At 43.3% G+C, this 288,358-nt stretch overlaps 18 protein-coding genes, 1 long non-coding RNA gene and 2 pseudogenes across 34 annotated transcripts; 5 read left to right on the top strand and 16 right to left on the bottom strand.

Annotated features, from left to right (window-relative positions):
* The first annotated feature begins 30,031 nt into the window (after positions 1-30,031).
* On the top strand, positions 30,032-31,676 carry LOC112219561. The gene is made up of 3 exons (XR_002948766.2): positions 30,032-30,226; positions 30,783-30,968; positions 31,486-31,676. It is a non-coding gene; the product is annotated as an uncharacterized LOC112219561 (long non-coding RNA).
* A 10,631-nt stretch (positions 31,677-42,307) lies between these two features.
* LOC112219560 (dual specificity protein phosphatase 4) lies at positions 42,308-48,887 on the top strand. Its single transcript, XM_024380905.2, has 4 exons — positions 42,308-42,815; positions 43,653-43,786; positions 44,400-44,619; positions 46,505-48,887. The coding sequence occupies exons 1-4, from the start codon at positions 42,428-42,430 to the stop codon at positions 46,885-46,887; spliced, it is 1,125 nt and encodes a 374-aa protein (XP_024236673.1). The 5' UTR covers positions 42,308-42,427; the 3' UTR covers positions 46,888-48,887.
* A 6,388-nt stretch (positions 48,888-55,275) lies between these two features.
* LOC112219563 (poly [ADP-ribose] polymerase tankyrase-1) lies at positions 55,276-173,378 on the bottom strand. Its single transcript, XM_042302182.1, has 27 exons — positions 172,905-173,378; positions 170,648-170,872; positions 156,867-156,962; positions 108,548-108,584; positions 102,974-103,049; positions 76,931-77,025; positions 76,645-76,711; positions 75,987-76,173; positions 75,698-75,819; positions 75,531-75,622; positions 75,338-75,416; positions 71,424-71,595; positions 71,257-71,336; positions 70,627-70,772; positions 70,121-70,286; positions 68,397-68,616; positions 64,932-65,041; positions 63,555-63,743; positions 62,952-63,294; positions 62,636-62,715; positions 60,582-60,702; positions 59,078-59,175; positions 58,749-58,823; positions 58,491-58,596; positions 58,147-58,333; positions 57,721-57,877; positions 55,276-57,573 (listed from the first exon to the last, which is right to left on the bottom strand). The coding sequence occupies exons 1-27, from the start codon at positions 173,329-173,331 to the stop codon at positions 57,487-57,489; spliced, it is 3,840 nt and encodes a 1,279-aa protein (XP_042158116.1). The 5' UTR covers positions 173,332-173,378; the 3' UTR covers positions 55,276-57,486.
* Positions 173,379-180,869: 7,491 nt separating this feature from the next.
* Positions 180,870-181,796, top strand: LOC112219565 (heat shock protein beta-11). The gene has a single exon (XM_024380910.2). The coding sequence runs from the start codon at positions 180,961-180,963 to the stop codon at positions 181,588-181,590; it is 630 nt and encodes a 209-aa protein (XP_024236678.2). The 5' UTR covers positions 180,870-180,960; the 3' UTR covers positions 181,591-181,796.
* A 2,301-nt stretch (positions 181,797-184,097) lies between these two features.
* On the bottom strand, positions 184,098-184,946 carry LOC121840187 (annotated as a pseudogene).
* Positions 184,947-185,886: 940 nt separating this feature from the next.
* On the bottom strand, positions 185,887-186,748 carry LOC121840182 (heat shock protein 30). The gene has a single exon (XM_042302174.1). The coding sequence runs from the start codon at positions 186,667-186,669 to the stop codon at positions 186,025-186,027; it is 645 nt and encodes a 214-aa protein (XP_042158108.1). The 5' UTR covers positions 186,670-186,748; the 3' UTR covers positions 185,887-186,024.
* A 931-nt stretch (positions 186,749-187,679) lies between these two features.
* LOC121840188 (heat shock protein 30-like) lies at positions 187,680-188,526 on the bottom strand. Its single transcript, XM_042302180.1, has one exon. It carries the CDS (start codon positions 188,457-188,459, stop codon positions 187,818-187,820), a length of 642 nt encoding a protein of 213 aa, XP_042158114.1. The 5' UTR covers positions 188,460-188,526; the 3' UTR covers positions 187,680-187,817.
* Positions 188,527-189,466: 940 nt separating this feature from the next.
* Positions 189,467-190,313, bottom strand: LOC121840189 (heat shock protein 30-like). Its single transcript, XM_042302181.1, has one exon. It carries the CDS (start codon positions 190,244-190,246, stop codon positions 189,605-189,607), a length of 642 nt encoding a protein of 213 aa, XP_042158115.1. The 5' UTR covers positions 190,247-190,313; the 3' UTR covers positions 189,467-189,604.
* A 940-nt stretch (positions 190,314-191,253) lies between these two features.
* LOC121840181 (heat shock protein 30) lies at positions 191,254-192,115 on the bottom strand. Its single transcript, XM_042302173.1, has one exon. It carries the CDS (start codon positions 192,034-192,036, stop codon positions 191,392-191,394), a length of 645 nt encoding a protein of 214 aa, XP_042158107.1. The 5' UTR covers positions 192,037-192,115; the 3' UTR covers positions 191,254-191,391.
* Positions 192,116-193,043: 928 nt separating this feature from the next.
* On the bottom strand, positions 193,044-193,905 carry LOC121840186 (annotated as a pseudogene).
* Positions 193,906-194,696: 791 nt separating this feature from the next.
* Positions 194,697-195,680, bottom strand: LOC121840180 (heat shock protein 30-like). Its single transcript, XM_042302172.1, has one exon. The coding sequence runs from the start codon at positions 195,611-195,613 to the stop codon at positions 194,951-194,953; it is 663 nt and encodes a 220-aa protein (XP_042158106.1). The 5' UTR covers positions 195,614-195,680; the 3' UTR covers positions 194,697-194,950.
* Positions 195,681-196,620: 940 nt separating this feature from the next.
* LOC121840183 (heat shock protein 30) lies at positions 196,621-197,469 on the bottom strand. The gene has a single exon (XM_042302176.1). It carries the CDS (start codon positions 197,400-197,402, stop codon positions 196,758-196,760), a length of 645 nt encoding a protein of 214 aa, XP_042158110.1. The 5' UTR covers positions 197,403-197,469; the 3' UTR covers positions 196,621-196,757.
* Positions 197,470-198,408: 939 nt separating this feature from the next.
* Positions 198,409-199,255, bottom strand: LOC121840185 (heat shock protein 30). The gene has a single exon (XM_042302179.1). It carries the CDS (start codon positions 199,189-199,191, stop codon positions 198,547-198,549), a length of 645 nt encoding a protein of 214 aa, XP_042158113.1. The 5' UTR covers positions 199,192-199,255; the 3' UTR covers positions 198,409-198,546.
* A 944-nt stretch (positions 199,256-200,199) lies between these two features.
* LOC112219749 (heat shock protein 30) lies at positions 200,200-201,048 on the bottom strand. The gene has a single exon (XM_042302175.1). The coding sequence runs from the start codon at positions 200,979-200,981 to the stop codon at positions 200,337-200,339; it is 645 nt and encodes a 214-aa protein (XP_042158109.1). The 5' UTR covers positions 200,982-201,048; the 3' UTR covers positions 200,200-200,336.
* A 939-nt stretch (positions 201,049-201,987) lies between these two features.
* Positions 201,988-202,836, bottom strand: LOC121840184 (heat shock protein 30). The gene has a single exon (XM_042302177.1). The coding sequence runs from the start codon at positions 202,767-202,769 to the stop codon at positions 202,125-202,127; it is 645 nt and encodes a 214-aa protein (XP_042158111.1). The 5' UTR covers positions 202,770-202,836; the 3' UTR covers positions 201,988-202,124.
* A 940-nt stretch (positions 202,837-203,776) lies between these two features.
* On the bottom strand, positions 203,777-204,622 carry LOC112219566 (heat shock protein 30). The gene has a single exon (XM_042302178.1). It carries the CDS (start codon positions 204,557-204,559, stop codon positions 203,915-203,917), a length of 645 nt encoding a protein of 214 aa, XP_042158112.1. The 5' UTR covers positions 204,560-204,622; the 3' UTR covers positions 203,777-203,914.
* Positions 204,623-206,930: 2,308 nt separating this feature from the next.
* carm1l (coactivator-associated arginine methyltransferase 1, like) lies at positions 206,931-216,383 on the top strand. 3 transcript variants are annotated; one of them, XR_006079446.1, is made up of 14 exons: positions 206,931-207,149; positions 208,268-208,393; positions 208,497-208,606; positions 208,700-208,804; positions 208,916-209,026; positions 211,726-211,903; positions 212,009-212,099; positions 214,669-214,750; positions 214,857-214,942; positions 215,094-215,183; positions 215,309-215,446; positions 215,554-215,643; positions 215,885-215,995; positions 216,128-216,383. XR_006079446.1 is itself a non-coding variant. In XM_042302170.1 (13 exons), the coding sequence occupies exons 1-13, from the start codon at positions 206,978-206,980 to the stop codon at positions 216,135-216,137; spliced, it is 1,389 nt and encodes a 462-aa protein (XP_042158104.1). In that variant the 5' UTR covers positions 206,931-206,977; the 3' UTR covers positions 216,138-216,383. The 3 variants fall into 3 exon arrangements, 2 of the variants coding, with proteins under 2 accessions (XP_042158104.1, XP_042158105.1); XM_042302170.1 differs by lacking the exon at positions 215,885-215,995; XM_042302171.1 differs by lacking the exons at positions 215,885-215,995; positions 216,128-216,383 and having other exon boundaries at positions 215,554-215,647.
* Positions 216,384-217,140: 757 nt separating this feature from the next.
* Positions 217,141-228,681, top strand: pum3 (pumilio RNA-binding family member 3). Of its 2 annotated transcripts, none has more exons than XM_024380911.2 (17): positions 217,141-217,254; positions 217,606-217,682; positions 217,807-218,028; positions 218,209-218,347; positions 219,608-219,683; positions 219,960-220,053; positions 220,160-220,226; positions 220,959-221,133; positions 221,316-221,419; positions 221,527-221,605; positions 221,691-221,789; positions 221,890-221,943; positions 222,049-222,272; positions 223,158-223,380; positions 223,635-223,722; positions 225,798-225,888; positions 228,181-228,681. In XM_024380911.2, the coding sequence occupies exons 1-17, from the start codon at positions 217,247-217,249 to the stop codon at positions 228,305-228,307; spliced, it is 1,947 nt and encodes a 648-aa protein (XP_024236679.1). In that variant the 5' UTR covers positions 217,141-217,246; the 3' UTR covers positions 228,308-228,681. The 2 variants fall into 2 exon arrangements, with proteins under 2 accessions (XP_024236679.1, XP_024236680.1); XM_024380912.2 differs by lacking the exon at positions 217,141-217,254 and adding an exon at positions 217,288-217,470.
* Positions 228,682-228,707: 26 nt separating this feature from the next.
* LOC112219569 (potassium voltage-gated channel subfamily V member 2-like) lies at positions 228,708-233,556 on the bottom strand. Its single transcript, XM_024380913.2, has 2 exons — positions 232,123-233,556; positions 228,708-231,141 (listed from the first exon to the last, which is right to left on the bottom strand). The coding sequence occupies exons 1-2, from the start codon at positions 233,428-233,430 to the stop codon at positions 230,833-230,835; spliced, it is 1,617 nt and encodes a 538-aa protein (XP_024236681.1). The 5' UTR covers positions 233,431-233,556; the 3' UTR covers positions 228,708-230,832.
* A 4,300-nt stretch (positions 233,557-237,856) lies between these two features.
* LOC112219570 (very low-density lipoprotein receptor) lies at positions 237,857-252,911 on the bottom strand. Of its 2 annotated transcripts, XM_024380914.2 has the most exons (20): positions 252,605-252,911; positions 249,462-249,581; positions 248,303-248,425; positions 246,652-246,774; positions 246,106-246,477; positions 245,661-245,783; positions 245,180-245,302; positions 244,651-244,770; positions 244,330-244,455; positions 243,762-243,933; positions 243,253-243,477; positions 243,022-243,140; positions 242,754-242,893; positions 242,220-242,361; positions 241,674-241,823; positions 240,489-240,551; positions 239,931-239,972; positions 239,372-239,452; positions 238,934-239,103; positions 237,857-238,691 (listed from the first exon to the last, which is right to left on the bottom strand). In XM_024380914.2, the coding sequence occupies exons 1-20, from the start codon at positions 252,669-252,671 to the stop codon at positions 238,656-238,658; spliced, it is 2,637 nt and encodes an 878-aa protein (XP_024236682.1). In that variant the 5' UTR covers positions 252,672-252,911; the 3' UTR covers positions 237,857-238,655. The 2 variants fall into 2 exon arrangements, with proteins under 2 accessions (XP_024236682.1, XP_024236683.1); XM_024380915.2 differs by lacking the exons at positions 239,931-239,972; positions 240,489-240,551 and having other exon boundaries at positions 252,605-252,910.
* Positions 252,912-256,071: 3,160 nt separating this feature from the next.
* LOC112219571 (SH3 domain-binding protein 2) lies at positions 256,072-286,282 on the bottom strand. 12 transcript variants are annotated; one of them, XM_042302164.1, is made up of 13 exons: positions 286,027-286,282; positions 272,193-272,332; positions 271,073-271,175; positions 267,673-267,790; positions 267,509-267,578; positions 267,190-267,275; positions 267,036-267,110; positions 259,251-259,893; positions 259,004-259,124; positions 258,695-258,750; positions 258,418-258,493; positions 258,241-258,300; positions 256,072-256,899 (listed from the first exon to the last, which is right to left on the bottom strand). In XM_042302164.1, exons 5-13 carry the CDS (start codon positions 267,574-267,576, stop codon positions 256,762-256,764), a joined length of 1,323 nt encoding a protein of 440 aa, XP_042158098.1. In that variant the 5' UTR covers positions 267,577-267,578; positions 267,673-267,790; positions 271,073-271,175; positions 272,193-272,332; positions 286,027-286,282; the 3' UTR covers positions 256,072-256,761. The 12 variants fall into 12 exon arrangements, with proteins under 12 accessions (XP_042158098.1, XP_024236692.2, XP_024236688.2 ...); XM_024380924.2 differs by lacking the exon at positions 286,027-286,282 and adding an exon at positions 280,266-280,370; XM_024380920.2 differs by lacking the exon at positions 286,027-286,282 and adding an exon at positions 280,177-280,328.
* Between the last annotated feature and the right edge of the window lie 2,076 nt (positions 286,283-288,358).

Raw genomic sequence — 288,358 nt, 5'->3', positions numbered from 1 at the left:
ATGGATGTATTGCTCATTTTAAGGTGAATGTTACATTAGTTTGTAAGATAGCCTTAACTTTAGGCTATTTAATGTATTACAAAAGTACTATTGAATTGTGTTTGTGTCAGGCATATGTGTATAGGTGGCAGGGAAGTCAGGCGCAGGAGAGTCAAACGGAGTGTAAAATGGAGTCTTTTAATAATGACATAGTAACATGCTCCATAACACTAAACAGGAAAAAGAACATAAACAAATATGGGTACGAAGACCCGTCGCGCACTTATACAACAAAAACACTACGCTGACAAATAAACAATCTCTGACAAAGACATGAGGGGAAACAGAGGGTTAAATACACAACAGGTAATGAATGGGATTGAAAACAGGTGTGTGGGAAGACAAGACAAAACCAATGGAAAATGAAAAATGGATCAATGATGGCTAGAAGACCGGTGACGTCGAACGCCGAGCACCGCCCGAACAAGGAGAGGCAACGACTTCGGCAGAAGTCGTGACAGTTTGGTTGACAACGCAACCAAATATCAACATTTAATGGAGATGTATCTTCTGCTTGGATAGTTCCATCAGACTTAGTCTGGCTTTAATTCCAGTTTGTCTACAAATTAATAATTGATGATATCAACCAAAAATCTAAGTTAAAAGAATAGGACAAAATCAAATCAAACTTTAAATGCACTTGAATTTAGTCCTAATCCTTTAACTTAGATTTTTGGTTGAGCTGGAGACCTTTTGGTTGAGATGTGAATCCAGCATATCAATTATTAATTTGTAAACAAACTAGAATTAAAGCCAGACTAAGTCAGTGGCACAGATGGAACTATCCAAGAAGAAGATACATCTCCTTCAAATGTTGATATTTAGTTGTGTTGACGACCAAACACAATTCAATATCACTAAATATCATTCCCTTTGAAATCAACCAAGCTTGAAACCCTAGGCCTCTGTATTGCCTACGATTAGTTGAATCCTGGGTTGAACTGAAACTATAGCTGTTGATGACTTTGCATATGATATATAGTCATAGTCATTGGTATAGTCATTGATGATACATGAGTGATAAGTTCACATTTCATTTGCTCTGTTAAACCTACCCTTTGGAATGACTTCGATAGCAACAGTGAATCTATTTCGTTTTTAAGTGGTGATTGCACAACAGTCATTCTCCCCATAGCACATTGGTAATAGTCAGTGACAAATGTCATAGCTGGGCTGGGATTGGTTAAAACCTTGGTCGGGAGACTGAAGGGTAGCTGTAAATAGTTCCCTTGTCCAGTAGGAAGTGCTGTCTAGCCTACTGTTTATTTTTTCTGATAATGGATATAATGTTGAAGATTTGATGTTCAAAGGTAAAAATTCAAGGTTTGTCTATGTTGAAATTTGGTTACCATGATGACATAATCCTGTGGTTGAAATGTCACCCTCAAGAGAACACTTGAGAGTAAATTACATTGATAACCTTATTCAAATCCAATGTATTTTCCACGTAAATTCCACATCACAATACGTTGACAAACTATGTTGAAACAACATTGATTCAACCAGTTTGTGCCCAGTGGGACATTACTCTCCTATGTTGACTTGACTGCAATTCTCCCCTGTTGTGTACAGACACGCAGTAACAGGTTTTGATGGTATATATAGGTTCCGAAGTGTCCACTGCGGTACTTGAGACAAGATTCACAAGTCTTAAGTTTAGATCCTAGGTGTTGGTGCATTGTAAATAAGTATATCTTACAGTATTTCGTCATGCCGGGGCTGCTAGCTAGCTGCAGCGGGCAGTGACGAGAACATTGAACCCAGACATATCCATTCTGAGGAGCTGGGGCGGGCTCAGTCATGGGACAGATGATGTTGGCTTAGTGAAATCTAGCGTGGCCAGCCCCCCAAACCTAGGTCACCCCTGAGGGGACAGTCCATTTGTCATCTTCCTTTACACATGGCAGCCTCCACACCCACACACACATCAGCAGGGCCAAGAACACTACTAATGTAGTGCTGAGCATTTAACCGACATTTGGTTAGTTGTTTAAAAACGGAAAAATAATTGATGATAGTCGGTTCAATTATTTGAATTCCATTTCATTAAGTTTTTATCTGTGATCTCAATGCACAGTTTCTACAGAGATAAATCAGATCAAGCCCAAAACTGTGTGATGAAGTAGGGAGTTGTAGTTTCCAACAGGCCAATATTCTACATAGTTTAGCACAGAAAAGGTAGTAATTAACTAGAATTACCCTAATCCATTGCTCACCTACTAGTCCTGTCTGTGTGCGGCAGACACGGAGAGGGAGAGAAGAGACAGAAGACGCACGATCGAGAGGGATAGAGAGCAGTTGCTTCGTGAGGTATCTCTACCTGAAAATACATGAGCTAAGTGATTGATAATTGGTATTCAGCAGTCATAAAAGTATACCTCGTTTACTACTAAAAATATAGTAGTAATATAGTAGAACTACTCAAATATAGATTTTGTCAGACAGTATAGGCAGCAGCTCTATAGAGATGAGATGATGAATTGGAATGAAATAATAAAGTCATTAAATTAAACAAATGTAATATACACAACTGAAATATTTTATAAAGTAAAAAATAATGTGATTTTTTTTATGGTTAATGATAAGCAGTAATGAACATTCACTACCATCATGGGACTTATTAATTGTTTTAATCTGTGTTGTTAAAGTATTCAACCCACATAATGCATGGTGCATTTAATGTTGAAAAAAATATCCGTAATCGGAAACCGTGATTATTTTTCTTTATAATCGAACAGAAACCGAACCGACCTCTAAAAAGCACTAATTGCTCAACACCATTCTATAGGACCATGAGTTGTATGAGAGGTGACAAGATGTGTGTTTCAGAGTCATGGATCTACTCTAAGTGTTGATTTATATCTACGTATACAAAATCATATACTTCCCTTTAAGCCTAAAGGCATATATTAAGAGAAGAGAAATGGGGTGTCTTTCAAAAACAGTCAATTAGTGTATTGCATGGAACCCTTCTTTAGCTTTTTAAATCAAATGCATTGGAATAGCCTCTTGGAATCCATTCGAAACATGCTCTCTGTATTCTTGTGATTTATTACCTGGCCCATCCCAACTGCAGCAGTGTTCTCAGTGGTCATTACTGAGGCACCATCACAAGAGGGTTAGCTGGCAGTTTCTGCCTTGGCCAGGCTAGTGATTGGGATTTGTGTGACCAGAGAGGAGACTCTGGAGAGCAGTAGGATGTAGGTCGGAAGCTATGAGTCATCTTCCCCCTTCCCTCTCCCTTACCCTCTCCCCTTACCGCCCCTGGCAACGGCACTCACTCAGAAGGAAAGAGAGGAGGGGCAAGGACGACCTGTCATTCATGTACTGTTAGCATCAAACTGGTCACTTCAGAGATCCTGCAGTTGACAAACAGGACACTACGTCACCATATGTTACCCACCGGTCTTACGTAGCAAAATATTTTTATTTTTTATTTTTACATTGGATAAAAGTAGAAACTCAGAGCTAGAAAAATAGTGTATTGTATACTGCTGTTGAGGAACAATGTGAAAGTGATTCTGCTTTGAAAGTTGATAAACTTTTGAGAAAATGGCCCCTTGAATGTTTTGGAGAGCTCTTCTTTGTCTACACCCATTCAGCATCGTTCACACCCTCTTAAGCCTTACACGGAACCCAAACTGGCTGCGCGAGTGCGCCATTGTGCGCCATTGTGCATAAATGTATTTTGTCCCCCCACACCAAACGTGATCACGACACGCAGGTTAAAATATCAAAATAAACTCTGAACCAATTATATTAATTTGGGGACAGGTCGAAAAGCACGCGACGCGAGCTGTGTGGTCAGCCTGTTAGCCCCATCTATCTCTTTAAGGAATCACATGTGAGGCCATGTGCTAAACATAGTGAGCTAAACAATTAACCATAATCCAAACCCATATTACTAGAAATACAAACTGATTGTCATAGCTAGCCACCATGCATGAATTTGCAGCTAGCTAAAGCTAACTAACTAGGTTTAATGTTAGCTAGCTAGCTATAACTAACAATGCAAATGGATTTCTGAGATATAAATAATATTACTACACAGAACATACACGCATAATGTTAGCTCGCAAGCCAGTCAGCTAACAGTACACTTTAACTTGCAATGAAAACAACTTTCTGACGAAATTAGAAACATATAATATCTGAAAATGTAGCTAGTTTCTTAACCGTTTACATGAATGAATGCTTCTCCCTCTCTGTCATTGATGCCATGGTTGCCCTTAGTTTGAAGATGTAATCCAGAGACAGGTGTTTTATACAACAGCTTTCTGTGTTCTCTTTTCAACTCCCTCCACATTCACAAACATACACTGCTTCAACCGGGCATTCCACTGATTTCAATGCTCGGTCAACTTCTTCCGTGACAACAACACTGTTGATCGCCATTTCTTCCCCATCACTATAATCAGATGACTCTACAATGTATGATTCAATGAAAATGTTTTTACCTAAATCAGGGTTTTCCTCATCGTCTGATTCGTTTTCAGAGTCAGAGAATGTCAGCATGGCACGATCTTTCTCCAGAAAGTAGTCCCTCACAACTTTTTCCCACTGATCTTTGTCGATAGAGCCTGTTAAATTCAGGGCAGCAATATTATGAGTGGTAGCAACACTTTTACAGTTCTCTTTCCAAAAAGAGGCCGTAGCAAGGATTATCTACACATGCTGAGCAGCTCATGTGAAGTAGTGACGTGCAACATACGTAGCTTCTTGAAACGGGTCACATATTTGGACCTCAGTAGCCAGATTGGCAAGAGTGATAGTTTATGTACCCTAATGTGTTTTGCTTAAAATAACATCTCTATTGAAGAGGGACATCTGTGCCTGTATTTCTGTTTCAGGCAGCGTGTGGGTACCTGCTCCAGTACTATGACTGGGACCTGAGCCGCTCCTCACAGGCCCTCCAGTATAAATGGCTCCCTGTGTCCTGCCTCACTGTCCCCCTCACTGTGCTTCACGGTGCGGGAGCTGGAGAGCAGTGATTCAGACCTTCCTAATGGTACACCCCTAACGACCAGAGCATGGACACTGAGAGGCAGGCAGATTAGATCAGGAGAGGCCTCTCTATGGCAGTGGTCCCTGGTCCCCAGTATGTACGGGCCTTAGTCAGTACCAGTTACTCGATCTTCAGGTACTGACCTTTAAAGACGATTTCGATGTTGATATGGTTCACTGTTCACATGTTGATACTGTATATTGTCCAGAACAGGACTGACAACAGAGGTGTCATATCTCTGTTGTTGATGTAAACTGCTGCTTTTTGATTGTCACATGGCTTTCAATGACTGGAACACAGGTACAGTATGTACTGCAGCCTACATTAGATCATGTTGTCCTATTTTAACATTGTTGTTGTTATTCTTGTTTATACGTGTGTTTATTGAGGATTCTTTAGGGCTGTCTCTAACACTGCGGCATTAGCCTGTCATATGAGTGGAGTTTGGGTTTGAAACAGTTTTGCAGCAGCACTAGCTGTCAAGGAATGCCCTTAGATTTCAGCATTGCACCAAGGGCTCCCCAAATGTTCTCACTCTCACTTAGCAACCAGAAGTGCTTAGCAACGGTTCGCCCCAGCGACTCAGAGCTACCCAGCCGATGTTAGTGTCTGGCTGCTAGTTATCATGCAGCTCTCATCCTCACACAGACAGACATCTTCACATTAAATATTTTGTTTATTATAGCAGAGGGGACGAAAATAACGTATGAATGGCAATGAAGTGCAAGCTGTTTTGGGTGAATTTGAATATGTCAATGGATATCTTGTTTCAATATTTACTCAAAAATTATGGCAATGCTAGAGCACTTTTAAAGGTTAATTCTAAGTTCTGTGTAATATATTTGAATCCTTATTTATTTAAGACTACGATAGACTGAAAAGATGATGCTGTATCTGAACATTAGGATAGTTATTTGTGCCCTTTTTTATTAGCCTGATTGTGATGATATAAATCATTACTAATTTCTCCAGATCATGCAATGTACTCTGTATTACCTCGAAACACAATTCCATCAGAGGTCATATGTCCTTGTGTTTTAAATGTGGTGTTATAAGTACAGTTTGAAAGTTATGTCAAATATTTATTATGCATTTACCATGTACAGATTTCTTTCTACCATGTAACAATGGTTCCACTCTGTTTTTCTGTCAATCACAAGTAGAGAATCCCTGATGAAGCTATTTGAATGTAGAAACACTCACTGCCTAATGATGAGCATTTGCAGAACAGTAACTCAGTTCTAGTTAGTGAAAACAAATCAATGAAATGTAAGCTATGCTGCCTATCCTGGATAATGTTCCTATAGATTCTACAGGACACTATTGTCCAGCACTGCTACACTGCACAAACCTCGTCAGCACACAGGAACGCACTTCAGACATCCTGCTTGTTCTCACAGACAGAGCACAGAAGGTTCTGGTAAGTAATGGCTTGTTTGTGAAAATGTAAGTAATGCAGGAGTCACTTCATTTTCTTTTCTTTTTTCATGTGGAATAGTATGGACATTCCAAACTACTGGCCTATGTGTGATTTGTATTCCTCCCTGTTTTGTGCAGAATAATTAAACCCATTCCATCTACGTTCTCACACACTGCTGTATTCATTCTGTTGCATTAATGTTGCATTTTGCGCACATAGTTCTGTCTGTAGGCTCCTACCTCCTACTCTGCCTCCTACACGCAGGAAGCACAGTAGCAGGCAGTATGCCTCCAGTAAGGGTACATAGCTCTATACATTCTGTCTGCAGAGGCCAAGGCCCATGTAATGAACTAGTGCTCAACACTGTCAACGGAAAGAAAGAACACATGTATGAGAATTCTTAGATGACTTTGAATGTGTACATAATATCACTCAGGCTACAAATACATGCGTGAAGTCCAGCTGAAACGGAAAACATACAGAGGCCCCCTACAAGATCAGTTTACCGCTCCTCGTGCTTCATATTTTCAGACTTCCTGTACACTGGAGAGAAACACACACACCCACACATACATTTTAGCACCTCGAGATCCGGTGGTAGCTCTTCCTGTCCCTGACCTATCACCCCATGCCCTGTCATGGTGTTGAGGCAGTTATAGACCACTTCCTGGTTTTGTTTGGTCTGTTTCTCCACCCCTGATACAGGAGGTAAACGGGGAACCAGATGTCACTACAAAGGCACAGGGCCTCTTTTAATTACCATGCCTAATTAGAACATGGCGGCTACAAGGAGCCCTGTGCCATTCAGCCTCACAGGACTGCCTTTCACATTGTAATCAGAGGAGGAAGAGGCCACAGGATACACCCCTGCATGGTCTGGAACTGGATACTATATGGACGGACACTGTAATTGATCTGCTTTGTCGTTATTTGACTTTAGCATGTTGAGCGTTTCCTGTCTTACATAGTGCTCCTTATATGGAGCTGTTTGATGAAGATATAGGTCACTAAGACGGTTCAATAAACATTAGGACACAGCAACTGCGGTCAATGTAAATGAAGTAACATCCCAGTGCTGGGAGAAGACAACCATCCCTCCCTCCATCCTTCCGTCCATCGCTCCCTCCATCTCTTCCTTGGCCCAGCAGGAACCATGTCCAGGCACAGCCACCAGGGTCAGGTCAACTCCATTAGGACAGATTGAATTGGCTTCCTGTGCAGCTCTGGGACCGTAATAACCATCGTACCCAGCTTCCTGTGAGGCTAAGGGACCGTAATAGCAGTCACACACACAAACAGCTCCATGCTGGACCACAACCTTGAGTAAGGGAATAGAATGGCAGGAGGGTGGGGGGAGGCTGTCTGAGACAAGGATTGCTCTTCAGACTGTGAGAGCAGCATAATCAACAGGGCCATTGTGATCATTTAAGTGTGCATGCTTAGGCGTTATTAATGCGTGCTCCTATCTTATAGTCATGTGACCAGCCAACAAGCAGTACAGTTCTTCCTCTGGCTGAACATACGATAAATGGCTACAATAACTTAAGAAATTTAATTTTAAAGTGCTGGTCCTGTCTGTGTGCATTTGCTGAATTATTGGGAAGGGGACACATGCATTCTCTCCTCATAGCTGGGACAATCTCTACCCTTCCATAGAACTATTCATGCTAACTGTAATGAATACTGCAAATACTGCAAACTGAATTGGTCCATCCTCACAGACAGCATCGTGAAGAAGGCGCAGCAGCGCCTCTTCAACCTCAGGAGGCTGAAGAAATTCGGCTTGTCACCAAAAGCACTCACAAACTTCTACAGATGCACAATCGAGAGCATCCTGTCGGGCTGTATCACCGCCTGGTACGGCAACTGCTCCGCCCACAACCGTAAGGCTCTCCAGAGGGTAGTGAGGTCTGCACAACGCATCACCGGGGGCAAACTACCTGCCCTCCAGGACACCTACACCACCCGATGTCACAGGAAGGCCATAAAGATCATCAAGGACAACAACCACCCGAGCCACTGCCTGTTCACCCCGCTATCATCCAGAAGGCGAGGTCAGTACAGGTGCATCAAAGCTGGGACCGAGAGACTGAAAAACAGCTTCTATCTCAAGGCCATCAGACTGTTAAACAGCCACCACTAACATTGAGTGGCTGCTGCCAACACACTGACTCAACTCCAGCCACTTTAATAATGGGAATTGATGGGAATTTATGTAAAATATATCACTAGCCACTTTAAACAATGCTACTTAATATAATGTTTACATACCCTACATTATTTATCTCATATGTATACGTATATACTGTACTCTATATCATCTACTGCATCTTTATGTAATACATGTATCACTAGCCACTTTAAACTATGCCACTTTGTTTACATACTCATCTCATATGTATATACTGTACTCGATACCATCTACTGCATCTTGCCTATGCCGCTCTGTACCATCACTCATTCATATATTTTTATGTACATATTCTTTATCCCTTCACACTTGTGTGAATAAGGTAGTAGTTTTGGAATTGTTAGCTAGATTACTCATTGGTTATTACTGCATCGTCGGAACTAGAAGCACAAGCATTTCTCTACACTCGCATTAACATCTGCTAACCATGTGTATGTGACAAATAAAATTTGATTTGATTTGAAGCCCATTCACCACCACAGCTGAGTCATACACTCTATTTGCAGCCACTTGGAGGCTCATTCCATGAATTGTTTTGTGCGCTACATGCCTACTAATGTTATGGCATAATCTGCAATAAATCAATTACCGTCCTGAAACCACACATTTTTCACTGTCATTTCGGCAAGCGCAGAAGATCATTTGTTTAGATTTTTCTGGCTTTATTGTCATATTCCATTAGGCAGGAAGTTAGAAGGTGATAAAGTAGACCATTAGGTTTCACAGAGACTCAGGGCCAAGTGTGACACCCACAGAGCCCAAGTACCAATAATCTATTCAATCTTTCAAGCAAACATGAACTGTGTTATATTACAGAGGCAAGTAAGAAGGAGAAGGATAGATACTCTGTAGTGGATATCTTACTACTTCCATACCCAGCACCTCTCTTCTTTAGTGTCTTCCTATGCCATGTAAACTCAAGCCCAGTATACACACCCACCTATACATACGTACCTGCTCTCCATGCTCCTTCCACTGATTGCTACTCACTGACACTCAGCACTGACATCCTCTGTCTCACTCTGCACCTGCACGCTCAGCTCAAGTACACATGCACGCACACATGCATGGACACACGCAACACACACACACAGACACAAGCACACACACACACTTCCTCTCTCTCTGATGTGTGAGTGTTTGCCTGCCTGGCTGGCTGGACCTCCAGAGCTGGCAAGAAGAGGGGCCATTACTCACTGGGGTGCCATGAACGTCTCTTTAATTGTGTCATTTTTCATCCCAAGAGCCACAGCTCTCTCTTGTCTCCTCAATCAACACTAGTCATTAATTGCAACACTACGGAACAGCACTTGAGCTATTTTTACACCAGAATCACCATGGCACTGTGGAAAGGGGAAGAGAAGTAGGTTAGAGACAAGACAAGGTGAACCAAGGTGAAAAACATTTCCTGAAGAGACAAAAAATGGATTGCATTTCATACTCAATCTACAATACCTGACAATATTTGAGAAAAAAAACATGGCCAATATAGCTATTACTAAATATGACATCTAAAATCCTGGAAAACTTTTCAGTCTCTTGGTATAGAGTAAGGAGCAGTACATCATCAGTAAAAGTCAAACGTTTGGACACACCTACTCATTCAAGTGTTTATCTTTATTTTTATTATTTTCTACATTGTAGAATAATAGTGAAGACATCAACACTATGAAATAACACATATGGATTCATGTAATAACCAAAAAGTGTTAGACAAATGAAAATAGATTTTAGATTTTAGATTCTTCAAAGTAGCCACCATTTGCCTTGATGACAGCTTTGCACACTCTTGGCATTCTCTCAACCAGCTTCACCTGGAATGATTTTCCAACAGTCTTGAAGGAGTTCCCACATACTGAATGCTGAGCACTTGTTGGGTTCTTTTCCTTCACTCTGCGATCCAACTCATCCCAAACCATCTCAATTGGGTTGAGGTAAGGTGATTGTGGAGGCCTGGTCATCTGATGCAGCACTCCATCACTCTCCTTCTTGGTCAAATAGCCCTTACATAGCCTGGAGGTATGTTGGGTCATTGTCCTGTTGAAAAACAGATGATAGCCCCACTAAGCGCAAACCACCCCTTTAAAAAAACAGATGGGATGGCGTATCGCGGCAGAATGCTGTGGTAGCCATGCTGGTTAAGTGTCCCTTGAATTCTAAATAAATCACTGAAAGTGTCACCAGCAATGCCCCCCCACACCATCACACCTCCTCCTCCTGCTTCATGGTGGGAACCACACATGCAGAGATAATCCATTCACCTAGCTAAGGCTACAACTGGGGAGTTTAGAGAGTATTTAGGATATTGTTATCCACTTCGGCACCAACGATGTTAGAATGAAACAGTTAGAGGTCACCATGCGCAACAGAGCTTCAGTGTGTAAATCAGCTAGAAAGATGTGTCGGGTTTGAGTAATTGTCTCTGGCCTCCTCCCAGTTAGGGGGAGTGATTAGCTCTACAGCAATCAATGGGTGAAAACTGTTTTCTGGCCCTCCTAGAAGATAGAATTTGTAGATAATTGGCCCTCTTTCTGGGACTCACCCACAAACAGGACCAAGCCTGGCCTGCTGAGGAGTGACAGACTCCATCCTAGCTGGAGGGGTGCTCTCATCTTATCTACAGTGCCCTGCAAGAGTATTCAATCCCTTTGACGTTTTTACTATTTTGTTGCATTAAAACCTGTAATTTAAATGGATCTTTCTTTGGAATTCATGTAATGGACAAACACAAAATAGTCCAAATTGGTGAAGTGAAATTTAAAAAAATACTTTCAATTAAAAAAAAAAAGTATTACAGAAAGTGATGTGTGCATATGTATTCACCCCCTTTGCTATGAAGCCCCTAAATAAGATCTGGTGAAACCAATTACCTTCAGAAGTCACATAATTAGTTAAATAAAGTCCACCTGTATGCAATCTAAGTGTCACATGATCTGTCACATGATCTCAGTATATATAACCTGTTCTGAAAGGCCCCAGAGTGTCTGCAACACCACTAAGAAAGGGGCACCACTAAGCAAGCGGCACGATGAAGACCAAGGAGCTCTCCAAACAGGTCAGGGACAAAGTTGTGGAGAAGTACAGATCAGGGTTGGGCTATTAAAACAAATATCAGAAACGTTGAACATCCCACAGAGCACAATTAAATCCATTATTAAAAAATGGAAAGAATATGGCACCACAACAAACCTGCCAAGAGAGGGCCGCCCACCAAAACCCACAGACCAGGCAAGGAGGGCATTAATCAGAAAGGCAACAAAGAGACCAAAGATAACCCTGAAGGAGCTGCAAAGCTCCACAGTGGAGATTGGAGTATCTGTCCATAGGACCACTTTAAGCCATACACTCCACAGAGCTGGGCTTTATGGAAGAGGGGCCAGAAAAAAATAAGCCAACATGTTTGGTGTTCACCAAAAGGCATGTGGGAAACTCCCCAAACATATTGAAGAAGGTACTCTGGTTAGATCAGACTAAAATGTTGCTTTTTGGCCATCAAGGAAAATGCTATGTCTGGCACAAACCTAACACCTCTCATCACCCCGAGAACACAATCCCCACAGTGAAGTATGGTGGTGGCAGCATCAGGTACTGGGAAACTGGTCAGAATTGAAGGAATGATGGATGGTGCTAAATACAGGGAAATTCATGAGGGAAACCTGTTTCGGTCTTCTGGAGATTTGAGACTGGGACAGAGGTTCACCTTCCAGCCGGACAATGAACCCAAGCATACTGCTAAAGCAACACTCGAGTGGTTTAAGGGGAAACATTTAAATGTCTTGGAATGGCCTAGTCAAAGCCCAGACTTCAATCCAATTGAGAATCTGTGGTATGACTTAAAGATTGCTGTACACCAGTGGAACCCATCCAACTTGAAGGAGCTGGAGCAGTTTTGCCTTGAAGAATGGGCAAAACTCCCAGTGGCTAGATGTGCCAAACTTATAGAGACATACCCCCAAGAGACTTGCAGCTGTAATTGCTGCAAAAGGTGGCTCTACAAAGTATTGCCTTTGGGGGTGGGAGAATAGTTATGCACGCTCAAGTTATTTGTTATATGTTTGTTTCACAATAAAAAATATTTTGCATCTTCAAAATGTTGTGTAAATCAAATGATACAAACCCCCCAAAACTCCATGTTCATTCCAGGTTGTAAGGCAACAAAATAGGAAACATACCAAGGGGGGTGAATACTTTTGCAAGCCACTGTATGAACATAGACAGGGCTCTAGCTCCACAATGAGATAGGGTGCAGACCAGGCAGCAGGCTGTTAGCCAGCCTACCAGCTTAGTGGAGTCTGCCACTAGCACAGTCAGTGGAGTCACCTCAGCTAATGGAGGAGGTCTTTATTCCAGTGAGATTGCCCAAAGCGAACACCCCCATGTTTAGTTTTGCCCAACCATTGAGACCGTGTCTGTGCCTCGACCTAGGTTGGGCAAAACTAAACATGGGGGTGTTCGCTTTGGGCAATCTCACTGGAATAAAGACCTCCTCCATTCCTGTCATTATTGAAAGAGATTGTGATATCTCACATCTGAAAATATGTCTACTTAATGTTAGATCCCTCACTTCCAAGGCGGTTATAGTCAATGAACTAATCACTGATCATAATCTTGATGTGATTGGCCTGACTGAAACATGGTGTAAGCCTGATGAAAATTACTGTGTTAAATGAGGCCTCCTGGTTTCACTAGCGACCATATCCCCCGTGCATCCTGCAACGGCGGAGGTGTTGCTAACATTTACGATAGGAAATGTCAATTTACAACAAAAAATATATATTTTTGGTCTTTTGAGCTTCTAGTCATGAAATCTATGCGGCCTACTCACTTTTTATAGCTACTGTTTGCAGGCCTCCTGGGCCATATACAGCGTTCCTCACTGAGTTCCCTGAATTCCTATCAGAACTTGTAGTCATGGCAGATAATATTACATTTTTGTTGACTTTAATTTTCACATGGAAAAGTCCACAGACCCACTCCAAAAGGCTTTCGGAGCCATCATCGACTCAGTGGGTTTTGTCCAACATGTCTCCGGACCTACTCACTGCCACAGTCATACTCTGGACATAGTTTTGTCCTGTGGAATAAATATTGTGGCTATTAATGTTTTTCCTCATAACAATGGACTATCGGACCAACATTTTATTACGTTTGCAATCGCAACAAATAATCTGCTTAGACCCCAACCAAGGATCATCAAAAGCCATTCTATAAATTCTCAGACAACCCAAAGATTCCTAGATGCCCTTCCAGACTCCCTCCATCCACCTAAGGACGTCAGAGTACAAAAATCAGTTAACCACCTAACTGAGGAACTAAATTTAACCTTGCGTAATACCCTAGATGCAGTCGCACCCCTGAAAACAAAAACTATGTCTAATAAGAAACTAGCTCCCTGGTATACAGAGTATACCCGAGCCCTGACGCAAGCTTCCAGAAAATTGGAATGGAAATGGCGCTACACCAAACTGGAAGTCTTCCGATTAGCTTGGAAAGACAGTACCGAGCAGTATCGAAGGGCCCTAACTGCTGCTCGATCATCCTATTTTTCCAACTTAATTGAGGAGAATAAGAACAATCCAAAATGTATTTTTGATATTGTCATAAAGCTAACTAAAAAGCAGCATTCCCCAAGAGAGGATGGCTTTCACGTCAGCAGTGATAAATTCATGAACTTCTCTGACGAAAAGATCATGATCATTAGAAAGCAAATTACGGACTCCTCTTTAAATTTGCGTATTGCTCCAAAGCTCAGTTGTCCTGAGTCTGCACAACACTGCCAGGACATAGGATCAAGAGAGACACTCAAGTTTTTTAATGCTATATCTCTTGACACATTGATGAAAATAGTCATGGCCTCTAAACCTTCAAGCTGCATACTGGACCCTATTCCAACTAAACTACTAAAAGAGCTGCTTCCTGTGCTTGCCCCTCCTATGTTGAACATAATAAACGCCTCCCTATCCACCCGATGTGTACCAAACTCACTAAAAGTAGCAGTAATAAAGCCTCTCTTGAAAAAGCCAAACCTTGACCCAGAAAATATAGAAAATATAAAAAACTATCGGCCTATAATCTCCCATTCCTCTAAAACTTTGTCGAAAACTCTGTTGCGTGGCAACTCACCGCCTTCCTGAAGACAAACCATGTATACAAAACGCTTCAGTCTGGTTTTAGACCCCATCATAGCACTGAGACTGCACTTGTGAAGCTGGTAAATGACCTTTTAATGGCGTCAGACCGCGGCTCTGCATCTGTCCTCGTGCTCCTAGACTTTAGTGTCGCTTTTGATACCATTGATCACCATGTTCTTTTGGAGAGATTGGAAACCGGACAAGGTCTGGCCTGGTTTAGATCTTATCTGTCAGAATGATATCAGTTCATCTCTGTGGATGGTTTGTCCTTTGTCCTCTGCTTCCGTTTTAGGACCAGTATTGTTTTCACAATATGTTTTACCTCTTGGCGATGTCATTCGGAAGCATAATGTTAACTTTCACAGCTATGCGGATGATACACAGCTGTACATTTCAATGAAACATGGTGAAGTTGCAAAATTGCCCTCCATGGAAGCCTGTGTTTCAGACATAAGGAAGTGGATGGCGGCAAATGTTTTACTTTTAAACTCAGACAAAACAGAGATGCTAGTTCTAGGTCCCAAGACAATTAATCTTGATGGTTGTACAGTTGTCTCAAATAAAACTGTGAAGGTCCTCGGTGTTACTCTGAACGCTGATCTCTCTTTTGACGAACATATCAAGACTTTTTCAAGGACAGCTTTTTTCCCATCTACGTAACATTGCAGAAATCAGAAACTTTCCGTCCAAAAATGATGCAGAATGTATCCATGCTTTTGTCACTTCTAAGTTAGACTACTGTAATGCTCTACTTTCTGGCTACCCGGATAAAGCACTAAATAAACTTCAGTTAGTGCTAAACACGGCTGCTAGAATCTTGACTAGAACCCAAATATTTGACCATATTACTCCAGTGCTAGCAAGGCCTGATTTCAAGGTTTTACCGCTAACCTACAAAGCATTACATGGGCTTGCTCCTACCTATTTTTCCGATTTGGTCCTGCCGCACATACCTACACTTACGCTACGGTAACAAGACGCAGGCCTCCTAATTGTCCCTAGAATTTCTAAGCAAACAGCTGGAGGCACAGCTTTCTCCTGTAGAGCTCATATTTTATGGAATGGTCTGCCTATCCATGTGAGAGACAGACTCAGTCTCAACCTTTAAGTATTTTTTGAAGACTCATCTCTTCAGTAGGTCCTATGATTGAGTGTAGTTTGGCCCGGGGGTGTGAAGGTGAATGGAACTGCACTGGAGCGACGAACCGCCATTGCTTTCTCTGCCTGGCCGGTTCCCCTCTCTCCACTGGGATTCTCTGCCTCTAACCCTGTTACCGGGGCTGATTCACTGACTTACTGGTGCTCTTCCATGCCGTCCCTAGGAGGGGTGCATCACTTGAAGGGTTGAGTCACTGACGTGATCTTCCTGTCCGGGTTGGCGCCCCCCTCGGGTTTGTGCCGTAGGGGAGATCTTTGTGGGCTATGCTCGTCCTTGTCTCTGGGTAGTAAGTTGGTGGTTTGAAGATATCCCTCAGGTGGTGTGGGGGCTGTGCATTGGCAAAGTGGGTGGGGTTATATCCTGCCTGGTTGGCCCTGTCCGGGGGTATCATCGGACAGGGCCACAGTGTCACCCCGACCCCTCCTGTCTCAGCCTCCAGTATTTATGCTGCAATAGTTTATGTGTCCGGGGGCTAGGATCAGTCTGTTATATCTGGAGTATTTCTCTTGTCTTATCCGGTGTCCTGTGTGAATTTTAGTATGCTCCCTCTAACCCTCTTACTCTCTTTCTCTCTTTTCTCTCTTCTCTTGCAGGACCTGAGCCGTAGGACAATGCCTCAGGACTACCTGGCCTGATGACTCCTTGCTGTCCCCAGTCCACCTGGTCGTGCTGCTGCTCCAGTTTCAACTGTGGCTATGCCTGCGGCTATGGAACCCTGACCTGTTCACCGGACATACTATCTTGTCCCGGACCAGCTGTTTTCGACTCTCTCTCTCTTCCCCAACTGCAGTCTCTAACTCTGAATGATCCAAATGAAAAGCCAACTGACATTTACTCCTGAGGTGCTGACCTGTTGCACCCTCTACAACCACTGTTATTATTATTACTTGACCCTGTTGGTCATATATGAACGTTTGAACATCTTAGCCATGTACTGTCATAATCTCCACCCGACACAGCCAGAAGAGGACTGGCCACACCTCAGAGCCGGGTTCCTCTCTAGGTTTCTAGAGAGGTTTTTCCTAGCCATGGTGATTCTACATCTGCATTGCTTGCTGTTTGGGGTTTTAGGCTGGGTTTCTGTATAGCACTTTGTGACATTGGCTGATGTAAAAAGGGCTTTATAAATAAATTTGATTGATTGATTGATTGATTGATTGATTGATTGACCTATTCTGTGACTCACAAAGACACAGCGGATGGAACAAAAATCTCAAATTTGGACTCATCAGACCAAAGGACAGATTTCCACCGGTCTAATGCCCATTGCTCATGTTTCTTGGCTCAAGCAAGTCTCTTCTTATTATTGTTGTCCTTTAGTACTGGTTCTCCTCTGAACAGTTGATGCTGAGATGTGTCTGTTACTTGAACTCTGTGAAGTATTTATTTGGGCTGCAATTTCTGAGTCTGGTAACTCTAATGAACTTATCCTGTGCAGCAGAGCTAACTCTGGGTCTTCCTTTCCTGTAGTGGTCCTCATGAGAGACAGTTTCATCATATCGTTTGATGGTTTTCGCGACTGCACTTGAAGAAACTTTCAAAGTTCTTGAAATGTTCCGTATTGACTGACCTTCATGTTTTGAAGTAATGATGGACTGTCGTTTCTCTTTGCTTATTTGAGCTGTTCTTGCCATAATATGGACTTGGTCTTTTACCAAATAGGTCTATCTTCTGTATACCACCCCTACCTTGTCACAACACAACTGATTGGCTCAAACACATTAAGAAGGAAAGAAATTCCACAAATAAACTTTTAACAAGGCACACCTGATAATTGAAATGGATTCCAGGTGACTACCTCATGATGCTTGTTGAGAGAATGCCAAGTGTGTGCAAAGCTGAGTAGGTGTGTCCAACTTTTGACTGGTACAGTACATCTACATGACACAGGCCTCTCCAGTGGGGATTTGATCAGCTCTACAGATGTAGGATCTTAATTTGATCTATATTGTCATAGCTAAAACAATCCTGCAGCAACAGGATTTAAACGTTTAGTCATTCATGTTACTTCATCGGTGGTTAGGCTATTAGCTGCCAAAAGTAGGCTACATGAAAAGTGCAATGCTGTTAATATAACCGTGTGTTAATGTGGGCTTTCAGTGAATTTCTGGAAATCACAAAGCTCCTTTGCATTTCCTGCGGTGCAGGAAAATTCTCAGCAACGAAAGATTGATCCAATGAAGATCCTACATCTGTATCTCCAGTGGCAGGCAGCCGGCTGGGCGATCAGGATGGGCTATGTCTCTGGTGACTCACTACAAGGGAAGCTGACAGGCCACAGCCCAGCAGCATATCAAACAGAATGATTCATCCCTGTTCTATTCTTCCCTATAGACAAGACACACCTGGATGACTGACCTCTGACTATGTGATGTTACCAAAGCGATTCATCTCCTTCGTCCTATGATGAATGCAGTTTGAATTGGTTCTATCTAACAAGGACAAAATGTCCTTTGTTTCACTATTTGGAAAAGCAGCATCAGGATGTTATTACTACTCAGTTACAATGGTATTACTGTAGTCCATTATGTTCACTAATAGCTTTAGTTTCAGCAATAACTTTCTTATCCATTAACTTCTTTGAAGGGTATGAATACTTGCTTCAGTTGGTTTCAGTCAATATTAGACATTTAAATAACCAACTGTAGTCGGATTCTGTCTGGTTCTGCGGGAAACATTTGTTTTCTCAGAATCAGCAGGCATTCCATACATAGAGGAGTTGTGTGACAAACATACACATCAGACTCTCCAGCCTCTCAAGTTTGTAGACGACACAACAGTAGTGGGCTTTATTACCAACAACGACGAGACAGCCCACAGGGACGAGGTGAGGGCACTCGGAGTGTGGTGTCAGGAAAACAACCTCTCACTTAACGTCAACAAAACAAAGGAGATGATCGTGGACTTCAGGAAACAGCAGCGGGAGCAGCCCCCTATCCACATTGACGGAACAGTAGTGGAGAAGGTGGAAAGTTTTAAGTTCCTTGGCCTACACATCAATGACAAACTGAAATGGTCCACCCACACAGAGTGTGGTGAAGAAGGTGCAACAGGAGACACCTAAACTTTTACAGATGCACAATTGAGAGCATCCTGTCGGACTGTATCACCGCCTGGTACGGCAACTGCACCGCCCTCAAATGCAAGGCTCTCCAGAGGGTGGTGCGGTCTGCACAACGCATCACCGGGGGCAAACTACCTGGCCTCCAGGACACCTACAGCACCCGATATCACAGGAAGGCCAAAAAGATCATCAAGGATAACAACCACCCAAGCCACTGCCGCTATCATCCAGAAGGTGAGGTCAGTAGAGGTGCATTAAAGCTGGGACCGAGAGACTGAAATAAAGCTTCAATCTCAAGGCCATCAGACTGTTAAAGAGCCATCACTAACTCAGAGAGGCTGCTGCTATATACAGACACAAATCATTGGCCACTTTAATAAATGGATAACTAGTCACTTTAAATAATGCCATTTTAACAATGTTTACATATCTTACATTACTCATCTCATATGTATATACTGTATCTTATACCATCTATTGCATCTTGCCTATGCCGCTCGGCCATCACTCATCAATATATTTATATGTACATACTCTTATTCCATCCCTTTTGATTTGTGTGTATTAGGTAGTTGTTGAGGAATTGTTAGATTACTTGTTAGATATTGCTGCACTGTCAGAACTAGAAGCACAAGCATTTCACTACATCTGCTAAGCACGTGTATTTGACCAATACAATTTGATTTGAGTTGATTTGGGGGAGAAAAGCCTAGTAGTACTTCAAATCTTCATCTGAATTGGAGCGGACTATACGGTCGTCAGCCTTATCCAATCATGAGTAGAGATGGCTGGCCTCACATGGTTGGCGTCATTCATATCATCAGAGTAAAGACTACTGTGTGTTCTACTGCTTCATTCAGACCAGAGCTTCATTCTGACCTTTGCACTGGGTCAGAGGGCCCAGGAAATAAGCATATTTATCCTGGTTGGGAAACAGGGTTTTACAAACACTCACTGATACATACCCAAACAAAAGGCCACTTGTTTCGGCGTTCTTGCTTTTATCGTTGCAGCAGACCAGACCAGGGCAGAGTTAAAAAGGGTAGGACATGTTTCTGATGTTTGTTTCACATCGAGGAGGTCAGCTGCCAAGCTAGTATTTGTCCTTATAAACCTTGATTTGTGATAAGGTTAGATGAACAACCAAAACTACTTTAGACTCTTTTAAATAGACAATGTTATTAGTTGCCTTGTTGCAAACACGACTACACCAATCACACTGTGTGGTACGAAGTCAAATTGTTCCTTAGATATCCCCATGGTTCCTTGGAACCACATGGTGTGGTACGACATTCACATTTTCCTTGGAAAGTACAGAGGGTGGTTCTTTGCAATATAATGTTTATTGCAGTATCATCCGCTGTGCTACCTGAGTAGAAGACATATTGGGGTCGTTGTTAGGCAAGTTCCTCTTCCTCCTTCCTCAACAGTATAAATAGGCAGCAGATTACCTAGACAACTGTGAGTAGCTGTCATTAAGGCCTAGATTCACGCAGAGATAGTCATACGGCCATGAACAGCCCACTCAAACAACGTCACGATTCCTTACTTGAAATTATCGCAGCCCTTGTTCTGCATATTTTCTACCAGATTACTCATTCCAACCAGATTTGTTTAAGAACATTATACTGCAAACTATTATAATCCTTCAGACAAGCTGGACAGGAATAGATTATGAAAATGAAAGGGTTGAATTACAGTGATTCTGTGCAGAGGTCCTCATTACTCCAGCGGAAGTTTCTCCCTGTATTGTGAGAGGTATACATAAGTAAGTCATTAAGTCATAGAAGCAATTATACGGTCAATAATGAACGGAACCTCTCTTCTGAAGGCAATGTTTTACCCTGAATGCATTGTCTTCACTTGTCCTTTTCGGATTCGTTTTTTTGTCTATCCTACAAGCATATTACCAGGGCATTCACATTCCCACTGAGGCGTTTCCACGGCAACTCATCTTCCTATCAGGAACCGACGTCCTTGATACCTCACCTCTCTTGCCTCCCTAAAATCACTCCAACCCACACCCCTGTCCTATGGGCCTACTTCTTTTGTAAAGATTTCACTTTCAATCATTCTAACTGTCTCTCGATTCAGCCACGGGCGTACAGCCTAAAGGATGTGAGTAAGAGGAGAGGGCAGTGACTGGCACTGACTAATTAGGGCTTGAACAGGAACCTTGGCACCACCACCAAGGTTTGGTTACTGTTACTTTGGTTTTCATTTAGTTTCATTTCCCAATACACATTTCCCAATCAGTAGAGGAGGTGCCTATCTTATCACCTTGCCCCCGTGTGAGTTATGCATCGCATCTTCACTACCTCATTATATACTGTCAGTAGCCCGCCCTCCCGCCCCACTCCAACAACTCACAGGTTCTCAGATGGTTGTCAGATAGTTGTCAGGTTTTTACAGCGGGTTCAGCCCACTGTGGCAGTTTGACCAACAGAGTCTAACAACTTTTGCTTATTATCTATTTCACTTGCTTTGGCAATGTAAACATCTGTTTCCCATGCCAATGAAGCCGTTTGAATGTAATTTAATTGAGTGCCATTCAGAGTGCCATTCAAGGTTACAGCTAGTCCCACACTGGCTTTGTGTCGAATGTTGATTAATTCCCTTGGAATCCATTACAACATATGTTGATGTCTGTCGGCTGACTGCACAAGGATAATTTTGTAAATGGCCAATAGTACACACACAGATGCTTGATTATCCATTCTAAACCCTTTAGCTGTCTTGATCTGTAAGAGAAGGAACCACACATGAATTAAAAGTCAGGGAAGGAAATTCAATCACTTGGAAGTACCACTGTCACATTAGTGAGAGGACTTTGCTTCCTCCCTCTCTGTCATCTCTCCTGTCTGTTTCGTCGCTATCACCCCTCCTGTCCCCTCTCTCACCCCTGGCCTGCTGGGGAGGGGACCAGGTGCCAGAAGTCTACACGTTGAAGTCTGCCTCCTCCCTTCTAACTTTCACTGACATGAGAGGGAGGCTTCCTGTGTCTGGCCTTTGTCATTTTTTTGTCTAGTTAAGCATAAAAGAGAGGACAGCTTAGTGCATATCTTACTGAGCATAATCTGTCTTTTAACATAATTCAAAAAGATGAAGGCTGTAGTGCTTTAAAATGCCAAGATCTTGAGCACTTGAGTTTTCCCATTAGAACACAGGCAATTAGCATTACATAACACACACTGGCTTGGTGGATGTGTGTGCCATTTAACGTGTCAGTATTCATTTGGTTAAAGAAGGTTAATTTAGTTCAAAGTAAATTACATTTCACCAAAAAAAGTATATTGATTCAAATGTCTATTCAAAGCTTTATTATGTTCTCATGATCTGAGTGTTGAAGAAATGTATCCCAGCACTGAAAGAAAATGTCAGCATGGCAAACACTATCATATCTGGCAGTTGTTTACAAACATATTCAAAGAAAACCGGTGAAAAAACGAGGCCCATATTTTCAGTAGGAGTAGATGTGTCATCATCAGACAAGCTGCGTTGCCTTGGTTACTGTGTTCCCAGCTATTTTTTAGTTTGTCTCGAACTCAAAGAGTAAGAACTTGACAGGTGATGTGACGTCGTGACCCCTCCCAGAAGCAGTATAGCAGCCTGTCCATGGCCACAGTGAAGGCAAGGACGTTAATGTTAGTAAACAGCTGGACAGTACAGTGTATATGATTCATGACACATCTCTGGATGCTGGTTCTGTGAATGCGCAGGACACGTCCAAGCCAGAGCATCAAAGGGTGCATATTTAATTTCTATCTCAAGTCATCATATTATAATGCCACCTATAACCTCATAAGTTTACAAGGCTTTTGGTCCTAAGCTCACACATATTGCTATATTTGGAAGGGCATCTTTTGACACATACAAAGATTGTATTGTAGCAGAATCAGTATTCATCAGTGAATATGATTCATTGTTGATGAAGAGATGCTGAAGCTATTTTGCAACTTCGACACTCCCCACTCACCACTCTCTTCTTTCTGAAGAGACTTCCCTTAAGAGATAGGTGAGTCTGGTGCATAGATATCCAGTTGCTTAGCAACAAATCAAACTTCATAATATCCAATATCCTGCTTATTATGGAGAAAATGGTTGTAGTGTGGCTGAAAAGGGTGCTGTAACCTTATCCAGGGAGAGAGAGAGAGAGAGAGAGAGAGAGAGAGAGAAGAGAGAGAGAGAGAGAGAGAGAGAGAGAGAGAGAGAGAGAGAGAGTGGAGAGGGAGAGAGAGAGAGAAAGAGGGGTAACAAGGTCAAAGTACTGATCCACTTCCTGCTGATGTCATTTGCGATTAATGTCAGTTTTCTGCTTTCCTGTTAGTCAAGATACCTTGGCCATGAAAATAAATATCGGTATGAATAAAATATTGTTGTTAAGCACCCTTTGAGAGCTTTGAGGAAATGCAATATTACATGTACTTTTCTTCCAGGAGTAAGTAGGAAGGTTCGAAAATACTCTTGTACTTACTGTGTGTATACTTGTGAGAAGTGTCCAATCTCTCACAGTATAAAGATCAACCCACAAGTCTTTCTCATCAAAACAAATCTACATAAATTACTGCTGGGTGACGTAAAATAGCTTACACGAGTATGAAAATATAAAGAGAGAAACACATGCACACATACACATGCAGTACTCACACACTCACATTATCCCTGCTTCAAAGGACATCTGCATCCTTTTGTAAAATTGAATATCAAAGAGGTATCTTAAAATCTGCAATACATCAGTAGCCTACGCATGTAAACGCAATTGCAGGGTAACCATGACATTTTTGTTGTTGTTGTCGAGAGAGCCATAATACAAAACCTGTACACTGACGACTTTTTGCAAATTCAACCAACCGGGCATGTTGTTGCAACATGATTATAGTCATAACAAGTTGAAATGACCATTCTTTTTGACCAGGGGGTGGGGTATAAGATAAGAGTGAAGAGAGAGACAGACACAATGCCTTCAGAAAGTGTTCATACCCCTTGACTTTTCCCACATTTAGTTGTGTTACAGCCTGAATTTAAAATGGATTACAATGAGATTTTGGTCATTGATCTACACACAACAATGTCAAAGTGGAATTATGTTTTTAATAAAAAATCAAAAGCTGAAATGTCTTGAGTCAATAAGTACTCAACCCTTTTGTTATGGCAAGCCTAAATAAGTTCAGGAGTAAAAATGTGCTTAACAAGTCACATAATAAGTTGCATGGACTCACTCTGTGTGCAATAATAGTGTTTAAAATGTTTTTTTAAATGACTACCCCATCGCTGTATCCCACACATACAATTATCTGTAAGCTCCCTTAGTCAATTTGAATTTCAAGCACAGATTCAACCACAAAGACCAGGTAGGTTTTCCAATGGTTCGCAAAATTGGGTAAAAAAAAAAAAAGCAGACATTGAATATCCCTTTGAGCATGGTGCAATTATTAATTATGCTTTGGATGGTGTGTCAATTCACCCAGTGACAGCAAAGATACAGGTGCCCTTCCTAACTCAGGGATTTCACCATGAGGTCAATGGTGATTTTTAAAACAGTTACAGAGTTTAATGGCTGTCAAATGAGATAACTGAAGATGGTTACTCCACAATACTAACATCAATGAGTAAAAAGAAGGATGTCTGTACAGAATACAAGTATTCAAAAACATGCATCCTGTATACAATAAGGCACTGAAGTAATTCTGCAAAAAAAACGCCGAACGCCGCTCGAACAAAGGAGAGGGACTTCGGTGGAAGTCGTGACAGTACCCCCCTCCCCTTGATGCGCAGCTCCAGCAGCACGCTGACACCAACCTCGGGGATGACACCGAGGAGGAGGCGCAGTACCTGTACCCCTCCCACTCCACGAGGTACTGAAGGCCCCTCACCCGATGCCTCGAGTCCAGGATGGCTCGAACAGCATACGCCGGGGCCCCCTCGATGTCTAGAGGAGGTGGAGGAACCTTCCGCACCTCAGACTCCTGGAGTGGACCAGCCACCACCGGCCTGAGAAGAGACACATGGAACGAGGGATTAATACGGTAATCTGGGGGAAGCTGTAACCTGTAGCATACCTCGTTCAGTCTCCTCAGGACTTTAAATGGCCCCACAAACCGCGGGCCTAGCTTCTGGCAGGGCAGGCAGAGGGGCAGGTTTCGGGTCGAGAGCCAGAACCGGTCCGCCGGTGCAAACACCGGGGCCTCACTGTGGTTGCGGTCGGCGCTCGCCTTCTGCCGCCTCACGGCCCGTTGCAAGTGCACATGGGCGGCGTCCCAGGTCTCCTCCGAGCACTTAAACCATTCGTCCACCGCAGGAGCCTCGATCTGGCTCTGATGCCAAGGTGCCAGAACCGGCTGATACCCCAGTACGCACTGGAAGGGGAAGAGGTTAGTAGATGAGTGGAGGAGTGAGTTTTGGGCCATCTCTGCCCTGTGGATGAATGCCGCCCACTCCCCCGGCTGGTCCTGGCAATATGACTGCAGAAACCTACCCACATCCTGGTTTACTCTCTCCACCTGCCCGTTACTCTCGGGGTGAAAACCTGAGGTGAGGCTAACCGAGACCCCCAAAGGTTCCATGAATGCCCTCCAGACCTCCATGTCCTCAGGCACCCCGTAGTGCAGGAATACGTGAGTGAACAGGGCCTCCGCAGTCTGTAGGGCCGCAGGGAGACCGGGCAAAGGGAGGAGACGGCAGGACTTAGAAAATTGATGTGGTGCTGCTCTGTGATGGAGGAAGATCCGTCAGGAAGTCCACCGACAGGTGCGACCACGGCCGTTGTGGAACGGGTAGGGGTTGTAACTTCCCCCTGGGCAGGTGCCTGGGAGCCTTGCACTGGGCGCACACAGAGCAGGAGGAAACATAAACCCTTGTCCTTGGCCAAGGTGGACCACCAGTACTTCCCACTAAGGCAACACACCGTCCGACCGATACCAGGATGACCAGTGGAGGGTGACGTGTGGGCCCAATAGATCAAACGGTCGCGGACAGCTGACGGAACTTACAGACGCCCAGCTGGACACTGGGGCGGAGTGGGCTCTGTGCGTAACGCCCGCTCGATGTCCGTGTCCAGCTCACACACCAGCGGTGCCACCAGGCAAGAGGCCAGAAGTATGGGAGTGTGATCCATGGACCGCTCCTCTGTGTCATACATCCAGGAAAGTGCGTCTGCCTTAGCGTTCTGGGAACCTGGTCTGTAGGACAGAGTGAAAACAAAACAGGTAAATAACATGGCCCACCGGATGTACTCCAGATTGCGGTGGTCAATCCAGATGAGAAAAGGATGTTTAGCCCCCTCAAGCCAATGTCTCCACGCCTTCAGAGCCTTGACAACAGCCAACAGCTCCCAGTCCCCCACATCAAAGTTTCCTCCGCCGGGCTGAGCCTCTTCGAAAAGAAAGCACGGGGCGGAGCTTTGGTGGCGTGCCCGAGCGCTGAGAGAGCACAGCTCCTATCCCAGCCACGGATGCGTCCACCTCCACTATGAACGCCAAAGAGGGATCAGGATGATCCAGCACGGGAGCCGAGGTAAACAGAGCCTTCAGTTGACCAAAAGCCCTGTCCGCCTCAGCCGACCACTGCAGTCGCACCGGTCCCCCATTCAGCAGTGAGGTAATGGGAGCCGCTACCTGACCTAAACCCCGGATAAACCTCCAGTAGTAATTGGAAAACCCTAGAAACCACTGCACTTCCTTTACCGTGGTGGGAGTCGGCCAATTACGCACGGCTGAAATGCGGTCACTCACCATCTCCACCCCTGAAGTGGAAATGCGGTACCCTAGGAAGGAGACGGACTGTTGGAAGAACAGACATTTCTCATCCTTCTCAACAGTCTACCGAGCACCCTGCACACCAGGGACACATGCTCGGCGCGTGTAGCGGAGTATATCAGAATGTCATGGATATACACCACCACACCCTGCCCGTGCAGGTCCCGGAAAATCTGGTCAACAAAGGCCTGGAAGACTGATGGAGCATTCATCAACCCGTACGGAATGGCGAGGTACTCCTAGTGCCCTGAGGTGGTACCAAATGCCGTCTTCCACTCGTCCCCCTCCTGGATACGCACCAGGTTGTAAGCGCTCCTGAGATCCAATTTTGTGAAGAATTGACTCGATCGCACTGGCGATGAGAGGCAGAGGGTAGCTGTACCTCTCAGTGATCTGATTGATCCCCGATAGTCAATACATGGGCGCAGACCTCCATCCTTCTTCTTGACAAAAAAGTAACTTGAGAAGACAGGTGAAGTGGAGGGCCGAAAGTATCCCTGCCCCAGAGATTCAGAGACATATGTTTCCATAGCCACCGTCTCCTCCTGTGACAGAAGATACATGTGACTCCTGGGAAGTGCTGCGTCTACCAGGAGATTTATCACACAATCCCCCCGTTGATGGGGTGATCATTGAGTGTCCTTCTCCTTACAGAAGGCGAGAGCCAAATCGGCATATTCTGAGGGGATGCGGCACGGTGGAGACCTGGTCTGGACTTTCCACCGTAGTCGCACCGATGGAAACCCCTACACACCTCCCTGAGCACTTTTGTGACCACCCCTTGAGAGCACTCTGTTGCCACAAAATAGTGGGGTTATGACAGGCCAACCAGGGTAGGCCCAACACCACGGGAAACGCAGGAGAATCAATAAGGAAGAGACTGATTATCTCCTTGTGACCCTCCTGCGTAACCATACCTAGTGGAGCGGTGGCCTCCCTAATCAGCCCTGAACCTAATGGTCGACTATCTAGGGCGTGCACAGGGAAGGGCAGATCCACAGGAACAAGGGGATCCCTAAACTATGGGCAAATGAACAGTCAATAAAATTCCCAGCTGTGCCTGAATCTATGAGCGCCTTGTGCTGGGAATGTGGGGAAAACTCATTAAATGTAATAAACACATACATGTGAGCAACAGGTGGCTCTGGGTGAGCCTGGTGCCAACTCACCTGGGGTGACACGATAGTGCCCTGCCTGCTGCCTCAACTCTCTGAGGAACCCCCCCAGCACCGACCAGCAGTGCGCCCTCTGCGGCCACAGATGGTGCAGAGAATGGCCCCTCCTCCGATCGCCCTAAGCGCAGCACCTCCCTGCTCCATGGGCGTCGGAGCGGAGGTGCTGGGGGATGGAACTGACAGGCCCCAATCTGGACGTCCGTGGGTAGCCAGTAGGTTGTCCAGCCGGATGGACAGTTCCACCAGCTGGTCCTACGTGAGGGTGGTGTCTCGGCAGGCCAACTCCCGATGGACGTCCTCGCGCAGACTGCACCGGTAGTGATCGATCAGGGCCCTGTCGTTCCATCCTGCACTGGCGGCCAGATCCGGAAGTCCAAAGCGAAATCCTGTGCGCTCCTCATCCCCTGCCTCAGGTTGAACAGATGTTCACCCGAGGGTGAACTCTGCATAATGGTCCAACGCTGCGTCTCCTTCACTCCATACGGCCCACTCCAGGGCTTTGCCTGAGAGGCAGGAGATGAGGGTGGACACGCTCTCACGTCCCGAAGGAGCCGGGTAGACAGTCGCCAGGTAGGGTTCCAGCTGGAGTAGGAACCCCTGGCATCCGGCAGCCGTCCCATCATACTCCTTCTGGAACGAGAGCCGAATCCCGCTGGGACCGGATGAAGGAGGGGTGGACAGTGGGGCCTGCTGTAGTGGGGCTGGTGGAGGCGTTGGAAGACCTCCTCCTCTCTCCCAACGATCCATCGTCTGCAGCACGCGATCCATGGCGGTGCCCAGACGTTGCAACATGGTCGCGTGCTGCTGGACACGCTCCTCTACCGCCACAGGGAGGGCATCTGCTCCTGCTGACTCCATTAGTCGGTGAGTGAAATTAACTTTTTGTCCTGAATACAAAGCGTTATGTTTGGGACAAATCCAACACAACACTGAGTACCACTCTTCATATTTTCAAGCATGGTGGTGGCTGCATCTAGTTGTGGGTATGCTTGTCATTGTCTGTAATATTGCCTGTGTGTAGCTGGTGTAGAGAAGTCAGGCGCAGGACAGCAGATATGAGTAATAAACGTATTTACTCAAGATTCCGCAAATACAACACAAATAATCGAGCCCACAATAACGGACCGTATTACAAAACAAACAAACAATCACTCACAAACAAACATGGGGGAACAGAGGGTTAAATAACGAACAAGTAATTGGGGAATTGAAACCAGGTGTGTAAGACAAAGACAAAACCAATAGAAAATGAAAAGTGGATCGGCGATGGCTAGAAGGCCGGTGACGTCAACTGCCAAACGCTGCTCGAACAAGGAGAGGGACCGACTTCTGGGAGCCATTGGGAGACATATTCACCGTTCAGCAGGACAATAACCTAAAACACAAGGCCAAATATACACTGGAGTTGAATATTCTTGAGTGGCCTACTTACAGTTTTGACTTAAATCGGCTTAAAAATCTTTTGCAAGACTTGAAAATGTCAATCTAGCAATGATCAACAACCAACTTGACAGAGCTTGAGGAATCTTTTAAGAATAATGGGCAAATATTGTACAATCCAGGTGTGCAAAACTCTTAGAGACCTGTCCAGAAAGACTCACAGTTGCAATTGCTGCCAAAGGTGATTCTAATATGTATTGACTCAGGGGGTTGAATACTTATCTAATCAAGATATAAAATGTGGAAAAAAATCAAAGGGTATAAATACCTTCTGAAGGCACTGTATAGCCAAGCCCTACTCTATTTAGGAGTGAGTCAAGAGGCATATAAAGAAACATTAGCAGAAGCAGCAGCAGCAGTGTGGTGCAGAGGAGTGTGTGCTGGGCCTCTCCACAGCTCCCTGGATCCAGGGGGTTTATCTCTCACATGTTGTTTAAACCTCTTAAATGTAAAGTCCCCATATTTGGGGACCCTATTCGATTTAAAAAATAATAATAATTCAGTCTGGTATGAGAACGGTAGCCCCTATCTGCAAAAGCAAGGGGTCTGCGGATAGCTGAGTATCTTGGCTATTGATCGGTGCATTCAAATCTTTGGTATGATTTGCTACCATATATGGGCATACAAATGTATACGGGCAGGCCGAGCCGATGACCTCATTTCAAGATGGCTGCTACCTACATAACGAAATAAACACTGAATACGTTGATACACACCGAAAACTGTGACTCCACAGATCATGTGGATATCTTATTTGTCAGCCTGTGACCTACCGTTATTGATCACCAGCCCCGACAGTCAAAATGTTTTTACAAAACGTTTACATCAAACAGCAAACATCTTACAAGGTAAGCTTCGATTTGGTCTGGGTTTGAGCTATAGCTACATGGGAGGTATCAAATTAATCCTTGGTTGGTAGAAACAAATCTAGCCTATCGCCAATGTTATCTGATGATGTATGACTTAATGGCAACATCGAATGTCCACCAAGTGATTATATCTTTGCACATCAAAACAATTATGTTGTCTGCTTATCCATATCCCCTGTATGTCCCCAGACACCAGCACAATGTTTGAGAGAGGTTGGTGTTGTAGAAATGTTGTTTTTATAGTGAACAATAACTTTTAGGCACATCCAGTGTGCAAAAACACTTTGGAGAGGTTGAAAGGACACTTGAATGTACCCTGGAAACCCCCAGAACCTCATACTTTAACAAACAAACTGTTACAGGGGATATTTAATGATACAATATAATGTATGTACTGTGTGAATGCCCATTGGTTGACTACAATCCCCTAACATTAACAGTGCTGTATAGTTCAGTCTTAAGTGGATTCCAAGCATCTTTTCAAGACAGTCAAAGCCCGTGTCCAACTTGTGTCTTTCTGGCTTTTTCCACACAGCCAAAGCTCCTGTCTAGGCTGAGGCTCTCTACCCTCCATCCCTCCATCCCCAGCAAGTCCAGATTCAGGCGGTCTGCTCTGCTGTGCTATTGAGGGGATGAACATGGATTATCCCTGGCCCGGCCAGCCCATCAGGCCAGCCAAAGTGGGAGGCATGGGGAGAAGCAGTGCTAAAGAGTGTCTATGGTAAGTGGCAAGCGAGCAGTGTGGACACTCAGGGATAAGGGAGCAGAAAAACACTCATATTAAAACCTCTTAAATGTAATGGAAAATGTAAATTTCCACCTAAATAGACATACCCAAAAGTAACTGCTATTCCTGTGTAATTACATGATTCTGACATGCAAAAATTGGTATATCTGGAAAGAAGACATCTGGGAGATTATTAGGAAATGAACAGAAGATGGATAGGAGTCACAGTTCAGAATACACAAGATCAAGCACACACAAAATAACATTTTCTTTATTTTCTGTTTATTTTGAAAGTCATCTTTCATTGACAAGCTAAAAGTGAATTATTGATGACTTTGCAATCCCTAAATGCTCTTTGTTCAGTATAAAAACACAATTTCTACCATATCAACCTCACTCAAACATTGTGGTGGTGTTATGGGGTATGAGGTTCTGCAATCTACTCTGTGAACATTTCAATTTCCCATGGTGTCAGATCACTGAAGAATGAATAGGTTTGTGTTTTTTCCAGGAACTTCATCCAGCAATATCATCGAGTAACATCTTGTCAGTGGCCTGACCTGAACCCATCTGCTCCCATCTGCTTGACAAATTTGACTATACAAAATAGGGAGTTTGAATGAGGATACAGCAGTTTCCGGAAGTGTGTGGGTGGAATTTGTGTCTGAGCTCACTCACACACACACACACACACACACACACCTAAACACAGGGGGGGAGAGCGAGGAGGCTGTGGTACGTTGTGCACCAATTTTGAATTTTAAAAACCTGTTATGTTCAATAAAGTGTCCTTTTAATATAGACCACATGGATAATTCAATAAATCGGATTTCTTTTTTATGAATAAAGACTTGCTAAATAGCCAAAATGCGGTATTATGACATCTTTGCACTCCCTGTGACTACCAGGAAGATTTTAACCCACTTAACCCTATCAGTTTTCACCATCATTGCAAAACGCTAGTTATTTTGTTGCTTTGACAGTCATTTCTGAAAATTATTATTTAATGTGATTAATGATTGATTTTAAGCTAAAAAAAAAACAATAACCTGTACCTCATTTTAAGGTCAAACCTGTTACATGAACTGAACTCTCATTTTAATATGGTGAGACAAATTTAGATTTTTTTATTATTTAAAATGAATATTGGACATCTAATAGTCAAGTCATGCAAAACAGGGTTTCCCAAACTTCTTTGGCCCATGACCCCATTTTGATATCTGAAAATTCCCACCAACCCAACCATGTGAAAAAATGTATGTAATCAACAGCCAAAGTTAACATTTTGTTATTTGGGACTATGGCAGTCAATTGAAAAACATTCTAGCAGTATTTCTGATGGTCTTCTCAACTCACCATCACATACTTTTAATAATGTCAAATGAGTCTGACATAATGTCTCTTATCTCACCGCCACTAATGAGGTGGGTGTGCTTGATGCATGTCGAGTCAGAGCTTCTCAAAGTCAGGGGGGCGTGGTCGATAATGCGCACCTCCTCTCTGCTCACATCCAACCTGGATCGATATTAGGTTTTAATGCAGACGAGAGCACTGAATCCAGATTCACACAGATATGAGCTGGCTAAGGGTAGCCTACCATGAGTTTTATGGTGCTTTCAAGACAACTGGGAACTCTGAAAAATATTAGGTCAAATCATGATGTCAGTGATCTTTAGGTCAGAAAATCGGATCTCTAGAAAGAGGCCTGAGTTCCCAAGTTGGAATTTCGAGTTGGATGACCGTTGAAAATTATTTTTTCCAGTCGGGGCTCATTTCTTTCTGAGTTCCCACTTGTCTTGAACTCAATGGTGCAGCTGTAGAACATTTTGAGGATCTGAAGGGCCCATGCCTAATCTTTTCAGCCTCCTGAGGGGGAAGAGGTGGTGTCATGCCGTATTCATGACTGTGTTGGTGTGTCTGGACCATGATAATTCCTTTGTGATATGGTCACCAAGAAACTTGAAGCTCTCGACCCGCTCCACTACAGCACCATCAATCTGGATGGGGGCGTGCTTGTCCCTTAGTCCACGATCCGCTCCTTTTTGTTGCTGAAGTTGAGGGAGAGGTTGTTGTCTTGGCACCACACTGCCAGGTCTCTGAATTCCACCCTATAGGCTGTCTCATTGTCGTCGGTGATCAGGCCTACCACTGTTGTCGTCAGCAAACATAATTATGGTGTTGGAGACGTGCACGGCCACACAGTCGTGGGTGTGCAGAGAGTACAGGAGCGGACTAAGCACGCACCCCTGAGGGGCCCCAGTGTTGAGGGTCAGCATGAGGGATGTGCAGTTCCCTAGCCTCACCACCTGGGGGCAGCCTGTCAGCAAGTCCAGGATCCAGTTGCAGAAAAAGGTGTTCAGACCCAGGGTCCTGATCTTAGTGATGAGCTTGGAGGGCACAATGGTGTTGAACGCTGAGCTATAGTCAATGAACCGCATTCTCACATAGGTGTTCCTTTTGTCCAGGTGTGGGGTGCAGTGTGGGGTGCAATAGAGATTGCGTCATCTGTAGATCTGTTGGGGTAATATGCGAATTGGAGTGGGTCCAGGGTTTCTGGGATGATGGTGTTGATGTAAGACATGACCAGTCTTTCAAAACATTTTGGCTACAGATGTGAGTGCAATGGGGCGTTATTGGGCACAGGGACTATGGTGGTCTGCTGGAAACATGTAAATATTACAAACTGGGTCAGGGAGAGGTTGAAAATGTCAGTGAAGACACTTGCCAGCTGGTCAGCGCATGCTCTGAGTATGCCCCTGGGGCCTTGTGAATGATAACCTGTTTAAAGGTCTTACTCACATTGGTTACGGAGAGCGAGATCACAGTCATCTGGAACATCTGGTGCTCTGATGCATGGTTCAGTGTTGCTTGCCTCGAAGCGAGCATAGAAAACATTTAGCTTGTCTGGTAGGCTTGTGGCACTGGGCAGCTCGCGACTGGGCTTTATTTTGTAATCTGTGATAGTTTGCAAGCCATGCAACAACTGACAAGAGTCTGATCTTAGTCCTGTATTGACGTTTTGACTGATGGTTTGATGGCTAGTCGGAGGTTGTACAGGGATTTCTCATAAGCATCTGCCGCTCCTAGAAAGCGACAGCTCTAGCTTTTAGCTCAGTGCGGATGTTGCCTGTAATCCATGGCTTCTGGTTGGGATATGTACATACGGTCACTGTGGGGACGACGTTGTCGATACACTTATTAATGAAGCCGGTGACTGATGTGGTAAACTCCTCAATGTTATCAGATGAATCCCGGAACATGTTCCAGTCTGTTCTAGCGAAACAGTCCTGTAGCTTAAGCATCCGCTTCATCTGACCACTTCTGTATTGAGCAAGTCACTGGTACTTCCTGTTTTAAGTTTTTGCTTGTAAGCAGGAATCAGAAGGATAGAGTTATGGTCAGATTTGCCAAATTAGAGGCGGGGGAGAGTTTTGTATGTGTTTCTATGTGTGGAGTAAAAATGAGGTCAAACGGATTTCAGTTTCCCTGCATTAAAATCACTGGCCACAAGGAGCGCCACCTCTGTATGTGCATTTTCTTGGTTGCTTATGCCCCTATGCAGCTCATTGCGTGCGGTCTTAATGCCAGCCTTGGTTTGTGGCGGTAAATAGACAGCTACGTAAAAATATAGTTTAAAAAACCCTCTTGGTAAATAGTATGGTCTCCAGCTTATCATGAGGTATTGTAACACAGGTGAGGAGAACCTTGAGACTTCCTTAACATTAGAGATCATGCACCAGCTGTTGTTAAGAGACACACACCTCCCCCTTAACCTTACCAGAAGCTGCTGTTCGGTCTTGCTGATGCACAGAAAAAACAGCTAGATGTACAGTATATTATCCTTGTACTTGTTCAGCCACGACTCCGAGAAACATAGGACATTGCTGTTCTTCAAGTCCCGTTGATAGAACAGTCTCGAATGGAGTTTCTTGTTTGTTCTGTAGTGATTGTATGTTCGCCAAAAGAACAGAGTGTAGAGGAGGTTAATTTACGTGCTGACACAGTCTCGTCAGCGTGCCCGCTTGTCGGCCTTTCTTGCGCGGTCTCTTCCTCCTTCGAGTCCCAGGGATTAGGGCCTGGTCTGGTGCGCTGCCGACTCGTTGAAGTAGAAATCTTCATCCAAATCAAGGTTAGTGATTGCTGTTCTGATGTCCAGAACCTCATTTCGGTAATATGAAATGATGGAGGAAATATTATGTACAAAAAAAGTTGCACATCTCAAAAGGCACCGAGTTGGTGGAATGACCCAGTAGCAATAGTGACTACCCATTAGCCATCAGCTTCCCTGTGATCTGAGACCTATTTAGATAGATGCTGTCCACCACTCCTAAATATCAAACAATTATTTTATTAAGCAATGGAAATGTAACGTAAGGTTTTATTGATTGAGAGACTGTAGCTTGCTTTTGTGGTCTGTCATAGATGTAAATATTAACGTTGTGAAAACGTTTATATTTTCTATTTCTGGACATGATCAATTAACTCAGCCACTTACATTGGCAATTATTACAGGATGAATTTCTCATAACGGTCATTATATGTTAGGAAACCCTCACTTTGAATAAATAGCCTGAGCACAATTGATCTGTTTATTTATTTAACCAGGTAAGTTGACTGAGAACACGTTCTCATTTACAGCAACGACCTGGGGAATAGTTACAGGGGAGAGGAGGGGGATGAATGAGCCAATTATAAGCTGGGGATGATTAGGTGACCGTGATGGCATGAGCGACAGCTTGGGAATTTAGCCAGGACACCGGAGTTAACACCCCTACTCTCACGATAAGTGCCATGGGATCTTTAATGACCTCAGAGAGTCAGGACACCCGTTTAACATCCCATCCAAAAGACAGCACCTTACATAGGGAAATGTCCCCAATCACTGCCCTTGGGATCATTTTTAGACCTGACAAAAGAGTGCCTTCTATCAGCGCTCCAACACCACTTCCAGCAGCATCTGGTCTCCCATCCAGGGACTGACCAGGACCAACCCTGCTTAGCTTCAGAAGCAAGCCAGCAATGGGATGCAGGGTGGTATGCTGCTGGCTATCTGTGGTGCCTGTAACTGTTGTAACAGCAAGCAAAAACATGCAGGCCAATGGGTATAACTGGAGAGAATAGAAGGGAACAAGAGAGACTGCTCCTCAGGACTAACTGACTAATTAGGAAAAGATTACTCAGCCCAACTGAGCCTGCGGTTTTCTTATTCTGTCTGCACTGCCTGGCATCTGTGTGCAGAACCCAACTGGCATGTCTCAGGCTGAGCATTATGGCTATAGGGGAAAAGCTATACAAGACTATAGTCCCTAGACAAAATAACTCATTATTCAAAGAGTTTAGTTAAAAAACACAATGTCCACCAATTTGTATTTTTTCCATCAGAAATTATTGCTTATGGGTACTTTCATGTGTGTGTGTTATTGCTCTCAGATTTTTCATTCATAGATTTTAGATATGTATTAAAAATGGGTTTCGTTGCAAACCGCTATATATCCATTGTTCAGCTGGAATGGAAAGTTCATGTCCTGTATATTTGACTGTGATAGGTGGTTGTCTCACCTAGCGATCTTAAGATAAATGTTCTAACTAACTGTAAGTCGCTCTGGATAAGACCATCTGCTAAATGGCAAAAATGGCAAATGTAAATATTTTACATACAGATCTCGTATTACTATATTGATAATTTTAAAAAATGTAGTTATTTGTCACATTTGACTGTGTAAAACCTAGTAGTACTACTTATTTATCTGAGAGTGAGGCGGACATAGCTATTTGCTAAAATATGATTATTTGTCTGTCATTGAACAACCCCATGCCAAGATAACATGCTGACCAGACACGTTGTGTGCGCGAGCATCGCAAAATAAATGTAGAAATCCATGTTATTTAATTATTGCACCCACACTGCTCGCGCGCGCCAACGAGCGTCTGCGTGGCCAAGCGCTAAAATAGAACTCCTTTCTATTTCCGACGCAGATCGCGCTGAAAGTCCTGCCTCTCCCATCTCCTCATTGGTTTATAGAAGCAGGTACCCATGTATCATCTCCTCATTGGTTATACCCACGTGGGTGATTGAAAGACAAACTGTTTTGCCAGTAGTCGTGGTAATATTATGAAAGTTTAGATGCCTATCACCATATAAGTTCAAAGATGAAAAAGCCTGGAAGGAGGAGAGATGACTAGAAATGATTCGGTTTACCATTTTATGTGTGGATTAATTGTCGGAGTAGATGACCTTATGCATTTCAGGTAAAATAACAACTCAATGTTTATATCCCAGGACAAATTAGCTAGCAACAGCAAGCTAGCTAAAATGGACAAATTAGCTAGCAAGTGCAAGCTAACTAGCTAAATTGCCATTCATGTTAAATACTTTTCGACCTGTCCACAAATTAATGTATTTGGTTTAGAGTTTGTTTTGATATTGTAACCTGCGTGTCGTGATCCCGTTTGGTGTAGGGGGGGACAAAATAAATGTATGCACGAAGGCGCACGCACGCAGCCGGTTTGGGTTCCGTGTAGGTGATGAAAAAACACACCAATCTCTTTGATAAGTTCTTTACACAATAAAAGGTAATTTACCAACATTTCTAAAATGAATATATAGCATTTTGGAATGAAACTGTTAATTTATTCTGTATTGAGCAGAGTAGTGAACTCATGACCTCTTCAATTGTTGCGATTCGATCCACCTTCGTACACCAAATGAAATGGACCCTGCTCTGAGTCTGAGCTGGTTCCATCCAGAGTGAAAGATCTCTGGCTTGCCTTTACGGGGTGTAGAAGCACAATGTTTGCCTTCCTATCCTGCTCTTACACTAATCTCATGGTCCCAGCCCCATAAAAGATGTCCTTTTAAACCAGCGAGTTGCAGATTCCATTTCCGCTCGTTACTGTGCATTGCACGTACCTCAACAACTCAAAGCCTGTATGACTGCACGGTACATAAAGAGAAGGAAATTGTCAAGTCACATAACATCCACAATGGAGTTGGAGCTGCAGATTCCAAAGTCCCAACCTCAATAAGCTAACAAGCACTGAGGTTAGGGTGAACTTTCCATACCTGGACTGAAGTCTGCTGCCCAACCAATATACTATTTTACAGATCTAGCACCAGAAAACAGGTGAGAAGTCCACAGACGGGTTGAGGTTATTGACACAGTAACTAGGTCATTGATTAACTCACAGATGTTCCAAAAACACCACTGTCGTTTAACGTCATACTCTACACATGTCATATGAACTTTTTCTTCACTTAGAAATGGAAAAAGCAGCTGGCACGTACACTGTAACTGTCTACATTACATTCACGTGGTTGGGTATCTTTCAAATCTACTTCCTCATGTATCTCATAGCCCGACGTCGTGAATGATTTTATCCAAAGCCCTGCTACATGTTTTGCCATGATGAGAGGGGCAGAGGGTCTATGATCCAAACAAAACTCAGAGGGATTTCCACAGGAGCAAATTGAATGGATCTTCTGGCCTTTTTTAAATGGTTCTTGGTCTACCCCCCCACCCCCCTGCTCCCTCAGCCCAGTCCAGTAATCCCAGGAGAAATCAAGCTGTCTGGAGTTACAATCGAATCTAAAAGCCTGGGACAAATGACACACTGTGTGACAAAAACATACATAACACATATGCAACCTGTCCACATGATGCACACATGCAACCTGCCCACCCATCTCTATGTCTGCCCCATATAAACATATAGAAACACACACTTATACCAAAACACCACAAACATTCATAAAAACACACCACTTTCAGTTGATGCTTAAATACGGGATTAAAATGGTTTATGGAGAAAAGGTTTAGAGTGCAGGGTACAGAGAGATTTGTGAGTGGTTTCCATGAACCTGAGAAAGGGAGGTGGGAGAAAGAGAGAGGTACAGAAGGAGAAAGTGTGGATGAACTGAGGCAGATGAACATACTGGTGTAGTCAGGGAGGGACACACAGCTGCCCTGAGAGGAGAAAGCAGAGAGAGGAGAGCGAGGGAGTGGGATGTAATTCCCATGGCTTCAACGGGTGACTCATACCCTGCACAGCATGCAAAGTGATGGATGTTTATCATTCCAATGAGGGAGGGAGGGGGCAAGGAGTGTGTGAGAGAGGAGGAAAATTAAGCTTCACTTGGGAGTAGTCTGTGTTTGGGAGGATGTGGAGGGAGGGAACCCAGCCTGTGTTGTGTGCCTGCCTAGGCGTCCTCTCCTGGGGTGTGATGTGATGGGGACCGGCGGATGGAGGGTGGTGGAGTATAATGACGTCAAACAGAACAGAGGAGGGCCACACACACACACTAACACACACATCCAATGACAGCCACATCCAGCGCTCTCTGCACCCACTTAATATACCTTTCCCTTGTTGCTATGACGGCTGAGATTCATTGCAGCTCCCTCGCTGCATGCATACGTGGCACTGGGAGCCATGGCGATAGCAGGACAAATTCCATTCTGACACTTCTGACCACTGTGCACATGTTGTCACACTCGCCTGGGTGTTATGTCAGTGAATATCCTCCTTCTGCGCACACACACACACACACATACACACACACACACACACACACACACACACATCTATGCCACCTCTTTCTCTCGTCCTCTCTGCTTTGAAACATTCAAGGCCTTCTATTCATTATTCAGCTGGTACCGCAATGCAACACTGCCAGTACGCCTCACACCTCAGGATGCTCACAGGATATTCTTATTTACTATTTGTCCTGTTATGCTGTCTTATTGTAACCCAGCCACTACTACGATGTCTGTACCTATCTAGCCTTGTTGTATAGTAGCAGAGTGCAGTCGGTCTGTCCATCTCCTATGTGCCCTGCAGCCCAGGATGTTGTGTTAATTTTTACATTAACACGTCCGCCCTGTGTCACCTCATCTCCACCCTCCACCTTACCAAAGCCATTCAGACAAAATCGACATGCAAATACCTGAGCGCTCTGAAAGGTTTTGTGTTAAACTATGCAAATTATACACTTTTACCTCAGAGAGAGAGAGAGAGAGAACAAAGATTCTACAGTAGGCTATGACGCTATATACAGGTAACTGCCAAAATAATGGAAACAATTGAGTAAATGAGGGATGCAAAGTGTATTGAAAGCAGGTGCTTCCACACAGATGTGGCTCCTGAGTTAATTAGCATGCTACCATGCTTAGGGTTATGTATAAAGACCCAATTGATTCTGGAGCGGCACCTGAGACAGCGTTTTTCACCACCATCAATGAAACACCAAATGATTGAATTTATTGTGAAAGAATGGTGTTTGCATCCCTCCAGTAGAGTTCCAGACACGTGTAGAATATACCAAGGCGCATTGGAGCTGTTATGGCTCATGGTGGCCTAACGCCCTATTAAAACAATTTATGTTGGTGTTCCCTTTATTTTGTAAGTTACATGTATGTAGGGAACCACTAACCTCTGTAAGATGAATGACAACGACATGTTCTCTGAATTGAAAGTGTTATTGTGGCCTTTGACAGATTTGAAGACTGATTAATGATGACACTTGAGTGAGAATGGGGCATTTGGAACTGGAACTCTCCAGAGACATTGAACCTTAATCAGACTATAGTGACAATGACACCAGAACAAAGATTCAGGAAATCACTTTGTGGACACTCAATGTGGTGCCTTCATCTATTCCTTCAGATCTGTCTGAGGAATTCAATTATGCTTCCTTCTTTTAAAGCCGTGACTTCCTCCGTGAATGTCTTGGTTACTAATGCTTGATCAAAACCACTCAGAGAGAGACAAAGTAGAGTGGACATGGAGGATAGATCTCCAGTAGATATCGGACAGAAATAGAACATAGAGAGTGAGAGAAGAAAGAAAAGAGTGATTTTCCAGCATGACAATAAATTGAAACAGTTCATTATTAATGATGTCGGTGAAAAAAGAATTTGGGGCTGATTATAATGGGATTTTTTCTGATAGGGAGAGCAACCATGCTGCAATTATAGGAGAAGGAACCAAAAACAATTTGAAACACTCAATAGGGTTTCTGGCACAACACTCCATTACTGAGGCTCATCAGCCAGGAAGAGGCGAAGCGAGAGCGATAACTGGGCCCAAAATCTGTCTTCTCCAGCAGGGGATGTTTTTCTTCGCTCACCAAGTGAGGAGTTTTGTATAGAGGTCAATGAGAGAATGTTGAATTTAGTTAACAAAAAATGTCTTATCACTAGTTACCTGGTCTAGCCTCATCATCACTAGTTACCACAGCCACGAAGTCATAATCCCTGCCTATTTACTAAATGTATCTTCTTAAATGTTGATTTTAAACCTATCCTTAACCACACTGCTAACGCTACGCCTAACTCTAACCTTAAATTAAAACCAAAAAGCAAAAAATACAATGAAAATTATACTTTTTCTGTTCACTAAAGTAGTGCACTGGGTCTTTACTAATCCTGTATTAGCCACTGATATAACCTTCTGTAGAGCCCCCCCACCCCCTTCACAGTGGAAGTGAGGGATAGCCTACTGATGAGGTGTGAATGTTCTAGAAGACAGCTGCCATGGACCAGAACAGTGAAACTACTGATTGCGTGAAACTAAGAAAATCTGCATACCCTGCTTTCAATCTGCATACCCTGCTCTGATCCTGTTGCTAAAAACAAGTTTGGGCAAATATCATTGGTCATATCCTGCAGGATCCTGTAACGGCTGTCTGAGCAAACAAGAGAGGGATCCTGGCCCTCTGGCACCCAGTTGAGAGAAAGGGATTGGGGGAGGGAAAGCATCGTCTGTACCAGAGGAGGCTGGTGAGGGGAGCTATAGGAGGACAGGCTCATTGTAATGGCTGGAATGGAATCAATGGAATGGTATCAAACATGTGGAAACTCCATTCTGTTAATTCCATTCCAGCCATTACAATGAGCAAATCCTCGTATAGCTCCTCCCACCAGCCTGTACTGGTCAGGTACCCTATTCACAAAGGTATATTACTTAGAATGTAAATCAAGAATGGCAACGGCATATAACACATTCATAACATTTGACCAATTTATCTTCATATGAAGGGATATAAAATAATAAATGATTAAATAGCCTAGGCATGGTAGCCTATATATAATTACAGAAGATTTTGACTATCGTGGGAAAAGAAGTAGACAACTGCATTTTGCATTCATTCAGAAGAGAGTCAACATAATTTTCGAGGTTTGGCAGCGATAATTTCATCTTCTGTCGGCTTTGATTGTTGACTTTTCATGAATGAAGAGAAAGGAGAGAATGGTTCATGAATGGTGCTAGCGGGTGACGTCACCTCCAGCGTGACGCCACCACCCATTCATAAAACGGAAAGAGGTGACTGCTCGTGATAGTAATGCTCTCAGAAGAATAACAGCACAACATTGCGCAGGAGCTGCTCAGGATTAACGCACATCCAGCACTCTCTTCGTGTTCTTCAACACGAAAAACACATTTTTTTCTTCATTATGGGGGAAAATATGGTTATCATGGATGAACTTTGCGAAATGGATTGCAACGTTTTGAAAAGGTTGTTGAAGGACGACAGTGCGAAATGTCTGGTGCTGGACTGCAGATCATTTCTGGCGTTTAGCGCTGGACACATTCGGAGTGCAGTGAATATTCGCTGTAACACAATCGTGAGAAGGCGAGCAAAGGGCTCCGTGAGTTTAGACCAGATTCTATCCGGTGATGAAGAGGTCAAAGCCCGGCTGAAATCAGGACTGTACTCCGCTGTGATCCTCTACGACGAGAGGACGCCCGACATAGACACGGTTAAAGACGATAGCACAATCACTCTGGTGCTCAATGCATTATACAGAGACACGTTTGGAACTGAAATATATCTACTCAAAGGTAAAATGATCACAATGCACTTAAGGTTATCAGAATTTAAAAACATGCCCAATGCTGACTTTGTTTACAAATATAAATAACAACAATTAAATATCACATCTGTCTCATTATATCTGACAAGTGTGTTATTACCATGTTATTATCATATTGTCTCAATCAGTTTAAAATGGTAGGGTACATGTACTGCCGTTTTGTATTGCTGCACAATTCAACCCACAATGGGCATTAGGCTCTAACAATGATGTAATGCGTAGAGAGCCACATCTGGGTGCACGAGGATGTGCCGCAGTGAGTATCTTGTGATCCTCAACAATTAGTTCATCGTCAAGATTTCGCATAACATTTTTATTTGATAATAGTTATTATTGTGAATGGCTCATTATCGCAATGGCATTATCCAAAATAGATTTAAATGACGCACACGCATTGAAGCGTGAAGTGTTGGCAGAAAATCACACGAGAGAATTTCTCAATAAATTATTGGAAGTTAATGGGGAAGTGCAAAAACATTTAATCTATTCGAGTATTTAATAGGTTTTCAAATGTAATTAAGACCTTAACCGTTAGGCATAGGCCTACCCAAATTATAAATGACATTATAAGAAATTGAAATTCTAATTATGATTGTGTTCTATAATGTTTTATGTAATTATTCAGAAATATTTTTTTTGGTTGTTATTGGAAAAATGTATGATCTGTAGCCCTATTAAGTTAGGTAGGCCTAATTTGTAAATGATACAGTCGTTTTTTAACGCACACGGTGCGTTATTATGTTGTGTTGAGAGTGTGGCCTGTGATTGGAATATCCCGATGTCTAACGGTAATCTCTTTTCACAGGGGGCTATGACACATTTTTCACGGAGTATCCCGAGTTCTGTTTGAAGACCAAAACGTTATCTTCGTTCTCTACGCAGTCCAGTTTGGACTCCTGTTCTTCCTGTGGAACTCCACAGACGTTGCACCATGACCAGGTAAAGAAGGGTGCCTGTTTATCTCGGTGACCGAGTTTGACTGAATATGTGGCATTGGGTGAAATACTAGGGGACTCGTCAATTTTGTCCATCCACTGGTTTCCGGGCTCGATAAGAGCACCAGTTATGCTTCCGTTTTTTCTCTCCCTGTTGGAATGGGTGGTAGGCATGTGTGACGAACAGTGACCCGGCCGACCTTCCCTATGCACATCTGTTTTACATAGCCCTTATCGATCATTTCTGCCGTTTGAAGCGGGCTCATATCAGCAATGACATAACAGGGCCCAAATCAATAAGCTGTCTGGAGATAAATAACCTGCTGGAGTTCAAATCATTGCCATTGGTGATTGGCTGAGATTTTATATGACCACATATCAGACCCTATTACTGCTACCTTTGTATTAAAATCATTCACATAAAAAGTGCACACTGTAAATTGTATTTATCAGAACCTTTTAATTTATTGATGATTGCAAAAAGTTAATAGGCCCTTTCTCCAGTCCTATTTATTGTGTTAATTTGTGATGTTTGAAAGAGACATTCTGACTGTAAAATATCCTCTATTCTCTCTTGGCTCTGTATTAATGCCCACTTTGTCTTCTCTATGTTCCAGGCTGGTCCAGTGGAGATTCTTCCCTTCCTGTACCTTGGCAGTGCCTTCCATGCCTCCAAAAAGGACATGCTGGATGGCATGGGCATCTCAGCCTTGCTCAACGTGTCCTCTAACTGTCCCAACCACTTCGAGGGGGTCTACCAGTATAAGTGCATTCCTGTGGAGGACAACCATAAAGAGGACATCAGCTCCTGGTTCATAGAAGCCATTGAGTTTATCGGTAAGTTTCAATCTCTTAGAAGAACACATGGGACCTGTCCCAAATGACACCCTGTTCCCTATAGTGCACTTCTTTTGACCCGAGACAAGGTAGTGCACTATAAAGGGAATAAGGTGCCATTTGGGACACAGACTAATGCCGCTTAATCATCATCATCATGAGCAGAAGGAGAATTACATGGTCCATGATGGTCCCTGTAGGATCCAGCTGCCGCATAGCCCAGTAGAATGTTAATTTGGTCATGTGATTGAAGGTTGTCTTCTTGCAGGGACGAGATTGTTACTTTAATTGATGGCTCTTCAGGAACATGTTGTACAGACGGCTCCTTTGGTAATTAATGCTAGTGTAGTGTATGAGTAATGGTTGGCAGTCTCTTTCAAACCTGGGTGGCGTAATGCATTTGACAGAACATTTTAATTTCATGCTAGCTAATAGCCTATCTGACAGGAGAGCATTTTAGAATAAATAATTGGTAATAAATAGAGAGTAAATCATGTGCTCATGCAGAATCTCAGTGTGTGTGTTGCCCATGCTCAAAATGCTTTGTTGATATGGGTGACGGAGGGAGAGGAGTGCTGAGCTATAGTTATTGCGGTACTCCAATGGTTAGGGATTACCATGAGGGAGGATAGGAGGGCGTAGCTCCTAGAGGTTCCATCTTGGTAGAATATATACACACACACACGAAAGCCTCTCCACTGTTCTGTGGAGAACCCAGTAGGCTTGAAGGTGTGTGTGTATGTAAGCGTGTATGGACTTGAATGCGTCAGAGCTAGCTGCTTAGGGAGTCTGACTCATCCACTGTTCTTGGGTGCGCCGCCTCGTTAGTTGGAGTTACCTGTGTGTGTGTGTGTACGCCAGAGAACACGACTGCACTTGTATAGAAGTGGATACCACATTTCTATGTTTTAATGAGTATTTATGAAATTCTATCTATGTGGAAATACGTGTGTATTACTACTCAAAATGGCCTCCCTGTGATGAGGGCATATCCCCTGTTGCTGCTATTTCTCATGGTGGGAAATGTTTATGTATGGAAAGGGCTGCTGTAGGTGTCTGGATGCAGGATATACTGGAAACTGTATATAAAATAAAGGAAACACCAACATAGTGTCTTAATAGGGCGTTGGGTCACCACGAGCCACCTCAATGTGCCTTGGCATAGATTCTACAAGTGTCTGGAACTCTATGGGAGGGATGCAACACCATTCTTCCACAAGAAATGACATAATTTGGTGTTTTTTTGATGGCGATGGAAAAACGCTATATCAGGCGCCACTCCAGAATCTCCCATAAGTGTTCACTTGCGTTGAGATCTGGAGACTGACACGCACATGCAAGCGTGCACACCCTAAACCCCTAACCCTAATTGTAAACCTAACCCCTAAGCCTAAAATAGCCTTTTTCCTTTTGAGACCCCTCTTTCAAAGTCACACATATCTGTTCTTCTAGACATGGTAGCCACAATAATGGGCAATTGGGCATTTTTATACCTGACCCTAAGCATGATGGGATGTTTTAATTGCTTAATTAACTCAGGAAGCACACCTGTTTGGAAGCACCTGCTTTCAATATATTTTGAATACCTCATTTACTCAAGTGTTTCCTTTATTTTGATCGTTACCTGTACATTTGCATGTCTTTTCTCTTGGGTGCATAGTGTTGCTGTTTGTGTTTTATAGTGCTACAGAGTAATATATTGCTTATGAGACACAGGTGTAAGAGGCTGGTGTCTGCTTTTGTGGGGGGGGCGGGGGTTCTCTATCATCAAAGCTTATGGACCATGGCAACAGATCATCCTGAGCACTATGTATTACCTATCCTGTATTACCTATCAATATCCTGGAGTCAGTTCTGAACCCCCTATCTCTTTGTCTCTCTTCAGACTCTGTGAAAGACTCTAACGGACGTGTGCTGGTGCACTGCCAGGCGGGCATCTCTCGCTCTGCCACCATCTGCCTGGCATACCTGATGAAGAAGAAGCGTGTTCGCCTGGACGAAGCCTTTGAGTTCGTCAAGCAGCGCCGCAGTATCATCTCCCCTAATTTCAGCTTCATGGGTCAGCTGCTGCAGTTTGAGTCCCAGGTGCTGGCCACGTCATGTGCGGTGGAGGCCGCCAGCCCCTCGGCAGCCAGCCTGGGCCCCAAGTCTTCCTCCACCCCCACCTCACCCTTCATATTCAGCTTCCCCGTCTCCGTGGTAGCACATGGCCAGCCCAGCAGCCTGGCCTACCTGCACAGTCCAATCACAACCTCGCCTAGCTGCTGATGCCCTGCCCCCACAGACAGACATCGACACTGAACTGACCCAGGGGGCTCCTGTCAGCCCCATTTCTCTCACTATCCAGGGCAGAGAGAGAGAGAGAGTTTCTCTTCTCCTAACTTGGTATAAGCTGAAAGGTCCATTGACAATGAAAAACTGAGGGTGCCTATGCTGCTGCCTGACTCAAAAAACTGTATAGAATATGACACACACACACTCATTCATCACTATTTGGTGAACATTAAATAAGCTTTTTCTGAAAACAGGCTCAAGGAGATATGCAGTTCCTGTGGTTTAGTGCGAAGGACGTGGCGGCAGACTTCTAAGTTGCAGTCCGTCTCTTTCATTTCCTGTGGAGTTTTCCAAAGCCTCTCCAGTCCTGCTGAGAGGGGTGAATGGCCATGAGCAGAGATGCAGAGAAAAGGAAAGAGCAAAGAGGGGAGGAGGGGGAAAGAGAGAGAAAGAGAGAGAAAGTGCGCTCAGTCATTTAGTCGCTTCCTGACGGAGAGCAGGAGGCTCTTCAGTTGTGACAGGTGCTCTACTAACGTCCTGTCCGGCTTCCTGTCCTTGACATCCCCATCCTATCTCCCATGTGCCCCCCTCCTCTCCTGGAGCAGGACTGCTGATGAATGAGAGAATAAAAGCGTCCCCCATGCGGAGGTGGAGAGGCCGTTGAGATAAAGAGACAAGCTTTCTGAGACGGTGCCAAATGAACGCCTGAGCTCCTGCTACATAGCCCGGGCAACCCCTGGTCTTCCATGTAATAGGCTCGGTTGGATGGACAGATGGGCTTTTGTGGAGAAAGTTTTTTTTTTTCTGTTTGTTGGTCAGTGCCTTGTTCAGAAAGAGGTATAGGATGTTTTTTCCGGCGCTTTGGATGTGCTCAAGTGCCCCAGCGCCTTTCCTTTTCAAACAGACTGAGGCAGATAAGCTGGGAAATCACTAAACAACAACGTTTCAAGTCAACACTGCAATACAGACAATGTAATCCCATCCGTTCCTCTTCCCCAAGTAGAGCAATAATCAGTTTCTCTCTCTTCCCAGTTGCCACCAAAGCACTACATTGTGTTGTGTATTTCTGATCATGTTTTTTAGCTTCATATGTACTCATCGATACAGACCGGATATTTCAGAAGTGTTTTTTCTGCCTTACCAATAATTATGTTTTAGAATTCTCAAGATAAGAATGTGTTGTTTTTCATCCTTTCAACCATATTGTCTGTTATATAGGTACTATTTCTGTCCAGACAATAGATGTTGATTGGTCTAATGCTTGTTGAAAGACGGAGACTTAATTGGGAACTGACCTATGAACCTGACTTGTCTTTTTTGTCTTGTCACTGTTACTCCACCAATGTCTAGTAGATCCAGTCTACTTTCTAATTGGGATGATTTCCCAGCTACGCACAAACACCCCCAAGAAACAGACACTGGGATATCAGACATCACTGGGAAAAGATAAGGTAGAAAACTGCTTGTGTGTGCTGCCACTGGTCTGACTCCTGAGAATTGGTTCATTGTTTTCCTTTTCATGTTAAACAGACAGTTCTCTGAGCGTTTGAGACAAAATATTGCCTGGAAGCATTGGCCTAGGTGACGATCAGAGCCAGGAGCAAAGGCTTCTGGGGAAACAGGATTTAATTCCCTCCTCTTTTTTGAAGAATGTTGGCACCTTTTATAAAGCACTTTTAAGTGATGCAATACTGTATTATTTAATTGGTTTGCACATTATTGTTATACCAGGTGGTAACTGATTACTTTTCATACACATTATGTTTTCTTCTTGAGCAAGGGTATGTAAATGATATGAAGATGAGAGGCGTTCTCTGGTCCACAATCATTGAATAATGCAATACTTTTTACCTGTGTCAAGTGAAATGCTGTTGTCTCCTTATGGCAGTATCATTCATCAATTTAACATTTAAAAAAAAAACTTTTTTGGTTCAATTGTAAATGCTTTATTTATTTCTAAAATTCCATTGTTAAATATAACATTGTTCTTAAAAAAATAATCTCTGTGTCTTATTTGCACGAAACATCACACATGGTGTCTGGGAGGGCTACATAGTGGTGGTGTTTTTCATATTCATGAACACTTTATTACACAAACACCTTGGTCATAAACAGGCAGATGACTCATATTCAAATACAACCTTTAATTTAAACATTTTTGTTAGTTCTAATCACCAGATCATAATTGCAAGCACAGGTAATGTATAAAAATAATCAAAGGCCTACTTACCATCTAAATCACCTCACAAGGAAAAGGCTGGTAATTTAGATGTAGCCAGCCTTAGACTATGCAGCAATTTTTGCCGCAAAACTTGATGAATTGTGATGGTCTGTTCATAACCGGGGTTGGTCCTGTCTAAAGATCTGCACAAACTTCAGTACAATGACCAGAATAGGGTTCGAGGAGCTGTGTTGCGTTTCCCAACATTAATGTAGGGTTATAACACCCCCTAGTGGGTGATCTTAATACTTCACATCCTCTTAAACCTCTCCATATAAATCAAATGACATTTTATTTGTCACATGCTTCGTAAACAACAGGTGTAAACAGTGAAGTGCTTACTTGCAGAGAGAGAGAAAAAATAAATACACAATGAGTAACGATAACTTGGCTATATACATGGGTACTAGTACTGAGTCGATGTGCAAGTGTACAACGTATTTGAGGTAGATTATGCACATGGTTGATTTTGCAAATAAGGGCATGTTAAATGTTTTTGAAAAGAAAACCTCTTGAAACTCTTAATTATATGTATTCCTCATTGTCAAGTTTAAATGCCCATATATGCCTTGGTGATACTCAGAAACATGTTTACCACACCAAAATCTTACTATTTTACATTATGTTAGGAATTATCTTAAGAACAAGCATATAAGGTTCACATATGGGAAAAATCATCAATATCAATTGTAAGTTAATACACCTTTTCCTCAAAAAGATGTGCCGTGATGGTAATGACCTAGGGTTGTGGTAATGACAGAGTGTGGTGGAAAGGATATTTCATATAAAACTGATGAAAAATACCATTAAACAGTTTAATGTCACAGTTGTACATGTTCAACTTGATTGAAGACATAGAACACACCATTCAAAACCTCAAAAAACAAAGGTTACATGCCTCATGAACTTAAAGCATATTTTAGAACAATTTTGGGATTCAATGCATTAGGCAGAAATACATGTACAAGGTTGGAAAAACTGTTTGACATTGAACAAATGACTGTTCACTGGCTGCAGTCTATTAATTCAGACTCGTGAGACAGGTGTGGGCTCACTCAAGATTAGGTTTTGCCCTTAATGTACTCTATTGCTTAACGAGAGAGCAATTTTTCTCCCAGACTGCACCATCAAGCATTATATGTCATTTTGTCACTGGATGAGGCTCAGGGACAAACCTAAGCACATTCTCTGGTTGGTCCTCTCTCATTGGTCAAAATAATCAGTTGGCTCCCACACGACTCATCGTCTTGACTAGAGTGCTGCTCTCTGCATCAACATCTTGTATAATACCAGGGTAAAGGTCTTCATCATATTTCACAACACACCCCTTTCCAATCAGTCTCTCTTGTATGTCTGCTATGGGCTGTATTGCGCTAGAAGATGGCTGTGATACTGTGCACGTGGAAGTGGAAGGTTGTGCTTTGTCTGCTTCTGTTGATTGAATTATCACGGTCTGTCCGCCAAAACAATCACATAGACGTGGAGTCATTTGAGGGTCAGGTAGGTCATCATTGTGTAGCTGTAAGACTTCCGGTGAGTGTGGTGGTGTGTTCCTTGCCAGGTATGACTCCATAACCTCTTTTCTGGATAGTTCATCTGCTGTTTCTTTAGTTCATTTCCCATTTCCTTCTTTTTTTGCTTTTTCTCACTGGGAGAGTTGTGATATGGATTTCAGTTTACTGCTTTATTTTCTCTTGGGGTGTCTTTCTTTTTTGTTTCTTAAGATACTCCTGGTATCTTAAAGGAGCATGTTTGATTTTGTTTATATATAGTATGTCCTTGTCCTTTCCTTGGTTGATTTAGGGGGTATCTTATAGAAAAAATAAAAATAATTAATGTCAGTAATAACCATAGTAAGTTACATTAAATAGACATCAAAATCACTCAATTATCCTAGCATTATACAAAATGTAATGGTCTTATTTAGAAAATAAGTGTTCAATTTCAACTTAACCATGATCATATACAGTACCAGTCAAATGTTTGGACACACCTACTCATTCAAGGGTTTATCTTTATTTTGACTATTTTCTACAATGTAGAATAATAGTGAAAACATCAAAACTATGAAATAACACATTCATGTAGTAACCAAAAAAGTGTTGAACAAATCAAAACATATTTTAAATGTTATATTCTTCAAAGTAGCCACCCTTAGACTGATGACAGCTAGCATACAATGTATCCTAAATGCACATAATTAAAACATAATTTCAAAAATCTATAATTTCATGAAATTAGATTCAATTTGGTAATGACGTACAATATTATCTTCTCAAGTAATATTTACCTTTCTTTTTATATCCTTTCCGGCATCAACATTTGAATCTCCCTCCGAGACATCAATGTGCTCCACGGTCACTATTTATAACCATGGTAACCAAGTAAACAAACTTAAGAAAAATATTATCATTATGTAATCAAATCAAATCTTATTGGTCACATACATATGGTTAGCAGATGTTAATGCGAGTATAGCAATTTTTTTATTTATTATACTAGGCTTCCTGTGCTTGGCCCTCCTATGTTGAACATAATAAACGGCTCTCTATCCACCGGATGTTTACCAAACTCACTAAAAATTGCAGTAATAAAGCCTCTTGAAAAAGCCAAACCTTGACCCAGAAAATATAAAAAACGGTTCGTATCGAATCATCCATTCCTCTCAAACATTTTAGAAAAAGCTGTTGCGCAGCAACTCACTGCCTTCCTGAAGAAAAACAATGTATACGAAATGCTTCAGTCTGGTTTTAGACCCCATCATAGCACTGAGACTGCACTTGTGAAGGTGGTAAATGACCTTTTAATGGCATCAGACCGAGGCTCTACATCTGTCCTCGTGCTCCTAGACCTTAGGCTGCTTTTGATATCATCGATCCCCACATTCTTCTGGAGAGATCGGAAACCCAAATTGGTCTACACAGACAAGTTCTGGCCTGGTTTAGATCTTATCTGTCAGAAAGATATCAGTTTGTCTCTGTGAATGGTTTGTCCTCTGACAAATCAACTGTACATTTCGATGTTCCTCAAGGTTCCGTTTTAGGACCACTATTGATTTCACTATATATTTTACCTCTTGGGGATGTCATTCGAAAACATAATGTTAACTTTCACTGCTATGCGGATGACACACAGCTGTACATTTCAATGAAATTTCAATGAAAATTGCCCTCACTAGAAGCGTGTGTTTCAGACATAAGGAAGTGGATGGCTGCAAACTTTCTACTTTTGAACTCGGACAAAACAGAGATGCTTGTTCTAAGTCCCAAGAAACAAAGAGATCTTCTGTTGAATCTGACAATTAATCTGTATGGTTGTACAGTCGTCTCAAATAAAACTGTGAAGGACCTCGGCGTTACTCTGGACCCTGATCTCAAGATCTTGATTCTTACCTTCACAACCTGGGGGTGGCCTGTGAGCATATCCCCTGATCTCATATCAAGACTGTTTCAAGGACAGCTTTTTTCCATTTACATAACATTGCAAAAATCATCAAAAATCAAAAATCAATCAAAAATGATGCAGAAAAATGTATCCATGCTTTTGTTACTTCTAGGTTAGACTACTGCAATGCTCTACTTTCCGGCTACCCGGATAAAGCACTAAATAAACTTCAGTTAGTGCTAAATACGGCTGCTAGAATCCTGACTAGAACCAAAAAATGTGATCATATTACTCCAGTGCTAGCCTCCCTACACTGGCTTCCTGTTAAGGCAAGGGCTGATTTCAAGGTTTTTACTGCTAACCTACAGAGCATTACATGGGCTTGCTCCTACCTATCCTTCTGATTTGGTCCTGCCGTACATACTTACACGTACGCTACAGACACAAGACGCAGGCCTCCTAATTGTCCCTAGAATTTCTAAGCAAACAACCTAAGTCTTTACTGAAGACTCATCTCTTCAGTGGGTCATGTGATTGAGTGTAGTCTGGCCCAGGAGTGTGAAGGTGAACGGAAAGGCTCTGGGGCAACGAACCGCCCTTGCTGTCTCTGCCTGGCCGGTTCCCTTCTCTCCACTGGGATTCTCTGCCTCTAACCCTATTACAGGGGCTGAGTCACTGGCTTACTGGTGCTCTTTCATGCCGTCCCTAGGAGGTGTGCGTCACTTGAGTGGGTTGAGTCACTGACATGATCTTCCTGTCTGGGTTGGCGCCCCCCCTTGGGTTGTGCCGTGGCGGAGATCTTTGTGGGCTATACTCGGTCTTGTCTCAGGATGGTAAGTTGGTGGATGAAGATATCCCTCTAGTGGTGTGGGGGCTGTGCTTTGGCAAAGTGGGTGAGGTTATAACCTTCCTGTTTGGCCCTGTCCGGGGGTATCACCGGGGGTATCATCACCTGACCTGTTCACCGGACGTGCTACCTGTCCCAGACCTGCTGTTTTCAACTCTCTAGAGACAGCAGGAGGGGTGGAGATACTTAATGATCGGCTATGAAAAGCCAACTGACATTTACTCCTGAGGTGCTGACTTGCTGCACCCTCGACAACTACTGTGATTATTATTAATTGACCATGCTGGTCATTTATGAACATTTGAACATCTTGGCCATGTTCTGTTATAATCTCCACCCGTCACAGCCAGAAGAGGACGGGCCACCCCTCATAGCCTGGTTCCTCTCTAGGTTTCTTCCTAGATTTGGGCCTTTCTAGGGAGTTTTTCCTAGCCACCGTGCTGCATTGCTTGCTGTTTGGGGTTTTAGGCTGGGTTTCTGTACAGCACTTTGAGATATCAGCTGATGTACGAAGGGCTATAAAATAAATTTGATTTGATGATCATTTTGGCCTTCCCTTGACATCAGGTGCTGTAGGTGTCCTGGAGGGCAGGTAGTTTGCCCCCGGTGATGCATACCACCCTCTGGAGAGCCCTGCGGTTGCGGACGGTGCAGTTGCAATTCCAGGCGGTGATACAACCCAACAGGATGCTCTCAATTGTGCATCTGTAAAGATTTGTGAGGGTTTAAGGTGCCTCCTGTTGCACCTTCTTCACCACAGTCTGTGTGGGTGGACCATTTCAGTTTGTCAGTGATGTGTACGCGAGGAACTTGGAAGCTTTCAACCTTCTCAACTGCGGTCTCGTCGATGTGGATAGGGGGGTGCTCCCTCTGCTGTTTCCTGAAGTTCACAATTATCTCCTTTGTTTTGTTGATATTGGGTGAAAGGTTATTTTCCTGGCACCACACTCCCAGAGCCCTCACCTCCTCCCTGTAGGCTCTCGTCACTGTTGGTAATCAAGCCTACTACTGTTGTCTGCAAACTTGATGATTGAGTTGGAGGCGTGATTGGCCACGCAGTCATGGGTGAACAGGGAGTACAGGAGGGAGCTGAGCACGCATCCTTGTGGGGCCCCAGTGTTGAGGATCAGCGAAGTGGAGGTGTTGTTTCCTACCTTCACCACCTGGGGGTGGCCTGTGAGCATATCCCCTCCATATATGCATAGGCCTATACACTATGCATAATAAACACATCATCATACAAGCTCTAGGTCCATCCACATCATCTAGCAGAGAATACAATTTAGCTCTGTGTGACAAACAGGAGGATAGATTGCTTGGTTTGACCGACTGATTTCTAATGGGCCTTCTGAATGAGAGGAATGATTAAACATCCGTCTTTTCCTGCATGGGATCGCTGAGGTAATGGTCAACTCTGTCCTCACACCTATTCATCTCCCCCACTTTGCAGGAAATCAATTACCCTCTACAGGAATGCAAAGCATGGACAATACTGTTTCAGTGTCTAGTGAATTTTACCCTCTCCAGGAATGCATAGCATGGACAATACGGATTTAGTGTTTAGTGAATTTTACCCTCTACAGGAATGCATAGCATGGACAATACTGTTTCAGTGTCTAATGAAATAAATTTTACCCTCTACAGGAATGCATAGCATGGACAATACTGTTTCAGTGTCTAATGAAATAAATTTTACCCTCTACAGGAATGCATAGCATGGACAATACTGTTTCAGTGTCTAATCTAGACATTTCCATGAATGTCCTGTACAGTATGTAGTGTAGCCAAAACAAGGCCCTGCTCCTTAAGCGGGACACTTATATGCTGTGCATTTAACTTCAACAAAAGCCATTCAAAGTCTAACATTAAGACCGAATAATCTTCAGTGAACTACTTCATCGTGAGAAAAGTAGCAGGGAATAGGCATTGGTCGGATGTGAAGTTATGTACTTTATTAAGACTCTACAACACTGAGGAGTGTTACATTAGTCTGCAGATCAGCTGTGAGTGGGTCATTGCAGGATCTTTCAGCACCAGGAAAACAAAATTAACCGGTGGTAAAATAAGATAAGAACTGTAGTAGGAAGTAGGTAGAGGCAGCGAGGCTCTCTCCAGGCGCTGTTGGTCTGAAGGAACGCGGGGGGGAGATTGAGACCACGGTTCCATCCCAAATGGCACCCTATTCCTTATATAGTGCATAACCTTTGACCAATGCCAATAGTGTACTATATAGGGTTTAGGGCGCCATTTGGGACACATAATTGCCATTTGGGAATCACTCCAGGCTGTAGTAACAGATGCGTTAACATTCCGGTCAAAGCACAGGCAGTTATGGAGGACTAGTGATCCTAGCAGTGGAAACAATAGGGAAAGCACAGTACCACAGCAGCAAGATGCAGATAGAGCCCAGCTAGTGAGAGGAGACCGAGACACCGTGATTCAATTCAAATCAGCCACTACTACTTCTGTCGCTTCAAACTGCCATCTCCCAGAGGATAGTAGACAAATCCAGCAGGAAGTAAGAAAAGTTATTGTTTACGCCTCAGAAAGAGGACAAAGAGCAGAGGGACGAATATGGCAAATAGTGACTAAGAAAAGATGAAAACACAGCTGCAAACAGTTCATCCAGGTACAATCTTACGACGGTACAATTGAGAAACTCACTCAACTAAAAAAAATCTATTTCATCCCAGAAAAACCCCAAAGCATAAAAGATCCACAAAAACCCCCACTTAATTTACAGTACTAATACAGCCCACTCTTCATCCGTTAACAACATGGTGAGCTTTACAAAGGCATCGTCTGCTACACACTGTACAATACTGGACATCTTTTTTTTCAACGTTATTTTCAAATAACTTAAAAATCATTCCCGTTAAAAAGTGCAAATCCGTTAAAAGATGAGCTTGACTGGATGGGCAATGGTCATGAAAAGTCCGATGTTCAGTGTTTTCTTGTGCAAAGTAACGTTATAATAATACAAATAATAGTAATTATAAGAGTTTTACAGGTGTCATAGCTCGCTGTACTTTCTCACATAACTCCATTCGAGTCTCAATCCCACTTGCTTTTTGTTCCCAATCTGAAACCTTTTAGAGGATGTTCCATCAAACCCAGGAATGGAGAGAAAACCCTTAATGGTCCCAGAGAGGAATACTATATATCACCTCAACTTTTTTTTTTAAATCAGAAAGGGGTCAAAAACCGGCAGGTCCCCCGTTTTGACATGGTCCCATTATAGTGTACACATCTCTAAAAACAAAGTCAAAACAATAACGTAAAACCAACTTGAAAATATCATAAAATAATACAGAGCTAATATCATAAATGAGGTCTAATGCTTTTATGAGTTTTTTGCTTAAAATATTAGTGTGCTGGAAAGGAAAGGGAGAGGCCATTGGTTGTCTTTTTAGTAACACATGATCTGTGTTCGGGGACTATATACTGCAGCTTCCCTTGCCAGGCTTGTTGAAGACACATGGCTCTGAGTGAGGCTAGTATATGCACTACTACACCCACCCTAATCTCTATCCTTGTCTGAGGGGTAGGTAGAGAAGCCTCTGCCAGGCTTCATTAGGGCAGCTAACACTCAGGTAAAGGCAGACTGGCATGGGTCCTCATCACAGACTCTAACTGCTTATCAATGAACTGTGAGTCCCCATCTCTAACCTTAACCACTAACCAATGAGCTATGAGTCCCCATCTCTAACCTTAACCACTAACCAATGAGCTTTGAGTCCCAATGTCTGACCTAACCATTATCCATTTGGTTCTCTCTATTTGGCCTTAACCAGTGACAACAAAGAGCAACCATGAGCGAGAGACAGGAAGATGGACACTAGGGGGCGACAACATGACTTGAGACGATTTCCCGGGAAGGCAACATTTTCATGTAAACACTGAAGTAGGATGAGGAAAGAATAAATGGGTGGTGGTTGTGAGAAACTGGTCGTTTATAGTGAAATGGAACAACAACAAAACAAGTGGAGGAAAGACATCTTTCCATTGGTGTAGAGTTGAGTTAAGGGGCTGGGGTTTGTCCCGGCTCAGCCCAGAATGTGTGAAGTGTTTCTGGTAAGAGTCTCTGTGGTTGGTTCTTTCCCAGTAAAGGTGGGTGTGAGTTGGTCTGGTTCAGTCTGGACTAGGATTTCTGTTCTTCTCCGGCTGTGGATGAGGGTGTGCTCTCTGGCTTCAGGATCTGATACGTGATTAGGTACTCTGGGTACGCCTGAGGAATACAGTGGGAGAGGAAAGTCATTGTCATTATAAACACCACCCAACCACCTCAACACATCTACAGTATGTGCTTTTTGACAGACTTGCACTGTGGAACCGTGGCTCTTGTGAAAGGTGTGTGTGTGTGTGTTAGACTGACCTGTTCTCCTCTGTAGATTACGTACTCTGCGTAGGCCAGTCCATTGACGCTGGGCCGGCCAATCACAGAGTGGTGTCCAGGGGGGGCGTGGGCCATCTTCATGGCACTGAACTGGAGGAAGGACTTACCCAGGGTCACCCTGCAGAACAACAACTGCCTGCAACACACAACAACCCAACACACACATACACACACACACATTAGAACAAAACACACACCTCCCTGTAATAAAAAACTTAACACACGCCAGAACATTACACAACTTGAGATCATTCATAACACACACACACACATCGGAACAGCACATACAATTGGCTGCAATACACAACACCAGATGGATTAGAAACAGCAGCATACACACAGCCTCTGCTTGCAGAACAGGCTACACATCACACATCATTAAGGAACGTCTGGAGTGAGTCTGACCTGTGGCAGACGTAGCAGGAGCGGTCTTTGTGAGTGGGGCAGCCCGTGCCCCCTCCTATCCCGTACACGTACTGGTTACTCTTGGAGGAGTTCTCTGCAAAATAGATGCCCGCGCCGAACATGCCCCCGATGTAGGCATGCCGCTCGTCAAAACCCTTATGGATGATGGCGTTGATGAATGGAGAGCCTGGCAGAGGAAGGGGGGGGGCAACCCTCATTCAGAAACAAAAGTTGTAAGAGAATTGTCTCTCTTCAACAGAAACGATAGGTAAATGGTAGAGGTACTGGGTAAATGGTAGAGGTACTGGGTAAATGGTAGAGGTACTGGGTAAATGAAAAACTACCGTGGAAGAGCATGCGCTCGTTGTGGTGGTTGTGGTTTTCGTCAGCGATCTCTTTCTGTCTGTGCGAGTACCTCTCCCTCAACTTCTTATTCACCACCTTCTGGATCTACAGACGGACAGAGCGCACACAGTCAGGCTCAACAGAACTGCCCACGTGCTCAAATCGTCGTCTTATTACCAGTGTTATTAGAGAGGTGTTTATTGAGGAGGAATAGGGATTTGGGGAGGTCGTCTCCTCTCCAGACGCCTACGACTCACCTTTAGGATGTTGTACCTGCTGAAGACCCCACCTGCGTTGCCGCCGTCCTGGTGCTCTCGGATCGTACTTTGCAACTGTGAGGACGGTAAAGACAGAGCTGTCATGACAGAACTTTTGGTCCGATGTCCTTACTTCTCCTAAGTCGACCGTGTCCACTTCTAACACTAATAGAATCTAATTGAACAAAGGCCTGTTTTCGATTGTCCGTTTGATTGAGGAAATGATCTGCGTCGCTGAGCTGCCGACTGAGCAAGTAGCCCTTGGACCAAATCAGGGCTACGTCTGCAGTGTTTACATGGTAGAGGAGAGCTATAGCTATAGCACATACCTCCTCCTCTACAGACTGGAACTCCTTATCGTCAGTGGCCAGGTCTATGAGCACCGTACCCTGACTGGCACAGTGGAACGTGAGGTACGGGTTAGCACCTGGAGCAGAGGGACGAGAACACAGCATATGAAAATAATTAATCATGTGAAATTGTATCAGGTAACAATGTAAATGCCCGCACCAAAGCCCGCTACCTCATCCTCAAATGAAGACGTTTCTCTATAAATTGCCTAATTTACCTTTTGTCCACTGTACTTGTTTTATTTTTTCCCACAAAGTAGAAATAAGGGAGCAAAATAAATAAATAAATACAGTAGGGGAAGAGGTAGTTGTTTGGGCTAAATTATAGATGGGCTATGTACAGGTGCAGTAATCTATGAGCTGCTCTGACAGCTGGTGCTTAAAGCTAGTGAGGGAGATGTGTTTCCAGTTTCAGAGATTTTTGCAGTTCGTTCCAGTCATTGGCAGCAGAGAACTGGAAGGAGAGGCGGCCAAAGTAGGAATTGGTTTTGGGGGTGACCAGTGAGATATACCTGCTGGAGCGCATGCTACTGGTGGGTGCTGCTATGGTGACCAGCGAGCTGAGATAAGGGGGGACTTTACCGAGCAGGGTCTTGTAGATGACCTGGAGCCAGTGGGTTTGCGAAGGCCAGCCAACGAGAGCGTAAAGGTCGCATTGGTGGGTAGTAAATGGGGCTTTGGTGACAAAACGGATGGCATTGTGATAGACTGCATCCAATTTATTGAGTAGGGTATTGGAGGCTATTTTGTAAATGACATCGCCGAAGTCGAGGATCAGTAGGATAGTCAGTTTTACGAGGGTCTGTTTGGCAGCATGAGTGAAGGAGGCTTTATTGAGAAATAGGAAGCCAATTCTAGATTTAACTTTGGATTGGAGATGTTTGATGTGAGTCTTGGAAGGAGAATTTACAGTCTAACCAGACACCTAGGTATTTGTAGTTGTCCACATATTCTAAGTCAGAACCGTCCAGAGTAGTGATGCTGGACGGGCGGGCAGGTGCAGGCAGCGTACATAGAAGATGTAGTGTAGTAGTGGAGTATAGATGACGCCTGTCCCATGCTTGACTGTTTGTTTTCAGTGTCTCATAACTCATTTTGATTGGTCCACAATGTGGTTTCAAAATAAAAAATAAAAAATCTGTCTTTTGTATTACTGTGTCATAGTGGAGTGACACTTCAATACATTTGTCGAACTCCACGAGAAACCACAATAACACAGAGCTAAAGGTGGTGTCCTCTGAGTAGCAGGCTGTACTGAGAGACATTGGGTATGGGTAAGCAGCAGTGTGCATGTCTAGTATTACTTCATAAGAGGTTAAACAGTCCTCCTAAATAACCTTAAACTCTCGTGATTAAGCCAGTGTGGCCAATTAAGCCACTATATACTGTATAAGAGAGTTCTTAAATATGAAATCAATAAGGGATGAGATGAATGGAAAACGATCCGGCTGGCAGTATCTTGGCTGAGATCTGGCTCTCTGACCTTGCTGTCCTCCCAGGAGTCTCTCCATGCCTTTGATGAGTTTGTGGCGGTGACCGTAGGCGTTGATCCCAATCTCCTTCAGCTCCTCGTGGCCCATATCGGCCAGGACATCCAGCGTAATCTGCACGGAAACAGAACAATCAGCCAATCAAGAACAGGAGCTGAGACAGAGCATCCTAAACACAGCAAATCGGAGTGGCTCTCCAAAAAAAATGCATCCAATCATAATATCATTAGAACGAAGAGACAGTGACAGTGTAGAGAATAGCAAGTCACAGACCGCTACAAATAATGTAACATTCAGAAAGAAGAATATCAACAAATTCTAGAAAAAATCGTAGATTTATCTTAGTTCTCTGGTTAAATGTACTTGCTGGCCACCATTTCTAGCCCTGCAGCCGACCATGACCCATTTCTACCAAGATATGGTTTAGAGCCGTCTCTCTCCCTCTCGGTCTGTGTCAACCCTCACTCATCCGGCCAGTGCAGGGAGTTGTGTAAAATCTCTCCAGCCACTGAGGGGATACACTTAGCCAGTGGTTGAGGAGAAGAGAGGGGTTTAAATGGGTAACTCACTACTCAAATGCATATTCACTGATCAACAACACTGGAGAATCCTCATCCTTAACACAGCATTATCTAGTCTATTCACCAAAAACAAACCTTCAGATATGGACAAACAAACGCTCACACAATCACATAGAGAGAGTGTAATATAGAGAAACTATGAAGAGGCCGTGGTGTGAGTGTGGGGTAGGTTAGTGACTGTGTGTGAGGTCACACTTCATAATTTCTATTCCCTGAGCATATATACTCTAAGGCTGAATCACCTCTTCTCTCTCTGACACTCCCAATCTCAAATAGCCTCCTCCTTGGCTATCCATCACAAGTAAGACAGGTCTGTCACACACTGACACCCGGGCCACTGGCCCTGTCTAATCAATCAGGAAAAGGAACCCCCCACGTGTGACTAACATACAGATGTGATAACGCAGCACAGGAGGTTGGTGTCACCTTAATTGGGGAGGACAGGCTTGTGGTATATATGTTATTTAACCTTTATTTAACTAGGCAAGTCAGTTAAGAACAAATTCTTATTTACAATGACGGCCTACCAAAAGGCCAACTGCGGGACGGGGGCTGGGATTAAAAATAAAACAAAATAAAAATATAGAACAAAACACTCAACAGCTGGAGCGGGAATCTGTAATGCAGTGATAATGGTGAGAAACCAAAAAACAATCTGGTACAAGAACAAACCACTCCACTTTCATCTCATAAGCTTCTCTACATCTGAAAGACTGGAACTTTTTCCTTTAGCAGTAAACCCCTTCCTTCATGTAACTTCTTCCTTTCCTTTCCTTTCCTTTCCTGGCTGCTCTGATTCTGAACTTGTCTTTAGGAGAGACAGGAAGGTTGAATAAGGTCTGATTTGCTCTCCTCTCCTGACCTCCCTCCTCGCTCCTGTTCCCTCGCTGCAGGGATCCCTCTGCTCATCTATGTGCAAATGAGATCCCTCTCTGTTCCAGCATGGCTACCATGTCCCCAGCCTGATTTCACCTGACATGTCGTCCCGCACACCCCTAACACCACACGCCGCTCAGCGTGGAACCCAACATCCCCCTAAAATCAATCAGTGGTGGGATGAAGAGGTCAGTCTAAACGATCCTGCCAGAGACACGGGGCACTTTGAGCTGCTGCAGACACAGGCAGAGAAAGAGACAGGGGGGGAGAGGGAGGGAGAGAGAGAGAGAGTGCAGCCTGCTCTGCAGCATGAGGGAAATTTCATTGTGTCTGGCCATGCAGCACGGTGAAGTCTGATTTCAGCCTGTCTGAGATGATCTGTCTATGCATAAGGGGGCAAGTAATACTACTGACTGACTGACTGACTGAAGGCCCAGTAAAAAGGCCAGCTGCAGACAGAGCGGCACGGATGACAGATTGACTGAGAGTTGAGCTTTTTAGACTTTTAGACGTGAGTGACGGAGGTGCATGAACGGGAAACAGTGAAAGTGATTGGTTTGTACAGGGACCACTAGGATACGTGCATTTACCTGTTCCCTCTCGAAGATGTCGCGCAGGTGCTCCAACCCCAAGCTCTTCAGGAACTGGCTGATGTTCATGTCTAGGATGGCTGTTGAATAAAACACAAAAACAGACAATGTGTCAAATGACGGCTTAAATACGGTCTACTCAGACAAATCAGACAAACTCTTTTCCACACGTATTGCCGTATTATGGGAGTCTTCATTTTTCACATTGATGGCCTACTTTGTATGGTGATGCCGAGGGAAAATGTCCACTCTTGGCTGGATACAAAGTTGAATCATATTCTATCTGTGATATATAAAAGACGGAAGGGTTACGTACGCTGTCCTTCCTTCCTGTCGGACCCGGCGGCTCCGTCTGCAGGCCCGGTGGCTCCAGCCACAGTGAGCTCACTGAGGGGACCGGCCAGGTTGTCTATGCTGCTGGCTGCAGACAGGCAGGATGGCGTAGAGGCCGGAGAGATGTCCGCTGCACTGCCCACCGAGCCACTGCCCACCGAGCCGCTGCCCACTGAAGTGCTGACCACCGAGGCGCTGCCCACCGAGGCGCTGACCACCGAGGCGCTGACCACCGAGGCGCTGACCACCGTGGCCTGAGGCTTGAAGCAGCTGGGCAGGGCGTCTGGAGGCATGGCATCAATCAGCAGCGCTCTGATGTCATCAGCCTGAGACAGAGGAGACAAGAAACAGACATGTAATGAGGATACTATGATAAACATATTCATTGATTTACACAGTAAACCATCTATCGCGTTCATCTGAAGGAAGGTCTTAATTGCCTAAAGTGAATTACTTCTCAATATCAGAACACGATGGAAATCCTAACAAGCTATGGTTGTGTATTTCAGAATTAAAGGGCAGAGTGACTTTGTGAGAGGCCATTTACCGGAGGTAATTACAAGTGTGTGTGCGTGTGTGTGTGTACCGTAGCCAGGTCCAGTGGCGTCTGTCCCTCCTGGTTCTTCATTGTAGGGTCAGCTCCGTGGGCCAATAGCAGAGCACACAGCTGGGTCCGGCCTTTCTGAGCCGCCTCGTGGAGGGGGGTGAAGGCCCACTTATCTGTAGCGTTCACACACGTGTTGTGCTTGATCAGGAGAGCAGCTATATCCACGTGCTGCGGGAGAAACAACAGGGACGCGTTAGGCTCAAATCTGAATGACCTGAAAGAAACAAATCCTTCAGTGAATGACGGAGTGAATCAGTTCAATGACTTAACTTAGTGAAAGAGAGAACTTAGAAACCCTATCAACGTCTGACGTTTCTAGTGTTCTGTGATCATCTCAGTGTTGAGCCGAGCCCACTGACATTTCATCATCACCACACACTGTCACGCACACCCACACAGTGGCCCTACGCAATATAGACGGGACAGGCCCAGTCAAGGTCAGCCAAGGCCTGCCAGCAACCAGCTGACCCATGGGCCTAAGGAGCACACACTCCACACCTACACAATGGAAGTCAGAGCAGCACACAGGCAGATAGTTGTGCAGCAGGAGCAGTTCTCGGGTCCAATGCCAAGGGTAGCAGGCGCTGGACTGGACTGAGAGCCATCTCATAACCCAGGGCTGTTACGTAAAACAGACTGCTCCGAGCTTCCTGCTTGGGCCTAATCATGTCACCAGGCCCCTACACACTACTACTGGACTAAATGGCATAAAGAACACAAACAACGGCCATTTGGACTGCCTATTAGCTTAACAAATGGCCAAGTTTCCCCATCTGTGTCGTCGCAATAGTCAGAGCTGTCCCTGAGAATGCGTTTGATTTAGGGTGGGAGAAGGTTTGGTTGTGGCTTGTCCCTGAGAATGCATTTGATTTAGGGTGACAGAGGGTTTGGTTATGGCTTGGACATTTATTTTGCTTGTTTGATTTAGACCGAGGTTGTGTTTCCTGTCAGTGCTGCTGTGCTCTCTCTCTCTGTGACCACTCTCCGTATCATCTCCATATCAGCCAGTGTTCACAAAGCGCCTCCCTCAATGGACCACGGCAGTGCTTCCCTACTAAATGAATGATGAAACGCAGTGTTGTATGAAAAGTTGATGAGATTCTTCGGCCTTGGAGGGACCTCTACAGCACAACATTTACACGCCCGACACAATGTGTCACACTCAGGAACACAACAGAGTGTTTGGTATAAGTAGGGAGCACAGAGAGGCCGTGTGGGGGAACAGGACTAGAGAGGAGCTCTGATTGGCTCAGTAAATGTCATTGGTGTTTATAAGTAATAGTCCACTTTTTGGACTGTGCTCCATGGATTGGAGAAGGGGTGGGGGGGGGCGAGATGATGGATTATGGCACTCACCCCGTAAGAGGCAGCGTTGTGGAGGGGGATGAGGCCCCCCTTGTCCTGGGCGTTGACATCAGCTCCATGCGCCAGCAGGTACTCTGCTACCTCCAGGTTGTTGTAGCCAGCTGGTGGGGGGAACACACAATGGATTAATGCAGACACCGAAATGTGCTCATATGTATTGCCATGAATGCCTCATTTGGTCAGCCAAAACTTTTCAGAGACCTTTGCGAGGAAAAGGGTGCAAAATGGATTACTCTGGCACCATGGGGCTCAGTGTTCCATCTGACACTGGTATCTCAATCCCTCTCTCTCTCTTCCTCTCTCTCTCCATAGCTCTCTCTCTCTCCTTCTCAGTATTCTTTCAAGGTCTCAAACGAGCTCAGCTTCAAAGGAGAAGTGACCCTATACCACTGCAGCAATTTATGGTGTGAGAAATTGAACAGAAATCCAGAAATCGGTTCCGCAGCGGTGTGTTGGAGGCACGGTGAGCACACTGTTCCCTCTAGTTGACTCCCCTCCAGGACCCAGTCTAATTAACACTCATTATTAGCTGCAGCCCGATGCCGATCCACTCACGGCTCTGGGCGTGTGCGTCGCTTACACTCTCAGACTCTCTCACTGCTACTTTAATGAGGAGACCGCTAATCAAAGTCATTCTCATAGATTAGGTCTCTCGCTCCTCTCAGCTCTTCACGGTGTGAACATGAGGGGGGAGATGTCTGCTTGACACACACACACACACACACACACACACACACACACACACACACACACACTTACACTATTAAACGCACACATCTCTCCCAGCAGCAGGGTGTTTGGACTTAATGTTCTGCTAGGGGAGATAATTGAGCTGCCGTGTTATGGAGACTAAAGACCTCCGAAACCTCCACTGCAGCACGGACCTCTAGTTAGCAGAATGGAAGTGAATGATAGACTAGAGACACTAAGTTTAAGTGGTAATATTGCATGTAAATGTAATTAAACGGTTGAATCACCACACACACACACACACACACACACACACACACACACACACACACACACATAGACAATCTTCATTTCCGCCGAGCGGCCGAAAGTTGCTAATTTAACTGTGAAATCAAGCTGCGGTAGAAAGTGGGTGAGCGCATGAAACGAGGGGCGTCTGTCCTGATCATCCGCCACCTAGAGAGAGGCCATACTGTAGTAAACACATGGTGTGGTGTGAGGTTTGTGTCAGGTCAGCCGTTGACTGTTGTCCCAGCCCAGGTCCCTTCCCGGTTGCCTCCTGTGACTGTTTGTTCACCCTCACCCATCTGTTGTCCCCCCTCTACTGAGCCACGGCCTTCCACGGGCACAGGGAGGGCAGACTTGTCCAACAGCCCTGGCCATCTGGCTACACACACTCATGACCATTCGGACCTACAGTGTGGCAAAAAAGTATTTAGTCAGCCACCAATTGTGCAAGTTCTCCTGCTTAAAAAGATGAGAGAGGCCTGTAATTTTCATCATAGGTACACTTAAACTATGACAGACAAAATGAGAATTTGTTTCCCAGAAAATCACATTGTAGATTTTTTATGAATTTATTTGCAAATTATGGTGGAAAATAAGTATTTGGTCACCTACAAACAAGCAAGATTTCTGGTTCTCACAGACCTGTAACTTCTTCTTTAAGAGGCTCCTCTGTCCTCAACTCTTTACCTGTATTAATGGCACCTGTTTGAACTTGTTATCAGTATAAAAGACACCTGTCCACAACATCAAACAGTCACACTCCAAACTCCACTATGGCCAAGACCAAATAGCTGTCAAAGGACACCAGAAACAAAATTGTAGACCTGCACCAGGCTGGGAAGACTGAATCTGCAATAGGTAAGCAGCTTGGTTTGAAGAAATCAACTGTGGGAGCAATTATTAGGAAATGGAAGACATACAAGGCCACTGATAATCTCCCTCGATCTGGGGCTCCACGCAAGATCTCACCCCATGGGGTCAAAATGATCACAAGAACGGTGAGCAAAAATCCCAGAACCACACGGGGGGACCTAGTGAATGACCTGCAGAGAGCTGGGACCAAAGTAACAAAGCCTACCATCAGTAACACACTACGCCGCCAGGGACTCAAATCCTGCAGTGCCAGACGTGTCCCCCTGCTTAAGCCAGTACATGTCCAGGCCCATCTGAAGTTTGCTAGAGAGCATTTGGATGATCCAGAAGAAGATTGGGAGAATGTCATATGGACAGATGAAACCAAAATAGACCTTTTTGGTAAAAACTCAACTCGTCGTGTTTGGAGGACAAAGAATGCTGAGTTGCATCCAAAGAACCATACCTACTGTGAAGCATGGGGGTGGAAACATCATGCTTTGGGGCTGTTTTTCTGCAAATGGACCAGGACGACTGATCCGTGTAAAGGAAAGAATGAATGGGGCCATGTATCGTGAGATTTTGAGTGAAAACCTCCTTCCATCAGCAAGGGCATTGAAGATGAAACGTGGCTGGGTCTTTCAGCATGACAATGATCCCAAACACACCGCCCGGGCAGTGAAGGAGTGGCTTCGTAAGAAGCATTTCAAGGTCCTGGAGTGGCCTAGCCAGTCTCCAGATCTCAACCCCATAGAAAATCTTTGGAGGGAGTTGAAAGTCCGTGTTGCCCAGCAACAGCCCCAAAACATCACTGCTCTAGAGGAGATCTGCATGGAGGAATGGGCCAAAATACCAGCAACAGTGTGTGAAACCCTTGTGAAGACTTACAGAAAACGCTTGACCTCTGTCATTGCCAACAAAGGGTATATAACAAAGTATTGAGATAAACTTTTGTTATTGACCAAATACTTGTTTTCCACCATAATTTGCAAATAAATTCATTAAAAATCCTACAATGTGATTTTCTGGATTTTCTTTCTCATTTTGTCTGTCATAGTTGAAGTGTACCTATGATGAAAATTACAGGCTTCTCTCATCTTTTTAAGTGGGAGAACTTGCACAATTGGTGGCTGACTAAATACTTTTTTGCCCCACTGTATATACACACACTGCGGGAATCTAGAATCCCACTTACGCCTGGCTTGAAAATACAGTGGCTTCCATGAGGTCACACTAGACGTGGTATGGCATGTGACTGCTGCAGTGGATGGGAGCTGTCTTATTGGCCCGTGACCATTGTGTGTGTGTGTTTTTTTTTTAATGCTGATCTTAACATATCTGCCATCATTTCACCGTGTATTTTTTCCATGTGTCACAATTTGTATGTTTTATCTTTAACTGCGCATTGTGGGAAAAGGACCCGTAAGCAAGCATTTCACCGTTAGTCTACACCTGTTTTTTACGAAGCATGGGCCAAATAAAAATTTGATTTGATTAAGCTATTCATCAAATCTGGCCCTTTTGACAAGTATAACAGCCATGATAATTGTTAACAGAAGTTCAGTAACAGACGTCCAACTAGATGGGTCTATGTGCCCCTGGCTATGTCTTGGTGGCCAGTCTTACCTGCAAGGTGCAGGGGGGTGGAGTTGCGTCCCTGGGTGTCTCTACAGTTGATGTTCTCTGGGCTGCAGAGTTTCTGGACGCGGGCCAGACAGCCCTTCTTTGCAGCATCCAGCAGGGCAGCGTCTCCTCTCAGCAGGTCCTGGATGTCCGTGTCCCCCTCCTTCACCATGTCCAGCGGAGTGTTGCCGTCACGGTTCTTCTTGGTCGGGTCCGCCCCATGCTGAGGGAACCAGCAGAGCAGAGAGACTTGTCATGGATTGCTAAGGAAAAGCACTGAATATACACTCTTTCTCTATGTATTTGAACTGTGAAGCTACATTTTTACATTTGGCTCTATACTCCAGCATTTTGGATTTGAGATCAAATGGATTTGAGATCAAATCAAAAGTTCCTATTGGGGAAAAAAACATAACTCCAAACAAATGCAAATGAATCCAACAAGTTTGTGGAGTCGCAAGCTTGATGTGATCATTGGGTGATATGAATATGGGACCCAATGCTAAACTTTTGGACTACTTTAATACCCTGTAAGGGAATTTGTCATAATACCTATGACATATTTGAATAGGCAGACAAGATACATAAAGTGCTTTCATTTCTAAACGGTGAAACAGTTATGTATGAATATACCCTCAAATAGAAAGTGACATGCTGTACTGTCGCGTTATATGAAACATTTGATCTCAAATCCAAAAAGCAGGAGTAATAGAGCAACCTTTGTTATTTTAGCTTAACTGTCCAAATAGATACAGAAGGAAGTATGCCTCTTGACTGCTGCAGTTAGGCACAGTTAGATGTTTGGGTGATGGGCGAAACTAAACAAACAAGCTCTCTTTAGATAGAAATTGTCTCAGTTGATGATTGAGGTGACGGAGTCATTTCTTATCATGTGCATCAAGTTCAATGCAACACTTGTCCCTCTAACCATGAGGTGGGAAGTAACACGTTCCAGCAGCTCTTGGAGTTCTTGTAAGATAACGCTACCAAAAATAACTCCCCAGCTCAAAGCTCAGACGCATATGTTTCTGAGGTCCTTATGATTTTAGAACTCACATCAATTGAGACCTGCTTAACCCTAATGATGAACAAAACCATAAAAAAAGGTGCTTAAACACAGGCCCCGGTAAATGGCAACTGAAACAAAAGAAGAGACCAGTGGTCCCGGTTGTGGTCTGCTCAAATGTTGTCATTAAAACATTGCTTGATTGGCTGACAAGATGAACTCTGCTAATTGGTCAACCACGCCCGGTGGCCGCTCAAGACTTCGGCCAATTTCATCTTACGGGCGCTCAAGCCAGTGGCACCGCTCATGGGAGCAAGCGCAACACACTGCGCCGCTTGCAAAACTTATTGCGTTTTGCCACCCTACCCCCATTGTAGTCTATGAGACCTTTGCCGCTCACTGCGGCCCATCTCTAAAGCGCCTTTTAAACACCCTTCTCGAGTGATGTTTTCCTGACGGGAGATCTAATGAAAAAAAAAGCCCATAAAACACAAGTGGTGTTCCTGTCTGCTATTCAGCCGTAATAAACAGTGTAACTACCACTGGGCTTTAACGTGTGGTAAAATTCTAATACTGAAGCGTTATGACTTTCTACAGTACCTCTCCGTAAAAAAGGGCTTAAAACAGAGAGAGAGGGAGAGATGGAGGGAGACAGAGAGAGGTTGAGAAAGCGTGTGACAGTCTGCAGAGACTGACTAACTCGGTTTTAGACAGGACATACCTTGAGGAGCAGCTTGCAGATCTCATATTTGCCCTTGGCTGCAGCCTCGTGGAGAGGGGTGAACTTCCACAGGTCTGCTACGTTCACCGACGCCCCGTGTCTCACCAGCAACTCAGCCACCTCGTAGTGACCGTAGGAGCAGGCATTGTGCAGGGGCACCAGACCTCTGCACAGAGAGGGGGAGGGAGGGAGAGAGGATAGAAAGTGATAGAGAGGGAGAAAAAGGGAGAGAGCAAAGGGAGACACAGAGGAGGGAGGGTTAGAAAGTGATGAGCTTCTACCTACTCTGAAATGTCTTGGGTCTAATATAAGAGACATAGCCTGAGGAAACACAACAGAGCGATAACATCTTTGATAGAGATCCTATATCATCTGGGGGGGGGGAGTGGTGGAGCGGAGAAGATGAAATCACTGCCGAGACGGAAGGTGCTAGACAGACATATAGATTCCTGAGCAAACAAGATGGCTACAGAAAGACAACTAGCCAGCCAGCCAGAAAGACTCACCCCTTGTCTTTAGCGTGGACGTCGGCCCCATGATGCAGCAGGTACTCCACCACCGCCACACGGTTGTAGCCAGCGGCGAAGTGCAGCGGCGTGGAGTGACGACCCTCCAGGTCCCGACAATTCACATTCTGTGGAGAGCACAACGACTGCAAGGAGAGAATCAGTTTACATTCTGACAGTGGCACAGGAAGTCTGCAGAGAGCATGGTCACACACACGTGGGAAGTGCACACACACAGAGAGGGGGAGAGAGAAGCAGTCTAAAGAGTGACACACTCAACATTCTGACAGCAGCACAAGCTGTCTGCAGGCAGAATGAGAGTATTAGTGTGAGCTGTGAGACCAAAGCCTAGTTCAGATCAAACCGGCAAAAGCAGCCGTGATGAAACTGGCAAGTTTTCAAAAACATTCTCAGAATATCTTGAGCTGAAGGCGACACATTCCAGTGAGTTCATACACCAGAACACGGAGTAGCAGAAAATCAAATAACAGTTTCCATATCAACGGGTCCTGGGCATGTCATGTAAAACTTGCTTATTAGCCTTCTTTTTTTCCTGTGAGTCAGCTCGCTATACCTATAGTAGGGACACACACACATACACACACACACCGACTTAAATGAGAATCCTACCTTTACAGTGTCCATGTCTCCAGCTTTAGCTGCCTCCAGGAGACGATAGTCTACGTCAGAGTTCCTCACTGGTACATTTTCTGGGGGAGAGAGAGAAGTACAACGTCACAGTATCACCAACCAGTGTCTTAGAGTAACACACACACACGCCCTCTCGCTCTCCGTACCATCGAGTATCTGCTGCACGGCCTCGTTGCCCATCTGTGAGGCGGTGAAGCCCTGCAGTGAGAGGATGGAGGCGTCTGCTCCGTAGCTCAGCAACAGCCTGCAGGTCTGGAGGTGTCCCGCCATTGCAGCACGGTGCAGGGCTGTCTGCCCCAAGGTGTCCAGGGCATTCATCTGAGAGAGGGAGGGAGTGCAGAAAAGAGTGAGGAGATGAGAGGGAGAGGAGTTGAGAGTTGTGGGGATTGAGCTGTGCAACTAAATTCACGCATTTTGAAATTAACACAAACAATAATTAATCAGCCGAGCCCACAGGCTGCTGGAGCTCTTCAGAGACTATCAGCACCGAGCAGGAACTGGGAGAGATAGTGTTATTGTGTGTGTGTGTGTTTGGGAGGTCAACTGCATATGTACGTGTATAAATGTATGCTCGTCTCACTGTACAATTGTGTACCAGAGCCGAGTGTTTCAAGTCTGAGATGACTTCCTGCCTGACTTTTATTTATTCTGCCCTGTCTTCGTTTCCCTTAGCTCCTGGGATATTCTCATTTCGATTTATTACTGATTGTACAACTCCAAATGAAAGGGGAGGCTCTGCTTAGAACATACTCACACCACAGCGCTGCTCCCCACAGACCCACTGATCAGAGCACAGCAGCAAAACTCCAATACCAGGCGCTGCTCGACTTTACTTGTTAACCCTGCACACTCATGGGAATTGGCCTCTTTGAATAGGGCCAAATTGAAATGCTTCTAACAAAATAAACATGAGAAGCATAATCATGGTAGAAATTGAAGAGCGATGACGGGGGGGAAATGATCAGACCAAAAGGAGAGGACAACAGAGCTCATTTGACATTTTACTGAACTTTTTGCTGCATTTGTTGCGAAATCTGAAAGGCCTCTGGATATATTCAGTAAGACTAGAACGATATTCATAGAAAATGTGGGGTAGGTTCAACATAAAAGACCAAAAATGCTAGGGTTTGAGTGAGAGGTCTCACTGGTGTCTCCAAGTGGTCACACACATCTCCAAAGTAGGCACAGCTCCTAAGTCATTCCAGTGTACTTTTCTGACTCAAAGAAGAGAGCCTTTAACTATAAAAGGTGCTTTCTTGAGCTCTCCTAGCTGTGCCGTTGAGGAACTAGAGCAGGGACATCCGTATTGTTTTGTTTGGAACACAGCCATGCATCCCCACCATCACTGAATCACTGTTGTTGTTTTGTTTGGAACACAGCCCTGCATCCCCACCATCACTGAATCACTGTTGTTGTTTTGTTTGGAACACAGCCCTGCATCCCCACCATCACTGAATCACTGTTGTTGTTTTGTTTGGAACACAGCCCTGCATCCCCACCATCACTGAATCACTGTTGTTGTTTTGTTTGGAACACAGCCCTGCATCCCCACCATCACTGAATCACTGTTGTTGTTTTGTTTGGAACACAGCCCTGCATCCCCACCATCACTGAATCACTGTTGTTGTTTTGTTTGGAACACAGCCCTGCATCCCCACCATCACTGAATCACTGTTGTTGTTTTGTTTGGAACACAGCCCTGCATCCCCACCATCACTGAATCACTGTTGTTGTTTTGTTTGGAACACAGCCCTGCATCCCCACCATCACTGAATCACTGTTGTTGTTTTGTTTGGAACACAGCCCTGCATCCCCACCATCACTGAATCACTGTTGTTGTTTTGTTTGGAACACAGCCCTGCATCCCCACCATCACTGAATCACTGTTGTTGTTTTGTTTGGAACACAGCCCTGCATCCCCACCATCACTGAATCACTGTTGTTGTTTTGTTTGGAACACAGCCCTGCATCCCCACCATCACTGAATCACTGTTGTTGTTTTGTTTGGAACACAGCCCTGCATCCCCACCATCACTGAATCACTGTTGTTGTTTTGTTTGGAACACAGCCCTGCATCCCCACCATCACTGAATCACTGTTGTTGTTTACGCAATCCAAGAACGGTCCATTATAAATCGCAATCTGGGTCGGATGGGTATAATTTGAAAGCTTGTTCTATTGCCGACATGACTAGCTAATTTAGAAAATACCATGTTACAGTGTCACACTTTCGAAAGTTGGGCCCTGTACAATCGGCACTGCAGACAACGTGGATGGAACCATGGAATCCAGACATAAAAATAGAATGAAATAATACTAAAAAAATGTATCAAACTCAATAGGAAATAAACTAAATGTATTGAACTTATAAGAAAACTCATTCATTTGCCCAAGTTAATCAAAAAGACATCAGTGAATTGCATAACAAAATGCATCAGTGAATTGTATTTTCCTGCAACTTCTGAAACGGCACGGGAATGGGCATGTCTACACTTTGTGTAGCCGTTAGCGATGATGCTAATAATAACCTTTTGGTAGAGATGGAAAGGCTTTCCCAAAAACCTTCTCAATTAAATGCTAACTACTTAGTAGCCTACTCCTACCTGGCAGAATGACATCATGATTATTTGCATCAATCCAGTGGCCATGTGTTATACAAACTCAACAATCACGAGCGCTTGCTGTTGTGCACTTGCTTTAAAAGGTTCAATTCACCCCAATGTTTTATGTTTTCCTAGACCTCAAAAGTGGTCTCCTGATGTGGTTTAAGCATTGATGTGGACTTAGAACACCAAATGTTGTTGTTTTTCTATAAATAAGTGTGATTTTGAGAGCAAAAAAAAATGGAAGAAAAAAACAGGGGAAAACAGAAAAAAATGAATGGAATAACAGAAAAAAAATGAAACTTATTTTTTAGGGGCCTACACAACGCCCTTCGGGGAAACGGTAGTAATTTTGGTGCACATAGAATAGAGTCATTAGCGCATTCAGGTGTGTGTTTTGGGCTACATTTCTTCACAGCATAGGCTAATTCTGTTCAGAGCAACCCAGGTTTTGACATGTCATCCTTGTAACTGTACATCAAACATAGCGGTCATAAACATTGATACTGTAAATTACATGCACATTTGGAGTCGGAGACCCTGTAACATGTATAGCATGTTACTGCGCAGCCAATGCGTTCTAATACAGGCACTTAAAAGTGATCAAATCTTCCATTTACACACCGTATACCGGCAGCGAGTTTAACAGGCTGCCTGCTCTGCTCAGGGAAGTGCTGCGGTTTACCTTTCGATGTCTGTTCCATCTGTCATGCTCCCTAACCAGCTAAGTAGTGCTGGGCCTCTGTGGGGGGATAGCTACCTCCCCTTATAACTATGAATAAGACAAGCCCAGACATGACAGTCAAAATACCACTGTTTGGAGGCTTCTCTTCTCTGGATAGATACTCAACTGTCAAAAGGACCCAGGAGCCTCTCTCTCGTGTCCGTCTCTGACGTCTTTCTTTAGAATGTCATATAAAAACACAACTCACGCTATTGAGAGAATTCCATCGAGGGAAGCTATCAAGAGGATTCTCTTTAGTGGCTGTCTGGCTTTGAAACATTGTGGAACTGGTGCACGTCTTTCACTAGGTCTGCATGAAGGAAGCCTGTGAAGGTGAGGCCGGGCTCTTCAGGGGGGGGGCTGGCAGGCTCTGAACACTCCATCCATCTGCTCATTCTTATCTGATGGAGCTCTCAGAAGCAGGCAGTTGATCGGCCAGGAGGACAGTCTTTCCCCCCAGTCTGTCCTGCCGTTGGTCTCAATAATACTATAAATGACTGAGCTCTAAAACAAGTGGTAACTTCAGACCCACCTGGACACTGAGGAGACAGATCTCAGCCTTTTTTTAGTTAGAAAAACATCCCGTCTCACAGGGTCTGGGTTCACTCAAACGGCTGCAGATTTACACTCCGATTAAGTATTTTCCATTGTACTTGCCCCTTTTGCTGATACAAGCAGCAAGACCAGTAGAGAGCATGGCAGAAGGGATGGACGGGTGAGGTGACCACTGTACCTTTGCTCCATGTTTCTGCAACACCTCCATAATGTCATTGTGGGCCCTCTCAGCAGCCACGTGTAGGGGGGTCATGAAGCTGCAGAGACAGACAGACGCACACAGGGTTGGGTCAACATCGTCATGATATAGCAGTGGTTAGAGGATCGCTTTAGAGGTCAGACAGAGTTCAGCTAAACAGGAAGAGACTCACTCCTTGTTCTTCTCGTTGACGTTGGCACCTTTACGTAACAGCAGCTCTGTTATCTGCTTCCGCTTGGGGTGAGGAGAGGCCACTGAACAGTGCTGCAACACAAGAGGAGGAGTCCATTTAACACTGTGTGGTGTGTGTGTGTGCTGTGCGTGTGGGGTGTGCCTCACCAGTGCCGTCTCGTGTGTCTGTGGGTGTTTGAAGTTGATGATCTCCAGAGCGAGGGACTTCTTGGCCTTGGCCACGTCTGCTTCCCGCGCAGCCTGGAGCAGAGAGTGCCCCTTAAACTCATCTACACAACACACACAGGGGGGAAACCATGTCATCACTTACACACACGCCATAAGACTTCCATTATTCTCCCAAGTCGTCAAAGGGGGAAACTATTTCAGCATGTGAGTGCATAGGAGAGTCTATAGGTCAGTGTGTGAGTGTCAGTAAGTAGATGTCTTTTCTCACAGGTGAGTCTCTCTTTGAGCTCCGGGGTGGGGGCCATGTCCACAGCACTCTTCCCGTGACAGTTGACCAGGGTGGGGTCAGCCCCGTGGCTCAGCAGCAGAGAACACACCTCCACACGGTTCTTCGAGGCAGCCTCGTGGAGCGGGGTGAACTGCCACAGGTCCATGGCGTTCACACACGCTCCATGCTAAGAGGAAACAGACAGGGCCGTTACACACCATACACGTGGTGAAGGAAATAAAGTGGCAGACATGTTTCCGAAAAACTATGTTTTGAAATCCGAACGGGTTCAATAAGAGCAAAGAAAAACGGCTTATTAAAGTGTGAACACGACCCAGGTGTTACAGCGCTACTGACGCGATGTCTGACATTAAAACGTCAGATACGTGACGATGGCTTCCCTTAGACATGCCAGTCAGTCTGGAGACTTCATCTCAAAGACAAAGTGAATAGAGAATGAAGTCCGAGTCTGTCTGTCTCCTGTCAAAGGAGGAGAAGCCGGTCAGGCTTTTCGGCCTGTGACGAACCCCTCTGAAAACACCTGACAATAAAGGCTTTCTCAGGGACCTCTATCTCTACCCAGAGCTAAAGGATTCTCACTTCCATAGCCGCCACGTAACAAGCATACCAGCACACAAAAAGCAGCAGAGTTTCTAACCTTCAGCAGCAGCTCTGTGACTTCGTAGTGACCATAGGAACATGCATTGTGGAGAGGAACCAGACCACTGAGGGAGAAAGGAACACAGACAGCATTAGGACATTACAGGGACAGAGCCTTTATATCTCTGTGCAATTAGAAACTAAGTTCATTAGGTAACAAGGTCGAATGAAGTGTCTCAGCAAAGTGTGAACTTCAACATTCCAGAAACATTATTGGGGGGGACGGACGGACACTCCAACACGGCACTCACCCTAAAGCGCATTCAAACAACAAACACACTTACCCTTTGTCCTTAGCATGTACGTCTGCACCGTGCTGTAGTAGGAGCTGGACTATTCTGACCCGGTTGTACCCTGCAGCCAGGTGGAGAGGGGTGGACTACAGGAGAGAAAGGAGAGAGAGAGAGAATGATCAGAACAAGACAAGGACATCTGAGAGTACACTTTCTAACTTAACGACAGAAAATACCTCCTACTGGGCAGGAGCACGATGCGCATTACAGCACCTAAAGCACGTTAACAACGCACCTTAGTGCTAGCCTATGAGCGTGTCTGTCTGGGGAGAGAAGTTGATGTGAGGTCCCAAAGAGGGAGGAGAGGACTCAGGATGGAATGTTTATCCGGAGGTCAGAGTTCACGGAAACAGAAGCGCAATTAACTCTGAACCGGAGTCGGCAACATAAAGAGCTGATCTGGGAGGACAATATTCTTTAGGTCATTATAGTTAATGCTTCATATCAGGTGAAAACCTGGTGGGCTAGCCTGGGCTATAGTGTGACTGCTTTCATATCTTATCTTAACTTATCTCTGTGTGTGCGTGTGTGTGTGTGTGTGTGTGTGTGTGTGTGTGTGTGTGTGTGTGTGTGTGTGTGTGTGTGTGTGTGTGTGTGTGTGTGTGTGTGTGTGTGTAACCTAAATGGAGTGCATCTCATCTCACAGATTCTGTCCTCCCACTGAATAGTCAAATAGATTACTTCACCTCATTGAAAACAATTAGTGCAATTAGGAAACTGCAGATTCAAGCTGGATCAAAAATGTGAATCAATGTCTTCCTTCAGAGCAGCCATGTGAAAGCCTCTCTCAGCTGTTTCAGCCTTGAGCAGAATGCTCTACGCTGCTGAGTCAACAGCCACGTAGGGAAGCGCTAGAACAATGGCTGCTTTAACAACACAGGGAACACATTGATTTGCATGTTTTGTTGTGGACTGTCCTACAGTTGTGATTCTAGTAAGTTGTGGAAATGACTTAGCGACGTTTGTTGTGAAGAGGCAGTGGCAAGACAACACAGACAAAACAACAATCTGAAGGAGGAACTCAAAGGAAAAGGCAGCATCAAGGTCGTCCATCAACAGAACAAAGAGATGAGCAGCGTAGCATCAACGTCATTCACAGAGACAGGAGTTAGCCTAGCGCCCGTGCATTGAGTGGGTATCAGAGGCAAAATAAAAGGTAACATCCAGACAGTGAATAAACAGAAAGCAGGAAAAAGAGAGGACCCCATCCCCCTTCATATATACTTTCTAGGTGAGGAACAAGTATGTGACTGGAGAATAGTGAACCAAATAAAGAGAAAATGTGCCAATGAGGCGTGCACAACAACAAACACTGACAATTTGTCATTGTTTCCTGCATTCCACTGATTACACAATTAAGGAACTGTGTAAATTGTCTACCCATAGATCATTTACAACTCTTATTTGGTCTGGACAATATTACCAAGATGCAAGAAACAAGCTTTCGTCACGTGCACATGATAAAAACAACAGCAAAGTAGACAACAAACCGAGTCAAGAACAATATTCAAATGTGTGACTCAAGCTATGGGATGGGCAGGGTGTCACAGTAAGGCATTACAGTAGCAGTTGCAGACAGGGGAGGGGAAGTAAGGTGGAATCAGGAACACCTCTTAGAGAAGGTTCGTATCCCAGGGTTCTTTATCCTGCCCCAAACTCACCTCCACCCCAAATCATAACCTTAACCCAGGACACAGCAGGAGCATTGGTGGGTGAATGAAATATGACCAACAAAAAGGCCAAGGTTCCAAAATGTGCACAAGAGGCATCTTAACTGATAAAACCATAATCCAAGAAATCAACAGAAATCAAAAGGAGTGCATCATCTTACAGCTGTTTAAAAATAACTTACCAGCATTTTTTGGGTTGTTGACTGATAGACAATGTCGGCAGAATCACAAATAAAACAAAACAAAAAAAAGGAAAACAAAAACAGAAAACACAAAAAATGATATGAAAGCATCATGTTGGTATTCCAAGCTAGTAGAAGTTCCGTAGAACCCATTTGATTCCTCCCTGTGTTTTCAGCTGTTCACTCGGCCTACGCGTTTATTATTCTTTGAACAAGTTGTGGAGAACCGCGTGACTGCACTAGAACTTTCAGGGACAGTTGGTCGGGTGGGAGGTGCAGGTGACAGGCATTAGCAACCATAACATTTACAGGACATTTGAACAGAATCTGGAGGGAGGCGACAGGGCTGTTCATCATCCTGTCTTCTCTGTCCCCATCTGGCCACAGGAAGGGTTGGGCCTGGCGTCATGGGGCAGCAGTCAGTCCTGTTCTGTTCCACCCCCAGATAGATAACGCTACATGAGCAGGACTGGTAGGATGATTCAGCCAACACATGGCAGAGCAGAGCTGTTGTGTGTTATTTAGGACAGGATGCAATACTGGGCCTCTCTCTTCAACGTGACAGCTGTGAGTCATATGCTTTTATTTCTATGCTATTTAGCAGACACTTTTATCCAAAGCGATTTACAGCCATACTGTGGGTCTCAATACAAGACCGCTATAGAACCAAAAAAGCCATTGTAAGACTTCAGAACTAGCACCTCAGGAGAAACCAGTACCATGCACGTCTTGATTGCTGATTTTACAGTGAAAAAATAAACCACTGTACAGTACATTCGGAGGGCATACAGACCCTTTGACTTTTTCCACATTACGTTACGTTACAGCCATATTCTAAAATGTATTAAATAGTTTTTTTTATCCCTCATAAATCGACACACAATACCCCATAATAACAAAGCAAAAACAGTCATTTCTAAATATTAGCACATTTAAAAAATATATATATGAAATACATTTACATAAGTATTCAGACTCGTCACTCATAACTTTGTTGAAGCACCTTTGGCAGCGATTACAGCCCTGAGTCTTCTTGGGTATGAAGCTACAAACTTGGCACACCTGTATTTAGGGAGTTTCTCCCGTTCTTCTCTGCAGATCCTCTCAAGCTCTGGTTGGATGGGGAGTGTTGCTGCACAGCTATTTTCAGGTCTCTCCAGAGATGTTATAGAGATGTTATATCGGGTTCAAGTTCGGGCTCTGGCTGATCCACTCAAGGACATTCATAGACTTGCCCCGAAGCCACTCCTGCGTTGTCTTGGCTGTGTGCTTAGGGCTGTTGTCCTGTTGGAAGGGGAACCTTCGCCACAGTCTGAGGTCCTGGGCACTCTGGAGCAGGTTTTCATCAAGGATCTCTATGTACTTTGCTCCGTTCATCTTTCCCTCAATCCTGACTAGTCTCCCCTGCCGCTGAAAAACATCCCCACAGCATGATGCTTCCACCACCATGCCTCGCTGTAGGGACGCTTGACATTCAGGCCAAGGAGTTCAATCGTGGTTTCATCAGACCAGAGAATCTTGTTTCTCATGATCAGAATCAGAATCCTTTAGGTGCCTTTTGGCAAACCCCAAGCGGGCTGTCATATGCCTTTTACTGATGCGTGGCTTCCGTCTGTCCACTCTACCATAAAGGCCTGATTGGTGGAGTGCTGCAGAGATGGTTGTCCTTCTGGAAGGTTCTCCCATCTCCACAGAGGAACTCTGGAGCTCTGTCAGAGTGACCTTCGGGTTCTTGGTCACCTTCCTATCCTCGGCCCTTCTCACCCGATTGCTCAGTTTGCCTGAGCAGCCAGCTTAAGGAAGAGTCTTGGTGATTCCAAACTACTTCCATTTAAGAATGATGGAGGACAAATTTTGGGGGACCTTCAAAGCTGCAGAATTTTTTTGGAACCCATCCCCAGATCTGTGCCTCAATACAATCCTCTCGGAGCTCTACAGACAATTCCTTCCACCTCATAGCTTGGTTTTTGCTCTGACAACTGTGGAACCTTATATAGATAGGTGTGTGCCTTTCCAAATAATGTCCAATTAACTGAATTTACCACAGGTGGACTCCAATCAAGTTATAGAAACATCTCAAGGATGATCAACGAAAACAGGATGCATCTGAGCTCAATTATCACGTCTCATATTAAAGGGTCTGAATACGTATGTAAATAAGGTATTTTCAGTTTTTTTTATTTATTGAATGTAAAAATTTCTAAAAACCTGTTTTTGCTTCGTTAATATAGGATAGCGTGTGTAGATTGATCAGAGGGAGAGAACAATGTAATTAATTTTAGAATAAGGCAGCAAAGTAACAAAATGTGGAAAAAGTCCAGGGGTCTGAATGCTTTCCGAATGCACCGTATATGCCCGACATAAAGCAAACCACAAAATAAACACCAAAATACCCACAAAAGGTCATTTTTTGTTTCCGTATTTTATATGCATCCCATACCACTGGCTAGACCAATGATAAGACTAGGCTATTTATCCCAGTTACATGCCACTATTCTCTAAAATGTTGATATGATTCACACACCATGCTGACAAAGAGCCTTCTTTCACTGCATTTTTCATTAACAGTTTTCCCTTGTCTGCCAGTCTGTTTTTATTAGGCTGTGTCTAACCCAGGAATATTGCAAATTCAATGCATCACAGGGCTGCATCACCATGGCGACAGTTGTAGCCGAGGTTGGGCTCAATCGCTTAGGCTCCGCCCGTCAATCTGTCAACCCGGAGGGGCGGGGATGAGGGGAGAGGGGGAGGTAGGGAGGAGGGCGAGTCAGTCTACTGATAGCTAGAGCATCCCACCGGCTTTATACAGTACACAATCAAACACTGCAGCTCTAAAAAAACACACAAAAAAACACTTAAGGACACAATAACAAACCCTGTTGTTAAAAATAACTAAGTACTGCTTCCACTCTCTCCCCCTCTGCAATCGCTTACATGGCTCATTGACAAGACCGGGTAATGTTCCATCTGCTTTCAGACACAAAGCTGTTCACTGTTAAACAACTGACTGGAAATTATTACAATCCGGCCTCCACTTTCGAGAGTCATCATGACCTTCCAGACAGTCTAGTCAACTACTACACAACTCACTACCCTGTCCCCACCTCTAATAACGTACTGTCCCCGCGGATATGAAATCAAACGACAGTTTTGTTTTGGAACATGACGTACTGAAGTCATACAGATAGAGGAATTGCATGCTGGGGCATATTGTCTCGGAGGCTCGACGTGAAAACGTAGAGTTTTCATCTTCTAACCAAATCTTAAGTATTTGTAAGGGAACATCTGTGATGGAATAAAGCACTGTTTCATTTCCCGGTGGACATGGAGAGGGCAAGGCAAAGCTGAGCTGCTTGTCGGAGAGAATATGAGAGAGAGAGCGAGCGAATGAGTGAAAACGGATGTGGCAGGATTAACCTATTGTCTCCCAGCCCTTGGAGATATACTGTAGTGAGTCAGATAAAAGGAGAGAGAGGGGGAGAAAGAGAGCAGGTTCAGGAGGGTGGAGTGTTAGAGAGTACATGTCTGTGTGTACTATATTGCAATGTTCTTTGAACTGTTACTTGGCAGTTAATGTAGCCCTCTTCATCTCCAATACACAATGAGTACAGATACATCCACACAATAATACAATTGTGAATAATCTGATTGATTTAATAGTTTGATTATATCAACGATTTCCCTAATAATCTTTTTTACATGGACACATATCAAATCATTTACGTGACGGGACTCTGAAATGGAGAAAATCGACAATCCAAATAAACGTTCGACCATGTTATTTTTGTGACGCATATTTGATTCTGAGTTCGAACATATACAGTTTGTATGTGTGAAAACTATTTATATGATGCATACTTTCAGTTTTTCCGAACTCACTTCACTCGGACAAAAAGGAAGCTGCTCGTGCGAAATACACTGCTATAAGACTGAGTAAGGGGTTAACGTGTCCCAATAATTTGAGAGATTTCTCAGAAAACCAGGTGTTATAAATCAGTGTATGCTTACTCGATTATGAGCTTACGTCAATACCCCCCAAAATTCTAAGAAACAAAATAAATTTGAATTTATCTTAAGCCTCTGTATTTCATAATTTTCCTTCGATTTGCAAGAGGCTGAATGTATCTCACCGGAGAAAGTATCCGGGGCGAGCGAAACAGCTCCACTCTGTCTCTGTATGTGTAGGCCATCTATCTGATGCTGTCTGGTCATAAAGACTGATATTGTTGCCGCCCATGGCATTAAATGCAAGGGAAGCCAGCGAGTATTTGGCCTCCCTTGATATTTTTTAAAAATAATATCCAATCTGCATTGATGTAAACCCGAGTAAGCAAAACTGTGAATGGTCCTGGCACACACAAAAAAAAAAGTGACAAGGGAAACCAGTTTGGATTTGGCTTCACTCCTATCACATCGCATCAAGAGAAATACGTCATTGACAGAAATAACTTGAATTGATGCATCTTGTTGTGTTGTTATCCCCTGGTGGCTGGCTAGCTAGCTAAAATCATCCCTTTCCTAAATTAGCCATGGATGGAGATAAGGATTTGGACTTCTGGTTTTACTTAATTCTCCATACTGGCCAACGATTACAATGGCAATTCTGATTCAACCATAAATTCATCCATTGTGCCCCTGGTCTGAGAGGACGGAAGTTCAATATTTAGCTAGTAGAAGACTAATAGTAGTAGAAGGCTAATATGAACTATTTAACGTTGCCCATGAAAGGAAGTTAGGCTAGCGAGCAAGAATTTTGCCAGGTAGCCTAGAACAACAAATAAAAGTGTGTACTGTATGACAGTCATAAACCGTTTCGTCAACATGAATGAGAGGATGGCATTGGCGTTTCTCTACAGGTAGGTTGAGTCAACATGTTTATTCTACTTGCACAAACGCACGCACGCACACACAAATCAGAACCATGGTCAGCCACATCATATTTAGCTAACGTTGATTGGACTTTTTGGTATGTTTAGTTGTCACTGCATTAGACTAAGAGTAGGTGATTTGATGATGTTGAAATTTTGAAGTTTAAATGGTGCTGGAATAGTGGAGGCAGCTCCTGTTTTCTTTGCGGCAACTCTCCGTGGATCTAAATCAATAGTTGTTTAGTGGTCTGAAAATGTTGGAAACATTAACACCCTCTCACCATTCTGTAGGTCACGTACCGGTTTGTTACATGCAATATGCGTCTTGGACTTCACCGGACAGAGGTTGCAAGGCATATGAACTAACATTATAGAGCAAACAAGGCAATCATCACTACACAAGGTGTAATTTGACTTATTTTTGGTCTTGGCTTCCCCTGTGATTTTACCCACACACCGCTACTGCTTGTAGAGTCCATTCCCTGACCAATTAAGGCTCTTCTGAGTGCAACTCAATATAAGGAAAGTGTTCTGAATGTTTTGTACACTCAGTGTATATTCAGTCTTCAATTACACCAGAGATTGAATGACACACTATTCCATTAGACTAAACAGGGACATAGCAGACCTCCAAACTTAGCTGGATAGCCAGTCGGTACTTTATGAAATCGGCACTAAGGTAAAATTGAATAAAATACGTTGTGTTTTTAAATTCTAAAAGCAGACTGCCAGGCAACCGGAGCATATACAGAGTAGCAGGCAGGAGAGCGACAGGGGTGGGAGTATGTCGCAAAGCTGTGATTCCTTCCTTTGCCATTACTTTCATCAGCTCCAGTCCTTTGTCCCATTTTCTCTCCTATTTCCTTAGCCCCCCCTCTCTCTCTTTTCACAGAATTGTAACCTGTAACCATGCCAACAGTGACTGCTAGCTGTCAGCTGTTGCCATGGCGGCAGTGCATGCTATAACTACCATAAAATTGGTAGAGTGTGAGGTTTGGCCAAGGCACTGCGCTTTCCTGAGCGAACCAACTTACAGAGAATCTCTCTCTCCACTGAGATAACCATGCATCGACAGGCTTAACCCTGGGGACACACCACCAGCCAGGGAGGGAGGGAGGGTGACTTTGTCTTCATGTCCTGTTCCAGGGGATACGGTAGAGTAGATAGCCTGGTCCAAGGGGAGGCAGGCGAACACAAATGTTGGCAAACAGAGAGCGGAGGATAGCCCACTCTTTCCCTGGATCGATAATACATTAGGCCTCTCCACTCCCCTCCTCCGCCCTGCTGACGGCTAACTGCTGGGGGAGATATACGGCCCTGCCCCGGCCCCTATCCCCAGCCACTCTGTGGTAATGATGCATAACACAGCCCAGGTCCCGGGGGGATGGGTGCCCTGCCCATCCTCCAGACATAAAGCAGCACACTACATGCACACCTCTGTTAATGTGTCCTTCTGACCTCCATATATTCCAGGCTAGCGACTACGTAAACACAAACACCACCACCGTGCAGGTATGTTCCTGAAACCTTACAGCAGGCTATTTCTATTGGGTGCCCCTTTTCGTGAGCCGATAGTTGACAAATGTTCAGAAAATGTACTTAATATTAAGCACATATTTAAACAGTCTGTTTTCCCATAGTACAGACAGTCTTCACACACCAAAATTGGGAGCCGTCTTAGCATGCTGCTTTCATCCAGAAATATGATGAACATCTTAACAAGCGCCTTTGATGAGGGCTACAGAGTGACTCCCTAATCGTTAGGTCTTTGATGTTGTAGTTAGCTGTGGCAGGCGCGTGGGTGGTACTTCACTGCCACCTATTCCCATTACAGCTAGACTCAGACAAAACACAGAGCCAGGAAGGACAGCCGAGCAGGCGGCCTACATTTATATACGGTCAAAACATGGATCAAGAACATTTTAGAAATCACATACGCCTTGCAACTGATCTTTCAAACCTTGAGGCGGCAGCGGCACGATAACGGTGAACGATCTAAACCACACGAGGCTCAAAAGAAGCTCAGAATCCCTGAGTAGCAAACTCACAAAAGCTGCTAGTGTTAATTGGGTTGAAAAGAAACACTCACCCAGCATTGGCCGCAGACTCTATTCCCAGTCCAATCCTAGCCCTCACACCAGCAATAGATCATTTTTACATTCGAGCCAGGCGATATCGTCAAGTAAATATTAAATATTACCCCTGCCAACATGATAGCAGAGTGTAGGTGGACATTCTGCCAGTAGTTCTGATATAATCTTAATGGAATAACGTGTGTGTGTGTACAACGAGAGCCTAACAGTCAAGTCTATACACAGTAGCCTACACAGAGAGTACTGAGAAGGGTACAGTCTTCCCCCGGTACAGAGTGCGCTAATTGGAAACTATGGGCCTAGAAAGAAGCAGCTCAGTGAGATAAAGATGAAGGACTTTGTTCAGTAGTGGTGTTACCAACTCAATATCTATGCCACGAACCACGACAAAAAACCACCACTACATTTGCCTGCCGGGCTGCTTTCGCAGATGGTTCAAACAAGCCAAAACACTCCATATATTAAGGACCCTGTCTCAGTTAGGTCCTGCAGCACATAACGCAACATTAGCCCTCTCTGTACCACACTCAGGCATCTATGCTGAAATTTGTTCCTAGGGGCACCGGTGCTCCTAAATTAAAATTCCAGGTAGCACAGTAAAATATTTAGGAGCATATGCGACCAAAATTGTAGCACTGTAGAGCCCTCTCTCACAGAACTAGTACGAATGAGGAATACATAAAAAGGAGAAAGAGGGGATAAAAAGAGAGGAGAAACCAGAAAGGTCAGTGAAACAATTGAGGGGGGACTCTCATGGCTGCGCTGCACATGTGTGGTGGAGTAAGTGATTGGTTTTTCAGAAGGCATTTTGATAATGCTCTCCAGCGAGCTGCCGCATCGAGCCGTGCCGCGTTAATAACGTCCTGCACTCCTGAGCTCTCCATCATCTTCAGACCCACCCACGGAGTCTCTCTCGCACACACACACAAAATCACACCCATCTCTCTCGTACACACCACACACACACTGTTACTACAAACTTCCAAATGAAAGCTTCTGTTGGAGGCAGGATAGCATAAAGAGGGCGGCTGGTGTTACAGAGACGCCTTTTCAAATGATGCTTTTGAAGAGTTTCTTCATTGCAGACTGAGTTAAGTGGCACACTCCTGTCAGCTTTGATGTGAATCACAGGCAGCAGTATGAATACCTGGCCGTTGTTTCGTATTCCTACTCCCTCCACAGGTATTGATGGTGGTTGTCACATTTGACGGTAAAACCGGCGACAGATTCAGGAGTGGGCATTCCAATCTGCATGAGCTGATGATCGTCATGCATTTGGGACGTTGGCTGCTCTTTCAGTTCACCACAAGGGAAAACAGCTGTCAACATCCAGCCACAAGCTTGACTCCCATCAGCATTCGTCACATTGCACAATGCACATTTGCACGTATGATCATTGAACCTGGCTGGCTATCAGTCCTCTCAGACGGGGAGGTAATGACGTGATCTTCCTCTCCATGACCCGTCTCTATGACCCAGCAGTGTTTTGGACTGCTCTGCTCTCTCCCCCGAAGGCTCTCGGAGTAAAACCTTTAATGCGTGGGCGGCTCAGGAAACGTACTTGGGCCTCCATATCCAGGACAAGGAAGCACAGAGGAGCATTAACTAGTAATACCGAAGCCTCGCTACAGCAGACTGGGTCAACACAATGGAGCTTACCTACCCATCTTGGCCTGACAGAGCCAGTAGCAGAAAACTTATGCGAGGAGTGTTAGACAGCATTAACCCCTTCCTGGCTGGATCTTCTACTGCAGACTAAGGCCATCCAGACTAATCTACTGGATGCTAATCCTACCTTTGGTCTATGACACAACTTGTTCTGCAGAATGTGGAGGACCAAAGACCTGAGACTGGTTTCTCTCTTCTGGTTAAATGTGGACCAGTGTAACACCAGGCACTGGTTACAGCATAGGCTGATGGGTGAAGAGGTGGGAAGCCCTACGCCCAATAATTACCCTTAATTACACAGGCAATCACCAGCTAATCATGACTATTAAAGGATGAAGCATAAGTGCCATCAGAGAAATTATCACCTCACAAACATCTCTTATAGGACAGTGTGAACCAGATGGTTAACGGATTAGGCTAGACGGAATCAGCTCTGTGAGAGAACACTAATGTAATGTGCCTTCAAGAAGTTTTCAGACCCCTTATCTTTATCCACATTTTGTTAAAGCCTCATTTCAAAATGGATGAAATAAATACAAATCAGCAGCAATCTACACACAATACCCATTATGACAAAGTGAACAGGTTTTTAGAAATGTTAGTGAATGTATTAAAACAAAAAAACAGACCATATTTACATAAGTATTCAGGCCCTTTGCTATGAGACTCGAAGTTAAGCTCAGGTGTATCCTGTTCCCATTGATCATCCTTGAGATGTTTCTACATCTTGATTGGAGTCCATCTGTGGTAAATACAATTGATTGGAGATTATTTGGAAAAGCACACAGCTGTCGATACAAGGTCCCACAGTTGACAGTGCATGTCAGAGGAAAAACCAAGCCATGAGGTCTAAGGAATTGTCCGTAGAGGTTTGTGACAAGGCACAGATCTGGGGAAAGATACCAAAACATTTCTGCAGCATTGAAGGTGCCCAAGAACACAGTGGCCAGCATCATCCTAAATGGAAGAAGTTTGGAAACACCAGAAATCTTCCTAGAGCTGGCCGCCTGGCCAAACTGAGCAATCGGGGGAGAAGGGCCTTGGTCAGGGAGATGACCAAGACCCCGATGGTCACTCTGACAGAGGTGTAGAGTTCCTCTGTGGAGATGGCAGAACCTTCCAGAAGGACAACCATCTCAACAATCAGGTCTTTATGGTAGAGTGGCCAGACGGAAGCCACTCCTCAGTAAAAAGACACATGACAGCCCGCTTGGAGCTTGCTAAAAAAAAGGCACCTAAAAGACCATGAGAAACAAGATTCTCTGGTCTGATGAAACCAAGATTGAACTCTTTGACCTGAATGCCAAGCGTCACATCTGGGGGAATCCTGGCACCATCCTTACAGTGAAGCATGGTGGTGGAAGCATCATGCTGTGGGGATGTTTTTTGGTGGCAGGGACTGGGATACTAGTCAGGATCGAGGCAAAGGTGAACGGAGCAAAGTACAGAGAGATTCCTGATGAAAACCTGCTCCAGAGCGCTCAGGACCTCAGACTGGGGCGAAGGTTCACCTTCCAACAGGACAATGACCCTAAGCATACAGCCAAGCCAACGCAGAAGTGGCTTCGGGACAAGTCTCTGAATGTCTTTGAGTGACCCAGGCAGAGCCTGGACTTGGACCCGATATAACATCTCTGGAGAGATCTGAAAATAGCTGTGCAGCAACACTCCCCATTCAACCTGAGCTTGAGAGGATCTGCAGAGAAGAATGGGAGAAACTCCCCAAATACAGGTGTGCCAAGCTTATAGCATCATACCCAAGAAGACTCAATGCTGTAATCGCTGCCAAAGGTGCTTCAACAAAGTACTGAGTAAAGGGTCTGAATACTTATGTAAATGTGATATTTCAGTATTTTAATTTTTTCAAAATTTTTTGCTTTGTCATTACGGGGTATTGTGTGTTGATTGATGAGGGGGAAAAAAACAATTGAATTACATTTTAGAATAAGGCTGTAACGAACAGTTGAAGTCGGAGGTTTATACACACCGTAGCCAAATACAATTAAAGTCAGTTTTTCACAATTCCTGACAGTTAATCAGAGTAAAAATTCCCTGTCTTAGATCATTTAGGATCACCACTTTATTTTAAGAATGTGAAATGTCCGAATAATAGTAGAGAGAATGATTTATTTCAGCTTTGATTTCTTTCATCACATTCCCAGTGGGTAGAAGTTTACATACACTCAATTAGTATTTGGTAGCATTGCCTTTAAATTGTATAACTTGGGTCAAACATTTCATGGTAGCCATCCACAAGCTTCACACAATAAATTGGGTGAATTTTGGCCCATTCCTCCTGACAGAGCTGGTGTAACTGAGTCAGGTTTGTAGGCCTCCTTGCTCTCACATGCTTTTTCAGTTCTGCCCACAAATGTTCCGTAGGATTGAGGTCAGGGCTTTATGATTGCCACTCCAATACCTTGACTTTGTTGTCCTTAAGCCATTATGCCACAACTTTGGAAGTATGCTTGGGCTCATTGTCCATTTGGAAGACCCATTTGTGACCAAGCTTTAACTTCCTGACTGATGTCTTGAGATGTTGCTTCAATATATCCACATAATTTTCCTCCCTCATGATGTCATCTATTTCGTGAAGTGCACCAGGCCCTCCTGCAGCAATGCACCCCCACAACATGATGCTGCCACCCCCGTGCTTCACGGTTGGGATGGTGTTTTTTGGCTTGCAGGCCTCCCCCTTTTTCCTCCAAACATAACAATGGTCATTATGGCCAAACAGTTCTATTTTTGTTTCATCAGACCAGAGGACATTTCTCCAAAAAGTACGATCTTTGTCCCCATGTGCAGATGCAAACCGTAGTCTGGCTTTTTTTATGGCGGTTTTGGAGCAGTGGCTTCTTCCTTGCTGAGCGGCCTTTCAGGTTATGTCGATATAGGACTCGTTTTACTGTGGATATAGATACTTTTGTACCTGATCCTCCAGCATCTTCACAAGGTCCTTTGCTGTTGTTCTGGGATTGATTTGTACTTTTCGCACCAATGTCTCCTTCCTGAGCGATGTGACGGCTGCATGGTCCCATGGTGTTTATACTTGCATACTATTGTTTGTACAGATGAACATGGTACCTTCAGGTGTTTGGAAATTGCTCCCAAGGATGAACCAGACTTGTGGAGGTCTACCATTTTCTTTCTGAGGTATTGGATGATTTATTTTGATTTCCCCATGATGTCAAGCAAAGAGGCACTGAGTTTGAAGGTAGGCCTTGAAAAACATCCACAGGTACACCTCCAATTGACTCAAATGATGTCAATTAGCCTATCAGAAGCTTCTAAAGCCATTACATAATTTTCTGGACTTTTCCAAGCTGTTTTTAAAGGCACAGTCAACATAGCGTATGTAAACTTCTGACCCACTGGAATTGTGATACAGTGAATTATAAGTGAAATAATCTGTCTGTAAACAATATTTGGAAAAATTACTGGTGTCATGCACAAAGTAGATGTCCTAACCGACTTGCCAAAACTATAGTTTATTAACAATAACTTTTTGGAGTGGTTGAGAAACGAGTTTTAATGACTCCAACATAAGTGTATGTAAACTTCTGACCTCAACAGTAACTAAATGTGGGGAAGGGTTCTGAATACTTTCCGAATGCACTGTAACTAGGCTGGGCTGACCCCATTTAGTCGACTGGTCAATTGTTTGGATCCATAAGTTGTTGGTCGACCAAGATCTCTTTAGTCGAGCAGTCGCAATTTATTTGTAATTTTTTTAATGGTGTACAAGACACCAGTCTGATTCGCGACTGTCTCAGTGGACTAATCCATTGCTGAGGCCACGGGGATGGAACAGTCCATCGCTCTAAGACATGTGATACTGAAATTGTGTATTGTGATTGTGAAATTATGTAAAAAATAATGTTGCAACACTAATACATTTAATATTAACAAATGCACTTTCTCCCGCGCTGTTTACGATCGCTGACCGCGGCTCTGAAACATTCTTTAGTTCGCCGTAGAAGTGACTCTTTTCCCTATGTTGCTACGTGCATAATAGCAGAGTTAACTTGTATATGGGGATTGAGAACATTGCAGCGGAGGCAGCAGCAGCAAAGACGAGGAAACAGCCCTTGCCTAATTGTCTAATAAAATTGAGGAGAGAGGAAACCCCAACTTAATTAGGTCTATAATAAATAGCCTTACTGTTAAATGTGTCTGGCTTTACAAATCATAGATATGTATAAACACATACATACATACACAGAAATAAGACCGAGCTTGCCTTTGTTGCCTGTTTGAGTGTTTGTTTAGTTGCCTACTGATTCGTGAGAACCAAGCATCATGCAAAGGCAAAACAGATTTGGCTGTTTTTAGCCTTTGCTATGCTGTAATATTTTAACCCACCCGGGGCGGCAGGGTATCCTAGTGGTTGGAGCATTGGACTAGTAACCGAAAGGTTGCAAGTTCAAATCCCCGAGCTGACAAGGTACAAATCTGTCGTTCTGCCCCTGAACAGGCAGTTAACCCACTGTTCCTAGGCCGTCATTGAAAATAAGAATTTGTTCTTAACTAGTTAAAAAAATATATATATTGATAGACTGGTATTACTTACAATTTATTTAGTGTTGTTTACACTGTTCCAAACAGGCAGGAAAAAATATATTTAATCTAACAGCATCCGTTTGTCACACATTATAAGCAAGCATCTCTCGGACTTATACCCTCCATTTTATTGATCTCATTCTTATTGTTACAATTATCATTATAATAATAAGTATTGTCATTCTCATTTGTAGGCTTTGTACTGTAGCCTTGTATTACCACCACCGAGCTGTAGGCCAGTCTTAAACTTAAACTGTAACATACTTAGGCCTATATTTCAATATATACTGTCTCAATCAATAATTTGTTCATTCATGCCATCACACAGCATACGAGACATTCCTACTTTGAAATGCAATCAAGCATAATTAAATATCAAGAGGAGCTTTGAATAAGAAGCCTAAACAATAACTAAACTGCAATGCTGTTTTTAGTCTGCTGTAATAAAGGCTCCATATTTATTATTTTTCATTAGTACAGACATATTTATTTAGTGTTGTTTACTGTTCCAAATGGTCCCAACATTTTGTTATGTAATAGCAACTGTTTGGCACACATAATCGCGCAACGCTTGCTCCAATACCCTCCTCTTTCTTCATCTCCAGGATTTTCCACAACTAAGTCAAATGTCTTCGACAGATCTAACTTCCACTTTTCCTCCTGAGCAACCAGTAAACAAACCGCTTTGAGTTTATTTTTCACGTCTTCCACATCCATTTTGCGGTCACGTGTTTGTTATAACCAATGTATTGATGTGATTATGGTCACATGCATGTGATGCTTACATGTTTCAAATCAAATCAAATGTAGAGTTAAGAAAGCAAATATTGAGGGAATAGGGAAACTTTCTCCTAAACAAAATAGGGATTTGGGTAACAGTGTTTTTCAGTCAGAAACAAGCAGGAAACAAATGGCTGAAATGTTGCAGCTTTAGCACGAACAGCACAATAAACACTTGCTGTGGTACCTTGTCGCTGCAGTAGGGAGGAGAGGAGGCAATGTGCGCCAGTCACACAGGCACTCGCTGTAAAAATTATTTTAGCACAATGTGACCTCCGGGGTCTTTGACTCATCTGTGTGTCTTAATAATTTAATCAAACAGTGTGCTTAAAGCATCAGACCCGCTCAGTGCATATGTAGTTGATTTTATTAAAACACATAGGGTGTGCCTGTCTATATATGGAAAAATAAGGTTAAACATTTCGACCAATCGATTGGTCAAAAGAACAGGACCACTCTCGGTCGACCAAGATTTTTTTTAGTTGGGGACAACCCTAAATGTAACAAACACTTGTCTGATGACGTAGTCCAGCTGGTGTCACGCAGAGACACCCAGGAACCTGAGCTACCCAATCACATGATTGATTCACTTAACTCAGAGATTCATCCTCAGCGTCTTATGCTCTCCATTGAAATTCTAAAGCCGATATAATTCCAAAACCGATAAAGCATTTATTTTAGTCGCCCCCCTCTCTCATTTTCCCCTGCGGTACGATATGCGGAGGCGGATGTCACTTCGAAGTCAGTCCCTGAATACAGAGGCAGTGATGGTTATGACAAGCCTTGATGTTGATGATGGTTAAGACACGGCAAAAAATGGTGAGGTTTGAGACAGGCCCGGTTCATTCATCCTCAGCACATCCCACTGTTTCTAGGGCCATTGGAGGGACAGGATGGCAGCAGGTTGTTGAAGTAAACTGAGATGCCATTGTGCCCGGGGAGACGGGCACGTGTCTGCTCTGCTCCTCACACGTAGACAGACTGGATCTCCTCCTCCTGAATACTGGGCAGCTTCCAAAGGCGTTTGGCCGCATCCGGGTACTGCGTTGAGGCAAACCGGTCATTACAGGGAGCGTCTCATCTCAACGCTCCACTAAGCTTCCCGTCAGTGTCCACCCAAGGTCATTTCTTTACACACTACTGAAATGACAGAGCGGAGTTACTAACAGCAGACGCCAAGGGATAGGCATTCTACAGATTCCTCCACAGTATCAACACCAACCAGTCAGAAAAGCAAAGTAAGGATTTAGTAAATCCAGCTACATAAAAGAGGATGATCAAAAACAACTAGGGCCTATTGTTCATGCCTTGAACCTCAATCTAATAGGGGTTTCTAACAACTAACTATAACACCAGTGCTGCAGACACCGCAGTAACCTAGATTAAAAACATGGCTGTTGGCAGGGGGTCCACGTATGGCTAATATCACAGGTTCGGAGTGGATTCATCACTTTACAACGTTCTCTAGTATCGCCTACGCCTCTTCCCCTCCTTGTTGTAGCCATGGAAATAGCCTAACACCGAGGACACTGCCAGGGACAGTGTTCTCCATTTCCTATTGTCCCTGATCCCCCCCATCATCGCCAAGAGCCTTTTCTGTCCTGGGCTGCTGCAATATCCATTGTAGAAGCAAACTGTGACAAACGCAATGAATTTACAGAACAAACTGTGTTTCAGGCCATGAAGATATTGGAGGATGATAACAGCCCTTTGCTGCTTTTTTTTAAAACTCCGGGTGTGGATTCAACAGAAAACAGAAGAGGAGAAATAGAAGAGAGACTGGTACAGCAACAGAGTCCCATGACAAATGGTGCCGCTCGGAAAGAGCTAAAGTATTCTATTATATACTTCAACAAAATAATGCCCCTGTAAGTTGGAAATGTATGACAAATGGAAAACAGAAGACTTGAGCAGCCAAGGGCAAGCTTCTCTTCAATTCTTTCCCTGGGTTATGGTGGTGGAGGGACAGAGAAGCGAGGTGGGGGGACAGGGGCAGAGGCAGCAAATGCGAGCAGTGGATCTTTAAAACGCACATAGACAGACCACTAAGGAGATAAAAACAAGAAGCTAACTGAATGGGTTCAGGAAGCAAGTGTGATCAACTTTTTATTTATTTAGCCGAGTATCAAAGGAAAGATTAGCTGGGCATGGAATGACTAGACAGGTGAGAGCATTGAGGACTGGGGGGTTTAAAGTAACACGTACTGCACCTGAGAGGTAGAATCTCCATGAAATAACCTGTGCCACAAAGTCACTTCTTAACTACCACATGCATGGCACACATCTCTGAATAAAATGCACCAACAAAACATCAGCAAGCTTAGTACATTTTCAAGTTCACTCTTCTCTCTCAAGGTGGGCCTTAGACCTTTACTTCCATTCCAGTTGAGTCGCTCATTTCTTTATTAGTTTTGACAACAGAAATTACAAGTGGAATGGGTTATGAGGACGGAGAATCCTCAGAACAGAATATCATTAGTATGCTAATCAGAATCCACACTTACAGTATTTGCATATTGCACGGAGAGATCACGCAGATGGCTCTATCTCTGGCTCACACACTCAGTTCTCCCTCTTTCTTAGGAAGAAATCAGGGCAATTTTGTGTTAGCATTAAGTTAAGTGGAGTCCAGGTAATTACAAACAGTGAGTTGCCGTGTACTAACCATCTTAGGATAGCTGAGAAGCTCACTTTTAGAGGTTAGAGTGGGAAGGGGACGAGAACACACCTGACAGACTGGATGTAAGCCTAAACACCGACAAAAAGTTCCCTTGGAAATATCTAGGAGTCCCATGAATTGCACCATGTCGGCTAAATGCTGACCTCTCACTTTCCCATAATCTCCTCCATAACTCCTGGGTCTCCCTCCTAGGTAAAATACCTGTGACTCACTGGACAGTCAATTAAAGGGCTATATAGTAGCAGGGAAACAGAGCTGTGGCCTTAGGAGAGGCTAAGTAAGCCTTTTCTATCTGAAAAACTCTTAAAAACACAATTATAGTACCATCCGAACGAACACACATGGGTGTTTGTCAAACTTCATACAGTGCCTTGCTAAAGTATTCGGCCCCCTTGAACTTTGCGACCTTTTGCCACATTTCAGGCTTCAAACATAAAGATATAAAACTGTATGTTTTTGTGAAGAATCAACAACAAGTGGGACACAATCATGAAGTGGAACGACCTTTATTGGATATTTCAAACTTTTTTAACAAATCAAAAACTGAAAAATTGGGCGTGCAAAATTATTCAGCCCCCTTAAGTTAATACTTTGTAGCGCCACCTTTTGCTGCGATTACAGCTGTAAGTCGCTTGGGGTATGTCTCTATCAGTGTTGCACATCGAGAGACTGACATTTTTTCCCATTCCTCCTTGCAAAACAGCTCGAGCTCAGTGAGGTTGGATGGAGAGCATTTGTGAACAGCAGTTTTCAGTTCTTTCCACAGATTCTCGATTGGATTCAGGTCTGGACTTTGACTTGGCCATTCTAACACCTGGATATGTTTATTTTTAAACCATTCCATTGTAGATTTTGCTTTATGTTTTGGATCATTGTCTTGTTGGAAGACAAATCTCCGTCCCAGTCTCAGGTCTTTTGCAGACTCCATCAGGTTTTCTTACAGAATGGTCCTGTATTTGGCTCCATCCATCTTCCCATCAATTTTAACCATCTTCCCTGTTCCTGCTGAAGAAAAGCAGGCCCAAACCATGATGCTGCCACCACCATGTTTGACAGTGGGGATGGTGTGTTCAGGGTGATGAGCTGTGTTGCTTTTACGCCAAACATAACGTTTTGCATTGTTGCCAAAAAGTTCCATTTTGGTTTCATCTGACCAGAGCACCTTCTTCCACATGTTTGGTGTGTCTCCCAGGTGGCTTGTGGCAAACTTTAAACAACACTTTTTATGGATATCTTTAAGAAATGGCTTTCTTCTTGCCACTCTTCCATAAAGGCCAGAGTTGTGCAATATACAACTGATTGTTGTCCTATGGACAGAGTCTCCCACCTCAGCTGTAGATCTCTGCAGTTCATCCAGAGTGATCATGGGCCTCTTGGCTGCATCTCTGATCAGTCTTCTCCTTGTATGAGCTGAAAGTTTAGAGGGACGGCCAGGTCTTGGTAGATTTGCAGTGGTCTGATACTCCTTCCTTTTCAATATTATCGCTTGCACAGTGCTCCTTGGGATGTTTAAAGCTTGGGAAATCTTTTTGTATCCAAATCCGGCTTTAAACTTCTTCACAACAGTATCTCGGACCTGCCTGGTGTGTTCCTTGTTCTTCATGATGCTCTGCGCTTTTAACGGACCTCTGAGACTATCACAGTGCAGGTGCATTTATACGGAGACTTGATTACACACAGGTGGATTGTATTTATCATCATTAGTCATTTAGGTCAACATTGGATCATTCAGAGATCCTCACTGAACTTCTGGAGAGAGTTTGCTGCACTGAAAGTAAAGGGGCTGAATAATTTTGCACGCCCAATTTTTCAGTTTTTGATTTGTTAAAAAAGTTTGAAATATCCAATAAATGTCGTTCCACTTCATGATTGTGTCCCACTTGTTGTTGATTCTTCACAAAAAAATACAGTTTTATATCTTTATGTTTGAAGCCTGAAATGTGGCAAAAGGTCGCAAAGTTCAAGGGGGCCGAATACTTTCGCAAGGCACTGTACTAGCACAGGAGGGTCAGAGTACGAGTTCAAATCAAAGTATGCCAAACGGAGCACAGAGGGCACTTCTCGAATGCGTGCTCCGTTTGTACATATCTTGAAGCATGCACCGATGCAAGCGTCAACGGAAAGTATGCAAAGAAATATGACGCAACCACGTAAAAAATTACACACATTTTCTTGAAATCAATGGTGACGATTATTTGAGCTGAAGTGAGAGAAAATACACTCCGACTTTGAATGAAATGTTGCCTATTGGCCTCCCGAGTGGCGCAGCGGTCTTAGGCACTGCGTCTCAGTGTTGCGGCATCACGACAGCCACAGGTTCAATCCCAGGCTGTGTCACAACCAGCCGTGACTGGGAGTCCCATATGGCGATGCACAATTGGCCCAGCATCTTCCGACACATTGGTGCAGCTGGCTTCCGGGTTTAGCGAGCGGGTGTTAAGAAGCGCGGCTTGGTGGGTCATGTTAAGGAGGACGCATGACTCGAATTTCGCCTCTCCCGAGCTCGTTGGAGAGTTACAGCGATGAGACAAGATCGCAATCACCAAATTGGGGAGAAAAAAATATGAAAAGTAATAAATAAATAAATAAAAAATGTTGCCTATTCACCTCTCATATGTTGCCTGACTACAATATTTTAACTTCATACCTTAATAAATACATGCTGTGTTAATTTTGGCATGGTTACCTGCCTACCATACCCACTGTAGTGTGCATAGACCGCAAGCCATAGTAAGTCAATAGAGTTAACTGGCTAGCTACCACTGTTAGCTAACTAGATAGCCACAAAGAATTGTTAGCTAGCTACCCATGTAGAATTCACATCTATATTGGATAACATTGGTTAAAGGTCATTTTTGCCGGTTATACTATCTGGTTAGCTACATTATTACGATTCACATATAGCTAGCTGATAGTTATGAAGTAAAACTTTTGTTTTGTGTATATCTTGTTTCGTCTCTATTGCCATTGTCCTGGCTAGACTGCTGCTCCCAAGTGGCGCAGCGGCCTAAGACACTGCATCTCAGTGCTAGAGGTGTCACTACAGACACTGTGGTTCAAATCCAGCCTGTTTCACCACCGGCCGCGATTGGATGTCCCATATGGTAAAGCACAATTGGCCCAGCGTCGTCTGGGTTTGGCCGTCATTGTAAATAAGAATTTGTTCTTCACTGACTTGCCTAGTTAAAGGTTAAATAAATAAATACAAATAAAACGGAAGGTTCAGTGAATGGGTAAGTCCATAGTAAGTCAATAGGGCTAACTGGCAAGCCACAAAGAATTGTTAGCTAGCTACCCACGAAGAGTAAACATCTACTATCCTTGTATAACATTAGTTTTAGGTAATTTCTGCCTGTTTAACTAGATAGCTGGCTAGCTAGATTACAACGATTCACATATACAGTATATCTAGCTGATAATTCTGAAGTAAAACGTTAGCTTGGTGTACATCTTGTTTCGTCTATATTGTTGCCATTGTCCTAGCTGGAAGAAGGTTCAGTGAATGGGGAGATGCAGCGTGGGGTAATACAGTACGGGGAGTGAGAGTGTTTATTAAATGTTGTGTTTTATGCGTCCTCCACACCCTTGTCCTCACAAGAGCATACTCAAGAGAACTTCCTTGGAGAATGCACGTGGAGCACGAGTGTGGGGAGCACGGTAGTACGCATATCGAGAAACACCGAGGACTCAACAACCCAAAGCAATGTAACTAGCAGGAGCAACCCTCTCATCTGCCTTAGAACAGCATCTCTGAACCGACATGCTGTGCTGCCTGGGCCACAGCAACTCATTAGCACAGAGAGACTAACCGCACTGCACATTAGTGACGACTGTAAAGGAGAATACATTCTCTCTGTTCATAAACACTGAGGTCTGGGGAGAAACCAACTGGCTGGCTGGCTGGCTGGCAGGAACACTGCACCCTGCAGAGCTGTATTAGAGGGCCGTGATCTGGCAAACACAGAACCAGCCATAAACATCCACAGCGTCTAGAACAGCACTGCTCACATAAAAGGCAGAGAATTGGCCAGGGAGGTGGAGGGAGGGATGGTGGCATTTTAATTAAAAGGAAAAAGGGGTAATATGGGAAAAGGGGTCTTGAGATGGAGGCTATGGCGACAATCTTTGGGAAAGCTTCATTAGCATTTTAATATGCATCATTGTGTCAGTTATTATTATCGCTGTCATCGTACCCTCACGGAAATCAATCCAAATCTAAATGTCATTGCATGCCTCCTGAAGCAGGCAGGGACAGAATTCAGATATACAAAGCCACGGCACTAACAACCCAGCCGGTGGATGATCAGGAGTCATTGAATGCTAACGGCTTACTTAATAGCCATAACTACAACCTACACTGCTGTGGTGTAGGAATACAAAGAACCTCACTGCGGAACCCCACACAGATCTCCAAATCCCTCTACCGGAATAATTCTAAACTATAAAACAGGTTATTTGGATCTTGGATGTTGATTGGTTGATAGGAGTTGGTAACCACAATCCCAGGTAATGAACTGACTCAACCCCGTCAAATTACCTCAACTAACCTGTACCCCCGCACACTGACTCTGTACTGGTACCCCATGTATATAGCCTCGTTATTGTTACTTTTATTGTGTTACTTTTTATTATTTTTTACCTTGGTTTATTGGGTAAATATTTTCTTAACTCTTCTTGAACTGCACTGTTGGCTAAGGGCTTGTAAGTAAGCATTTCACGGTAAGGTCTATACTTGTTGTAGTCGGCGCATGTGACAAATACATTTTGATTAGATAATGACTGTTAACAGCTCCATTTGAATCAATGCGCATCCACTGTCTGTCTGACAGCCTAGCCAGGTAATTTATACACTTCTTCTCCCCTGGAAAAAAACGTCTAGGCAATATTTCCCCATGCTACTCCTCTAGCATTTGGTTTGCAACAGTTGAGGTTTGTCTAAAACTTGCTGTCTGCTTCTCCAATCCGTGCCATGCATATAAACGTGACAGATTCTCTGGTTATAATTAATATATCCCAAGAAACTGCAAAAGGAACAAAGGTAAAACAAACAAAAAATGCACATAGCTTGCTGTCATTTCAGCTGCTTGATGTGATTGTCTGTTTGCTTTAGTTGGCTAGGCTAGCAAAGGAGAACATGCTAGTCTCATAGCAACCTTTATTGCTTAGACCAGGGGTGTCAAACTCATTCCATTGAGGGCCTTGTGTCTGCAGGTTCTTGGTTATTCCTTTCAATTAAGCCCGAGACAACCGGGTGTGGGGAGTTCCTTACTAATTAGTGACCTTAATTCATCAATCAAGGGAGGACTGAAAACCCGCATAGACTTGGCCCTCTGTGGAATGAGTTTGACACCTGTGGCTTAGAACGTCCATGCCAATAGAATGGATGACCAGCCCATCTGGCTTGCAACTTCACGATTCCTGAACTAACGACAGGCTTTTCTCAGACTATATCGTAAGGAAGAAGGATTAAATCAAACAAATTGACAAAAAAAAAAAAAAAATGAAAACATGCCGTTAAATCTGTTTTTTAGTTATACGCTGGTAACCGTTTTATAAAAGCAATAAGGGCCACGAACCCAGGAATTATCTTGAATAACACCCTCCTAAGGGCTGTTTCCCCGTCCCTCTGCTCTGCGTCAGGCCTAAGAACAGCCCTTAGTCGGGAGTTATTCACACGATAGTTCTCAGGCCTTATTGCTAAAATATTCCCAAGAAGATAACTTTCAGAGAGAATAATGTAATGTTTGGATATGATGGATATCACAGCGTGTGGCTACACTGTACAGTCGTGGCCAAAAGCTTGTTTGTCCACCCACCTCTTGAGGATTGACCACAAGTTCTCAATGGGATTAAGTTCTGGGGAGTTTCCTGGCCATGGACCCAAAATATCGATGTTTTTTCCCCCGAGCCACTTTAGTTATCACTTTTGCCTTATGGCAAGGTACTCCATCTTGCTGGAAAAGGCATTGTTCATTAAAATTGTGAGTGAGTCCACTCCCTTGGCTGAGAAGCAACTCCACACATGAATGGCCTCAGGATGCTTTACTGTTGGCATGACACAGGACTGATGGTAGAGCTCACCTTGTCTTCTCCGAACAAGGTTTTTTACGGATTCCCCAAACAATCGGAAAGGGGATTCATCAGAGAAAATGACTTTATCCCAGTCCTCAGCAGTCCAATCCCTGTACCTTTTGCAGAATATCAGTCTGTCCCTGATGTTTTTCCTGGAGAGAAGTGGCTTCTTTGCTGCCCTTCTTGACACCAGGCCATCCTCCGAAATTCTTCGCCTCACTGTGCGTGCAGATGCACTCACACCTGCCTGCTGCCATTCCTGAGCAAGCTCTGTACTGGTGGTGCCCCGATCCTGCAGCTGAATCAACTTTAGGAGACGGTCCTGGCGCTTGCTGGACTTTCTTGGGCGCCTTGAAGCCTTCTTCACAACAATTGAACCGCTCTCCTTGAAGTTCTTGATGATCCGATAAATGGTTGATTTAGGTGCAATCTTACTGGCAGCAATATCCTTGCCTGTGAAGCCCTTTTTGTGCAAAGCAATGATGACGGCACATGTTTCCTTGCAGGTAACCATGGATGACAGAGGAAGAACAATGATTCCAAGCACCACCCTCGTTTTGAAGCTTCCAGTCTGTTATTTGAACTCAATCAGCATGACAGAGTGATCTCCAGCCTTGTCCTCGTCAACACTCACACCTGTGTTAACGAGAGAATCACTGACATGTCAGCTGGTCCTTTTGTGGCAGAGCTGAAATGCAGTGGAAATGTTTTGGGGGGGATTCAGTTCATTTGTAAGGAAAAGAGGGCCTTTGCAATTAATTGCAATTCATCTTATCACTCTTCATAACATTCTAGAGTATATGCAAATTGCCATCATACAAACTGAGGCAGCAGACCCTGTGAAAATTAATATGAATTAATATTTGTGTCATTCTCAAAGCTTTTGGCCACGACTGTAGTATCCATTGTCACTAGAATGTTGTGTCAATACTGTACTAACAATGTGTTACTTATAATCAACATACTATAGAAACTGAGTGTGGTCAAAATCTCAAAAACAAATTTAGTAGAAAAGAGAGCAGAGGTACTATCCTCAACTCTGACCTATCTATGCATTATGATTACCTTGCAGCAGACAACCGGGTATCACAAATCCTCTCATTTCCCGTATGAAAGGTCTGAGAGAAGGGATGTCATGGCTCAGATTAAGCCTCTTCTCTGGACTGACTTGGATCCTGTAGCTTTCCCTGAGCTCAGACCAGGCCTCTAACACTGACACCTGGAACAGGACTATGACATCAAGAGGGCCACATAGCCCTCCTCACCCTGTTCCACTTGTGTTCACTTACAATTACTACCTCCGCTGGCAAAGAATGTCTCAATGCCTCTAGATTTACCTGAACTGATTGGTCCATTTCACTATGACTTAACGATTGAGTTGGAATATCATGGTTTGAGCGGGGATCGCTTGGGTAACAATGTGTGTACAGACACGTGCGTGCTGATGGAGCAAGCCCTTACCTTGCGGCCGTCGCTTGCGTGGCAGTTGACGTTTAACGGAGTGAGCAGGGCCATGAGCTTCTCTTCATTTCCACTCCTGCAGCGGAAGAAAACAATAGAAAATAGGGATCGAAAAAACAAAAAAAGATATACCCTGCATTAGATATACCAACGAGTGAGCGAGAACGAGAGATAGAAAGAGAAGGGAGGAATGGAGGATTATCATTAACTAAAAAAGGAGAATAACAAAAGGCTAGGAGAGTAGAAATTGCCCAGGGAGTTGCCCAAAATGGACAGAACGGCGATCTAAACTAAAGAGCATTATTTATGTCTGCAGTCAAAACCAGTCTTTAGATCTCTGAACACACTGGTCAAGATAGTTAGGTAACAGAAAACAACAAGAGTGAAAAACACTGACGCAGTATAAATTATTTCCTTATCCCAACAGAAACGTCCTTTTTGCCAAAGGCTATGCATGGCTGTAGAGAGATTCAGAGAGAAGGCTTCCGGATAACAGAGTCAGCATCTCTACCTGCTGTGGAGGTCTTTCCTGTGTTCTGCTCTACCATCCCAAAACACAGCAGGACATTACACATTGAACACACACTAACAGCCGGTCCTGAAGTCTGGTCCTAAAATCTGGTCCAGAGTGATGGTCCAGTGTGGTCAGGAGACATGTAAAGCCTCAGCATCTCCTTCCAGTGTCACTGAAGCCAAGGGCCACCCTCTCCGCTCCACTCTCAGTTCTCAATGTGACTGTATGGCACTTCGAAGGATCCACAGTTAAGAGCCAGGGGGGTAAAAGACAGTCCTGAATATGAGATGGACAAAATAAAAAACTACAGTAAGGCCCTACTACTGTGCTGGGTCAGGGTAATCCTACTCATTCTCCTCTATCCGTGTGTCTCTTCACCCTTTGGCTGTTACCAGAAGCCCTGCTGCCTGCTCTGTTCTGGATCAGGGTGGCCGTGCCAGTCAGTCTTAATGTTGGCACGCTCTGAGAGTTTATTTATTAGGGATGCCCTCTGCCTCCTGTGGTTGGTGCACGGTGCCCAGACACGGTGACAGGAGGCCTGGCCAGGATGCGCTACCCTGGCAGCGGAGCCAGCCAGTCTCCGCATTACCCAGATGACGACAACTCTTTAAGGCCGTCAGAGAAAGGAAGAAAGGGATCTTTCTCCCCCCCACCTCTCTTTCTCTTTCGTTCCCCCTGTATCAACCTTTGCCAAAGTTCCTTCAGCGAAGATGCATTCATAGTCGGTGGCTTTGCTTTCTTCTGTTCCTCTCTTCTCTCCCCCCCTCCTCCTTCCGCCGGTAGACAACGCTAACTGGGCTTAAGTGAAAACAAGAGATTCTTAATTGAGATGCACAACAACATCCCAAGGTTTAGCAGAGAGTGGAGGCCACAGGATTAAAGCTAGTGTGTTTGTCAGTTTCATCTTCCTAATTACCAGGGCGCTAAGATGGAGCCCATACAGAGTAAACCTCCTGTCATAAGTCAATCAGCTATATGAGGCTCGCCCCCTCCATGATACAGACATCTCAGAAGAGCCTTATCCCTTACCGCAGAATAACCAATAGCAGGCCTCGTCTTAATAAGAAGTGCTGAAAGCAAAGCCCTGGATGGATGGAGCTCCATACAGTACATGTGATTGTTGTGGACATAGTGAGTGGTACATTTACACTCCATGGTAACCCCTCTCATCATGGTTTCAACCGACTAACTGCGTTCCCAAATAATGAAGACAGAGTCTTTATAGTTCTCATGTATTCTAGTAGGGTCTGCTGGCCAAGGGCCAACAGAGGCAGGCACTTCAGTATAATGAGCTGAATGTGACATACATGCCTTGCACCGCAAGACATGTTCAGGTGGTTCAAAGCACGACTATAACAGACTTTGCTATGCTGGGGTGGCCATTGTGGGAAGGAAACTGTGTGTGTGTGGAGCGACCACAACAGCCATTGTGGGGCAGCCTGTATGTCCTTCATTTGTAGGAACAAGAGAGAAATCCCCTCATGTTTATAGCAGACATGACAGGAGTTCCCAGTGGGCATAGGAAGTTCGTGTTCAGGCAGCAGGAGCACCGAGAGCTGGGCGGACAGAGGGTGGGAGCATAGAGCGGGAAACCAGGGAATCTCAGCTGTTCAGATGACAGGAGGAAGACTCAGTACTGCTCCTCTTCCTCTCGCTGGGGGCTTCACTCCTTCCCAGAGTGCACCTCTCGAGGGATGGCCGTGTAAACTGTGAACCCGCTGGCCAATCAGAAACATCCATCCACCACAACGGTGTTGTCATGTCAGTCATAACAGCCATAGAGAGAGAAATAACCCCTACTCTGAATCCCAGCCGCCTCCGGACCAGACGGTCTATCTAGCCTTCTGTTGTTATCCCTGCAGCAGGGATCATCAACTAGATTCCGCCGCAGGCCGTTTATTTGTTGTTGTTGAGCGGATGGTAGAGGGCAAGAACATAATTCCGAATCATTTATAGACTGCAAATTGACCGCAAGAAGCTCAAACACATATGTTGGACTAAAACATTATAATCTTAAACCTTTGTATATGATCACGTGTCACTCGATTATGTGTGGGAATACTTGAAAACAGATGTTTTAAATTAAAATAACTTGGAGCTGACTTCCTGGTATTTTTACAGTATTTTATGTCCAACAATGAAAAGACAAAAACAGTTTGGTAATTTTTTTGCTCATAAAGCCACCATTTGGGGAACCCTGTCCAAAAGGGTCCTTCCATATGATTTCAATCACTTTCTGACCGCACCACTTTTGATTTGAACTTAACCTTCCATACACGTTTGCCCATGGTAGAAGTAGTCAGAAAAGGGGACTTTTTGGACGTGAATGCCAAAAGATTCAGAAGATAGAGGTTCTCAAAGTTGACCCATTTTGCATACCCCACCCTACCATGAGACATCCATGTCGTTGTCACTGAAAAAGATAAACGGTTGAGTTCGATAACATTTGAAAGCTCACAAAACGGGTTGCCAAATGATTGTATAATAAAAAAATAAAAATATATACAGTACCTGTCAAAAGTTTGGACAGAACTACTCATTCATCTTTATTTAGACTATTTTCTACACTTTAGAATAATAGTGAAGACATCAAAACTATGAAATAACATATATGGAATCATGTAGTAACCAAAAAAGTGTTAAACAAGTCAAAATATATTTTAGATTCTTCAAAGTAGCCACCCTTTGCCTTGATGACAGCTTTGCAAACTTTCAGCATTGTCTCAAACAGCTTCACCTGAAATGCTTTTCCAACAGTCTTGAAGGAGTTCCCACATATGATGAGCACTTCTTGGCTGCTTTTCCTTCACTCTGCGGTCCAACTCATCCCAAACCATCTCAATTGGGTTGAGGTCGGGTGATTGTGGAGGCCAGGTCATCTGATGCAGCACGCCATCACTCTCCTTCTTGATCAAATAGCCCTTACGCAGCCTGGAGGTGTGTTGGGTCATTGTCCTGTTGAAAAACGAATGATAGTCCCACTATGCCCAAACCAGATGGGATGGTGTATCGCTGCAGAATGCAGTGGTAGCCATTGCTGGTTAAGTGTGCCTTGAATTGTAAATAAATCACAGACAGTGTCACCAGCAAAGCACCCCCACACCATAGCACCACCTCCTCCATTCTTCATGGTGGGAACCACAAATGCGGAGACCATCCGCTCAACTAATCTACGTCTCACAAATACACAGCGGTTGGAACCAAAAATCGAACATTTGGACTCATCAGACCAAAGGACAGATTTTCACTGGTCTAATGTCCATTGCTCGTGTTTCTTGGCCCAAGCAAGTCTCTTCTTCTTATTGGTGTCCTTAAGAAGTGGTTTCTTTGCAGCAATTCGACCATAAAGGACTGATTCACGCAGTCTCGACTGAACAGTTGATGTTGAGATGTGTCTTGTTCCTTGAACTCTGTGAAGCATTTATTTGGGCTACAATTCCTGAGGCTGGTAACTTCAATGAACTTATCCTCTGCAGCAGAGGTAACTCTGGGACTTCCTTTCCTGTGGTGGTCCTCATGAGAGCCAGTTTCATCATAGTGCTTGATGGTTTTTGTGACTGCACTTGAAGACACTTTAAAAGTTCTTGACATTTTCTGGATTGACTAACCATTCATGTCTTAATGTAATGACGGACTGTCATTTCACTTTGCTTATTTGAGCTGTTCTTGCCATAATATGGACTGTTGCGTTTGAGACAATCAGTTGTGTTATGACAAGGAAGGGGTGGGTATACACAAGATAGCCTTATTTGGTCAAAACCAAGTCCATATTATGGCAAGAACAGCTCAAATAAGCAAAGAGAAATGACAGTCCATCAGGAATTTAAGACATGAAGGTCAGTCAATCCAAGAAATGTCAAGAACTTTTAACGTTTCTTCAAGTGCAGTCACAAAAACCTTCAAGTGCTATAACGAAACTGGCCCTATGAAGACCACCACAGGAAAGGAAGACCCAGAGATACCTCTGCAGCAGAGGATAAGTTCATTTGAGTAACCAGACTCAGAAACGGATGTCTCATGGTAGGGTGGGGTATGCAAAATGGCTCAACTTTGAAGGCCTCTATCACATGAATGTTTTTGCATTCAGGTCTAAAAAGTCACTTTCTGACCACTTTACCACGGCAAACATGTTTGGAAGGTTTTGCAGTCGGAAAGTGATTCAAATCAAATGGAGCAACCTTACATGATCCATTCTGGTTCTGCTCTGGGTCTCTGGTCGGTGAGCTAGCACCTTACCAAGGAACACAGTCCGGACTCCGGTCAGTGTGTCTTAACATAGTGTGTTCTGTGTTGATTGAATGACACGTCGCTGTCCTGCCACCCACACCAAGCAGAAGTAACAACTAACACTCCACACAGACAGGGGCCTTCCTCAATTGGATTTGCTCAACTCCTGCGTTCTCTGTCCTCTCTCGCCTCCTTCTGAAAAAGGTCAAAGGTAATGGAGGAGTGGGAACATGGACGAAAATGCTCTTGAGTGAAATGAGAAGCTCCTTCTCCACTCGCGCGTCATCAGGCCAATGACGTTTACAGGGGTGGATCCCAAAATATATGTGTAAAGTGCTAAAACTAAATGAGTTCAGTTAGTTGTGCAAGACCGTTTATAGCTAAACGGATACGTAGCTTTCTGGTCTTTAAATGTGTGTATGCTTTTCTCCTCTGACAATACGACAGCTGATACATAAGGTGGTGTGGCAGATATCAAAACTCTTCTGTGGTAGGAAACATTTGTGCTTCCTCGCCAAAAGGAGGAAGGGGGGAGATTTTCCATTTGCCTACTAACTAATTGACACATTCCTCGACCACATCGGTTTCCGGGGCACGGAAGTGAAAGGACGGAGGAGAGCGAGGACGGACTTCTGCCCAAATGAGAAAGGGCCACACACAGTCCACGTGGGTATCCCTTCACAATAACAACCCTCACCGTGCACCAGCACTCCCAAACCACACGCTCAACCCTTTCACAACACCTGTCTGCTAATGCTGGAGGGGAAGAGGGGAGATCGAGATTAAAAGGAGGAGAGAGATGGAGAGATGATGAGAGGGGAGCTTGTACTCACCTAGCCGCCTCCAGGAGTTCGTCTTTCTTGTATTCACCTAAATGGTTGCAGAAAATCATAGTGTCAGAGACGGGCAGGGAGAGAGACGCACAGCAGCAGCACAGAGCCAGTGTCACAGTCGAGAGAGAGGCAGCTACGGCACAGAGAGAAAAGAGAGAAACACACACAGACACTGTGTGGGAGAAACACACACACGGTGCAGCAGAGCACCCACACATTAGACAGAGAACCTTCCTCAATGCCTGCCTATTTCTCTCTCCTTACGGCTCTCTCTCGGTTTTCTCTCTCCCCCTCCCCTCTCTCGCACATCTCTCTCTTGGCTTGGGTGGCGTAGCTCAGTGCACACCCCTTTGGCTGATGTTGACGTGACGTTGGGCAGCCTGTGCACACAGCATTATCATCCTCTAGGAGACGGCTTGTTTCAATCTTCAAATGAAACAGCTTTCTTTCTTTCTCTCACTCACTCACACACACATACACACACATCCAACCAACTCTGCCCATCTCTCTCTCTCCTCCTGTTTTTCTGTTAGCACAGGAGGGGTTGCAGTGATAACAGAAGGGAAATAGATATCATGAAGAGAAGTGGTCCCACCCTCATCCTCCCTTCTCCCTCTCATCCCTGCCCCCGCCCCCGCCACTACAGTCGCAACAAATTCCATCCCCCTCTCCCTACTTCCGACCCCCCTTGATTTGCTCTCCACCCATCCCCCGTGTGTGCGCTTTCTCTGCCAGGACCTGAGGAGACTGAGGGGGAGATGGGGAACGAGGAGGAAGAATGAATAACATGATGAAAGAGGAGTGGTTTAGGGTCCTGCGACAACATGCGTGGATTTGACAGGACATGCCTGAGGGGTGCCACAGAGATGGAGGGAGAGAGAGAAAGCATTCTGGAACACAAAAAGAATACACGCAGAGTCAGACACAGTGGCTTAATTGGAGGAGTCCTTTGTTTCCATTCCAACAGCCGGGGATGTGGAGACAGGGAGGGAGGCTGCCTGGTGTTAAGATCAGAACACACAGAATACATCCGGGGGGCTCTGGGGGCTGGCTGGGATGGACTCCCATACAAAGAGAGGGGACATGTCTAGGCAGGCTTTTAGGTCTCTATGGACATAATACATTTATTAACTCAGAGACATATGGGCAGCAAGATCAAACAAACAACACCCCCTCCTCTCCTGAGATAAAGCAAGGCAGAGGAGAGCACACACACCATCTTTCCTCGCCCTGTGTTCTTAGTGTTGATGCCCCTGCACTCAGTAACCCTCCCTAATATTTGATTGGCAGCTGACGGGGACATAGTGATAGACTGACTGGAATGGCCGGACCCCAGAGGGCAGTTAATGGATGCCATGAATTACATTGTGTTTCTGTGGGGGAGTAGGCTGTGTGTATGTATATTCGGGGTACGGTTGCCTCAGTCAATATCAAACAGAAGTAAATCTCATCTGAGGCATGCATGCGGTGCTCCCATCCATCTTTGCCAGAGCAGTGGTTGGTTTCCTCTGTCTCTGCTGTGGTGTGCCTGACTGCCTGTACTCTGACTCAGATTGGATCATTCTAACAGATATGACATTATCGACAGGGAGGAGAGGATATAAAAACAGCAGATGGCAAGGCAGAAATTAGCACGACGTCTAGGGCTGACCCCAGTCGACTGACTGGTCGATTGTTTGGTCGATAGGCTGTTGGTCGACCAATATATATTTTTTTAAAGTCGAGCAGCAATTATATATATATATATATATATATTTTTTATGCCACGAGACACCGGTCTGATTCATGCATGTCTCAGTGGACTAATCGATTGTAGGCCGTGGGAGGGCATACCAGTATCACCAGTAGTACATTTACTGTTAATTCCCATCATTTCAAATCTACAATGTTTGGTTAAGGTCATTTCTGTTAATGCATTCAAAAAAGTATTATTTCAGTCTTTTACCGTTCTCATTGTCTGGAGTGGATACGTTGTTTAAGGACCACACAACCTAGGCTACGCTTATGAGGAACAAGTTTTGGTTTATCTCATTCCAATTATGAGTTGTCAATTCATTCAACGTATTTTATTTGTAGCGCTCCGGTAAATGTTGAGTAAGGACCCGCACCAGATTATGCATAGCAGTAGGCCTAGGCTGCCTGGCCTGCGTGCAAATGTAGGCCTATAAATGATAAATGTGCCCATTTGGGGATCTGATAGTATTTCTGATCGTCTTAACTCACCACCACTGTGGAACATGAGTCATTTTTCCTTCACCTCAAAAAGCAAGTAAACAAAAGTCTGTTTTTACATCTATTGAGAAAGACAACAAACAACAAACAAAAAAATCCATCTCTCTTTCAATCACTCGGTGTGAAAGAGAGAAAAATGTGTATGTTCTGATCCGGTTGATTACTTCTTATCCCTTGCACAAATAGCCTACAGCTCTGTCTATCTGGAGCTCACTGGCACGGGAAACTCTGAGGGCCCAGAATGTTTTATACAGTGGGGCAAGTTTCCTAGGGTGAGCTTCAGGCCAGACCAAGTTGACACAATATTTCAAGTTCCTTGCAGACATGCCATGCATAACCAATGTGATTAATAGGATATTCATTTTTTAAATCTGGATGTTTTCTACCTGCAAGTTGCAATGTTTTTATTTGTTGGCTTTATGTTAGCAATTTTTACATAGTTGGCAATGGTAATAGAAGTTACTTTTAGAATTTTGAATAACCACAAAGATTTTGACTGTTCCACAAAAATCATAATTGGCACGCAGATCAGTAGAAATGGTCAAAGATAAATTGGCACTCCAACAGGAAAAGGTTGCTGACCCCTGGTGTAGCCTGGGGGGTTGGAAACTTCCCAGTAATTTTCCATGGTAAGTTAAGCCCAGGAATTTTGCTTAACTTCATCAAAAAAGTTAGCTTATAACAGTGAACCTTTATTTGTGGGATACACACAAGGCATTTCTTGGTCTTGTGGCATATTTTGGTTAAACTATCTAAAATTCAATTGAATTGCAACACCCTGCACTCCTCCATCACATGCACAGCTGACTCAAGATCTTGCACACTTATGAGATGCTATTGAGCCCACACTACTACACTGTCTGAGCTAAGGACTACATACTTTCTGGTAAGGTTTGATTACAATACTGGGTGGGTTGAATATATTTTATATGACATACATTATTTTTTTGTTAACTTCTTGACGCTGCCCATCCCTTAAGCGGGATAATTGTCATCAGCAACCGCTGAACAGCATAGCGCCTCAGTCAAATAATATTACTAAAAATATTCATATTCATGAAATCACAAGTGCAATATTGCAAAACACAGCTTAGCCTTTTGTTAATCCACCTGTCGTCTCAGATTTTGAAATTATGCAATCCAAGCGTTTGTGTAAGTTTATCGATCGCATGACAAAACATTAAGTACACTTAGCATCAAGTAGCTTGGTCACGAAAATCAGAAAAGCAATCAAATTAATCGTTTACCTTTGATGATCTTCGGATGTTTTTACTCACGAGACTCCCAGTTACACAACAAATGTTCCTTTTGTTCCATAAAGATTATTTTTATATCCAAAATACCTCAGTTTGTTTGGCGCATTATGTTCAGAAATCCACAGGAAAGAGCGGTCACGACAACGCAGACAAATTCCAAATAATATCCGTAATGTCCACAGAAACATGCCAAACGTTGTTTTATAATCAATCCCCAGGTTGTTTTTAAAATATATAATCAATAATATATCAACCGCAAATGTCTTTCACAGTAGGAGGGAAAAACAATAGCTGTCCAAATTCTGTTGCGTGAGCAAAACTCATGTGACCACTTGACGCGATGTTATCATTCTGGTTCATTTTTTCAAAATAAAAGCCTGAAACTATGTCTGAAGACTGTTGACACCTTGAGGAAGCGATAGGAAAAGGAATCTGGTTGATATCCCTTTAAATGGAGCATCGGGAGGCTATGGAACATGGAGTTTTCAAAATAGAAGCCACTTCCTGGTTTGATTTTTCTGTTTCACCTGCAATATCAGGTCTGTTGTACTCACAGACAATATTTTGACAGTTTTGGGAACTTTAGAGTGTTTTCTATCCTAATCTGTCAATTATATGCATATTCTAGCATCTGGTCCTGGGAAATAGGCCACGTTATTTTTCCAAACATAAAATAGTGCCCCCTAGCTTCAAGAGGTTAACTAGTAAATAGTGGCCTACAGCAAAGTGTGTTTAAATAATTTCTAACTTAACAATTTCTGCTAGTTAGTTTTTGCTTCCATGTGGGTTTTAGCTTGCTTGAGACTGCTAACTGAGGAGTGTTAATTCACCTGTTTCAATACATGTCAAATTTGTAAAAAATTCTTACAAAGGAGTTGTTTAATCTAACTGCTTAACTGAACTCAACAAAAAAAGAAACATCCTCTCACTGTCAACTGCGTTTCTTTTCAGCAAACTTAACATGTGTAAAAATGTGTATGAACATAAGACTCAACAATTGAGACGAATTGAACAAGTTCCACAGACATGTGACTAACAGAAATGAAACATTGTGCCCCTGAACAATGGGGAGGGGGGGGTCAAAATCAAAAGTAACAGTCAGTATCTGGTGAGGCCACCAGCTGCATTAAGTACTGCTGTGCATCTCCTCCTCATGGACTGCACCAGATTTGCCAGTTCTTGCTGTGAGATGATGCCCCACTCTTCCACCAAGAAACCTGAAAGTTCCCTGACATTTCTGGGGGTAATGGCCCTAGTCCTCACCCTCTGATCCAACAGGTCCCAGATGTGCTCACTGGGATTGAGATCCAGGCTCTTCGCTGGCCATGGTAGAACACTGACATTCCTGTCTTGCAGGAAATCACTCACAGAACGAGCAGTATGGCTGGTGGCATTGTCACGCTGGAGGGTCATGTCAGGAGGAGCCTGCTGGAAGGGTACCACATGAGGGAGGAGGATGTCTTCCCTGTAATGCACAGTGGTGAGATTGCCTGCAATGACAACAAGCTCAGTCCGATGAAGCTGTGACACACCGCCCCAGACCATGACAGACCCTCCACCTCGATCCCGCTCCAGAGTACAGTCCTCAGTGTAACACTTATTCCTTCGACGATAAACATGAATCTAACCATCACCCTTGGTGAGGCAAAACCACGACTCGTCAGTGAAGAGCACTTTTTGCCAGTCATGTCTGGTCCAGTGACGGTGGGTTTGTGTCCATAGGCGACGTTGTTGCCGGTGATGTCTGGTGAGGACCTGCCTTACAACAGGCCTACAAGCCCACCGCCTCTCTCAGCCTATTGCGGACAGTCGGAAGGCAGTCATCAATGACCTTGGACCACAGAAGGTATTTGCACTGGTGACAGATAATGCTGCGAATGTGAAGGCTGCTTGGTCTAAAGTGGAGGAGGCCTACCCTCACATCACACCCATTGGCTGTGCTGCTCATCAGGTAGTTCCTGGTGTAACTCGAGCAGTTGTTGTTGCCATCCTGTACCTGTCCTGCAGGTGTGATGTTCGGATATACCGATCCTGTGCAGGTGTTAGACATGGTCTGCCACTGTGAGGACGATCCGCTGTCCGTCCCGTCTCCCTGTAGCGCCATCTTAGGCGTCTCACAGTACGGACATTGCAATTTATTGCCCTAGCCACATCTGCAGTCCTCATGCCTCCTTGCAGCATGCCTAAGGCACGTTCACACAGATGAGCACAGATCCTGGGCATCTTTATTTTGGTGTTTTTCAGAGTCAGTATAAAGGCCTCTTTTAGTGTCCTAAGTTTACATAACTGTGACCTTAATTGCCTACCGTCTGTAAGCTGTTAGTGTCTTAACGACCGTTCCACAGGTGCATGTTCATTAATTGTTTACGGTTCATTGAACAAGCATGGGAAACAGTGTTTAAACCCTTTACAATGAAGATCTGTGAAGTTATTTGGATTTTTCTGAATTATCTTTGAAAGACAGGGCCCTGAAGTGCTGAGTTAATTTATTTGTAAATGTATTTTTTATTTTTTTAACCCTTTCTAGTCTTTACAGGAAAATTCCACGGGCACTATCTGATGTGTGGAGACATTTCACTGCAGCTAATGTAGATGGAAAAACCTGTGTACATTTGCAAATACTATGCCAAATCATATGTGAAGAAGGCAATAAAGATGTAGAATCATCTGGCCAAGTGCATAAAGTTCCCTCGGAGCTCACAACAAGCAACCTCTGTCAAAAGTCCCTCTACTTCTATTCGAGGTGAAAGTTATGAATCAGACACCTTTTCGATGGCAACAGCTCATAGTGCTCCTGGAATCAGAAGTTTCTTTGACTCAATGGAGGAACATAGTCAGAGAAATGCTGATTAATGTCTTGCTCGAGATGTGTATGCAACTGGTTAACCTCTGACGCTCACAGGCAATGTGTATTGGAAGGGATTTCTGAATGCTCTTCGCCCAGCATACACCCCTCCAACCAGACATGCTTTATCTACTCATTTGCTGGATGCAGAGTTCAACAGAGTTCAAGTGAAGGTCAAGCAAATCAGAGAAAGCTGACAGTATTGCAATCATCTCTGATGTTTGGTCAAATGTTTGTGGGCAAGGAATTAACTAATCTCCACACCCCAACCAGTATTCTAAAAGAGCACAGACACAAGAGACAACAGACACACACGTCTCTACATTGCAGATGAGCTGAAGGCAGTCATCAATGACCTTGGACCACAGAAGGTATTTGCACTGGTGACAGACAATGCTGCAAACATGAAGGCTGCTTGGTCTACCCTCACATCACACCCATTGGCTGTGATGCTCATGCATTGAATCTGCTCCTCAAGGACGGCATGGCACTGAAAACAATGGATAAATACAAGAGAGCCAAGGAAACGGTTAGGTTTGTGAAAGGTTATCAAGTTATAGCAGCAATCTACCTCACCAAGCAAAGTGAGAAGAATAAGAGAACCACATTGAAGCTGCCCAGCAACACCCGTTGGGGTGGTGTCGTCATCATGTTTGACAGTCTCCTGGAGGGGAAGGAGTCTCTCCAAGAAATGGCCATATCACAGTCTGCCGATATGGACAGCCCCATCAAGAGGATCCTCCTGGATGATGCATTTTGGGAGAGAGTCGTAAGCAGCCTGAAACTCCTGAAACCTATAGCAGTAGCCATTGCATGGATTGAGGGAGACAATGCCATCCTGCCTGATGTTCAGACTCTGCTTGCAGATGTAAGAGAAGAAATCCGTATTGCCTTGCCCATTTCACTGTTGCTCCAAGCAGAGGAAACTGCAGTTCTGAAATACATCAAAAGGCGTGAAGACTTCTGCCTGAAGCCGCAACATACATGTTGGACCCCAAGTATGCTGGCGAGAGCATCCTATTCCCTTTTGTTGTTCAGTGAAATCATCCCATATGAAGAGTCAACTAATTTAATTAAAGTTAAATTCAAAACTAAATTGAAAAAAATATATACTCTATTGTATGGATTTAATCATTTGCAAAGATCAACAAGGCCAATGGAGTCATCACTACAGTGTCCCGCCACCTTGGCCTTGATGAGGGCAAGGTTCTTGGCAGTCTGGCAAAGTACACTTCCAAGCAAGGGCTTTGGGATGGAGATGCAATACGGCAGTCGTGTCAACATATCTCATCAGCCACCTGGTGGTAGGGACTTCATGGATTTGAGGCTCTTTCCCCTGTTGCCTCCATCCTCCAAATCCCACCAATGCAACTGGTCCTTGTTTGATTTGATTTGATTTGTCCCACCTCCCACACATGCGGTGACCTCACCCATTACAACCAGCATGTCCAGAGATACAACCTCTCTCATCATCACCCAGTGCCTGGGCTTACCTCCGCTGTACCCGCACCCCACCATACCCGTCTGCGCATTATGCCCTGAATATATACTACCATGCCCAGAAATCTGCTCCTTTTATTCTCTGTCCCCAACGCTCTAGGCGACCAGTTTTGATAGCCTTTAGCCGCACCCTCATACTACTCCTCCTCTGTTCCGCGGGTGATGTGGAGGTAAACCCAGGCCCTGCATGTCCCCAGGCACCCTCATTTGTTGACTTCTGTGATCGAAAAAGCCTTGGTTTCATGCATGTCAACATCAGAAGCCTCTTCCCTAAGGTTGTTTTACTCACTGCTTTAGCACACTCTGCTAACCCTGATGTCCTTGCCGTGTCTGAATCCTGGCTCAGGAAGGCCACCAAAAATTCTGAGATTTCCATACCCAACTATAACATTCTCCGTCAAGATAGAACTGCCAAAGGGGGAGGAGTTGCAGTCTACTGCAGAGATAGCCTGCAAAGTAATGTCATACTTTCCAGGTCCATACCCAAACAGTTCGAACTACTAATTTTGAAAATTGCTCTCTCCAGAAATAAGTCTCTCACTGTTGCCGCCTGCTACCGACCCCCTCAGCTCCCAGCTTTGCCCTGGACACCATTTGTGAATTGATCGCCCCCATCTAGCTTCAGAGTTTGTTCTGTTAGGTGACCTAAACTGGGATATGCTTAACACCCCGGCAGTCCTACAATCTAAGCTAGATGCCCTCAATCTCACACAAATCATCAAGGAACCCACCAGGTACAACCCTAAATCTGTAAACAAGGGCACCCTCATAGACGTCATCCTGACCAACTGGCCCTCCAAATACACCTCCGCTGTCTTCAACCAGGATCTCAGCGATCACTGCCTCATTGCCTGTATCCGCTACGGAGCCGCAGTCAAACGACCACCCCTCATCACTGTCAAACGCTCCCTAAAACACTTCTGTGAGCAGGCCTTTCTAATCGACCTGGCCCGGGTATCCTGGAAGGACATTGACCTCATCCCGTCAGTTGAGGATGCCTGGTCATTCTTTAAAAGTAACTTCCTCACCATTTTAGATTAGCATGCTCCGTTCAAAAATGCAGAACTAAGAACAGATATAGCCCTTGGTTCACTCCAGACCTGACTGCCCTCGACCAGCACAAAAACATCCTGTGGCGGACTGCAATAGCATCGAATAGTCCCCGCGATATGTAACTGTTCAGGGAAGTCAGGAACCAATACACGCAGTCAGTCAGGAAAGCTAAGGCGAGCTTCTTCAGGCAGACATTTGCATCCTGTAGCTCCAACTCCAAAAAGTTCTGGGACACTGTGAAGTCCATGGCGAACAAGAGCACCTCCTCCCAGCTGCCCACTGCACTGAGGCTAGAGGTAACACGGTCACCACCGATAAATCCATGATTATCGAAAACTTCAACAAGCATATCTCAATGGCTGGCCATGCCTTCCGCCTGGCTACTCCAACCTCGGCCAACAGCCCCCCAGCTACTCGCCCAAACCTCTCCAGGTTCTCCTTTACCCAAATCCAGATAGCAGATGTTCTGAAAGAGCTGCAAAACCTGGACCGTACAAATCAGCTGGGCTTGACAATCCGGACCCTCTATTTCTGAAACTATCCGCCGCCATTGTCGCAAGCCCTATTACCAGCTTGCTCAACCTCTCATTTCGTCTGAGATCCCCAAGGATTGGAAAGCTGCCGCAGTCATCCCCCTCTACAAAGGGGGAGACACCCTGGACCCAAACTGTTACAGACCTATATCCATCCTGCCCTGCCTATCTAAGGTCTTGAAAGCCAAGTCAACAAACAGGTCACTGACCATCTCGAATCCCACCGTACCTTCTCCGCTGTGCAATCTGGTTTCCGAGCCGATCACGGGTGCACCTCAGCCACGCTCAAGGTACTAAACGATATCATAACCGCCATCGATAAAAGACAGTACTGTGCAGCCGTCTTCATCGACCTTGCCAAGGCTTTCGACTCTGTCAATCACCATATTCTTATCGGCAGACTCAGTAGCCTCGGTTTTTCTGATGACTGCCTTGCCTGGTTCACCAACTACTTTGCAGACAGAGTTCAGTGTGTCAAATGGGAGGGCATGCTGTCCGGTCCTCTGGCAGTCTCTATGGGGGTGCCACAGGGTTCAATTCTCAGGTCGACTCTTTTCTCTGTATATATCAATGATGTTGCTCTTGCTGCGGGCGATTCCCTGATCTACGCAGACGACACCATTCTATATACTTCCGGCCCGTCCTTGGACACTTTGCTATCTAACCTCCAAACGAGCTTCAAGGCCATACTACAACACTCCTTCCGTGGCCTCCAACTGCTCTTAAACGCTAGTAAAACCAAATGCATGCTTTTCAACCGTTCGCTGCCTGCACCCGCACGCCTGACTAGCATCACCACCCTGGATGGTTCCGACCTTGAATATGTGGACATCTATAAGTACCTAGGTGTCTGGCTAGACTGTAAACTCTCCTTCCAGACTCATCAAACATCTCCAATCGAAAATCAAATCTAGAGTCGGCTTTCTATTCCGCAACAAAGCCTCCTTCACTCACGCCGCCAAACTTACCCTAGTAAAACTGACGATCCTACCGATCCTCGACTTCGGCGATGTCATCTACAAAATTGCTTCCAACACTCTACTCAGCAAACTGGATGCAGTTTATCACAGTGCCATCAGTTTTGTCACTAAAGCACCTTATACCACCCACCACTGCGACCTGTATGCTCTAGTCGGCTGGCCCTCGCTACATATTCGTCGCCAGACCCACTGGCTCCAGGTCATCTACAAGTCCATGCTAGGTAAAGCTCCGCCTTATCTCAGTTCACTGGTCACGATGGCAACACCCACCCGTAGCACGAGCTCCAGCAGGTGTATCTCACTGATCATCCCTAAAGCCAACACCTCATTTGGCCGCCTTTCGTTCCAGTTCTCTGCTGCCTGTGACTGGAACGAATTGCAAAAATCGCTGAAGTTGGAGACTTTTATCTCCCTCACCAACTTCAAACATCTGCTATCTGAGCAGCTAACCGATCGCTGCAGCTGTACATAGTCTATCGGTAAATAGCCCACCCATTTTTACCTACCTCATCCCCATACTGTTTTTATTTATTTACTTTTCTGCTCTTTTGCACACCAATATCTCTACCTGTACATGACCATCTGATCATTTATCACTCGTGTTAATCTGCAAAATTGTAATTATTCGCCTACCTCCTCATGCCTTTTGCACACAATGTATATAGACTCCCTCCCTCCCTTTCTACTGTGTTATTGACTTGTTAATTGTTTACTCCATGTGTAACTCTGTGTTGTCTGTTCACACTGCTATGCTTTATCTTGGCCAGGTAGCAGTTGCAAATGAGAACTTGTTCTCAACTAGCCTACCTGGTTAAATAAAGGTGAAATAAAAAAAATAAAAAAAATAAAAAACCACCTGAGACACAGCCTGTTCAGCCCACTATCATCCAGAAGGCGAGGTCAGTACAGGCGGATCAAAGTTGGGACCGAGAGAATGAAAAACAGCTTCTATCTCAAGGCCATCAGAATGTTAAACAGTCATCACTAGCACATCAGAGGCGGCTGCCTATAGACAAAGATTAGGAATCACTGGCCACTTTTAGAAATGGATCACTAGCCACTTTAATAATGTTGTGTATCTAGCATTACTCATCTCATTTGTACAAACTGCACTCCACACCATTCTACAGTATCTTTAGTCACTTTTAAATTGTGCTTACATATTGCATCACCCATTTCATATGTATATACGGTATTGTATTCCATACTACACCATTGACTGTTAAAACTTCTTCGAGATAGGGGGCGCTCTTTTAATTTTTGGATAAAAACCGTTCCCGTTTTAAACAAGATATTTTGTCACGAAAAGTTGCTCGACTATGCATGTAATTGACAGCTTTGGAAAGAAAAAACTCTGACGTTTCCAAAACTGCAAAGATATTATCTGTGAGTGCCCCAGAACTAATGCTACAGGCGAAACCAAGATGAAATTTCATACAGGAAATGGTCCAGATTTTGAATGCCCTGTGTTCCAATGTCTCCTTATATGGCTGTGAATGCGCCAGGAATGAGCCTGCACTTTCTGTCGTTTCCCCAAGGTGTCTGCAGCATTGTGACGTATTTGTAGGCATATCATCATTGGAAGATTGACCATAAGAGACTACATTTACCAGGTGTCCGCCCGGTGTCCTCCGTCAAAATTATTGCGTAATCTCCAGGTCCATGCGCGTTCCATTTTCTTCAGAGGAGAAACCAAACTGCCACGAATGATTTATCATCGATAGATATGTGAAAAACACCTTGAGGATTGATTCTAAACAACGTTTGCCATGTTTCTGTCGATATTATTGTAATGACTTAATTTTCAGTTTTTTTTCTTACCCAAACGTGATGAACAAAACGGAGCGATTTGTCCTACACAAATAATATTTTTGGAAAAACTGAACATTTGCTATCTAACTGAGAGTCTCCTCATTGAAAACATCCGAAGTTCTTCAAAGGTAAATTATTTTATTTGAATGCTTTTCTTGTTTTTGTGAAAATGTTGCATGCTGAATGCTAGGCTTAATGGTATGCTAGCTATCAATACTCTTACACAAATGCTTGTTTAGCTATGGTTCAAAATCATATTTTGAAAATCTGAGATGACAGTGTTGTTAACAAAAGGCAAAGCTTGAGAGCTAATATATTTATTTCACTTCATTTGCGATTTTCATGAATAGTTAACGTTACGTTATGCTAATGAGCTTGCGGCGATAATTACACTCCAGGATACAGGTTTTTTTCGTAGCCAAACGTGATGAACAAAACGGAGCGATTTGTCCTACACAAATAATCTTTTTGGAAAAACTGAACATTTGCTATCTAACTGAGCGTCTCCTCATTGAAAACATCTGAAGTTCTTCAAAGGTAAATGATTTTATTTGAATGCTTTTCTTGTTTTTGTGAAAATGTTGCATGCTGAATGCTAGGCTTAATGCTATGCTAGGCTATCAATACTCTTACACAAATGCTTGTTTAGCTATGGTTCAAAAGCATATTTTGAAAATCTGAGATGACAGTGTTGTTTACAAAAGGCTAAGCTTAAGAGCAAATATATTTATTTAATTTCATTTGCGACTTTCATGAATAGTTAACGTTATGGTAATGAGCTTGAGGCTATAAATAGGATCCCGGATACGGGATTGCTCGTCGCAACAGGTCACAGCCATCTCCAGCCCATCAGAGGCTGCTGCCTACAGACACAGATTAGGAATCACAGGCCACTTTAATAATGTCTCCGTATCTTGCATTACTCAGCTCATATGTGTAAACTGTACTCTATAACATTCTACAGTATCTTAGTCATTTGAATTGTGTGTAAATATTGCATCACCCATCTCATATGTACATACTGTACTCTATACTATGCCACTGTATCTTAGTCCAATGCCGCTCTGACGTATCTGTATATACATTCTTAATCCATTCCTTACTTAGATTTACGTGCATTTTGGGTTTATGTTGTGAAACTGTTAGATATTACTGCACTGTCGGCGCTAGACGCACAAGCATTTCGCTACACCCGCAATAACATCTGCTAAAAACGTGTATGTGACCAATAACATTTGATTTGAACACGTAAGTGGTCTGGGCACGTTAAGAGTTTTTGGCAAAACTATCACGACATTGACTAATTAATATGCAGTTGGTAAGGGAAACTTTACAACAAAAAGCAACCATAGTCTATGAAGTCTGTGCAATTGACAGTGTGTGTGTGTACCTACACTGGTGCGCATGTCTGTGTGTATTCTACAACAATGCTGACTACAGGAAGACCGAGAGGACAGGGCAAAAGCTCAGGACACTGCTACCATCCACCTCTGCCGGCTTGCATGCAAATCTCCCACCACAGAGCAGAGTGGCTCTGTGCTGTGGATGTTCCCTCTGACAGCAGCACAGCAGTCAGTGCTTCTCCCTCCACAGCCTGGGAGAGCATGTGTCTAATAACAGCACTATAGAGACTAAGTGACCTTACTGAAACAGACAGCTCCACTGATGATGCTGCCGCTGCTGACAAAACCATGAGTCTCTTCAGTCCACCTTATACTACGGTGTGTGTGTGACTGTCTGTGTGTGTGACTGTCTGTCTGTCTGTCTGTCTGTGTGTGTGTGTGTGTGTGTGTGTGTGTGTGTGTGTGTGTGTGTGTGTGTGTGTGTGTGTGTGTGTGTGAGAGTCTTTCGGGGTACAAGATGGTGCCAATAGAGATGGCAGCTTCGCTTCTAGTCCTTCGGAAACTGTATTATTTCTTTGTTAGCCCAGAAAACCTTGTGTTATTACATACAGCCGGGAATAACTATTGGATATCAGAGACGTCAACTTACCAGCACAACGACCAGGAATACGACTTTCCCGAAGTGGATGCTTTGTCTGCACCTCCCACCTTCCTCACACGCGAAAGTATTTTCTCCCAAGAGAACTCTCCTCGGTTATAGCCAACAGCTATACCAAGACGACCATCAAGGAATTTCACTGGACTTTATGCAAGCTGGAAACCATATATCATGAGGCTGAGTTTATTGATCTTAAAAAAGCTCATTTGAGGCTACCTAAAGGCTACCTATCAGCATTTCGATTGCAGTACACAAGCGAGTAACATGCTCGACCATTGCTATTCTAACTTCTGCGATGCATACAAGGCCCTCCCCCACCGTCCTTTTGGCAAATCTGACCATGACTCCATCTTGTTGCTCCCCTCCTATAGACAGAAACTAAAACAGGAAGCGCCCGTGCTTAGGTCTGACCAATCGGATTCCATGCTTCAAGATTGATTCGATCACATGGACTGGGATATGTTCCCGGGTAGCCTCAGACGATAACATTGACGTATATGCTGACTCAATGAGCAAGTTTATAAGGAAGTGTATTGGAGATATTGTACTAGAGGATGACCGATTATGATTTTTCAACACCGATACAGATTATTGGAGGACCTAGAAAAAGCCGATACCAATTAAATCGGACGATTTTTATTTATATATTTGTAATGATAACAATTACAACAACACTGAATTAACACTTATTTTAACTTATTAACATAATACATCAATAAAATCTATTTAGTCTCAAATAAATAATGAAACATGTTAAATTTGGTTTAAATAATGTAAAAACAAAGTGTTGGAGAAGAAAGTAAAAGTGAAATATGTGCCATGTAAAAAAGCTAACGTTTTAAGTTCCTTGCTCAGAACATGAGAAAGTTGGTGGTTCCTTTTAACATGAGTCTTCAATATTACCAGGTAAGAAGTTTTAGGTTGTAGTTATTATAGGAATTATAGGACTATTTCTCTCTATACCATTTGTATTTCATATACCTTTGACTATTGGATGTTCTTATAGGCATTATAGTATTGCCAGCCTAATCTCGGGAGTTGATAGGCTTGAAGTCATAAACAGCGCAATGCTTGAAGCACAGCGAAGAGCTGCTGGCAAATGCAGGAAAGTGCTGTTTGAATGAATGCTTACGAGCCTGCTGCTTCCTACCAGCGCTCAGTCAGATTGCTCTATCAAATATCAAATCATAGACTTAATTATAATATAATAACACAAAGAAATACGAGTCTTAGGTCATTAATATGGTCAAATCCGTAACCTATCTGGAACCTAACTGTTCCGTCTTTATCTGCGGCATCCCAAAGTCTAAATATTGCTGTCACATTGCACAACCTTCAATGTTATGTCATAGCTTTGATTCTGGCAAATTAATTACGGTCTTTGTTAGGAAGAAAGAAATGGTTTCACACAGTTCACACAGTTCGCAACGAGCTAGGTGGCCCAAACTGCTGTATATACTGCTGCTTGCACAGAACACAATCGAAGTGACACAATTTGCCTAGTTAAAAGACATTCATGTTAGCAGGCAATATTAACTAAATATGCAGGTTTTAAAATATATACTTGTGTATTGATTTTAAGAAAGGCATTCATGTTTATGGTTAGGTACACATTGGTGCAACGAAAGTGCTTTTTTCGCGAATGCGCTTAATAAATCATCACCCGTTTGGCGAAGTAGGCTTTGATTCGATGATAAATTAACACGCACCGCATCGATTATATGCAACGCAGGACAAGCTAGATAAACTAGTAATATAATCAACCATGTGTAGTTAACTAGTGATTATGTTAAGATTGATTGTTTTTTATAAGATGAGTTTAATGCTAGCTAGCAACTTACCTTGGCTCCTTGCTGCACTCGCGTAACAGGTAGTCAGCCTGCCACGCAGTCTCCTCGTGGAGTGCAATGTAATTGGTCATAATCGGTGTCCAAAAATGCCGATTGTTATGAAAACTTGAAATCGGCCCTAATTAAATTGGCCATTCCGATTAATCGGCCGACCTCTATGTTGTACCCACTGTGACTATTAAAACCTTCCCTAACCAGAAACCGTGGATTGATGGCAGCATTCGCGCAAAACTTAAAGCACATCCCACCGCATTTAATCATGGCAAGGCGACGGGAAACATGGTTGAATACAAACAGTGTGGTTAATCCCTCCGTAAGGCAATCAAACAAGCAAAGCATCAGTATAGAGAGAGCGCAGAGTCGCGAGAACGTGGAGTAGCAATTCAGCGGCTCAGACACGAGAAGTATGTGGCAGGGTCTACAGACAAGAAACCCAGCCCTGTCGCAGATATCAACGTCTTGCTCCCAGACAAATTAAACAACTTCTTTGCACGTTCTGAGGACAATACAGTGCAACCGACACGGCCCGCTACCAAAGACAGGGTTCTCCTTCTCTGTGGCCGACGTGAGTAAAACATTTAAACGTGTTAACCCTCGCAAGGTTGCCGGCCCAGATGGCATCCCTAGCCGCGTCCTCAGAGCATGCACAGCCCAGCTGGCTGGTGTGTTTATGGACATATTCAATCAATCTCTATCCCAGTCTGCTGTCCTCACATGCCTCAAGATGGCCACCATTGTTCCTGTTCCCAAAAAAGCTAAGGTAACTGAACTAAATGACTATGCTTTGAGAGACAAGTCAAGGATCATATCACCTCCACCCTACCCGTCACCCTAGACCCACTCCAATATGCTTACAGCCACAATAAGTCCACAGACGACGCAATCGCCATCACACTGCCCTATCCCATCTGGACAAGAGGAATACCAATGTAAGAATGCTGTTCATTGATTACAGCTCAGCATTCAACACCATAGTACCCTCCAAACACATCATTAAGCTTGAGACCCTGGGTCTCGACCCCGCCATGTGCAACTGGGTCCTGGACTTCCTGATGGGCCGCCCACAGGTGGTGAATGTAGGAAACAACATATCCACTCCGCTGATCGTCAACACTGGGGCCCCAGAATTGTGCATTCTCAGCCCCCTCCAGTACTCCCTGTTCACCCATGACTGCGTGGCCTTGCATGCCTCCAACTCAAATCATAACGTTTGCAGACGACACTACAGTGTTGGGCTTGATTACCAACAACGACGAGACGGCCTACAGGGAGGAGGTGAGGGTCCCCGGAGTGTGGTGTCAAGAAAATAACCTCTCACTCAATGTCAGCAAAACAAGAGATGATCGTGGACTTCAGGGGACAGCAAAGGGAGCACCCCCCTATCCACATCGACAGGACAAGCAGTGGAGAAGGTGGAATGTTTTTAAGTTCATTGTGTACATATCACCAACAAACAAATGGCCCACGCGCACAGGCAACAGTGCCTCTTCGACCTCAGGAGGCTGAAAAAATTTGGCTCATCACCAAAACTCAGGTGCACAATTGAGAGCATCCTGTCGGGCTGTATCAAGCCTGGTACGGCAACTGAACCGCCCACAACCGCAAAGCTCTCCAGAGGGTGATGCGGTCTGCACAAAGCATCACCGGGGGAAAACTACCTGCCCTCCAGGGCACCTACAACACACAGGAAGGCAAAAAAGATCATCAAGGACAACAACTACCCGAGCCACTACCTGTTTACCCCACTTCCATCCAGACGGTGAGGTCAGTACAGGAGCATCAAAGCTGAGACCGAGAGACTGACAAACAGCTTCTATCTCAAGGCCATCAGATTGTTAAACAGCCACCACAAGCACAGAGAGGCAGCTGCCTACCTACAGACTTGATATCATTGGCCACTTTAATAAATGGTACACTAGTCACTTTAAGAATGTCCACATATCTCATATTACTCATCTCATATGTATATACTGTATCCTTCACCATCTATTCTTTACCGTCACATCTTAGCCACTCTGTCACTGCTCACTTTATACTTATACATTCTTATCCCATTCCTTTACTAGATTGTGTGTATTAGGTTTTGTTGTGGAATTGTTAGCCATTACCCGTTAGATATTGTTGCACTGTCGGATCTAGAAGCATAAGCATTTCGCTACACTCGCAATACCATCTGCTAACCACGTGTATATGACCAATAAAATTTGATTTGACTGTCTAAGTGTCTGTGTGTGTATGCGCACGCACACACAACTGAAGGATGAGGGACAAGTAGTGAGAAGACAGCATTTCAAGCATGACTGACTGACAGGTTAGCTGAGGTGTATTGTGACATAATGACTACCATAGAAGCAGGGGTGGGTCTGTGTCCACACTACCGATGCCCACCTCTACAATATCTCAGCTTTTAGATGGATCTCTAAAGGCACAGGGAAGGGACAAAAGAGAGACCGTTTCAATGCCATTCACTAGGTCGTCTCTAAATCTTCCCATCCACATTCAACATTTTCTTTAGATTGTCAGGTGACTAGCTCTATTTGTTCTCATTCCCACCCATGTCGGACTCTGATTAACCAGGGAAGTGAAGCAGGGAAGAGAAAGGGGGGCTGACAGGAGGAGGGTTGCTGTAGGATGGGTTCAATAACAAAGCAGAGCAGCTGCCCTCCGAGAAGGATGGGTTCAATAACAAAGCAGAGCAGCTGCCCGCCGAGTAGGATGGGTTCAATAACAAACCAGAGCAGCCACCCTCCGAGTAGGATGGGTTCAATAACAAAGCAGAGCAGCCACCCTCCGAGTTGGATGGGTTCAATAACAAAGCAGAGCAGCCGCCCTCCGAGTTGGATGGGTTCAATAACAAAGCAGAGCAGCCACCCTGCGAGTAGGATGGGTTCAATAAAAAAGCAGAGCAGCCGCCCTCCGAGTAGCATGGGTTCGATAACAAAGCAGAGCAGCCGCCCTCCGAGTAGGATGGGTTCGATAACAAAGCAGAGCAGCTGCCCTCCGAGTAGGATTGGTTCGATAACAAAGCAGAGCAGCCGCCCTCCGAATAGGATGGGTTCGATAACAAAGCAGAGCAGCCGCCCTCCGAGTAGGATGGGTTCAATAACAAAGCAGAGCAGCCGCCCCCCGAGTAGGATGGGTTCAATAACAAAGCAGAGCAGCCGCCCTCCGAGTAGGATGGGTTCAATAACAAAGCAGAGCAGCCGCCCTCCGAGTAGGATGGGTTCAATAACAAAGCAGAGCAGCCGCCCTCCGAGTAGGATGGGTTCAATAACAAAGCAGAGCAGCCGCCCTCCGAGTAGGATGGGTTCAATAACAAAGCAGAGCAGCCGCCCTCCGAGTAGGATGGGTTCAATAACAAAGCAGAGCAGCCGCCCTCCGAGTAGAATGGGTTCAAAGACAAAACATTACATGGTCCTTCTGCCGCTAAAGCAATCTAGCCTAGCCGCTTAAACGTTTAGTGGTTCTAGCATTCAGATAGTTGGTGAGATCGCCTCTAAGTGTCTTGTTTCAACTAAGGGTTATTCTCATTCGGTCAGCCGTGTCATTATTATTCAAAACAAATTAGATATAGCCAGCATAAACATTTATTTCCATTAGAAGTATTTCCATCATGGGATCGACACACTGCATGTATTTCTCTGCATGAGTTGTACTACGCTAGGCCTGTGTGTGTGAAGCAGGAACAAGATGGTGAAAGTGTTCCCCTCTGTTTTCCATAGACATGCTGAGGAGGTAGAGTACACAACATTGATTCTATGAATGTTCTAGAAGAACGATTCCGTCATAAGCTCTGCATACATGTTGAAACCTTAATGTGAGTGTTTTGAGTGGAGAAGAACAGATACTGTGTTCTGACTTGGTCACCAAAGGCTGAGCGGTGATATTACAAATGGTTGTAAGAAAACACAAGACAAATTAATTTAGTTTGTTTGTTACTGGGAGTCTACGCTTTAGTTTTCCAACCAGGGATGCACAATATATCGATAAGCATTACGGAATCAGACGATATTAGCTAAAAATGCCCAATTCGGCTAGTTTAACGCCAATGTGCAAAATCAATGTCAAAGCAGACGTGCATACCTATTTAACATAGGTAGATGACGTAATGATGCCACGGAAATTACAGCGCTACACGTGCAACACAGCATTCCTACCCCAGCACACAATGTCTGCTGTGTGGATCAAGCAGTCAACAAGTCGAGCAGTCATTTGAAAGAGTAAGAACATTTCCGTGAGACACGCAAAGGCAAAATCTATTAACGCCAAGATAATGGAATTCATTGCTCTTGACAATCAACTGTTCTCTGTCATGGATGATGTTGGCTTTCACCGACTGGTCGAACACCTCGGGCCCAGGTACACTCCACCAAGTAGGCGCTATTTTTCAGATGTTGCTCTACCAGAGTTAGACAGTATTGTTGGAAAGCACATCAATGAGCTACTTGCTATTGGCGTGCGTCACTCATTAGCTTCACGACTGACATTTGGACCAGCGATATCAGCCCTGTGAGCATGCGGAGTCTGACAGTACAGTGAGTCGACGAGGATTTGGTACTGAGGAAAGACGTTTTGCATGCTCGAGAATGTGCTGGTTCTCATACTGCTGCTGCCATTTCAATGGCATTTGAGAACATCTTGGAAACATGAACACACTCGGTATAGGATTTTATGGCAAGGAAGATATCGGATATCGGTATCGGCCAAAAATGTCATAGGTACATCCCTATTTCCAACTATAACTGGACTAGGAGTATTACATGAAATATCTAGAATTCTAGATGTGATAAGCTGATCACCACAGCATAAAATGGTTCAAAAAGTACGATAACAGACAGACAGTACACTAGAAACTGCTTCTCCAATAGAAATCCCCCGTCATGCTTGAAGACGATGTCGTGGCGACGTTGGCTAGCTGAGCTCATGCACAGAAACACGTCATCGGGCATGACCGTGCAGGCCGTCAAATCAAAAGGCACTCGTTCGATATGTACTTATTTTTGGCGAAAATGAAAACGTGTCAGTTGGTCACATTCCTGAGGATGGAGTAATAACACATTCAGCTACATCAGACATTGGCTCGAATCTACGTTGTGTCTTTAGATTGAGAAAATGAACAACTAAAAAGGAAGAATTTTTCACTTCTCCCGTTGACTTCCCAAACCCGTCTGGTCTGTCAAGTCTGCTTCGTGAAGCGTTCCCGGAAGTATCACGATGTTGGGCCTCTGGGTTTAACTCTGATAATAGGCTAGCTACATCCATAACAGCATTGTGGAGCAGAGAGACGGGCACAGAAACATTAGCAGTGGAGTAAATATGGTAATTTCTCCTACTGTCCCATCCTCTCTCAGACGGGCACACACAGCAGAGCCAAGTGGAGCAGCCATGTGAAAAACTAGGCAATTACAGCTGGATGATAACGGCCACCAAGGCCAACAGCCTGGAAGATGAATCACTCCCTGTGCCATCACAAAGTGGAAAACCAGCAGCCTCACTGCCCGACCCGCTTGTGGGGACTAGGGAGGTTGAGTGCGCGTGCGCTCATCTGTTTGCTCATGTGTGAGCCTGTGCCTGCGTAGTGTGCATGTGCGCCTGTGTGTCCCGGAGGACGGCTTCATATCCGTTCAGCCTGTCATCTGGCCCAAATGTTATGAGTGGAGGACATAAGGGGACAAGGAAGGAATGTTTCCGGGAAGATTCTGCATTTTCTCATGGCAACAGAAAACAGAGATATTGTGCTCTGCCAGAAGAAGAATGATGAGTGCTCGCTGGATATCTTAGGCCCGGGCCCATTCATCACAGGGGACCAATCGAAAGGCAGTCGCGACAGTAATCAATGAGCCTGTCACTGATAAGGAGAAGGTTTCTTAAGCACAAAGACACTTGCACTTTGGTATGCATTGTCTCTCCCTCTCACGCACAGTCTCCCTATCACAAGCTCAGAGAGAAAGAGAGAGAGCAAAAGAGGGAGAAAGATAAACAGAGATAAACTGAAAGAGAAACTGAAAGAGAGAGAAAACATCAAGTCAAAGAGTTTCTCTCTAGGGAAGGTTAAAGTCCAAACGGAGAGGATTTCTCCATCTTTCATATTTATTCACCCCTTATTTTACCAGGTGAGTTGACCGAGAATACATTCTCACTTACAGCAACAGCCTGGGGAATAGTTATAGGGGAGATGCAGCTAAATCTATAGGGCGGCCTTCAGAGAGTCCTACCCGTCTGGCTCCCTCTCTGTGTCCCTCTTTGTCCTCCATCCTCTCCTCATCCTCTGTCCTGGGCTTAAACCTCTTCTGCTGTGGGTTGGCCTGGCACCCTGAAAGGCTTCGGTTCCAGCCCAGTAAGAGGTTTATCCTCTACACATTCACAACAGAAAGAGCTCCAGAAAGAGTCTTAGTGGCTCAAGGCGACAGAACAAGGTCCTGACTGAAAGACTACCTGAATGGGGCTGTTAAAGTGTGTAACACCAAGAAGTAAGACTCCATTGTAGAACACATTTCAATGCTCCAGCTCATTGTCTGCTTCTATAATTGATTCCTGGGAAAAAAACAACAACGGTAGTCTGAGAGATGGATGGTATAAAATAAAAATAGCTGTAGTGACACGTGTCGATTGGTTTCATAACCAAAACCTATTCAGAGTGCTTTTCCTTCTGTCCTTTCTCAGTTCCCTGTGGTGTGCTGGTCAGAGCTATATTATTACCTGAGTCACCGTGCTGCTGCTGCCTAACTGATGGCCAGGCTGGGTTGAAGGCTGCTGAGATCACTCCCATAGGGGAGCACTCTGACTCCTGAGACTCAATACACAGCACGCACACACACCCTTTCATAGACGTAGAAATAAATATAAGCTAGGCTACACACACGCGTCAGTGATTGTTTATCTTGACAAGAGACCCTTCAACCTTAAAACACACTGAAACCCCTAATTCCTCTTTCCCATTTGCAATTACCCGGGTGTGCTACTTGACATTATCCCTCGCCAAGGAGAAGTGGCTGTTTGTGGTAGAGGGAGAGCCTCATGCCTCGTGGGGCCATGATTTAAGATGTTGTGCTTTATGACGCTGGTAAGATAGAGTAGATATTTACCTCAGCGCAGCAGAATGGAAAAAAACAACAGTCAACGCAAAAGGGTGCTACAGATACAAATAACTCTGGAAGATCCATTACGGTCCAAGGTGAATTCACTGAACAATAACGCTAGCTACTACTGTAGCTGTGGGATTGCAATTCTTGTGTCTGGGGCAAACAATTAGCAGCTGGAAGGAGTGTTTAATAAAAAAGTATACAGCCAGCTTCAAAATCAATACTCCATCTGCAGCGCCATTCATGCAAACCCTCCCTACAGCGTCGGCCCTTGGGAAACCAAGAGAGCTTGGCTACTCTTCAGAAACAGTGTTTCAAAACACAAGCGTCTGACGATAAAGCCTATCAATTGACAACACAATCACTGGAATCACTCTTCTAAAGAGTCTAAAAATAGCCTAGAGATGCCCCATGCTTCAGTTTAGACTGGCATTCCTCCCGAGCCAAGGTTAGTGAGAGTGACAACCCCACTGGGCCTGGTCAAACAGTGATGAAGTGGCCAGTGAATGGAAAGCTACATGTCACATTATGTTAGTTATTACACAGGAGAAAAAAAGAAGGAGTAGGGAGATGATCAAGGTCCTCTCTTCCAGTGCACCGTCCGGTTAAGAGAATTGATCCTCCCCTCCCCCCTACAGGCAACCAGCCTCTGAATACCAATCACAGAGGTAATTAATAGGAGGAGTTAATGTTGCCTAAGATGGCAGTTTCTCTGAAATGTCTCTGTGAACTCCCATTACTGTTGCCCCCCCCGAACATTGTCTCATCAGCAGAAATAAATTAGCTTTTTGGAGGAAAGAAGAGGCATGAAAAAAGAATGGGATCTTATCACCCCTGGAAAATCCCAACAGAGAAAATTTGATTTGAAAATGATTTAAGGGTAGTTTTTAATTTTCACTTGTGTGTGCCAACTAACAGGCTGGTGGTTAATAGGTGAAGAGCTGTGTGATATGACCTCCTCATGCTCTCCCAAAGCAGGAAAAACAGTCTCAGTGAGTAATTCTTCCACTTAATTAGCAAGTTGCCTCATTAAAACGGGACTCCGAGAGATAAGCCTAGATAGATGCTGCATTAGGTGGAACGCTAACACAAATACAAACCAATAAGATTATAGGAGCCTGATGATGAGCCCACTGCATATAAAGTCCAGAGCCAACCATGACAGAGCGACAAACAAATGACGGATGAACAGGCTTTATTCAAAGCCAGGAATTAACTGGATTTGTTACATGCGGGTGATCTGGTTCCTTCACATTACTCCCTAACCACAAGACCACACATCACATACAAACTAGGGCTGTGACAATACTAGTATAGCCATGTTTTTTGTCCCATGGCAAAAATGAACACGAAGCAGACCAAACTCTTTGTTCCTTTAAAAATCCACTGTATGTAGAATATTGTGTGCTATAGTTTGGCAAATGTATATGTGTGACTCTGGATGACAACATTTGTTTCCAACATTAGGGCTGTTTTCCTAAAGAAGTTAAATCCACTTCCTGTTTTGTTCCCTTGCCACGACAGAACTAAAATCGCGATAATGGTATAGTCCCAGCCCTAATACAAACTGTGTGGCGCAGAAATGCACCTAACCCTCCCACTCAGAGTCGGTTTGAGAGGACAGTGCCTCAATCAGTCAGAGAGACAAAAGCCAGACTATAAACCTCCTCTGCAGTATTAGTGATTCAGTCATAGACAAAAAAGCCCAGAAACAGCCTTCCACACTGAGGGGACTGGAATGGACCAAAAGCACCAAGCCTCTCCTGCTCCAGATCAATGAGAGCAGTCTCCATAGCAGGGTCACTGCTGGCCTGGGTAGCTATTTCTGGAGAGCCAGTGGAAACCATATAGTCAGCCTGAACACAACTCCGTCCCCACCCCATTGCGGCTGGCTCCTGTTGTGGACCGGGCAGGGAGAAGAGGACGTGGCCTGCATCGCAATCAATGGGCAGGTGATTGAACAGCGTGGCAATATTATTTGCAGTAATGCATTGGGCATCTGTGTGGTTAAAGAACTTTAACATTATCATGGCTACAAAGATAAGGAGCCTCTCTGCAGCCTCTCCTCTGCTGAGTCCTGAAGGCTCGGCCTTACTGAGGATCAACACATCAGAATGACACTGAATCTCGGGATTTAGGACTCAGAGAACAATGTTTGAGATAGAGGCTTAACAAAGTAGGAGCACTGTGCAAATCAGAAGTATACCTAAGGTTTGGATAGCCAACTGGAGATTTCAATATTGTTGTTGCAGTTTTATCTGCCTTTGTGCTTTTATTTTTTGCAGAGAGAGAGAGACAGAGAGACCTCTACCTGTGGGATAGGATGGAGAGGAGAGGTTGGTGGAGAGAGCAATTCGATGACATGGTGTGTTTGCTCTCACAGATCAGAGCTGGCTTTCTGACAAAGCTAACATGACCAGAGAGAAGACTGACAAGAAACCAACAGTAGGGCTGTGAAGGTCTTGGAAGTTGATGTTATGGTAAATATGAATCAATACATTAACAAATGCCAGGTTGAAGAGGATCTGTCCCATTTTCCTACTGACCACTTTAACAGAGTCAAAATAAAGAAATATGCCGACCTTTTCCTTGTCTGTTGGCTTTTCTGCATATAAAAACATGTAATACAAATCGTATTTTGACGCACAAAACCAGTCCTATGGGTTTTGTCACACTTTTCCCGAAATATTTGCATAACGTCACTAACCCTGCTGCTGCGGTCATTCAACAGCATTGGCATATGTTCTTCAAAGAGAGGTCGCTGTAATGAGAAAAATAATGTAGCCTACTGAAAACAGGCTTTTTACCAGATTAAATCTTGACAGGAGCATTTGATTCTTATTAAAGAGATGGAGTCCAGACAAGCTAATTTCGGAAAACTTGGACATATAGGCCTATAGAGAGAGAATCAGTGAACTCTCACACCCCCTGTAAAAGCACCTGTCAATCAAAGCAACCAGCGTACACTACCGGTCAAAAATTATAGAACACCTACTCATTCAAGGGTTTTTCTTCATTTTTACTATGTTCTAGATTGTAGAATAATAGTGAAGACATCAAAACTATTAAATGACACATATGGAATCATGGAGTAACCAAAAAAGTGCTAAACAAGTCAAAATATATTTTAGATTCTTCAAAACGTCACCCTTTGCCTTCATGACAGCTTTGCACACTTGATTTCTCTCAACCAGCCAAAATAGCAAATATTTCTCCTTCACTTAAAATGTTTTTTAATTTTTTTAAAAACTAGGCCTACTTTAGGCATTACTGAAAGTAGGCTATAAGATAATGAATTGACAAGGAAAGTATGACAAGGACACCTATGTTATAGTATGAAGATGAAATGTACAATCATTAAAATAGAAAACAATACACGCATCATGTCCATAACCTAGTTATCAGCGACACGGATTATTGAGGGGAGAGTGTTGGAAAGAGTCTTCAAATACTGTGAGACGTCAGTATTTTTGGTCTCGTCTAGGGCAAAATACTGGTTTGGACCGGATCAGCATTGATTAGTGTATAAATTGAGTAAAGATTATGTATCATATTATAACATGCCAAATTGGAGAGGATTGGCGCATTGTCCATTTGACACAACATTAGCTCATAGCAGGAACAACCTTGTCGACTGCTGTTGAATAATTCATGAAGTCAGACACATCAACCTTTTTTAAAAGACCAATTTATTTATTTACTAGCAAGCAACAAAAACAAACATTGTGTAAAAGAATGTCCACACAAACAATTGTTTTAATGAAGTGCCATAACACTCCACGCACATACACAGGGGCGGCAGGTAGCCTAGTGGTTAGAGCATCGGGCCAGTAACCGAAAGAAGAATTTGTTCTTAACTGACTTGCCTAGTGACATAAAGGTTAAATTAAAAAACATTAGCATATTAGCTGCTCAAGCATCAAAGGACAGTTGGAAAGAGGACTAGATGTAGAAAGTTCAAGTTAGCAAAACAATTGCTTATAATCTTATAATGCTTATAGTGAACACTCCTGCTATTAGGTGATGTTGACCTACATGAAAATAAAAACAATTCATGAGGGTCTTGATCCATAAACGGCAGTTACACGGTTATTCAATTACCATCGCAGCCCTATCCAACTGTACAGCTCGCTGCCACTCTCATTCAAAGACAGCACATCGACACCAATATGTCAAATAGCTTAGGTGTATCCAGTGGATTTCAGATGGATTTTGTCATGGCATCGCAACAGTATTGGGAAAGCACAGTTGGCTATAAGCATCTTCAATCCAGGTATAATGAAAATGCCAATGTAGAGAGCGGCAGCTGAGATACCTAAGCACTCACTACGCCATCAGAGAGATCTATCCCCCAGAGGACACACAACTAAACACAGTGGGGACCCTTGAGGGCCATCTAGACCTTCGGAGAAGGCCTAACGATTTATGAAAATGTAGTTCAATTTATATTTCATCTTTACAATTGGAATATAAAAAAATATCCAATCAGGATTTTCTTTGGTGGTCCCCGGGTAGAAAAATCAAGCTTGGTCAGCCAGCCATAGGCTCAGCCTTCAGAAGCTGGACAGAAGGCCTCTAACATTCAACTGTATTAGAGCAGAATTTTCGAGTGACAGTGGAATGAACCAATCACATTTTGACTTGTAAAGGGCGGGATCGTAAAAACAAAAAGGTGACGTGTCTAGGCTTTCTCAGAGGTCTACTGAGAGCGCAAGAGGAAATCAGTGGTGCAAGCAGTAGTTTCCCCCGCTAAAGCAAGTAAAGTTAGCTGGCTTGTGTTGTAGTATTTTGACAATAACGACAGTGGCTGCAGCAGCTGTTATCAATGTCACGGTGGATACCCTCGCTAATTTGTTAAAAATCACCTTTTTCAAGATGAACTTTTCATATTCTTTCAAACTTTATTTACAAATTATCATCTGGTGAGTGGCACTGTTTTTTGTTGCAGCTCGCTTGCTGTTAGTTATCGCTTTGAAAACGACTGAAACGTAGTGGCCAGATATAAACTTTAGATCACCGGTTAGTGCGATTAAGCTGATGAAATTGAATTTGCAATCGGAAGTAATAGCTGGTTTGTTAATTTCATTTTTGAAAATGCTTTTGTATCATTATGATTTCATGGGGCTTACTGGAGTGAATGGACTGCTTATTATTTAACATTAATTGATGCGTGACTGCTGTCGTCTGTCTATCAGCCGTGTCTATGTGTTCGACCAAAACGGTCTCTCCTTCAGGCCAGTTGAGTGCACAGGTATTATGGTCGCTGTCCTTTCAGCACAACGAGCCTGTCACCTTTGATGTGCCACTGTTGTTGTCACTATTGGTGACTGTGTGATAGTGGCCTTAGGCTAGCATAGGTGTTGTAAACAGTGTTTTTTTGTCTTGCTGGTCGCATTATTTTATGATGTGTGTCACGTGTTGTGTCCATTTGTACGCAGCCGGAAACGCGGCCAGGCCTGTTTGATTCATTCATGTCGTCATCAAAAAGTATTGCTCCTCCTTCACTACAACTAGAATTGTCGGACTACAGAAGACATCATGTCGGGCGCTTTAAGTGATGCTATGTTTTTTGTTATTTTCTTGAGTTTGATACAACGTATTGGAAGATTTTTGGATCCTCTGAGGGCCTAGGTCCTATAGTGGTCCTATAGTCACGGTTCACCACTGACTAAACAGCCCCACATCTGTTTAACTCACCATCAGACAGGCCTGCCTGCCATCTCTCTACATCTGGGTTGCATAATACCTCCCAACTTTGGCAGCATGTCTCCCTGATTGTTAATGAGCAGCCGGACCTGTCTGGTCTGATGTGCTGCTCTGCATGTTGTGATCTGATCCTACCACAGATGCAAAGCTTGGTTTCTCACTATGGATAAGATACATTTTACATTCACCACCAAGCCTAGAAACTGCTGCTGGGCATTGTTGATGAGGTACATTTGTCATTTCACAATTAAATCGCCCGCTGTGCCAATAGCACACTTATTATAATGTATGACTCACTCAACACTGGTCACTTTAATATGGTTTTACCTTACATACTGTATTCTAGTCATAGCTCATTCTATTTAACTACCGCTATACAAACCAAGTCACATAAACGTCCATACACACACCATTCACATACATATTGTGAAAAGCAAGAGCAGCAGCATAAATTATACACGTAAGCCATCTGTATTGTGAATTTACATGGATTTAAGATAATTCATATGAACTCCTTAAAGTCAATAAAACCCAGAGAGAAGACAGAGCCGCTAGGAGACACCACCAGTGTGTAAGAGAACTAATCAATGGCACACAACGGCTGGTGGACCGGAATTTCCTCGCGATTAGAGTGCCAACCAGCCCAGCCAACAGCTAGCACTCAGGCGCTAACACTTTGACATAATTAATCCTCCAGCTCTCCGTGCCTCCTGTCAGCAGGTAGAATAGTCTGACAGTGGCCTCTGTCCCCTCAGACAAAGACTTAAAAGGTGTGTTCCCTGGCCAAGAGTGTGTGAACTGATATTGAACCATACTTCCTCCCTATGGAGAGGGGGAGGAGAGAGAGGACAGAGGGATGGAGGGACACCCTAAGAGAACAGGAGTATGAAGATTGAGAGAATCTAAAATAGATGAAGCGCAATAAGACATTTCTAATAATTAAAAAAGGTGTAATATGTAAAACCCCCCCGCCATTTCCTGGTTGCTAAAATTCCAACTTGAGGAACTTGTGGGAAGCATTGGAGTCAACATTGGCCAACATCCCTGTGGAACACATGACACCTCGTAGAGTCCATACCCCAGGGAATGGAGGCTGTTCTGAGGGCAAAAGGGGTGTGCAATTCAAAATTCGGAAGGTGTTCCTAATGTTTTATACACTGTGTTTAACTCACATGTCTATGTGAATCTGGTCGGGGCGCCAAGGTTACATACTGCAGCTTTAATTTATTGTAAAGTTATGCACGTCTATCTAAAATGTGCACATGGCTACATAATTACCTGGGGCAACACATGGGAGGTAGAAACTAGCCCCAGTCGTTCAACATTAACTTATAGAAGAAATCATACTCCCTCATCCACATTGAGCTGTCTTCCCTCACACACTCACTGTCAGTCGTGCAATGGTTGCAGTGCACTTTCCAGATCGAGTTAAACACACTGCATTCAACTGCCTTACATGATGCCATTACATCGTTATGTGCTATTATACTATCGATCATTCTTAACTTGTTTTTCCTTTTAATTGCGTAGAAGAAATGACCACATTTGCACGTTTATTTGGGGATAAAAGGCAGGAAAATTAACAATATCAAATACATCCCGCTTAGTTGGGCCCACAAAAAACGAATAATCACATCACGCAAGCCATTTCACTTATCCTGGTATTTAAGCTAAGCAAAGAGGAAGTAATAATGGAGTCTACCTCTTTCAATAGTAATGGAGCTTGGAGCTCTGGAATAAAATGACAGGCGAGCAGTCATTTGCAAAAAGTCTTAAAAGGGATTTGCATTCTCAATGTTAACTCTTCAAGACCTAGAACTCAAGTAAAAAGGGAAAAAAAGAGTTCTACGCTAATACTAGGCCCATCTGTGAATCCCTCCTCACTGGTGCTCCCAGCACGTAGTCTGGAGACGGGAGAGGTTCTGGCTGGTGCATAGCTTCCTGCTGGGGCATAAGCTTCCTGCACATAGGACTAGAGTTGGCTCTATAAGGACATTCAGAGATACAACTTTTTAAGCAATTAAGTGTTAAATGAGGCCTATGGCCATTTAGCAACAACAAAAAATGACATGGAGGAAATAAAAGTCTCCTTGCTGTCAGATGGTGAGAAAGGGGCCAGAGAAAAAGAGGAACAGAGAAGGAGAGATAAATCCCCACTGTCAATACCAAGGACTGCCTCAAGTCAGGATCATTAAACTGGCGTCTAATTGATGAGAAGAAGCCAAGGCATCCCAAGGACACAAGGACACAGGATAACTACCTGAAAGTCTTCCTTCCACTCAGAGTACGGAGAGGAGGATTATTCATAAATGAAGAAGAGCCTTGCACTTAGCCGCTTACGGTACTGCAGTCTCAGTCAGACCAGGGACCTCCGTCCTTCAGAACAAAAAACACCCAAGGCTATAACATTTTTCTGGCTATCATAACAATCTAAAGCTTTGGCTAGCAATTACTCTACTCAATGACAGAAATAGTGGTGCTTTCTTAGAGGGAAGCTTTTCTCAACTGAGATCCTAAGCATCATTAGACTGCTGTGGTATAGAGACGTTGATCATGAAGCCAGAGCATTAATAAGTAGACCTAAGCTAATTAAAATAATATCCAACATGGATAATCTGGGTGATAGCTAACTAGCTATTCATTATCTAGGAGGGCTGTAATTGAGGAATCCCTCAGTTGCCACCACGAGAGAAGACACACGGACATGCTCTAAGGGCTGGGAAAAGGTTGAAACTTTCCGGATCGCCGCTGCGTGCGTGTTCATTGAGATTTCCCAGCGACCTTGACATTCCATTTTCCACAAACAGCAAAGTCATTTTTGTGGTACAAGCTCCGGTCTGGCTTGTGTCCATGGCGTCCCCTGGCTACGTAAAACCCTGTCACGGTCACATTCACAGGCTGTCATAGCAACCGCAATTCATCATAATAACTCATAATAACTTCATCATAAAAACTCTTGGAAAACGTCCACTTGAAAGTTCCATGCCTTGACAGGTAAGAAAAAGTATGTGAACCCTTTGGAATTACCTAGATTTCTGCTTAAAAATTGGGCATACAACTTGATCTTCATCTAAGTCACAAAAAGAAACAGTCTGCTTAAAATAACACACAAACAATAAGTTTTCATGTCTTTAATGAACACACCGTGTAAACATTCCCAGTGCAGGTTGGGAAAAAGTATGTGAACCCTTGGATTTAATAACTGGTTGACCCTCCTATGGAAGCAACCTCTACCAAACATTTTCTGTAGTTGCGGATCAGACCTGCACAACGGTCAGGAGGAATTTTGGACCATTCCTCTTCACAAAACGGTTTCAGTACAGCAATATTCTTGTGAAGTCTGGTGTGAACCGCTCAAGGTCATGCCACTGCATCTCAATCGGGTTGAGGTCAAGACTGACTGGGCCACTCCAGAAGGCGTATTTTCTTCTGTTGAAGCCATTCTGTTGTTGATTTACTGTGTTTTGGGTCGTTGTTCTGTTGCATAACCCAACTTCTGTTGAGCTTCAATTGGCGGACAGAAAGCCTAACATTCCCCTTCAAGATGTCTTGATAAACTGAGGAATACATTTTTCCGTTGATGATAGCAAGTTGTCCAGGCCGAGACAGCAAAGCAGCCCCAAACCATGATGCTCCCTCCAGCATACTTTACAGTTGGGATTAGGTTTTGATGTTGGTGTGCTGTGCCTTTTTTCTCTCCACACATAGTGTTATGTGTTCCTTCCAAACAACTTAACTGTAGTTTCATCTGTCCACGGAATATCTTGGAACATCCAGGTGCACTTTTGCAAACTTCTGATGTGCAACAATGTTTTTTTGAACAGCAATGACTTCTTTCGTGGTGTCCTCCGATGAACACCATTCTTGTTTAGTGTTTTGCGTATCGTAGACTCGTCAATAGAGATGTTAGCATGTTCCAGAGATATCTGTAAGTCTTTAGATGACACTCTAGGATTCTTCTTAACCTCATTGAGCATTCTGCGCTGTGTTCTTGCAGTTAATCTTTGCAGGACGGCCACTCCTAGAGAGAGAGTAGCAACAGTGCTGAACTTTCTCCATTCACAGACAATTTGTCTTACCGTGGACTGATGAACATCAAGGCTTTTAGAGAAACTTTTGTAACCCTTTTCAGCTTTATGCAAGTCAACTCTTAATCTTAGGTCTTCTGAGATCTCTTTTGTTCAAGGCATGGTTCACATCAGGCAATGCTTGTTGTGAATAGCAAACTCAAATTTTATGAGTGTTTTGTACATGACAGGGCAACTCTAACCAACATCTCATCTCATCTCTTGGACTCCAGGTTAGTTGACTCCTGACTCCAATCATCTTTTGGAGAAGTCATTAGCATAGGGGTTCACATACTTTTTCCTACACTGTGAATGTTTAAACGATCTATTCAATAAAAATATAAAAATGACCAATTTATGCAGATATCCAGGTAATTCCAAAGGGTTCACATACTTTTTTCTTGCCACTGTATGTATAATGTATGTATGTATATATATATATATATATATATATATACAGTGCCTTGCGAAGGTATTCGGCCCCCTTGAACTTTGTGACCTTTTGCCACATTTCAGGCTTCAAACAAAGATATAAAACTGTATTTTTATGTGAAGAATCAACAACAAGTGGGACACAATCATGAAGTGGAACGACATTTATTGGATATTTCAAACTTTTTTAACAAATCAAAAACTGAAAAATTGGGCGTGCAAAATTATTCAGCCCATTTACTTTCAGTGCAGCAAACTCTCTCCAGAAGTTCAGTGAGGATCTCTGAATGATCCAAAGTTGACCTAAATGACTAATGATGATAAATACAATCCACCTGTGTGTAATCAAGTCTCCGTATAAATGCACCTGCACTGTGATAGTCTCAGAGGTCCGTTAAAAGCGCAGAGAGCATCATGAAGAACAAGGAACACACCAGGCAGGTCCGAGATACTGTTGTGAAGAAGTTTAAAGCCGGATTTGGATACAAAAAGATTTCCCAAGCTTTAAAACATCCCAAGGAGCACTGTGCAAGCGATAATATTGAAATGGAAGGAGTATCAGACCACTGCAAATCTACCAAGACCTGGCCGTCCCTCTAAACTTTCAGCTCATACAAGGAGAAGACTGATCAGAGATGCAGCCAAGAGGCCCATGATCACTCTGGATGAACTGCAGAGATCTACAGCTGAGGTGGGAGACTCTGTCCATAGGACAACAATCAGTCGTATATAGCACAAATCTGGCCTTTATGGAAGAGTGGCAAGAAGAAAGCAATTTCTTAAAGATATCTATAAAAAGTGTTGTTTAAAGTTTGCCACAAGCCACCTGGGAGACACACCAAACATGTGGAAGAAGGTGCTCTGGTCAGATGAAACCAAAATTGAACTTTTTGGCAACAATGCAAAACGTTATGTTTGGCATAAAAGCAACACAGCTCATCACCCTGAACACACCATCCCCACTGTCAAACATGGTGGTGGCAGCATCATGGTTTGGGCCTGCTTTTCTTCAGCAGGGACAGGGAAGATGGTTAAAATTGATGGGAAGATGGATGGAGCCAAATACAGGACCATTCTGGAAGAAAACCTGATGGAGTCTGCAAAAGACCTGAGACTGGGACGGAGATTTGTCTTCCAACAAGACAATGATCCAAAACATAAAGCAAAATCTACAATGGAATGGTTCAAAAATAAACGTATCCAGGTGTTAGAATGGCCAAGTCAAAGTCCAGACCTGAATCCAATCGAGAATCTGTGGAAAGAACTGAAAACTGCTGTTCACAAATGCTCTCCATCCAACCTCACTGAGCTCGAGCTGTTTTGCAAGGAGGAATGGGAAAAAATTTCAGTCTCTCGATGTGCAAAACTGATAGAGACATACCCCAAGCGACTTACAGCTGTAATCGCAGCAAAAGGTGGCGCTACAAAGTATTAACTTAAGGGGGCTGAATAATTTTGCACGCCCAATTTTTCAGTTTTTGATTTGTTAAAAAAGTTTGAAATATCCAATAAATGTCATTCCACTTCATGATTGTGTCCCACTTGTTGTTGATTCTTCACAAAAAAATACAGTTTTATATCTTTATGTTTGAAGCCTGAAATGTGGCAAAAGGTTGCAAAGTTCAAGGGGGCCGGATACTTTCGCAAGGCACTGTATATATATATACATACATACATACACACACACAGTGATGTGAAAAAGTATTTGCCCCCTTCCTGATTTTTTTTTTTTTTGCACGTGACAAATGTTTCAGATCAAACCAATTTAAATATTACACAAAGATAACCCAAGTAAACACAAAATGCAGTTAAGTTATGATTTTATTTATTATGGGGGAAAAAGCTATCCGAACCTTCATTGCCCTATGTGAAAAAGTAATTGCCCCCTAAACCTAATAACTGGTTGTGCCACCCTCAGCAGCAACAACTGCAATCAAGCGTTTGCGATAACTGGCAATGAGTCTTTCACATCGCTGTGGAGGAATTTTGGCCCACTCTTCCTTGCAGAATTGTTTTAATTCAGCCACATTGGAGGGTTTTCGAGCATGAACCGCCCTTTTAAGGTCACGCCACCTCAATCGGATTCAAGTCCGGACTTTGACTAAGCCACTCCAAAACCTTCATTTAGCTTTTTTAAAGCCATTCAGAGTAGGACTTGCTGATGTTTTTTGGATCATTGTCCTGCTGCAGAACCAAAGTGTGCTTCAGCTTGAGGTCACGTACTGATGGCAGGACATTCTCCTTCAGGATTTTTTGGTAGAGAGCAGAATTCATGGTTCCATCAATCACAGCAAGTCGTCCAGGTCCTGAAGCAGCAATGCAGCCCCAGACCATCACACTACCACGACCATATTTGACTGTTTGTATGATGTTCATTTTCTGAAATGCTGTGTTACTTTTACATCAGATGTAACGGCCCTTCCAAAAAGTTCAACTTTCATCTCGTCAGTCCACAGAAAATTTTCCCAAAAGTCTTGGGGATCATCAATATGTTTTTTGCCAAATGTGAGACAAGACTTTATATTATTTTTGGTCAGCAGTGGTTTTCGCCTAGGAACTCTGCCATGGATGCCATTTTTGCCCAGTCTCTTTACTATGGTTGAGTCATGAACACTGACCTTAACTTCTTGGTGACTGGGGGGCAGTATTGAGTAGCTTGGATGAAAAAGTTGCCCAGAGTAAACTGCCTCCTACAAATAAAAGCTAGAATATGAATATAATTAGTATATGTCTGAGTATAACATAACTCATATGGCAGGCAAAAACCTGAGAAAAATCCAACCAGGAAGTGGGAAATCTGAGGTTTGTAGGTTTTCAACTCATAGCCTATCGAAGATACAGTGGGATATTGGTCATATTGCACTTCCTAAGGCTTCCACTAGATGTCAACAGTCTTTAGAACCTTGTATGATGCTTCTACTGTGAAGGGGGGCCAAATGAGAGGGGATTGAGCCAGGTATCTGGCAGAGAGCCACAAGCTCGTGACGCGCAGTCATGTGAAAGTTAGCTTGCGTTCCATTGCATTTCTACAGACAAAGGAATTCTCGGTTGGAACATTATTGAAGATTTATGATAAAAACATCCTAAAGATGGATTCTATACTTCGTTTGACATGTTTCTACGATCTGTAATATAGCTTTTTGGACTTTTTGTCCGACCTTTCGGCTGGACTTGCACGCGCATTTGGATTTGTTTACCAAACGCCCTAACAAAGGGAGCTATTTGGACATAAATGGACTTTATCAAACAAATCAAACATTTATTGTGGAACTGAGATTCATGGGAGTGCATTCTGATGAAGATCATCAAAGGTAAGTGAATATTTATAATGCTACTTCTGACTCCACAACATGGCGGATATCTCTTTAGCTGTTATGATCTAAGCGCCGTACTCAGATTACGCCATGGTATGCTTTTTCCGTAAAGTTTAAATCTGACACAGCGGTGAGATTAAGGAGAAGTTTATCTAAAGTTCCATGTATAATAGTTGTATCTTTTAGCAATGTTTATGAGTATTTCTGTAAATTGATGTGGCTCTCTGCAAAATCACTGCATGTCTTGGAACTACTGAATATAACACGCCAATGTAAAATTAGATTTTTGGATATAAATATGCACTTTATCGAACAAAACATACATGTATCGTGTAACATGATGTCCTATGAGTGTCATCTGATGAAGATCATCAAAGGTTAGTGATTCATTTTATCTATATTTCTGCTTTTTGTGACTCCTCTCTTTGGCTGGAAAAATGGCTGTGTTTTTCTGTGACTTGGTGGTGACCTAACAATCGTTTGTGGTGCTTTTGCTGTAAAGCCTTTTCGAAATCAGACACTGTGGTTGGATTGAAAATTTTAATCTTTAAAATGGTGTAAAATACTTGTATGCTTGAGGAATTTTAATTATGAGATTTTATTTGTTTCGAATTTGGCGCCCTGCACTTCACTGGCTGTTGGGCAGGACGCTACCGTCCCGAATATCCCAGAGAGGTTAACTGAGGCAAGTGAGGCCTGCAGTTCTTTAGATGTTGTTGTGGGTTCTTTTGTGACCTCTTGGATGAGTCGTCGCTGTGCTCTTGGGGTAATTTTGGTAGGCCGGCCACTCCTGGGAAGGTTCACCACTGCTCCAAATTTTCTCCATTTGTGGAAAATGTCTCACCTTGGTTCGCTGGAGTCCCAAAAGCTTTAGAAATGGCTTTGTAACCCTTTCCAGACTGATAGATGTAAATTACTTTGTTTCTCATCTGTTCCTGAATTTCTTTAGATCGCAGCATGTCGTCTTGCTTTTTGAGTGATTTCTTGATTCAACAGGTCTGGCGTAATCAGGCCTGGGTGTAGCTAGTGAAATTGAACTCAGCTTTCCAAAAAATGTGATTAACCACAGTAAATTCATGATTTAACAAGGGGGGTCCAATTACTTTGTCACATAGGGCCAATGGAGGTTCGGATAGCTTTTTTCCTTTAAGAAATAAAATTATCAATTAAGGTGCATTGTGTATTTACTTGGGTTATCTTTGTGTAATATTAACATTTGTTTGATGATCTGAAACATTTAAGTGTGACAAATGTGCAAAAAAATAAGAAATCAGGAAGGGGGCAAATACTTTTTCACAGCACTGAATATATATATATATATTATTTGTATATATTTATTATTTACCCTTTATTTAACTAGGCAAGTCTGTTAAGAACACATTCTTATTTACAATGACCAAAAGGCAAAAGGCCTCCTGCGGGGATGGAGGCGGGGAAAATACAAAAATAAAAATGCTGGACAAAGCACACATCACGACAAGATAGACAACACAACACTACATAAAGAGAGACTTAAGACAACACAGCATGGCAGCAACACAACAACATGGCAGCAGCACAACAAGGTAGAAACATCATTGGGCACAGAAAACAGCAAAGGCAAGAGGGAGAGACAACAATACATCACACGAAGCAGCCACAACTGTCAGTAAGAGTGTCCATGATTGAGTCTTTGAATGAAGAGATGGAGATAAAACGGTCCTGTTTCAGTGTTTTTGTGGCTCGTTCCAGTCCACTAGCTGCAGCGAACTGAAAAGAGGAGCAACACAGGGATGTGTGCGCTTTGGGGACTTTTAACAGAATGTGACTGGCAGAACGGGTGTATGTGGAGGATGAGGAGGTGAGGCCTAAGAGGGTTTTATAAATAAGAATGGGTCTTGCGTCGGGTACACAGAGATGGACAGTTTACAGAGGAGTACAGAGTATATACAGTGCCTTCGGAAAGTATTCAGACCCCTTGACTTTTCCAAATTTTGTTACATTACAGCCTTATTCTAAAATCTATTAAATTAATTCCCCCCCATCAATCTACACACAATACCCCATAATGACAAAGCAAAAAGAGGTTATTAGAAATGTTTGCAAATATAAAAAATAACAAAAATAAAAAACTGAAGTATCAGATTTACATAAGTACTCAGACCCTTTACTCAGTACTTTGTTGAAGCACCTTTGGCAGCGATTACAGCATCAAGTCTTCTTGGGTTTGACGCTACAAGCTTGCCACACCTGTATTTGGGGAGTTTCTCCCATTCTTCTATGCAGATCCTCTCAAGCTCTGTCAGGCTGGAAGGGGAGCGTTGCTGCACAACTATTTTCAGGTATCTCCAGAGATGTCAGATCGGGTTCAAGTCCGGGCTCTGGCTGAACCACTCAAAGACAGAGACTTGTCACGAAGCCACTCCTGCGTTATCTTGGCTATGTGCTTAGTTGTCCTGTGTGGAGGTGAACCTACACCCCAGTCTGAGGTCCTGAGAGCTCTGGAGCAGGTTTTCATCAAGGGTCTCCCTGTACTTTGCGCCGTTCATATTTGTTCGCTCCTGACTCGTCTCCCAGTCCCTGCTGCTGAAAAACATGCCCACAGCATGATGCAGCCACCACCATGCTTCACCGTAGGGATGGTGCCAGTTTTCCTCCAGACATGAAGCTTGGCATTCAGGCCAGAGTTCAATCTTGCTTTCATCAGACCAGAGAATCTTGTTTCTCATGGTCAGAGTCCTTTAGGTGCTTTTTGGCAAACTCCAAGCGGGTTGTGCCACTTACTGAGGAGTGGCTTCAGTCTGGCCACGCTACGATTGGTGGAGTGCTGCAGAGATGGTTGTCCTTCTGGAAGGTTCTCCCATCTCCACAGAGGAACTCTGGAGCTCTGTCAGAGAGGCCACTGGGTTCTTGGTCACCTCCCTGACCAAGGCCCTTCTCCCCCGATTGCTCAGTTTGGCCGGGTGGCCAGCTCTAGGAAGCGTCTTGGTGGTTCCAAACTTCTTCCATTTAAGAATTATGGAGGCCACTGTGTTCTTGGGGACCTTCAATGCTGCAGACATTTTTTGGTACCCTTCCCCAGATCCGTGCCTCAACAATCCTGTGTCGGAGCTCTACGAATAATTCCTTCGACCTCATGGCTTGGTTTTTGCTCTGCCATGCTCTGCCATCAACTGTGGGACCTTATATAGACAGGTATGTCCCTTTCCAAATAATGTCCAACAATTGAATTTACCACAGGTAGACTCCAATCAAGTTGTCAAATCATCTCAAGCAGTGGTGTAAAGTACTTAAGTAAAAATACTTAACTTTTGGGGTAGGGGGCAGTATTTTCACATCCGGATGAAAAGCATGCCCAGAGTAAACGGACTGCTATAAAGCCATAAAAGTTTCTAAAACTGTTTAAATGATGTCCGAGTATAACATAATTCATATGGCAGGCAAAAACCTGAGAAAAAATCCGACCAGGAAGTGGGAAATCTGAGGTTGGTCGATTTTCAACTCAGCTCCTATTGAAGATAGTGGGATATTGGTAATGTTGCATTTCTAAGGCTTCCACTAGATGTCAACAGTCTTTAGAACCTTGTCTGATGCTTCTACTGTGAAGTGGGGCCGAAGGAGAAGGGAATGAGTAAGGTCTGCCATGAACTGACCGTGCTCGTTCAAATGAGAGGGAGCTCTGTTCCATCGCACTTCTGAAGACTGGAATTCTGGAATGGAATTCTCCGGTTGGAACGTTATTGAAGATTTATGTTAAAAACATCCTAAAGATTGATTCAATACATCGTTTGACATGTTTCTACTGACTGTTACGGAACTTTTTGACATTTCGTCTGCTTTTAGTGAACGCGCTTGGTGACTTTGGATCTAACAAAAGTAACTATTTGGACATAAATTATGTACATTACCGAACAAACAAACATTTCTTGTGGAAGTGGGAGTCCTGGGAGTGCATTCCGACGAAGATCAGCAAAGCGAAGATTTATAATGCTATTTATGACTTTTGTTGACTGCATAATATGGCGGATATATTTGTGTCTTGATTGGGCTCTGAGCGCCGACTCAGATTGCATGGTTTGCTTTTTCCGTAAAGCTTTTTTGAAATCTGACACAGCGTTTGCATTAAGGAGAAGTGCATCTAAAATTCCATGCATAACAGTTCTATCTTTTTTTTCTTTTTTTATGTAACCCCCATTTCTCCCCAATTTCATGGTATCCAATTGTTAGCAGTTACTATCTTGTCTCATCACTACAACTCCCGTACGGCCTCGGGCGAGATGAAGGTCGAAAGCCACAGGAGGTTAGCGCGCACTGCGCCTGGCCCGCCACAGGAGTCGCTGATGCGCGATGAGACAAGGATATCCCTGCCGGCCAAACCCTCCCTAACCCGGACGACGCTAGGCCTATTGTGCGTCGCCCCACGGAACTCCCGGTCGTAAATTGATGTGGCTCTCCGCAAAATCAAAGGATGTTTTGGAACTTCTGAACGTAAGGCGCCAATGTAAACTCAGATTTTTGGATATAAATATGAACTTTACCGAACAAAACATACATGTATTGTGTAACATGAAGTCCTATGAGTGTCATCTGATGAAGATCAAAGGTTAGTGATTAATTTAATCTATATTTCTGCTTATTGTGAATCCTCTCTTTGGCTGGAAAAATGGCTGTGTTATTCTGTGAATAGACACTCACCTAACAATCGTTTGATTTGCTTTCGTCATAAAGCCTTTTTGAAATCGGACACTGTGCCTGGATTTACAACAAGTGTATCTTTAAAATGGTGTAAAATACATGTATGTTTGAGGAATTTTAATTATAGGATTTCTGTTGTTTTGAATTTGGCGCCATGCAGTTTCACTGGCTGTTGAAGAGGTGGGACGCTACCGTCTCACGTACCCTAGAGAGGTTAAGTCGTTTTTGGGGTATCTGTACTTAACTTTTTTTAAATTACAACTTTTACTTCACTACATTCCTAAAGAAAATAATGTACTTTTTAATTTCCCCTGACACACAAAAGTACTCGTTACATTTTGAATGCTTAGTAGGACAGGAAAATTATCCAATTCAAACTTAAGAGAACATCCTGGTCATCCCTACTGCCTCTGATCTGGTGGACTGACAAAACACACATGCTTGTAAATTATGTCTGAGTGTTGGAGTGTGCCCCTGGCTATCCGCAAATAAAAAAATAAAAAAGGTTGCATCTGGTTTGTTTAATATAGGGAATTTGAAATGTATACTTCTACTTTCAATTCTTAAGTAGATTTGAGCAATTACATTTACTTTTGATACTTAAGTATATTTAAAATCAAATACTTTTAGAATTTTACTCAAGTAGTATTTTACTGGGTGACTCACTTTTACTTGAGTCATTTTCTAATAAAAAGGTATCTATACATTTACTCAAGTATGACAATTGGGTACTTTTTCCACCACTGATCAAGGACGATCAATGGAAACAGGATGCACCTGGAGTCAATTTTGAGTCTCATAGCAAAGGGTCTAAATATGTATGTAAATAAGGTATTTCATGTTTTTTTATATACATTTGCAAACATTTTTCTAAAAAACCATCTCGCTTTGTCATTATGGGTTATTGTGTTTAGATTGATGAGGAACATGTTTAATTGTATCCATTTTAGAACACGGCTACAAAAAAAGGGAAGTGTGAATACTTTCCTAATGCACTGTACATATACAAACGTATTTCCACACTATGAGGTTGGAATAATACTGTAAAATGGTGAAAATGATAATGTCAGCGTTTTTTTTAAAAGACCGCCTAAATTTCCGCCTGTTTTGTTGGGATGCTGTTTTGGCCTTCCATGGTGACATCACCATGTGGTATATTAGTTAATAGACCAATAAGAAAGAGTTCCAAAACTCCCTGCCAATAACATCTAATTTTCAGTTTTCCCCTCCCACTCTCAGTCATAGCAAAATTCTTGCTTGAGAAATTGCTAAAAAGTCATTTGTTTTCTATTAAAATGGCCAAAAATAATCAGATACTTAATTGTTATCCAGAAATCATTTAAAATGGAGATAATAACTGCTTCAATGGACCTTTAACACTCCGTGAACCTATTGTCTCTGTGTAGCCTCAAGAGCAGCTGGTCTCTACGCACCCTCACTCTATCACTGTCCCTTTTAGCCAGCCTCTCTCTCCACTGCTCTCAGTGCCCTTCTCACTCCCTGTGATTCTAAGCATGGCGGTGGGGTGTGGTGGAGTGGGGCCAGGGCGGCTGAGAGCTGGGGGCACTGGGGCAGACACTTCATCAGTAGCAGGTAGAGGTCCTGGCTGCAGTAGAGGAAGAAGAGAAAGGGAGCGCCCACACAGCATCTTACTCATCTTGCTCAGATTCTGGCACTCCTATCTAAATCTACCTTGCATAGGGGGTAGAGCTACAGGTGCTACTGGGGATAAACTTCAGAATTAAATCACGCACAGACCACTCAATCCGTGTCTTTCATTTGCAGAGTTGCAAAGTCAACACAGACAAAATGACATCCAAATAGGCACCCGATACTAAATGGGTGCAATGTCGACTTGCTTCAGCATGTACAATCCGCATAAATGTTCCTCCATCTTCTTATCTGCATGTCATTGTGTTCTGTTGGAGAGGTCTCCCATCATATTGGGGACCATCTTCCCCCCTCCCCGGGGCCGAAAGAACATCCTACACATCATACTGGGGCCTCTCAACATGCCTTGCATTTTTCCATCACAAGATGAGATGTGTGAAACAAAATTACACAATCCTTTTCATACCCAGAGTACAGCAAATTTAATTTCAAGACGTCTGGAAAAAGTCAATAATTCAAAAGCGATTCATCTGTGTGTGGAGGATGACGTGGAGCAGCATGCATCAAGCGGTGTTATAAGGCGATTTCTTTAATGCAAGCTTTGAGGATCCAACAAAAGACTAACCCCGGGTGTCGTCCGTAACACTAAATTACTTCTAGCCGGGATTTGAAAATGCATTTTCGTGGCAGTTAGTTACGGATTACATGTAGGGATATATTCTCCGCTCAGGAACCGTGGCAACACTTCAAGATTTGCTGGAACGGCGTAGATCTAAATTTGTCATCGCTACAGGATATTTGTTCCCCGTCACCCGGGTAGTTTATAGGTCAATATAATCTTTAATCAAACAGTGTACTCGCTGTTCGCTCTGGGGTAGAAGAACTGAATAACAGCTCTAAATCCATCCAAAATGCAGCCTGCAACTAGGAGTACACTACAGACAGGGGCTAACAGTAACACACGGTGCCACAGTGTTTTGAAGTACGGTGTGAACTCCCAGGTGTGGCATCTTTAAAAGAAGATATCCTTTCTCATCTGGTGCCCTCTAGAAAACAACATGTCAATGTAAAACAAGTTAGACCAGGAATGTCCGTCTTGGACGGTTCCTAGACCGCAATAGTCAATCATAAGTAAATATGATTGAGTAAATAATTATATTGGCTGTTATTGCTGTGTATACACAGTACATCTAGCTTATTTCATATGACAGATCTATATAGATTGCATGTAACTTACCTTACATCACATACATAGATAACTGGTAGAACATACCAGATACCTTTATGATTACACTGTGTTCTTGTCCATGGGGTAGTTTGGAACAAAAACCTAGCCCATGGCCTCTAACACTGATCTCACGGTGAGATGGTTATGGTTTGTCGCTTTGTGCCTTTTCACAGCCAAAGGCTTGGGCTTTTTCCTCGAGACATCAGTCCTGTTACTACTGTATAAGCAAACACCCAGAGGATGTATAACACAGCCAGAGCAACACCATGATCATTGAGCCTCTGCTTGGTCCTCTGTTCAAGACTAACCTTGAGGGGGATTGTTTATGTAACAGTCAGCACAGTACAACGTCCACTCCGTTTAGGTAGGACAACTGAGAAATCACAACATTACCCTGCTATGAATGGGAAAAGCATCGTAAAGGCCCTGCAAATAGGGTTCAGCTAATGATTTGACAATCTATTGCGACGTGTCCTTGGTTTCTACATATTATAAACGTATTCCAATGTCTAAGCTAAGTGCTGAATTGTTTTTTAGAAGACATTCAACCCACATGCAGTGACTCTGTTCTATTCTCCCCTTGTTTCATTGAAGTGCCATTGAGAGTTTTTGATGGTCTGCATAAAGAACATCCATATCGATCCAATCTGGCAAAAATATTGCAGAGGAAAAAAGACGGACTCCTCAAAATGTTGTCGGCCTCGTCTCCACTCGTGACATAAGAACTGAGCTCTATATTACAAGGAGAAGATTGTGCCAGGCGAGGAGATAAAACTAAGTGTCAGTGGAATCTCCTTTTCAAGATAGAGAAACTATAGGACTGTTATCTCAGAGAGAGAAAATGTGTGTGTGTCTTGTTCTTCTGTCCTCGTGGGGACCTGAAATCCCCAAAAGTCACCACAAGGATAGTAAAACAAGGAAAAATCTCCCTCATGGGGACATTCCCCAAATCCCGCGAGGACAAAAGCTATTTTAAGCTTAGGGGTTAGATTTAGGGTTACAATTAGGGTTGGGTTTTAGTCAGGGGAAATAGGATTTTGAGTGGAAATCAAATTTAGGTCCACACGAGGATAGAAAAACAAGTGTGGCGTTTATTCTAATATCCAAATGAACATTAGTATTGGAATACTTGCGAGTATACATTTTTGTGAGAAAAAACGCCTATTTTAATACGTGTAGCTTGTTGTTTTTGTTGGCCAATCAAAGTGGCAAAGAGGCTCAATGTTTAGCAAGTAGAGTGAGAGTTCACTAACAAAGCAAGATGGAATAAAGTTACAGAATTAAAATGTTACCGAATTGAGAAGTAGGCCACAACGAGCAACCAAAAGGTGGATTGTTGTTTTATCTGAATGGGGTTGGGGGGGTGCCTCAATTATCCTAGCTAGCTATAGCTGGCTAACTTAGCTAGCTTCTCTAGTAGGCTGGACAGATTACATTTTTAACAAAGCTTTTTTTCCGATAAAAGCTAGTTCATCGCATCCGCCGTGGAGCCCAGTTTCATAATGTGACCATTTTTCCAAGCTGCTTGTCGTCGATTTGAAGTAATCGAGAAAAAACAGGCCTTATTTTAGGTCGTTTTTCACCCTGCCAGCTCCTATTAGTTCTATAGAGCACCAACTCGCCTCCCGAACGTTCTATTCCCAGCTTATTGTTTTACGTCAGAATTCTTCGCTATTGTTGGCAATGAGACTTGCTCACGTTGTTAGAAGTTCAAATGTAAACAAAGAAATTACTCATGAAACTGAGGTCGTCCTATTGATTCCTATAGGGGAAATATAGGCATGTCGGTCTATTTCGCCAAATATCTTGCAATGTGTATATTTAGATTTTTTTCTAGTCGGACGTCATTTTAAAATCATGAGAATCTCCTCTTTCTAATTATGTAAATCTGGGCAGCGAGCTTGGTTGTCATCAAATGCTAGCCCCAAAATACTTTTTGCCCTTGGAAAGCTGAGCTCCCCCATTGTTTTCCTATGGAGAGGCATGCCAGTCTATTTAGCCAAATATCTCATTGTGTGTATATTCCGATTTTTTCAAGTCGGGCACCATTTCAAATCAGGAGAACCTCCTCTTTGCAATTATGTATGTCTGGGCAGCGAGTTCTTTTGTCATCGATCACTAGACTAGAAATAGTCAGAAGTTGATATTTTCCCCTACTTTCATTACGCGGACATAAGCACAGTTGACACCATCGAAGTGCAGATATTTACTTTCTACACAAGTTGTTTTTTTCCAGTTTCGTCCGACGAAGAGATTGTAGTGGTAAAATAAAAAGGGATACATTTTTTGGTGCATTTTATGTGAAATGAAATTCTAAGCATCAATCCAGTCAAAACAGGCTCTGCGAATGTTCGATTCCATTCATTTGCTATGGGCGTGCGCTAGTGTTCCAGCTTAGCCAATATTCTTTTGCTGTTTTTCAGACTTGGGTGAATTTTAACTCACTCTATTGTCCAGCCTCTCTCTAGGCTACTTCAATCAAGACGGGTACTGTTATGTGCGATGATAAATAACATTGTGGCTGCTACAAGTTAGCTTGTCTTGGCCGTAGCCGAGTTGCCGTGGCTAGTGGCTACCGTGACACTCCGTCTCCCTCCGTCTGCTCGCTCCAAGCCCCTTTACAGCTACAGCAATAGAGTACCAGCCTCTCTCCCTCACGCAGCAGTGAACAGGTAAATAAAAAAATCATTGTTTTTCAAATAAAAATGTAAAATAAAAATGCAACAAAACAAACTGTTTAATTTTTTAAAAACATGCATTTCAAATTTCCGGACTTAGGGCAAAAATTCATGATACTTTTTGAATAGTAAAATTGTTTTAAACCCCCTTCCCTAGTATGTGCGTGTGTGAACACTGTTAGCTTTACTCTAGGAGAGAGAGTCGGGGCCTTGAGCAGCATGAGGGTCGGACAGAGTGCTGGCGCAAAGTGCAGAGAGAGATAAGAAAAGTCGATATGTAACAATTATCTGGAGTACTCCAGTGACTGGAGGGGTTCTCCTCTCTCGCTGCTACACTATTTATACAGACAGTACAGTCCTCTCGGCTGCTCTTTCTCAACCCATGAAAGTCGTCTGGTGATTGTTGATAGCCGGGTCATGATACTACAAGGCCAGAGTTTAGTGTGACAGTGATGGGCATTTTCTACCTGGATCGCATCAGTTCACCGACAGTGTCTCAAAACAAAAGTCCTAGCAGGTGGTATAATTAAGATGTTGTATTAGCATCATTATACATTCATCTCCAAGAAATCTAAACACACACGCACGGCTTAATACTGCGGTCTACACACAGCAATCAATAAGAGGAAGTTTTTCTCACGGTCATATTCAGCAACAGAGGACAACTTGGCAACAGTAAACAGTGTGTTGCTCTTCTTGCGTGCCACACTCCAACGTACTGAACGCTTCCTGAGTGTGTAATAGTCCTGTCTGCTCTCGTATCATGTGAATGTTTTGTTGTTGAATACTGTTATCAAAATCAGTTCACGTTTGCATCACATTCTGAAATTCCAGACAAATAACATCCGCTCTGTGATTTGTTTACAAGGTGGGTGGAAAGCCTTTTAGGACAGTCCTCCACTCTGTATCGCAAGTTAATTTATCTACCAGCCAGGGAATATGATGAAACCGCGTGAACAGAGAGAGCGTGAAAGAACAGAAACACAACGGAACAGCCTAATTATGGATTTGTCTTGACTGCTGAAAGGAGGGAATCACACAACCAACTTAGACACAAAATCAACAGATAAGACCATGGAAGAGGGTGAAGGATAGAGTAGTGTGGATACAAGTGGAGGATCATTCGCAGTTCGACAACTTATCTCTGGGGGAGAGAGAGAGAAGAGAGAGAGAGGTGAGGCGCAAGAGGTCAGGTACGTAGGAAGAGAGAAAGAGTGGTAGAGGTAGAAAGAGCGAGGGGTAGAGAGACTGCTAGAGGAGAAGGTATGTAGACGAGAAAGAGAGTGGTAGATACAAAGAGAAATAGAGTGGCAGAGGTAGAGAGCGCGAGAGAGGGAGAGAGAAAGAGTGCAGTGGAGGTAGAGACTTAGAGTGATAGAGGTAACTTGAGAGAAAGAAAGAAAGGGAGGAAGAGAGGTAAAAAAAATATATTAAAAAAATACAATAATAATCGCTCATCACTTACCAGTGAGCACAGCCTTGGCGGACGGGTCGGAAAGGTCCAGGGCACTCTTGCCGTCGGTGTTGCGAATGTTGGGGTCGGCTCCATGCTGGAGCAGCACTGTACAGGGGAAACACAGACAGTAGCTGAGCTCAGGCAGGGACAGACACAGACCACCACTGCTAACACCAGGACTAGCGCTGCCGCCACTGCTGCCCGCTAGCACTCTCTGGCTCCGCGGCATGCTGCCGACATAAACATACATCGCACACCAGCGGTGCGTCGTGAGAACGGAGGACCGGAGCGACAGCAGGCAGCAAGAGGGGAAAAAAACAACAGCCCAAACTGAATGCTGCGGCAGAGGTGAGGAGGAGGGGAAAAAGCCATATTAGAAAAACAGGCAGGAGGACTCGGGCACTACCATGTGACTCCAGCACAGGTATGAGAGCAGAATATCAAAGCCCGCCTGCCTGCCTAGCCTTTCTCGCTCTAGCCCAGGGAGGGAGAGGGAAAGGGAATGAGAGAGAGAGAGCGAGCGAGCGTGACAATAAAAGAGCAGAGGGTTAGAGACAGAGTAAGGGAGGGGAAAGAAGAGAGACGGGGGGGACATGTTTCCCAGGGTGCAGTGTTTTAATCTCCCCCAGATGAGTGATTGTCTGAGTGGATGAACAGCAGAGCGCTCGCTCATAAGGAGACCAGCGGCCCCGAACTCTCAGCTCTATCCCGAAACACACACACACACACACACTACCAATCACATCCTGCAACACTACTACGCTTCAGTCGTTCTTCACTTCACACACTGCTCTATGTATTACCAAGGTTTACACACTGAACAAAACAAAGAAGACAAAGGGAGAGAGGCAGAAAACTGCTCTGCACTCAAATCAGGGAGCAGGACAATGAAAAAAAAGAGTCAATGGGGAGGGAGGTCGGGAGAGGAAAACAAGAGGGTCGGTTAAAGACAACTCCTACTCAATCTGGATCGCACCTCTCAAAATCACATACACCTTTTATACACAGCAGAACAGGGTGAGGGTGCTAGCTTTCGGAGCCATTTGTCATCATACGTATTCAGCCACGCGAGCAGCAGCTTTTCTCAACATCGCCACTCGGCTGATCACTTGGCTAAATGGGAGCCCATGTCTGTCTGCCTGCCTGCCCCTCTCCACGTCGGTGACGCACGCCACACGTTAACTCACCCATTCCTCAACACAAATGTGATTTAGCTCTGCACCAAATCACATTGTCTTCCACATCCACTCCTGTCCTACTAGCCTGGTAACTAAAGGAGCAGGGAGACACTAAAGAGAAAGCCTTGGTGGAAGAAAGAGTGAACAAATCCAATGACAAGGAGCCCTCTGTAAAATAGACATATGCTGGGCTATAGCAGCAGTCTCAGTCCTGTAACAGATTAATATGCAGGTAGGCTCTCATACGCTGCTGCGTTAGCTGGAGGCAGAGCAGAGAGCCGAGGTATGACAGGCAGTCAGTGGGAGTCTGATGGAGGGGTGGCCGTGCTGGTGGAGGGGGCAGTGGAGAGAGGGATGGGGCAGTGTGGAGGGGGCTTGGTGTCGTGTCAAGGCGTAAATGATGGCGACGGGGTGATTAAGATTCGCAGGTGCTCCTCTGACAGCTTGCCTGCCTATCTATCTGTCTGTCACACATGAGCGAGAGAGGGAGCGAGAGCGAGCTCAGCTGTTCCTGCTGTTCCTGTACAGCAACAACACCTCCTTCCCCCTCATAATGTAAACCCACATGACCTCCACCCTCCGAACACATACCAAAGAGAGACACTCCCAAAGATTGAGTAGATGAGCCATTTGCCTTGCCATCGCCGCTCACCCTGTTCCCATGGTGCTGCGCGTGCAGCTGGCTAACACGGCCAATAACACCTACAACAATGATAAACGAGAGGGCGGGAGAGTGCTCAGCATACAAACACCAGCCACTGTGGAGTGACAGAGCTAGCTGACAAGATGGAGAGGATGGAGGGGGCCTGATCATATGATCCTGACACTTAGCTGCTGACACAGTGTATTGCGATTCTATACGTATTAGGATTCCATACTATGATTTTATTGCATTATGATTCTCCGAGACGGTTTCTGACCGTTTGCGCAGAAATTCTTTGATCGGGCATAGGGCTGTTGCGGAATCCCGTATTATCGCCACACCGGTGGTCATGAGTCATGAAGGCAGTTCAATTCCAAGTGACCTTTTAGTCACGGTGATTAGGGTTCTCCAAGTGATGGTCATTAGTAGCCTACCAAACTTGCTAACTGCCTGGTATTCAAGCACTCTATTCTCCCTCTAAATCACTCTTGACAATGCAAAAGTAATCAAACATCTAATCAAACACTTCTTGAGAGCCCGTGAGCTCATGTTGCTCAACATTTCTATAGGCTACGCAAGAAGTGATGGTCGATATTAAAAAGAAGAGGATCCCATCATAGGCCAGACCTACTATATTTATTTCTAAACTTTCTTAATATTTAGCACATAGCTTTTAATTACAACAGGAGTATAAACTACCTGCCTGGCATGAAAATTAACCACGGAAAGGCGTCCTCCATTCGCTAATTTAAGTGCATAGATGACATGCATTTTTTTCTGCTGCCCCGTTTCGAGACAGGTGCATAAATGGTCCATTCTAAATCAAAACAAATTTCACACATATATTATTTAGAATATGTGAAAACAAGATTAAATCAAGAATAGTCTGATGGGTATCAATGTTAGCCTATCACTTGTGAATGATGCCCAGCATAAGGCTAAAAACTATTCCTTTTTTTGCCGACTTTTTCGAATCAGTCGCACAACTCATGTAGCCTAGCCCATAGGCCTATGTGTTTAGATAAGGTTACTATCACAACTAAAGTGGCCAAATAACTTATTAAAATGAAGCACATTATTCCGCTTTACAAGGTGTGTAGCGCCTTACTTGCATGCATAGTGAGTTAAGTTTGGGGAAAATAATTTGCTCCATAAAAATGCATCTTTATAATAAAAGCATTACATGCATAATCGCATTTGCGGTCAAATGATAGTGGTCTTTTCCCGCTAATGCACACTACCATGTGTGCATTGCTGCGCTTATAATGGAAGAAATAGCCTAATAGTTCATTAACATTTTAAGCTAAACGTTCTGATCTGTTGCATCAGCCATATTGCATGTTTTTTAAGTATTAATTTGGGATCTATTGCATCTCACAACTGTCCCAGACTGTGTTTGGAATATTTATTTCTTGCACAGAATTGGTCAACTTTTGTACTATGGGGGATAGTAGATTGGCATAGGCTAGTGCTTTTGCTGTTTGTTAGGCCTACTCATTTTGTTGGCTGACGAAAAGTAAATGTGGACAGTCCTTCCAATATCTTCAATATGCACCTCAGAATTGGGTAAGGACCCGCGCAGTTGCATCCACGATGTGTCAGTCTTCACTTGTAGCCTGTATGAAAGACCCGATCACGTGATGGGGAGCCATGTGAGTGAGAGGCGCTCGGAGCATGCGTTCTGAGCCCTCTCCTGTACTCCCTGTTCACCCACGACTGCGTGGCCATGCACGCCTCCAACTCAATCATCAAGTTTGCGGACGACACAACAGTGGTAGGCTTGATTACCAACAACGACGAGACGGCCTACAGGGAGGAGGTGAGGGCCCTCGGAGTGTGGTGGGAAAATAACCTCACACTCAACGTCAACAAAACTAAGGAGATGATTGTGGACTTCAGGAAACAGCAGAGGGAACACCCCCCATCCACATCGATGGAACAGTAGTGGAGAGGGTAGCAAGTTTTAAGTTCCTCGGCATACACATCACAGACAAACTGAATTGGTCCACTCACACAGACAGCATTGTGAGGAAGGCGCAGCAGCGCCTCTTCAACCTCAGGAGGCTGAAGAAATTCGGCTGGTCACCAGCACTCACAAACTTCTACAGATGCACAATCGAGAGCATCCTGGCGGGCTGTATCACCGCCTGGTATGGCAACTGCACCGCCCTCAACCGTAAGGCTCTCCAGAGGGTAGTGAGGTCTGCACAACGCATCACCGGGGCAAACTACCTGCCCTCCAGGACACCTCACCACCCGATGCTACAGGAAGGCCATAAAGATCATCAAGGACATCAACCACCCGAGCCACTGCCTGTTCACCCCGCTGCCATCCAGAAGGCGAGGTCAGTACAGGTGCATCAAAGACCGAGAGACTGAAAAACAGCTTCTATCTCAAGGCCATCAGACTGTTAAACAGCCACCACTAACATTGAGTGGCTACTGCCAACACACTGTCAATGACACTGACTCTACTCCAGCCACTTTAATCATGGGAATCGATGGGAAATGATGTAAATATATCACTAGCCACTTTAAACAATGCTACCTTATATAATGTTACTTACCCTACATTGTTCATCTCATATGCATACGTTGATACTGTACTCTATATCATCGACTGCATCCTTATGTAATACATGTATCACTAGCCACTTTAACTATGCCACTTGGTTTACATACTTATCTCATATGTATATACTGTACTCGATATCATCTACTGTATCTTGCCTATGCTGCTCTGTACCATCACTCATTCATATATCCTTATGTACATATTCTTTATCCCCTTACACTGTGTATGACAGTAGTTTTTTTTTGAATTGTTAGTTAGATTACTTGCTCGTTATTACTGCATTGTCGGAACTAGAAGCACAAGCATTTCGCTACACTCGCATTAACATCTGCTAACCATGTGTATGTGACAAATAAAATTTGATTTGATTTGATTTGATTTGATTTGAGCACGCAGCACTCAGGGAGAAGGGCACATCGCAGCACTTGCCGCCGTAAAGTTCGAGGCATTATCAAGTGCTTGTCAAATTGTGAATGAAAGACTGATGAAGTGTACAGCCCGCGCAAAAAAACAAAGCAGAGCTCAAGCCTTTCAAGCGACTTTTTTCAAAATCATCATTAGAGTAGCATCATGAAGCCTTTCAATGTATTAAATATCAAAACATGTAGCCCAACGTTTGTAGAACAACAAAAGTTACATTAATACTTCTAAATTAAGCAAATAGGAGTACATATTTCTTTATTTACCTGTCAACACAGAATAGCCGCATGTGCGCACTCTCAAATCATTTTATTTCCACTTTGTTCAATTGTATTCTTCATATTATAAAATAATGCCACGGAATTCTAAGCAAATCTTGTCTGCTAAATTAGTGTAGCCCACAGCCATTTGGCATAGCCAGATCAGGACAACTGAGAGTACGCAATTCTGTTCTGCTGAAATAGACTACATTTTCTTCATATCATGCTTCTTTAGACCTGTCTAAAATAAATGATTGATTTATTGTGAAGGTGTAGTCTATATTATATGGATTTATTTGCCTTTTTAAAATGTAGATGTTCCAAAGGTCTGCATCAGTGGCTTGTAGGCTATGTGTGGAAGCCAGGAGATGCTAAATGTCTTTATGTTAATTAAGAGTAAATTATCGTGAGACCAACAGTTAATTGCTTGAAAATCACCGGCTGTCATGACCAACACAGCCTTAGTTGTGCAAACCCACAGATACATCAACTGTCCCGTCCCGGTGGCTGGTCTCAGATGATCCCGCAGGGGAAGACAGATGTGGAGGTCCTGGGATGGAGAGGTTATGCGTGGTCTGTGGTTTGAGGCCGGTTGGACGTACTGCCAAATTCTCTAAAACGACGCTGGAGGCGGCTTGTGGCTGAGAAATTTACATTAAATTATCTGGCAACAGCTCTGGTGGACATTCCTGCAGTTAGCATGCCAATTGCATGCTCCCTCAAAACTTGAGACATCTGTGGCATTGTGTTTGTCAAAACTGCACATTTTAAAGTGGCCTTTTATTGTCCCAAACACAAGGTGCACCTGTGTAATGATCATGCCGTTTAAATCAGCCACACCTGTCAGGTGGATGGATTATCTTGGCAAAGGAGAAATGCTCACTAACAGGGATGTAAACAAATTTCTGAACAAAATTAGAGAAATACACGTTTTGTGCATATGGAAAATTTCGGAGATATTTAATTTCAGCTCATGAAACATGGGACCAACACTTTACATGTTGCATTTATATTTTTGTTCAGTATAATATCGTCCAAAATAATATTGTGGTATGTAACTATCGATTCCTCCCCATCACTAGTGAATGTCCAAATGTTATTCCTCTTTGTGAGAGTGAGAAATGTGTGTAGTAATTACATTATGGCATGAGATGAGCAGAGTGAGTGTTCTTATGTTAATGAACTGGCACTGCTGAAATTAGGCTAAAGTCACTTAATGGTTACTGCTTAATTTCTGCTGAAATTATTTTCATTCAACATAAACATAACACACAAAAAGATGTATATAATATCTGAGACAAGCAAAAGCATGAGTGAATATCTCCTTACTACATGCCCAGTTCTGAAGAACAGCAGCTCACAAATCAACAATCTGTAACGCTAGATTTCCATCCAATTGGCGACAGACAATCATCCCCACCAGTGTGTTTCCACCAAATGACAGTGCACACAAAATGTTATTTTTTTGCTTAACTTTTCATATACCAAACAAAAGTCTAAAGTCCAATGTGCTTCCATCACATTTAACTCCAACCTAGATTTATTTTCACCAAAACTGTTGCGTTAAATAGCAAAGGTGCCTACTCTATATTTATTTCATGAATATGAATTCGGAGGGCAGAAATCATTAGGTATTAAAGCATTAGACCTCTTACTAAAGGCTTCTGTCATGCAAAAGCTATACTTAAATCTGAACTGGTTCTCTAGCAGATTAGTAAGAATGGCTCACCCGATTTCCCTTTATTCAGATTACAACCTCACACTTTCAGTTATTATATAAATAATCTCCAAAATATTGCTATTTTTAAAACAAACCATAGAAAGTTACTTGCAATTTCAATTTAATCCACCAGAAAAGAGAGAACAAATATGACAACCAATATTATGGTGAAAACGGTATAATCTTTGTAAATTATATCATAAATAGGGTTGGTGGAGTTAAATCACACACGCAGCTAAAAAAAAAAACATATGGAACCTAAATTACAACCAACAAATTGCAGCATTACAGCAAAAATGGAAGACTCAAGTGGAATACGGAGAAAGTAAGGAACTGTCTGAACTGGTGAAGAGGCAACACGGAGTCGCCTCTTCACTGTTGACGTTCAGAGTGGTGTTTTGGAGGTACTATTTAATGAAGCTGCCAGTTGAGGACTTGTGAGGTGTCTGTTCCTCAAACTAGACACTAATTTTCTTATTTAACCTTTATTTTACGAGGCAAGTCAGTTAAGAACAAATTCTTATTCACAATGACGGCCTAGGAACAGTGGGTTAAGTGCCGTGTTCAGGATGACAGATTTTTACCTTCTCAGCTCGGGGATTCGATCTAGCAACCTTTCGGTTACTGGCCCAGCATTGTATTAGATCTTTTTCATTTTGAAAAATGAGCTTGAGCGACAACATTGCGTCAATGGTCAGCTGGTGGCTCTCAGAGTGATATGTGCGTAATAGACAAATGCTGCCATTGTTTCTCTCACTCCTACTAAGAAGCCAACTGACCCGGTTGATATATTATCGAATAGATAATTGTAAAACACCTTGACGATTGATTATAAAAAACATTTGCCATGTTTCTGTCGATATTATGGATCTAATTTGGAATATTTTTCGGAGTTGTCGTGACCTCAATTTCCGGTCGATTTCTCAGCCAAACGTGAAGAACAAACAAAGCTATTTCGGCTACAAAAATAATCTTTATGGGAAAAAATGAACATTTGCTATCTAACTGGGAGTCTCGTGAGTGAAAACATCCGAAGCTCATCAAAGGTAAACGATTTAATTTGATTGCTTTTCTGATTTTCGTGACCAAGCTGCCTGCTGCTAGCTAGGCATAATGCTATGCTAGGCTATCGATAAACTTACACAAATGCTTGTCTTGCTTTGGCTGTAAAGCATAATATTTTTTGTCCGTTGCGTTATGCTAATTAGTGTCAGTTGATGACAATTCTCCCAGATCCGGGAGCGGTAGTTCCAAGAGGTTAGGCTTCTCTGTCCTCCACTCGTTACCTGTATTAATGGCACCTGTTTGAACATGTTATCAGTATAAAAGACACCTGTCCACAACCTCAAACAGTCACACCCCAAACTCCACTATGGCCAAGACCAAAGAGCTGTCAAAGGACACCAGAAACAAAATTGTAGACCTGCACCAGGCTGGGAAGACTGAATCTGCAATAGTTAAGCAGCTTGGTTTGAAGAAATCAACTGTGGGAGCAATTATTAGGAAATGGAAGATATGCAAGACCACTGATAATCTCCCTCGATCTGGGGCTCCACGCAAGATCTCACCCCGTGGGGTCAAAATGATCACAAGAACGGTGAGCAAAAATCCCAGAACCACACGGGGGTGACCTAGTGAATGACCTGCAGAGAGCTGGGACCAAAGTAACAAAGCCTACCATCAGTAACACACTACGCCGCCAGGGACTCAAATCCTGCAGTGCCAGACGTGTCCCCCTGCTTAAGCCAGTACATGTCCAGGCCCGTCTGAAGTTTGCTAGAGAGCATTTGGATGATCCAGAAGAAGATTGGGAGAATGTCACATGGTCAGATGAAACCAAAATAGACCTTTTTGGTAAAAACTCAACTCGTCGTGTTTGGAGGACAAAGAATGCTGAGTTGCATCCAAAGAACACCATACCTACTGTGAAGCATGGGGGTGGAAACATCATGCTTTGGGGTTGTTTTTCTGCAAAGGGACCAGGACGACTGATCCGTGTAAAGGAAAGAATGAATGGGGCCATGTATCGTGAGATTTTGAGTGAAAACCTCCTTCCATCAGCAAGGGCATTGAAGATGAAACGTGGCTGGGTCTTTCAGCATGACAATGATCCCAAACACACCGCCCGGGCAACAAAGGAGTGGCTTCGTAAGAAGCATTTCAAGGTCCTGGAGTGGCCTAGCCAGTCTTCAGATCTTAACCCCATAGAAACTCTTTGGAGGGAGTTGAAAGTCCGTGTTGCCCAGCAACAGCCCCAAAATATCACTGCTCTAGAGGAGATCTGCATGGAGGAATGGGCCAAAATACCAGCAACAGTGTGTGAAAACCTTGTGAAGACTTACAGAACACTTTAGACCTCTGTCATTGCCAACAAAGGGTATATAACAAAGTATTGAGATAAACTTTTGTTATTGACCAAATACTTATTTTCCACCATAATTTGCAAATAAATTCCTTAAAAATCCTACAATGTGATTTTCTGGATTTTTTTCTCTCAGTTTGTCTGTCATAGTTGAAGTGTACCTATGATGAAAATTACAAGCCTCATCTTTTTAAGTGGGAGAACTTGCACAATTGGTGGCTGACTAAATACTTTTTTACCCCACTGTATGGGGGAAGGGAAATTAGGCAGACAATTACATTGATAAATTGTTGATTCTATCTGCAATATTAAAGCTGCTCTACACACTAAAAAAAGTTTTACAAAATAATTCTAATAATAATGTGCCTACTCTGGTCTTGGTACGTGCGCTCAAGCCAACAGCTTGCAGATACAGTGCGGGTATGCTAGTCTACGTGATGACATTGTGGATCATTTTAATTGTCAAATGGCAGTCACGCATTGATCATCATGTCATCAGAACCAGACCCTCACAATATACAGTTGAAGTCTGAAGTTTACATACACCTTAGCCAAATACATTTAAACTCAGTTTTTCACTATTCCTAACATTTAATCCTAGGAAATATTCCCTGTATTAGGTCAGTTAGGATCAACACTTTATTTTAAGAATGTGAAATGTCAAGAATAATAGTAGAGAGAATGATTTAAGCTTTTAATTCTTTCATCACATTCCCAGTGGGCAGGAAGTTTACATGCACTCAATTAGTATTTGGAGGCATTGCTTTTAAATTGTTTAACTTGGGTCAAATGTTTTGGGTAGCCTTCCACAAGCTTCCCACAATAAGTTGGGTGAATTTTGGCCCATTCCTCCTGACAGAGCTGGTGTAACTGAGTCACATTTGGAGGTCTCCTTGCTCGCACACGCTTTTTCAGTTCTGCCCACAGATTTTCTATAGGATTGAGGTCAGGGCTTTGTGATGGCCACTCCAATACCTTGACTTTGTTGTCCTTAAGGCATTTTGCCACAACTTTGGAAGTTTGCTTGGGGTCATTGTCCATTTGGAAGACCCATTTGTGACCAAGCTTTAACTTCCTGACTGATGTCTTGAGATGTTGCTTCAAAATATCCACGTAATTTTCCTACCTCATGATGCCATCTATTTTCTGAAGTGCACCAGTCCCTCCTGCAGCAAAGCACCCCCACAACATGATGCTGCCACCACTGTGCTTCACGGTTGGGATGGTGTTCTTCGGGCTTGCAAGTCTCCCCCTTTTTCCTCCAAACAATCGTCATTATGGCCAAAAAGTTATATTTTTGTTTCATTAGATCAGAGGACATTTTTCAGAAAAGTACAAAGGCTTTTTTTATGGCGGTTTTGGAGCAGTGGCTTCTTCCTTGCTGAGTGCTCATTCAGGTTATGTCGCTATACGACTTGTTTTACTATGGATATAGATTATTTTGTACCAGTTTCCTCCAGCATCTACACAAGGTCCTTTGCTGTTGTTCTGGGATTGATTTGAACTTTACGCACCAAAGTATGTTCATCTCCAGGAGACAGAACGCGTCTCCTTCCTGAGCGGTATGACAGCTGCGTGGTCCCATGGTGTTAATACTTGCGTACTATTGTTTGTACAGATGAACGTGATACCTTCAGGCGTTTGGAAATTGCTCCCAAGGATGAACCAGACTTGTGGAGGTCTACAAAAACAATTCTGAGGTCTTGGCTGATTTCTTTTGATTTTCCCATGATGTCAAGCAAAGAGACACAGAGTTTGAAGGTAGACCTTGAAATACATCCACAGGTACGCCTCCAATTGACTCAAATTATGTCAATTAGCCTATCAGAAGATTCTAAAACCATGACATTTTCTGGAATTTTCCAAGCCGTTTAAAGGCACAGTCAACTTAGTGTTTGTAAACTTCTGACCCACTGGAATTGTGATAGTGAATTATAAGTTAAATAATCTGTCTGGAAACAATTGTTGGAAAAATTACTTGTGTCATGAACAAAGTAGATGTCCTAACTGACTTGCCAAAACTATAGTTTGTTAATAAGAAATTTGTCATATTCTCAATAATAAATGTCTGGAAAGACAACAGAACCATCAAAGTCGAGGGGAAGTTTTAATCAGAGTACGGCACATCAACTTAATTCAGATCATTACCCACCAGAGAGAATAACGTGCTCATCCCTGTGCCACGATGCACATTTCACAGCAGAGAGACTGCAACAAGAAACTTCATTCAAGAGCCAACAAATATAGTAGTCAAGCATAATTCAAAGAACCAGATGCTAAAAAGCACACTGCTCTGAAGGCGTATAGACAACTCGTGTCTCAACTCTTGGTCAATGCAGGGATAATTCCATTACAGAAATGGTAGAAAATAAACTCTTGCCAATATATACAGTGCCTTTGGAAAGTATTCGAACCCCTTGACTTTTTCCACATTTTAACGTTACAGCCTTATTCTAAACTTGATTTAAAAAACTATGTCCTCATCTACACACACTACCCCATAACGACAAAGAAAAAACAGGCTTTTTTTGCGCTAATTTATTCAAATAAAAAACTGAAATATCACATTTACATAAGCATTGAGACCCTTTACTCAGTACTTTGTTGAAGCACCTCTAGCAGCGATCACAGCAGAGTCTTCTTGGGTATGACACTACAAGCTTGGCACATCTGTATTTGGGGAGTTTCTCCCATTCTTCTCTGCAGATCCTCTCAAGCTCTGTCAGGTTGGATGGGGAGAGTTGCTGCACAGCTATTTTCAGGTCTCTCCAGAGATGTTAGATCGGGTTCAAGTCCGGGCTCTGGCTGGACACCTCAAGGACATTCAGAGATTGTCCCGAAGCAACTCCTGCGTTGTCTTGGTTGTGCACTTAGAGTTGTTGTCCTGTTGCAATGTGAACCTTCATCCCAGTCTTAAGGGTTCTGAGAGCTCTGGGCCAGGTTTTCATCAAGGATCTCCCTGTACTTTGCTCTCTTCATCTTTGCCTCGATCCTGACTAGTCACCCAGTCCCATGCCGCTGAAATACATCCCCACAGCATGATGCTGCCACCACCATGCTTCACCATAGGGATGGTGCCAGGTTTCCTCCAGAAGTGAAGCTTGGCATTCAGGCCAAAGAGTTCAATCTTGGTTTCATCGGACCAGAGAATCTTGTTTCACATGGTCTGACAGTCTTTAGGTGCCTTTTATTTGGCAAACTCCAAGCGGGCTGTCATGTGTCTTTTACTGAGGAGTGGCTTCCGTCTTTTCCCTCTACCATAAAAGGTAGAAAGTGCTGCAGAGGTGGTTATCCTTCTGGAAGATCCTCCCATCGCCACAGAGGAACTCTAGAGCTCTGTCAGAGTTAACATCGGGTTCATGGTCACCTCCCTGACCAAGGCCCTTCTTCCCCAATTGCTCAATTTGACTGGACGGTCAGCTCTAGGTAGTTAGAAACTTCTTCCATTTCAGAATGATGAGGCCACTGTGTTATTGGGGACCTTCAATGCTGCAGAAATGTTTTGGTACCCTTCCCCAGATCTGTGCCTCGACACAATCCTGTCTCGGAGGTCTACGGACAATTCCTTCAACCTCATGGCTTGGATTTTGCAATGACATACACTATCAACTGTGGTACCTTAGACAGGTGTGTGCCTTTCCAAATCATGTCCAATCAATTGAGTTTACCACAGGTGGACTCCAATCAAGCCGTAGAAACATCAAGCATGATCAATGGAAACAGGATGCACCTGAGCTGAAATTCAAGTCTCCTAGCAAAGGGTCTGAATACTTATGGAAATAAGGCCTGTTTTTTTTATACATTTGCAAATATTTCAAAAAACCTGTTTTTGCTTTGTCATTATGGGGTATTCTGTGTAGATTGCTAAGAAATTGTTTTTATTTAATCCATTTAAGAATAAGGCTGTAACAGAACAAAACGTGGAAAAAGTCTGAATAATTTCCCGATAGGCACTGTAGGTCAAAGTAAGTGACAGAGAAGGGACTGTGGCTCTAGTTTCTGCCCCGAGAAATTGATCTGGCCTGATGTTCTTTTCAATGGTGTCTGGCTTCCTCCCTGGAGACAGGGAGACTGTTAGGGCCAGACCATTATGGGCTGGTCAGAAAATGTCATTATGTCATTGAGATGTGATTCTGTTGAGATCACTAGGGGTGACATGTTTGTTTCAGGGCAAAATAACCTGACTGTAAGACTTGATGATACAATGCGCAGCAGCAGAGCAACAGACCATAGACTCTCCTATCAATTTCTACAGCAGTTAGGCTATTATATGTTCTGTTATAATCTCCACCCGGCACAGCCAGAAGTGGACTGGCCACCCCTCATGGTTCCTCTCTAGGTTTCGTCCTAGGTTCTGGCCTTTCTAGTTTTTCCTAGTCACTGTGCTTCTACACCTGCATTGGTTTTAGGCTCGGTTTCTGTACAGCACTTTGAGATATCAGCTGATGTAAGAAGGGCTTTATAAATACATTTGATTTGTTAATTAAGCTGTTCATAACACAGGAGCCTTCGATTTGGATTCAAAGATAGCTAGGACTATTTTATCATACAGAAATGTGATTCAAGTGTGTAAAGTCAGCACAAAATGCAAGGTAAGCATAAAAGTGGCATGTCGTCGCAGATGTTTCTTACCGATGCACACGTCTATTTTGCCCTTGATGGCAGCCTCGTGGAGAGGTGTGTAGTTCCAGTTGTCCCGGGCGTTTGGGTCGGCGCCCTGACAGAGGAGCAGGCTGACCACCTCAGCGTGACCAAAGGAGCAGGCGTTATGCAAAGGGATCAAACCTCCGTCATCACAGGCGTGAACGTTGGCCCCAGTCTGAAGGAGGTGCTCCACAACATCCTTCCTCCCAAATCCTAAAAAGTGGAAAGATTGTGCAAAGTGTTTTTCCTCCTTACACAAATGGGTCTCTAAAACAGTGAAACACAACCTGTAATCATTGTTTAACATATTTTAGCGTTTTTTTGATAAGACATACTGGTTGTGTATCACATATACTAAATCAGTATGGTAAGCTGCAGGCTAAAGTTAAAAATAGACTTGGTTTCCTCCATTGTAATCGCTCCTCTTCACCCCAGCTGCCCAACTAACCCTGATTCAGATGACCATCCTACCCATGCTAGATTACGGAGACGCAATGTATAGATCGGCAGGTAAGGGTGCTCTCGGACGGCTAGATGTTCTTTACCATTCGGCCATCAGATTTGCCACCAATGCTCCTTATAGGACACATCACGGCAATCTATACTCTTCTGTAAATTGGTCATCTCTGTATACCCGTCACAAGGCCCACTGGTTGAAGCTTATCTTATCTATCTTTAAAACCCTCTTAGGCCTCACTCCCCCCTATCTGAGATGGTTGGGTATAATTTGTGGAACATTCCAATAGGAATCTATTCCAAAAACTTCGTAAAGTACAAGGTTGCCAACAAACAATGCATACAAAGTAACATAATCAATCCATCTAGCTACCAAACAGGCATTAACTCACCATGTAGCGTATTCTTAATGTCTGTCGATAGGCTACCAGAGTGACTACTACAGACATTTTTCAGAATAAATATGGTGAGTAAAAAACATAATTAAAATAGCCCACTCCCTAGCCCGGTATCTTATTCTTATTGTTGGCAACCTTGTTATTTACAAAGTTTTTGGAACAAATACCTGTTGGAATGTTCCACAAATTATACCCACCCACCTGAAACATCTACTGCAGCCTTCATCCTCTACATATAACACCAGTTCTGCCAGTCACATTCTGTTTTTTTTTTTTACCATGTCAGCTCAGGGATTCGCCCTTGCAACCTTTCAGTTACTTGTCCAACGCTCTAACTACTAGGCTACCTGCCGCCCCTGTTAAAGGTCCCCAAAGCATACACATCCCTGGGTCGCTCCTCTTTTCAGTTCGCTGCAGCTGCAACAAACACTCAAACTGGACAGTTTTATCTCAATCTCTTCATTAAAAGACTCAATCATGGACACTCATACTGACAGTTGTGGCTGCTCGTGATGTATTGTTGTCTCTCTACCTTCTTGCCCTTTGTGCTGTTATCTGTGCCCAATAATGTTTGTACCACGTTTTCTGCCTGGAAAGGCCTGTGTGTTTTACTTACAACTTGCTGGCTAATACAGTGCCCCCTCCCCTAGCAAAGTACCTCAACAATGACTTCTTCCACGGAGTTGAGCACAGACTGAAGTTTTTTAAATGAACCTCTGACTCCTTGGAGTCGATGCAGAAGATATACCTTGTCCTCTGTCCTTGTCATTCATTTGCTTAAATCCACACTTTTTAATAATACGTGCATATTAATATATACAACCACTGGAAGGTGTACTCAATTTTTTTTCTCTACGGTGGAAACGCTGAACATGTTCCAATTCAATCTCAAAAAGTTTTTTTTTTTTAAATTAAACTCGGTGGTGGTATTTGATTAACGTTTTATTAAAAACTTAAACTATATATGTTTTAAATCAAATAAAGAAAACGCAAGCAACAATAGAAAACAAACAATGGTACATGGTAAAGTTGTATCGAATCATTTCCATTTTTTGTTAAGTATCTAGTGCATATCAACTCGAACGAGTCGGAGGTTAATTTTAAAAAACGTATCGACGATTAACTCCGTGGATGAAATCATCGCGGAGTTGAGTTACTTTACCAACCCCTCCCCTGAGTCTAAATGTAGGCTGGTTGGCTCAGCATTTTCAACAAGTTAGCCTAACGTTACTTAACTAGTACGCGAAGTTTGTTAGCTAACAATTTAGCTTGCAGAAGTTAGCCTCAGAAAATGTAGCTAGTTAGTTAGCAATTTACTCAAGTAACGTTAGTTGGCTAGCTATGTTAGCTAAACAAACCAGCTCGTAGCGAACATTCGCCATCGACGTTACCTGCAGCGAAGTGTAGCGGAGTGGATTTCCGCCCAGCCATGTCCTTGGCATTCACGTTAACCGTATCCACCAGCCTCTTCACCCGCGACACGTCCCCATTACGACAGGCTTCAAACAGCTCTCTGAAAGTCCCGCAGTCGCTGCCCCCGGGGCTGCTATTGCTACCCGAGTCAGGACTAGAGCCAGCGCTGCTGCTACCCCCGGTGGTAGTGGAGCTGCTGCTTAGGGCCGGGGCGGGGATATCGGGGGAGGCCGGAGTTAACTCTGGATCCCCGGCACTGTCTACTTCAGCACCCGCTAGCACCGAAATTATGCCACCACAGGGAACGGGAGGAGACCCCGGAGGAGTGAGTGAAAGAGAAATACTGCGAGGTGGCGAGGATATGCTCTGCTTTTGCTGTTGGGAAGAGCGACGAGACGCCGCCATTTTTACAGCAGTCCCACTGGCAACAAAAAATATATTGGCTAAACTTCCTGGAAGCCGAGACGCTAATTTCCGGTTTCTAATGTCAGCAGTGAAAGTCGCCCATTAAAATATTTTTAGAAGTGGCTTTCAAAACGTTTTTTTAATCGTTTTACACATCCTATGGTTTAATCAAAGTGTCTGATTAAGGAGCTTGTTATTCAATTGCCATAACAGTTTCTTTTTGCTCTTTCAACCGAATAGACTAGGCATGACATGGGTGAGACTTTCTCTCCTACACATGCACAGCAAATTCTATGGTTGAATAACTCTTCCATGGTCTGATATCTTATGTTTTTAGTGTCAGAGACAATAGTGTGTATAACTTCTAACAGCTACTATAGCTATATTATAATCAAACTTTACATTTTTTGCACTGTACGCAACCCTCAAAATAGCAGAAATAGACTGTCATATATGGTAAGGAAGATTCATTTCACTGAACACAATTTCCCTCTCGTCTGTGAAATTCAGTGTGCACGTACTGCACGATGAGTCATCCCCAGTATTTCCCTATGCAGATCACATTTTTCACTTAATCTAAAGTAGCCTGAATCACCAGCAGGCAGGACTGCCTGTCCTGATATTGACATGGACGAGCAAATGAGACATATCTAACAGGCAATATCTGTTTCAGAAAAAAAAAACTTTATTGCATGACTTAAATAGAAAATTACATTTTCAATGAGCAGTTGAATTCAGTGTCAGTCAGGTTGGCCTGATTACTTTTTCTGCCTTGACAAATTACATGTGAAAAAGCCTTGCAAATTACATGTGAAAAAATGAAAGCTATTTGAATAACTATAGTCTATAGTGACAATGGTGAAAATGTACATTCTGCAACCATTCCGGTCTTACCCATTTCAACATTGTAAGCCTATGTTTTTTTTTTGGCGTGTATAAGGTACATTTATGGGAGAAGTACTCTTGACCTGGAGTGCTGGGAAACACACAGGGAAGAAAATATACTCAACACAGATAATGGACTTGGAATATGTGATGTGCCCTGCTTCTTCTATTACTGAACAGATAAAGAAAATGACTCATGTGCAGGGTGACACCCAGTGGAGAACCGTGGCAAAAACAGGAATGTTCCTGAAGACACTGGAGCTCCAAGTAGCAGGATAAACCCTGAACAAAAATATAAACGCAACATGTAGTGTTAATCACATGTTTCATGAGATGAAATGTTAAAAAATACCTGAAAGTTTCCATACACATAAAAAGCTTATTTCTCTCAAATGCATACATTTGTTTACATTTCTGTTAGTGAGCATTTCTCCTTTGCCAAGATAATCCATCCACCTGACAGGTGTGGCATATCAAGAAGCTGATTAAACAGCATGATCATGACACAAGTGTATGTTGTGCTGGGGGAAATGAAAGGCCACTTTAAAATGTGCAGTTTTGGCAAACACAACACAATGCCACAGATGTCTCAAGTTTTGAGGGAGCATGCAATTGGCATGCTAACTGCAGGAATGTCCACCAGAACTGTTGCTAGAGAATATAATTATTATTTCTCTACCACATACTGCCTCCAACGTCGTTTTTGAGAATATGGCGAGAGTACGTTGAGAGTACGTCCAATGTTGCGTATATATTTTTGTTCAGCGTAAAAGCTGTGAAACTCCCACTGCTGAGACAGAAACCAATGCAACCAATACAGTGCCATCTCAGAGCAAGAAGATTCAACATTGACTGAAGATGCTGTGCTCCCAGGAAGCTCCACATCGAGGCACCAAATAATCCATTATCCGCTGAGGAGTAGGTGGCTGAGAGAGTGGTGCCCATCAACTGTAGCCTGCATGTGACAATGCAACAATCCCTCAGCTCACAGACAGAGGGAAGCACCACAGAAACACAGGAAAATGAATAGACAGGCTTCTAATCTTGTCTTTGTTTTTTTTGTCATATGTTTTTTATAACATCTCTGGAATTATGTCTTATATGTTTAGTTTTGTTACCCAATAAAAATGTGCAAAATATATGTATTTTTGTGTACCAACAAAAAGCACAAACTGTACTTAATAAGTTTTTAACTTATTTCACATACAATATTTAAGTCCCAGTCTTTATCAAGTAATTGAAAAGGACCTGCTGTAACCCTAACAAAGGTCTGTGAAAACCCAGATATCTTATGTCAGGCTTCCCCCAACTGGCAGTCTATGGGCCAAATGATTTTATACCTTTTTTTTTTTTTTTTTTTTTTTTTTTGTAAACTAACGGACGTAAAAGACTGTAAAAACTCCAGCAAATCATCTCCGAGTTATTGACATTTTGGAAATCTATTACAAAGTATTACCACGTACACTGAGTATACCAAATATTAGGAACACCCTTTACCCTCAGAACAGCCTCAATTCATTTGGGGCATGGACTCTACAAGGTGTCAAATGTTGACTTCAATGCTTCCCACAGTTGTGTCAAGTTGGCTGGATGTCCTTTGGATGGTGGACCATTCCAGATACACACAGGAAACTGTTGAGCATGAAAAACCCAGCAACATTGTAGTTCTTGACACAAACTGGTACCGCTGGCACCTACTACCATACCCTGTTCAAAGGCAATTCAATCTTTTGTCTTACCAATTCACCCTCGGAATGGCACACATACACAATCCATGTGTCAATTGTCTCAAGGCTTAAAAATCCTTCTTTAACTTGTCTCCTCACCTTCATCTACACTGATTGAAGTGGATTTAACAATTGACATCAACAAGGGATCATAGCTTTAACCTGGATTCACCTGGTCAGTCTATGTCATGGAAAGAGCAGGTGTTCTTATGTTTTTGTTTACTCAGTATTAGCAGATGTGTGGAAACAGGGACGGAACAGATTAAGATAGCCCGAGGATGATAGCACAAGGGGTTAACCACGTAACTGTGTTTTGTCACAATCCACACTATAATGTTAGGCTTTTAACTGACTTGCCTTGTAAATCAAATGTGCTCTTTCCTGCAAGTTTCCATACAGCTGACTTCCTGCAGATAGTAAAACCAAGGGATGTCTCACATGCTGCTGTCACATTCAAATGGATCTTAGCTATACGTCCAATCTAATGACTAAGTCACACAAAGGCAAGTTTTTATCATGTTAGAAAAAACACTAGCCTATGACAAGAGACATTTTTTTAAGTAGTAAAGCGGGATAGCATGACTAATTTAGTAATTTTCCACAACAGTACAAATTAGTTGTAATTATGTTCCGGGGCCCTGTGTAATGGTTTTCTTCTATCTCCTCCTCTGACGAAGAGGTGTAGCAAGGATCGGACCAAAATGCAGCGTTGTGATGATTCATGTTTGTTTAATGAAGGAAAAAAACTATACATGAATAAACTACAAAATAATGAAATGTGAAAACCTAAACAGTCCTATCTGGTGCAAACACAGAGACAGGAACAATCACCCACAAAACCCAATACAAAACAGGCTACCTAAATATGGTTCCCAATGAGAGACAATGACTAACACCTGCCTCTGATTGAGAACCATATCAGGCCAAACATAGAAATAGACAAACCAGACACACAACATAGAATGCCCACCCAGCTCACGTCCTGACCAACACTAAAATAAGGAAAACACATACGAACGATGGTCAGAACGTGACAGAACCCCCCAAAGGTGCGGACTCCGAACGCACAACCTAAACCTATAGGGGAGGGTCTGAGTGGGCATCTGTCCGCGGTGGCGGCGCTGGACGTGGACCCCACTCCATAATTGTCTTAGTCCACCTCCTTAGCGTCCCTTGAGTGGCGACCCTCGCCGCTAACCTTGGCCTAGGAAACCTAACAACGGGCCCCACTGGACTGAGAGGTAGCTCAGGACTGAGGGGTAGCTCGGGACTGAGAGGTAGCTCAGGACTGAGGGGTAGCTCGGGACTGAGGGGAAGCTCGGGACTGAAGGGAAGCTCGGGACTGAGAGGAAGCTCAGGCAGGTAGCAGGCTCTGGCAGATCCTGGCTGGCTGGTGGCTCTGGCACATCCTGGCTGACTGGCGGATCCAGGCTGAATGGTGGATCCTGGCTGAATAGCGGATCCTGGCTGACTGGCAGCTCTGGCTGCTCCATGCTGGCTGCTCCATGCTGACTGGCAGCTCTGGCTGCTCCATGCTGACTGGCAGCTCTGGCTGCTCCATGCTGACTGGTAGCTCTGGCTGCTCCATGCTGACTGGTAGCTCTGGCTGCTCCATGCTGACTGGCAGCTCTGGCTGCTCCATGCTGACTGGCAGCTCTGGCTGCTCCATGCTGACTGGCTGCTCTGGCTGCTCCATGCTGACTGGCCGCTCCATGCTGACTGGCGGCTCTGGCTGCTCCATGCTGACTGGCGGCTCTGGCTGCTCCATGCTGACTGGCGGCTCTGGCTGCTCCATGCTGACTGGCGGCTCTGGCGGTTCCATACGGACTGGCGGCTCTGGCAGCTCCATACGGACTGGCGGCTCTGGCGGCTCCATACGGACTGGCAGCTCTGGCGGCTTCCTGCAGACTGGCAGCTCTGGCGGCTCCATACGGACTGGCAGCTCTGGCGGCATCCTGCAGACTGGCAGCTCTGGCAGCTCCTTGCAGACTTGCAGCTCCTTGTAGACTGGCAGCTCCTTGCAGACTGGCAGCTCCTTGCAGACTGGCAGCTCTATGCAGACTGGCAGTTCTGAACAGGCGGGAGTCTCTGGCAGCGCTGTAGAGGCGGAAGGCTCTGGCAGCGCTAAACAGGCGGGAGACTCTGGCAGCGCTGTAGAGGAGGAAGGCTCTGACTGTGCTGAACAGGCGGGAGACTCCGGCAGCGCTGGAGAGGAGGAAGGCTCTGGCAGCGCTAGATAGGCGGGAGACACCGGCAGCGCTGGAGAGGAAGAAGGCTCTGGCAGCGCTAGACAGGCGAGGCGCACTGTAGGCCTGATGCGTGGTGCTGGCACTGGTGGTACTGGGCCGAGAACACGCACAGGAAGCCTGGTGCGGGGAGCTGCCACCGGAGGGCTGGTGCGTGGAGGTGGTACTGGATAGACCGGACCGTGCAGGCGCACTGGAGCTCTTGAGCACCGAGCCTGCCCAACCTTACCTGGTTGAATGCTCTCGGTCGCCCTGCCAGTGTGGCGAGGTGGAATAGCCCGCACTGGGCTATGAAGGCGAACCGGAGACACTGAGCGCAAGGCTGGTGCCATGTAAGCCGGCCCAAAGAGACGCACTGGAGACCAGATGCATAGAGCCGGCTTCATGGCACTTGGCTCGATGCTCACTCTAGCCCGGCCGATACGCGGAGCTGGAATGTACCGCACTGGGCTATGCACCCGCACTGGAGACACCGTGCGCACCACAGCATAACACGGTGCCTGCCCGGTCTCTATAGCCCCCCGGTAAGCACAGGGAGTTTGCGCAGGTCTCCTACCTGGCGTAGCCATACTCCCTGTGAGCCCCCAAGACATTTTTGGGGCTGACTCTCGGGCTTCCATCCGCGTCGCCGTGCTGCCTCCTCATACCAGCGCCTCTCTGCTTTCGCCGCCTCCAGTTCTTCTTTGGGGCGGCGATATTCTCCAGGCTGTGCCCAGGGTCCTTTACCGTCCAATTCATCCTCCCATGTCCAGTACTCCTCTTTGGGCTGCTCCTGTTGCCTCTTCTCCTGCTGCACCTTGGGGCGGCTACACTCCCCTGGTTTAGCCCAGGGTCCTCTCCCGTTGAGGATTTCCTCCCATGTCCAAGAGTCCTGTGTCTTTTGCCGCTGTTGCTGCTGTCCGTTACCACGCCGCTTGGTCCTGTTGTGGTGGGTGATTCTGTAATGGTTTTCTATCTCCTCCTCTGACGAAGAGGTGTAGCAAGGATCGGACCAAAATGCAGCGTTGTGATGATTCATGCTTGTTTAATGAAGGAAAAAAACTATACATGAATAAACTACAAAATAATGAAATGTGAAAACCTAAACAGTCCTATCTGTTGCAAACACAGAGACAGGAACAATCACCCACAAAACCCAACACAAAACAGGCTACCTAAATATGGTTCCCAATCAGAGACAATGACTAACACCTGCCTCTGATTGAGAACCATATCAGGCCAAACATAGAAATAGACAAACCAGACACACAATATAGAATGTCCACCCAGCTCACGTCATGACAAACACTAAAACAAGGAAAACACATACGAACGATGGTCAGAACGTGACACCCTGACCATCCACTCAAGACAAAATCGTCCCGTGGCTGAATTTAGTTGATGATCCCTGTCTCGTGTCATAGTCCTGATTTAGATTCAGCCCTCTAGCTGCTCCTTCAAAAGTGTCACGCCCTGACCTTAGAGAGCCTTTTTATTTCTCTATTTGGTTAGTTCAGGGTGTGATTTGGGTGGGCATTCTAGTTGGTCTGTTTCTTTGTTGGCCGGGGATGGCTCACAATCAGAGGCAGCTGTCTATCGTTGTCTCTGATTGGAAATCATACTTAGGCAGCCTTTTTCCCCACATGTGTCTGTGGGTAATTATTTATTTTCTGTGAGTGTTTGTGTGCGCCACGGTTGCATTCTGTTTCTGTTTACCTTTTTTTTTGTGAAGGTTTCACTTCGATTAAAGCTGTGGAATTACATGCACGCTGTGCCTTGGCTCATTTATGACAGGGAATTTGAAGACAGCGAACGTGACACAAAGGCTCAATGTGTTTCATCTGATGCCGTGGTTTAAGAAGACAGTAACTCCTTCTTCTCACATAACAACTTCCTGTATGTTCCTTAACATTTATTGATCGGACATGGCAATAATCTGTGTCCAGATCAAGTTTCCTTTGAAATATTTAATAAACTTGGAGAAGTTGCTGGAAATAGGATCTTAGCTGTTTTTGTACATTCAAATCGAGCATATTATTACATTATAGATTGTGACTCATTGTGCACACTATGAATACACACTATGAATAATTTTTTGGTCGTGTGATGTTCTCTCAACAAACACAACACTATATTTAAAGACAGAGTAAGGAAGCAATGTTGTCAGTGGGTGTCAATTTCAGAGTCACATCCAAGAAGATGGTTGAGGGAAATTGAATACTGACTCAAGCTATATTAATACAATATTAATACATTTACTACATGTCATATCAATAAGGGGAAGGGCACTTGTAATTCCTTTTGTGTCTGTATCACTTTTAAGGCAGAACCATATGTTATAACTGTTATCCTCATAAGTACAGTGATTTCAGGAAAACTTTGGATTTGTTGTCATGGGGGAAAGGTTATTCATGGACAGAAATGACAGCATGACAAAGCAGCTGTTGTAGATTACTTGCTCACTTTGGAGGCTACTCTTATTTAAAGGACGTTATGTGGCCCTGCAACTCTGACCTGCTTCAGTGGCCACTCTGTAAATAGAACAACGATATATCCCTAAGGCATTTGGCAGTCAGACTGCACTATTACCCGGGGCTTGTTTTGGAGAATGACAAAAGTTGCGTAGTCATAACACTCAGACGTTGGAGTCAGAGGAATGCTACTGGAACTTTCCATTGGACAGTATAAAAGCTGTGAGCCCTAGTCTGCTCGGGACAGAAGCTTGCGGAGACACAATCAGGGAGAAGAGACCAACAAAGACTAGCAGAAACGACGCAGATTTGATTTTGAATATGCTTTGCCCCAGCATGATGCAGTCTTCCCTCAACCCAATGAGCCCAATGGGCCCCTTCATGGACTTCCACTGGCCCGTCCGCAGCCTCTGGCCAGAGACCCGGCCTCTCTTCTTCCAGATGGAGCAGGAAATGATGCGAAACATGCAGGAGATGAGGCACAATATGGAATATATGCAACGACTCCACCAAAAGATTTTCGAAGACATTGATGGCCCATTATCTTTAACTGACTTCAAGCCCATCGCTTTCCAGATGGGGAAAGAAAACAACCGCTTTGCCCTGACACTGGACACTAAAGACTTTTCTCCAGCGGATCTGTCTGTCAAGCAGGTGGGCAGGAAGCTGAGAGTCAGTGGGAAGACGGAGAAGAAGCAGGACGACGGGAAAGGCTCCTTCTCTTACAGATGCCAGGAGTTTAAACAGGAGTTTGACTTGCCTGAAGGGGTGGATCCTGAGACAGTCACCTGCTCTTTGAATGATGGACAGCTACAGATTCAGGCACCAAAAGTGGCTGCTGTGACGGAAAGCAATGAGAGAGTGGTTCCTATCACTTGTTCATCAGCAGTAACATCACCCGGGGCTGCCACTGAGAGCACTGCTGTGGAGGCAGAGCCCAAGAAGGACTGATTACGATGTCTCATTCATGATATTGCTATAACCATTCATTTTATGTTTGGAAAATAAAAATAACTCCCATGAATACCATCATTTCAGTACTATCTCAATGAAATAACTATTTTGACAAATTTGATGAATTCAACATCAATAATTATCAATGACATGGAATGTAAAGCCAATATTTTAGCATGTTCAATAAAGTTTTTTTTTTTAAATTGTGTCCCTGGAGTGGGTATGCTGGGTATTCCCTGGCCTGGTTTCGCTGCCATTTCAATACATGTCTTGAAAATCAATTAGTGGATTGAAAGACTATGTTTTGATATTGTAACAGAGTTGAATTTTAAAAGAGTAATGTAGTTAGTCAAAATGAGCGCAAACAGGTTCCAGGTACATATGTACTGTATGGTCTGTGTGTGTCTATGTTAGTGTCATATTCACACTCTTCAAACTACGCTAGAGAATGTCTGAGGGTCACAGGAGTTGAGTGGTAGTAGTGTTCCCACCAGGACTCATGTTGAGGTCACCATGATATCGCTGAAGAGACCCTGCCATATCTGAACTATTTCTCAACACAATGTAAGTAAAACATTGAGAGGAGTGTAAATACTCTACATCAAAAAGGTGACCAACCAGGAAATGATCCTAGGACATGAACATGTAATTTAAATTAAATGTCTGGTGAGGTTTTAAAGAACTTACAGGATTTTCCTGATTATGTCAATAATGATTTCCTTATACATGAATAAAAATATGGGCTTGGATCCATCCAAAATGTTGAATATAGTTTCCTCTAGCTAGCATACTGGAGGGGCGGCAGGGTAGCCTAGTGGTTAGAACGTTGGACTAGTAACCGGAAGGTTGCAAGATCAAACCCCCGAGATGACAAGGTACAAATCTGTCGTTCTGCCCCTGAACAGGCAGTTAACCCACTGTTCCTAGGCCATCATTGAAAATAAGAATTTGTTCTTAACTGACTTGCCTAGTTAAAAACTATTGTTATAGTGTCTTTAATTTCAACAAGTGAATTGAACAAGAAGTGTACTGAACATTTTATTGTATAACAAAACGACAGAAATACATTATTTCAGAGACAATCTAATAAAAACATGTAATGACATTTTGAGAATTAATTAGCAAAACAAGATGTTCTATGAATAATACTTGAGGCCAGGCTTTAGGCAATATGTATTTTTTTCATAGACAATTGATACTTGTGTGTGTCTGTGGTTCTGTCCTCTGTGGCACTGCCCTCTGTCTGTGAGCTGAGGGATTGTGGCATCTTCACACTGAGGCAACAGATGATGGGCACCACTCTCCCAGCTATTATTTGGTGCATCAATGTGGAAAGTTAATTTTTGATGAGAAATATTGGTGAGCCAGGGAGCAGGTGACTGTCTCAGGATTCACCCCTTCAGGCAAATATAACTCTTGTTTGTACTCTTGGCATCTGTAAGAGTAGGAGCCTTCCCCACAACCCAGCTTCTTCTCTGTTTTCCCACTGACATTCAGCTTCCTGCCCACCTGCTTGACAGACAGCTCATCTGGGGAAAAATCTTTAGTGTTCAGTGTCAGGGCAAAGCCCTCTCCATCTTTATCCTGATTGTAGGAGACTGGTTGGATGGCCAAACAAACTTTCCTGTCATTGCCACAGTTCTCCACTGGGTGACACACTGCAGGGAAGTGGTGACGTCACTCCAGCCAGCTTCTAAATCAGGTAGTTCAGTAACAAGCTGGATGGAGTCCACAGTCCTGAGATATTAGTGGTGCTGTACTTAAAGCAGATCACTTTTTATTGCTTTCACTGATGAATGATTCACTTAACTTAAATATATTTATGACTTTTAAAAGTATTTTGAACAATATTGCTTTTGACATTTACAGTATTGATGGATCATTAGCAATACATATTCTGTAACATGCAATAGTATCAGCAAAGTCGAACAAAATTGGACCAACGATCACAAGCTACGTTTTAAAGAGTTTTCACCACAGGCGTCACTGCAAGAAAGGTCCAAATGTAATTGAACACATTCTAAAATAATCCACGGAGAAATCATATTTTGAATAAAATAAATGCAGATTGTACAGCATTATGATATTGGTCATGTGTCGATTGTATGTTCTTATAATATTGTTGAAAGTTGAAAAAATGTTTGTCTGGCATTATGTTTGTCACATATTTACATCTGAATTTTAATAAATAAAAACAATATTTTCTAGTTGTGGAAACTATTCACTCACATTCAATGATCTAAAACAGGACACTTGCTCAAAAAGGTCTACATTGCAAATCCTGACAAGTCCACATGACATTTGTTTTCAGAAGTCAGGTTTATAAACATGTCATAAACATGTTAGAATCAGAACATTTTCAGGAGAGCTTTTTGAAAATTGAATTTATTGAAAATGATCATTGAAAAATTTCAGGCCAGTGAGCCTTTTGGAAAGTTAACTTTTGATGAGAGATAATGGTCATTATGTTGATATCCATTGAAGAGATCATAACAACTGCAAAATTCAGATTTTTTTATATTTTATTGATTAAATTAAAAAGCATATCATATTGACTGTTACAAGATATGAAACGTACATGCATACAGTCTCAAAACATAAAAAATATGTATTAGAAAATGTTTCATCCAGTGAAATAAAAATCAGTCCTCCTTTGAAATGGTGTTCTCTTGTTTCTTCTGTGTGTCGGTGATGCTTCCCTCTGTCTTTGACAGGAATTGTGGGGTTTTCACATCCAGGCTACAGTTGATGGGCACCACTCTCTCTGCCACCTCCTCCTCGCCAGATAATGTATTCTTTGGTGCCTGAATGTGGAGTTTCCGTCATGAGCCAGGGAGCAGGTGACTGTCTCAGGATTCACCTTTTCAGGCAGATCAAACTCTTGTCTGAACTCTTGGCATCTGTAAGAGTAGGAGCCTTCCCCATCATCCAGCTTCTTCTCTGTCTTCCCACTGACTCTCAGCTTCCTGCCCACCTGCTTGACAGACAGCTCCTCTGGGGAAAAGTCTTTAGTGTCCAGTGTCAGGGCAAAGCCCTCTCCATCTTTATCATGCTTGTAGGAGACTGGTTGGATGGTCAAAGAGGATGGAACATTGTCCAACTCTTCAAAGATCTGCTGCTGGAGTTTTGCCATCAGCTCCAGACTGCTCTTGACTTCTAGCAGGTTTCTCTGCAGTAGATCCCGCTGGCTGAGAAGAGGTCGGACCTCTGGCCATAGACTGCGCACAGGCCAGTAGAAGTCCATCAATGGGCTGAGGGAAGACTGGAATCCTCGGGAACACAGCATCTTCAGTCAATGTTGAGTGTTGAGTCTTGTGTGTTCAGTGTTGGATGTATTGGTTTCTGTCTCGGCAGGGGAGTTTCACAGCTTTTATATGCTGCCACTTGGAGCTCCAGTGTCTTCAGGAACTTTCCTGTCATTGCCACAGTTCTCCACTGGGTGACACACTGCAGGGAAGTGGTGACGTCACTCCAGCCAGCTTCTAAATCAGGTAGTTCAGTAACAAGCTGGATGGAGTCCACAGTCCTGAGATATTAGTGGTGCTGTACTTAAAGCAGATCACTTTTTATTGCTTTCACTGATGAATGATTCACTTAACTTAAATATATTTATGACTTTTAAAAGTATTTTGAACAATATTGCTTTTGACATTTACAGTATTGATGGATCATTAGCATTACATATTCTGTAACATGCAATAGTATCAGCAAAGTCGAACAAAATTGGACCAACGATCACAAGCTACGTTTTAAAGAGTTTTCACCACAGGCGTCACTGCAAGAAAGGTCCAAATGTAATTGAACACATTCTAAAATAATCCACGGAGAAATCATATTTTGAATAAAATAAATGCAGATTGTACAGCATTATGATATTGGTCATGTGTCGATTGTATGTTCTTATAATATTGTTGAAAGTTGAAAAAATGTTTGTCTGGCATTATGTTTGTCACATATTTACATCTGAATTTTAATAAATAAAAACAATATTTTCTAGTTGTGGAAACTATTCACTCACATTCAATGATCTAAAACAGGACACTTGCTCAAAAAGGTCTACATTGCAAATCCTGACAAGTCCACATGACATTTGTTTTCAGAAGTCAGGTTTATAAACATGTCATAAACATGTTAGAATCAGAACATTTTCAGGAGAGCTTTTTGAAAATTGAATTTATTGAAAATGATCATTGAAAAATTTCAGGCCAGTGAGCCTTTTGGAAAGTTAACTTTTGATGAGAGATAATGGTCATTATGTTGATATCCATTGAAGAGATCATAACAACTGCAAAATTCAGATTTTTTTATATTTTATTGATTAAATTAAAAAGCATATCATATTGACTGTTACAAGATATGAAACGTACATGCATACAGTCTCAAAACATAAAAAATATGTATTAGAAAATGTTTCATCCAGTGAAATAAAAATCAGTCCTCCTTTGAAATGGTGTTCTCTTGTTTCTTCTGTGTGTCGGTGATGCTTCCCTCTGTCTTTGACAGGAATTGTGGGGTTTTCACATCCAGGCTACAGTTGATGGGCACCACTCTCTCTGCCACCTCCTCCTCGCCAGATAATGTATTCTTTGGTGCCTGAATGTGGAGTTTCCCGTCATGAGCCAGGGAGCAGGTGACTGTCTCAGGATTCACCTTTTCAGGCAGATCAAACTCTTGTCTGAACTCTTGGCATCTGTAAGAGTAGGAGCCTTCCCCATCATCCAGCTTCTTCTCTGTCTTCCCACTGACTCTCAGCTTCCTGCCCACCTGCTTGACAGACAGCTCCTCTGGGGAAAAGTCTTTAGTGTCCAGTGTCAGGGCAAAGCCCTCTCCATCTTTATCATGCTTGTAGGAGACTGGTTGGATGGTCAAAGAGGATGGAACATTGTCCAACTCTTCAAAGATCTGCTGCTGGAGTTTTGCCATCAGCTCCAGACTGCTCTTGACTTCTAGCAGGTTTCTCTGCAGTAGATCCCGCTGGCTGAGAAGAGGTCGGACCTCTGGCCATAGACTGCGCACAGGCCAGTAGAAGTCCATCAATGGGCTGAGGGAAGACTGGAATCCTCGGGAACACAGCATCTTCAGTCAATGTTGAGTGTTGAGTCTTGTGTGTTCAGTGTTGGATGTATTGGTTTCTGTCTCGGCAGGGGGAGTTTCACAGCTTTTATATGCTGCCACTTGGAGCTCCAGTGTCTTCAGGAACTTTCCTGTCATTGCCACAGTTCTCCACTGGGTGACACACTGCAGGGAAGTGGTGACGTCACTCCAGCCAGCTTCTAAATCAGGTAGTTCAGTAACAAGCTGGATGGAGTCCACAGTCCTGAGATATTAGTGGTGCTGTACTTAAAGCAGATCACTTTTTATTGCTTTCACTGATGAATGATTCACTTAACTTAAATATATTTATGACTTTTAAAAGTATTTTGAACAATATTGCTTTTGACATTTACAGTATTGATGGATCATTAGCATTACATATTCTGTAACATGCAATAGTATCAGCAAAGTCGAACAAAATTGGACCAACGATCACAAGCTACGTTTTAAAGAGTTTTCACCACAGGCGTCACTGCAAGAAAGGTCCAAATGTAATTGAACACATTCTAAAATAATCCACGGAGAAATCATATTTTGAATAAAATAAATGCAGATTGTACAGCATTATGATATTGGTCATGTGTCGATTGTATGTTCTTATAATATTGTTGAAAGTTGAAAAAATGTGTTTGTCTGGCATTATGTTTGTCACATATTTACATCTGAATTTTAATAAATAAAAACAATATTTTCTAGTTGTGGAAACTATTCACTCACATTCAATGATCTAAAACAGGACACTTGCTCAAAAAGGTCTACATTGCAAATCCTGACAAGTCCACATGACATTTGTTTTCAGAAGTCAGGTTTATAAACATGTCATAAACATGTTAGAATCAGAACATTTTCAGGAGAGCTTTTTGAAAATTGAATTTATTGAAAATGATCATTGAAAAATTTCAGGCCAGTGAGCCTTTTGGAAAGTTAACTTTTGATGAGAGATAATGGTCATTATGTTGATATCCATTGAAGAGATCATAACAACTGCAAAATTCAGATTTTTTTATATTTTATTGATTAAATTAAAAAGCATATCATATTGACTGTTACAAGATATGAAACGTACATGCATACAGTCTCAAAACATAAAAAATATGTATTAGAAAATGTTTCATCCAGTGAAATAAAAATCAGTCCTCTGAAATGGTGTTCTCTTGTTTCTTCTGTGTGTCGGTGATGCTTCCCTCTGTCTTTGACAGGAATTGTGGGGTTTTCACATCCAGGCTACAGTTGATGGGCACCACTCTCTCTGCCACCTCCTCCTCGCCAGATAATGTATTCTTTGGTGCCTGAATGTGGAGTTTCCCGTCATGAGCCAGGGAGCAGGTGACTGTCTCAGGATTCACCTTTTCAGGCAGATCAAACTCTTGTCTGAACTCTTGGCATCTGTAAGAGTAGGAGCCTTCCCCATCATCCAGCTTCTTCTCTGTCTTCCCACTGACTTTCAGCTTCCTGCCCACCTGCTTGACAGACAGCTCCTCTGGGGAAAAGTCTTTAGTGTCCAGTGTCAGGGCAAAGCCCTCTCCATCTTTATCATGCTTGTAGGAGACTGGTTGGATGGTCAAAGAGGATGGAACATTGTCCAACTCTTCAAAGATCTGCTGCTGGAGTTTTGCCATCAGCTCCAGACTGCTCTTGACTTCTAGCAGGTTTCTCTGCAGTAGATCCCGCTGGCTGAGAAGAGGTCGGACCTCTGGCCATAGACTGCGCACAGGCCAGTAGAAGTCCATCAATGGGCTGAGGGAAGACTGGAATCCTCGGGAACACAGCATCTTCAGTCAATGTTGAGTGTTGAGTCTTGTGTGTTCAGTGTTGGATGTATTGGTTTCTGTCTCGGCAGGGGAGTTTCACAGCTTTTATATGCTGCCACTTGGAGCTCCAGTGTCTTCAGGAACTTTCCTGTCATTGCCACAGTTCTCCACTGGGTGACACACTGCAGGGAAGTGGTGACGTCACTCCAGCCAGCTTCTAAATCAGGTAGTTCAGTAACAAGCTGGATGGAGTCCACAGTCCTGAGATATTAGTGGTGCTGTACTTAAAGCAGATCACTTTTTATTGCTTTCACTGATGAATGATTCACTTAACTTAAATATATTTATGACTTTTAAAAGTATTTTGAACAATATTGCTTTTGACATTTACAGTATTGATGGATCATTAGCATTACATATTCTGTAACATGCAATAGTATCAGCAAAGTCGAACAAAATTGGACCAACGATCACAAGCTACGTTTTAAAGAGTTTTCACCACAGGCGTCACTGCAAGAAAGGTCCAAATGTAATTGAACACATTCTAAAATAATCCACGGAGAAATCATATTTTGAATAAAATAAATGCAGATTGTACAGCATTATGATATTGGTCATGTGTCGATTGTATGTTCTTATAATATTGTTGAAAGTTGAAAAAATGTTTGTCTGGCATTATGTTTGTCACATATTTACATCTGAATTTTAATAAATAAAAACAATATTTTCTAGTTGTGGAAACTATTCACTCACATTCAATGATCTAAAACAGGACACTTGCTCAAAAAGGTCTACATTGCAAATCCTGACAAGTCCACATGACATTTGTTTTCAGAAGTCAGGTTTATAAACATGTCATAAACATGTTAGAATCAGAACATTTTCAGGAGAGCTTTTTGAAAATTGAATTTATTGAAAATGATCATTGAAAAATTTCAGGCCAGTGAGCCTTTTGGAAAGTTAACTTTTGATGAGAGATAATGGTCATTATGTTGATATCCATTGAAGAGATCATAACAACTGCAAAATTCAGATTTTTTTATATTTTATTGATTAAATTAAAAAGCATATCATATTGACTGTTACAAGATATGAAACGTACATGCATACAGTCTCAAAACATAAAAAATATGTATTAGAAAATGTTTCATCCAGTGAAATAAAAATCAGTCCTCTGAAATGGTGTTCTCTTGTTTCTTCTGTGTGTCGGTGATGCTTCCCTCTGTCTTTGACAGGAATTGTGGGGTTTTCACATCCAGGCTACAGTTGATGGGCACCACTCTCTCTGCCACCTCCTCCTCGCCAGATAATGTATTCTTTGGTGCCTGAATGTGGAGTTTCCCGTCATGAGCCAGGGAGCAGGTGACTGTCTCAGGATTCACCTTTTCAGGCAGATCAAACTCTTGTCTGAACTCTTGGCATCTGTAAGAGTAGGAGCCTTCCCCATCATCCAGCTTCTTCTCTGTCTTCCCACTGACTTTCAGCTTCCTGCCCACCTGCTTGACAGACAGCTCCTCTGGGGAAAAGTCTTTAGTGTCCAGTGTCAGGGCAAAGCCCTCTCCATCTTTATCATGCTTGTAGGAGACTGGTTGGATGGTCAAAGAGGATGGAACATTGTCCAACTCTTCAAAGATCTGCTGCTGGAGTTTTGCCATCAGCTCCAGACTGCTCTTGACTTCTAGCAGGTTTCTCTGCAGTAGATCCCGCTGGCTGAGAAGAGGTCGGACCTCTGGCCATAGACTGCGCACAGGCCAGTAGAAGTCCATCAATGGGCTGAGGGAAGACTGGAATCCTCGGGAACACAGCATCTTCAGTCAATGTTGAGTGTTGAGTCTTGTGTGTTCAGTGTTGGATGTATTGGTTTCTGTCTCGGCAGGGGAGTTTCACAGCTTTTATATGCTGCCACTTGGAGCTCCAGTGTCTTCAGGAACTTTCCTGTCATTGCCACAGTTCTCCACTGGGTGACACACTGCAGGGAAGTGGTGACGTCACTCCAGCCAGCTTCTAAATCAGGTAGTTCAGTAACAAGCTGGATGGAGTCCACAGTCCTGAGATATTAGTGGTGCTGTACTTAAAGCAGATCACTTTTTATTGCTTTCACTGATGAATGATTCACTTAACTTAAATATATTTATGACTTTTAAAAGTATTTTGAACAATATTGCTTTTGACATTTACAGTATTGATGGATCATTAGCATTACATATTCTGTAACATGCAATAGTATCAGCAAAGTCGAACAAAATTGGACCAACGATCACAAGCTACGTTTTAAAGAGTTTTCACCACAGGCGTCACTGCAAGAAAGGTCCAAATGTAATTGAACACATTCTAAAATAATCCACGGAGAAATCATATTTTGAATAAAATAAATGCAGATTGTACAGCATTATGATATTGGTCATGTGTCGATTGTATGTTCTTATAATATTGTTGAAAGTTGAAAAAATGTTTGTCTGGCATTATGTTTGTCACATATTTACATCTGAATTTTAATAAATAAAAACAATATTTTCTAGTTGTGGAAACTATTCACTCACATTCAATGATCTAAAACAGGACACTTGCTCAAAAAGGTCTACATTGCAAATCCTGACAAGTCCACATGACATTTGTTTTCAGAAGTCAGGTTTATAAACATGTCATAAACATGTTAGAATCAGAACATTTTCAGGAGAGCTTTTTGAAAATTGAATTTATTGAAAATGATCATTGAAAAATTTCAGGCCAGTGAGCCTTTTGGAAAGTTAACTTTTGATGAGAGATAATGGTCATTATGTTGATATCCATTGAAGAGATCATAACAACTGCAAAATTCAGATTTTTTTATATTTTATTGATTAAATTAAAAAGCATATCATATTGACTGTTACAAGATATGAAACGTACATGCATACAGTCTCAAAACATAAAAAATATGTATTAGAAAATGTTTCATCCAGTGAAATAAAAATCAGTCCTCCTTTGAAATGGTGTTCTCTTGTTTCTTCTGTGTGTCGGTGATGCTTCCCTCTGTCTTTGACAGGAATTGTGGGGTTTTCACATCCAGGCTACAGTTGATGGGCACCACTCTCTCTGCCACCTCCTCCTCGCCAGATAATGTATTCTTTGGTGCCTGAATGTGGAGTTTCCCGTCATGAGCCAGGGAGCAGGTGACTGTCTCAGGATTCACCTTTTCAGGCAGATCAAACTCTTGTCTGAACTCTTGGCATCTGTAAGAGTAGGAGCCTTCCCCATCATCCAGCTTCTTCTCTGTCTTCCCACTGACTCTCAGCTTCCTGCCCACCTGCTTGACAGACAGCTCCTCTGGGGAAAAGTCTTTAGTGTCCAGTGTCAGGGCAAAGCCCTCTCCATCTTTATCATGCTTGTAGGAGACTGGTTGGATGGTCAAAGAGGATGGAACATTGTCCAACTCTTCAAAGATCTGCTGCTGGAGTTTTGCCATCAGCTCCAGACTGCTCTTGACTTCTAGCAGGTTTCTCTGCAGTAGATCCCGCTGGCTGAGAAGAGGTCGGACCTCTGGCCATAGACTGCGCACAGGCCAGTAGAAGTCCATCAATGGGCTGAGGGAAGACTGGAATCCTCGGGAACACAGCATCTTCAGTCAATGTTGAGTGTTGAGTCTTGTGTGTTCAGTGTTGGATGTATTGGTTTCTGTCTCGGCAGGGGGAGTTTCACAGCTTTTATATGCTGCCACTTGGAGCTCCAGTGTCTTCAGGAACTTTCCTGTCATTGCCACAGTTCTCCACTGGGTGACACACTGCAGGGAAGTGGTGACGTCACTCCAGCCAGCTTCTAAATCAGGTAGTTCAGTAACAAGCTGGATGGAGTCCACAGTCCTGAGATATTAGTGGTGCTGTACTTAAAGCAGATCACTTTTTATTGCTTTCACTGATGAATGATTCACTTAACTTAAATATATTTATGACTTTTAAAAGTATTTTGAACAATATTGCTTTTGACATTTACAGTATTGATGGATCATTAGCATTACATATTCTGTAACATGCAATAGTATCAGCAAAGTCGAACAAAATTGGACCAACGATCACAAGCTACGTTTTAAAGAGTTTTCACCACAGGCGTCACTGCAAGAAAGGTCCAAATGTAATTGAACACATTCTAAAATAATCCACGGAGAAATCATATTTTGAATAAAATAAATGCAGATTGTACAGCATTATGATATTGGTCATGTGTCGATTGTATGTTCTTATAATATTGTTGAAAGTTGAAAAAATGTTTGTCTGGCATTATGTTTGTCACATATTTACATCTGAATTTTAATAAATAAAAACAATATTTTCTAGTTGTGGAAACTATTCACTCACATTCAATGATCTAAAACAGGACACTTGCTCAAAAGGTCTACATTGCAAATCCTGACAAGTCCACATGACATTTGTTTTCAGAAGTCAGGTTTATAAACATGTCATAAACATGTTAGAATCAGAACATTTTCAGGAGAGCTTTTTGAAAATTGAATTTATTGAAAATGATCATTGAAAAATTTCAGGCCAGTGAGCCTTTTGGAAAGTTAACTTTTGATGAGAGATAATGGTCATTATGTTGATATCCATTGAAGAGATCATAACAACTGCAAAATTCAGATTTTTTTATATTTTATTGATTAAATTAAAAAGCATATCATATTGACTGTTACAAGATATGAAACGTACATGCATACAGTCTCAAAACATAAAAAATATGTATTAGAAAATGTTTCATCCAGTGAAATAAAAATCAGTCCTCCTTTGAAATGGTGTTCTCTTGTTTCTTCTGTGTGTCGGTGATGCTTCCCTCTGTCTTTGACAGGAATTGTGGGGTTTTCACATCCAGGCTACAGTTGATGGGCACCACTCTCTCTGCCACCTCCTCCTCGCCAGATAATGTATTCTTTGGTGCCTGAATGTGGAGTTTCCGTCATGAGCCAGGGAGCAGGTGACTGTCTCAGGATTCACCTTTTCAGGCAGATCAAACTCTTGTCTGAACTCTTGGCATCTGTAAGAGTAGGAGCCTTCCCCATCATCCAGCTTCTTCTCTGTCTTCCCACTGACTCTCAGCTTCCTGCCCACCTGCTTGACAGACAGCTCCTCTGGGGAAAAGTCTTTAGTGTCCAGTGTCAGGGCAAAGCCCTCTCCATCTTTATCATGCTTGTAGGAGACTGGTTGGATGGTCAAAGAGGATGGAACATTGTCCAACTCTTCAAAGATCTGCTGCTGGAGTTTTGCCATCAGCTCCAGACTGCTCTTGACTTCTAGCAGGTTTCTCTGCAGTAGATCCCGCTGGCTGAGAAGAGGTCGGACCTCTGGCCATAGACTGCGCACAGGCCAGTAGAAGTCCATCAATGGGCTGAGGGAAGACTGGAATCCTCGGGAACACAGCATCTTCAGTCAATGTTGAGTGTTGAGTCTTGTGTGTTCAGTGTTGGATGTATTGGTTTCTGTCTCGGCAGGGGGAGTTTCACAGCTTTTATATGCTGCCACTTGGAGCTCCAGTGTCTTCAGGAACTTTCCTGTCATTGCCACAGTTCTCCACTGGGTGACACACTGCAGGGAAGTGGTGACGTCACTCCAGCCAGCTTCTAAATCAGGTAGTTCAGTAACAAGCTGGATGGAGTCCACAGTCCTGAGATATTAGTGGTGCTGTACTTAAAGCAGATCACTTTTTATTGCTTTCACTGATGAATGATTCACTTAACTTAAATATATTTATGACTTTTAAAAGTATTTTGAACAATATTGCTTTTGACATTTACAGTATTGATGGATCATTAGCATTACATATTCTGTAACATGCAATAGTATCAGCAAAGTCGAACAAAATTGGACCAACGATCACAAGCTACGTTTTAAAGAGTTTTCACCACAGGCGTCACTGCAAGAAAGGTCCAAATGTAATTGAACACATTCTAAAATAATCCACGGAGAAATCATATTTTGAATAAAATAAATGCAGATTGTACAGCATTATGATATTGGTCATGTGTCGATTGTATGTTCTTATAATATTGTTGAAAGTTGAAAAAATGTTTGTCTGGCATTATGTTTGTCACATATTTACATCTGAATTTTAATAAATAAAAACAATATTTTCTAGTTGTGGAAACTATTCACTCACATTCAATGATCTAAAACAGGACACTTGCTCAAAAAGGTCTACATTGCAAATCCTGACAAGTCCACATGACATTTGTTTTCAGAAGTCAGGTTTATAAACATGTCATAAACATGTTAGAATCAGAACATTTTCAGGAGAGCTTTTTGAAAATTGAATTTATTGAAAATGATCATTGAAAAATTTCAGGCCAGTGAGCCTTTTGGAAAGTTAACTTTTGATGAGAGATAATGGTCATTATGTTGATATCCATTGAAGAGATCATAACAACTGCAAAATTCAGATTTTTTTATTTTATTGATTAAATTAAAAAGCATATCATATTGACTGTTACAAGATATGAAACGTACATGCATACAGTCTCAAAACATAAAAAATATGTATTAGAAAATGTTTCATCCAGTGAAATAAAAATCAGTCCTCTTTGAAATGGTGTTCTCTTGTTTCTTCTGTGTGTCGGTGATGCTTCCCTCTGTCTTTGACAGGAATTGTGGGGTTTTCACATCCAGGCTACAGTTGATGGGCACCACTCTCTCTGCCACCTCCTCCTCGCCAGATAATGTATTCTTTGGTGCCTGAATGTGGAGTTTCCCGTCATGAGCCAGGGAGCAGGTGACTGTCTCAGGATTCACCTTTTCAGGCAGATCAAACTCTTGTCTGAACTCTTGGCATCTGTAAGAGTAGGAGCCTTCCCCATCATCCAGCTTCTTCTCTGTCTTCCCACTGACTCTCAGCTTCCTGCCCACCTGCTTGACAGACAGCTCCTCTGGGGAAAAGTCTTTAGTGTCCAGTGTCAGGGCAAAGCCCTCTCCATCTTTATCATGCTTGTAGGAGACTGGTTGGATGGTCAAAGAGGATGGAACATTGTCCAACTCTTCAAAGATCTGCTGCTGGAGTTTTGCCATCAGCTCCAGACTGCTCTTGACTTCTAGCAGGTTTCTCTGCAGTAGATCCCGCTGGCTGAGAAGAGGTCGGACCTCTGGCCATAGACTGCGCACAGGCCAGTAGAAGTCCATCAATGGGCTGAGGGAAGACTGGAATCCTCGGGAACACAGCATCTTCAGTCAATGTTGAGTGTTGAGTCTTGTGTGTTCAGTGTTGGATGTATTGGTTTCTGTCTCGGCAGGGGAGTTTCACAGCTTTTATATGCTGCCACTTGGAGCTCCAGTGTCTTCAGGAACTTTCCTGTCATTGCCACAGTTCTCCACTGGGTGACACACTGCAGGGAAGTGGTGACGTCACTCCAGCCAGCTTCTAAATCAGGTAGTTCAGTAACAAGCTGGATGGAGTCCACAGTCCTGAGATATTAGTGGTGCTGTACTTAAAGCAGATCACTTTTTATTGCTTTCACTGATGAATGATTCACTTAACTTAAATATATTTATGACTTTTAAAAGTATTTTGAACAATATTGCTTTTGACATTTACAGTATTGATGGATCATTAGCATTACATATTCTGTAACATGCAATAGTATCAGCAAAGTCGAACAAAATTGGACCAACGATCACAAGCTACGTTTTAAAGAGTTTTCACCACAGGCGTCACTGCAAGAAAGGTCCAAATGTAATTGAACACATTCTAAAATAATCCACGGAGAAATCATATTTTGAATAAAATAAATGCAGATTGTACAGCATTATGATATTGGTCATGTGTCGATTGTATGTTCTTATAATATTGTTGAAAGTTGAAAAAATGTTTGTCTGGCATTATGTTTGTCACATATTTACATCTGAATTTTAATAAATAAAAACAATATTTTCTAGTTGTGGAAACTATTCACTCACATTCAATGATCTAAAACAGGACACTTGCTCAAAAAGGTCTACATTGCAAATCCTGACAAGTCCACATGACATTTGTTTTCAGAAGTCAGGTTTATAAACATGTCATAAACATGTTAGAATCAGAACATTTTCAGGAGAGCTTTTTGAAAATTGAATTTATTGAAAATGATCATTGAAAAATTTCAGGCCAGTGAGCCTTTTGGAAAGTTAACTTTTGATGAGAGATAATGGTCATTATGTTGATATCCATTGAAGAGATCATAACAACTGCAAAATTCTGATTTTTTATATTTTATTGATTAAATTAAAAAGCATATCATATTGACTGTTACAAGATATGAAACGTACATGCATACAGTCTCAAAACATAAAAAAGATGTATTAGAAAATGTTTCATCCAGTGAAATAAAAATCAGTCCTCCTTTGAAATGGTGTTCTCTTGTTTCTTCTGTGTGTCGGTGATGCTTCCCTCTGTCTTTGACAGGAATTGTGGGGTTTTCACATCCAGGCTACAGTTGATGGGCACCACTCTCTCTGCCACCTCCTCCTCGCCAGATAATGTATTCTTTGGTGCCTGAATGTGGAGTTTCCCGTCATGAGCCAGGGAGCAGGTGACTGTCTCAGGATTCACCTTTTCAGGCAGATCAAACTCTTGTCTGAACTCTTGGCATCTGTAAGAGTAGGAGCCTTCCCCATCATCCAGCTTCTTCTCTGTCTTCCCACTGACTCTCAGCTTCCTGCCCACCTGCTTGACAGACAGCTCCTCTGGGGAAAAGTCTTTAGTGTCCAGTGTCAGGGCAAAGCCCTCTCCATCTTTATCATGCTTGTAGGAGACTGGTTGGATGGTCAAAGAGGATGGAACATTGTCCAACTCTTCAAAGATCTGCTGCTGGAGTTTTGCCATCAGCTCCAGACTGCTCTTGACTTCTAGCAGGTTTCTCTGCAGTAGATCCCGCTGGCTGAGAAGAGGTCGGACCTCTGGCCATAGACTGCGCACAGGCCAGTAGAAGTCCATCAATGGGCTGAGGGAAGACTGGAATCCTCGGGAACACAGCATCTTCAGTCAATGTTGAGTGTTGAGTCTTGTGTGTTCAGTGTTGGATGTATTGGTTTCTGTCTCGGCAGGGGAGTTTCACAGCTTTTATATGCTGCCACTTGGAGCTCCAGTGTCTTCAGGAACTTTCCTGTCATTGCCACAGTTCTCCACTGGGTGACACACTGCAGGGAAGTGGTGACGTCACTCCAGCCAGCTTCTAAATCAGGTAGTTCAGTAACAAGCTGGATGGAGTCCACAGTCCTGAGATATTAGTGGTGCTGTACTTAAAGCAGATCACTTTTTATTGCTTTCACTGATGAATGATTCACTTAACTTAAATATATTTATGACTTTTAAAAGTATTTTGAACAATATTGCTTTTGACATTTACAGTATTGATGGATCATTAGCATTACATATTCTGTAACATGCAATAGTATCAGCAAAGTCGAACAAAATTGGACCAACGATCACAAGCTACGTTTTAAAGAGTTTTCACCACAGGCGTCACTGCAAGAAAGGTCCAAATGTAATTGAACACATTCTAAAATAATCCACGGAGAAATCATATTTTGAATAAAATAAATGCAGATTGTACAGCATTATGATATTGGTCATGTGTCGATTGTATGTTCTTATAATATTGTTGAAAGTTGAAAAATGTTTGTCTGGCATTATGTTTGTCACATATTTACATCTGAATTTTAATAAATAAAAACAATATTTTCTAGTTGTGGAAACTATTCACTCACATTCAATGATCTAAAACAGGACACTTGCTCAAAAAGGTCTACATTGCAAATCCTGACAAGTCCACATGACATTTGTTTTCAGAAGTCAGGTTTATAAACATGTCATAAACATGTTAGAATCAGAACATTTTCAGGAGAGCTTTTTGAAAATTGAATTTATTGAAAATGATCATTGAAAAATTTCAGGCCAGTGAGCCTTTTGGAAAGTTAACTTTTGATGAGAGATAATGGTCATTATGTTGATATCCATTGAAGAGATCATAACAACTGCAAAATTCTGATTTTTTTATATTTTATTGATTAAATTAAAAAGCATATCATATTGACTGTTACAAGATATGAAACGTACATGCATACAGTCTCAAAAGATAAAAAATATGTATTAGAAAATGTTTCATCCAGTGAAATAAAAATCAGTCCTCCTTTGAAATGGTGTTCTCTTGTTTCTTCTGTGTGTCGGTGATGCTTCCCTCTGTCTTTGACAGGAATTGTGGGGTTTTCACATCCAGGCTACAGTTGATGGGCACCACTCTCTCTGCCACCTCCTCCTCGCCAGATAATGTATTCTTTGGTGCCTGAATGTGGAGTTTCCCGTCATGAGCCAGGGAGCAGGTGACTGTCTCAGGATTCACCTTTTCAGGCAGATCAAACTCTTGTCTGAACTCTTGGCATCTGTAAGAGTAGGAGCCTTCCCCATCATCCAGCTTCTTCTCTGTCTTCCCACTGACTCTCAGCTTCCTGCCCACCTGCTTGACAGACAGCTCCTCTGGGGAAAAGTCTTTAGTGTCCAGTGTCAGGGCAAAGCCCTCTCCATCTTTATCATGCTTGTAGGAGACTGGTTGGATGGTCAAAGAGGATGGAACATTGTCCAACTCTTCAAAGATCTGCTGCTGGAGTTTTGCCATCAGCTCCAGACTGCTCTTGACTTCTAGCAGGTTTCTCTGCAGTAGATCCCGCTGGCTGAGAAGAGGTCGGACCTCTGGCCATAGACTGCGCACAGGCCAGTAGAAGTCCATCAATGGGCTGAGGGAAGACTGGAATCCTCGGGAACACAGCATCTTCAGTCAATGTTGTGTGTTGAGTCTTGTGTGTTCAGTGTTGGATGTATTGGTTTCTGTCTCGGCAGGGGGAGTTTCACAGCTTTTATATGCTGCCACTTGGAGCTCCAGTGTCTTCAGGAACTTTCCTGTCATTGCCACAGTTCTCCACTGGGTGACACACTGCAGGGAAGTGGTGACGTCACTCCAGCCAGCTTCTAAATCAGGTAGTTCAGTAACAAGCTGGATGGAGTCCACAGTCCTGAGATATTAGTGGTGCTGTACTTAAAGCAGATCACTTTTTATTGCTTTCACTGATGAATGATTCACTTAACTTAAATATATTTATGACTTTTAAAAGTATTTTGAACAATATTGCTTTTGACATTTACAGTATTGATGGATCATTAGCATTACATATTCTGTAACATGCAATAGTATCAGCAAAGTCGAACAAAATTGGACCAACGATCACAAGCTACGTTTTAAAGAGTTTTCACCACAGGCGTCACTGCAAGAAAGGTCCAAATGTAATTGAACACATTCTAAAATAATCCACGGAGAAATCATATTTTGAATAAAATAAATGCAGATTGTACAGCATTATGATATTGGTCATGTGTCGATTGTATGTTCTTATAATATTGTTGAAAGTTGAAAAAATGTTTGTCTGGCATTATGTTTGTCACATATTTACATCTGAATTTTAATAAATAAAAACAATATTTTCTAGTTGTGGAAACTATTCACTCACATTCAATGATCTAAAACAGGACACTTGCTCAAAAAGGTCTACATTGCAAATCCTGACAAGTCCACATGACATTTGTTTTCAGAAGTCAGGTTTATAAACATGTCATAAACATGTTAGAATCAGAACATTTTCAGGAGAGCTTTTTGAAAATTGAATTTATTGAAAATGATCATTGAAAAATTTCAGGCCAGTGAGCCTTTTGGAAAGTTAACTTTTGATGAGAGATAATGGTCATTATGTTGATATCCATTGAAGAGATCATAACAACTGCAAAATTCTGATTTTTTATATTTTATTGATTAAATTAAAAAGCATATCATATTGACTGTTACAAGATATGAAACGTACATGCATACAGTCTCAAAACATAAAAAATATGTATTAGAAAATGTTTCATCCAGTGAAATAAAAATCAGTCCTCCTTTGAAATGGTGTTCTCTTGTTTCTTCTGTGTGTCGGTGATGCTTCCCTCTGTCTTTGACAGGAATTGTGGGGTTTTCACATCCAGGCTACAGTTGATGGGCACCACTCTCTCTGCCACCTCCTCCTCGCCAGATAATGTATTCTTTGGTGCCTGAATGTGGAGTTTCCCGTCATGAGCCAGGGAGCAGGTGACTGTCTCAGGATTCACCTTTTCAGGCAGATCAAACTCTTGTCTGAACTCTTGGCATCTGTAAGAGTAGGAGCCTTCCCCATCATCCAGCTTCTTCTCTGTCTTCCCACTGACTCTCAGCTTCCTGCCCACCTGCTTGACAGACAGCTCCTCTGGGGAAAAGTCTTTAGTGTCCAGTGTCAGGGCAAAGCCCTCTCCATCTTTATCATGCTTGTAGGAGACTGGTTGGATGGTCAAAGAGGATGGAACATTGTCCAACTCTTCAAAGATCTGCTGCTGGAGTTTTGCCATCAGCTCCAGACTGCTCTTGACTTCTAGCAGGTTTCTCTGCAGTAGATCCCGCTGGCTGAGAAGAGGTCGGACCTCTGGCCATAGACTGCGCACAGGCCAGTAGAAGTCCATCAATGGGCTGAGGGAAGACTGGAATCCTCGGGAACACAGCATCTTCAGTCAATGTTGAGTGTTGAGTCTTGTGTGTTCAGTGTTGGATGTATTGGTTTCTGTCTCGGCAGGGGAGTTTCACAGCTTTTATATGCTGCCACTTGGAGCTCCAGTGTCTTCAGGAACTTTCCTGTCATTGCCACAGTTCTCCACTGGGTGACACACTGCAGGGAAGTGGTGACGTCACTCCAGCCAGCTTCTAAATCAGGTAGTTCAGTAACAAGCTGGATGGAGTCCACAGTCCTGAGATATTAGTGGTGCTGTACTTAAAGCAGATCACTTTTTATTGCTTTCACTGATGAATGATTCACTTAACTTAAATATATTTATGACTTTTAAAAGTATTTTGAACAATATTGCTTTTGACATTTACAGTATTGATGGATCATTAGCATTACATATTCTGTAACATGCAATAGTATCAGCAAAGTCGAACAAAATTGGACCAACGATCACAAGCTACGTTTTAAAGAGTTTTCACCACAGGCGTCACTGCAAGAAAGGTCCAAATGTAATTGAACACATTCTAAAATAATCCACGGAGAAATCATATTTTGAATAAAATAAATGCAGATTGTACAGCATTATGATATTGGTCATGTGTCGATTGTATGTTCTTATAATATTGTTGAAAGTTGAAAAAATGTTTGTCTGGCATTATGTTTGTCACATATTTACATCTGAATTTTAATAAATAAAAACAATATTTTCTAGTTGTGGAAACTATTCACTCACATTCAATGATCTAAAACAGGACACTTGCTCAAAAAGGTCTACATTGCAAATCCTGACAAGTCCACATGACATTTGTTTTCAGAAGTCAGGTTTATAAACATGTCATAAACATGTTAGAATCAGAACATTTTCAGGAGAGCTTTTGAAAATTGAATTTATTGAAAATGATCATTGAAAAATTTCAGGCCAGTGAGCCTTTTGGAAAGTTAACTTTTGATGAGAGATAATGGTCATTATGTTGATATCCATTGAAGAGATCATAACAACTGCAAAATTCTGATTTTTTTATATTTTATTGATTAAATTAAAAAGCATATCATATTGACTGTTACAAGATATGAAACGTACATGCATACAGTCTCAAAACATAAAAATATGTATTAGAAAATGTTTCATCCAGTGAAATAAAAATCAGTCCTCCTTTGAAATGGTGTTCTCTTGTTTCTTCTGTGTGTCGGTGATGCTTCCCTCTGTCTTTGACAGGAATTGTGGGGTTTTCACATCCAGGCTACAGTTGATGGGCACCACTCTCTCTGCCACCTCCTCCTCGCCAGATAATGTATTCTTTGGTGCCTGAATGTGGAGTTTCCCGTCATGAGCCAGGGAGCAGGTGACTGTCTCAGGATTCACCTTTTCAGGCAGATCAAACTCTTGTCTGAACTCTTGGCATCTGTAAGAGTAGGAGCCTTCCCCATCATCCAGCTTCTTCTCTGTCTTCCCACTGACTCTCAGCTTCCTGCCCACCTGCTTGACAGACAGCTCCTCTGGGGAAAAGTCTTTAGTGTCCAGTGTCAGGGCAAAGCCCTCTCCATCTTTATCATGCTTGTAGGAGACTGGTTGGATGGTCAAAGAGGATGGAACATTGTCCAACTCTTCAAAGATCTGCTGCTGGAGTTTTGCCATCAGCTCCAGACTGCTCTTGACTTCTAGCAGGTTTCTCTGCAGTAGATCCCGCTGGCTGAGAAGAGGTCGGACCTCTGGCCATAGACTGCGCACAGGCCAGTAGAAGTCCATCAATGGGCTGAGGGAAGACTGGAATCCTCGGGAACACAGCATCTTCAGTCAATGTTGAGTGTTGAGTCTTGTGTGTTCAGTGTTGGATGTATTGGTTTCTGTCTCGGCAGGGGAGTTTCACAGCTTTTATATGCTGCCACTTGGAGCTCCAGTGTCTTCAGGAACTTTCCTGTCATTGCCACAGTTCTCCACTGGGTGACACACTGCAGGGAAGTGGTGACGTCACTCCAGCCAGCTTCTAAATCAGGTAGTTCAGTAACAAGCTGGATGGAGTCCACAGTCCTGAGATATTAGTGGTGCTGTACTTAAAGCAGATCACTTTTTATTGCTTTCACTGATGAATGATTCACTTAACTTAAATATATTTATGACTTTTAAAAGTATTTTGAACAATATTGCTTTTGACATTTACAGTATTGATGGATCATTAGCAATACATATTCTGTAACATGCAATAGTATCAGCAAAGTCGAACAAAATTGGACCAACGATCACAAGCTACGTTTTAAAGAGTTTTCACCACAGGCGTCACTGCAAGAAAGGTCCAAATGTAATTGAACACATTCTAAAATAATCCACGGAGAAATCATATTTTGAATAAAATAAATGCAGATTGTACAGCATTATGATATTGGTCATGTGTCGATTGTATGTTCTTATAATATTGTTGAAAGTTGAAAAAATGTTTGTCTGGCATTATGTTTGTCACATATTTACATCTGAATTTTAATAAATAAAAACAATATTTTCTAGTTGTGGAAACTATTCACTCACATTCAATGATCTAAAACAGGACACTTGCTCAAAAAGGTCTACATTGCAAATCCTGACAAGTCCACATGACATTTGTTTTCAGAAGTCAGGTTTATAAACATGTCATAAACATGTTAGAATCAGAACATTTTCAGGAGAGCTTTTTGAAAATTGAATTTATTGAAAATGATCATTGAAAAATTTCAGGCCAGTGAGCCTTTTGGAAAGTTAACTTTTGATGAGAGATAATGGTCATTATGTTGATATCCATTGAAGAGATCATAACAACTGCAAAATTCTGATTTTTTTATATTTTATTGATTAAATTAAAAAGCATATCATATTGATTGTTACAAGATATGAAACGTACATGCATACAGTCTCAAAACATAAAAAATATGTATTAGAAAATGTTTCATCCAGTGAAATAAAAATCAGTCCTCCTTTGAAATGGTGTTCTCTTGTTTCTTCTGTGTGTCGGTGATGCTTCCCTCTGTCTTTGACAGGAATTGTGGGGTTTTCACATCCAGGCTACAGTTGATGGGCACCACTCTCTCTGCCACCTCCTCCTCGCCAGATAATGTATTCTTTGGTGCCTGAATGTGGAGTTTCCCGTCATGAGCCAGGGAGCAGGTGACTGTCTCAGGATTCACCTTTTCAGGCAGATCAAACTCTTGTCTGAACTCTTGGCATCTGTAAGAGTAGGAGCCTTCCCCATCATCCAGCTTCTTCTCTGTCTTCCCACTGACTCTCAGCTTCCTGCCCACCTGCTTGACAGACAGCTCCTCTGGGGAAAAGTCTTTAGTGTCCAGTGTCAGGGCAAAGCCCTCTCCATCTTTATCATGCTTGTAGGAGACTGGTTGGATGGTCAAAGAGGATGGAACATTGTCCAACTCTTCAAAGATCTGCTGCTGGAGTTTTGCCATCAGCTCCAGACTGCTCTTGACTTCTAGCAGGTTTCTCTGCAGTAGATCCCGCTGGCTGAGAAGAGGTCGGACCTCTGGCCATAGACTGCGCACAGGCCAGTAGAAGTCCATCAATGGGCTGAGGGAAGACTGGAATCCTCGGGAACACAGCATCTTCAGTCAATGTTGTGTGTTGAGTCTTGTGTGTTCAGTGTTGGATGTATTGGTTTCTGTCTCGGCAGGGGAGTTTCACAGCTTTTATATGCTGCCACTTGGAGCTCCAGTGTCTTCAGGAACTTTCCTGTCATTGCCACAGTTCTCCACTGGGTGACACACTGCAGGGAAGTGGTGACGTCACTCCAGCCAGCTTCTAAATCAGGTAGTTCAGTAACAAGCTGGATGGAGTCCACAGTCCTGAGATATTAGTGGTGCTGTACTTAAAGCAGATCACTTTTTATTGCTTTCACTGATGAATGATTCACTTAACTTAAATATATTTATGACTTTTAAAAGTATTTTGAACAATATTGCTTTTGACATTTACAGTATTGATGGATCATTAGCAATACATATTCTGTAACATGCAATAGTATCAGCAAAGTCGAACAAAATTGGACCAACGATCACAAGCTACGTTTTAAAGAGTTTTCACCACAGGCGTCACTGCAAGAAAGGTCCAAATGTAATTGAACACATTCTAAAATAATCCACAGAGAAATCATATTTTGAATAAAATAAATGCAGATTGTACAGCATTATGTTTGGTCATGTGTCGATTGTATGTTCTTATAATATTGTTGAAAGTTGAAAAAATGTTTGTCTGGCATTATGTTTGTCACATATTTACATCTGAATTTTAATAAATAAAAACAATATTTTCTAGTTGTGGAAACTATTCACTCACATTCAATGATCTAAAACAGGACACTTGCTCAAAAAGGTCTACATTGCAAATCCTGACAAGTCCACATGACATTTGTTTTCAGAAGTCAGGTTTATAAACATGTCATAAACATGTTAGAATCAGAACATTTTCAGGAGAGCTTTTTGAAAATTGAATTTATTGAAAATGATCATTGAAAAATTTCAGGCCAGTGAGCCTTTTGGAAAGTTAACTTTTGATGAGAGATAATGGTCATTATGTTGATATCCATTGAAGAGATCATAACAACTGCAAAATTCTGATTTTTTATATTTTATTGATTAAATTAAAAAGCATATCATATTGATTGTTACAAGATATGAAACGTACATGCATACAGTCTCAAAACATAAAAAATATGTATTAGAAAATATTTCATCCAGTGAAATAAAAATCAGTCCTCCTTTGAAATGGTGTTCTCTTGTTTCTTCTGTGTGTCGGTGATGCTTCCCTCTGTCTTTGACAGGAATTGTGGGGTTTTCACATCCAGGCTACTGTTGATAGGCACCACTCTCTCTGCCACCTCCTCCTCACCAGATAATGGATTATTTGGTGCCTGAATGTGGAGCTTCCCATCATGAGCCAGGGAGCAGGTGACTGTCTCAGGATTCACCCCTTCAGGCAGATATAACTCTTGTCTGAACTCTTGGCATCTGTAAGAGTAGGAGCCTTCCCCATCATCCAGCTTCTTCTCTGTCTTCCCACTGACTTTCAGCTTCCTTTCCTTTCAGTTTCCTGCACCTGCTTGACAGACAGCTCCTCCTACTTAAAGCAGGTCACCTATTATTGGTTTCACTGATGAATGATTCACTTAACTTAAATATATTTATGACTTTTAAAAGTATTTTGAACCATATTGCTTTTGACATTTACAGTATTGATGGATCATTAGCATTACATATTCTGTAACATGCAATAGTATCAGCAAAGTCGAACAAAATTGGACAAAAAAAATCACAAGCTACGTTTTAAAGAGTTTTCACCACAGGAGTCCTTGCAAGAGACGTCAAAATGTAAATGAACAGGACCTTTCTTGTCATTGCCATAGTTCTCCACTAGGTGACACACTGAAGGGACGTGGTGACGTCACTCCAGCCCACTTCTAAATCAGGAAGTTCAGGACCAAGCCCAATTTATTCCACATTCATCAGGACTTCGTCCTGCTGTGCTTAACGCAGCTATGTTTTCAATGATATCAATAGACTAAGCTGTCCTCTTTAGTGTCATTCAACATAGTGAAAAGTGAACAAAATAGAACATGAGTGAAAGTCAGTTTTAATCAAGTGAAAGTGTGTTTATTATTATGTTAGAAAAAGGTGTTTTCGCCCTGAATTTGGAAGTTATCCAAGCATTGATGATACAAATATGTATTTGCAGAATTCTAAAATAAACTTTTATCTATTCAGAATCTTCAATGCCTTAGCCTAAATTGCTGAACTAGATTAGCTAAATCTAGCCATGGTTAGGTTATATATATATATATATATATATATATATATATATGTATATGTATAAAAATAGATTGTAACTTCTCTTTTTGTTCAAAGCATATTCCTGTACACAGTCTGTCCCCGCCCCTTGACTCCTACCAGAGCTCTTTCCCCTCCCACCTCAACCAAACTCAGACACATCTACAGAACCTTACTACAGAAGTTACGACAGCTGCGACCATGGAGACCATGGAGAGGGGTTCAGAAGTGACCTGTTTTTCCATCAATCTGTTCACGGTGAATGAGGACCAGGTACAGGGAGAGATACAGGTGGCTAAACAGAGGCAACACCAAGGCCTTTCTCTACAGTTGAGCACAGGGCTGGAGGAGACAGAGCTCACTATTCAGGATGGTAAGTACACATGCAAGAAACAAGAACAAGCTAATATATCAAATTACAGTTTTTTTTTTATCACACTAGCTCTTTCCATATGAGTACAACCAAGAAGAAATAGTGATGATGCTCTCTTTATTTCTGAATAAAATTGCCAATAGCTTTTTTCCCTAAAGATTAAAAAAATAAATGTATTGCCCTCTCTCTGGTCTATGAGAAGTCCATGTATGTGTATGTGTGTGGAGTGTATGATATTTTCCTACAGTCTTTCCCATGTGGCAATGTTACTTCTTTCTGTGTGGTCGCTGGACAGGCAGTGCTGAAAGGTCTGTGAGATTTACTACCCAGTTGTGTGCACCCTGTGTGTGAGTGTGTGTGTGTGTGTGTGTGTGTGTGCACGCGTACGTACGTGCGTGCGTGTGTGTGCGTGCGAAGTCAAATCAAATCTAATTGTATTTGTCACACGTGCAGTATAGGTGTAGACTTGATCGTGAAATGCTTACTGACGAGCCCTTTCCCAACAATGCAGAGTTAAAAAAGCAAATGAACAAATAAAAATAGAAAACACAACAAATAACAACAATGTAGCTCTATACAAGGAGTTCCTGCACCGAGTCAATGTGCAGCGGCAAGAGGTAGTTGAGGTAACATGTCGGTAGGGGTAAAAACTAACCGATCAGGATAGATAATAGTAGCAGCAGCGTATGTTGAGAGTGTGCAAATGTGTGTATGTGAGGCGCGCGCACGCGTATGTGTGTGTGTGTGTGTGTGTGTGTGTGTGTGTGTGTGTGTGTGTGTGTGTGTGTGTGTGTGTGTGTGTGTGTGTGTGTGTGTGTGTGTGTGTGTGTGTGTGTGTGTGTGTGTGTGTGTGTGTGTGTGTGGGTGTGTGTGTGTGTGTGTGTGTGTGTGGTGTGTGTGTGTGTGTGTCTGACTCCGTTGTTATGGAGTTCTACTGGACAGTATGTACCTAGACTGTGTTTTCCTATACTATACGGTACAGTGGGCCTTACCGCTATATCTCTCTGCCTGCTGGTGCACAGGATCAGATAGGGCCGCTACACATTAGTAGCCTCGTGCTGCCAGAGTGTATTGGGTGTATTTGAATGAACTGTCTGTTGTGTTTTTTTCTTTTGTAGGTGATGGGGTCTGTGTTTTCAAATTCACAGTCACCAGGGAAACAGACTGTTGTCGGGTGGGCACCCAATCTTTCCTCATAACCGTTGGCTGCCTGAGCGTTCTCTTGCAGTTCAGAACACAGAGTGGTAAGGGCACACATGAAACGACTCACGTTAGCTAAGGTGGGAGCCTCCTTTACACCGTCAAAAAGAGTTTTCATGCATAAAGTCCGTTGTTTTCTGACCCCAGAGTTTCAGGAGTTCCACATACAGCTGAGAAGAGAAGAGAAGTCAGCAGAAAGGCAACAATCCGTGTTTGACCAGAGAACTGAAGACTCCTCAGCCCTGCAGTACTTCCAGGTAGTTTTACTGTACCCGTCAACTCGGCCCGCAGAGAGACAAACTGGTGGTGTACTAGGTTGTGAATGAACCTCGTCCTCCCTTCTTCTGTAGTTTTATGGCTGTCTATCACAACAACAGAATATGCTGCAGGATTATTTGAGGACAGCCACGTATCAAAAGGCCATCCTGCTAAACGAGATGGACTTCAAGGACAAGGTAAAAGTGGAACCACAACCAAAACCACACGTATCCATTGAACCTGATCATGTCTTACATTTTGTCTGTTACTGCATGCGGATGTAATGTCTGGCTCCTTCCTGTACCCAGATAGTACTTGATGTTGGCAGTGGATCAGGGATCCTGTCTTTCTTCGCCATCCAGGCAGGAGCGAAGAGGGTATATGCTGTGGAGGCCAGCCCTGTAGCCAAATTTGCAGAGGTAAAGGCATCTCTTTTACCGTTCAACCTTACGGCCTACTCTGGCAGCATCTGATTGTTTTCCTATCAACCTTCCAGGAAATGTGAAAGCTCATCTTAAACGAGCATCCTTTTGCACTTTAACATGCGCTATCTGGCATTTTCAATCTATAGCACCAGAATTCTTAATAATTGCTCAAATGTGTGTGTTGTATGATGAATAGGTAGTTACTTCAGTAACGTCATTGGTCTGTTGAGATGATTGAACGTTCTATGCTGCTTTGAAATCTGATTTATGTTTCTGCTGTTTTAGCAGCTTAAACCACTTACGCCTAGAATGAGAAGGAAAACCTTACGGCTTTGACCAGTGAATAAAGGCATTTGTATTGCTTGGCCCGAAACACCCCGGGTAAAGATGATGAATCACTTATCACAGCCCTAATCACCTGTGTTGTCAACACATCTAGCTCAAACCTCATGGTGTCTACATGGAGCCAAGGACAAAGCCTTGATGAAAACCGCACAACCTGGAAATGCTATCTCAGCGAAAGTCACACCTCCAGAACAGAACAGCCCCCATAAAACGGACCTCGTGCTTCACACACAGAGCATGACATTCTGAGGGTGTAATGATTTGAGGCAGCTCTTGGCCCAGAAACCAGCTTGAGGGTGAAGGAAACATATTTTCATGGATGGATGGCCTCTAGCTTAACAGTCAGGCATAGTTCTCCCTGTTCTATTTCTACTCTACTGGTGCTTGTTTCTAGACTGCAACCAGATGTGTCCCTTCATATTTCTTTCCTTCCACATTGCAGCTTATCTGCCAATAGCCGAACCGTATCCTCAGTTGGACAAAATGGTGGACCTCCATAATGTATTCCTGTTGGGGTGGTTGCATGGTTTCTCTGAGCAGACTGAATCCCTATCATACTGTAGGCCTACACTGAGGTCTATATAAACAGTGTGAGCCAGAGCCTGGGACCACCCCTGTGGACGCCTGGCCAGCGTCAGTGTGCACGTGCATGTGCATGGGTCACTGCCTCACAAGAACGCTCCACAGGCCAAGGTCTGGATTAAACAGGAAGGGTGCTCTGCCACGGTGTGGGATGATGACCTACGCAGACAGTAAGAGAAAACCAACCAGTGTGGACAATGTCCTTTTGAAACAATATTATGAGGGGCTCCGTCACACTCCCAGTCAGAGGGTCTTGCCTGGCCAGCATGACCTGGTTTATGTTTTTAATACACCATATGCTTCAGTCTCTCAGTAATCGAAGACCCAGCAGTCTGTTCCTCTCACTCAGTGTGCATGGAGAGCATTTCCATGTAAAAGGACCCATGAGCACCAACATGTGAATTTCATAGGAGCATATCAAATTGTGTGTCAAATGAAAGCTAAGAGTCTATATTTGGGGGAAATGAAGGCATATATACATTTCTCTACCATTTGCCATCCTAAAAATCTGGACTAACAAACTGATGGAAAGGTTTCTTAGACCACAACATCAACCAGTAAAAGGTATGAGAAATATATCAGAACACATTGTTGAAGTAAAGACCCCTGCCAACTAATATCAATACTTATGTTTCGTTTTGGATAAATTATTTGCTTTGAGAAACTTTGTGCCTTGCGATTCCATTACCAAAACCCCACATATCTTTAAGACATGTTTTAATGTCTCTCATGAGGAGGGACGATAGTGAAAGTTTACAGAAGTAACAAGTAAAGGTAGACCTACCAATTAGTTACTGTGTAGTGTTTTTACTAATATCAAGTTTGTTATGAATTATTAAGTGATTAAAACTCTGAATTCTGTTACCAAATCAGAATTACTGCAATTGAATTGTCTACAATGGGAAATCATAGTAGTCACAAATCACAGTTGGGTTCACCTGCTACTGTCCTCCCTTCCTCTGGCATTCTGTTATGTTCAGCTCACTACTGTTTTTAAAACAGTGTTAAAACAGTCTGGACAACCCCTCTCTCTCTCTCTCTCTCGCTCTCTCTCTCTCCAGTGAATGTCTCCTCTCCCGGATCTTAGTGAAACCTACCATGACACCTACCACCTACCCTCCTTCCATTTACTGTAACAAGCCTCCTCACCCACTGAGCAGATGTGGTCCACATAGAAAACTGAGGGAGATTTTACCGTAATTCTGTGGCCAAATTTAGCATCTGCACAGTTCTTCCAGTAAATGTGTTTTTGTGAAATGTTCTGTGCAAATTGTTCAAAGTAGTTATTGTGCACAAAGTTGTATGGTTTGATAACTGTTTAAATCAATTGTTTTGTTTGGCATACATTTTAAAGTGAAAAATCGGGGTCGAAGCGTAATTCCGTTACCATGGAATTGCCCTGGAGCAGCAGCCCAGCAGCTCTGGCATCATTAAAGTAGAACTCCCTGTTTACACAGCATGGAAGTGTAATGTACCAGAGCACTTCATGGGAGAGTTTGCATGCACGAGGGTTTACCAAAACACAATTTGTCAACAGCTAATTATTTCTCGCTAATTTTAGACAGCAGATGAATGCAATTTCAGGTGAAGAAACAAGCTACAAACACCCTTGATCCAAGACATCTGCTCTCAAATGTACTACACAGGATGTCATCATCAAAGCCTTAGACGTGCAGTGGTGCATCAGTAAGATCGGACCCTATCTGACTCAAAAAACAAAATGTCATATTTGGGGGGGACAGCAATGTTTTGTGTTTTCCCTTCAGATGCTTGTAAAGAGCAATAGTCTGTCAGATAGGATCATAGTCCTGGCTGGAAAGATTGAGGAGGTGTCGTGCCCTGAGCAGGTGGACGTGATCATCTCAGAGCCCATTGGCTACATGCTGCTGAACGAGAGGATGCTGGAGAGCTACCTCCACTCCAGGAAGTGGCTTAAACCCAAGGGTCAGTTGAATTCCAAGAGAGGCTATTTTCCATGCTGTGATTGATCTGTTGATAGTTTTGTTCAGCTAATGTTACACAAAACATATCTCTCTTCTACCTATTCAGGTATGATGTTCCCAACCTGTAGTGACATGCACCTCGCTCCCTTCACTGATGAGCAGCTCTACATCGAGCACTATGGACGCTCTAGCTTCTGGTGAGAGAATAAACACAATGTTTCAGAATCTGTCTCGTGTCATTCCGGCACCACAAGGTGGAGGCTGAACTCAAATAAACGTTCTTTTTAGTTTTGTATTCTGGATTAGTGCTGCTTTCCATAGGGGGTTTCACAGTTGGCATCAGTGCTAACTTAACTCGTACTTAACTGTGACAGCGGTGCCATGAAAACACAGTGAATTGCTGAATGGGATGAGCTCATAGTGCTCTCCTCCCCCCTCTCTCCTCTCCTTCTGGGGAGAAGCAGAGCAGAGCAGAGCAGGATGCCAGTGCGTTAACAGACCATGATTGACCCCGCCTCACACCCCCACAAAGCCTCTCAGTCTGGGCCCTGCCTGACGCTCCCCTCCCCTCCATCTCCATGAGTCTCTGTGACTGTTTACAGCTGTGTCCATGAGGGTTTATTTGACATCCCCCCACAGAGGCCCGGGCAGGCTGTGGGGCTACGCAACATGCCAGGAGGCTAATCGGCCCCCCACCCACCCGCAGCTCCAGGTCCGACTGGCACTGGGCTGTGACCCCAGTCAAGCGGGTTTCCTGTCAACGTAAAACGCTCCAGTTCAGTCCAAACCTGACTCACACATACCCTCTCGAACCCCCTCTACTCAGATAACTGTCCTCACACTGCCAGTGGCAGAAGACACAGAGACATAGAGAGAAATGTAAAGAAAATATCTGCTGTTCAAATATTGTTGGTTAGAGATAGGGCAATATGTCTTTGCCTGTAGTTTTCCTCCCTCACTACACTCAACACATGACCGCAGATGCCATGCTTACATGGAGATACCGGATAGATGTTGCAATGCTCCTCTGTGAACCCTCTGCCTTCCCTCTCACTTACACACCTAAACTTTATGACCAAAAGTATGTGGACATCTGCTAGTCGAACATCTCATTCCAAAATCTTTGGCATTAATAATCTTTGCTATAACAGCCTCCACTCTTCTGGGAAGGTTTTCCACTAGATGTTGGAACATTGCTGCGGGGACTTGCTTCCATTCAGCCACAAGAGCATTAGTAAGGTCGGGCACTGATTTTGGGCGATTAGGCCTGGCTTGCAGTCAGCATTCTAATTCATCCCAAAGGTGTTCGATGGGGTTGAGGTCAGGGCTGGCCAGTCAAGTTCTTCCACGCCGATCTCAACAAACCATTTCTGTATGGACCTCACTTTGTGCACAGGGGCATTGTCATGCTGAAACAGGAAATGGCCTTTCCCAAACTGTTACCACAAAGTTGGAAGCATAGAATTGTCTAGAATTTCATTGTGTGCTGTAGCGTTGAGATTTCCCTTCACTGGAACTAAGGGGCCTAGCCCGGACCATGAAAAACAGCCCCAGAACATTTGTCCTCCTCCACCAGACTTTACAGTTAGCACTATGCATTTGGGCAGGTAGGGTTCTCCTGGCATCCGCCAAACACAGATTTGTTCGTCGGACTACCAGATGATGTAGCGCTATTCATCACTCCAGAGAACACGTTTCCACTGCTCCAGAGTCCAATGGCGGCAAGCTTAACACCACTTAAGCCGACGCTTGGCATTGCGCATGGTAATCTTAGGCTTGTATGCGGCTGCTCGGCCATGGAAACCTATTTCTTGAAGCTCCTGAAGAACAGTTATTGTGCTGACGTTGCTTCCAGAGGCCGTTTGGAACCCAGTAATGAGTGTTGCAACCTAGGAGAGATGATTTTTACGTGCTACGCGCTTCAGCACTCGGCGGTCCTGTTCTGTGAGCTTGTGTGGCCTACCACCTCACGGCTGAACCGTTGTTGCTCCTAGACGTTTCCAATTCACAATAACAGCATTTACAGTTGACCGGGGCAGCTCTAGCAGGGCAGACATTTGACAAACTGACATGTTGGAAAGGTGGCATCCTATGATGGTGCCACATTCAAAGTCACTGAGCTCTTCGGTAAGGCCATTCTACTGCCAATGTTTGTCTATGGAGATTGCATGGCTGTGTGCTCGATTTTATACACCTGTTAGCAAAATGTGGCTGAAATAGCCAAATACACTAATTTTAAGGAGAGTCCACATACTTTTGAGGTTATATTGTATATCACCCGCACCAGTTCACTAGTGCTGACAGCATCCTCACCCAAGCTTGAACATACTGAATAGGTTATTTGTGATAATCTAATGCACTTCATCTCACACACATCTTGTGTTTCACATGCAAGTCTTTTACACCACCCATTTATAACAATACGGGACCAAAGACACTTCACCAAGATGGGACGTGCAATGAAATCAACGGTGTCATATATACACTTCACTTTTCCCCTTGAAGCTGTATAATGTTACAAGATAGTGGTCTGCATGCCTTTTCCAGCAAGAGGGCTATGGTGTAGTGTCAGTCTTTGATCCACTACTATGAGGGGATGACAAGCCTTTTCAGTTTTTAGGAATGCAGAAATCATTCTTAACCTGGTGCTCATACATTTTACAGCATGAATTTCAGTTGTGTCTGCCTGGACAAGTTAGACTTAAGTGCAGAATCTTCTGATCTAATACATTATGTGCCTTGTTGTTCTGCCACACTCCGTTGCAGGCACCAGACCTGTTTCTATGGGGTTAACCTGAGTGGTCTTCACAGTTCTGCAGTTGATGAGTTTTTCAAACAGCCCATAGTTGTGAGTACCTCGGGTTCAATGAGGCTATAATTCCGTTCATGCTGATATATACTGTGAAATAATACAAAGATGTTCAATTTGCCTAATTGTCCTCATTTTTTTGTAGGACACATTTGAGATGTCGATTCTAATGGCAAAATCTGTCAAGCACTGCATCAATTTCATGGAGGCGAAAGAAGAGGACTTACACAGGTGATTGTCTAAGTCCTTTTTCAACAACAACACAAATGTAATTGCACGGCTCTTATTATGAGCTATGAAACTGTATTGACAGATAAGAGAAAATCTGCGATAATGACAGAATGTCGCTGTAATAAACATTCCATTTCACTATGTCTTGCAGGATGGAGATTCCATTTGTGTTTAAACTGCTCCAGTCTGGACTGATCCATGGGCTGGCCTTCTGGTTTGACGTAGCATTTATAGGATCCAAGTAAGACCGCTTGGAGTGATGTTTTTCAATGATTTTCATTGTTAAAAAAAACAAACAAGTGTTGTCTCAGGCTCCAGGGGGTACAGTAGATATACTCTGTTCATTTGAGTCCTTTCTCTCTGCAGGATGACAGTGTGGCTGTCCACTGCTCCTAGTGAACCTCTGACTCACTGGTACCAGGTCCGCTGTCTCTTCCAGACCCCTCTGTTTGGCAAGGTGGGACAGACTCTGTCCGGATCTGTCCAGTTCATAGCCAACACAAGGTAAGCCGGAGAAGGACAGTGTCTGTACTATAGAAATTGAATGTGGGAAATGGAAACAATATTATACAGAGATTATATTGGTTGTTTTTGCTCTTCATCTCTACCAGGCAGAGCTACGACATTCACATCACAGCAGTCGTTGATCAGTCAGGCTTCAAATCTGGCAACAGTTTGGATCTAAAGAACCCTTTCTTCAGGTGAGCAGCTGCTGTTGGTTCAACAGTGAGATTCAATGATGTCTTATTCTTCTATGTATGCAGATGTCTATAATGTTGGTCCATACCAGGTCCATAGTAGAAGCTTAAATTATCTTCATATCCTTTCAATTAATACAGCTTTTGGCAGAAGCGAGTAGATATGGTAGTATTGTTATTTCCTACTTGCCTAATGTGCTCTGTAGTGTGCCTGGACTACACCTCTGTCTGTCTGCCTGTTTAGGGTACACAGTTGGCTGCTGGTGTAAGAACCTCCAGACAATGCAGGAGCAAAGAGTGTGGACAGACCCTTTACAGAGTAGAGTGTGGCACAAGCCCCGGGACTATAGGCTAGGTAAAGTACACCTGAACTGCCCTGCGGGGTCAGTAGTGTAGTCCATTACATATCCCCTTTGTAGGAAAGTGCATAGTTCCAACAGGAGTTTGACTTTGTTTGTTTAGCTAAACATGCATTTTCTTTCCAAAGGTATGCCTGAAGTGATGATCACCAATCAAGTTCCAGGAGCCTTCATGTCCTTCGCTATAAAACTGTCCATGAAAGAACTTTGAATGTACATGAATATGTTTTTATTTTGCATAAATATATAGCCAACGCTGGCATTTCATGCATTATAGTGTACAGGGACATCAAGTGGATCTACAATAGTTATGCACTAAGAGAGATACACGTGTATGTATTGTAAACCTGTAATACAAAACCAATAAACTTGTGTTATCCGTAACAATAACCTCTCATTACTTCTCTAACCAACACATATCTGGTTCCATTTCGGTCCCTGGCTCGTTAGCTTTTACTTGGATTTGAAAATCACTGATTTGAAGGGACAGGTGGAAACAACATGCTGGTGAAGAGTAACTTTCTTGGGCTATTCAGGGGATAGATTGAGCCATGACTATACGTGACTTAGGCTACTTAGTTACTACAGTAAGTATCAGTTTTTATCTGTATACACATAGATATCATAAATGTAATATAATGATTTATCAGGTACAAAAACAGGCACCGGGTCATGTCTAGATGGATTACAGCTAGCTTTTGTCAAATTTACGCCGTTTTTGAAATTGTTTTGCATTTTACCTAACCCTAACCTTAACCTAATTATCATAGCCGGCTACGTTAATTATCCTAACTTGCTGTGTAAATTCTGCAAAACCTGAAACGAAAAGTCAATTTTGACAAAGCTGTTAGACGTGTTAGAGTAGGAACGTCCCAAGTATCCCGGATTGCACTAACCACCCAGGGTCGTCACAAGTTACCACAGCCAAAAAATGTCATAAACCCCGCCTATTTCTACAATGTATCTTCTTCAAATGTGATTTTTTTTTAACCCTAACCTTGACCACACTTCTAATCGTAAACCTAATCTTAAATTAACATAAAACTGCAACATTTTGTTTTCATGAATGTCTACGACATTGCCAATTCTGACTTCGTGGCTGTGGTAACTAGTGACAACCCAGGCACAGCACAATATGCCGTATCGTTCTACTATTGTCGCAATAAAAAACAACCCATGCATTTTACGGCAGTCAGGACGTTTTCTGATTGGAAGGTTCATGCCGTAAACCGTTAAGTTCAGAACGCATGTCAAGGTATGTAGCTAAACGTGTGTATTTTGTCTTCTGCATAGGAAAATGCTAAAATAATGTTGTTAACGTGACTGTTTTGTCAGTGAAAATATCTCTACCAGACATGTTTAATTATTACACCTCATACCTTACCTGTAGTTCTTTCTGGCCTGCCAGGTTTAGTAACTAACGTTAGCAAGTCAGCTGAACGCTAACTAACTAGCTGCTATTGCTAGCTAGGTACTGAAGTTAGCTGGAAAACACATGGCAATAGCACATACAGTAATCAGTATTCAAGCTGGAACTATGATTAGTCGATCGTCTAAGGTGCAACTACCTACTGATAATGCGCTTTTTGTCTTTTCCTTTGAATAGTGAGTTCTTGAGAATGGAACCCAAAAAGAAAATATTTTCCCCTAAAGGTGGCAAGAAGTTAATACAGAAAGGAAAAGGTAAGTTAATACGTAGAAGTAATACTACTACTAATATGAATATTATACTTTAAAATATTTGTTTAATGATGTGCTGGTAAAAACAATGTGTAGGCCTAACTGAGTAGCTACAAACTCTGTTCAGAAGGTACAGGTAAACCGGGGACCAAACCAACAGGTAAATCACCAGGGAAGAGGCCATTTAAACCCCACAGTGGAGAAAAGGGCAAGACGTTTGAGAAGACTGGAGGAAAGGGGGCTCCACGGAAATTCTTGAACAAAAAACCCACAGATGGAAAGTACATCAAGCCCACAGATGGAAAGTTCACCAAAAAGCGAAAATTCATACCTGGGAAGGCTGAGGAAGGTATGAAATATGTACAACAGCCAATTATCAAACACTTTAAATAGGCTACATTTTGTAATGGCTTGCTGGAAATGTTTTAACTGTATTTTTATTTTTTTAATGGGTCTATTAGATTTCTTCATCTTTGTATGAATGATCAGTCATAACACCAGTGGTGTAACGCTTGTCTTGTTTGTTCAGGTTCTGAGGCCAAGAAGCCCAAATGGGATGAGTTCAAACAGCAGAAGAAAGAGCTGAAACAAAACCGGCAGCAGACTGAAAAAAAGGAGAGTTATCAAATAGTGAGCAGAGCCAAGCAAGTGTGGGAGATGGTCAGAAGGTAGGTTAAACCAGCTACTACATTATTGTACCAGCGGTCTAACAAAACTTCAAATTTAGGATTAAGTTGCATATGTTTATATCGTTAGTTGTCACAAAGTGCAATACAGATACCCGCTCTAAAACCCCAAAGAGCCACCAATGTAGAGGCACGGTGGCTAGGAAAAACTCCATAGAAAGGCAGGAACTAGGGTTGAATGCTGGGAACACGGTTAATTTGCCGGGATTTGCCACATAAAACCAGTACCTATTCCCGGGATAAGTAACTGCGACAAACAGGTCAAATATAATAAATTATTTCTATGAATAGCATAGCGGGAAATGGAACTGTTAAATAATATGAGACATCTGGCTTCCCTTACGGACTTTGCATGATGAATCATCAACGCTCCGGGTTAGGACAGACAGACCATCTCAGTATGGAGCACAGTTCACAATGCACGTAGACCTATCATCTCATCGTGGTAACTTTTTGGTAATATTATGAAAGGTATATATGAGTCAGCCTACTAACTATACAAATAGGCCCTATTGTATTTCAAAATCAAATTCGCTAGCCTATACTTATAACTTTGAAGGCCGCTTGTGCAGCACCATTATCACGTGTTCACTCACCTACTTTATCACGGTTTGAAAGTGCGTCATTCCAGTCCGGTTAATACAGTACAGTAATACAGTTCACACAAGATTAGCCTACTGGAACTAGTTACATCCATGGGCTTTGTTTTTCTGCAGTAGCCTATATCAAATATTTATTGGAGAACAGCACAATCATTTGTGCTTTTTTTGTGCTAAGCCTCATAAAATGTCTTTAATGTAGGCCTCGGGTAGTATCACGCTTGAATTTTCAGTCAAATCTCTAATCTAAGCCCGACACGGGCCTATTTATATGCTTTATAATGCTTTTGAATAACACTTCTGGTTTTGTCTGGAAATACTGGGATAACTGGGAAAAAGGGGATTTATTCTCAGGGTGGAACATTTTGTAAAACACCAGGGAAATATTCAACCTTAGCAGGAACCTAGGAGGAAACCTAGAGAGGAACTAGGCTCCGAGGGGTGGCCAGTCCTCTTCTGGCTGTGCCTAGTACATGGCCATTCTTCAAGACATTCAAACGTTCATAGATGGCTAGCAGGGTCAGATAAAAACCACAGTGGCTATAGAGGGTGTTAACACCTCAGGACTAAATGTCATTTGGCGACAGCAACATTTTACGCCTGTACTTATTATTTATTATATGTTCCCACTTTTTCAATACAGGAAAGATTGCAACAAAGAGAAGAGGATCAAACTCATGAAAGAGCTTCAGGAACTTGTGAAAGGAAAGATAAAAACAGTGAGTACAGTCTTAACATTTACACTGCTGGAAGGAGCCATTCAAATCTATAATTTACTGTAGATTGTGCATTGTCAATCACGACAATGTACGAATTAAAAACATGGCACAATGGAGAATTTGTCATCCACTGAAATTATTAGACAGACCATGCCTGTCAATACTAGAGTACAATAAAACAATTGAGCACAGTAGACGTATTCAAATTAGTTTACAGTGCATGGCATCCTAATGCTCAAGTTTGCAGGTAAAGATGAAACGGTTTTTCTCTTTCAGATAGCATTTGCTCACGACTCCACCAGAGTCCTCCAGTGTTTCATCCAGTTTGGGAACGACGAGCAAAGGCGGGAGGTTTTTGATGAACTCAAAGGTCAGTGGTTTGCTCTGTTCTAACGGTCTGTTCTTCTGAGTGTGTTCAGTTTTTGTCACGTCAATCACAATGCTCTACATCTCAATGATGTTATTCTTCTCCCTAGATGATATGGTCGAGCTGAGTAAATCAAAGTATGCCCGAAATATTGTGAAGAAGTTCTTAATGTATGGGTAAGTGTGCCTTTTTCTTCCTCCAGACAGTTTGCTTATACATGAAGTCGTCGCACTAGCAATGGATGTATTCTTTCCATATCATCAGATATTGTGTTGATGGCATTAGATCCTAGCAGGAAAGCCGGCCCAAAAAATATAGTAAAAACAACAAAAAGGATAATCTTGTTGAGTAAATCACATCATTGTAAATCTTAGTATGGATATGATTCAACAGTAATCCTTTGTGCTCGTGTGCCATTGTCATTTCAAATTAGTAGTGCTGCTTGATCTGATCTGTCGTTGGAATTCCCTGATAATTTGTTTAGGACACCTTTGAAATGGGAATCAGGTCAATAATTCCAAACTTTACTCATTGTAACCTTCCTTGTAATCGTGACCTTTGCTGAAGATACAAGTTGTTTTAAGTACAATCTAATGCATGGATCTGCTATTAAAGGATGGGGGAATGTTATCCCGTTATGAAGGTGTATCTTGTAGGACGAATATAAAGGTCATCATTTGATTGGTTTACATTGTGAACACTCATCTCTGCATTTCCTGTCATCTTCCATGTGTAAGATTTGGAGAATGATATCTGGGGAGAAAATTCAAGTCATATTGATCTCCATTGAGTCTCTCTACTCACTGCTAGTTTCTGATAGGGCAGTGTTGTTACATCATAAAGAAGTAAACCTGACATGGGTCTCTGAATGAAAATCTGACGGCAGGTGTGTGTATCCTCTGCCACAGGAGCAAAGAACAGGTTGCGGGTGTGATGGTGGGCTTCAAGGGGAAAGTGAGGCAGATGCTGCGTCACTCTGAGGCGTCGTCGGTGGTGGAGTACGCTTACAACGAAAAAGCCATCCTCTCCCAGAGACTCATGCTCACCGAGGAGCTCTACGGAACCACATTCCAAGTCTTCAAGGTCAGGACACGTCTCACACCTCTCCCAAGAGCACAGTGTAATAGAGTAGTTCTAAGAGTCCGGAAACCCCTTCTCTCATAATCTGGTTACCAAGATATCTTTCTGATTGCTTGTCTCTGTGAATATCGGCCGGAGAGGATGTTATGCCGAATTTTACTGACAGTTGGCATGTTTGTTCACAGTCGGCAGTGTGTCCCACGCTAGAGAAGGTGCTGGAGGCGAACCCAGACAAGGTTAATGGCATTTTGGAGGAGATGAAGCAGATCCTTACCCCCATGACCACAAAGTGGGTATTATTGAGCACACACACAGCTCTAACCCTCCACAAGGGCAACCGAGATAATAAATCCAGATACTGCTTTTGATTTCTGTCTGTGTTCTCTTCTCCCACAGAGAGGCTGTGATCAAACATTCTCTGGTGCACAAAGTGTTTCTGGAATTCTTCCTGCATGCCCCAGCCAAACAGAGGACTGTAAGTAAAACCACCAATGGCTGTAGAAATGACCGAGCAAATCCTACCATGTTTCTAATACCATTTTGATCATGTGACTTCACAGGAAATGATTGAGTCAATAAGGGAGTCTGTGGTGTATATGGCCCACACCCACGATGGAGCTAGAGTAGCAATGCACTGCCTGTGGCATGGGACACCTAAGGTGAGTATTCACTCAGGCCTTCTAGAGAGATGAGCCTCACCAACCACAAACTAGTGTCTGTTCTTTGTATGTACAGTGATTTATTTGTTTTATCTTTCAGGACAGAAAAGTCATCATTAAAACCATGAAGACCTACATTGAGAAGTTTGCAATGGTACTCAAGACAACAACAAACAGACCATATTTGATCGCCACAGTCAGAAATGCAAATATGTAAACGTGTGTGACTTACTGATTGGTTTGTTGATTTTCTCTCCAGGGAGAGTTTGCATTCTTAGTCCTCATCGCTGCCTTTGACTGCATAGACGATACCAAGCTAATGAAGCAGGCCGTCCTATCAGAGATTCTTGCTTCCCTGCCTGATATCATCACTAATAAGAATGGAAAGAAAGTTCTGCTGTACCTGCTCAGCCCGCGAGACCACGCCCACCTGTTACCTGAAATCATCCAGGTGCTGGAGAAGGGGGATGGAAACGCCCACAGGTGAGTCCTGCCACCACCTACCAATCATTCTAAAGGCGTCCACGTACTTCAGTTTGGCTGGTGCCTAGCCGGATTTGGCTAGGTGTACCAAACGAGTGTGCTTGCATACTCGCTTAAAAGACCTTCACTTGGAAAACGAGAAAAAAAGCGGCAATGGTATTGTTTGTCCAGTATACACTTCCTCAAAATAGTCAATTAATCTAAGATGTCTCAAGAACTCTGTCATTAGGCGGCAGGTAGCCTAGTGGTTAGAGCGTTGGGCCAGTAACCAAAAGGTTGCTAGATCGAATCCCTGAGCTAACAAAATCTGTCGTTTTGCCCCTGAACAAGGCAGCTAACCCACTGTAACCCTTTAGGCTATCATTGTAAATAAGAATTTGTTCTTAACTGACTTGCCTAGTTCAATAAAAATGTTGACGTTTTTGCAGAGGAGATCTTAGTTGTGCAATATTACATTTAACTAAAACGTTTGGCGCAATATTTATTTTTACTTTTTATTTTCGCATGAAAACGAGTCAGCGCTCATTGAATGACACTTTATTGAAGAATCCCAACTGTTGACAAATCGCAGACGAGGGGTCGTGGACTTCCGGCTACTGACTTCGGGTTGCCTCGAGAAAGAAATGTGTGTCCGAACAGCCGAAAACCCTCTGAAGTCCAAAACTAACAATATATGCTCTAACTCGTCCGATCTGCCTTAACCAGCTAGTTAGACTAGAACAAAGGGAGGTTAACTGTCCAAACCTTCCCTAGAGTCACTTAACATACCTAAATTGCTATTTTGAACCCAATTGGACAGACAAGATTAAAGAAATGCCGTCTATACTTCATGCTTTTCATAGCCTGTACTTTAAATGTTCTCCATCTGACCCTCTGTCCCTTCAGCAAGAAGGATGTTGCCCTTCGCCGGAAGGAGCTCCTGGAGGCGGTGTCCCCACACCTAATTCAGCACCTGTGTGACCACGCCCGCACTATGGCAATGGACAAGGCCTCCAGCGTCACAGTCACTGTCATTCTGGGGTCCGCCATTGGGGACCTGCATCCTGCCATGGAGGCTGTGGCTGAGCTGGCTGCTGACGACTTCACACCAGGAGGAGTGGAGGGGCAGGTGAGGAGGGGACAGGGGGGTCAGGGGCATGGTGTGCCTGTCAAATTCAAGTAGGAGAATGTCTCTCATTGGTGAGAATTTCACTTGGTTTTGAAGTCTCCATTGGGTTTTCAGTCTGTCTGGTCAACTGCAGGATGATTGTCCAGGCTTGGAATCGGAAACACTTGAAGGGCAAAATCTGTTTCTCTCTTCTGTCCTCTGGAAAAACCATGGTGTTCAGTGTGAACATGTTTTGTCTGTTTCCTGTTCTGTAGCTGCACATGGCTGAACACCCTGCTGGGCATCTGGTGCTCAAATGGCTGATTGAACAAGACACCAAGATGAAGGAGGTTGGGAGAGAAGGTATGTAAAAAAAATATATATATATACAGTGCCTTGCGAAAGTATTCGGCCCCCTTGAACTTTGCGACCTTTTGCCACATTTCAGGCTTCAATCATAAAGATATAAAACTGTATTTGTTTGTGAAGAATCAACAACAAGTGGGACACAATCATGAAGTGGAACGACATTTAGTGGATATTTCAAACTTTTAACAAATCAAAAACTGAAAAATTGGGCGTGCAAAATTATTCAGCCCCCTTAAGTTAATACTTTGTAGCGCCACCTTTTGCTGCGATTACAGCTGTAAGTCGCTTGGGGTATGTCTATCAGTTTTGCACATCGAGAGACTGACATTTTTTCCCATTCCTCCTTGCAAAACAGCTCGAGCTCAGTGAGGTTGGATGGAGAGCATTTGTGAACAGCAGTTTTCAGTTCTTTCCACAGATTCTCGATTGGATTCAGGTCTGGACTTTGACTTGGCCATTCTAACACCTGGATATGTTTATTTTTATATCTTTATACAGTTTTATATCTTTATGATTGAAGCCTGAAATGTGGCAAAAGGTCGCAAAGTTCAAGGGGGCCGAATACTTTCGCAAGGCACTGTATATATATATATATATATATATATATATAATATCACCTGTGGGGCTGACCGTACATATGACCTCTCAAATATACTCCCCTACGTATTTATTTGAACAGTGAAAGTTAAACTTTTTAATTTGGCTCTATAATCAAGTATTTGGGATTTGAAATCAAATATTTATATATTTGATGAAATATTGAAGTTGGCCTTAATGCTATTAGTCAATATAAATGCATTGAATAACAGGTTGAATAACAGGTTCATACATGGAAAAACAGATACTCAGAAGGAAGTTTGTTTTAAAGTGTCTCTTATATCTAAGAAAGGTCAGGTTTTTTTTTTTTTACCAAAACAATAGGCACAACTACTTCCATATACATTTAATTCGGAAAGAATTCAGACCCCTTTAACTTTTTCCATGTTTTTACATTACAGCCTTATTCTAAAATGGATTTTAAAAATGTTTTGTCCCTCATCAATCTACACACTATACTTCCGGCGCCGACAGAGATGGCCGCCTCGCTTCGCGTTCCTAGGAAACTATGCAGTTTTTTGTTTTTTTACGTGTTATTTCTTACACTAGTACCCCAGGTCATCTTAGGTTTCATTACATACAGCCGAGAAGAACTACTGAACTACTATTTATTTAAACCATTTTAGAATAAGGCTGTAACGTAACAAAATGTGGACAAAGGGAAGGGGTATGAATACTTTCTGACCAAGTACCAAACTTGGACTACTTTAATACACATGTTAATTTGTCCAAATACTTATGACACTTTCAAAAGGGGGTCTAGATTACATGAAAGTGCTTTCATTTCTAAACGGTAGTACTGATATGTATGATAATACCCTAAAATGAAAGGTGGCAGTGCTAGCTGAGCCTCTAGAGATCCTGGTTCGAGTCCAGGCTCTGTTGTGACCGGGAGATCCATGTGGCGGCGCACAATTGGCACAGCGTCGTCTGTGTTAGGGGAGGGTTTGGCCGGCAGGGATGTTCTTGTCCCATCACGCACCAGCAAGCCCTGTGGTGGTCCGGGCGCGGTGCACGCTGACATGGTCGCCAGGTGTACGGTGTTTCCCCCGACACATTGGGGTTGCTGGCTTCCGGGTTAAGCGGACATCGTGTCAAGAAGCAGTGCGGCTTGGCTGGGTTGTGTTTCGGAGGACGAGTCCTATCGCTGCCACTCCCCTATTGACAAGACTGTAACTACCAATTGGATACCATGAAATTGGGGAGAAAGGGGGGTAAATTGTTTTTATAAAATTGAAGGTAACATTCTGTACTGTCGCCTCATGAAACATTTGATCTCAAATCCAAAATGCTTGAGTATAGTGCCAAATTAAGTTTTAGCTTCACTGTCTATAAATAAATACATAGGGGAGTGTATGATCTTGAAACAGTACTCCACTCAAAGACAATGCAAACATTGGCTGTATGCGTGTCCATTTGGACCTGTGACTCTATCCTGTATCTTCCTGACCATGACTACTGTGTCTTCACAGAGCGTTTCTCCAGGGTCCTGTTGGACAAGGTAGGGATGGACAAGCTAAAGACGTGGGCTGCAGTGAACCGTGGGGCTATTGTGCTCTGCTGGTGAGTACCTCTACACTGTTAGATCTAATTCCTCTAGCCAGTCACAAACTGTAGCACTATCGACAAATACAGCAAAGCAAGCAAACTGGTGCTTTTTGATTTAGTTAACCTTTATTTAACTAGGCAAGTCAGTTAAAAGCAAATTCTTAATACAATGACGGCCTACACCGGCCAAACCTGGATGACGCTGGGCCAATTGAGCGCCGCCCAATGGACACACAATCACAGCCAGTTGTGATACAGCTACAGCCTGGATTCGAACCAGGGTGTCTGTAGTGACACCTTTAGCACTGAGATGCAGTGCCTAAGACCGCTGTGCCACTCGGGAGCCCAGTGCTTAACGGTAAAAAAAACAAATGGAACAGAAATGATACCAGCTCCTTCCTAGGAATTGGGGGAAAACTCCCTCCATTTGAACTTTAAACCCGATTTTAAAATCCAGTCCTTGCGAAACATGTAAACCAGGGATTGGAACCAGTTCAGGGAACAGAACCGTAAAATGTTTGTTTTTTGTTTTTACGAGGAACAGAATCGCGAACGAAGGTGATCTATACTGTTCCAGAACAGAACCGTTATTTTAAAAGCATGGGAACCGGTTAATAACATTATTTTTAGGTTCCAGGCATCAGTCCCACAAAAAACATAAAGTGCCTATGCCTCACTCTGGCTGGAATTTGTTTGTCTGTGCGTGTTGGCAACCTGGCCCTTCCCCCCCCCAGAGCTAAATCTAGTAGCATACTGACGTGTGATTGATTCACTGATGTGTGATTCAGATATTAGGTTGATATTTTTAATTGGAAAGAATGAATTTAACATGCTAATTTAAAATGCTAATGAAGGATTCTATAGTTATCATGACTCACATTGGATTTATTAACTACAAAAAGGTATGCCGTGTTCTGCACACGCAAGCTTGTTAGCTAGCTGGTCCAACTCTGACGTTTTAGACATTCAATGTTCCTTCATAGAAGCCTTCTCCGTAGGTATAATTGTGGGCCTAATACAGATAAGGCAAACAAGATGCCCAGCACTTCAGGCCAAGTGTACTCCTCCACCCTCTCGCTCTCTCCCCACCCGCAACATTAGTCTCATCTCGCGCCCTACACTCATCTGTCCAATGAATGTAAATGGCTTGCCTTCTCCATAGCGAGCTGCTCTGTCTGAAGTCATTTTAATGTAGAAAGGAACAATTATAAATAGTTTATTTATTTTTGGTTCGAACCGGTTCAGAACTTTATTTTGCTGGTCGGAACAATGAAAGGGGGGTTTTGTTCAGAACGGGGGGAAAAACCTGTTATAAACAGATTGAAACTAGAAGTGCTTAGAAATGTGTACCATGACAGCGAAACTCACTGAGCCATGAAAATGGTAATTGAACTTGGATCAAGGTCTCTGGAGGCCAAACATTTCAGGAATACCAAACACCATCACAAAAGACTAAGCTTAGTGTTTGTCTTGATTTAAACATTTAAATCTTCCCATCACTATAGATGTTCTGCTTGTCTTATCATCCTAGCTGTTGCCAGTGAAATTGAGTGTAAAGCGAGAACAGGCAGGCGTCAGCTGGGGGTTAAGCATGTCTTACAGGGTGGCTGTTTGTATTCATTCACCATATCACTGGGTGCTGTGGGTGAGAAAGGGGCGTGCAGTTGGGCACAGCTGTTCATTGTGAAACAGCAACACAAGCCGTGGATTACGCTTCCTCAATTCCTTGGCTTTCTTTTTCTTCTCTCATTTCTCTGCCTCTCTTCTCTAGCCCCTACCCCTTCCTCCAGTCCCTCTCTCCTCTCTTGTCCTGTGCCACTGTCCCGCCACCTCCTGCAATGTCTTTGTGCCCATTGTCCTTCTGTAATCTCTCTAAGTCTCTAAGCAGTGAGAGATTTGTCTGATTCACTCTCTAAAGTCTACATTTATAGCTGTAGCCTGCCATATCAAATCAGTTTTTCTCTTAGGATTTTTTCCCAGCAGCGGTGGCAGTTAGCGGAGTATGGGGGGCTTCCGGGGGCATATCTATACATCTACATTATAAAACTTTTATTTTGTAATTATTTTTTGCAATGGCCACAAATTAGCAGGGGCAGTGCACTGCTGCTCAATGCAAATAGGGGAAGCACTGCAAATAATTAGATTTAATGCTCGATGTTCACTAAAAATAGTTTGACTTGGGTAACTTAGTATGGGTAGAAATGTTTCACTAACCGGGTATGAGATGAAAGGAAGACATTTGTTTTGTAATGTGGTTTATGTGTAAAGGTTACTTTCACCAACATATCTGTTTTTGTTTTTTTACAGTCTCCTGAACAGTGCAGATGAGACTGTTGCAGAGGAGGTTAGGGAGGCATTGAAGGCCTACGCTCCAGAACTACAGAAGATCCAGAACTGTAAAGGAGTGGAAGTTCTTTTGGAGAAACTGGCCTGATACATATTTCATGATGTCTATCCTCAGAGACAGTCTACCCACTTGTCACTTCTTCCCAACTGGAGTAACAGGTTTTCATTACTTCACTGGGGTTTATATGGTTTTCTATCCAAACTGTCCACCCAGTCCAATGACCTGACCATCCTGGTGAAATAGCGTGAAGAGGGAAGAACAGAGGATGCTTATTTGTACTGCATTTTTTTGTCCAAATAATTCCGATATGCTTGTTTGTAAAGCTGTGGTGCAAGTATTTTAAAGGTAAAAGATACCCACACACTGGCAGGCAGTGAGTTTGTATAATTTGTAACTGACCTGTATTTTTGATTTGTGCTAGCTGACTGTGGTGCTGGAATAAACAAAAATGTTGGTTGGTACACAATCGTTGTGTGATACTTTCCATTGCCAATGAATTTGTCAGTAAGCAAATGTTAGAAGAATTCTTTCATATAAATCCAACCATAAATGCATTCACGTTAACCCTGACAGGGAACCTCAGTCCGTCACCTTTATGCCCCATTAAGTCACCAATCTGTGTCCCGGCCTGTCAGACTGCTCGTAGCCTATTTATCTGTGAAGGAAGCAGAAGCCTGCATGCTCACTAGTGGGCCCTGCTTAGATTCCATCTGTCCAGGTCTCTGTGATTTGGATGGACCCAGTCAGCCGAGAAACAGCTTTTTCCTTCAAGACCCAGCATTCTTCTCATCAGTTTAGAGGATTATTAGTGGCTGCCTGTGTGGCCGCTATTCGGGAGATTTTAGTCACATTGTAGTAGTCAGTCTGACTTGCGCTACTTCTGAGGATTCTGTCCCGTGGAGACAATTTGGCCATTAGGCAATCAAAAACACCTGAGAGCTGTGCTGTCATGTTATTTTGATCTGCTTTCTGCTAAGTGGAAATACATTAGCAATGTATGGGTGGCTGGTGAACATTGTGAATGACAACAGAGAGGAGAAGCGAGAGGTTTTTCTCTGCCCAAAATCTGTCCATGAAAATAAGCGCACAAAGTGAGGAATTTTTGTATAGTGGTCAAATTCGGTCATAAAAGTGTACTTGCTAATTTGCTCTAAAATAAGTTTCGTAGTGGTTAGGTTATGATGAATGAATGTACTGATATAAGTGGACACGTGGCATTTCAGCAAAAAATCAAACACTATAGGAGTTGTGCGTGTTGTCATAGAGAGGACTCCTAGCTATAACCCGTTTAAGCATGGACATTGAGGGATTCCACCATTTTAAAGTCAACTGGTTGGGGAATCCTATGCGTTGGGAGCAATCAGCCAATGAAGAAATTACTACTTTAAAATGGAGATGGCCTCAATGGTGCTGCTCATATGGTCTGTCACAGACACGAAGATGAGTCTAGAGCCTGTTCACACACATCTACCCTCTCATTGGCTAGAATGGTCCCACCTGATCTCGCCTCCCTGCCTTCTGTCTTTGAGGAAATGTATTTCCATTGTTAGAGCGGTCACTTGACTATCTTGTCAATATAATAGACAATCTTTGGAGAGTACTTGTGAGGTTTTCCAAATATGCATAAAGAACATTCAAGATCACTGTGATCTATTCTTTTTTTAATGTTCTAGCTAGAGCAGAAACATTGCAAGCTGTTCCATGTAAAGAAATTGGCATTGGGAAGATCCAATCTTACACAGATTCCCATACAAGGGGGGAGGGGCTGAGTGTTTAACCTGTCTCTAGATTCATCCAGCATTTCTTATTTCAGACCAGCCCCGGAGGGAGGTCGGGTACGGTAGTGATTTGATTGGAAGGGAATGGCGTGGTTTCTTCTGTAGGAATGAATTGTTTCTAAACCTCAAATGTAACTGAAGGAGAGTTTTAACATGGTAAAGGGAAAACACATTAACAATTGATAACGTACATGATATATTTCTTTGTCTGCAGTATTTTTTGCTACAATGCAAGGTTGCCCTCCACTCCGTGGGAGCATTAAAATTCAAGCATGTAATTTAATAGAATCTCAGAATGCTTGGCAATGCTGAAATCTATGTAAGCAATAACCTGAAATTAACCAGTTATACAGTAACAGTAAACATAAGCCTTGTTTATACCTGGTACTGACCTGGGTCCTTTGTCCTGATCTTGTCCACATTCTATTTGTGCTCACACTTTCAGAAATGTGTCTACACATGGTTTTAATGTCTCTCATCCATCCACTGTGTCTGCATTGTGACCAGATTTCTTGGTCCCCCTCTGTATGTAAATTATTTGACAGCTATTCTTTCATAATGACGATTTAAATGTTTTCATTGTCCATATCGGTCTACACTTGTAAGCTTGCCTGACTACCTCAGGAGGTAGTCAGGAAGATCTGATGACAATCGGATCACATTGCACGTTTTAATCGTCTACACGGAAAATGTGGGCACAATCAGAATATGGACAAGATCAGGATAAAGGATGCAGTTTAGAGGCAGCTTTACGGGACTAGAGATACATAGTAACTCCAGCTCCCTTGGAACCCCACTTGGTAGAAATTATTTCATGCTGTCACAGCAGATCTGTTAATTGAATGGAAAGTCTCCCATAGAGCTCTGAGAACATTCACCAGTGTGTTTATGGACTGCATCGTCACAGCATTTGGTAAACTTCCTGGCCGCCCTCTTGGCGAACCTGACCTTGCCCCGAGCCTTCAGTGTGGAGCTGTACTCATAAGACTTCAGCTTGGTGTAGTAGTCTGAGAACTTGTTGTACAGGATGGAGATGGGCATGCCGTTCAGAATGATCCCAAAGGAGATGCAGGCGAAGGCAAACAGCCGGCCCAGGATGGTCTCTGGAAACATGTCTCCATAGCCCACAGTAGAGATGCTCACCTGAGGGAGGGAGAAGGCCAATGTTATCTGTAAACATTAACCGAGTCGCTACTGAGCTTGCTAACATTTCCAGGAAGTTACAACCTGGACTCAGATTCAACTCGCAGTGCATAGCAGTTTTAACTTTGCTTTGCAATCTGAGCCCAGAGTTGACCCTTCATGATATGTGTGTCACTGTGCTCACTAGAGGCCTTGGAGGAGGCCAAGGAGTGCCCATGTGAAAAGCTTTATTAGGAGGGCGAGTGACGTAGTTCGTTTCTGGGGATATATTCGACCTCCGTCTGAAGGCTTTTTTGAAGCATTGTTTAATGGAATTACAGAACTAAGGCACTAGGTGGGTCTACAGTCAAATGACATACGACAGATCAATTCCCATGTCATCTTGTTCCATTAAATAAGGTGGAAGTGCCTCAAGGGAAATCCCTAAATGCCTCCCCTGGCAGTGAGAGGGAACCGGAGTCCAGCCCTCTTTAATACCATTGTATCTATTAGGCAATGGAAAATAGCTTCCACATCTGCTGAGTCAGCCCTAATGAAACAAGATCAAGACGTCAGGGCAGGACAGGCTATTGGCAATGTGAAGGTGTCTCTTAAAGGTAACCGTGATAATAGGCTACTGTACTTGACAAGTGTGTGATGAAAATATCTATTTCTGGCAGCATGTTCGTAATTAAGGCCAACTTTAGTTCTAGGTGGAATTTAATTGTCATATCAGAATCTGCAAGTAAGAATGAATCAATGTTGCTCCATGCTGTGTAAAACCCAATTGTGTGTGTGTGTTTAACAGTACCACATAGTCACATAGAAAGATACTGAGCAAGGTCAGAATGTGCTGAATAATGATAGTCCAGAATTTTCAGTGATATTGTAATAATACACAGTACAAACATTTCCAAATAACTAAACAAATCAATGAAGGTAATGCAATAATATTAAGCAAATGACTTATAATGACCAATAAAATAGAATGGGGTGACTTACAGCTGCCCACCACCATGCGTGAGGGATGCTTGTGAAGTTGGTCTGATGGACATCATGCTCCACCGTGTACACCATGGCAGAGAAGGTGAGGATTCCCATGGCGATGAAAAGGAATAGGCAGCCCACCTGCTGGTAGCACTGGCGCAGCGTGAAGCCGAATGCTCTCAGCCCCGTAGAGTGGCGTGCCAGCTTCAAGATACGGAAGATCCTCATCAAACGCATGATTCTCAGCACCTGGCCCAATTTGCCCACCCGGCCCACCGTCTCGATGTCTTGGTGCTTCCCGTAGTCGTCGTTCTCGAAGCACTCCAGCACCAGCTGCAGGTAGAGGGGAAAGATGGCAATCAGGTCCACCCCGTTCAGCACGCTTTTCCCGAAGCGTCGCAGGTCCGGTGTGGACACCAGACGCAGCAGGTACTCCATGGTGAAGAAAGCGATGCAGAAGGTTTCCACATGCTCCCCGTAGGTCTTCCCGCTCAGCTGTCCCGTGGGGGTGTTGTACTGCATCTCCTCCACCGTGTTCAGCGTCATGGCCACCAGGGACACCAGCACGAAGAAGCTGGAAGCCAGAGCCATGAGCTTGGCGGTGACGGAGGAGAAGGGCTTCTCCATCAGGTTCCAGATGATCCAGCGCGTCTGGCCAAACGCCATGCCATGGAACAGGTCCTCATTCTCTTCCATCTCCACCTCGGCCTCCAGCTCCCGCTGGATCTTCAGCTGCTCATTGAGTTCATCCTGGCGCTCCTCAAAGGAGATGCGGCAGCAGCGGTGTGTGTTCTTGATCCTGACGCCCCAATAGTTGATCTCCTCCAGGAAGTTCCTGGGACACAGCTCGTCCTTGATCCAGAGGACGCCCGTCCGGTAGAAGTTGAAGATGCTGTGGAAGATGTCCGGGTCCCTGTCGAAGAAAAACTCATTGTTTTGGACAACATAGTCATCACACAGGTCCAGCTTTCTGTTGTGGTCTGTGCATGTCGCCAGGCGGCCGATCCTGGTCTTGGGATACTTGGCAGCAACCCTGTATGAGATCTGATACTCCTTCCCACCTACGTTGATGTTCAGCATGTAGTTCTTCACAAGAGAGGAAAGACCTCTTGTTGGGGAGGCCATTACAACATCTTCCTCGTTTTCGTACTCTGCATAGATGTCGTAGATGTCTCCTCTGAGCTCTTGCATGGAGTTCCATTGTTTCACCAAGTTGTTCTGGGTGAGGGGAACATTGTAGTCCTCCTCTGGGTCCTTGTATGTGGGGCCTGTCCCCCCCACTTTGTAGTTGGGGAAAAGGCTCCGTCTCCTATTCTTGGGCATTCTGGAGTCCTGTGCTGGGACCTGGTCAGACACGCCGGATCACTGAGGGGCGTGGAGGCATTACCACAGGTCTTAATACCCTCTCCTGAGTCACCCACAGCAGCATACCAGCAGAAAGAAACAACCCTGACCGTCTAATGTTGCTGACTGAGGATCTGGGTGCTTAAAGATTTAAATACTATTATCCTCTTCTAGTCGCTTTCCCCTCCACCCTGACGTCTTCCATTTGCCTGACATTCACAGATCAAATTGCCTAGCCACAGCAGGGGACACTTTGTGCTGTATTATAGATCATTACTGACCTCCTGGTTGGTAGTAAAAAATGTAAAAAATTTAAAGGTGAGGGTGCAGCATAAATCCAGTTTGTTTCAATGATTCTAACACTATCCCGTCTTATGTCATCTAATAGAAATGTCTTAACAGAAACTGACAGAAGTCCTAAGGAAATCTTTCTGGTCATAGCTCATGTGATGTGTTTTCATCTACATGCAGCTACTAATAGTCTTATAACCCCAGGCTTATGTGGAGTATTATAATCCTAGAGGCATGATAAAATACGATAACACACGCCTAATGTCTACTGGCATTAACATGCAGAGCAGGAACACTCCAGTTTAGCTGTGGCCTGCTGCCAGCTGCACTGCATGGTACTAACTCATTGCTTACCACCAAGAGGCACCAACCACTTTCTCTCATTGCAAATAACTAAACAATGGCAAATTCCTACGGACCAAAGCCGCAGGAAGTAGGGGTGCCGCAGAGCCCCCTGATAATCTGAATAAAAATATATATAAATTTTTCTATAGGCAGTACGCTGGGCCTTTACAAGCCATGTATTAACGGACCAATATAGCATCTGTAGCACAGACACTTGTTTTTTATTCAGCAGCGCCCTCAACAGAAAAATTCCTGTGGCTATGGTACTCTTGTCACTTTGCTGTGACCCTTTAATCCAATCTGGTGCAAGCAAACTAGTTACAAGTGCTCTGAAGTAACCTGCCCTCCTAGCCTCTGTGTAAACTGTATTTCAACTACGCTCGTTGTGGGCTTAATCCAGTTAACCTTTTTGACTCTACACAGCATATTGTACTGCACTCTGTAATGAGGGACCCTGGGCATCTTTTTTTGTTGTGTTTTTCAGAGTCAGTAGAAAGGCCTCTTTAACGACCGTTCCACAGGTGCATGTTCATTAATTGTTTATCGTTAATTGAACAAGCATGGGAAACAGTGTTTAAACCCTTTACAATGAAGATCTGTGAAGTTATTTGGATTTTAACTAATTATCTTTGAAAGACAGGGTCATTTATTTTTTTGCCGAGTTTGTGTTTTGTGATAAAACAAAAGGTGTGGTTGAATTTATTCTGCCACTGTGTCTTCTTATTATCTCGGCCTTTAGGCCTATATATCACAGTCGCAAGGCAAATGAATTGACAGATTATAGAGTAAACAATAATATTATTGCATCACATAGGTTGTAATATGGCTTTTGGGGGAAGGGGGGCTTGGCTTCCCCAGTGATTTTACCCACGCACCACTACTGGATCTTCAGGTCAGAGCTCTAGAAAGAGTCCAGAGTTCCCGAGTTGGTTAATTAACCGTTCAAAACTATTTTTCCCAGTTGTCTTTAAGTCAGAAATCTGAGATTACCCAGTTTCCTGTTGTTTTGAACACAGCATTAATGCTCAGAGGAAGACGGCAGGGTAAGTCAGGAACCAAAACTCCTCCGTAGTGACCCATGAATGCATTCAGTCACATGACAGCTCGATCAGCTGTTTCGATTTCACTTACTCGCATGTCAACTGAGCCAGGATCACATTCAAATGGGGATTGGGAAGTAGGTCCCAAAATGCTCTTCTAAGCGTTGAGGCCAGTCAATTTCTTCCACACCGATCTCAACAAACCATTTCATTATGGACCTCGCTTTGTGCATTAGGGCATTGTCGTGCTGAAACAGGAATGGGCCTTCCCCAAACTGTTGCCACAAAGTTGGAAGCACAGAATCGTCTATGCTGTAGCGTTAAGATTTCATTAAGATTTCCCTTCACTGGACCTAAGGGGCCGAGCTTGAATCATGTAAAAACAGCCCCAGACTATTATTCCTCCACCAACTTTAGTTGGCACTATGCATTGGGACAGGTAGCTATCCGCCAAACCCAGATTTGTCTGCCAGATAGTGAAGCGTGATTCATTACTCCAGAGAAGGCCTTTCCACTGCTCCAGAGTCCAATGGCGGCGAGCTTTACTCCACTCCAGCCGACGCTTGCCATTGCTGCTCGGCCATGGAAACCCATTTCTTGAAGCTTCCGACGAACATTTACTGTGCTGACGTTGCTTCCAGAGGCAGTTTGGTAGTGAGTGTTGCAACCGAGGACAGGTGATTTTTACGCACTACGTGAGCTTGTGTGGCCTACCCCTTCACGGCTGAGCTGTTGTTGCTCCTAGACATTTCCACTTCACAGTAACAGCACTTGCAGCTCTAGCAGGGAAGACATTTGACAAACTGACCTGTTGGAAAGGTGACATTCTACTGTATGATGGTGCCACGTTGAAAGTCACTGAGCTCCTCAGCAAGGCCATTCTACTGCCAATGTTTGCTATGGAGACTGCATGGCTGTGTGCTCGATTTTATACACCGGTTAGCAACGGGTTTGGCTGAAACGGCAGAATCCAGCAGAAAAAATAAACACGCTACAATTTCAAAGTTTTTACTGAGTTACAGTTCATATAAGGAAATCAATCAATTGAAATACATCAGGCCCTAATCTATGGATTTCACGACTGGGAATACAGATATGTATCTGTTGGTCACAGATACCTTTAAAAAAGGTAGAGGTGTGGATCAGAAAACCAGTCAGTATCTGGTGTGACCCCCATTTGCCTCATGCAGCACGACACATCTTCACGTTGATCATACTGTTGTGGTCTGTTGTCCCACTCAATGGCTGTGCGAAGTTGCTGGATATTTGCGTGAATTGGAACACAGTCGTACACATCGATCCAGAGCATCCCAAACATACTCAATGGGTGACATGTCTGGTGAGTATGCAGACCATGGACATTTTCAGCTTCCGGGAATTGTGTACAGATCTTTATGGACATGGGGCCCATGCATTATCGTACTGAAACATGTGATGGCAGCGGATGAATGGCATGACAATGGGCCTCAGGATCTCGTCACGTTATCTGTGCATTCACATTACCATCAATGGTGTTCGTTGCTTATGCTTGCCCATACCATCAATGTCAATGGTGTTCGTTGCTTATGCTTGCCCATACCATCAATGTCAATGGTGTTCATTGCTTATGCTTGCCCATACCATCAATGTCAATGGTGTTCGTTGCTTATGCTTGCCCATACCATAACCCCTACCGCCACCATTGAGCACTGTCTAATTCGGGAACAAACTGTTCACCCACGACGCCATACACGGTCTGCAGTTGTGGCCGGTTGGAAGTACTGCCAAATTTTCTTAAATGACGTCGAGGCGGCTTAAGATAAAATTGAATGTTAATTTCTCTGGCAACAGTTCTCATGGACATTCCTTCAGTCACCATGACAAGTGCATGCTCCCGCAACTTGAGACGTGAAGAGTGGCCTTTTGTCCCCAGCACAAGATGCACCTGTGTAATGCTTTTTAATCACTCTTTATAATGGATCCTCTTGGCAAAGGAGAAATGCTCACTAACAGCTTTTTGTGCGTATGGAGAACATTGAGCTGAAATAAGAGCATTAAACATGAGACCAACACTTTACATGTTGCTTTTATTTTTGTTCAGTATATATTTAGAAAGTGTTTGTCATTTAAATGCCCTACTTTTGAATAGTTAAACATTTCCCATTTTAGTATCTGTACATGAGCTTGTGTCCTCAAGTATGTACAGGAAAAGGCAGTTTGACAAACCTATGCAGCATTACCATTTCATGAAAAATACTTTTGGGCATGTGTATTAGGCAGAAATCTACATTTTACCCTGTCAAGAGGTACTTGGATTATGATATCCTGTAGATCAAAACAAGCCATATTGCCATCTGCAATTGTTATAATTCACTACTATGCATACGTTAGTGCAGTTGAAATAGGCTGTCAATCATTAAAATGGTGAAATGCACTCTCGAAAAGCTACTAGGGCCACTACCTTAGACCAACAAATGACATCCTAGGTTACGCTCTGATTCTACCAAACTCCCGAAGTTGGTACATTTGTACTTCCCTCATTTTAAAATCATTGGTTTTTAGTGCATACATGACATCCTCAGACAAGTCAATTCCTTTGAATTAATGAGGGGATTGTATGCTTTGGGAGAAAGGAGGAGATTCAGAATGTACCCCTAAATAAATAGTGGTACAGGGAAAGTCAAGCAGTGGCTTTTTGAATGACTTATGAGTCTCCAAGTGTAAATGAAAGGGTCTCGTTTCATCTTAAGTGTTTGCAAATCATTTTATTCACGACACAGCATTTAGTCCCCCTGCACATGGCTAGAAAAAGTCACAGCAACGGCACAAACATACAAAATAGTTTAACAAATTCAGTTAAATACATCTTACCCTACCCTGGTACTATGCCCAACCATAGCAAAAATTGATTTCAGTCAAATGTATACAATCTTATTTACAGCAGACCATTTGATCAAAGTGCTTCAGTCCTGATTCTGTTCTTAGGGGAAGAGGGTTTATGTACAATGTTTTACAAATGCTGTAGTAACATGACCTTCCTTAGCTTTCATCTTCCCAGCACAGAATCACACAAAAAAAAGCTTTGTAAGAATGTGCTTCTGGAGATAATGTTCATAAGAAACGTACATAATTTAAGACAGTACTGCCTAAAATATGCTTTTCATAAATATTCAGAGAAACATGTCCAGTAGGGGACTGAAGGTTAGAACCAGTATCGCGCCCTGCATGGCCTCACTTCAAAGGACGACCAGTGTACTGAACTAGACGCAAGGTCGCACGTAGTAGAATCTTTGAAATGTTTTGGGGCTAAGGGGGAAGGAGTGGGGATATAAGAGGCCAAGCCCCCAAAACCCCTTGCCACTTTGGACACACTTGGTGTGAGTAGGACAATTCATACATCATTCACACAACTAATGACAAACATCCCCCAGAAAACACAACTTAATGCACTTCAGAAGGCATCTGGTTGTTGCTCTGTTAAAGAAGCAGAGGTCGTTGGCATGGAGACCAAAGGTAGACGAAACCGACGGGGTTCACTTGGCAGATTGGTTATGACAAGTCATCTTCTGTATTCACAACTGATATCTGGAAGGAAGACAAAAGCACAATGGAAAGTGGACCTTCACAGGCAGAGAATCAAACAATTTACTGATTGAGGGCTAAAGTAGTCTGGCTACTAGCAACAATGAATGGGATTTCCCCCTTAGGGGACAGTCTGCAAGTAAACTCAAGGTGATAAGTCACAATGCACAAAGGGATTGGAAGTTAACACAATCAAGTAGTTAATTACAGAAGTGAACACGCGACTGATTAAGGAGACTACTTACTGCTGGGTAGGTGTGGCCTATATTGGAGGAGTGCCTGCTGATATCAATGTTGAGGTCATCTTCGGTGGTTTTCAGGTACACTGGATTGTCAAAGTTCATGCTCTTTTTATTCTTCAGCTGCCAGTTGCGCCACATCAAGTAGCCTCCTGCAGCAGCCATGGCCAGGAACACTGGGGACAGGAGCCAAAAGTGGGCTCAACATAAGCCATACTGTAGTTTAATATCCAGCTAGCCAGAGACAAGGTTACACAGCGGCGGTGCAATTCAATGGTAACCTGAATAAAATCGCCACAGCCAATCAACTACTATAACTAGGAAAAGCCATTGAATTATTGCTCACCCACCCATCATACAGTTGAGTGTCCTTTAAAAAAAAGTATGAGTCATCGACAGCTGCTGGGGAGAGATGCGGGATGGGGCAGTGACAGCGGTACTTACACACAGGGAGGATAACCCAGGCAGCTGCAGATCCTCTAGCTGTAGAGTCCACCTCACGGATGGCTGTACTGACGTTGGCTTCTACAACAGAAAAAGTTAATCTGAATGAGTCGGTCCTTTGAGGGACCGCGTAAACACAGAAACACTGGTTCGTCTCTCTATTAGTCTGTATTTTAGGGTAACCAATAATCACGTTGTACCAAGAATAACCTTTAGGGCCTAAAGTACAATAGACGCAACTGGTCATGGAAATAATACCTCTAGGAAATGGAACATAGGTGATATGAGAGTTGGTAGTGACATGACTTGCAAACAAGTAGGTGAATGGGAGGGGGGAGAACCAGCTTTTTTCCTCCTCCCTGCCCGTCTGCCAATAGGGTGGCTCTGATCCCTCTGGCAACCCCCCGGGTGGGCAGCTGGGCTCTGGAACATTATGTGGCCATCAGGAGCTGGCAAGAACAGGCTGACGGACCAGTGATTTGGCACAAATCACAGTCTAAGGAAATCTACCACTTCTTTTCACCAAGGGCTCAATCAGGGAAGGAGAACTGGGGCTTACCAGCAGGGACAGGTTGGGGGACAACTTTTGGCACCGTGGTCACTTTGAACAAAAAACACTGAGATCAGCACAAAGGCGTCTTACAAAAATGCCTAAACAAATTACTTAGAAATCAGGCTAATCAAACAAATCCACTACAAATAAAATGCTATATTTGTTACTTTAATTGTAGTCCTCAATTATGCATGCATCCACTGGTTAATTGTAGACATCACTTTAAAAAAAAATCTACCGTTTAACATACCTGGGTGGATGGCATTAATAGCTACTTCCAAAATCTACTTTGACAGTACAGGAATGTCTAACACTCCAGACATCTTGACTGACCAACTTCCCCATAACCACCTCAGTAGAAGGCCGAAAGCTTATAGGCTAATCACCATGACGATGAGTAGCACAGGGAAGCCAAACCAGAGTACAATTAAAATCATTGACATCTTTTAACTAAGAGCCCAAAAAGGCCATGAAACTAGACTACTGGGTCTTGAGTCCTGGCTATAGCCAGGACACGCATGCAGCCCCAGCCGCACATGGCATGCGGGCGGTTGACATCTTTACCTTGGGGGTCAGTGGGACGTATTAGAGCTTTCCCATCATCCTTTGAGGGAGGAGAAGGGCTCACTGTCATAAGAGAACAGAGTATTGTAACGCTTTGGCAAAACTTCAATCACAGATCACATTCTGACTACAGAAATACGTGTTACCATGCAGCTTTTTCATGTTACTTTGTCACAAATTAATTCCTTGCGGAAAAACAGGAAAGCGGAGCAACGCGAAGCACAGAAGCGTTGTAAAAAAATAAAAATGTGCAGAAGTGATCCAAAATTACTAGAGGGAAATCAAATCAATTTTCTATACTGTCCAGCTAACCATAGAGCCTTGTTCAATTGCCAAAGGAATTGGCAACAAAAAGCAGGAAATGTTAAGGCCTATATGACTCTACAGTAGTGCAAAATCTGAAGGCTGCTGATGTAGGATTATGAGCGGCATGAATGAAATGAAGCAGGAGAGACGATTAGATCAGACAAAATATTATCCATACCTGGGCCAAAATTCCCACAAAAAATAATCCTTTTTCATTGATAATTTAATAAAGATCTTTATTAAATTAAGAGCATAGACTACACTGCATGACAAGTATATTAGGCGATAGATCTTGGTTAATGGCAGTGGGGTGCACAGCCTGAGCTTTCCCCGCTAGTACCCTCACTAAGCAAATCCGACCCCTTTGTCTCATGCAAATGAAAAGCGTCAAGCACAGTCTATCCTAGCATTCCATCAATTACCAGGCAAGACAGTTACCTTCTATTTGGGTAGAAAACATGTTGCTTTCTTGATCAAATCTAAAAAAAGCAGTATATAAAGCATTCAAGTGACAGGAGTCCCTCTTATTGGCCCCTACAATAACCCCCGGTCCCCTCTGCACCCTGGGTGGTTCATTAAATCAAACTGATTTTAAAAAGCCCAGTGCCATCTCAACTATATTCCCAAACATCAGTGGCTCTGAGAGGGGAAGAAAATGCAGCAGAGGCTTTTAGAAGGGCAGTTGGGATGAAGCAGAAGACAGGCAAACAGAGGGCCAGACAGCCTGGCTACAGCAGTCAGGCTTCACAAGCAACAGAGGGGAAAGAAATGCTTGGGTGACAGAATGGGAGTTAAAGGCCTCTAAAGAGGGCTCGTACAAAAAAAAAAAAAAGTTTAACCCCTCACTGCCCAACCGGATGTTAACGTTAAGGTACTTGCCTGGTCGACAGTGAAGGCCGTTTGAAGCGAGCGTCTGGTCTTTCGGACACACGCACGTGTATTTGGGGGAGTATTTGTTGATCTGTGGAGCTGGCAGGCACATGTAGGTACAGCCACCGTTCTGAGCCTTCTCATTGCACCAGTTTGTCCCTGTGTGGAATCAAAATGGAGGGAACCAGTTAGCCTGTGCCCCATACTTCTAGGATACATTACGTGAAGAACTACACTACTTTGCCTTAACACAGATCAATCTAGTCACGCCTACATGACAGCATTTTGATGTCCTAAAATATCCTAGTCAGAGTTTTTTTTTAAGCATTTAGAGAGGCTAGCCAGTTAGCGCATGGCAGGATCCTTGTTTTTGACCTTTCCTTATCTAACGGTTACAGGGGTCAATGGAGTAGACTGAGGACGGTTACATATGAGTGTGGAGCTGTGAATTTCACAGAGGCAGCAAACACAGCCCTCTCTCCCTGTGATCTAGGCTAACTAACATAGCCCTCTCTCTCAAGCCCCAGTGATCAGGCTAACATCTGGCAGCCTTACCAGGCAGCTGGATTAGCTCGTGGTAAACAATGAGGTCCTGTGGCTCGTTCAGATTGCTTGCCAGGGTAATCACATCAGAGCCTGTGAACTTGTTTGCTCCGTAGATTGCCTCGTTCTCCCCATCTGTCCAAAACACTCGATCCTGAAACAAAACCAGTCACACTAAACCCCAGAGCAGATGCCAGTAGAAATGGCTTGGGACCTATGCTTCAGAGAAGGAAAGACAACGAACAGATATTTATTCTAACAGTAATTCTGTCAAATGCCACCAGGGGTAAATGCCATTGATCACCACAGAGAAAATATGGTGTTTACAGAAAACCAGTTAATCACTTTGAACAGATTTAGCAAATGACCAATTATGAATGTTAATAAAAGCATGTGTTTGCTGGGTAGCATTATCACAAGGAATCCAATTGTAGACGCAAAACTACAATCTGTCAATTGCCCTGCCAGTGTATTAGTTATAGGAAGTAGCTTTCGCACACTTGTTATATACACGTCACCACCCTCACAGCGCATCGAGAGCCATACCTCGAAAACAGTGACAGCGAAGGGGTGAGCCAGGTATCCTGGGGACTGGAGCACTTTCCTCCGGTTGTCTCCATTCAGGTCGACACTAGAGAGCATGTGCAACTTTGAGTCCACCCAATACAGTCTACTCTTGATCAGGTCTAAGGGAAGGAAATGAATACACATTCATCACACCCTGTTGCCGTCAAAGCAATTGAACCTGCTCAAAGGGTAAATGCACATGAGGTATAATGCAGTGACGGGACAATCAGAATCCAGCTTTACCCACCCAGAGTGATTCCATTGGGCCACTGAATATCAGTCTCGACCAGGACCTGCCTGTCAACCCCGTTCATGCCCGACTTCTCAATCTTAGCTGGTTCACCCCAATCAGACCAGTACAAGAATCTAGAACACGGGCAGAGAGGAGATCAAATAATTATGAGGGTTCAGAAAGGTGGAAGCATTCAGGAACTGTTCAACAGAAATGCAGAACCCCCATTAAATACAGTAACTTTACCCAGAGAGTGGATCAACAGCGACGGATGCAGGCTCTTTCAAACCGCTGTCAAAGAGAACTTTTCGTTTGGTGCCGATGAAGTTGGCCACAGCTATGGTCTTGGTACCGAGGTCTGACCAGTAGATGTTCTTGTAGATCCAGTCAACTGCGATCCCCACTGGTGTCTGGACGTTACCTATCACCTTCACATGACTTCCTACATCTCCTCGCTTATCCAACACCGTGCTGGAAAGACAAGGTGTTGAGAAACATGTGCTCGGTTTGAGGTTACTCATTGAGCCAAAAAAAAAAAGAAGTTTGTATTGTTTACTGCTGGGAAGTATAGCGAACATATGCTCAGTGAACTTTGGCCCTGGTTACCATGTAAAACTGATTTCATACGTCTGTCAGAAACCAGTGATAACAGGTCAAGGTGAACAGACTCCATCATAGACCATCTATGGGCTGAGACTTAATCGCATGTGGGCGTGACGGGACACGTTGCACCTGAAGATGGGACCCATAGCTACCTGAAGATGGCCCTCTGGCTCAGGTCAGCCCAGAAGAGCGTCTGCTGGGTGAAGTCTGCATCCAGTGCCACTGTGTTCCGCAGCTGCTCCACGATCTGCGTGTACTCCCTCCTCTCCAGACCCAGCTTCCGGATGTCCCTTCGGTTAGTGAAGATCAGACAGGGCTCCGTGCCTTGAGGGAGCCACATAGACACTCATTCATAATGACAATACAATGGAGCCTTTAAGTCAGTCCTCATGTCAGAACACTAATCACGAGTCACCGAGTCAGGAATGGCACAAAAAAAAAAAAAAACATCCCCAGCTGGACTTCTCAGATCAAGGTCGTTGCAAACTATATCACTGCTTTTCCATTTGAGCTTGGACTACAATAAATAAAATGTATAGCAGCTTGAGAAGTCAAACACATTGATCAGGACAGATCGACATGGGGTACCGAGTCATTGGACCGGATGCCCATTAGTGACGCTGCGTTCCTCTAGCGCGCCAACGTCTGCCTAGGCATCCCTCTGCCATGTGCTCGTGGTGGTACAGCATGGTGTATACACGCCAGGCTGAGCCAACTTACCCACGGCCTTGCACACTCCCGTGGTGGGGTCCATCTGGTAACTGTTGTGGCACTCGCACTTATACCCTCCCTTCAGGTTGATACAGATCTGACTACAGATCCCAGGATTCATACACTCATCTATGTCTGCAGGAAAGGGGGAAAAAAAAAAACCATGAATAGTCACTAACAGGAGGTCAATGAATTTAGTTGTGAATACCAAGTCAAATGTAAGAGATTTAGTATGTCTCAATACCCAGTTACAAATGTCAGCTGAAAACACCTTTCTTTCGCATGAGTTAACAAATAGTGTATGGGTTAATGATTAGATATGGCTCCTACCCCCGCAGGTTTTACGGTCTATGAGCTGCAGTCCAGGGGTGCAGTCACACTCGTAGCCAATCACCATGTCCCTGCACATGTGGGAGCAGCCGCCATTGTTCAGCAGACACTCGTTCAGGTCTGAGACGGGAACAGCAGAACGGTGGTTACTCATGCCCTTTATTCACAAACAAAGGCCTGCCTGAAAATCAATCACATCAGTGGACTGGCTTCGGCTGGCTGAACGATAGTGGACTAATGGGAATCGCTGTAGTGTAGGATGAGTTTGACAAGGACAATATGAGGTATCCTCCATGGGACAGGTCAAAAGGGTAACATGTATATAGTAAGTGGTATACACAAACAGAGAAACACTTGCGTCAACCCCATAATGTTCTGCGGTCTACAACCAGGGCAGTATTGCAACTTGCAAGGCAACCCATTCATGGCTCTTCATCGTGACTGAACAAATCACAAGACTACACAGTAACTGATCTCAACCTCGCATCTACTGCTTAATTATAAACAGGTTTGGTTCCCATCCACTTACTGCACTCTTTGATGGGCTCGTCGCTCCAGTCAGGACAGTCCCGGGCCTTGTTGCACACTTTGCTCATCTCGATACACTCGCCACTCCGACACTTGAACCGGTCAGGGCCGTTGCACTGCGTCACTGAGTCGTGAAAGAACGTGACATTACTGTTAAACAGGTACAGTGACACAATGGAAGTGGGTGTAGGAGATTGAGAGTCGACGACTACAAATGTTGTGACTATCCCCCATAGAAACACGGTGGGCTTAATTGCACATGCAACTAACGCAATTCATGGGACTGCTTGAAGTCAATACTTCCATAATCTCATTGCTGTAATCCTGAATCAAATTAAAGTATTTATTGAGCATATTTTGACCCAACTCACAGGAATAACTGAACACCAACCCAAAAATGACCTCGTGTCAGAAACGTTCTGTAGTGTAGCAACACCATGTACAGTCGTTCGGGACGACATTACTCCTGGTTGAACACTCACAGTTTTTGCAGTTGACTTCGTCGGTGCCATCTGCACAATCACGCAAGCTGTTGCACTGTCTGCTGCCGTGGATACAGGTGCCGTCCTCGCACTTGAACTGGTCTGGCCTGCAGGTACGAACAGCTGGAGGGGAAAGAACACAGACCTGTTACACCATTAACCCATTTGCACTCAATACCTACACCAGTCATAACCATAAAAAAACAGAAACCCATGACAGCTGCTGTGAACACAGAGTATAAAGACAAGCACGTTTTTTTTTATGGCCAGATCCTTTTATTGCAATATAGTTTTATTGTAATAGAAGGCTCCATTTATGATCATATGAAAGCAGTGCAATCTGACCTGTGTAGCAAAAAAAAAAAAAAAGTAGTAACAAAAATAAGGTACATCGGCTGGCCTGCTGGAACTTGCAGGCGGTCTGATTAAGCCGCTCCACACTTACGACAGTTCGCTTCGTCACTGCCGTCCTTGCAGTCGGAGTCTCCGTCACAGCGCCACTTGCGGTGGATGCACTCCCCAGAGCCACACTGAGTCTCGCTGGGTGAACATTTAGCCGGGGGCGTGGGGTGGCGACCACAGCGCTGAGGGGATTCGTCCGATTGGTCCTGGCAATCCACGTCGTCGTCACACACCCAGCTGCCAGGGATACAGGTGGCGTTGCCACACTGAAACTCGCTGGGGCCGCAGGACGACGGGGCACACTCCTGCTCGTCACTCCCGTCACCACAGTCGTCCTCGCCGTTGCACACAAAGTTACGGGAGATGCAGCGGCCGCTCGCACAGGTGAACTCCAGCGAGGCGCACGTGATGTTACCTGTGTGAGTGAACAGAGTACTCAGTACTGTGACGCCAATGTAGGAATCAACAACCATGTACTCCTAAATTAACTGTTGCTGCTTGGAGTCATTCAAAAATACACAGTAAGGAAATCCACCTAGCGGTTCGAGGGACACCTCTCGCCCTACGGCTACATGGCAAAGCGACTCACCGCAGTTCATTTCATCCTCGCCGTTATCGCAGTCCTTCTCTCCATCACACTTCCAGAAGACCGGGATGCATTGGGTGGACCCGGCACCACAGCTAAACTCATTCACACGGCAGGTCCTGGTGTCTGCAGGGCACATGGATGGAGAGGGAGTGAATTTATAGACCTTTAGTGCTGCAAGTGTTTGGGATGGGAAATGCTTAACACACAATTCTGCAGGGCGCTGGGCTAGGCTGGCTAATGGAGCACTGAGCGATATATTGAGCGGAGCACTGAGTCGACTGCCTCTGACAGCAAACGTAGGCGGTTAGACAAATTTGATACATTTTCAAATCAATTGATCTTGATGTGTTCAACAAGATTAGTGTGTGTACGCTCCCTCTCTTTACAGGGTAGGTACTGTATAGATCAGATTACGAATGCTTCCTTAACTAGGCTGAGAGTCCAGAGCATGTCTTCGAGCCCATTCAAAACTCTTACAAGCCTCTATCTAGTGGCGATTGGCACAACACCTGTTGGTTAGGAATCAAACCTAGAGGAATTTAATATTGCAATCAAAGACAATCCATCAGGAACTGACCTACTAATCATACCATTGAAGCAGAGGAGACAGACAATTCATGTGTAACAGGGATAAAGGAAGGTCTGGTGAGTGCGCGCTACCAAATCAATGAAACTATTTCTGAGGAATGCATATGAAAGCATGCTGGGCAGTATCAGTCAGGCGAGCTTGTGAAGCATTAGCTCCACATCGGAGAAGAAAACTCATACTGCTCCTAATGTAACATCACACACAACGGGCTCAGAGAGTAATGTACGATGGCAGATGAACGGACAGACCAGTGTTGGAAATAATCTTAACGTCTCATCAAATCAACATTTTATAAAGCCAGTCTTACATCAGCTGATGTCTCAAAGTGCTGTACAGAATCTAAGGCTAAAACCCCCCAAAACAGCAAGCAATGCAGGTGTAGAAGCAGCCTCATCTAACCTAATGCACTTTTGGGAGCGAATTGCTTAATAGACAACCGCTTCTAACTAAAGGACATTTTGGGAGAATTAAGAGTTCCTCAATATTTAAATGTGGTGACTCACATTCTCACACAATCACCATGCGTACTGACAGAGCGCTTTTCCGACAGCTGGTCAAACAAACCAGTGACGTCTTGACCTGCACGTACACACAAACCACCCCAAATAGGACTGACACCCTGCTCATTGTGTACTGCAGAGGAATACATTGCTGCTGCCCACATCACTGGGAACAATCCCGTTTGGAACATTAAATGAAGGCTTGTAATGTGGCCACCTGGTCTCTATGCAAGTCGAACTATGCGAGGGTGCACGGAGGACATGCACTTAAAGCAGTATAGCGGAAAGGGCCAGAGTAACCTGATCTAATCTTGATCCAAAGCCATATCCACAAACTGACAGTTGTTGCATTGGCTGACAGTGGGAGGCACATGGTGAAACTGTGATTAAACGCCCATGTGAGATTGACAACCTGACCCACTTATTATGGAAGAGGCAATTTAACCCAACTTTTCATCATACTGTAAGTGGAGGCAAAACATTCAAACATTTTAGACAGGGATACGAAGATCAGAAGGAAAAGGAGTCCCAATCTGGGGCTGGCTTGTTGCAGATCACTTACGGCAAACATCCACGCTCTCGTCAGAGCCATCCTCGCAGTCTGGCTCACCGTCGCAGTGCCATCTCTTGGGGACGCATTGGCCATTGCGACAGACAAAATCCACCGCCGCACAGGTCTTACGAACTGCAAAGGCACAGCGGCATCGAGTGTGTTAGTGATACAGCATGTGAGCTTCAGAATCAGACCAAGTGAAGCATCTTGGTCTTTCAGTGTGAGGACAAAATCCACCCCAAAGTATCACAAATAAGAGCCGAAGGTCAGCTCCGAACTAGACCAATATAAGGATTGACAATGTGCCCTTTAAAAATCATAGTCACTATAGTGTATATTTAGTATAGTGGTCCATTTCAGGATTTCCAAACATGGTTCTGGGGTCCCACTACACAGCTGATTCAAATAATCAAAGCTTGAAGATGAAGTGTTTATCTTCAATCAGCTGTGTAGTGCTAGGACAATAACCAAGAGGTGCACCCAGGGGGCCCTAAGGACAGAGTTTGGGAAAATCCTGGTCTATTGCACTGAGCATAGTATTAGTTAAACAGACCTCCACAATGGCAAAGCACTACCCTCGCACTCAACCTCCCACTTACCCCACCCTATTTTCAGTCACTTCATGTCCACTGTGCTAAAGAGCCTCCTCACAGGCCATTCCTCCTTGTGACTAGATTGCCACCTATTGCCAGAGGCCCATCTAACTCTTATGGTAGTCCCATCAACATTAATGTCACTAGGGCTGTGTTGGTAATGTATACAGTCAATAGAGGGATCGACGGGCAGAGAGACAAAGGAAACAGATGGGCAGGTAATCCATAGTAACACTAAAGTGGTTATGTCAGCACAGATTTCAGCGAGACCGCAACACACATCCCTTTCTACAGCAACCTCTTCTTTCCCTCCACCGTCTCATCCCCCATGACCCAGATAGCACAGAAAATCAAGGTGACACTCAGTTTGCCCAGATGGGGCTTGTGGGCGCGTCTCCGTCACGGCCATTTTTAGCTCTCCAGAACCGGCGCCACTTACACCAGGTCATGATAACCCCAGTGGATTCAGACACAGCACCAACGGGGCCAAGATAAGGGTGGTTTCATAACAGGCTATGCCACTGATTTGTCACCGATCTGATGAAATAGTGTGAGAGGCGGTTCGTGCGTCTCACCACAGGTGTGCTCGTCACTGCCGTCGGAGCAGTCCTCATCCCCGTCACACTGCCAGACAGACGGGATGCAGCGGCCATTCCCACACTGGAACTGACTGGGCTCACATTCTGTCTTCGATCCTGTAAGGAACAAGGAAATACTCATTGCACAACAATGTGGAACTGGCGTTTGAGTCTCCAGGCTTCAAGGACTACAACATTCCATCTCGTTCGTCACCAAATTGAAAGTGCTGACCTGGGTCGTGTCTGTAGTACACAGAACAAAGCCATCACCACATGCACACATTCAGCCAAGCGATGGTTAAGCCAAATTCAAAAGCCAGAGTCAAATTCTAAATGACTGTCTATGGGGTTAATATTGACAGAGGGAAGAGAGTTCATTTGACATCACCAATAACCCACTGTGCCGTAGGTACCAGCCAGCCACAGTGAAACACGGCATATGGCTCCTGTATGATAGAGTGGCTGTTGCCAGCCAGCTACGAGCCTGTGCAGAGAGGAGAAAGTACAGCCGGACCATGTCTAATGACCCCCTGCTCCTCAGAGTGTGCCTGAGTGACCTGCTCAGTATGGTACACTTCTGCAGCAGGGAGCTAACAGACCTGTGTGACAGGAGGCCAATACCACCAGCACAATAGTCTGCCTGGGACCGACTAGTAATTGTCCTGGGCAGTGGCCAAAGGGTGTCCGAAATGGCACCCTATTGCTTAAATAGCGCACACACTTTTGAACAGACGCCTTCGAGTCAAAAGCAGTGCACTAAATAAGCAAAAGGGTGCCATTTTCAGACACAGCCATTTTCTAAACAAGCCAGCAGATCAGGCTCTTGAAGGGTAGAATGCCAAAGAACGATCAAGAGGGTCATATAAAGCAGAGTGCTTGCAGTGTGGACATTAGCATAAGTCTCAGGGGCACTACCAAACAAGTGGCTGATATGGGTCCTCATACACAGAGAGATTACATTAATCAGTGCCACTCATGCCCAAACCATCCAGTGATAGTTCAAGGCAATGACCGGTGTGTAGCAGCAGTGCTCCTATAGTGGTTCACACTACATCTAAACCAATGACCCCCAAACCGCAACTAGAATAATAAGGCTGGTCCTGAGGGGCAGGGCATAAAAATGAAGTCCCAGGCCAAAAATACACAGTACAAGGCTGAATCATGTGAATATTAGTCATTAGTCAACTGTATAGGTCCTACTGCTCATCTGTTCTATAGAGCAAGGACAGCTCACAGCAGGAGTACCTCAGACACATCTCTGCTATTGTAACACATTTTGTGCAGTTGCTTCACTGAAAAGCCTGGGGGCAGTGGATCTGTTGATTAAAGCTTGATAGTAGGCAATAACTTGGACAAATACTGAACAAAAATAGAAACGCAACATTTTACTTTTCATAGGAAATCAATCATTTTAAATAAATGCTTAAGGCCATAATCTAGGGATTTCACATGACTGGGAATACAGATATGCATCTGTTGGTCACAGATCCCACCCCCCAAAAAAATAGGATCCCATCACATATCTCTGCATTCAAATTGCCATCGATGAAATGCAATTGTGTTCGTTGTCTGTATGCCTGCCCACAGCCACCCTGGGGCACTCAGTTCACAACATTGACGTTAGCAAACCGCTTGCCCACACATGGTCTGCGATTTAGAGGCCAGTTGGACGTACTGCCAAATTCTCTAAAACAATGTTGGAGACTGCTTATGGTAGAGAAATGAACATTCAATTCTCTGGCAACAGCTCTGGTGGACATTCCTGCTTGCTGATCGGTCTCATTATTTACCATTTTCAAATTAATTGTAGACTAAGTGTTTGCAATTGTGCAATCATTAATGGCAGAAGGTCTGAAACACTCCAAGGAAATATGTAATTAGGGTTAGACCAATGTCATTGTGAAATGTATGGTTAATACTCAAATAACCAGTTTCCATAATGAAAGCTATAGGGCAAACATTAAAACTGGTGTAGGTAGGCCTAGCCTACTCTTATTTCATTGTATTATACTTTTAATTTAGTAACAAAAGATACATTTTTAAAAAATGCGCACATCTTTCATTCAGGCCCATTGTCTGCTTTGATTGACAAACTCATTTCCGTTCGCCACAGATTGTGTCCGTCTATAGTCCCTGTCCGCTGTGGCCTACAGTCTGAAGACAACGCGCTTTTGAGCACTATTGGTCTCAGTATCACAACCAAAATGGAGAATAAAGCCTTGGTCCTTGGACACAGCTCCATTTTAATTAGGTCAAGGAGAACCTAATTTGCGTATGGTCTCGCTCAATTCACGAAGTGAAAACAAATCAGAGATGCAACAACAAAAGCCCCCGACACTAATAAAATGTTATTTTCACGGTGTGGCAAAACATAACCCTTCACGCTCAATGACAAAGCTAAACACTTCATAGATGGTCTACATACCGATAGGGTAATACAGACAAGCGCTTAATCGCCAATGCCATGCGCTGCAATCCAATAGTCCGCAAATAGTAAGTCACCTGTTCTTTATACATTTGTTCTTTATAAATACCCCCCCCCCAAGAGGAGAATGTGGTGTTGCTACGCTGTCCCACTGGCCAGTGTGAAACAACATAAATCCATTGAAGGCTCGCCCCAATCTTCAGGAATAAATGAACACTGGTGGAACATTCTGTAACCTACAGAGAGCGAATGTTAAAGAGAAGATTCCAAATACACCCCACCCCCCTATCTCAGTACTATTGACTTCAGATTCATTGCAACCCAAACCAATTACCCACACTGACCATTTAAAAAAACTATACGTTTCTAGTGTAACGACCACGTAGCCTACATAAACGCAGGCCTTTTGCCTAGCCGCATTTAAACGACCGACACCTAAAGACTGAAAGCAATTATTCTGGAGTTTGTCAAACCTAGGCATTTTGTTGGAAACGGCAAATGTTGGAATAAAACATGCTGTGGGCACAGTGAAAACCCGTCTGCCCGTTTTGTGCCATATTCGTAGAACGAAAGCAAGGTTGAGTATTACATTGCCGCTGTCAGTCCTCTGTAAAGAAACCATAGGCAGGTGTAATTGGCATAACCAACCCGGTGTTGTACCAACACATTGAAATAGACCACAAAACGTTCAGACATATACAATTAGGCTACGTACCGTGTACAACACCACACTGCTGAAGACATATTGGTAGGATAAGGAGCCCAAGAATAGACGTGACCATTTCGCAGTGTGAGCTGGCCTGGTCGTTCTGCGCGGATATTCACACTGCTACGGATACGACACCTAGCTGGAGAATACAAAAACCTAGTGCCAACCACGCGCTTTTTATCTCATTTAGGCAACACGGGTCAGGCTCTCCCTCCTCTCAAGCTGGTCATCGAGCTGCAAGCCATGTCCTAATTTACTGATAACATCAACCTGCACCAAACAACCGCGCCAGCAGAGCTGTGTGTGAGCTTTCCCCCCCTCCTTCAAAATGTCATTTTACAAAACAGTAACCCTTTCCCTGCCCACCGGTGATGTTAGGCTATGTGTAATGCTATTCTGATGGGAAGTGTTTCGATACATATGCTATTACAATTCATAACTGTAGCCGAGATGAAAATGTATGTATGATTGTCAAGGGGCAATTAGCTGAGTGATTGATTGACCGATTGATTCCACTAATTGGTTAATTGATTGATTACTAGTCAATCTAGCGTGAGTGGGACATATCACTGGCCAGACTTCATGGGACTGTGGATAAAAAATAAAGGATCTAGCCAATAACAGCACATAACTGCAGTAATTGCAGTCAACTTACAGAGCAATTGAACATACTGTTTGAAAAGTGAAAGAGTGCAATGAAAGCCAGCCATACAGGGGTTAATGTGGACCAATTTTTATGTTTAAGCTACAAGTTTCCGATATCTCCTTCTTGTTATCCATCCACTTGTTTTTATCAGGAAGACTATTGGGCAGCTGATGAATCTCCCTGCAACTTGCCTGTTCTGTAATAGTAGTGATGTACCAGTAACACAGCTGGAGGCACTTTCTGTCCTAGATTCTGCAGGCAGACCAAAACAAAACTGTAATACTATGCATCATCATGGAATCTCTCTCTCTCTCTTTATCTTTCTTTTTCTTTCTTTCCCTCTCCATAATTATAAATCCATAATTTAGTGCTGTTTGAAAACATAAACCCAGCATTTAGTGTTATTTGCAGACTTTGATGTTCAGATATTGTACTGTGGACACATACACTGAGTGTACAAAACATTAGGAACATCTGCTCTTTCCATGACCTAGACTGACCAGGTGAATCCAGGGGAAAGATATGATCCCTAATTCATGTCACTTGTTAAATACACTTCAATCAGTGTATGTGAATGGGAGGAGACAGGTTAAAGGATTTTTAAGCCTGGATTCAATTGAGACATGTATTGTGTATGTGCCATTCAGAGGGTGAATGGGCAAGACAAAAGATTTAAGTGCCTTTGAAAGGGGAATGGTATAGTAGATGCCAAGCGTACCGATTTGAGTGTGGGAAGAACTGCAATGCTGCTGGGTTTTTAACGCTCAACAGTTTCCTGTGTGTATCAAGAACGATCCACCAGCCAAAGGACATCCAGCCAACTTGACACAACTGTGGGAAGCATTGGAGTCAACATGGGCTAGCATTCCTGTGGTACGCTTTTGACACCTTGTAGAGTCCATGCCCCGAGCAATTAAGGCAGTTCTGGCAAATGGGTGGTGGTTGTGGCGTGTTCCTAATGTTTTGTACACTCAGTGTACATTTACAGTGTAGCAAACAAGTCAACTCACGTTAAATAGTATGGATTGGAAAAGTTGTGCTACCTTATATTGAATGTGAAATGGTGTGTGCACTATTCTGAATCAAGTTAATGCTCTCCTAACTCCAGTGAAGTAACATTTTCTACAAGAATTGTGAGATGTGCCGCCCGAGTGGCGCAGCGGTCTAAGGCACTGCGTCACAGTGCTTGAGGCATCACTATACACTCGGGTTCAATCCCAGGCTGTGTCATAGCCGGCTGTGCCGGGAGACCCATGAGGCAGTACACAATTGGCACAGCGTTATTAGGGTAGGGTTTGGCTGTCTGGGTGTCCTTGTCCCATTGTGCTCTAGTGACTCCTTGTGGTGGGTGGGCCACCTAAGCTGACTTTGGTCACCAGTTGTATGGTGATTGGTGTGGCTGACTTCTGGGTTAAGTGAGCAGTGTGTCAAGAAGCGATGCGGCTTGGCATGGTTGTGTTTCAGAGGACGCATGGCTCTCTCCCAAGTCTGTATGGGACTGCACTGATGGGACAGGATTGCAACTACCAATTGGGGAGAAAAAGGGGTAAAAGTACAACCAAAAAAAGATCTGTATTTTTAACATCAAATATAATTTGATAGAGTCAATTTCCACTGCCAACTAGCCTTTAAAATGCTACATTTAATGGATTTATACATATTGGATGCTATCATTCTTGTGGTGTTGCCCAATATTCTCTGTTAATTAATTTACAGCGATCGAGTCTTGTAATCCTGCCTTCATAAATTCCAATTTGCATTAGTGTTCGTTCGCGCTGAATCCCATTTAATGAACCAGTTGAAGAACAGTGCACTAATATCCTGTGCTGATAACGTGGTGATGCTGGTGGTGATATGGCTGTGGCAGAGTAGAGGGGAAAGGGGGAGAAAAGACAACAGACAATAAGAAGTGATTTAGCTGGAGCGCTAAATCTCCTGGCATCCTTCCCTGTCAAGGTCTGATAGAGACACTGTTACATAATTCTCCTCTCTGAGTAAGACGGGGAAATATTGAATATTAATCACGATACCATTATAATGATTTACTTAGTGTGCATGTTTAACGAACCAGCGTCTCTGCTGCTTGTGTTGCTGCTGTATCAAGGCATTCCTTTGGGAGGCTTTTATCTGAACCAGTGTCTGCTCATCACTATCAGTGAGTGATCTCTGTGTGATTTTGCTGCACGTGCCCTCTGGGCTGGAGAACAACACACACAACACAAGATTACAACATAGAAATATCTAAATCAAATCTACAGTTAAAAAATAAAAGAGCTACAATAAAATAACAATAACGAGGCTATATACAGGGGGTACCGGTACCAAGTCAATGTGCAGGGGTACAGGTTATTCGAGGTAATTGAGGTAATATGTACATGTAGGTAAGGGTAAAGTGATAGGAGCTATGATTTCACCTTAAATACTTTCTACTGAACAAAGTATACTTGTAATTATGTGGCTGTTTATTATTGTCTGTGACTCAACATAAATCATACCCAAACTATTTTTTCATAATTAAAAAAAAAACTAGTTGACAGTAGGGTCTATGTAAATCTGATTTTCAATGACTGCCTAGGAACAGTGGGTTAACTGCCTTGTTCAGAGGCAGAATGATTTATTTTTTACCTTGTCAGCTTGGGGATTTGATCTGGCAACCTTTTGGTTACTAGGCCAACACTCTAACCACTAGGCTACCTGCCACCCCAGTTACATGGCACAGCACCAAACAGCGCCACCTAATGGAATCGTCACCTGCCCTCTGCTGTTATCCAGTTACACATTTTTTAAAAACAATATAATCAGAAAGAATTTTACAAAATAATTTTTTACAATGCATTTAATTTACATATCACAAATGGACAGTTCTGTACAGTGCAATAGGATGTGTGGACAGTTTGATAGCATACTGTCATCATTATCTAAGCATTTTAAAATATAACTTTTTTTCTGAAGATAATATGATACATTTCATAAACTTTATGGAATAAATAAGTGATTTACACATAATTGGTCCTCAATGTGTAATGCAAAACCAGTGTTAAATATTCCAACATTAATGTGCAGTGAACCCACAAATCTTCACATTTGCTTGTATTCTGAACAACACTACAACAGTGCTATCCAGTGTAATGACAGACCTTTAGAGTACTAGTCCTGCAGTAGTCCTCACATAATACATCTTTGTTCTGTATATAGAGCTCATTGTCCTCCTCTCCTCACATATACCATATTTTCTTCACAACTGCAACCATGTGCACTTGTTGCACCTCTGCCCAAGCGTTGTTTAGGGCTAGATCCCATGCCATGACGCTCATCAGAATCATTCCAACAAATACTCAGGCTTGGTTACAGATATGAACCAATCTGACTTGCCCTACAGGGGGCAGTGTCATTTTGTTTCTACCACAGCAGGTTTTGACTGTAGTTCATGACAGTTGCAGAACCGTATTAGATGCCCAAAAGGAGAGAGTCCATTTGAGCGGATGAGGCAATGGCCTCAGGCAGAGTCAGGACAGGGTCATCTGGGCATGATGTAACCATATGGCTGCTGCAGACACAGAGAGTCGTGATTGGGTAGAGGGTGGCTATAGTAGTGCTCCACTAGGGCCGACAGGGAGGAAAATGTAATCTCAAACTCCAGGAACACCCGGGAGTCCTAAACCATAAACACATTGAAATTCACATCAAACAAGACAGATATGGTACTGGAATCATTCATTTATTATTGATTGAGTCAGACAATCGACATGATAGACAGCCTTAACCAAGGTTTGAGTTTTAGTGAGGTCCGGTTGCTTAATTTCTATACAATTAAAAAACTTGCAAATGCTATTTGGAGAACAGCAAAAGCAAGCAAAAAGGACCCCATCCATTATCACCTTGGCTGCTGTAGGTTCATTCACCTCAGTCGATCTACAAACACATAGCCTATTAGCCACTGTAATGTTATTCCCCTGAAAGGGAGGAAATATGAGAAATGATTCACACTGACACGTGGCATCAGAGACATTTTTAGAACTGAACTGTTAGCATTTTAATGTTGGCCTATGGGGAAGATAGGCCATGTGGAGATGTTCATATTGAAACATGTCTTTTCAAGTTCCTAACTTGTTTGATCAAATTAGTACCGATTGTCTCAGGGGACCCCACATGGGTGCCCGACCCCAAGTTTGGGAACCAGTGTACTAACCTCTCTGCTCCTCTCTCTCCGTCTCCTCTGCTTCCTCCTGCATACATTGCAGACTGCCTCAGCCTCACCACTAAGCGCCACATCACTGTCTGTCTCAGTAGCCTACTCTCTATAAAGCAACGTTATTATGAGAACTTTGTAGGCTAGCGTATTTTTTGCTCCTGCTGAGGTAGGCTCTGTTTAACGTTAGCTTCTTATAATTCATCCTTCTAGCTGGCTAAGTAATACTAGCCAGAGCCTTCAACGTTACTGCAATAGAAGTGTGTGCCGGCAGTTAGCCACCTGATTGACTGACATCTATAAGCGACTATTTACCAGTTGTGCACTCATTCTCTGAGATTCATTTTCTGTTTGTTTGGGGGATGTTTGTAGACATGTCAGGAGTCGCGGGATGCTTTTAAAATGCGGATGGTTTTAACATGTTTTTTTTTCGGTATCTTGCAAACACGCTGTCTGCAGGGTCTTCAGTTGCCTACTTCAGGGTACTCTGATCTGGGGTAGTTAGTTTCTCGTCTCAGGCCATTTGAGAGAGTGGTGAATGTGCTGCTAAGAAGGTTTATCCGGGAGGCAAATCCAGGGGGATGCAGGCGAACATAACGAGCCTGGATCAACGTTCTGAGCTTTGATCAACGCTGGGGCAATATTTCGATGTTGACCCGTAATTGATTTTCTTTATTGTGTACAAAGTATATATTTTTATTATCTTCTTTTTTTTTTTTTTCAAATGATAAAAAATGACCGGACCTTTGTGTACTCGTGTGTAGTTACGGGCAAGGGTAGACAGAAAGTAAAGACAGTGGTTCTGACCTCCTCAAAGAGCCTGTAGTTTCTGGCCTTGCACAGATCCACATCCCACACCACCAGCACCTGATTCAATGAGAACAAATGTACATTATTTACTAAAGCAGTTTCTTTTTAATAGTCATTGTGTGATGTGTGGTGAATCCCTAGACCTTTATACATCACAGCATGCACATGTTGTACCTTGGATGTCTTTGATCCTGAGTTCCTGAAGCAGTAGAGACCATCCTGCGGTGAACTGGAGCTTTCCATAAATAACCTGCAATTAAAGCACAATAATAACGTATTTTAGTAAGACTGCATTCAGACGTGCTCTGCTCTTCTTCCAAGAGAAAACATAGACATGATTGTCAGAAAGAGATTCCCCGATCGAACATTAGTGGGCGTTAAAGACTGTTACACAAAAAGGAACAAGGAAGATTTAACAAATGTTCAATACAGAAATTGTTTATTGTCTTACTTTTCAACACTGCTTGTTTCTGTTATGTCCACAAACACAGAATCTGGTAATTGAACCTGAGGTCAGAAACATGTGTCAAAAACAACAACAACAGACATAAAGGAGGTTAGAATTGTGTCAGCAGGCCAAGACTAATCTGTAGTACACGGAACAAGATTGTGCGATGAGATTATGGAATTTGCAGTGAAACAAGGGCATGCACTCGCCACCGAGTTAAGACACTAAACTAAACACAAAACATAACAGATGTGTTTCTCTAGTAGCCTGTGTAAACAAGAGTGATAGTTGATGGAGAATATGGCCACTTACATTCTCATAGTCTTCATCAGAGTCATCGTCGATGTCCTTGGATGGATCCCTGTTCTTTCTTAAAGAGGCAGGCACCTCGTCCACTGAGGTTCGGAAGCTTTGTCCATCTGGAGAGGATCTTCTGAGAAGAAGTGGGTGTTTAAACCTTCATCTTAAACGGTGCTATATTTTTTTGCATGATTACAATATAACAACCTTGAAATCAAACTAGTTTTCAGAGCAAAAAGTAAAGCCTTTGCAGACTTACTGTGCTGACCCTCTTGGTTGTTTAGGCATGGTTGCCGGACATGGAGATTTCGCTAGGAGGGGTGGCTTGTACTGTCCAGGCGTGTGGTTCAGTGCTGGCGAGGCCTGTGGTGGGAGATCTGGTGTTGACCTAGTGCTGTGGCAGAAGTTTCGAACACTTGGGATGTGACTGGGTGTGTTGCCATGGTAACCAGGTGGTCTAGGATTCAGCCCCATTTGCCTTTCCAGGTTGATGCAGATGGGCAGGGTGGCGGGAGACTTGAGGGTCACTGGAACATGGGGCTTCTTGTCTCTGTGGTCCCCCACAGGTAGGGTGGAGATGGACGTCTTCCCCATCATCATCTGCTTCTGAAGGCTGGCAATGGGAGTGGGAAGAGGGGTCTTAGGGCCCCTCACACTTCTCTCTGGGCTGTCCTTGTTTGGGATGTCCATGTGTCCATGTTGGTTGTGGCCGATCTCACCCAGCTTGGGTCGAGGTAAGACCGGGGACATTTTATTTGGAAGGGGGCTGGAGAGGGTCCTGTTGGGGACAGGGACAGGGGCAGGTTGGGGGAGACCTTTGCAGAATCCTGATTTTGATTCTTGTCTAAACTGGCATGGGAGTGGAGGAGGATGGTATGATGGTGGTGGAACAGTTAGTCTTCCTTCAACAGTAAAAAAATAAGATATTCAGTGATAGGTACAAGAAACAGTAGGAAACATGGACTTCCTAAATTGTTGACAACTTTGTTGAGAGTTGAGAGACAATGTTGTTTCAGTGGTAGTTATCGTTTAGCTATAGATACAGTGCCTTCGGAAAGTATTCAGAGACCTTGACTTTTTCCATTTTTTGTTTCGTTACATACAGCCTTCTTCTAAAATGGATTAAATAAATACACATTCTCATCAATCTACACACAATACCTCATAAAGACAAAGTGAAAACAGGTTTTTCGAAATGTTTGCAAATGTATTAAAAATCAAATGATTTGCATAAGTATACAAACCCTTTGCTATGAGACTCGAAATTGAGCTCAGGTGCATCCTGTTTCCATCAATCATCCTTGAGATGTTTCTACAACATGACTGGAGTCCACCTGTGGTAAATTCAATTGTTTGGACATGATTTGGAAAGGCACACATCTGTATATATAAGATCCCACAGTTGACAGTGCAAGTCAGAGCAACAACCAAGCCATGAGGTCAAAGGAATTGTCCGTAGAGCTCTGAGACAGGATTGTGTGGAGGCACAAATCTGGGGAAGGGTACCAAAGAATGTCTGTAGCGTTGAAGGTCCCCAAGAACACAGTGGCCTCAATCATTCTTAAATGGAAGAAGTTTGGAACCACCAAGACTCTTCCTAGAGCTGGCCACCCGGCCAAACTAAGCAATAGAGGGAGAAGGGCCTTGGTCAGGGAGGTGACCAAGAACTCAATGGTCACTCTGACAGAGTTCATCTGTGGAGATGGGAGAACCTCCCAGAAGGACAACCATCTCTGCAGCAATCCACCAATCAGGCCTTTATGGTAGAGTGGCCAGACGGAAGCCACTCCTCAATAAAATGCACATGACAGCCTGCTTGGAGTTTGTCAAAAGGCACCTAAAGACTGTCAGACCATGGGAAACAAGATTCTCTGGTCCGATGAAACCATGATTGAACTATTTGGCCTGAATGCCCAGCGTCAAGTCTGGAGGAAAGCGGCAGGGACTGGGAGACTAGTCAGGATCGAGGGAAAGATGAACAGAGCAAAGTACAGAGATCCTTGATGAAAACCTGCTCCAGAGCGCTCAGGACCTCAGACTGGGGTGAAGGTTCATCTTCCAACAGGATAACGACCCTAAGCACACAGCCAAGAAAACGCAGGACAGACTTCAGGACAAATCTCTGAATGTCCTTGAGTGTCCCTGACAGAGCTTGAGAGGATCTGCAGAGAATAATGGGAGAAACACCCCAAATACCGGTGTGCCAAGCTTGTAGCGTCATACCCAAGAAGACTCGAGGCTGTAATCGCTGCCAAAGGTGCTTCAACAAAGTACTGAGTAAAGGGTCAGAATACTTATGTAAATATCATATTTAAATGTTTTCTTTTTATACATTTGCTATTGTGTTTTATAAAAAACTGTTTTTACTTTGTCATTATGGGGTATATGGTGTAGATTGATGAGTGGAAAAAAAACAATTTAATCAATTTTAGAGTAAGGCTGTAACGTAACAAAATGTGCAAAAAGTCATGGGGTCTGAATACTTTCCGGATGCACTGTATACATATACACACTGCCGGCCAAAAGTTGTAGAACACCCACTCATTCAAGGGTTTTTCATTTTCATTTCGTTAAACAAATCAAAATATATGAGATATGAGATTCCTCAAATAGCCACCCTATGCCTTGATGACAGCTTTGCACACTCTTTGCATTCTCTCAATCAGCTTCATGAGGTAGTCACCTGGAATTGATTTCACTTAACAGGTGTGCCTTCATAAAAGTTAACTTGTGAAATGTCTTTATTTCTTAATGTGTCTGAGCCAATCAGTTGTGTTGTGACAAGGAGGGGGGTACAGAAAAAAGTCCATATTATGGCAAGAACAGCTCAAATAAGCAAAGAGAAATTACAGTCCATCATTACTTTAATACATGAAGGTAAGTCAATCTGGAAAATGTCAAGAACTTGAACGTTTCTTCAAGTGCAGTCGCAAAAACCATCAAGCGCTATGATGAAACTGGCTCTCATGAGGACCGCCACAGGAAAGTGTGACGACCCTCCCACTCTGTCTGCCGTATTCTCTCTTTGTTTTTGTTCCCTTATTAGGATGCCGGTAGGCGGAGTTGGGAGGGTCGTCAGCTACATGGGAAACACCTGGACCCGGTGTGTCCCAGGATAAATACACCACTTCCCCATTCATAGAGGAGACTCTCTCCATGCAGACACCTTTATGGATTTTGTGTTTCTTGGTGTTTTTTTTTTTTTTTTTTTTTTTTTTTGCTTTGGCACCTTTCAACACCCTGCATTATCACATTCATGCATGCAAAACACTCACTTACAGTACTGATTACTGATCACACACACCATTGTATATTATATTTAGTTACTTATTTAATAAATATATATTTTTGTTACTCCTTATCTCCACGTTGTCTCCCTTTTGTTACGGGCTTTGAGCCGGTTCGTGACAAGTGGGGGCTCATCTGGGATTTTTGAACATATTGATTTGGGAGAATGTGGAGGTACGTGTTTGGTTTGCATATTTTGTTTGTTTGAGTTTGATAGGCCCAGTATTGGTTGCCTTTGTTGTTTGGTTTGTGTGCTGCGTTGAAGAGAGATAATGGTTAGTTTCCAGGCCCTGCCTAGCCTGGAAACTCTTGTTCTACTTTCTGTTGGGACATCAGTCTGAGGAGGTGAGTAAATCGGCTGTGTACCTCAGTGGGAGATTTGGGTAGGGTAGTGGAACTTGCTACTCGGCGCTATAGCTTTTTCCCCCTCATAGGCTTAGCGATGTTTTTCATTTTTGGAATATGTTGGGCATGGTTAAATGTTTGTTATTTTTGTGTGCTGTCTGTGGACTGAGCAGTTGTCTCGGGGGCACATCCGTGGCTTGGTGGAATTTGCCAGCATGCTGGGGAGTTTTTCCTTGCCAGGGGGCTACAGGGTGTAAATTCCCACCATAAATCTGCACGAAGACTAGGGTAGAGTTATTGTAGGAAGCTCTGTATCTCATCTCTCTTCTGTGGTGCTCAGGGTAATTGTCATTTCTCGGGTTGTGGTCTGGTGTGCTCAGCAGAGGGGAAGAGCGCAAATTTTTTTTTGTTTAACTATGGCGTCTTATGTAGATGAGTTCAGTCGCTTTCCATCAGAGGAATTGTTAGAATTAGGTACTAAATAATAGCTGTTGAAGGTCGCTGAACACAAGGTTGAAATTAGTGATAAACGTCTAAAGAATTCTATTAGGTTAATATTGAAGGCCAATCTGATGGAGAGTGGTATTCTTGAAGATACCACTGGGCCAGCCTCTGCTGAGGACTCGTCTCCCCGTATCGTTACAATGGCCATTCCATCGGTTAGTCCTAGTAGTCTTCTTTTTGAACAGCAGAAAGAACTGCTTCTGTTACAGCTAGAGCATGATCGTGTAAAGTATGAAAAGGAATTGGCATTTTAAAGAAGATATGGAGCGTGCTAAAATCAAGTTGCAACAATAATGTTTAGAGTTGGTTAGGGAAGGAAAGATCTCAGGGGAGAGTTTGTTCTGGGAAGGTGACCCAGATTTACCTAGGTGTCGTTCCTCTTTTGGTCGTGCACCGGACACACTTGATATTGTTGGGAACTTACGGTTATTGCCTCAGTTTAATGAAAAGGACCCTGAGACATTCTTTTCGTTGTTTGAGCGTGTTGCTGACGCTAGGAATTGGCCTGATTCTGATCGCACTTTAATGTTGCAGTGTGTGCTGACTGGTAAAGCGCAGGAAGCATATTCCGCTCTTAGTGTACACGACCGTGGCAGTTATGATAAGGTTAAACCGGCTGTGTTACAGATGTATGAATTGGTCCCTGAGGCTTACCGCCAACGATTTAGTACTTTAAAAAGGGATGATAAACAGACTCATGTTGAGTTTGCGCGAGAATTATCTTTACAGTTTAATCGCTGGTGTTCCGACTCTGCAGTTAAGACTTTCCAAGGGCTGTGTGATCTGATTATGTTGGAGCAATTTAAGGACACAATCCCTGATCGTATTGCCACGTAAATATTAACGAACAAAAGTAAAGAATGTCGCTGAAGCTGCGGCTTTGGCGGACGAGTATGTGTTGACTCACAAAAGTGTCTTTGCAGAGCCCCGTATTCGGAATGAGTGGGGATGTTAGGATAGATTTGGCTCACCGAGATACTTTGGTTCACGGGCAGAGTTCTATTCAAATAGGGTTGAGCCTGACTCCCATGGTAAAGCTGACTTTGGTCAAGAGTGTCACTACTGTCGAGGTTCAGGTCATTGAAAAAACGAATGTCCACTTCTCAGGTCAAAGGGTGCTTACGCTAAATCTTAGCCTACCGCATTAGCTGCACCTGTTCCACATCAGTTCACTCATGACTCATTGCCTCAGGCCCAGGAGCATGTGAAAGTCCATATTGATCCAGACTATTTACCTTTCATTACGGAAGGTTTTGTGTCTGTTAGGAAGTAAGGACCTAGTGCCAGTGAAGATACTGAGAGACACAGGTGCCTCTGAATCATTTGTGTTGGAATCTGTGTTACCCTTTTCTGCTGAGACTGATTCGGGGAATAGTGTTCTAATTAGGGGAATAGGTTTGACACTGTCAGTTCCATTGCATAAACTGATGTTGGCTTGTGGGCTGGTGAAGTTGTTGTGGGGGTGTATCCTTCGTTGCCTATTGAGGGTATCGATGTTATCCTTGGGAATAACTTGGCTGGTGAGCGTGTATGGCCTGTCGTGTTTCCATCTCTAGTGGTTTCCACTAAGCCGTCATTTGTTGGGATTTCTGATGAGTGTACAGAGTTTCCCAGAGGTGTTCTCTGCGTGTGCAGTGACACGTTCTATGAGCCGTGGCGAACTGGTCACTGCGCCGATTTAATGATGATAATAATACAAAGTATGTCACTGTTTTCCCTGTTATCCCGTTATCTGTAACCCGCTCAGATCTAATCAATGCGCAACGGGATGACCCCACATTAGAAGAGTTGCGTGACCAAATGGTGCCTGTGGAACAGTTGGGAGATGTCGCCGATGGCTATTTTCTCCAAGAGGATGTCCTGATGAGAAAGTGGGTGTCTCATGGTAGTTGTTTTCTGGGGGAGGCAATTAGTCAGGTTGTTGTACCAGTTAAGCTTTGTGAGTTGGTGTTGGCAACTTCTCACAACGACGTTGCTGGACATATGGGGGTGAGGAAAACCTACAATTGCATATTAAGACATTTCTTTTGGCCTAGATTAAAGAGGGATGTTTCTGATTTTATCAAAACCTGCCACACCTGCCAATTAACTGGAAAACCTAATCAAGCTATTAAGCCGGTACCATTGTTTCCTATTCCTGTAACGGTTTTCTAGGTGTGAAGGAGAGTCGGACCAAAATGCAGCGTGTAGATTGCGATCCATGTTTAATCAAACAAACGTAACACGAATACACACAACACTACAAAACAATAAACGTAACGAAAACCGAAACAGCCTATACTTGTGTCAACTAACACAGCGACAGGAACAAAGACACTAAGGACAATCACCCACACCAAACTCAAAGAATATGGCTGCCTAAATATGGTTCCCAATCAGAGACAACGATAAACACCTGCCTCTGATTGAGAACCACTTCAGACAGCCATAGACATCTAGAACACCCCACTAGCTACAATCCCCCATATATACACACCACATACAAAAACCCATGCCACACCCTGGCCTGACCAAATAAATAAAGATAAACACAAAATACTTTGATCAGGGCGTGACAATTCCTGTACTTCCCCATTCATAGAGGAGACTCTCTCCATGCAGACACCTTTATGGATTTTGTTGTGTATCTTGGTGGTTTTTTGGTTGCTTGCTTTGGCATCTTTCAACACCCTGCATTATCACATTCATGCATGCAAAACACTCACACTACTGATTACTGATCACACACACCACTGTATATTATACTTAGTTATTTAATACATTTATATTTTGTTACTCCTTATCTCCACGGGCTTTGAGCCGGTTCGTGACAAAAGGAAGACCCAAAGTTACCAGCCTCAGAAATTGCAGCCCAAATAAATGCTTCCCAGAGTTCAGGTAACAGACACATCTCAACATCAACTGTTTAGAGACTGTGTGAATCAGGCCTTCATGTTTGAATTGCTGCAAAGAAACCACTTCTTAAGGACACTAAGAAGAGACTTGCTTGGGCCAAGAAACACAAACAATGGACATTAGATCTTTGGAAATTTGTCCTTTGGTCTGGAGTCCAAATTGGACATTTTGGGTTCCAACTGCCGTGTCTTTGTGAGACATGGTGTGGGTGAACAGATGATCTCTGCATGTGTATTTCCCACTGTAAAGCATGGAGGAGGAGGTATTATGGTGTGGGGGTGCTTTGCTGGTGACACTGTCTGTGATTTATTTAGAATTCAAGGCACACTTAACCAGCATGGTTACCACAGCATTCTGCAGCGATACGCCATCCCATCTGGTTTGCGCTTAGTGGGACTATCATTTGTTTTTCAACAGGACAATGACCCAACACACCTCCAGGCTGTGTAAGGGCTATTTTACCAAGAAGGAGAGTGATGTAGTGCTGCATCAGATGACCTGGCTTCAACATTCCCCTGACCTCAACCAAATTGAGATGGTTGGATGAGTCGGACTGCATAGTTAAGAAAAAGCAGCTAACAAGTGCTCATCATATGTGGGAACTCCTTCAGACTGTTGGAAAAGCATTCCAGGTGAAGCTGGTTGAGAGAATGCAAAGAGTGTGCAAAGCTATCATCAAGGCAAGAGGTGGCTATTTGAGGAATCTCAAATATAAAATATATTCAGATTTGTTTAACACTTTTTGGGTTACTACATGATTCCATATGTGTTACTTCATATATTTGCTGTCTTCACTATTATTATACAATGCAGAAAATAGTAAAAATGAAGAAAAACCCTTGAATGAGTAGGTGTTGTAAAACTTCTGACCAGTAGTGTATGTACGGTCGCAAATGGAGCCAAATGGGACCATTAGTTTGAATTGTGATGACATGCCAGTCCCATCAAGGACTGTCTATCACAGTTATAGCACCTTTCAGCACCAAACTCAAAGATATTTATTATTTAGTACCTGTATAAGTTGGTGGGCTATCTGGTTTTTCATAGTCATCTTCATCCTCATCTTCTTCATCCTCTAACATATAATCTAGGCAAGAAAACACACACAAAATTGTCAGTGCACAGAATTAATTGTATGAAACAATGTTGTGAGTGCTGTCACTTACTGTCTCCTGGGTCATCATGGGCATAGGTTATGTCCATGGGGCTCTCGATCGATCCATAGAAGCTGTCCGCATCACTTTCAGAGTCACTATGTCAACAGAGAGAGGACCACATCAATCACCCTCTATTGAATTGATTCACTGACTATGCATTCACTGACTCCCATTCATACTTTTTGTAACACAGCAAGAGATATCCTACAAGATCAAACCTGCATGCTCAGAAAGTTAATCGGAGCATGCAGCCAAACTGTCTACCATTTATCAGAAAGAGCAAGTGACCGCAGATGGTATGTTTGTGTGAAGGGATGTGTTGACTTACTTTGGAATATATGACTCCATTCTGTCATTATAGTGATCAATTTCTCTTTTCGCAGGTTTCGCATCCATTTCTGTTAGTAGACAGAAATAACCGCGATTACATGATCTATGTATTGCTGTAATGTTACTGGGAATGTGAGAGGTTCTGTACATATCGCCCCTCACCCTTCTCTCTTCCTCGTTGGCTGCTGAGAAGCAATAGGTTCGGTGCTTCTTGCTGAAGTAGACGATTTTGAAGGGAAACACGTTATTGGAGGTGGTCTCTTCTGCTGCCCTCATCACCCTGCCAACGAGAGAAATAGAAACTGAAACAGCACCTTGGAGAAGACCACATCCACATCCATTATAATAGATACACAGACATAGGAAAACACGGTGCAGTAAAGCCTCCTCACTCTGACCAATCCAATTTCACATTTCATAGGTTAAACCATATCAGTGGGTTAACTCATTTATTACTATTACTATCACATTATTGCTGTGACAAACATTCCATGCCATCTATGTGATATTGTGTTCTGTTGGAGCTGTATGGGCCTGCTGGTCTGGCCATGTTTCAGTGTACCAGGCTTCTCAGTGTTTACTACTAGTTGCAATTACTATTCCCTGTGACGCTATTACTGAGATATTTCTGTTTGTACAAGTGGCAAGCTGGAGCTTGTCTGAGCGGTTGGCTGGATATGCCCTCACCAGCTAGTAACTTCTGCTGATTCATTAAGCTCTGCCCACTATAGTGTTGTCCTGTCAGGATGTTAAGGCCCATATCTATGCACTTTGAAACCACAGACACAAACACACGTGCGGACACATCTGCTTCCGTATGACGATGTGTATATGATAGTGGATATGTTCGATGGCTGCACAACACTTCAAGATAGAAAAACAAAATGGGAGAGTCCGTCACTACACAACTTGCATCTCCTTGAGACGGCAGGTGATCCTGCTCTGACATGAAGTGCGCAGGGCGGATCCCTGGAGAAACTCCCCAAGCTCTATGAATGGTTGAACTTGTGATAGGTGACTGTTAAGGGATTTTTTTTTAATCAATAATGACTAATTATGTATACATTTCAATCAGGACTGACTAATCAGAATACCATTATGTTACTGTATATATATTAATTTTCTTTTAATCCTAGTACTGAATATAATGTGTGTTTTTATAATCAAGAATTAGAACAATGACTGTCTGTTCCTTGGTAGAAATGAATGAACTTATCGTCAGACTGGCTAGAATGCTTATCTACACAGGAAGACCTGGGTTCAGTCATAAATTATCTAAATTGGTGAGAGACGATGCGGGAAGGCTTGAGAACTATACTGCCATTGTACCAGAGTGGAGAAGAGACGGGACGTACTATGGTTTGCACAGATGAATATGGTACCTTCAGGCATTTGGAAATTGCTCCCAAGGATGAACCAGACTTGTGGAGGTCTACAAATGTTTTTCTGAGATCTTGGCTGATTTCTTTTAACTTTCCCATGATGTCAAGCAAAGAGGCACTGGGTTTGAAGGTAGGCCTTGAAATACAGCCACAGGTACACCTCCAATTGACTCAAATGGTGTCAATTAGCCTATCAGAAGCTTCTAAAGCCATGACATAATTTTCTGGAATTTTCCAAGCTGTTTAAAGGCACAGTCAAACATCCCAAGGAGCACTGTGCAAGCGATAATATTGAAATGGAAGGAATATCAGACCACTGCAAATCTACCAAGACCTGGCTGTCCCTCTAAACTTTCAGCTCATACAAGGAGAAGACTGATCAGAGATGCAGCCAAGAGGCCCATGATCACTCTGGATGAACTGCAGAGATCTACAGCTGAGGTGGGAGACTCTGTCCATAGGACAACAATCAGTCGTATATTGCACAAATCTGGCCTTTATGGAAGAGTGGCAAGAAGAAAGCCATTTCTTAAAGATATCCATAAAAAGTGTTGTTTAAAGTTTGCCTCAAGCCACCTGGGAGACACACCAAACATGTGGAAAAAGGTTCTCTGGTCAGATGAAACCAAAATTGAACTTTTTGGCAACAATGCAAAACGTTATGTTTGGCGTAAAAGCAACACAGCTCATCACCCTGAACACACCATCCCCACTGTCAAACATGGTGGTGGCAGCATCATGGTTTGGGCCTGCTTTTTTTCAGCAGGGACAGGGAAGATGGTTAAAATTGATGGGAAGATGGATGGAGCCAAATACAGGACCATTCTGGAAGAAAACCTGATGGAGTCTGCAAAAGACGGAGATTTGTCTTCCAACAAGACAATGATCCAAAACATAAAGCAAAATCTACAATGGAATGGTTCAAAAATAAACATATCCAGGTGTTAGAATGGCCAAGTCAAAGTCCAGACCTGAATAAAATCGAGAATCTGTGGAAAGAACTGAAAACTGCTGTTCACAAATGCTCTCCATCCAACCTCACTGAGCTTGAGCTGTTTTGCAAGGAGGAATGGGAAACTATTTCAGTCTCTCGATGTGCAAAACTGATAGAGACATACCCCAAGCGACTTACAGCTGTAATCGCAGCAAAAGGTGGCGCTACAAAGTATTAACTTAAGGGGGCTGAATAATTTTGCACGCCCAATTTTTCAGTTTTTGACTTGTTAAAAAGTTTGAAATATCCAATAAATGTCGTTCCACTTCATGATTGTGTCCCACTTGTTGTTGATTCTTCACAAAAAAATACAGTTTTATATCTTTATGTTTGAAGCCTGAAATGTGGCAAAAGGTCGCAAAGTTCAAGGGGGCCGAATACTTTCGCAAGGCACTGTATATATAAATTGGGGAGAAAAGGGGGTAAAATGATTATTATTTTTTTTACCCCTTTTTTCTCCCCAATTTCGTGGTATCCAATTGGTAGTTACAGTCCGCGCATCCGAAACACAACCCAGCCAAGCCGCAATAAAGTTCCCTGTGTATGTTAACTCTCTGTGTGGTTGCTTTATTCCTTTGACTGGGAAAGGTTTTCAATGAGTCACAGACCAGTCAAACAGCTATATTAAAGCTCTATTTATGCAAGGCCATAGTAGAGAGAAGAGACACCAGATGTGTAATTACACAGTTACACAGTTCTAATGCTACCCCTATGGCACTGCAGCATGCGCCTTCAGGGGGAAGCAGTAGAAGGAGGAACTCAATGGACCACCACAGGCTAGGATTCCTCAGTGTCCACTTTCACTTTTCAAAATGTCAAACAGATATGGAAAAGAGGTGGTTTAACAGTGCCGTCTCTATTACTGACTTGTCACCTATGTAGGAATTAATATGACGAGTCCCCCCTGTGTTAGGTATTCGTAAGCGAAAACTCCTGACCTTTATAGAGAGGCTCTCATTTAGCAGGAAGTGGCACACTGACACTTAAGAAATGCTTTCACTGTCAGCAGACTTTCTCATCTGATCAGGATTTCTCAGCATAACAACCGATTGCAACGGACAATGGCAGCTGTATTTCAAACATTGATAATCATATGTAGGCCTATGGGAGAATGCCAACATGTTTTGCCAAAGTCTATTCAAATTCATGTGCAAATGACAGCTGCATGACAATAGTGGACACTGACCTGTTGTAGCCATTGAGAGAGAAAGCTCCTTGCGGTGCAGGACTGGTGCTGCTCTTGAAATAATACACACATCCCCTGTGGATGATTATATAGCGAAGAGGCCCTGTAAGAAAGAAAGATAACGTAAGGGAAAGTCTCACACATACAATAACCTAGGTATAATAGCAAGTATAAAGAGTTTCATTCTAAAATGCTATATATCCATTTTCAGACATGTTGGTAAATTTAGCCTTTATTGTTTAAAGAAATTATGAACGAGATTGGTGTGTTCTTTCAATATTTAATCATGGCATGAGGTCGTTCAATGAGAGACATCAAATTGGTCGTCGTCCGGGTTTGGCCGGGGGTAGGCCATCATTGTAAATAAGAATTTGTTCTTAAACTGACTTGCCTAGTTAAATAAAGGTTAAACAAACAAACAAAACACAACATGTATTTGTTTAAAATCTATCACTTGATGATTTCATTTCAGAGACAAATAATCAAGTTTTTTTTGCAAAATGCTATATATCCGCCTCACTCTCAGATAAATAAGAAGCACTGCTACGCTTTATACAGTTAAATATAGCAAATAACTACAAGAAATGTACAAATGATACATTTGTGACATCAATATTTATTTATTTTTAATCAATTAAATACAGTAATATGAGATCTGTATGTAAAACATTTACATTTGACATTTTGGTCATTTAGCAGACGCTCTTATCCAGAGCGACTTACCACATATCACATATCAAATACAGGATAAGAACATTCCATTCCAGATAAAAAATGTATATATAGCGTTACACATCTAAAATCTATTAATGAAAAATCTGAGAACATTAATATTTACACACACATGAAGGTACCCATAAGCAATCATTTCTGATGAAAAAACACAAATGTGAAAAATAGGTGGATATAGCGTTTTGGAAATAAACTCTTCATATGTTGTTCCTAATTTGATGAATCTCCAACCCCGCTCGAGGGGTGATGAACTAAACATTGTGATGAGATGAAAGTATGCAGTGCAACTCATCTCAGACCTTTGTCAGAATCCCTTGGTGCAGTGCACATTAATGTGCCATGAAAGTTATATATGTAATGTAATGTTATGTACTGTAGGGCTACTCACACTTCATAAGGCTGAACTGGCTCCCTCCCTTCTTGTGGAGGTACCCAGAGTGGCACACGCCTCCTGGCATGGTGAGCAAGTTCTGGGCCCCGATGGCCCTCATTGGAACAGGCCAGTGGATCTCTGCTGAAGCCATGTTTCTGAGGAGGACAGGGAGAGAGAGAAATAACACGTCAAATACCACATTACACATCACAGAGCTGGCAGTGGTCTGAACGTATCAAACTTGACATTTCTGAGATGCAACGCTAAAATAATATTTCAGCTGCTGCATTTCTCATCGAACCCAAGTCTGACAGTGAATTCTAAACCTGATTGCATCAAAACAGCAACATGTCAATGAACAAACGGCACAAGGACTTGAGAATTCGGACCATGTTAACAAAATATCAACAATAAAGAAGAAGTAATACTACTTCCCATCGCAGCTTTGAAACACCTCGGTCCTTGAGAGCATCTTACATCCTGACCCAATAACTTTCTCTCCACTTTGAAAGTTACAAGAAACACCATGACAATTCTACATACACTCTCAGGAAGAAACGGTTCCAGAAGGGTTCTGCGACTGTCCCCATAGGATCATCTTTTTTGGTTCCAGGTAGAACTCTTTTGGGTTCCATGAAGGACCCTCTGTGGAAAGAGTTCTACATGGAACCAAAATGGGTTTTTCAAGTGAACACAGCCAAACTGCCCTTTTCGGTTCTAGATAGCACCTTTTTAGCACCTTCAAATGAGCAACGGGGTTCCCTTATGAGCACAGACGAAGAACCTTTTTCGCTTCTAGATAACACACTTTTTTCCCTAAGAGTTTAGACTTACCCTTGCGAAAAGTATTCTTGAACTTTGCGACCTTTTGCCCATTTCAGGCTTCGAACATAAAGATATAAAACTGTATTTTTTGTGAAGAATCAACAACAAGTGGGACACAATCATGAAGTGGAACGACATTTATTGGATATTTCAAACTTTTTTAACAAATCAAAAACTGAAAAATTGGGCGTGCAAAATTATTCAGCCCCCTTAAGTTAATACTTTGTAGCGCCACCTTTTGCTGCGATTACAGCTGTAAGTCGCTTGGGGTATGTCTCTATCAGTTTTGCACATCGAGAGACTGAAATTTTTTCCCATTCCTCCTTGCAAAACAGCTCGAGCTCAGTGAGGTTGGATGGAGAGCATTTGTGAACAGCAGTTTTCAGTTCTTTCCACAGATTCTCGATTGGATTCAGGTCTGGACTTTGACTTGGCCATTCTAACACCTGGATATGTTTATTTTTGAACCATTCCATTGTAGATTTTGCTTTATGTTTTGGATCATTGTCTTGTTGGAAGACACATCTCCGTCCCAGTCTCAGGTCTTTTGCAGATTCCATCAGGTTTTCTTCCAGAATGGTCCTGTATTTGGCTCCATCCATCTTCCCATCAATTTTAACCTTCTTCCCTGTCCCTGCTGAAGAAAAGCAGGCCCAAACCATGATGCTGCCACCACCATGTTTGACAGTGGGGATGGTGTGTTCAGGGTGATGAGCTGTGTTGCTTTTACGCCAAACATAACGTTTTGCATTGTTGCCAAAAAGTTCAATTTTGGTTTCATCTGACCAGAGCACCTTCTTCCACATGTTTGGTGTGTCTCCCAGGTGGCTTGTGGCAAACTTTAAACAACACTTTTTATGGATATCTTTAAGAAATGGCTTTCTTCTTGCCACTCTTCCATAAAGGCCAGATTTGTGCAATATACGACTGATTGTTGTCCTATGGACAGAGTCTCCCACCTCAGCTGTAGATCTCTGCAGTTCATCCAGAGTGATCATGGGCCTCTTGGCTGCATCTCTGATCAGTCTTCTCCTTGTATGAGCTGAAAGTTTAGAGGGACGGCCAGGTCTTGGTAGATTTGCAGTGGTCTGATACTCCATCCATTTCAATATTATCGCTTGCACAGTGCTCCTTGGGATGTTTAAAGCTTGGGAAATCTTTTTGTATCCAAATCCGGCTTTAAACTTCTTCACAACAGTATCTCAGACCTGCCTGGTGTGTTCCTTGTTCTTCATGATGCTCTCTGCGCTTTTAACGGACCTCTGAGACTATCACAGTGCAGGTGCATTTATACGGAGACTTGATTACACACAGGTGGATTGTATTTATCATCATTAGTCATTTAGGTCAACATTGGATCATTCAGAGATCCTCACTGAACTTCTGGAGAGAGTTTGCTGCACTGAAAGTAAAGGGGCTGAATAATTTTGCACGCCCAATTTTTCAGTTTTTGATTTGTTAAAAAAGTTTGAAATATCCAATAAATGTCGTTCCACTTCATGATTGTGTCCCACTTGTTGTTGATTCTTCACAAAAAATACAGTTTTATATCTTTATGTTTGAAGCCTGAAATGTGGCAAAAGGTCGCAAAGTTCAAGGGGGCCGAATACTTTCGCAAGGCACTGTATAAACAAACAAACATCAAACAAACACCCCAGCCAACAGGTCTGCTACCCAACCTAAAACCCCAGTCATAATACCTGGGTACCCCAGCAGCAGCTTACATCCTCTCCTGAGGGTCTGAACTGCTGAGCTCTTCCTGAGCATGCGGGCAGTTGAGAGAACACACTAAGGCAGACTCAGAGAGACACACACACACCACACTCTCCTCTAAATCTCTAAAACCCCAATACAGCCAAAAACCTGCAGTCTCGAGCCTTGACCCTAAACCAGACAAGCAAACAGGAAACTGGACGTTTCCTCTGTAATGTGTCTCATGCCCTTTCAGAGCTGTTGATTGCACCCTGTGTGGTATGCTTCCTGCTTGGCAGCCTGCCTTGTCTTTCCTTGGCCTGGCCATGGCTGCCTGCCTTCTGGGAGGGACAACTGCCTCCAGACACAAAGACAAATATACTAACAAGGGAAGAAAAATAGGCAATTTTACAAATTTTTACAAATGACTGCCAAGCACCAATGGAAGGGATTGGGTTTAACATTGAGATCCAAGGGACAGGTGCAGGGGAGTAGTGTCTGACTGTTAGAGGAGAATGGAAAAGAGGAGACCGTAGGCTGCATCTCTCCCCAGAGTAAATCAGAGGTCGTTGAACTTTCCAAGAGAAGAAACAGCCAGGCAGGGAGGTTCAATAAGGATGCAGGAATATAGTCTCCAGGCAGCAGGTAGCCTAGTGGTTAGAGTGTTGGGCCAGTAACCAAAAGGTTGCTAGATCAAATCCCTGAGCTGACAAAGTAAAAATCTGTTCTTCTGCCCCTGAACAAGGCAGTTAACCCACTGTTTCTAGGCTGTCATTGTAAATAAGAATTTGTTCTTAGCTGACTTGCCTAGTTAAATAAAACCAAAAAATTGTCTGATTAGTGAATTATGCTGGGGAAAAAATTATGAAGTATTCCTGCAAAATGTGTTTATGCTCCTTTTCTTTAGCGTCTATATTGGCATTTGATGAGGCAAGCAGAACGGAGTGTTTAGGACGCAGCAGGCTGGCTTGGTTATTTCTGACCTGTTTGTGGTGCCTGCTCCAAGTGGACTTAAAAGGACAACAGCAGCCTTTATCTGTCCTGTTGCCACATTCGGATGTTTCTGTAGTTTCCACTGGAAAGCAATAACCACTGTTCAAAAGGCATACAGGGTGTGGGACCTATGGACGGATTCACCCTGACTGCATGCTCTGACTATTTGTGGTGTTGGATATGTGTGGTTGTAAAGAGGACTAGGAACTTGTACTCTCTTATTTACAATGGAAGACTGCATGAACAGAATGGTCCCTTGGTTTGCATAATTCCTAACTCGTTGCAGTTAATAACAAACCTTATTAAAGGGCATCTACGTGGAAAATACATTGGAGTTGCAAAAAGTAATCAAGGGTAACATTTCAAGCACAGGATTATGTTATCATGGTAATCCATTTTCAACATTGACAAACCTTTGTAAAAATATGTTGAATTTCCACCATTGAAACATGTTCAATGTTCTATCCACTATCAGAAAAAAAAGAACAGTACGCTGGGTATAGTAGTGAGAGAGAGACACTAATCAGGAACTGCCAGGAACTGAAATGTAAACAGGAGTGGCAGGTATAACATACCAGGTTATTATTCAAACCTACTTCCTACTGCTGCCAGGAACAATCCACAGGAAAAACTACTCAACATAACCCATGGTTCTCGAGGAGAAACTAAATGAAACAAAAGCACAATGTCAACGGTTCACAGTGTGCTCTCACCTACTGTGAGACACAGTTCTCTGAATGGCTACTCATAACAGGTACAGTGAGCAAAACATCAGTATCCTTAACTGTGTCATAACCTTTGACGTACATGTCCCAGCCACAATGTTACCAAATGCAACTTCATGATTACATCTCTGCTCTTGCCGACGTCTGCCCAGCTGTTGGTGAACAAAAAACGAATTGCAGGTGGATCCACCACAGTCCTATGAAGAATGTTGACGAGCATAGTCTCACAGGTGTACAACACTCACAACTGTTGGACATGTCTTTAAAGGAGAAGTCCACTAAAAAACTATCTGTTGGTATTTGTTTAATTAGTCCACTGTTGATACAGTCCCAGAATGTTGCATGTCAGCAAGTTTTCAAGATATAGAACTTTCAAAATACAGAAAGTGTCATGGTATGATACATTTTGGGAATGTATTAACAGTGGAATAATGAAACAAACAACAAAATATAGTTTTTGAGTGGTATTTTCCTTTAAGGAGTCGGCCTACTCCACAGGCCATATAGGGGAACGTGATGAGTTTCCGACAACACATAGTACTTTCATTTCTTTCAGCCTTCACTCATTGCATTCCACGCTGTAGCAGCAATAATTTCATTTTGCTATTGTGGGGAGCTTGGCTTTCTCCCGCATCACTTCCTGTCTTCCAATATGAGCATGTTCACCACACAGGGAGGCAGTGTGTGTGCCCAGAAAACAAATACTGTAAAAAAGCAGCAACATGACAAAACAAGAACCAGCTCCTCTCTTTGGAGATTCAGGACTAAGTTTTAGTTTAGGGGATGTGTTCCTTTTACTTTCCTGAACATGTGAATCACAATCAGAGAGTAAGAAAGTGATCAAGTGAAAGTGCACGTTCCTATATAGGAGTGCCTAGTGCTTAATTTGAGTACCTCTCCATTTTGGTCCACATGAGCCTGCAACTCTCATCTCGCCAGCATTGCACATCATTTATTTCCTTATAGAATCATAGCCACGCAAAGGGCTCGAAGCTGCATCACGCCTGATAAATTTAAATATATTTAAATAAAGTTACTGCTGTCTGTTCAGAAATAAATGAAATACTTCAGAATAGCCTACTACACCATGAGGAAGCCTCAAATTTGACCACAGAGGATAAATAGCTTATTTTAAAAATAGCCTAGTGGAGTGTAGCCCAATAACAAGGCATAGCCTACAGGCATAGCCTACGCTTGAGAAATCTGTCAGTGAACAAACATCATGCAGACAAAACTTGCCTTTCGACAATATTTCAAATAGCCTACAATCGAGGCAAAATACAGGTTGGAAAACAAATCGATCCTGCTGAAAAGATAATACTATAACCTGTCAGCTGTAGGCTACCAAAATATTTGATAAACTTCCAAATATTGTTTTCCAAGTAAAACGAGAGAGAGGCTTTTGGCACGAGCACATAGGCCATCACCAGCTAGTGAGCTGTGCGTCATTGGGTCAGTGAAACTGGAAAGCATTTTTAGGACTATCATTTCCTCCTCATTTCCCAGTTGTCTTGAATGCACTGAAGTCGGAAGTCGGAGATTTCCCAGCTCCGAGTTCCCAGTTGTTTTGAACTCAGCATTAAAAAAAGATTATGCCAAAGTCTCCAGTCATGTAAAAGTACGTAGAATTGCATGAAATGCATTTATTTTCACAGACCCCAGGCCACATTTATTTCGCCCCATGTGTGCAACTTCTGTAAGTGCCATTACGCAAATGTGATAATATTCATGCAATGCTCCCCAGGTCACCCACCTCTCATGCTCACTTTTTGTTCCGACACCTTCCAATTTACAAATTAAGCACTGTGAGTGCCCGTGAGAATGTGATCTTGTTTCGTGTAAACAGGATTCAATATGACTAGCACACCAATGGTTGGATGTAAACAGTTGAACACACAAAATAACCGTTGCTTCATAACTCCCCATAAAATAAGCTGTCCAGCAGTTAAATTGATGACATATCAGTGTGTTTGTTGCCTCATAAAGTCATTGTTAGGAGAGGTTGATAGTTGAAACAATCCTAGCCATCCTCTTCCACACCAGTAGGGGTATTTTTCATCAATACCAGGGGCTTGAGATCAACCGGACCTCAATGGCACCTTAATAATACAGTCGTCTTTCTCTTTCACCGCATCACCAAATACTCAGAAACTGAGTAGGTAGGAAAGTAGGTAGGAAAAGAGGTAGGAAAAGAGGTAAGAAATTCGGTAGGAAAGTAGGTAGGAAAGGCAGAAAGATTTACGCCACTTACGTGCTATTCCGTTCCCAACACATTCTCACACTGGGCTCGCTTGCAAGGAGAAACAACATATTTTTTCTTACTGACACATCCATTGATGGTGCAGGGCACTTCTCGCTACCATGTTCTCTCTGACAGGTCGCGGAGACAGACAGGGACAGACGGACAGACCGCCAGAGTGTGCTGCTGTACAGATATATAGATTGATACTCCAGACAGACAGAGCCTGGAGGGGCCGTCTGTCTGTGGTCTGAGGAACTGCCTGCCTGCTCAGACGCACCGACTAATTTCCGGAGGGCCTCGTCTCAGAGCCCACACTCCACATTGGCCGACGTGCCTGAGCAGCTACTTCCTGCCCTTAGCTCATCAGCCAACAGTGCCACAGAGCTGAGTGTTGGGGGGACTTTCCACCTCCAGCACCATGGAACAATGAAATGGACACAAACAAAATATCCTGAGTGCCACTATGACCTATAGACAGAACTCCATGTGTCCTGTATTCTACAGTGTGTATCCAAATCACATGCATCGGTGAGTAATACACTATATCAACCATGTGTAATAACATAAAATAAATATATATTACACAGTAATAGCACTAACTACTTTTTGACTGTCTAGTGTACTTTGAGCCACATCCTGTGTAGTCCCAAGACCAATAGCCAAATAAAAGACATAGCTGGTTGAACAGGTGGTTCGTTTCTGGTATTAGCATGGCCTATTTAGAAGTGATCCATGAGTTTCCAAGGAAATACCTAAACACTAACAGATTTGAAAGATGCTGCACAAGGAAAAACACTGTGTTCCATAGATCTTTCCACAAAACAGACTATTAATATAACCGGCTGCTAAATTCTGTTTACTTGACCTGAATATGGTGCTTACCCATTGAGACCTGCAGAAGAAGACTGCTCTCTCTTCTGAAGATCCGTGGTTTGCAGTGAACACTAGGCGACTTCCTGCACGCCTTTACTGCCATAAAGTACGGTGACACCCTCCAAATGTAGAGCTCCAAGGCGACATATGTGCACACTCAGAACACTAAGAGCAGCTTGTCACACCCCCGTGTCTTTAGACCATTGAAGAGAAATATGCGCTGCTCCATATTTGGATACATTGATTCAAAGTAGTACAATGGTGTGACACGCCTATACTTGATATAATGAAGTTCACTTCGCATGGTTGTTCCACTGTCAGTACACTAAACTTCACAAACAATTATGACCTTTGAAGTCGATAATCTCGTTTGATACAGTATCAAAGCCGTTGTAATAGTACAATCATTTATGGGCCCATGTTACCTATGGACTTTTTTTCATGCTCGAGAAAATATACAGTAAGTGAGTATCCCCCTGAATGCAATCAAAACTACAGACAAGCTGAACAACAGAATAACAGACCACAGTCAGTTGTAACCCGTACTGTACATGGCCGAAGCCTAACTATTACAATTTCTCCCGTGTTGCTTATAGTAGTCGTCTGGGTCAAGGCTGAGCGAGAGCTTGTGAAAGAAAGTGAGACTCACCATGGTGATTCCTGCTAGAACAGAACAGGCTATTAGAGTAATGTGCCGTCATGTCATCGGACAGACCACAGAGGAAGTACTTGGACTACCTTGTCAGTTTGCGTAGAGGATGGGTTCGCTCTCACAACAGATGGTCATTCTAGTGTAGTTTGTGTATCACTGACTGACTGACTGACTGTCTTCTCCTGGTAGCTTTTTACATCCCCCTGCCACAGAGGATGCTGGTGGGAGGAGATATAAGAGGATGGGCTCATTGTAATGGCTAGAATGGAATCAATGAAATGGTACCAAACACATGGAAACAAAGCATTTGACTCGGTCCCATTGATTCCATTCCAGACATTTCAATGAGCCCGTCCCCCTATAGGTTCTCCCACCAGCCTCCTCTGCCACGCCAGCCTATCATGCACGACCATCAAAGCACATTGAAAGTCTTACTGGAAGAGTTGGACACCAGAAATGCCACTTTGAAAGAATTCTACACACTTTAAAGGGGCAATCTGCAGTTACTACAATTAATCAAATGTACCCATTGATCCTTGAAGAATAAAATGTATAAATGCCTCATGAGCTCAGTTCAACTGTTGTACAACATCAGAACCCCAAAATATAAGCTGGTGAGAATGGAGAAGTTGGATATAGTCTAAAAATGAACGTTTCTTACTTGTTGCACAATGTCTCATGTCATGCCATCTCTGAGTAAAAACGAATTGCAATGTCTCCAACTCTGCATTTATTTACGGTACTGAATCCACAAAGTACACTTCATAGTGTATAACAATGGGAGATCCACAAAGTACACTATGGTGTATAACAATGGGAGATGACATCATTCTGAGATTTTTTTGTGGTTTGTTCCTAGGTTCTGGCCTTTCTAGGGAGTTTTTCCTAGCCACCGTGCTTCCACACCTGCATTGCTTGCTGTTTGGGGGTTTTAGGCTGGGTTTCTATACAGTACTTTGTGATATCAGCTGACGTAAGACGGACTTTATAAATACATTTGATTGATTGATTGATTGATTGTTTTTCATGACTATTATGCTTCCTGGTCTCAATCAGAATATCAGTAAGCTTTTTTTCACCTAAATTCTAAGGCTATTGTTTTGTGTTTAAATCTCTTTTCTCCTTCTTGTAAGATTGACTTATATGGCCCAAATTAATTGCGTTTCATTTTATTGTGAGTTTTTAAAACAATATCTTCTCTTCTACTATTGTTATTCCATGAGCTTTAATTCATTTTGATTGCCCTTCCTGAGGATCTTGTCATTCCACTCAGCCACTTTAACTCTGTTAAAGGCTTTGTTTTTAGGACACACTGTGAGAGTTATGCTGGTGTTATACTGAATTATGCTATTTTTCTACTGAATTAGACCGAATGAAGGTTATTCTGGCAGGTGTTAGGTGGTCCTTTGCATGGGGTGATGATAGTTTCCTTTAACAATCAGAACCTTGGTATAAAACTCTTTAGTAATACAATGCAATTGCAGACAGAGATTCACATACAGAATACCTCAGTAGTCTAGAGTAAAGATCTGTGTGGCGAAACAGGAGACAACCCTCCTTATACTAGTTGGTGTGGACAACCTACCGTCAATCATTCCTTAACTTTGTGGCATTGGATTAGATACAAAGTATGTAAAATGAGAAAAACATGTCTAGATTGTGGTTTCTCACTCTACTATCTCGGCCTTGAGGCTGCGTGACTATCAGCAGGTGCAGACAAATCTCAGCCTGAGAACTAAAGCAGTACAACTCCATTTACCCAGTACTTTTCCATCATTGCGCATTGCAAGTATACAAAGGTTATCACATATATACAGTAATCATGGCATTGGGGTAGCCCCACACCTGAACCCCAGGGTAACCCCCAACATTCCCCCCTTTGAGACTACCTAGTCTCATATAGCCATGTACAGAAATCGACGTTAGACATCTGGAACATTAACCATTCACATATAGGTAGTATAGGAATCATCCTCTGGGTCAGTTGGGCAAGCAAGAGGGTCATAGTTGGGGTCAACACCAGTGGCATCATAGTATTCATCATAGGAGGCAGGTAAAGCCAATACTATTAAACCAGGCAAGGTCTTCTTTACTGCCCATTTACCAAGACAACAACAAATCTAAACACAACAAAAGTCTATCAACACAGGAACTACAAATGATAAGATAACCATTAAAATCTGGCCCTTAACATTTCCAAATATCCCAGTGAGCCAAGGCGACATATCTGTCCATCGTGGACAGAACACCCGTCACTAGGGCTGAGAGTATTAGAGCGCTTGGACATATCAAGCAGGATTTTGGTCCACAGGCCTGATCTGTCTTTGCCATTTGTCTACTCATTAAACCAAACAGCTCACTCATGGATTTGGGTTTAGACAAAATTAACACCGCAGTCCCACCGCAGTCCCGACACTTTTCCACCTAAGTCTCGAACAAACTTTACCCAAGTGTTGACAGGGCCGGCTTCACCCACACCAACAAGTAATGTGGATAGAGCCAACACAGTCAACCACCAATGACCACATGCTGTCATCTTCCCTCTCTTAAACCCCCTAAGGGTTTGTTTATTTACAACATAACCTTGCTGATCATGTAAAACAGTTGGTTCTTCAGGGCTTTGGTCTTGCCCTTCATCTTTTTCAAGTCTTTGGTCTCGACTCACATCTGCTTCTGCCTCTTGTTTCAGGCTGTGTCTGGCTCCATCATCTCCTGTGGGCTGAACACCTTCTGGCAGTGGGACAGGTGGTGCCAGCCGGACCTTTCTTGAACTCTGACTGCCGTTGGTGTTGCCATGGTTACCTTGAATGGCCCCTTCCATTCTTGGCTGGTTCCATTTTCTCTTGTGGACACGGATTTTGACCCAGTCTCCAACCTCCACAGGCAGGTAGTCGGGGTCCTCACCTGGTACCTCCTCCTGAGTTTTCCTAGTGTGAGAGTGGAGAGATCTGACAATAGTAGTTAGCTCTTTCATGTAAGTGTTCCAAGTGTTCTACTTCAGCTAGAGTGAGGTCTATTTGTCTGTCACTCATGGGTCTGTGTGCTGAAACATTCATGCGTCTTCCTGTCAACATTTCATGTGGTGAACACCCCAAGCCATTATTAACACTACTGTGCATTTTCATTAACACCAGTGGTAAACAATCCACCCAAGATTTCTTGGTGGAGTGGTATGCCTTAGCTAACCCTTGTTTAATGGATTGGTTAGCTCTCTCGGTAACCCCATTACTCTGGGGGTGGTAGAGGAACACAAACTTCTGGTCCACTCCCATCATTATGGCCACCTGGCTTCACTACATCACCAGTGAATTGAGTACCATTGTCTGCACATAAAACCTCAGGAACACCAATTCTAGGTATTATCTCCCTCACAGGTAGCTTTGCTACTGTCTTAGCATCACAGTGTGTGGTGGGAAATGCCTCCACCCACCTGGCGAACCTGTCAGTAAGGACTAAACAGTACCTTTTCCTTTCTTTTCTTCCTACAATATCTATGAAATCCATTGCAAGATGGACAAATGGTCCTCTTGGCGTAGGGAAATGACCTGGTTTCAGAGGTGTTCCTTTGGCAATGTTAAATTGTACGTAGCACATCGAAACAGAAACTGTTTCACATGCTGAATCAAATTTGGGCAAAACCAATCCAAAGAAATTGCCTCTATCATATCCCTCCTTGACAAATGGGCCATACCGTGGGCCACTTGGCAAACAGAGGCGATAAGACAAGCTGGCGGACACGGTCTGTCTCCAAATTTTAGAAACGGGGTCAAGTTTACAACCCTGCTGTTGAGAACAAATGAGAACCAACATCCAAAGCCTGTTTAGATGACAAATCATCAGTGTCTTTCCCAACAGCAGCAGAGAAGAACGTGGAGTGGCTATGACACTTTGAGGCAGCCAATTTAGCAGCCTCATCTGCCATAGTGTTACCCATACTCAAAAAGTCTTCCAACCCAATGTGAGCAGCAACCTTCACAATAGCCAAAGCAGAGGGCAGCATCATAGCCTCCAAGAGATCTAAAGCCAAAGTTCTATTACAAATAGGACTTCCACAAGCATTGTGAAAACCCCTACTCCTCCAGACACCACACCAGGAGAGACAAACCACTATTGCATAAGCATAATCAGAGAAAATTGTAACCCTTTCCCTTCTCCCATTTTACAGGCAGTGGTTAGCGCCAAAAGTTCAGCCTGTTGAGCTGAGAAAGTATCTGGTAATGGTTGTTGTATGTGAGTGGTTCTATCAATTGTCACAAAACTAAACCCTGCATGTTTCTTCCCTGTAGTTTGATCTTTATATGCAGAAGCGTCAACGAAAAGCTCCAAGTCAGCATCAGTCAGGTTAGTGACAGAGAGGTCAGGCCCAGCCTTCATTGGTTTGGGACAAACTGTCTCTGCACTGCCTTTGGTTGAATTTGTCATGGTGCCCCGTGATTTTGTTTGAATCAGGTTCTATGTAATGTGGACTGAGTGACTAATCTGTATGGTACTGTAGAAAAACCCAGTTCAATCCCCGTATACGGGTAGTAGAACCTAACATAGGATGATCTACCCAACGCAGTTCTATTTTCTCTAACCCCTCTTCTTCTTCAGCTTCACTACATTTATTCACTAACCACACTACTCTAAATGGTTCCATGTATGTGTGGTAAATAAACACAGTTGGTTTCAATTGTATTTTAACTTCAGTACGGGGGTCTCCCTGTCTCCTCTCTTGTGGATGTAATGGAAGAGTAAACTCACAACATGTCTTTCCCAATACGCAATTCACAAATGTATCCCTTTCTTGTACTAGTCTTAAAGACTTGTTGTCTATACCAGTCTAGATTTATTTCAGTACATAAAAATTCTTGATATTGACAAGCATATATCCATTCACTGTTATCAATACACTCAACTCATACAACAATTGTCCCACAACAAATATATAACCCCACCAATTATACATACATCAAAACAATACCAATGTCTTCCCTCGGGTAAGAACACCATACATAAAACCAGTGTCTTCCCTCAGGTAAGAACACCATACATAAATCCAGTGTCTTCCCTCAGGTAAGAACACCATACATAAAACCAGTGTCTTCCCTCAGGTAAGAACACCATACATAAAACCAGTGTCTTCCCTCAGGTAAGAACACCATACATAAAACCAGTGTCTTCCAGTGTCTCCCTCAGGTAAGAACACCATAAAACATAAAGAACACCATACATAAATCCAGTGTCTTCCCTCAGTAAGAACACCATCTAAAACCAGTGTCTTCCTCAGGTAAGAACACCATACATAAAACCAGTGTCTTCCCTCAGGTAAGAACACCATACATAAATCCAGTGTCTTCCCTCAGGTAAGAACACCATACATAAAACCAGTGTCTTCCCTCAGGTAAGAACACCATACATAAAACCAGTGTCTTCCCTCAGGTAAGAACACCATACATAAAACCAGTGTCTTCCCTCAGGTAAGAACACCATACATAAAACCAGTGTCTTCCCTCAGGTAAGAACACCATACATAAAACCAGTGTCTTCCCTCAGGTAAGAACATCATGTGCATAAAACACTTTCAATCACTTGTCACCCAGTACCTCAGCACGGACTAATAATCTATAACCAAGTTCCTCACACAAGGTTCCATTAGACCCTCAGGAATTTCTGACTATTACACCTGGGGTTCTGGGACATTTATCATATTCATCTTATTATGGGCTTCTACATAAATGTAGGCATCGACTGTTCCTGTAATTATCAACCCCATGAGTGAGGTGCCACTTACGTACTGAAATGAGTCATCAACCACACGGTGCTATTTCTCATTTCAGACTTTTGGTTTAACAGGCATCTGCTTACCTTATAATTTGATGCGCTGCACAGCGGGACGAAGATCATCCAGACACAGTGGTCACTCACTCCTGGCAAGCTTGCCAAATGTTGGGTGGTCCTTTGCATGGGGTGATGTAAGTTTCCTTTAACAATCAGTCTTCCAGATAGATGACACAGACACAGGAACCTTGGTATGAAACTCTTTAGTCATACAATGCAATTGCAGACAGAGATTCACATACGGAATACCACAGTAGTCTATAGTAAACATCTGTGTGGCAAAACAGGAGACAACCCTCCTTATACTAGTTGGTGTGGACAACATACCGTCAATCATTCCTTAAGATTGTTGTATTGGATTAGATACAAAGTATGTAAAATGAGAAAAACATGTCTAGACTGTGGTTTCTCACTCTACTATCTCGACCTTCAGCCTGAGTGACTATCAGCAGGTGCAGACAATTCTAAAGTAGTACCTCTCCATTTACCCAGTACTTTTCCATCATTGCACATAGCAAGCATACAAAGGTTATCACATACAGTTGAAGTCAGAAGTTTACATACACCTTAGCCAAATACATTTAAACTCAGTTTCACAATTCCTGACATTTAATCCAATAAAAATTCCCTGTTTTGAGTCAGTTAGGATCACCACTTTATTTTAAGAACGTGAAATGTCAGAATAATAGTAGAGAGAATTGCTTATTTCAGCTATTATTTCTTTTATCACATTCCCAGTGGGTCAGAAATGAACATACACACAATTAGTATTTGGTAGCATTGCCTTTAAATTGTTTAACTTGGGTCAAATGTTTCAGATAGCCTTCCACAAGCTTCCCACAATAAGGTGGGTGAATTTTGGGCCCATTCCTCCTGACAGAGCTGGTGTAACTGAGTCAGGTTTGTAGGCCTCCTTGCTCGCACACGCTTTTTCAGTTCTGCCCACAAATTTTCTATAGAATTGAGGTCAGGGCTTTTGATGGCCACTACAATACATTGACTTTGTTGTCCTTAAGGCCATTTTGCCACAACTTTGGAAGTATGCTTGGGGTCATTATCCATTTGGAAGACCCATTTGCGACCAAGCTTTAACTTCCTGACTGATGTCTTGAGATGTTGCTTCAATATATCCACATAATTGTCCTCCCTCATGATGCCATCTATTTTGTGAAGTGCACCAGTCCCTCCTGCAGCAAAGCACCCCCACAACATGATGCTGCCACCCCCGTGATTTACGGTTGGGATGGTGTTCTTCGGCTTGCAAGCCTCCCCATTTTTCCTCCAAATATAACGTTGTTCTGGGATTGATTTGCACTTTTCGCACCAAAGTATGTTCATCTCTAGGAGACAGAACGCGTCTCCTTCCTGAGCGGTATGACGGCTGCGTGGTCCCATGGTGTTTATACTTGCGTACTATTGTTTGTACAGATGAACGTGGTACCTTCAGGTGTTTGGAAATTGCTCCCAGACTTGCTCCCGTCATTTTTTTCTGAGGGCTTGGCTGATTTCTTTTGATTTTCCCATGATGTCAAGCAAAGTGGCACTGAGTTTGAAGGTAGGCCTTGAAATACATCCACAGGTACCCCTCCAATTGACTCAGATGATGTCAATTAGCCTGTCAGAAGCTTCTAAAGCCATAACGTAATTTTCTGGAATTGTACAAGTTGTTTAAAGGCACAGTCATTTAGTGTATGTACACTTCTGACCCGCTGGAATTGGGAGACAATGAAATATGAGTAATCTGTCTGTAAACAATTGTTGGAAAAATTACTTGTGTCATGCACAAAGTAGATGTCCTAACCGACTTACCAAAGCTATTGTTTGTTAACAATAAATTTGTGGAGTGGTTGAAAAATGAGTTTTAATGACTCCAACCTAAGTGTATGTAAACTTCCAACTTCAATTGTTTTATACAGTAATCATGGCACAGACAGACATAATTCCACCTCGGCAGTTGAGACACCCACCCTTTACACTTCTTCTAATACATACTGTGACCCTGAGCCCAAGCATGCTGGTGTCTTTAGGGTAATTTACCCTGTGGTTAGTTTGTGCATGCAAACATACAGACGCTTGCACATTGTGCAAACAAAGGTCAAATTCAAGCTTTCAAGATGTACAGGTTTTTCTTATGCATTGCTAATGGTAGTAACACAAAGGATTAATTATGAACAAGTCACAAACTTAACCACTACAGGATGTGAACTGCCACTGGGCCATCTCTCTGCTGTTACATTGTATGTACTGTACGTTATACCAACCTCTATGGTTAAGTGAGAGCCGAGAAATTAAACACAAGTGTAGTTACTGACAAACCTGTGATGACTAATTCATGACCAGAGCATATGCTAACTGTTCA

This window comes from Oncorhynchus tshawytscha, linkage group LG20, assembly GCF_018296145.1.
Source record: "Oncorhynchus tshawytscha isolate Ot180627B linkage group LG20, Otsh_v2.0, whole genome shotgun sequence".
Lineage (NCBI taxonomy): Eukaryota > Metazoa > Chordata > Actinopteri > Salmoniformes > Salmonidae > Oncorhynchus > Oncorhynchus tshawytscha.
This window is presented reverse-complemented; position numbering and strand designations above follow the sequence as displayed.

Excerpts from the sequence above, each read along its gene's own strand:
- LOC112219560 (XM_024380905.2), top strand. The coding sequence starts at position 42,428 with ATGGGGGAAAATATGGTTATCATGGATGAACTTTGCGAAATGGATTGC. Across the intron at positions 42,816-43,652 it reads TGAAATATATCTACTCAAAG|GGGGCTATGACACATTTTTC; the intron begins GTAAAATGATCA and ends CTCTTTTCACAG. Across the intron at positions 44,620-46,504 it reads AGAAGCCATTGAGTTTATCG|ACTCTGTGAAAGACTCTAAC; the intron begins GTAAGTTTCAAT and ends GTCTCTCTTCAG.
- LOC112219563 (XM_042302182.1), bottom strand. The coding sequence starts at position 173,331 with ATGGCGGCGTCTCGTCGCTCTTCCCAACAGCAAAAGCAGAGCATATCC. Across the intron at positions 58,597-58,748 it reads GCAGGTACAACATCCTAAAG|ATCCAGAAGGTGGTGAATAA; the intron begins GTGAGTCGTAGG and ends GTCCGTCTGTAG. Across the intron at positions 58,334-58,490 it reads CGAGCGCATGCTCTTCCACG|GCTCTCCATTCATCAACGCC; the intron begins GTAGTTTTTCAT and ends TTCCTCTGCCAG.
- LOC112219565 (XM_024380910.2), top strand. The coding sequence starts at position 180,961 with ATGCTTTGCCCCAGCATGATGCAGTCTTCCCTCAACCCAATGAGCCCA.
- LOC121840182 (XM_042302174.1), bottom strand. The coding sequence starts at position 186,669 with ATGCTGTGTTCCCGAGGATTCCAGTCTTCCCTCAGCCCATTGATGGAC.
- LOC121840188 (XM_042302180.1), bottom strand. The coding sequence starts at position 188,459 with ATGCTGTGTTCCCGAGGATTCCAGTCTTCCCTCAGCCCATTGATGGAC.
- LOC121840189 (XM_042302181.1), bottom strand. The coding sequence starts at position 190,246 with ATGCTGTGTTCCCGAGGATTCCAGTCTTCCCTCAGCCCATTGATGGAC.
- LOC121840181 (XM_042302173.1), bottom strand. The coding sequence starts at position 192,036 with ATGCTGTGTTCCCGAGGATTCCAGTCTTCCCTCAGCCCATTGATGGAC.
- LOC121840180 (XM_042302172.1), bottom strand. The coding sequence starts at position 195,613 with ATGCTGTGTTCCCGAGGATTCCAGTCTTCCCTCAGCCCATTGATGGAC.
- LOC121840183 (XM_042302176.1), bottom strand. The coding sequence starts at position 197,402 with ATGCTGTGTTCCCGAGGATTCCAGTCTTCCCTCAGCCCATTGATGGAC.
- LOC121840185 (XM_042302179.1), bottom strand. The coding sequence starts at position 199,191 with ATGCTGTGTTCCCGAGGATTCCAGTCTTCCCTCAGCCCATTGATGGAC.
- LOC112219749 (XM_042302175.1), bottom strand. The coding sequence starts at position 200,981 with ATGCTGTGTTCCCGAGGATTCCAGTCTTCCCTCAGCCCATTGATGGAC.
- LOC121840184 (XM_042302177.1), bottom strand. The coding sequence starts at position 202,769 with ATGCTGTGTTCCCGAGGATTCCAGTCTTCCCTCAGCCCATTGATGGAC.
- LOC112219566 (XM_042302178.1), bottom strand. The coding sequence starts at position 204,559 with ATGCTGTGTTCCCGAGGATTCCAGTCTTCCCTCAGCCCATTGATGGAC.
- carm1l (XM_042302170.1), top strand. The coding sequence starts at position 206,978 with ATGGAGACCATGGAGAGGGGTTCAGAAGTGACCTGTTTTTCCATCAAT. Across the intron at positions 207,150-208,267 it reads AGAGCTCACTATTCAGGATG|GTGATGGGGTCTGTGTTTTC; the intron begins GTAAGTACACAT and ends TTTCTTTTGTAG. Across the intron at positions 215,447-215,553 it reads CAGTTCATAGCCAACACAAG|GCAGAGCTACGACATTCACA; the intron begins GTAAGCCGGAGA and ends CATCTCTACCAG.
- pum3 (XM_024380911.2), top strand. Across the intron at positions 218,348-219,607 it reads GTGTGGGAGATGGTCAGAAG|GAAAGATTGCAACAAAGAGA; the intron begins GTAGGTTAAACC and ends TTTTCAATACAG. Across the intron at positions 222,273-223,157 it reads GGGGATGGAAACGCCCACAG|CAAGAAGGATGTTGCCCTTC; the intron begins GTGAGTCCTGCC and ends CTGTCCCTTCAG.
- LOC112219569 (XM_024380913.2), bottom strand. The coding sequence starts at position 233,430 with ATGCCCAAGAATAGGAGACGGAGCCTTTTCCCCAACTACAAAGTGGGG. Across the intron at positions 231,142-232,122 it reads ACGCATGGTGGTGGGCAGCT|GTGAGCATCTCTACTGTGGG; the intron begins GTAAGTCACCCC and ends TCCCTCCCTCAG.
- LOC112219570 (XM_024380914.2), bottom strand. The coding sequence starts at position 252,671 with ATGGTCACGTCTATTCTTGGGCTCCTTATCCTACCAATATGTCTTCAG. Across the intron at positions 245,303-245,660 it reads CGAAGTCAACTGCAAAAACT|TGACGCAGTGCAACGGCCCT; the intron begins GTGAGTGTTCAA and ends TTCACGACTCAG. Across the intron at positions 244,771-245,179 it reads CGAGCCCATCAAAGAGTGCA|ACCTGAACGAGTGTCTGCTG; the intron begins GTAAGTGGATGG and ends TTCCCGTCTCAG.
- LOC112219571 (XM_042302164.1), bottom strand. The coding sequence starts at position 267,576 with ATGGATGCGAAACCTGCGAAAAGAGAAATTGATCACTATAATGACAGA. Across the intron at positions 267,276-267,508 it reads ATGGAGTCATATATTCCAAA|TGACTCTGAAAGTGATGCGG; the intron begins GTAAGTCAACAC and ends CTGTTGACATAG. Across the intron at positions 259,125-259,250 it reads CAACCAAGAGGGTCAGCACA|AAGATCCTCTCCAGATGGAC; the intron begins GTAAGTCTGCAA and ends ACTTCTTCTCAG.